Here is a 288358-nt window from a genome sequence, read left to right as displayed (position 1 = left end):
TTGCATTGTGGAGTTCAGTGGGAAGCACAGTGGTTTTAGTGATCGCAGCCTAACTTATGTTTGTTTGGTTGTCCGGCTGTTCGCTATAAATCATAACATTTCCATCGTACATCGACGGTTTCTGCAGTGTTTTGTTTCTCCGTCACTTTTTCGTACAGCTGTTATCGAGCTGCGAAAGAGCCAACATGAAATAAACGTGGGTGAAAGATACTTGTCCATCCTCTGGCCCCAACTTACATTAAGAGCACCTCGTTTCCTCGGTGCACAGTTTAGTGACAACAGGACATTCCCGTGTGTCTGTTGGCAAAAAAAGACCTGGCAAGGCTGCTGAGAATATATTTATATTCACGTAGCCTAAAGAGCAGCACTATCCAACACTGTACCTGCCGTAATGTAGACTTCATCTGGAAACCCATATGCTTCAGTCACATAGAAGAAATACCATTCTCTGCCTCAGAAGAGAGAGAAAAAATTTGAACAAAAAATTAACTGTGAAGTCTGAAATTCAATTATCTGTGTGTTTTTCCTCTAAACTGTGTTCTTAGGGCACCAATTAATTATATCAAAACATACCAATTTTAGAATATTGCCCACTCTTGGATATTTCTACATATGCCCATGTATACATGTAGCTGTACAGAGCAGTTCTATTACACAACGCATTGCAAATAAATCGAACGCCGTTTGACGATGTACCCAGCGCTGTTTGATTAATTTTTCATAACAGTTTCCAAACGCGATTGAAAGAATTTCTCTGAACTACGTCAGTTTAAGATCAATAAGTTATGGTTGATAAATAACAGAGTATTACATAACAATACCTGTACGATCCTGTTGCCCAGGCAGTAAAATGTGTATGTGTTTGATAGTCCACAGTTTTCGTTTGAGGAATATCTTTAAAAGATTGCTACGTCGGCTCATCACTTCGATATCCCAAATTTTAATTACAACTCTACTAAGTATTACTCCATTATACAATTCTGCAACAGACTTAAATGTACTAGTCCAACCGTTCCAAAAACTACCAGGAGAATACAATGCTGGAGGCCAAGTTGTATAGTCTTGACCACTAGCAGAATACCAAGTACTACCAGTTACATTCTGCTCTTTCTCATAAACAACAAGTCTAAGCATAGGCACAACAGTATGAGTAAGACGATTACGCCTATAACCGGAGTGCCAACGGGACCGGGAAAGTCGGCGGCGTACAAGACGACGGCCACGCAACCTGCTCAGACGAGTGATGCGAGGACGTCGACGGAATCTTCTCATTTCGTCATTTTCGTCCTCCACCGACGACGAACTACGCGGGGTCTGCGGTAGTATCTCATAATGCTGTTCACTGAAATAAGGGGTCTCAGCAAAAACAGAATTCAAACGTCTATCATAAGCACAATCAGCAATGTCATAACGATTACTAACACGAGTCGTCAATTTTGGATGTGGAGACTGAGCATAACATGAACGTCAGTTCGTCCGTTTTGATTGATGTGTTGAAAGGGCAGACTGTTTTTCGAGGAGGTCGTTTTGATTTTACTTTTTCTGTTACTGACAATCCTGCCGGTCAGTGTTGGTTGACTGTTGCGATTATTCGTATTGATACTACTACTAAGTCGACTGCAACGTCTTTGGAGCAGATTCCTCCTCGTGATGTTCTTGGTTATCGGACGTTCATGGTAACCATGTCTCAAGTTCGTGCTCTAGGTGAAACATCGACTAATTTTTTTATTGATAAACATTCTTCAGTTTCAACTTTTCGTTGTCAGGGAACTACAGCTGCATTTAAATTCCTTAAAGCGTTTATTGATGGTTCTGTCAACAGTTGCAGTATTTATTAGGTGACTAGTTTCGAACCCTTGGAGCTTCATTTTCAAACCTGCCTCTACTGAGGCTGCACTTACAGTGCCTGATCTTAATAATAAACAAGAGTGGCAACACATGCTCTGTAAATGTTTGCAGGACGAATGCCGTAACCTACACATGCCAGTTGCCAAGTCAGAATCAAACATTTGACTGAGCGCGACTACATACTACCTAGCAGGATCTCTCCATTTCGCTCGACATCTGTTACCATCCACTCAACAACTGATCATATTAGTGTCCTCCTCTAAGTACATGTTATTTTGCAGATGTTATTTTCCAAGAAGCATTCGCACAAATCTAAGTTTTCCATCCACTTCTCCAATACTTTACGAAGTCAGAGAACGATTCAAGTTAACCACTTACAGCAAATAAACCATCGTAAACTCAGTTATCTACCAGTTATAAAGTAATGCAATTAAAGAGAACTTCTTGACAGGAGTAGACGTGAGCTGGACAGTAGCATTTAGCGTCCCGACTTGAACAGAATATTGCACTAACATCATGAACAAAAACAGAACACTAGCTCACTTCGATCTCTCTCTCTGTCTCTGTCTCTCTCTCTCTGTCTCTCTCTCTCTCTCTCTCTCACACACACACACATACACACACACTCACACACGCACACACACACACACATACACACACACACACACACACAATAGCTGACAAACAAACGGCTAGAGAAACGCATGCATATAGCTGACAGAAGGCCACCACGCTTTCTAAACCATTTGTGATGAACTGCAAGGGTGCTTGTACAGAAAAATGATCTATAATTGTTCATCCAGGCATGTGGTTGGATGCGGCTCAATTGGCAGAGCACTAGTGGTTTTAGTAGCATAAGTTTCAATAGATGTAAGCAATAAGACCAAAAGCGGATTCAGTAACGTGCTAGCACCAGATTCATACTATGTATTGCAATGGGTTGCCCATTAGCCGCAGTAGTGGATGCATAACCGTGGATTCCCAGTCAGCTGCCCCACAATGTGTAGATAGGTGACATTGTTTTTTGACTGACACTGCTTTTTTCTGCAGATACACCTTCGTGTGATGGAGATTTGATGTCGATGTAGATGAAATGTTAAACTCCAATCCTCCCTGCTACAAAGAGAACGTAATCTAATTCCCAGGCTAACATTGCATTTTTAATTGTTTCCCCACATGAATTGTAAGTGCTTTACGTTGTACTTAGGGCATCTAACAATTTCAGCAAGTATCTACCATCACTCACTCCTAGCGTCCAGGCTCACTAGCCATCAAGAATATATTCTAGCAGCATGCAGAGCAAGCTTCATGATACACTGGAGTAGGACACGCACAATTCTTTCTAGACTCTGAGTTTCCACGGTCTCCACTAGGATTGCATAGTAGGCCAATGAATGTGGTGTCATTCCTTGTAACATTAAACGTGTTGTTCTAGGATTTTCATCAGGTCAAGAGCTCAATGTTGTATTTACGAATATGCTGTCACGAAAGTAGTGTTGTCGGGTATAATTAATATCAATTATATCGAAATTCCCCAAGAACAACTTCTATATTCAATTCTTAGTGTTACTGCATTGCAGATGAGGGTGGCTAGCCATTCAGTTTTTACTTGGCCGTTGCATGAGAGTGGGCTGAGAGGGTGATCACCAACTCTGGTATTATGCACTGTACAGCGGCTTGCTGGTAGTTTTTCGATGTAGGATGTTCGTAACTGATGAAGTTATCTACAAGAAGTTGGTAGCGAACTGGAATGAGACTCGAACATAAATAAATATATTACACATGTATAGGATCAGAAATCCCATACACTGTTGCTGTAAACATTAACTACAGTAAAAATATATTGCAGTAAGCATGTGGAATGAGCGTATGGCGGGTTCAGATTCATTTGCAGAAATCTTAAGGGAAATAATGAGTAACTTCCAACTTGACCACCCTGATATAAGACGCAGTTGCAGTGGTGGAACCGTCGTCCCCCTATCAAAGCAGCGCAGTGGTCAGCATTCGAGAAGACGACGGTTCAAACCCGCATCCAGCCGTTCTGATTTAAGTATTCAGTGATTTCCCTAAATCGCTTAAGGCAAATGCCGGGATGGTTCCTTCGAAAGGGCACGGGCGCTCCCCTTCTCCACCCTTCCCTCATCCGAGTTTGTGCTCCATCTTTAACGTCCTCGATGTCGACTTGATGCTAAACCCTAATCTCCCCCTCCTCATCTAGCACTGTAGAGTACGAAACACACGTGTGGTTGTGAGAGTGCTGACACTGGAGCTGATGGTGACGGCAGCAGTAGCTAGGGAAGCAGTTGGTACAGTGTGGATGCATTTACTGGACATTTCGGCCCAGATGAGAGTATTTCGATACTATGTTTTTTGAAGTATCAAATATAGGTTGAAATGTTATGTAGTCTCCACTGATCAGTTTTTTGCTTTATATAAATACCTCAAACTTTATCTGAAATATTTCAGATTTATAATATCACCCTTCTTAAGGAACAAGGGTAGCGGCTGTTAAGATAATCGTTGTAAATACTTTAGTGTACAAACACTAATATTAGGAACATAACCTTCAGCAACAGATGTCGGGAATCAACCTTCCATCATCCTACACAAACATGCAGTTCAGGAATACATATGCTCAAAATATAAAAACAAATAAATTTATTTGTACATGAAGTCCCCATCTTTCTTAAAGATGACAACACCAGATTCTCTGCTCCACTTATCCATGTTATAGCGCTCCAACAAAACGTCCCTTCTGTGAAGTGGTAAACACTGATATGGCGATATGTGCACAGTCCAGAATAGTTGTTCCAGTTTCCATCACACTGTGATCTCCTACCCTCCACCATTCATCCTGTGCATCCGTGCTTACTAACCATCAAGCAGACTCACCATTTGTGCTCTATACTCCATAGTGAAAGCGTGATCATCATGATGAAGTGTCATCAGAGATGTACCACAGATAGACAGAAAAAAAATGAATCTTCCAGTCGATTATATGAAACCATTCCTCTCTCTGATTGTTTATTATTCATCATGTGTCCATGTGTATATGTGTATTTCCATGGTTGTCTTTTATTTCTCTCTCATTTCCTGACGTATCCAAAACAGTTCTCCCTGATCTGGCACCTGATATTTCAGAGCAGGACACAAAATTGTTTCCATACTTTGAGTTCCCACTACTCATATATCCAACAGCTGGACCACTCGTCGGGCATCAGTTACATCATTTCAGAATGGTGTTTTTCAGCACTACATACTAACTGACTGAAGCATGTTGATGCTGGTTTAGCACTTCACATAGACTTCGAAGTGATGTTAGAAATAGAGATTGTCCAATAGTATGCAAAGGTGCATTTCAGTGATATGGAGTGAGATCAACTTTGCAACAAGCTGAAATACATCGAGGGTTACATGACAATCCATTCCCTTGAGATATCAATATCCTTAGCGACAATAGCGTATCCCACATAAACATATTTTGGGGCGACACAGTCAAGTTAACATTTCAAGACCCAAAACAGCGTGCATATTTCGTGTCCAAGTGTCAGGAATCTGTGTGTCTAGAATGGTTCAATATGGATCAACATCGGAGACTCAGTCTGTGACGAAAGTACCTTAAACCACTCTCCAGCGATACTGTGTATTATCTTTGGGAACATTAAGTTCATAGTGAGAAGGAGGAGTTAAATGTGAGTATAGGTTTGTGTACGCCTGCTGTACCCAACTCTGCAATTATTACTCCTATAAACAGAAATTCCAACCAAGCTGACTTTACAGATTACATTCGTAAGTCTATTAGTGGTCCAATAGGTTTCCTTGAAATGCATGCTGAATAATGCATATAAAAACACTTACTTGGAAAGTATTACAGAGTGACAAGTAGGGTCGACATAGAAAAAAAGAGAATGACAATGCTTTCTGGGGACAATAGTGTACTTTCCACAGTTCACAAGGTACAGAATGTACATTAACAATGTATAAAAGTTGTGTATAATAAATAATATTTTTACAAGTTCTAATATATTTTATTCCATCTTACCCACATCCCATGAGACTTAACAGTTCAAACGATGGAGAGAAAGCTTGAGTAGTTCATACATTTCCAATGTTAGTGTAACTTTACAGTGCATTTGTTGCTATATCGGAGGGACTTAGCATATTTATGACCCTAATTGCCAGATACTGTCCAGATAACAATGCACTTTATCCTTTAGAACTAACAACCATTACAACTTCCAGAAGTTTAATATTAGCTGCATTCCTTGCTGTAATTATTAAATCTTTGTTTCTACGTAAAATATCTACAAAATATCTTTTTCATGAAATTTACTCCATGCATAACTTCTGTGGATTCATCGACTACAGCTGACAAACTTATGCACAGGTTTTCGATACATCTATGGATGCCACCTGTTGGCTTGTTCCAATACGTGCAACATGATAGGCAAAATCCCACGTAATTAATGTGTAAACTAACTCGCGTTCTTCTTCTTCTGGAAACTGCATTTCCTTCTTATTACTATTACTAGACAAAGCAAAATGTGCACCTCCTAACGGTCAGCAGGTGAGAATCTGCGCGCATTGCTGAGCGTGTGATGTGTTGGTTCAAATGGCTCTGAGCACTATGGGACTCAACTGCTGAGGTCATTAGTCCCCTAGAACTTAGAACTAGTTAAACCTAACTAACCTAAGGACATCACAAACATCCATGCCCGAGGCAGGATTCGAACCTGCGACCGTAGCGGTCTTGCGGTTCCAGACTGCAGCGCCTTTAACCGCACGGCCACTTGGGCCGGCGTGTGATGTGTTGTGGCTGCTCCAGACGTGTCCCACGCATGAGAAACTGGCTTGTCTATAGCGGTGCATCAAGTGCTCTGCGCCAGCCCGATGTCAGGCGAGGAGTGACGCAGTGACGGAGACAGCACGGCGCCAAGTCTCGCAGTGGCAGCACAGCGGCCTTGCACTCGTACTGTCATGCATGTGAGTGAGGTCTTCCAGGTGTAGTGTTTGTTTTACTAAAGACTCTAGTGAGTACCTCTCGCTTTCCTTTCCTCACTAAACAAGACAGTGACGAGTGTTCGACAACCGTACAGGCAGTGTAAGTTACACAGTTTTAAGGTCAGGACAGGTGCTCTACAGTTTCGACAGCCAGAAGACTTACCATCATTTTAACCTTGGGGTAATTGGATTTTCTCACCATTTTGAGATTATGGTAACTGGCGTAGAGGGGGGGGGGGGTGCACTCTTTAAAGTGTAATGTCAGAAGTGTGTGGGGTGACTGTTTAATCATAGCACAAGTGGGCTTGAGAGGAATGTAGACTCCCCATTTTTTAAATGAAATAACACGTTGCTGTATAACATACACGCTGGTCAGACTAAAAGTCAGGGAGTTTAAATGGTGATGTCAGAGGCGAATTTTGTAACTTAGGACAGTCAGGATGGGATTCCACACTTAGAACAAGTGAGCTGACTGCTATAAATAGCGCTACAGGTCTCTAGAAGACTAGACGCAAGTTACTTCTCTTTGTCGTAGCAGCTTGGTTTTTGACATTGTTTTTGACATCGCAGAGTTGCACCACTTTGCCCTGTTCACAATGCTGGATATCCCTCTTGGATTCTGCCATCATAGCAGGGCCGCACCAGTATCGCAGGGCCATCATCTCGGATTCTGAGGTCATACATCTGCACCAGTACTCCAGTTCCAGCATCTTAGATCACCATACTGGGTTCTGACGTCATAATGAGGCTGGACCAGTTATTCAGGGGATTCTATACTTACCAAAAGAGACCTACTTCCGCCAGCATGACAACGTGACATTTTTAAATTTTCCTCCAATTTTTAAATTTCTCGTCATTTTATACATAGGGAAACTGCCTTCTATCAGATACAGGAGGGGGGACGTGGTGGAGAAATCCCATGGCTCGCCGATGGCGTCATTGGTGGCCTGATACGCCCCAGACCTCTCAATGTCTACCTACAGCTCTAATCCACCATTAGAGGAAAACCCCTGTAATGTGTGGAAGGTAGGATAAGAGGTACTGGCGGAAGCAGAGGTGCGTGCTAGCGGGAGAGCATGGGGGTCGTGTGTCGTGCCTGGGTGACTCGGTCTGAGAGCAGTTACCCGCTGAAGGCAAGGCTCGAGTCTCGACCCGGTACATACTTTTTATCTAACAAGAAGTTTCGAATCGCCGAACACTCACTGTCGAAGATTAACAACAGCTAACTTACTTACGAATTATACGTCACTTGGTTAAGTCCCATAGAGCTTACAGCCATTTGAACCGTTTACACGTCACTTGAAAAGTTAAATAATACCGCATTACCAGTCGCTGTTTCCGCTATGGACTGTTGCGTTATTATTTCTGTAAAGTCGTTCCATCCACAATTACTCCATATACACTGGTGCGTAAAAGTTAAGTGCGAACGTATCTTTCGGATTATGTGTTACTAGCATGTAACCTTGCTCGATAAAATTTCGAACATACGTAGAAAGAAATACTACACTGTAGTAGAGGTGGTAACTGCAAGAAATACTCAACAGACGAACAGAAATGACACTTTTACTTACAAACAATAACTGCAGTGAAGTCACCGCGATTCATGATGTACCTGAGGACATTAAGAATGGCGGGACGTGTTTCTTAATATGGTATGTGATCACCACGGGCGGCAACGCAAGCTCTGCAACGAGCCCCGACGCCGCCTTTAACGTTGGTAAGCAGGTCCCGTGGCAGGGCGTTTCCAGCCCTCCAGCAGCGCGGTTCACCACTGTCAAGAGGTCGCTGGTACACGTGCACCTGCTGCCACACGACACGTGTCCCCACCGCATCCTACACGTGGTCGACGGGATTTAAGTTGAGCAAATGGGCGCACCAGTCCATCCGGAGAATATGCTCTCATCCCAAAGTTGCTCCGTCTGCGCATTTCGATGCAGTCGCGCATTGTCATCTATGAAGTCGGCGCCGAATGTATTCCCAAAAAGACGCAAATGGGTGTTTGTGGGTTAGGGGCTCTCAATGACGAGGTTGTCAGTGGACGGTCACGATGAAGGAGGACAGTGTTATAGTAACACTGGCTGGTGATTCATCTACATCTACATCTACATGGATACTCGGCAAATCACATTTAAGTGCCTGGCAGAGGGTTCATCGAACCACCTTCACAATTCTCTATTATTCCAATCTCGTATAGAGTGCGGAAAGAATGAACACCTGTATCTTTCTGTACGAGCTCTGATTTCTCTTATTTTATCGTCGTGATCGTTCCTCCCTATGTAGGTCGGTGTCAAAAAAATATTTTCGCATTTGCGGGAGACTGTTGGTGATTGGAATTTTCTGAGAAAAACGCCTTTCTTTTAATGATGTCCAGCCCAAATCCTGTATCATTTCTGTGACACTCTCTGCCATATTTCGCGATAATACAAAACGTGCTGTCTTTCTGTGAACTTTTTCGATGTACTCCGTCATTCCTATCTGGTAAGGATCCCACACTGCGCAGCAGTATTCTAAAAGAGGACGGACAAGCGTAGTGTAGGCAGTCTCCTTAGTAGGTCTGTTACATTTTCTAAGTGTCCTGCCAACAAAACGCAGTCTTCGGTTAGCCTTCCCCACAACATTTTCTCTGTGTTCCTTCCAATTTAAGTTGTTCGTAATTGTAATACCTAGCTGTTTAGTTGAATTTTACGTCTTTTAGATAAGACTGATTTATCGTGTAACCTTTTAGCACTCATGTGGATGACCTCACACTTTTCGTTTAGGGTCAACTGCCACTTTTCGCACCATTCAGATATCTTTTCTAAATCGTTTTGCAATTTGTTTTGAGCTTGTAATGACTTTATTAGTCATCTGCAAACAACCGAAGACAGCTGCTCAGATTGTCTCGCAAATCGTTTATATAGATCAGGAACAGCAAACGACGTATAACACTACCTTGGGGAACGCCAGAAATCACTTCTGTTTTACTCGATGACTTTCCGTCAGTTACTACGAACTGTGACCTCTCTGACATGAAATCGCAAATCCAGTCACATAACTGAGACGATATTCCATAAGCACGCAATTTCACTACGAGCGGCTTGTGTGGTACAGAGCCAAAAGCCTTCCGGAATTCCAGAAATACGGAATTGTACTGTGTTCAAAGATTTGAAAATCGTACACCCGTGCAATATTATGACTCCGCACACCGTGACACCTGGACCATCAGACGATCATGTTTGACAGTGCTGGACGCACCCTCGTATAACGAGGGGTGGGAACACGTCATGGACTCAGGATCACTGTCGAGAATGATCGATTTTGGGGTCCAGATGTTATGCTGATGGGCAGACGTGATCCTCCACGGCAGTATTGATCTCCTAATGACAGCGCGCTCACCGGTCAACATCATTCTGATACTGTACTGCTTCCTCCTGAGCGTCTCCTCAGGTCTGCATTCAGCGCTGACTTCATTTCTGGGGAAGACAATGTGCAGCCGCATCGAAGAGAGCAGTTGAAGGAGCTCTTGGACTAGAGGATATTCGGCAAATGGATGGGCGTACCTTTTTCTCCGACAGAAATCCCATCTAGCACGTGTGGGATGCATTCGGAACACATAGTGCACCACCTCCACATCCACCAACCATCATCCACCTGTTCTCAACCGCGCTGGTGGAGCGGTGGAACGCCTCAACAACCTTCTGGCAAACATGAGAGCACGTTACAGAGCTTGCGTCGCCGTCCGTGGTGATCAGACACACTACTAGGAACCGCGTCTCTCCGTTTGTGATCTTCGTAACGAAAAAAGTGTCATTTCTGTGGGTCTCATCGCATATTTCTTCCACTTACCACCTGTACCACACTGCGACAGTTCTTTCCACGTTTCATCGACCATTGTTACTTGGTAGCGACACATCACGTGAAAATCAGTCTCATCCTTAAATTTCGCACTCCGATGTTTTCTGCCTCTACTGTTTGGACATAGTGAAGTGATTCCATCTACATTACATTCAAATTATTACTGCTCTGTTCTTTGGATCTTATAAGTCGTTCTGCCAATAAGACTTTAGAATATTTCCTTGTAGTGGTGATTGAAAGCTGTGAGATTTTCAGTCACGATTACTTCCAATATTTGACTGAGGATATAAGATGAACATCAACGAAAGCAAAACGAGGATCATGGAATGCAGTCGAATTAAGTGGGGTGATACTGAGGGAATTAGATTAGGAAATGAGACGCTTAAAGTAGTAAAGGAGTTTTGCTATTTGGGGAGCAAAATAACTGATGATGGTCGAAGTAGAGAGGATATAAAATGTAGACTGGCAATGGCAAGGAAAGCGTTTCTGAAGAAGAGAAATTTGTTAACATCGAGTATAGATTTAAGTGTCAGGAAGTCGTTTCTAAAAGTATTTGTATGGAGTGTAGCCATGTATGGAAGTGAAACATGGACGATAACCAGTTTGGCCAAGAAAAGAATAGAAGCTTTCGAAATGTGGTGCTACAGAAGAATGCTTAAGATTAGATGGGTAGATCACGTAACTAATGAGGAAGTACTGAATAGAATTGGGGAGATGAGAAGTTTGTGGCACAACTTCACTAGAAGAAGGGACCGGTTGGTAGGACATGTTCTGAGGCATCAAGGGACCACAAATTTAGCATTGGAGGGCAGCGTGGAGGGTAAAAATCGTATAAGGAGACCAAGAGATGAATACATTAAGCAGATTCAGAAGGATGTAGGTTGCAGTAAGTACTGGGAGATGAAGAAGCTTGCACAGGTTAGAGTAGCATGGAGAGCTGCATCAAACCAGTCTCTGGACTGAAGACCACAACAACAACAACATTTGACTGTCGTGTTATTTGAATATTGTGATATCGTTACTGCTGTCAGTGACTACTCGGCAATGGTTTATTAAAACAGTATCAGATACTTTCACCTATTTATGGGTAACTGCATTATCTCTATGTGTGGCATCATGGTCAGTTACCAGACCTCTTACGGTGCATCGGTTAGCGGCAGGTCTTATTGCATTTCGTAAAAGCATTCCCAAACCGTCTCGTACAGCTACAGCTGTGGCTTCTCGGCCGACGTATATATATCATGAACAGCAACAGTCTTTTCACAGTTTCTCGACGTGCGTCCGGCACTGTTTTAGCTTCAGATGGTGTCACTGACTGCTTTTGTCAAGATATTTTCGACCTGTCCTTATTTCCTGGGCGACAGTGCGGTTCTATATCAAAGACTATCCGCAGATCAAGAAACACATTGTCCTCTTGGCTTCATGTATCTGCAGTACCTTCGGATGGACGTTATCACGCTATACAGAAAGCAAATAAGGAAGATAAGATTAGAAATCGATGTTCTGCCGATATCGGGGTCATTGTGTACACCAATGCGCGATGTGCTCCCAGTGATCGATGCTTGCAAATAAATGTTCAAATGTGTGTGAAATCTTATGGGAGTTAACTGCTAAGGTCATCAGTCCCTAACCTTACACACTACTTAACCTAAATTATCCTAAGGACAAACACACACACCCATGCCCGAGGGAGGACTCGAACCTCCGCCGGAACCAGCCGCACAGTCCATGACTGCAGCGCCATAGACCGCTCGGCTAATCCCGCCCGGCATATGCTTGCAGAAAATATTGATTCTATCCTAAGTATTCAGTTTTTTTAAAGTCACAATAAGCGACAGCAAATCTTTTTTCTAAAAGCACCAACAAATACATGAAAGTGACGCAGGTCTTATTTTACAGGTCCATCTTCACTATTACCAGTTTCGGCTACTGCCATCTTCAGATCGTAAAATATTCTGATGTCGTATGAACGTCAAGCTAAACATGTACGTACATAGTAAGCAGCACTTATTATGTCCCTACATGTTTAGCTTGACGTTGATACGACGTCAGAATATTTTACGATCTGAAGATGGCAGTAGCCGAAATCGGTAATAGTGAAGTGTAAAAATTTGTGTGATCACGACGGACCTGTAAAATAAAGTGCCAAAAAATATGATCACGAACTCATTTTCAGACTGTATGTCTTCAATTAAAGATGCAGGTCTGTAAGTGCTCGCTGCCAACACATTCTTTTTTAAAAATTCTTCCCATGATCGTCTCCATAAGATGCTTAAATTCCTTTACTCTCTTAAGGAGCATTTCTTCGTATTGCGATTACTCAGCTAACTTTTGGATATACTTGTCACAAATTTATAATTTGTCTCTATAGAATTCGCATTTCTATAAGTGTTTCTCGCAAGTACAAAAATTGTTCAGATGGCTCTGAGCACTATGGGACTTAACATCTATGGTCATCAGTCCCCTAGAACTTAGAACTACTTAAACCTAACTAACGTAAGGACAGCACACAACACCCAGTCATCACGAGGCAGAGAAAATCCCTGACCCCGCCGGGAATCGAACCCGGGAACCCGGGCGTGGGAAGCGAGAACGCTACCGCACGACCACGAGCTGTGGACTACGTTATTGCAATTGTGACTCACTGATGTTGTAGTCATAGGATAGTAATTTTCCGTGTTTTGTGAAGTGCAAAATTTTACATTTCTTAACAGGGTGCCTGTCTCTTTACTACTTTAAGATCTTACTGCATATTTGTGCCGATTTTTTAAGATATCACATCACTGTAGAGGGTGTCAATAAATTGTATTTACACGTTAAGACTTTAATACCTTTAAAACTCTGCTAAATATTAACAAATGGCTTTTAGCATGTGATAAGATATGTCATAAAGTTTTGTTTCGTCATTCATACACATCAATGAGCGCACCGTTAGTGGCACGGATAATGTCTAGTCGCATTTCCACTTCTCTCCACGTACCATTCAAGATCTCCACGGTGACTTGTTCAAATGGATTGCGAATGCGTGCCTACAAGTCCTGTAGGTCTCTAACCTTCGTTCGGTACACCAGATCTTTTGCAAAACCCTACAGGAAGAAGTTTAGTGGTGTAAGGTCAGGAGACGTATGTATGACTGAGCTTCTTCCTGTGGCGTCCACATTTCATCAGCTTTTCAAGTTCAACTTTGTGTTAGATTTGCATCCCCTGAAAGGTAAAAATAGTCTGAGAGCTATTTTATTACATGTTGAAAACCGTTTGTTAAGTATAGTTTTAAAGTTATTAAAGTATTAAGTTGTAAAGATAATTTGTGGACACCCCGCAGTTAACTGCAAAAAGTGTGAGATTCCCGTTAACACTGCCCCCCAAGACATTCAAATGAAACATGCACAGCTACGGACTCAACACACTACCGTTGAGCATGTGTAAAGTTGTTTCGTTGTCGACGATACAAGGTAACATTCTGCGTCCGCCCTATCAAGAATTCTTCAGTCAAGTCACAAAATTGCGACTGATACCCCATATGACTGCATTTTTGCTAATAATCGTTGGTGTGTTACTGAGTAAAATGCTTTTCGCAGGTCATGAAGTACTGTTGTTCCGTCGCTGTCTCAATTCGTGGCTTTCAGAATGTCAACTTAGAAAGTGCGAACTGGGTTTCGCGTGAGTGATGCTTTTGGGATGCATTCTGGTTGGCTTGGAGTAGGTCATTCTGCTAGATATTTGTCATTATTAAGGACGAGGAATCCATGCAGATGCATGTTTTTATAGAATCACTGGACATAGGTCAAACTTACTACTTACCAATTGCATAATTTTCTGATTCCATGCATATTTGCACATTTTGAAATTTTTGCGGATAAAAAGATGCATATTGCGTATATAAGGCGTTTTTAGTTTAATTACGCATATAATATATATTACTGTCAGTTTAAATGTATATTTTAATGATTTTGAGAAGAGACCATAGTTTTTCGGTTTTTATGATACTTATTTTGGATTCAGGTATCATGACTGACCAAAGAAACGGTGAGGGGTGGGAAATAAGAGAAACAGACTGTTAATATTCTCACAGTAGGATGACTTTCCCGGAATCTCAGCGACGGTCCTCTACAGAACACATCTCATAAAAAATGTGTTTATTTGCAACAACCACCAGCAGGCCTTTGATTTTGCGACAGCTGAAATTTAGCCTTGTAAGTCAGGTACCGCGGCTAACGCGACAGTGGAACAATGGAATTTGAAGAAACCTCGCTGCCAATTTCGATCCTCCTAAAACTGAAATCATTCTCTAAACTGTCCTTACAGTGTGTGAGTGTACCTCGTAAGTGGTAAATTTCCGTTATTCTGTTTGCTTGTGTTAACATGCTTGTAATATGCTTCCAACTAAGTGTTCCAGAAGTGTCCTCCTTGCACAGTGGATAACAGGGAAGAATTTTATTAGATCAGATGGGGACGTTGTACACTCCTGGAAATGGAAAAAAGAACACATTGACACCGGTGTGTCAGACCCACCATACTTGCTCCGGACACTGCGAGAGGGCTGTACAAGCAATGATCACACGCACGGCACAGCGGACACACCAGGAACCGCGGTGTTGGCCGTCGAATGGCGCTAGCTGCGCAGCATTTGTGCACCGCCGCCGTCAGTGTCAGCCAGTTTGCCGTGGCATACGTAGCTCCATCGCAGTCTTTAACACTGGTTGCATGCCGCGACAGCGTGGACGTGAACCGTATGTGCAGTTGACGGACTTTGAGCGAGGGCGTATAGTGGCCATGCGGGAGGCCGGGTGGACGTACCGCCGAATTGCTCAACACGTGGGGCGTGAGGTCTCCACAGTACATCGATGTTGTCGCCAGTGGTCGGCGGAAGGTGCACGTGCCCGTCGACCTGGGACCGGACCGCAGCGACGCACGGATGCACGCCAAGACCGTAGGATCCTACGCAGTGCCGTAGGGGACCGCACCGCCACTTCCCAGCAAATTAGGGACACTGTTGCTCCTGGGGTATCGGCGAGGACCATTCGCAACCGTCTCCATGAAGCTGGGCTACGGTCCCGCACACCGTTAGGCCGTCTTCCGCTCACGCCCCAACATCGTGCAGCCCGCCTCCAGTGGTGTCGCGACAGGCGTGAATGGAGGGACGAATGGAGACGTGTCGTCTTCAGCGATGAGAGTCGCTTCTGCCTTGGTGCCAATGATGGTCGTATGCGTGTTTGGCGCCGTGCAGGTGAGCGCCACAATCAGGACTGCATACGTCCGAGGCACACAGGGCCAACGCCCGGCATCATGGTGTGGGGAGCGATCTCCTACACTGGCCGTACACCACTGGTGTTCGTCGAGGGGACACTGAATAGTGCACGGTGCATCCAAACCGTCATCGAACCCATCGTTCTACCATTCCTAGACCGGCAAGGGAACCCAACATGACAATGCACGTCCGCATGTATCCCGTGCCACCCAACGTGCTCTAGAAGGTGTAAGTCAACTACCCTGGCCAGCAAGATCTCCGGATCTGTCCCCCATTGAGCATGTTTTGAACTGGATGAAGCGTCGTCTCACGCGGTCTGCACGTCCAGCACGAACGCTGGTCCAACTGAGGCGCCAGGTGGAAATGGCATGGCAAGCCGTTCCACAGGACTACATCCAGCATCTCTACGATCGTCTTCATGGGAGAATAGCAGCCTGCATTGCTGCGAAAGGTGGATATACACTGTACTAGTGCCGACATTGTGCATGCTCTGTTGCCTGTGTCTATGTGCCTGTGGTTCTGTCAGTGTGATCATGTGATGTATCTGACCCCAGGAATGTGTCAATAAAGTTTCCCCTTCCTGGGACAATGAATTCACGGTGTTCTTATTTCAATTTCCAGGAGTGTATTTTGTGATTGTTTCAGTAAACAGGAAAGCTATTCTTCTTCCGAAAAATTTTTAGGGCACCTTTTCTTTGAAAAACAATACAAATTATTTTTAATAATTAATTTAATAAGTGAGCAAGATGTATGAGACAGGCGAAATACCCTCAGACTTCAAGAAGAATATAATAATTCCAATCCCAAAAAAGGCAGGTGTCGACAGATGTGAAAATTACCGAACTATCAGTTTAATAAGTCACAGCTGCAAAATACTAACGCGAGTTCTTTACAGACGAATGGAAAAACTGGTAGAAGCCGACCTCGGGGAAGATCAGTTTGGATTCCGTAGAAATATTCGAACACGTGAGGCAATACTGACCTTACGCCTTATCTTAGAAGAAAGATTAAGGAAAGGGAAACCTACATTTCTAGCATTTGTAGACTTAGAGAAAGCTTTTGACAATGTTGACTGGAATACTCTCTTTCAAATTTCATGAAAGAGAAGCAGTGGTGGGGAAGGGAGTGAGACAGGGCTGTAGCCTCTCCCCGATATTATTCAATCTGTTTATTGAGCAAGCAGTAAAGGAAGCAAAAGAAAAATTCGGAGTAGGTACTAAAATCCACGGAGAAGAAATAAAAACTTTGAAGTTCGCCGATGACATTGTAATTCTGTCAGAGACAGCAAAAGGCTTGGAAGAGCAGTTGAACGGAATGGGCAATGTCTTGAAAGGAGGATATAAGATGAACATCAACAAAAGCAAAACGTGGATAACGGAATTTAGTCGAACTAAGTCAGGTGATGCTGAGGGAATTAGATTAGGAAATGAGACGCTTAAAGTAGTAAATGACTTTTGCTATTTGGTGAGCAAAATGACTGATGATGGTCGAAGTAGAGAGGGTATAAAATGTAGACTGGCAATGGCAAAGAAAGCGTTTCTCAAGAAGAGGAATTTGTTAACATCGAGTATAGATTTAAGTGTCAGGAAGTCGTTTCTAAAAGTATTTGTATGGAGTGTAGCCCTGTATGGAAGTGAAACATGGACGATAAATAGTTTGGACAAGAAGAGAATAGAAGCTTTCGAAATGTGGTGCTACAGAAGAATGCTGAAGATTAGATAGGTAGATCACATAACAAATGAGGAGGTACTGAATAGAATAGGGGAGAAGAGGAGTTTGTGGCACAAATTGACAAGAAGAAGGGACCGGTTGGTAGGACATGTTCTGAGGCATCAAGGGATCACAAATTTAGCATTGGAGGGCAGCGTGGAGGGTAAAAATCGTAGAGATGAATACATTAAGCAGATTCAGAAGGATGTAGGTTGCAGTAAGTACTGGGAGATGAAGAAGCTTGCACAGGATAGAGTAGCATGGAAAGCTGCATCAAACAAGTCTCAGGACTGAAGACCACAACAACAACAACAATTTAATAAGAATGGCAGTTTTTTAAAAAATCAAACCCTATAACCGGAGGATCTTGTACAATGTCAGATGAAATGTACTAAAAGATTTCACTTCGAACAGCATGACCCTTCTGTGTCACGTATTGCAAGAATGCAAAAAACAGAAGACTTTGCAACACACCAAACCAGTCATTTATTACTATTTCCGCATCTAAGACACCGCAAAATAATTTTCACAGGGACGTGTACGATGCTTTTGTAGGAGACCGTTCGTGTACTGCTTGAGAAACTCAGAAGTCCAATTGTTAAGCGTTTTTTGGAGAAGTATATATCAAATGAAGTCCCTTATCTCTCGACACCGAGGGAAAATTATGTTCCAAAAATCTGATAATGAAGTAGGCCTACGTAATGTATTTGCCAAAATAAATTTAATTTTGTGTAAAAATAAAAAATAACTGTTTTCATATCCCTAAGAAAAACTTGTTGTTTTCGTAACCAGATATTGGATAAAATTCATGAGAATTTGGGAACCCTAAACTGTGGACTTTTGTAGATAAAACAACTGATCCTATGGGGCACCACGTTGCCAGCCTAACTGTAGAAAAATTAACTGAGGATGGGCCTGCTCAACCGCACCTAGTGCGCAATAAAGTCCAGCAACAAGTAAACAACTCCACAATTGCTAGTTTCTTTGATGATGGTTGTGTAAGCTTTAATCGGATGTTGTATTTGAACAAAATTTTAAATCCAGAATGAGATTTTCACTCTGCAGCGGAGTGTGCGCTGATATGAAACTTCCTGTCAGATTAAAACTGTGCGCCCGACCGAGACTCGAACTCGGGACCTTTGCCTTTCGCGGGCAAGTGCTCTACCAACTGAGCTACCGAAGTACGACTCACGCCCGCTACCCACAGCTTTACTTCTACCAGTACCTCGTCTCCTACCTTCCAAACTTTACAGAAGCTCTCCTGCGAAGCTGCAGAACTAGCACTCCTGAAAGAAAGGATATTGCGGAGACATGGCTTAGCCACAGCCTGGGGGATGTTTCCAGAATGAGATTTTCACTCTGCAGCGGAGTTTGCGCTGATATGAAACTTCCTGGCAGATTAAAACTGTGTGCCCGACCGAGACTCGAACTCGGGACCTTTGCCTTTCGCGGGCAAGTGCTCTACCAACTGAGCTACCGAAGCACGACTCACGCACGGTACCCACGGCTTTACTTCTACCAGTACCTCGTCTCCTACCTTCCAAACTTTACAGAAGCTCTCCTGCGAAGCTCTCCGTGAAAGGCAAAGGTCCCGAGTTCGAGTCTCGGTCGGGCACACAGTTTTAATCTGCCAGGAAGTTTCAAAATTTTAAATAATTATTTTTGCTCAGTTAGGTCTCTATTTTTATAAACTATTTCCTCAGAATAGGTGTCTTATATTTTAGCTGCTCCGTGGCCAGTTAATGTAAATAAAAGCAGAGTACTTTTGATATCAACTAATGCTGCTCCGTACACGTTGACGACCGGGAAAGGAATTAAAATATTCTTCCCACATGTAAAGCACATTTATATGCCTAGCTCATGGGCCCCATCGTCTTGCAAAATCAATATGCTGTAATTACAATAATGTCCATAACTTTATATCGTCAACTAAAGAGAAATGTCTAAAATTTAGCGTTAAATCTGTTTAATGGTCCTAAAGCTGTAAAAATAAATTAGTAATTTAAAAAACAAATTTTATTTTACACTTGTGTTTTCAAAAGCCCCTTCACATGTAGCCGCTTACAAAGAGAGTCTACCTGAGTCTCTGTTACCCTCTCAGCCCATCCTCACTAGATGGGATACTTGGTTGTAAGCTGCAATTTTTCACTCTGGCAGTTTTTATTCCATTAAAGTAGTGTGGAATATAACTGATACGCCATTTACTGCAATAAAATTAATACTTCAGTATTTAATTCTAAATATTTCTTTCATTTAACGTAATAAACACTCCCTGGCCACATGATCCCGTATGTATCAGAGATGCACAAGCAGCATTAGAATGTAAAAATGTGTAGTAGGATTTAATTAACATTTAGATAAACTTATCTAAATTTCCCTCTACAGCATTAAAGTGAAAAGCCACTTGTTTGCCATTGGTAGTCTCAATGCCAATTGTTCCAGGATTCCAAATATTCCTCTGTCATGCCCAAGGGAAAATGGGAGTAGATGCAAAGAACAAAATAAACATTGTAATAAACAGGAATCCAGCCTATGAGTACTTTTGTTCAGTGAAGAAAATATTTTGTGGTGAAAGCATGAATGACGAATTTGACCTGACAATGTCACAAATATATTCGTTCAAATTTGCGACTGTAACTTCTTGTGATGTAGAGAGGTCATTTTCTGCCTATAATAATGTTTTCTTCCCCCATGAACCATGGACCTTGCCGTTGGTGGGGAGGCTTGAGTGCCTCAGCGATACAGATGGCCGTACCGTAGGTGCAACCACAACGGAGGGGTATCTGTTGAGAGGCCAGACAAACATGTGGTTCCTGAAGAGGGGCAGCAGCCTTTTCAGTAGTTGCAGGGGCAACAGTCTGGATGATTGACTGATCTGGCCTTGTAACATTAACCAAAACGGCCTTGCTGTGCTGGTACTGCGAACGGCTGAAAGCAAGGGGAAACTACAGCCGTAATTTTTCCCGAGGACATGCAGCTTTACTGTATGATTAAATGATGATGGCGTCCTCTTGGGTAAAATATTCCGGAGGTAAAATAGTCCCCCATTCGGATCTCCGGGCGGGGACTACTCAAGAGGACGTCGTTATCAGGAGAAAGAAAACTGGCATTCTACGGATCGGAGCGTGGAATGTCAGATCCCTTAATCGGGCAGGTAGGTTAGAAAATTTAAAAAGGGAAATGGATAGGTTAAAGTTAGATATAGTGGGAATTAGTGAAGTTCGGTGGCAGGAGGAACAAGACTTTTGGTCAGGTGATTACAGGGTTATAAATACAAAATCAAATAGGGGTAATGCAGGAGTAGGTTTAATAATGAATAAAAAAATAGGAGTGCGGGTTAGCTACTACAAACAGCATAGTGAACGCATTATTGTGGCCAAGATAGACACAAAGCCCATGCCTACTACAGTAGTACAAGTTTATATGCCAACTAGCTCTGCAGATGATGAAGAAATTGATGAAATGTATGACGAGATAAAAGAAATTATTCAGGTAGTGAAGGGAGACGAAAACTTAATAGTCATGGGTGACTGGAATTCGTCAGTAGGAAAAGGGAGAGAAGGAAACATAGTAGGTGAATATGGAGTGGGGGGAAGAAATGAAAGAGGAAGCCGCCTTGTAGAATTTTGCACAGAGCATAACTTAATCATAGCTAACACTTGGTTCAAGAATCATAAAAGAAGGTTGTATACCTGGAAGAATCCTGGAGATACTAATAGGTATCAGATAGATTATATAATGGTAAGACAGAGATTTAGGAACCAGGTTTTAAATTGTAAGACGTTTCCAGGGGCAGATGTGGATTCTGACCACAATCTATTGGTTATGAACTGCAGATTGAAACTGAAGAAACTGCAAAAAGGTGGGAATTTAAGGAGATGGGACCTGGATAAACTGAAAGAACCAGAGGTTGTAGAGAGTTTCAGGGAGAGCATAAGGGAACAATTGACAGGAATGGGGGAAAGAAATACAGTAGAAGAAGAATGCGTAGCTCTGAGGGATGAAGTAGTGAAGGCAGCAGAGGATCAAGTAGGTAAAAAGACGAGGGCTAATAGAAGAACAGAAGAAATATTGAATTTAATTGATGAAAGGAGAAAATATAAAAATGCAGTAAATGAAGCAGGCAAAAGGGAATACAAACGTCTCAAAAATGAGATCGACAGGAAGTGCAAAATGGCTAAGCAGGGATGGCTAGAGGACAAATGTAAGGATGTAGAGGCTTGTCTCACTAGGGGTAAGATAGATACTGCCTACAGGAAAATTAAAGAGACCTTTGGAGAGAAGAGAACCATTTGTATGAATATCAAGAGCTCAGATGGCAACCCAGTTCTAAGCAAAGAAGGGAAGGCAGAAAGGTGGAAGGAGTATATAGAGGGTTTATACAAGGGCGAAGTACTTGAGGACAGTATTATGGAAATGGAAGAGGATGTAGATGAAGATGAAATGGGAGATAAGATACTGCGTGAAGAGTTTGACAGAGCACTGAAAGACCTGAGTCGGAACAAGGCCCCGGGAGTAGACAACATTCCATTAGAACTACTGATGGCCTTGGGAGAGCCAGTCATGACAAAACTCTACCACCTGGTGAGCAAGATGTATGAGACAGGCGAAATACCCACAGACTTCAAGAAGAATATAATAATTCCAATACCAAAGAAAGCAGGTGTTGACAGATGTGAAAATTACCGAACTATCAGTTTAATAAGTCACAGCTGCAAAATACTAACGCGAATTCTTTACAGACGAATGGAAAAACTGGTAGAAGCGGACCTCGGGGAAGATCAGTTTGGATTCCGTAGAAATGTTGGAACACGTGAGGCAATACTAACCTTACGACTTACCTTAGAAGAAAGATTAAGAAAAGGCAAACGTACGTTTCTAGCATTTGTAGACTTAGAGAAAGCTTTTGACAACGTTAACTGGTATACTCTCTTTCAAATTCTGAAGGTGGCAGGGGTAAAATACAGGGAGCGAAAGGCTATTTACAATTTGTACAGAAACCAGATGGCAGTTATAAGAGTCGAGGGGCATGAAAGGGAAGCAGTGGTTGGGAAAGGAGTGAGACAGGGTTGTAGCCTCTCCCCGATGTTATTCAATCTGTATATTGAGCCAGCAGTAAAGGAAACAAAAGAAAAATTCGGAGTAGGTATTAAAATTCATGGAAAAGAAGTAAAAACTTTGAGGTTCGCCGATGACATTGTAATTCTGTCAGAGACAGCAAAGGACTTGGAAGAGCAGTTGAACGGAATGGACAGTGCCTTGAAAGGAGGATATAAGATGAACATCAACAAAAGCAAAACGAGGATAATGGAATGTAGTCAGATTAAATCGGGTGATGCTGAGGGGATTAGATTAGGAAATGAGACACTTAAAGTAGTAAAGGAGTTTTGCTATTTAGGGAGTAAAATAACTGATGATGGTCGAAGTAGAGAGGATATAAAATGTAGACTGGCAATGGCAAGGAAATCGTTTCTGAAGAAGAGAAATTTGTTAACATCGAGTACAGATTTAAGTGTCAGGAAGTCGTTTCTGAAAGTATTTGTATGGAGTGTAGCCATGTATGGAAGTGAAACATGGACGATAAACAGTTTGGACAAGAAGAGAATAGAAGCTTTCGAAATGTGGTGCTACAGAAGAATGCTGAAGATAAGGTGGGTAGATCACGTAACTAATGAGGAGGTATTGAATAGGATTGGGGAGAAGAGAAGTTTGTGGCACAACTTGACTAGAAGAAGGGATCGGTTGGTAGGACATGTTTTGAGGCATCAAGGGATCACAAATTTAGCATTGGAGGGCAGCGTGGAGGGTAAAAATCGTAGAGGGAGACCAAGAGATCAATACACTAAGCAGATTCAGAAGGATGTAGGTTGCAGTAGGTACTGGGAGATGAAGAAGCTTGCACAGGATAGAGTAGCATGGAGAGCTGCATCAAACCAGTCTCAGGACTGAAGACCACAACAACAACAACAATAATGTTTTGACTGATACTCGCAGGAACTGCAGAGAAGAAATGTAGGAATGTTGTTAGCTGTTAACTGTGCAAAAATGGAAGTGAATTAGTAAAATGGGAACAAAAATGAAACTGCGTCATTTAATGTATTACTCACTTGATCGTACAGTACATGGATTGCAGTATGATAGTGCATCAATATAGGCACATTTTGTGATTTTATAGTGCATGGAATTCTAGTCTTTAGTCATTATGTTTGAGGTCAACATATATTTTAGAATTTCGCAGTAGATGCAACAGTTTTGTGAGTCACTTCCGCCAACTTTTTTGTAGACTGTTGGGGCCGGTGTTTTCTTTCAACTACTGGGCAATTTTAGTTTGTTCGAAGGTTTGGTTAAAAGAGGATCTAACTTAGATGTAAATTCTGCATAGAATCTGATCAAGGATCTTTGCTCCACTTTAGTGTTTTCTGCTGAATATATACACTCCTGGAAATTGAAATAAGAACACCGTGAATTCATTGTCCCAGGAAGGGGAAACTTTATTGACACATTCCTGGGGTCAGATACATCACATGATCACACTGACAGAACCACAGGCACATAGACACAGGCAACAGAGCATGCACAATGTCGGCACTAGTACAGTGTATATCCACCTTTCGCAGCAATGCAGGCTGCTATTCTCCCATGAAGACGATCGTAGAGATGCTGGATGTAGTCCTGTGGAACGGCTTGCCATGCCATTTCCACCTGGCGCCTCAGTTGGACCAGCGTTCGTGCTGGACGTGCAGACCGCGTGAGACGACGCTTCATCCAGTCCCAAACATGCTGAATGGGGGACAGATCCGGAGATCTTGCTGGCCAGGGTAGTTGACTTACACCTTCTAGAGCACGTTGGGTGGCACGGGATACATGCGGACGTGCATTGTCCTGTTGGAACAGCAAGTTCCCTTGCCGGTCTTGGAATGGTAGAACGATGGGTTCGATGACGGTTTGGATGTACCGTGCACTATTCAGTGTCCCCTCGACGATCACCAGTGGTGTACGGCCAATGTAGGAGATCGCTCCCCACACCATGATGCCGGGTGTTGGCCCTGTGTGCCTCGGTCGTATGCAGTCCTGATTGTGGCGCTCACCTGCACGGCGCCAAACACGCATACGACCATCATTGGCACCAAGGCAGAAGCGACTCTCATCGCTGAAGACGACACGTCTCCATTCGTCCCTCCATTCACGCCTGTCGCGACACCACCGGAGGCGGGCTGCACGATGTTGGGGCGTGAGCGGAAGACGGCCTAACGGTGTGCGGGACCGTAGCCCAGCTTCATGGAGACGGTTGCGAATGGTCCTCGCCGATACCCCAGGAGCAACAGTGTCCCTAATTTGCTGGGAAGTGGCGGTGCGGTCCCCTACGGCACTGCGTAGGATCCTACGGTCTTGGCGTGCATCCGTGCGTCGCTGCGGTCCGGTCCCAGGTCGACGGGCACGTGCACCTTCCGCCGACCACTGGCGACAACATCGATGTACTGTGGAGACCTCACGCCCCACGTGTTGAGCAATTCGGCGGTACGTCCACCCGGCCTCCCGCATGCCCACTATACGCCCTCGCTCGAAGTCCGTCAACTGCACATAGGGTTCACGTCCACGCTGTCGCGGCATGCTACCAGTGTTAAAGACTGCGATGGAGCTCCGTATGCCACGGCAAACTGGCTGACACTGACGGCGGCGGTGCACAAATGCTGCGCAGCTAGCACCATTCGACGGCCAACACCGCGGTTCCTGGTGTGTCCGCTGTCCCGTGCGTGTGATCATTGCTTGTACAGCCCTCTCGCAGTGTCCGGAGCAAGTATGGTGGGTCTGACGCACTGGTGTCAATGTGTTCTTTTTTCCATTTCCAGGAGTGTATATTCGATAGTACATTTCTGTCAACACTGCAAGTAGCTTTCCCTAACAAAGTTATCCAGAAAGTCCGTTAAAAAAGAAGTAAGCCGTAGATAACTAAAGGGATTAAAATCTCATGTAAGAGGAAAAGGGAAATTTATACGAACTCCAGAATAAGTCAAGATTAGCCGGTACTTGTACTGTACAAAAAAATGTTGTAATATTTTAAGGAAACTCAGTAAAACGTCCAGATTTATGCTTTTCCTGATAGAAATTAGTAATACAGGTAATAAGACTAAAACTACGAGGTATATTGCGAAAAGTGACGCAGGGCAACCAGTCAGTTGAAGTCGCTATTCAAGAGGAGTAGTATATTTATTTATTTATTTGATGACTTTAAAAACAGGCGTAAATTTAATTGTGTGGTCCAAATGAAAAAATTGTTAAATGGTTTTTACTTCCTAGAATATTACGTGAGAATGAAAATATAACAGTATGATAATTAGCCTCGGCGTATTTATTCTTTAAAGAGCATGGACTCAAAAATTTATTGTGGACGCACACAACACTCGAAGAATACTCCTCTCACCACCATATTCAGGCTGTGATAGTCGAATCCTGGCTCTCGACGTAAGCTGAAAAGTAAAATCTTAAAACTAATGTTGCTCTCCGCTGCGGCTCACTGCTGGGAAAAAATGTTTGTTAAATGTTAAAGCGGGCGATCTCTGCGCTTCCGCTAAGATTTCGCTTTTTAGATTGACGAGCAATGGGATCCGTTGAAGCAGCGTGGAGCTGTAAACGTCTTTAAGAAAAATTAAACCAATGCAAGGAACATGACAGAGGGCTTACTGTACTTCGAAATAACTCAAATAGGAACTTCAACGTACTATATTAACAACGTTAACAGCATAAAAGCTTACTTTACTTTCGTGCAACAAGAGGTCTGCTTCTTAACACCAGAAACAAGCGAAGGAGGAAGAGGAAGAGAAGAACAATCTAGGAGCGTTCTTCCCCTTATTAAAATCACGGCGATTATTACATTTTAAGAGTTTTCTCCTTGATACTAAGATTAAAATTCAATATTTACAATAAAACATGGATATTTTCCGCCAACTATGCGGTCGATGAAGCACATAAGGTTCGTGTACATTTATTTCATCGTATATTATTTCTCGTTCCAAGTTTTTTTTTGTTTTGTTTTAAATGTCTTTACGACACAATCGTCGCTGGGACGGTACACAGTGCACAGGATACAGTAACAATTAAACTAAATGACAATGTTGTGATTGATAGTTCACAAGTATTTTTAACTGCTACTTTCTAAATGTAGCAGCAAATATAGGACTGTTTCAGTTGAAGAAGCAAAGGAATATACCAAAAAACCTCATTCCAGAAAACTTTAAGCAACTAGAAGTAGGGCCACCATCCTGCACTGAAAATACGAAAGTTACAAAAATGCTAAAAATCAAAGCTCATATGGTGTTCATGAAGTTTCAGAAAGAATTCTAAAAAAGTAGATCTAACTTAATAGTAATGTCTTGAGTGATATACGTAAATATCACTGCCACAGGGAATTTCTCCAGACTGATTAAATATAACATTTTTAAATCTCTTTATAAGAAAGGAGACGAGAAATTCTTAAATAATTAACGACCCATTTTCTTATTGTTGTCTTTTTCCAAAATATTCTAAATTGTACTTTCGAGAGGAGTCTCACACTTAAGAAGGAACAATGTACATAGGATATCACAGTTTGAATTCCAAAAGGGTTGCTCGATTGACAATGCTATTTATACGTTCACTTACCAAATACTATATGCCTGAAATAATAAAATATTATTGTATATTGGTATTTTTTGTGACCTTTCCAAAGCATCTGACTGTGTGGGTCGTGTTATTATCTTAGGAAAACTGGTGGCTTTACAAACAACTAATTTGAATTATACTTAACAAACAGAATAAAAAAGTAGTGCTGAATAATTAAAAAAAAGTTGGAAGGGTAGAAAATTTTAGTGCCTGGGAAGAAATCACGGATTCCCATAAGGTTCACTTTCGAGTCCACTCTTGTTCCCTATATGTGATTGATTCTCACTTTAAATTCATGAAACAGAATTGGTACTTTTTGTAGACAATATTCGTTTATAATAAATCCCATTAGAGAGAAAGAAAGCGAAGAGAATGTTAATGATTTTCAAAGAATTATTAATTCGTTTTCTGAAACTGGACTTGCCCTAAATTTTGAGGAAACACACTTTTTTCGATTACGTACAATAAACAGAGTCGTACGAACAATCGATGTATCACATCAAAAGGAGTCAGTAAACAGGGCAGAAAGTTTCAAATTTTTGGGTTTACATATTGATGATAACCTAAACTGAATGCATGTTACTGATGTGCTCGAACAATTGGATTAGCTACTTTTGGTCTTCGGGTAATTGCTGCTCTTGGAAACAAACGAATCAACCTTATGACATATTTTGGATACATCCACTCAATAACGTGTTACGCAATAACTATGTGCGATAACTCACCACTTAGAAAGAGAGTGCTGATGACACAGAAGCGAGGAGTAAGAATAATATGCTGTGTTCACCTGCGATCGTCCTGTAGGTAAATTTTTGTGTAAGAGTTATAAGGGTTCAAAGTACAGCAACAAACCAACACACTTCTAGAATTTGTAACGCATCTCTCCAGAGATAGGACGCCTGGTAAGAATGGAAAGTCTTGTAGCAATGCTGAAGGCAGAAAAACGTATGAGAAGATCGTAAAAGATCGTCCAGGAGAGCGGAATTATCTGAAAGAGTAGTGAGGAAAATCTTGGCTGACACTGACACTTCCTCGACCATGTCTTTCTGTGTTTACGGTTGCCAAATGCTTCCACATCTTTTGACACTGTGTGCAGATAACGATAGGATTCGTAAGCTGCCGGCAGGTAACAATATGTCTGTCGATGGTGATGGTAAATTACGCGCTGTCGTCATCTGGGATGCACAGGTGTAACCGATCATCTAAGACGGAACTTGTCCGAAATAACATGCGAGATGGCCAATGACCTCTGCAGCGCAGGTGCGAATCAGGCTCGAACTCTTACAGGAAGTGGCGACATGCAGCGAGTAATGAGGACAAAGGGCAAGGGGCACTACACGTGTAGTGCGCAGCTAAGTTGAGAATTTGAGACCGACGGGCGTGCTAAGGCAGTGCGTGCAGTTGCAGTAACAACTGTGGTCAGAGCAGCTGCGTAGTAAGCACGAGGGCCGAGTTCGAATCCTGGTCCAGAACATATTTTCAACTTTCCCCAATGATTTCAATCAATGCCTGTTCGTAGGCAAAGTTTGTAATGCCTTTCTGTATTAACTGGTAATGGCTGCACTATGTGGTGATCCTACGTCCCTTCATACATATCGCATCCAGACGACGACGCGTGGCAGAGTATGACGTGGCGGCCAATCTGCAATACGTGGTCGTATGAGGCTAAGTGCAAGGTTGCCTTTTTGCAGCTCACTTTTCATCGCCTAATGAGGCAGTGCCCTAGTCTGGCGCCTCACCATTTGCCCTCCCTGTGTTAAGCGGCTGTAGTGGACGCTTCAGCGATCGGCCGTTTCGGTTAGCCGACCAGTGAGTAGAACGAAAGCAGCCCAATCGAACGGTCAGCCTGAGAGGGGGGGCTATCGACGTGATCTTGCCAGGCTAAATAAACTCGTAAACAAAACAGATGTACAAATTATTGAGACATCCGTTTCTACTCTGGAATTCATAAAAGTGCCTGCAGACGGTTCATCAAACAACCTTCAGACTACACTGAAGAGCCAAAGAAACTGGTACACCTGCTTATTATCGTGTAGGGTCCCCGCGTGCATGCATAAGTGCCGCAAAACGACGTGTCATGGACCCGACTAGTGTCTCAAGTAGTACTGGAGGGAATCGACAACGTGAATCCTGCAGGGCTGTTCATAAATCCGTAAGAGTACGACGGGGCGGAGGTCTCTTCCGAACAGCGCCTTACAAGGCATCCCAGACAGGCTAAATAATGTTCACGTCTGGCGAGTTTGGTGGCCAGCGGAAGTGTTTAAACTCAGAAGAGTGTTCCTGGAGCCACTCTGTAGCACTTCTGGACGTGTGGGGTGTCGCTTTGTCATGCCAGCATTGCCCAAGTCCGGAATGTGCAACGGACACGAATGGATGCAGGAAATCAGACAGGATGCTTACGTACGTGTCACCTGTCAGAATCGCATCTAGACGTAGCTGGGTTCCCATATCACTCCTACTGTACACGCCCCACACCATTACAGAGCCCCCATAATCTTGAACCGTCCCCTGCTGACATGCAGGGTCCATGTATTCATGAGGCTGTCTCCATATCCGCTCGATACAATTTGAAACGAGACTCGTCCGACCGGCCAACATGTTTCCAGTCGTCAACAGTCAAATTTCGTTGTTGACGGGCCCAGGCGAGCTGTAAAGCTTTCTGTAGATCAGTCATCAAGGGTACACGAATGGGCCTTCGGCTCCGAAAGCCCTTGCCGATGATGTTTCGTTGAATGGTTCGCACTCTGACCCTTGCTGATGGCCCAGAATGGAAATATGCAACAATTTGCGGAAGGGTTGCACTTCTGTCACGTTGAAGGTGTAAGTAGGCTGTTTAGGTTTTTATGTTGGTAACGCCACGTACCGCTCTATATGAAAATCACTGACTGTGCTGTGTAAAGTCTGTGGATGGTTGGCATTCTTAGAATATTCACTATTGTAGTGTTGGGCAGTTGGATGTGAACAGCGCGTAGCGTTGCGCAGTTGGAGGTGAGCCGCCAGCAGTGGTGGATGTGGGGAGAGAGATGGCGGAGTTTTGAGAGCGGATGATCTGGACGTGTGTCCATCAGAGACAGTAAATTTGTAAGACTGGATGTCACGAACTGATATATATATATATATATTATGACTTTTGAACACAATTAAGGTAAATACATTGTTTGTTCTCTATCAAAATCTTTCATTTGCTAAGTATGCCTATCAGTAGTTAGTGACTTCAGTAGTTAGAATCTTTTATTTAGCTGGCAGTAGTGGCGCTCGCTGTATTGCAGTAGTTCGACAAACGAAGATTTTTGTGACGTAAGTGATTCATGAAAGGTATAGGTTGTTGTTAGTCAGGACCATTCTTTTGTAGGGATTATTGAAAGTCAGATTGCGTTGTGCTAAAAATATTGTGTGTCAGTTTATTGATGATCAGAATAAGTAGAGAGAGAAATGTCTCAGCACGTTCAGTTTTGCTCATCTGTTTGAAAATCATATAATGTAAGGGGTTTACCAGCACAGTAATTCATAAATTTTTCTAAGGGGATGTTTCACATGGAGACCCTTAGCCGAGGATACCTCACTGGAATCTTCTGATTTTTTTCTTGTAGTTTGTGTAATTAGTGTAGTTATTGTTTATTGCTAGCGCGTAATTTCTTTGTACTTGCAGTTTTTCATTGTTATAGTGTAAAACAGTTGTGGCATGTATGTAGATTTGCACCAAGTATTTCGCAGCTGCGCTTCCAGTTAATTGAATATTATTTTTTCAGTGCTATTTTAATGTGTTTTCTCTTTTTGCTCTTCGAATTGTGCTTTTCTGTGTTATCGTGTGAAATATTGTGACAATCATGGCGTGTGAAAAACGTAATACTAGGCTCCAAAGTAAACTGAGAAATGACAGTGAAGACGAGAGTAGTGTGTTAGCGCCACCGTGTAATGAATTAACTAATGTTCAGAATAGTAATTTGGTAATTGTGCGTAGGGAAATGGACCAGACAATAAATAATGGTGTAGACAGTGAAACAATTAGTGAACAGGGAAGCATTATCGATCGATCGGTCGGCAACAGCTCGCCTCAGGATTCCGAAACGACAGGACACAATCTTGCAAATACTGTAGATTCAGGTTTTGGGTCCTCACCGTTTTCTCAAATACGTCAAGACACATTTTCTACTTGTCAAAATGTGAATGTTGCCAGTGCAAATGAACTGCCGAAAAGCATAGAGGAACAGATTCCAGACACTAATACATTATTATTGCAATTAATGCAACAAATGAAACAAAATCAGAGACAAACACAGCAACAGTTAGACACAATGGAACAAAATCAGTGACAAACACAGCAACAACTTCAAAAGTTAGACTCAATGGAACAAACGCTTGAACAAACACGTGAAGGTTTAACTGCTGAGTTACTTAAAATCGAATCGAAATGGCAAAAAGTCTGTAATGACGTGAAAACACAAATTTATGAGCATTTTCAACCTATCTTTTCGCGTCATGAAAATGCATTACAGAATCACGAAGCAGCCATAAAAGAACTGCAAACTATTGTTCATGAAAATCACGAGACCTTGCTTGCTAAAATTGACTCAGTTGCATCTATCAATTCGGTTACGCAACTTGCAAAATCTCAGGAAAACTTAAAGGACACAGTAGATACTCTGAAAATTGGTTCAAAAAGACACATGGAGGAAATTAGTTCATTATCAGAGAAAGTAGTCGAACTTTCGGATCAGCTAAATAATTTATCTACGAAGGTAGATGATACTCTGAATGACACAAGACCGGTAGTCTTTAATGACACAGAAGAGTACGAACAAATTAGGAAATTCAAACAAAATCAGAATCAAATTAATACGCAACACCAAAGAGAAATCCGGGAAGTACAAGATCAGTTGACACAGGTAATACAAGAATCATATATTTCAGAGGACACTCGCGCTCCAATACGGGAAGAGGGACATAGAAATACGGAACAGCCACAAAATAATAACACAGGGCACTTCGGAAATTATGAAAGAAATTGGCAAGGTACACCGAATTTTGAGATGGAACCGCCGAAACGAAGTAACAATGACCGATATGCAACTCGCCGACATGATGATTTTGACTATAAGCTGTTCATTACTACAGGTAAATTCAAAACATTTAAGAATTCTGGCAACGACTCATCCACAAGCATAGCTCCATCAATTCTCTCATTGTTTTCCTCCCAACTGGTCATTGGAGGACATTAGATTTTATGTGTGGCTATTTAGAGAATGCACCAGCTGTAAGAATGCGATCGGTCATTAACGATTGTCACAGTCAAGGAGAATTTTATCATGCCTTCCTCTCAGCATATTGGTCTCAAGATCGCGTAAAACATAGCCTCATGATGATGAAACACTTTGAACAATCTGAATTTTCCAGTCTTGTGAAATATTTTGAAGACATGTTGCATAAGAATCAGTATCTGTCAAACCCATACAGCCCCTCAGAACTCATCCGCATTTGCTTAATCAAATTGCCTGAACATTTACGACATATTATTTTGGCAGGACGTTGCAAAGACGACATTGAAGCTTTTCAGGGACTGTTACAAGAATTGGAAATTGACACTGACAATCGCGGAACGCGAAAACAGGAACACAACAATTACAGGCCTCACCCGTCACAATTCCGCGATGACAGAAATAATAACTGGACACGACAAGGCTATTCTTACAACGGAAATCGTGACCAAAACAGACACCACCCGTATGACAACCGTTGGCAGAGTAGTAATAATTACAGGGAAAGATCACCTCTCCCCGGTAATGACTATGACAGAGACAATCAGAGAAACAGACAATATGGGAACCAAAATAATTATTATCAAGGGAGACAGAATAACTTCAGACGCAACGGTCCACCACGCAGTTACGATTGTGGGAGAAATTCTCCACCACATGACCGAGAAACAAGAAACTATGGAAACTACCGACATAACTACAGACCTGAATTTCATCAGAACTGGCGGGATTCGAACAGGGCCGGACCCTCTCGGCAAGGTGAATTTGTAGAAGTTAGGTCTCCTAATGCCAGCAACGATGTGCGCCAACAAAGAAACAGTAGACAATGACTCACACCGCTGGCAGCCACAATACGTACTTATGAAGCAGACGACGCAGCTGCCGTGGCTAGTAATTACGTAAAAATGGAAGACATTAGGGACATATTACTCCAAGAACACGACGTAAAACTTAACAACGTTGCATATCCTGTGATTCACATTACAGTAAATGACGTAAAATTTACGGCAGTACTTGACTCTGGCAGTCCCATTTCAGTAATTAATGAAACAGCTTATAGCAAATGCAACAAATCGAACGATTGCCCCACACTTCCTTTACGTAAGATTAAATTACAAGGTGCAATTTTTGGAAAAATGTGTAGATGTACGCGAACAAACCAACTTAGAATTCCTTTGTCAAAGCCACAGATTCTCTATGAACTTTCTTATTGTTCCGTTACTGTTGACGGAAATTATATTGGGATTAGACTTTATGAATGAATACAAAGCAATCTTAAACTTTCACGATGCTGAAATAAGTTTAGAGAAAGAAGGCAAGTCTATAGCTTTGAAATTTGAAGATTGGCTCTCAAACCATGACGAGGAAATTAATCGGCTTTATCTCCTGTTAGACAACAGTTCGGAATTTTCGACGGAACTTGACACTGACAATCACTCTGCAAGTATTGAAGGGATGATATCGACGGCGTATTTGATACCAATGAGTTAATTCAGAATAAAATTCGAACAATTGAGAATTGTTACGACACTGATAGGCAGGACCTTTTTGAGAGTTTACAAGCACATTCCACAGTTTTTACTCACAAAACAGGAATAATCAAGGGATTTCAATACCAGTTTCGTGTTCGTGAGCATACTAAATTTTATGTTAGACCATACATAATTCCGGCACATTATAGGGACCGTGTTAGAACAGAAATACAATCTATGCTTGACGAGGGAATTATTGAGCCTGCAGTAAGCTCATACAACAATCCATTACATGTTGTTGAGAATAAAAATGGATCGATCAGGCTTGTCTTAGATTCGAGACAAATCAATACTATCATCATTCCTGAAACAGACAGTCCTCAAACGTTGGAAGAACTTCTTCAAAATTTTAATGGTGTAAAAGCGTTGTCTTCCATTGATCTCGGATCCAGCTTTTATCAGATCTAACTTCATCCAGGATATAGAAAATACACAGCTTTTCTTTGTTTCGGCGTTTGCTATCAATTTCGGAAACTTCCTTTTGGTTTCAACATTTCTTCGGCAGCATTCATTCGCGGGCTAAATTCCATATTACCTGAGTTCTTAAAACGTCACTTCACCTTACATGTGGACGATATTCTGATAGCAGAAGCCTCATGGGAACAACATAATCGCATCCTCAACAGTGTGTTAATTATTTTTGCAGAATCTGGAATTACAGTTAACTTAGAAAAGTCTGAATTCGGTAGGACAAAGGTGAAGTTTTTGGGACACATTATTTCTTCTGAAGGCATTCAACCGGATCCTGAAAGGTTAGAAGCAATCAGAGCCATTCCAACTCCATCCACAAAAAAAGAAACAAGTCCGCAGTTTTCTAGGTCTCGTAAATTTTTACCGTCGTTTTCTGAATATGCAAATTCTAGTTACACCAAAACTTTGTTCTCTCACTGGAAAAAATACTATTTGGAACTAGGACAAACAGGCACGGTTGGAATTCAATTCTTTGAAAGAAGGGCTACTTAACGCGCCAATACTAGCTCATCCAGATCTGTCACAAGATTTCTGCCTTAGCACGGATTCTTCTACAGTCGGTCTCGGTGCCCATTTATTTCAAGAAGCCATAGAAAATGACACTGCTGTTCAGAAAACCATTGCTTTTGCTAGCCGAGTGCTAACAAATTCTGTAAAAAATTATTCCGTTACTGAATTAGAGTCGGCCGCGGTGGCCGTGCGGTTCTAGGCGCTTCAGTCCGGAACCGCGGGACTGCTACGGTCGCAGGTTCGAATCCTGCCTCGGGCATGGATGTGTGTGATGTCCTTAGGTTAGTTAGGTTTAAGTAGTTCTAAGTTCTAGGGGACTGATGAGCTAAGATGTTAAGTCCCATAGTGCTCAGAGCCATTTGAACTGGACTCGCATTCGGGAGGACGACGGTTCAATCCCGCGTCCGGCCATCCTGATTTAGGTTTTCCGTGATTTCCCTAAATCACTCCAGGCAAATGCCGGGATGGTTCCTCTGAAAGGGCACGGCCGACTTCCTTCCCCATCCTTCCCTAATCCGATGAGACCGATGACCACGCTGTCTGGTCTCCTTCCCCAAACCAACCAACCAACCATTTGAACTGAATTAAAAGCTTTAGCTATCGTTTGGGCATTTAACAAATTCCGTTTCTTTCTTTCTGGTAAGCACGTAAAAGTATACAGTGATCATCGTGCATTACAATTTCTTATGTCTTCAAAATTAAATCATGACAGGTTAAAATGTTGGGCATTGTTTCTGCAAGAATTCCACTTCACAATAGTCTACATTCCCGGCAAGCAGAACATCGTTGCGGACGTACTGTCACGCGCACCGGCTGGGCTTGAGAAAAGTAACACAGAAGGCAACCTCGAGAAAAATTTCAGTATTCTTTACATTCAGAAAGTCGCCTTTGAAAACTTCATCACCACATCTTTAAAGGACATTGCTCATGAACAAGATAAAGATCCGATTTGGAAAGACATCAAAATTAAATGTGCATGAAAAGACACACACACAGACTTGGCATTACATCTGGTTAGAAACAACATACTCTTCAAACGCTGCACTGTTGATGACAAGCTATGGGTACTTTGCATTCATGACGATTTTGCTAATAAGCTCGTTTGGTACATTCATTTCAGCCATGCACATTTTGGTCCACGAAAATGTTATCATATTCTTCGGACGACTAGTTATTTTAACAATATGGAAAAGAGAATTCGAAGAGTCTTGTCTATTTGTAAACTTTGTCAAAAAGCTAAACCATCTACCATCTCACAAAGTGCTCCGTTGTTTCCTATCATTCCTTCTAAATTAAAAGAATTTGCTGCTGTTGATCTCTTGGGACCCCTTGTCAGAACATTGAATGGATTTTCGTACGTTCTAGTCGCTGTTGAACTTACTTCAAAATTTGTTTCTTTCACACCGTTACGTAAAGCCACTGGACGGTCTGTATCCAACTCCTTTGTTAAAAATTTCTTACGTGAAGTTGGACACGTTAGAAAAGTCATTTCAGATAATGGACCGCAATTCAGACCTGCTGTTTGGTCACGCATGCTTCGGAATCATAAAATCAAACCTGTTTTTTTTTTTTTTTTTTTCATTGTACTCACCACATTATAACCCGTCTGAACGGATTATGAAAGAAATCAGTAAGCTTTGCAGACTTTATTGTCACAGAAAGAATCAGTATTGGGATAGATATTTACACTTATTTCAAAACGTGCTGAATGAAATGCCTCATGACTCCACTGCCTTACCACCTATTCTTCTACTGAAGAATGAACATATTTAGACAGTAATTACGAATGCATTGCTATAGTGAACAGACGACACAGTGTTATTGTGTGTGTACATTCTTGCTTGTTGGTTGCACGGTTACGTAACAACTATAAGGCTTACATACATAGAACATATACCAGTACTGCTAATGAGATTTTAATGCAGCATCTTGGTTTACTTGAAAAGACATTATTTATTTGCAGTACATTCTGTGAGATTAAAGATGACTTAACATTTGGATTCTTTGACAGCTACACGATTATATCACTACGCTACTAATGTGTGACACAATTTACATTGTTGCTTTTGCGGTGTATCTGTTTTATATCTGCACAATTTTTCTGTATTATTCTGGAAAGTAAAACATGTTTTAGTAGTAACTTTGTGGTATAGCTACAATGATACAGGCTTTTCCGTAGCACAACAAAACGTTACAGTACAGTATTTACTTCATCACGGCAATAAGCGTAATAACGATGATATCTATACGCATAGCATTTCACTTTGTTTATTATGAGGTAAGTACATTGACTTTTACAGAACTTTGGTTACGGACGACGATAATTACGACACTTGGCACATTTTTTACCCTTAAGTAATGACAGAGATTATCTTAAAACAAGGCACACAGTTTAGCTCTACAGTACACGTATTTGAGTGATTAATTTTGTACTTAAAACATTTATTTTTAAAGATTTTTTAATTACGAAGATACAAAGGTTTTCCATGATACATTTCATTCCATTGCTGTAATCTGTAACACCTGCGGGTATAATTACATTAATCCGCAGGGGAGTACACACCTACTTGTGTACCATGTGTGTGGCGAGCACTACGAGCCCTAGCTAATATGGTATTTGCTTATACAGCTTTACACATCGGTACCATATCTCTCTAACACAGAATTACAAAGCTATTTGATTATTTAACAGAGAAACAAACATTTTTTACTATGGCAGTGACACATGTTTACGCAGTTACACAGTTGGATAACTTCACACTTATGAAATTGTACTTTGTCTGTACTTTGTGAACTGTTCTTATTTTTTAGGAACCATTGTGATACTATGAGAGCTTTGAATGTTGTATTTGGTAAGGGATCATGATTTTTGAAGTAAGTTTGAGGTAGGTGACTTTATTGAAGGTTTTGAAATTATTGAAAGGAGCTGCGACGATTTTGAGATGTGATTGATCTTTTATAATGTTATTATTACGAAGATGGTGTGTATTATGCTGTTGAGGTATGTTTATTATGATACATATTTATTATGATCAAATATTGAAGAAGTGTCGACGAATATGTATATGTGTAATAAGGTAAGGAATAATGAGTAGTGGTTAGGGACTCTGATTTGTGAAAAAGGATGTTGGAAACCAAGAATCGTACTTTAAGAGTTATGAAATATGTGTACATGCGTGAATCTATCACAATGCCGGCGAAAATTTTTTGGACACTTATATTTATAGGATTTTGTTTTTACACATTTGTAACGCAAATTCTCGACCTGTGGATTTTTTTTTTTTTTATATGAGACTGTTGCTGTAGCGCAAACTGCTGTCGTAAATATTTCGATAAGAAACCTAAGTGACCTTGACGTAATGCGTTGTGGGTGCCCAGCTGTGCCACCTGCCTGGAGAGAAAGCCATTAGGTGGAGAAAAAAGAGGCCATTAACCTTTGTAGAAAGCATCGCAAATACGACACGCTCATTACTTGGAAACATATCATTACACTGTGGAGCTCGTACTTTGTGCTACTTGCTGAAATGCTTGTGAATTGATGGGAAATATTCTTACATCTGCACACCTGATTATGACAAGTGTTTTTTTATGAGAGTTGAGAGAATTTCTAATGATTTATGAAATGCCACATGGCTATTGAATGATGTTTTTATGCTTTGCTTTGTATATATTTGCTTATTTCATTTGATATCTGGTTTTGCATCATTGTAATATATGCATATGCTAATGTGAATACTTTCTGTCAACAGATCTATTAAATAATAATTTTATGATCCACATTCGTCGAAAAAGGAGCACTTGGAAAAGAAAGAACAATAAGAAGGGACTAATAACAATAACTGCATACATAAATTTCTTTTCAAGTACTTGATAATATTTTTTTTACAATAAGTTGTTGTGGTGCACCACTTTAATGACATAGATATTAAGATGTGAATAGACAGTTCCCTTATCTGCATTGTTGTCTTTAGTGTACTATTTTTTTCTGCTTGTGGGTTTGTCATGTTTAGATATAAGTTATTGCATTTGCTGCTGCTGTTTGCCAGGCATAGTGCTACTAAATTTCACTTTGTATTACTCTGTTAAGCCAGTTTTACTACTGATTTATTCTTCTTGTTTGTTGCACAGCGCCTTATACTAGTTGTAATATTGCAGTTGATTTGCCAATTTAGATATACTGCTGCTTGCTTTGCCAATTTGCATTTTTTTGTCATTGCTGTTTGTGTTAATTTGTTATGTGCTGCTGCATTGCCGATATATATATATATATATATATATATATATATATATATATATATATATATGAGCTCAGTAGATTTAAGTTAGCTTAAGAGGGGGTAGACTATATAAGAAAGTAGCCATGAAGAATAGGGAAAGAATGCATTGAGAAGTTATACGAAAAAGATTTGGGCAAAAATGAGTATTGTACAATGAGAAATATTTATTTTGAAAGAGGATACGAACAAAACAGTAGCGTTTAGGGACATCAGGGTTAGATATGATTTTTTTTTTAGCTGATAGGATTTATGTTGTAGAATTTTTCTAGTACTAAGCTACATTCACTATGATGAGGAATACTGTTATTCTCAAATATAATTTGCATTAATAATATGTTATTTAATTTGTAAAGATGTTTAGACATTATTTTCGAAAACTATTCTGATCTTTTATGTATTTACTTATGTCATAATTCCTGTAACACTGATGTATATGTTTATTTCTATTCTTTTGTAAAGCCTGTGTTACTACAAAAGTTATCTGTACTATTATGTTCTTTAATGATATATTTTGTACCTTTGTAATTGTATTCTTATGTTGTAAATTTATAATTGTATGGACACCAGTTCTTCAAATTAAGTTACATTTCACTGCACACGTTTCTGTTGGTCATAGTATATGGACAATAGATGAGAAGTTGGGACTGTTTGCATGTGTGTTGATAATTCAGCAAGGGACTGGTTAACAGCATTGCTGGTTCTAAGGACATACCAAAACGTTTACGAGTGCACAAGTGGTGGTTTATGGACTTACTATAGTGTCTGCAAGACTCTTTAATGGTGACTGTGTACCCGCACAGTCACAACAGATGGCTGCTGGCCATGTCTACAAGGACTACAGTGCGTCTACACCTTTGATGACTGACCAATACCATTACTTCTTCAAGACTGCATGGAAATCCACTACTTCCGTGTGCGTTTCCTTTTACTGCTCAGACTTTGAGAAAAACACTGCAATTTTACTGTGATGAACGATCAGGACTGTCTTTATGGACTGTGAGAAAATCTTTGATTTTGACCAACATTATATCAATAAGTGTGTGCATTTGATTTCTGTGCTATTGTAATTATGAAATTTTTTTCAAATCTGTATTGGCCACTGCACAAAACAATTTGTAAATTTTTTTGTGGAGAGCATGGGGTCAATGTAAGTAGGCTGTTTAAGTTTTTATGTAACGCCATGTAGTGCTCTATATGAAAATCACTGGCTGTGCTGTGTGCAGCCTGTGGCTGGTTCGCATTGTTGTTGGCTATTGTAGTGTTGGGCAGTTGGATGTGAACAGCGCAGAGCGTTGTGCAGTTGGAGGTGAGCCACCAGCAGCGGTGGATGTGGGGAGAGAGATGGCGGAGTTTTGAGAGCGGATGATCTGGACGTGTGTCCATCAGAGACAGTAAATTTGTAAGACTGGATGTCACGAACTGATATATATATATATATATATATATATATATATATATATATATATATATATAATGACTTTTGAACACAATTAAGGTAAATATATTGTTTGTTCTCTATCAAAATCTTTCATTTGCTAAGTATGCCTATCAGTAGTTAGTGACTTCAGTAGTTAGAATCTTTTATTTAGCTGGCAGTAGTGGCGCTCGCTGTATTGCAGCAGTTCGACAAACGAAGATTTTTGTGACGTAAGTGATTCATGAAAGGTATAGGTTGTTGTTAGTCAGGACCATTCTTTTGTAGGGATTATTGAAAGTCAGATTGCGTTGTGCTAAAAATATTGTGTGTCAGTTTATTGATGATCAGAATAAGTAGAGAGAGAAATGTCTCAGCACGTTCAGTTTTGCTCATCTGTTTGAAAATCATATAATGTAAGGGGTTTACCAGCACAGTAATTCATAAATTTTTCTAAGGGGGTGTTTCAAAGGATTCTCTTCAATCGTCGTTGGTCCCGTTTTTGCAGGACCTTTTTCCAGCCGCAGCCATTTCGATCTGATGTTTTACCGGATTACTTCATCGCTACGTCGGAGCCGCTGCGTCCCGTCGCTCATGCGCCGGCTGTAACACCACGTTCAAACTCACTTAAATCTTGATAACCTACCATTGTAGCAGCAGTAACCGATCTGACAACTGCGCCAGACACTTGTTGTCTTATATAGGCGTTGCCGAGCCCGGCGCTGTATTCTGCCTATTTATATATCTCTGTATTTGAATACGCATGCCTATACCAATTTCTTTCGCGCTTCCGTGTATTTCTCTACTGCTCCACTCACGAACATCGCCCAGTAAAAACGAACACTCAGATTTCTGTTATTTTATTAATATGATCATTTCTGCCTATGTACGTTGGTGTCAACACTATATTTTCGCATTCAGGGGAGAAAGTTGAATGAAATTTCGTGGAAAGGTTTCGCGTAACAGGAAACGCTTTTTTAATGTTTGCCGCCTCGCCTAACATAACTGTTTTCTATAGTACAAAATGAGCTGCCTATCTGTGACCATTATCGATGCCCTTCATCAATCCCATCTGTTACAGATCCCATATCGCGAGCAATACTCCAGAAAAGGACGGAAAAGCATTGTGCAGACAGTCTGCTCAGTAGGCCTATCGCATCTTATGTGTGTTCTGCCAACAAAATTGCAATCCGTAGGTATCTAGTTGATTTGACAGCCTTTGGAGTTGTGTGATATATGTTTTGTACAAGAGACGGAGACCCCACACGTTTCATCACGTAAATTCAGTTGCCACCTTTCGCACCACACAGGTGTCTTGTATAATCATTTCGCTATTGGTTTTCATTTTCTTACGAATTTACTAGATGGTAAATGAGAGCATCATCTGCAAACAATCTAAGAAGACTGCTCAGATTGTTTCCTGAATCGATTAGCAATGGTGGAGGGCCTATAACACTTCCTTGGGGAACGCCAAATATTACTTCTGTTTTACTCGATGACTTCCCGTCGATTATTACGTACTGTGATTGTTCTGACGGGAAATCACGGGTCTAGTCACAAAACTGGGGGAACACTGCAAGGCATGCAATTTGACTAGGAGTGGTTTGAGAGGAACCGTGTCAGATGCCTTCTGGAAATCCACAAATGTGGCACCAATTTGAGATTCCCTGTCAGTATCGCTCATTATTCCGTGTGAATAAAGAGCTAATTGTGTTTCACAAGAACCTGTGCTCACCATTTGTCGATAGGCATATATGCGTAATAATCCTTCTGCGAATCTACTTCTGAGATAGTGGCCTGTTATTCACAGGACTACATGAGCTACGAAAAGGGCCTTACAACTTGGCAGGATAAACAGACACATAAATAAAGTACACTATTGGGCATTACAATTGATACACAACGAAGATGACGTGCTAAATACGCGAAATTTAACCGACAGGAAGAAGATGCTGTGATATGCAAATGATTAGCTTTTCAGAGCATTCACACAAGGTTGGCGCCGGTGGCGACACCTACAACGTGCTAACACGAGGAAAGTTTCCAACCGATTTCTCATACACAAACAGCAGTTGACCAGCGTTGCCTGGTGAAACGTTGTTGTGATGCCTCGTGTAAAGAGGAGAAATGCGTACCATCACGTTTCCGACTTTGATAAAGGTCGGAGTGTAGCCTATCGCTATTGCGGTTTATCGTATCGCGACATTGCTGCGCCGGTCGCGGTGGTCTAGCGGTTCTAGGCGCTCAGTCCGGAACCGCGCGACTGCTACGGTCCCAGGTTCGAATCCTGCCTCGAGCATGGATGTGTGTAATGTCCTTAGGTTAGTTAGGTTTAAGTAGTTCTAAGTTCTAGGGGACTGATGACCACAGATGTTAAGTCCCATAGTGATCAGAGCCATTTGAACCATTTTTTTTTTTTTTGACATTGCTGCTCGCGTTGGTCGAGATCCAATGCCTGTTAGCAGAATATGGAATCGGTAGGTTCAGGAGGGTAATACGGAACGCCGTGCTGGATCCCGATGGCCTCGGATCACTAGCAGTCGAGATGACAGGCATCTTATCCGCATGGCTGTAACGGATCGTGCAGCCACGTCTCGATCCCCGAGTCAACAGATGGGGACGTTTGCATGACAACAACCGTCTGCACGAACAGTTCGGCGACGTTTGCAGCAGCATGGACTATCAGCTCGGAGACCGTGGCTGCGGTTACCCTTGACGCTGCATCACAGACAGGAGCACCTGCGATTGTGTACTCAACGACGAACCTGGGTGCACGAATGGCAAAACGTATTTTTTTCGGATGAATCCAGGTTCTGTTTACAGCATCATGATGGTCGCATCCGTGTTTGGCGACATCGCGGTGAACGCACATTGGAAGCGCGTATTCGTCATCACCATACTGGCGTATCACCCGGTGTGATGGTATGGAGTGCCATTGGCTACACGTCTCAGTCACCTCTTGTTCGCATTGAAGGCATTTTGAATGGTGGACGTTACATTTCAGGTGTGTTACGACCCGTGGCTCTACCTTCCAATCGATCCCTGCAAAACCCTATATTTCAGCAGGATAATGCACGACCGCATGTTGCAGGTCCTGCACTGGCCTTTCTGGATACAGAAAATGTCCGACTGCTGCCCTGGCCAGCTCATTCTCCAGATCTCTCACCAACTGAAAACGTCTGGTAAATGGCGGCCGAGCAACTGGCTCGTCACAATATGCTAGTCACTACTCTGCATGGCCAGCTGTACCTGAACACACCATCGAAGCTCTGTTTGACTCAATGCCCAGGTGTATCAAGGCCGTTATCACGGCCAGAGGTCATTGTTCTGTGTACTGATTTCTCAGGATCTATACACCCAAACTGCGTTAAAATGTAATCAAATGTCAGTTCTAGTAAAATATACAGTATTTGTCCAATGAATACCCGTTTATCATCTGCGTTTCTTCTTGGTGTAGCAATTTTAATGGCCAGTAGTGTAGATGCACAGATTGGCATCATTCAGTGATTTATTAACACAGTACTGAGTGCCACTGGGTGAGGGAGGAAGATGGGCAGGCACATGGAGTACAGTTTTGTGAGGTGGGACAGGTGTCGGTTTATTGGATTGTTGTCAACACAGGGCGATGGCTTTATTCTGCAGCTCGGGCGACTTGGATATAGGAGACTGCATTTTCTTCAAAGGGGTGATGATGTTCTCGGGAATAGCTAGACGACACTCTGCAGTCCTTGTAGTTTCAGTGCCCCCTTGGGATCTAACTGTGTCAGGATAAATAAATACGTACACGAATAGATGTATAAATTATCATCATTTATTGAGTTTTTGAGACAGCCGTGACAGCTGCTGGGGAAGGGAGGAGTTTGGGGTCAGTGGTTGGCTGTCGTCAGCTCACCACTTGTGGCCGCAGGGCGCTTTGACGAGCCGCTGCAGCAGCCCCGGCTCGCCGCTGAGCGAGCCGGCCGCCTCGCCGCCGTAGTCGTCGGAGCCGTCGTCGTCGAGGCCGTAGCTGCCGTCGTCGTCGTCGGCGGCGCGCCGGTCGTAGTCGACGCGGCCGTCGCTGGCCACGAGGACGCTGCCGGGGCGGCGCGGCACCGCGATCTCGGCGGCGAACGTGCTGGCGTCCTTGGGCACGAAGTAGCCCTCGCGCGCCAGCTCGTCCCTCACCAAGTCGCCGGACTCGCGCACGAAGAAGGGGGTGCGGCCGTGCTCGGGCAGGTAGCCGGCCTCGGGGTAGGTGAGCAGGCGCGGGACGCCGTGCGCTGTCGTCACCTCGTCGCCGGCCGCCGCTTCGATCTCCGCCTGCTGCGCCTCCAGCAGCGCCTCCTGCGCCTCGGCCTCCAGCGCGGCGCGCGCGCACCCGTACGGCGCCGGCAGCTGGAACGAGGTCATCCACCGTCTGGAGCTCGCGCAAGATAACGGGGGACCGCCGCAGGAGCGCGTTCTCGTCGTGAGCGCTGCGCGATTCTGAGCGGCGGGACTACTCAGCTGACTGTCACTTACTGACCCAGCTGACTACATCCTGAATATGCGTGTGGTTACGTCGGTACACCAGATCGAATTGTACTAGAGTGTCCAACCGACGAAGACCTTCAGACTCGAAACTTCCTGGCAGATTAAAACTGTGTGCCGGACCGAGGCCCGAACTCGGGACCTTTGCCTTTCGCGGGCAAGTGCTCTACCAACTGAGCTCCCCGAGCACGACTCACGCCCCGTCCTCACAGCTTTACTTCTGCCAGTACCTCGTCAAAGAACCCGAGTTAGAGTCTCGGTCCGGCACACAGTTTTAATCTGCCAGGACACTCCGCTGCAGAGTGAAATTCTCATACTTTCAGACTCATTTGACTGGCGTTGGCACAGTAACTCACATTGTTAGAGACAAAGACAAACAGCGTCTGATGAACAAGACAGGAAATAAGTCATCTGGAAAGGAACTTGGGAAATATTTAGATACTAAGAGAAACCCAGTTGTGAGCGATAATACTGAAGTTATTAGTGTGAGTGAAAGGATATAACCGAGGATTCTGGAATTAATTTCTACGAAGAGAACGACCAGGAGCAGTGGATTTGTGACCAAAATATCGCAACTATGGGAGAACTATCAAAATAAATCGGGATTTACAGGTGACGTATGTGGGTCATGCAGCATGAGTAAGCTACGGGGGGAAGGGGGGATCGTATGGTAAAGCCGCTAAATTCCATTGGTTGACGCCGTTGGGTTTCCGGCCGATCGCGCTAGTTCATCTGTGGCCGTGGTTTAGGGCTGACGTGCAGTGATTTCGCTGTTGTTTGGAGATGCTGCCGTGTGGGATTTGCCGAGCGGTCCAAGGCGCTGCAGTTATGGACTGAGCGGCTGGTCCCGGCGGAGGTTCGAGTCCTCCCTCGGGCATTGGTGTGTGTGTTTGTCCCTAGGATAATTTAGCTTAAGTAGTGTGTAAGTTTAGGGACTGATGACCTTAGCAGTTAAGTCCCATAACATTTCACACACGTTTGAACATTTTTTTGGAGACGGTATGGTAATCCTGGAACTCCAGTTCTAGAGATGTGGGATGCTGTCCCCCGTAATCAGGAACTCGCTCAACAGGAGTAAGTAATGGTAACATCAATCATATATGTAGCATTCCAAGACAAGGACTTTCCTGAATAACACGTCTTCCTTAACCGTGATGTTTCCCAGTGGCTAGGATTACGAATTGCCACTAAGTCATCTGGTGCAATGGTAGTGTAGATGATTAACAATGTATTATCATGGTTTAAGAACTTCAGATGTTTTTCCTTTTCATTTAATATTTTATAAATTTTCTATTTGCTTTATGGTTAATTACAGTAATTATAGAAATTCATAACTTACTATTCTTGAAGGAATGTTAATAATTATTGTATACAACTTTCTGTAGCTATGTGAAAATACGACAAGCGTTGGATTCCAGGTCGCGGGTGTCGAAATTGTAAGCAGTAATAGTAAAACACAGACCGAGCTTTCTCATTGCTCTCTCTTCATTACGCAGCACTGCACCACAGACTTCGCGCACCATAGCCGCGAGCAAAGGTTTTCTTAATCATGTAGGTGTGGTTATATGCAGCGACATGAAAAGTTTTGTCGAAAGACGCAAACGAGGAGGCAAGAGCCTCAGTAAAAAGTGTGGTTGAGAGCCTTTCAGAAACCGCGAATTATTGCAAACGCACAGTAAAGGGAATAAGGAAGAAAGGCAAAAACGTAACTACAAGTGCTTCCGAACGCTTCACAATTTCAGGAAAGAGGCGGAAGAAACAGAGGAAAATTTATTATTTAGGCGACAGTGCCGAACAAGTTATCAGGGGAGGACACGAGAGAGACGTAACTTCCATGTAACCCACGTTCTGTATTTTACACTGTCAGCATCGCAGTAGGCGGCGTTGTCCACTACGCCACACTTGATATCCCGTTTTTTACTCTCTCCAGCACCTCCAACAGTACTTGCTTTTGACAACAATAACAAAACGAATAAATCATAATTACATTATGGTATTAAAAATTTATGCATCATTTATCTTCTGTGTCATTTGCGCGCGCTTTTTACAACGTGTCCGCCAGTCCAAAAGGTTTCGAGACTGGATGAATAAAAAAGAATAGAGAAGTGTTAAGATGGTGGTTTTAATGCATCAAGTGTTCTAGACAGTCTCCCCTACTTGAATACAATGCACAGAACGTTCGTACAACCATGCGACACACTCTCAAAAGTCCTTCTTTGAGATGTTGTTCAACTCGTACGTCGCAATGCGTCGAATGTCCGTTATGTACTCAGAGTGTTCACCCTTCATGTGAATTTCCTCACTATGTAGTTTTGTGACAGGTTCGTATGTGATGGTTTTTTTCCAGAAAACAGCTGTCCTCGTTTCTCATTTCATTCAAATCGCGGCTGGCGTCCACGAGTCGTTGATTCTGTTTGAGAGTCGAAGTATGTGAAACAAAATCCGTACACACTTTTCTCTTCTTTAGATCAGTCGGGAGAACGTCTTGAACACTTTATTTGATGCACATCTCTTGTTTACAGTTGTTGGCACAAGCTGCCATCGTTGTCACTGCTCTGACGTCGCTTATCCGCCAAGAATAAAATTAGTCTCGTAAATTTTTGAACGAATGGTGCATATTGTAAAAAAAATATGCAGCGGAGACGGAAAAATAAACACTATATATATTTTTAAATATCAACACAGTTGCTGAATTTTCTCGCGGTGAGTGCGTCGACTATAGTAAGAATGTAAAAGAGCCTTGGAACACATGAGACTGAATAAGGCAGAAGTGATGGATAACATGCCGTGGGAATTTATAAAACCATTGGTGGAAGTGGCAATCAAACGGCTATTCGAGATGGTGTGCAGAATCGATGAGACTGGCGCCATCAGATTTTCGGAAAAAAATATCATCCATTCAGTTCCAAAGATAGGAAGAGGACGTAAGTGCGAGAACTACCGCACAATCTGCTTAACAGCTCACGCGTCCAAGTTGCTGGCAAGAAGAATGGAAAAGATAATTAAGAAACTGCTATATGACAATCATTTGCGCTTTAGGAAAGATAAAGGCACCAGAGAGGCAGTCTTGGCACTGCACTTGATAACGGAAGCAAGAGTGAAGAAAAAACAAGACTCTTTCGTAGATTTTGTCGACCTTGGAAAAGCGGTTCGGCGAAGTAAAACGGTGCAAGGCACTGGAAATTCTGAGAAAAATAGGAGTAAGGTATAGATACAGACGAGTAATAGTAGAGCCAAGAGGGGTACATCAAGATTGGAAAACCAGAGACGAAGCATTCGGATTAAAAAGAGAGTAAGACATGGATGAACTCTTCCGCTCCTACTTTTCTGTCTATACATGAAAGAGGCAATGTCGGAAATAGAAGAAAGGTTCAAGAGCCTGATTAAAATTCAAGGAGGAAGGTTATCAATGGTAAGGTGACCTTTCACCTGATGACATTGTTACCATCAGTGAAGAAACAGTCTGTTGAATGGAGTGAACAATCTAATGAGTAAAGAATACGGAGAGTAAGCCGAAGAAAGAGGAAAAGAATAAGAAGTAGGAGAAATAAGAATAGCGACAAACTTAATACAGCAGACGAAGTTAAGGAATTTTAGAACCTTGGGAGCAAAGTAACCCTGCCGGACGAAGCAAGGAGGGCACAAAAGGCAGACTATCACAGGCAAAGAGAGCACTCCTGGCGAAAAGAAGTGTAGTAATATCAATGTAGGCATTAGCTTGAAGAAGAAATTTATGAGAACGTAAACTTTGGAGCACAGCACTGTATGATACTGAATCATGGACTGTAGGGAAATCAGAACAAAATCGAAGCGTTTGAGATGCGGTGCTACAGAATGTTTTTGGAAATTTGGTGAACTGATAAGGTAAGGAATGGGGAAGTTCTCCGGAGGATCGTCGATGGAAGAAACATATGAAAAATACTGACAAGGAGGAGGGAGGTGATGACAGGAACTGTGTGTTAAGCCATCAGCCACTACAGGGAGCTGTGTGAGTAGAAACTACAGCGGAAGGCAGAAACTGGAATATTGTTGTTGTTGTGGTCTTCGGTCCAGAGACTGGTTTGATGCAGCTCTCCATGCTACTCTATCCTGTGCAAGCTTCTTCATCTCCCAGTACCTACTGCAACCTACATCGTTCTGAATCTGTTTAGTGCATTGATCTCTTGGTCTGCCTCTACGATTTTTACCCTCCACGGTGCCCTCCAATACTAAATTGCTTATGCCTTGGTGCCTCAGGGCATTTTCTATCAACCGATCCCTTCTTCTAGTCAAGTTGTGCCACAAATTTCTCTTCTCCCCAATTCTGTTGAATAGCTCCTCATTAGTTATGTAATGTACCCATCTAATCTTCAGCATTCTTCTGTAGCACGACATTACGAAAGCTTCTATTCTCTTCTTGTCTAAACTATTTATCGTCCACGTTTCACTTCCATACATGGCTACACTCCATACAATACTTTCAGAAACGACTTCCTGACACTTAAATCTATACTCGATGTTAACAAATTTCTCTTTTTCAGAAACGCTTTCCTTGCCATTGCCTGTCTACATTTTATATCCTCTCTACTTCGGCCATCGTGAGTTATTTTGCTCCCCAAATAGGAAATGTCATTTACTACTTTGAGCGTTTCATTTCCTAATCAAATTCCCGCAGCATCACCCGATTTAATTCGACTACATTCCATTATCCTGGTTTTGCTTTTGTTGATGTTCATCTTATATCCTCCTTTCAAGACACTATCCATTCCGTTCAACTGCTGTTCCAAGTCCTTTGCTGTCTCTGACAGAACTACTATGTCATCGGCGAACCTCAAAGTTTTTATTTCTTCTCCATGGATTTTGATACCTACTCCGAATTTTTCTTTCGTTTCCTTTACTGCTTGCTCAATATACAGATTGAATAACATCGGGGACAGGCTACAACCCTGTCTCACTCCCTTCCCAACCACTGCTTCCCTTTCATGTCCCTCGACTCTTATAACTGCCATCTGGTTTCTGTACAAATTGTAAATAGCCTTTCGCTCCCTGTATTTTACCCCTGCCACCTTCAAAGTATGAAAGAGAGTATTCCAATCAATATTGTCAAAAGCTTTCTCTAAGTCTACAAATGCTAGAAACGTAGGCTTGCCTTTCCTTAATCTATTCTCTAAGATAAGTCGTAGGGTCAGTATTGCCTCACGTGTTCCAATAATTCTACTGAATCCAAACTGATCTTCCGCGAGGTCGGCTTCTACCAGTTTTTCCATTCGTCTGTAAAGAATGGAATATATCGAACAAATAACTGAGGACGTTAGGTGTCAGCGCTACTCTGAGATGAAGAGGTTGGCACAGGAGAGGAACTCGTGGTGGGACGCGTCAAACCAATCATGATTACACTGTAACGAGTCACTGGAGCCAGTGGGTGGCTGTCAAGTCCGGTAGGGTTGGGATTGACCACCTGCGACGAGACGAGTGGTGTTACGACAGTGGGAGCTACTCACCCTGAGCTCGACGACCTGCTTGTCGAACGCCTGCAGGCCCTCCTCGGGCACGTCGGGCGTGGTGCGGCGCACCTGGCCGTCTCGCGGCAGCTGCCTGGGCCCGAAGGCGAGCGACTCCTCGCGCACGGCGACGCCTCGGCGCTGCGCCAGCCCGAAGGCCAGCGACAGGCTGACCGGGTCGACGGGCGGCGGCGGCGCGGCGTCGGCGTCGCGGTAGTGCACGCACGGCTCCTCGGCCGGCAGGTAGACGGCGCCGCGCTCCAGGTCGTCGCGCTCCAGCGCGGGCTCTCCAGAGGGCAGGCCCAGGCGGTGCGGCTGGCGATGGCGGCTGCAGTGCGGGCAGTAGGGGCGCTGCTGGTCGGCGGGCGTCACCTGCGGGCAGCCGGCCGCCTCAGCACGTCTCTCCCGTAGTGGGCGGTGCGAGACATTCGTGTACAGTGGCACGGGAACACCAAAAACACAGCACATTACCGTAGGAAATGAGCTAGCATTCAAATCCGCTTCCAGTCGTCCCAGAATGGATAAACGCGTGTCCTGCACTGTTCCAGCTCTCTTCCTGCAGACTAGTGACGAGTCCGGGTAATGACGATCGAGGTGGATAGCGGTCGCGTATCTTACTCTCCACATTAGACCACAAAGGCTGTGGTGGCTGGGGGAGACGCGGCGATTCAGCCTGTGCGGACAGGGAAACAGCGACCCCGCCGTCTTGGAACTCGGCGCTACCATTGCGGATCAAGTCTTGTTCCAGGCATAGACTTCATCAGCCAAAATGGTCAGATAATGCATGACACTAATGCTCGCTTCCAGAGTAACCGTGGAGCCCACATCACGGTACAGCTGCCCACATCCCCCCCCCCCTCCCTCCCCCTCCCCAATGTTTCAATCTTGGCACGAAAACTCTGCTAGAAGTTGGGAAACGAGACCCACCCGACCAAACGGTGTTCCCCCATTGCTCCACAGTCCAGGTTCGATGCCTTCACCGCCACCTTTTTCCTGTCACGGGCACTTTCGTCACTGGCGAGTACTTTTGGAATTCCAGGTCGCTCTGGAGTCCCCAGCTTCCAGAGCCCCCTTCGCGTTGTTTCGGTGCTAACGTGGTCCTCGAGTGCTGGTTTAGTTCTGCACTGACTTTTGCAGCTATCGTTTCCATATTTTTCGTCACAGTTTTCTCCAATGACCGTCTGTCACGATCACTCCACACACACACACACACACACGCGTTTGTCCACGCTGTGAATTATCAGGCAATGTCTTTTCCATTTTCCCTGTAGGCGATATAAATCTTCGATACCAGGCCCCGTGAAACACCACTTCGGGTATCTCGTTTCCGGAAGCACCCACCATACCAACCACCGATCTGCCCACGTTCGGATTCACTAAGGTCCGACATAATACACTCACAAGCACACAAAACACTGTCCTCGCCGTCACTGGTATTTGCAACCGATTGGGGCTCCCGAGTTCCATTCCCGGCGGGGTCAAGGATTTTCTCTGCCTCGTGATGACTGGCTGTTGTGTGATGTCCTTAGGTTAGTTAGGTTTAAGTAGTTCTAAGTTCTAGGGACTGATGATCATAGATGTTAAGTAGCATAGTGCTCAGAGCCATTTGAACCATTTGCAACGTATTGAGGACATCGCTCAGGTTCCATTCGCGGTCAAACGTCAGCAGCCAGGCTCGGCTAGCGACTGCATTTATGTTCAAGCATACGTTTCTCGTGGTGTTTCCGTATTTTTGTCCAACCACTGTATCTACTGCTGACCAATCAGAAATGATGACACCATTGTTGTGCACAATATTTCATCTTCCAACCTCATCGCCAGGTCGCGATGTCGCTAGTGATGTTAAGAAGAAATCGATGTCTGAAATATCACTTGGGTGATACGATTCCACCGTCACTCGCACCACCCGACAAAGACAATTACATCATTCACCGAAATATTGCGGAGAAATATGGAATCCTCGACCAAATGGGAAACTGATAAACGGTTTGTCCACAAGGTGATATCTCCAACGGCACTGCCAGTTGTGATCACCCAAAGGCCTGGTCCTCGTGACCTGTGGAACGTTTAATAAGGGGGCGAACCATAACTGCAGACGGTCTTATTCATTCTCGCCTTTAATGCCACAAACATATCTTGCTTATTTTCACTGTCTGGTAATCAGTCTGCAACGTTTCTGGTCTACGCTTTGCCCTAATCTCGTAATCTTTCCTTGTGCGACGATAGCACATGGTCTATTTCGATTTTCTTCCAACAACTGAAGAACAATTGCACCTAACATACCACCTTCAACCGTTTCCAGAGTACCACGTCATTTAATGACAAACTCACGCACTATTTCAATGTTTTTTCCATCTCTTGAAGAGCAGTACCATTTCTCTACAGTTGCTTTTATCTTGGTCACTAAGCTCTTTTCTTACGTCAGAACAACTATCACTGGATAATCTTTCCTATGTGACACTTTAAAAAAAATGGTTCAAATGGCTCTGAGCACTATGGGACTCAACTGCTGAGGTCATTAGTCCCCTAGAACTTAGAACTAGTTAAACCTAACTAACCTAAGGACATCACACACATCCATGCCCGAGGCAGGATTCGAACCTGCGACCGTAGCGGTCTCGCGGTTCCAGACTGCAGCGCCAGAACCGCGCGGCCACTTCGGCCGGCTGACACTTTAAAAGAATATGCCTGTTAGTTTGCTTCCTTATCTGGGATTCGTATTTAATAGCGTCGTCATCGATTACATATTAATGCCCTAATTTACCTTCTTCGTTTTCTTTTCAGTACAACAGTACTGTACTCCGATTCACACCAGATCTAATACTTGAGGGCAAACCAAACCTATGCCACATCCAACATGAACGACTGTATAGTTGACACAGTCCTATGAATACCCTCTGAAGTTGTTAACGAGAACGGCTTGTCAACATCTGCATCATGAAATGAGTAATGTGCTTCTTAGCCGCTCGAGGCAGAATCTTTCATGTGTAGCAATATCACTTTGCACGGTATGATAAACCACTCTGTGTGTCGAAATAGTTAAACATAACCGCGAACAAAATACTTAGCAAAATTCGCGAATATTATGTAGTGGCACTTAGTGGTGAACCCCTGGGACGTTCCTAGCAGGTTGTGCTCATAATGTCTTGCGGGAGCCATTTCGCAGGCTAGGACGAACGTGGCATATTCGATACATTCTGGAACCAGCTCTCGTTTGTAAGTACGGTAAAAGAGGGACACCAAGTCTCCACCACTGGTAAGTCATTCAGAACAACATGTGGACGTCGATACCTACGTTGTTGTAGGATTCAGTCAGAAGATTTGGTTGCTCCACTGCAGCTCTCCATGCCAGTCTGTTCTCCATAAGTCTCTTCATCTCCAGCCTACAACCATTTGAGAATGTTTAATGTATTCAAGCAATGGTTTCCTTCTGCAATTGTTACCCCCTTCCCCCACCCTTACACATGTAACTACCTCCCTCCATTTATGAAATCACTATTCTCTGACGGCCTTGGATGTGTTCTATCGACATATCCCTTCCTTTAGCCAATTTGTGCCGTGATACTATTTTCACCCATACTTGATTCAGTACATGTTCATGAGTTCTTCTATCTACCCATCTAATCTTCACCATTATCCTATACCCTCACATCTCAAGAGCTTCTATTCTTTTCTTGCCTGTTCTGTTTCTCACCAACATTTCACTCCCATACGAGACAGTACACCGTAAATGAATTACTAATAAGTCCTGACTGTCGGTATACAAAAGATTAGAGGTAATTAGAAAATAAGCAAAATAAATAATAATGGAATAAACATTTATCGTATATATGAATTAGTAGTGAGTAGTGGTGAAACCTACTTCGGCATGTAGTATCCATGTTGACGGAAAAATCCTCGACTAACAGTAGAAAAGTGCAAATTAATACTGAATGGTATAGTCTGCCCTTTGAAAGAAGAAGCAACAGTGTTTATTCTGAGGCTACCGCTCTAGCTAAAGGGAAATTGGTAGGAGACTATATCCTCTTCTATATTTTCCTTCATTCTTCGTTATTTTCTATTTTAATTTCTTATATTTTTAATATTTTCTATTTTAATATGTAAATTCAGGTGCCCATTGATGTTTCACCTCAAACATCTTTAGCTATGTAACTACCACACTGTAATTTTCATTCATATATATATCGGATTATGTCTCAAAAGAAACACAACAATACATAAGTAAATGTCGTGTGCTGTCTTTTGGTTTGACCTTTGACTGAGAAAGGGATGCCCTGCCGTGTACCAGAGCTCGAACTGCTCCTGGAAATTATCACCATTTTAGATTTATCCCCAAGCCACCTACACATCCAACAGATGTCAGAGAAGTTTACGACGCTCTTCAGGACTGTAACTTCAGAGCCTTTACACAAAGTTCAAGTGTGTTGTCCTAAAAGCCACTAATTTGCAATAGCCTATGTAATCGAAGAATCGACCACAGATAGTGCAGTACTTCTTTGTGTTCATTCAGTCGTGCAGTGTTTCAGTACCTCCTTGATAACACTCACATGCGCCGTAAAAGTAGTATTTATTTGTAGTCTACAAAGGAAATGGGAAATCGTAGGAAACTGAACCGATCTGTTACGACGAAAGTAAGGGAGATCCGGACTAAGAAAAGCAATGAACGCGTTTGTAAGAAGACCTCAAGCTTTTATTGAAGCGCTCAGTAATAATGATAGTCTTTTACAAAATGACACATGTCCTCGTCGTGAACGTGGCAACTCGGGAAGTGTTTCTTGAAGTGGCAGGGGTAATAGTGCGGTTCCGGTTCTGGCTCGGGCTCTGCACACCAGTACACCTTCTGATGTTTCGACCGAAATTTCTTCTTCTTTGGGCACCGTTTCTTGAGAGATGGTGAGCTAGACACCCATTTTAGGCGTTTACACTTAGGCCTCCACTGGTGTTCCTATTCCGGCATGAGAACAACGTGTAAGTCTGACTGTCACAACTTCAAATACAATCATTTTGTCTGTGATAGTTAAAATAATTTATATAATACTCTTCAAACAAACGTGTGGTCCCTACAGTAAACGTTAAATCTGTTTTTGTAGTTTGCATATCCTGTGGAAATTTTCTTTACTGTTTTCTGCTACTTTTCCTACAAAATTCAGTCCCTACTCGTTGAGTGTGTGCTTACAGAGAGGACACAGGAAGTCATCGTTTTGGTTATTATTTATTTATTTATTTATTTATTTTTTGCCTTAGACGTATAAACTGCACGTCCCGTGATAGGCGAATACACTCACAAATGTTGAAACGCATTATAAATTTCCCACTTCGGCTGTTGCTAACAAGTGCTCACTTTATTGAAGCTCGCACAACTGGCCAATTTCAACCTTACAGGCCCTTTTAGAGTAGAGAATACAAAAAAACGGAACGAAGATACAGGAGATTCAAGTTTGGTTTAGTGATATACAAAAACCGTTTTACAAGGGACAGCCTAAGAATTGTGCTTAAGATGCCAACTTGTTGTAATTTTATCCTGCTATTAACCAGCGGACATAAGTATTTGCTATCTTATGATCATGGACCGTCTGGCAGAACTATATTTTGATGTTACCAGGCAGGATTCTATACATTTCTGCGACTATGTGCAGCAGATGGCAGTGGAAAGGGCAGCAATGGCGCCATTTGTAAAGTCGTAACGAACATCTAAAGGCTGTGGTATCCCAGTTTGTTAATTTCAGATAATGCTGACTAGTAACTCTGGTTACGGCCGGGCTGACTTTCAGAAAGTAAGTCACTATTCGTTTGTAAGTAAAATTCATGCAGAGACATTACACACCACAAAAAACTACGAGCAAGCTTCGGGCGTGGCTGAAAATTTGCAGCTGAACGGTGGTCTACATTTATGTCGATTATCTGCAATCTATGTCTGAGTGGCATACAGAGATTCTACCGTATTGTTTTTTTATCAGATGGGTAACAGAAACCTACTGTAACTTTTAGTATGAATATTTATTCTTCTGCCTTACCACTAAAATATTTCAGCAAAATTACATGACTGTAAACTGTCAACGAAATCCAAGCTCTAACACAATAACTGAACCGTCTCTGCTCTCGGTCGCTGTCTAATACCAAATGGATCCGGGCACGTCTTTATAGCATATACTTGTCAAAATCCACTGCAGTCTCAAACATGGCAATGTGCTGTTGTCAATTCTCTAGGGTCGAAACAGATCCTTAATGCTAAATAAAACTTGTATTCCAACTGAACAGCGTAAGTAGAAATTCATCTGTTGTTCATCGAATTAATCGAGAGTGTTGTGGACGAAAGAAGACATTAATAGTTTTATTTAAAAATCGCTGGAACCTACAGAGAATAGAGAGAAATGAGAGCGAATATATTGAACTCAACTAGGATTTGCACTTCGGGACGTATTACCATGTTCTGCTACCGTCGTCGCTGTCATTCTACGTAACCAGATCTTTTAGATGGTGGATGTTGTCTTCTGTCACTTTTGTAACATCTAACACAACTTATGCCTCCCCTCTCCCCTACCGCCTCACTTTGGCAGTTCTTAGAATCTGCGCTCAAACGACACGCCTGGTCCGGCAGTGGTAGGTTGCGTGAGTCGATTGTCAGGGATGCAGATGGGACCGCCAAATCTCGGCAGCTAAGACCATTAGTAAGAAAACACTTTGGTGGTTATGCCGATTCCCGTATCCATGGTGGATTTACCGACTTACATATTCTAATAATTGGTTGAATAGTGGAAAAATGGGATTTTGTTATTCTTTTACTTGTGACGCAACATTTATACGCAGATGAAATTGAAAGTGATTAGCACTTAAAAACGAACATATGCTCTGTTTCGTCCACACAAATAGACGCTCTAAATTCTCATAAAAGTCCCGATGTGCTCCAAGTGGTAAGTCGGGGAGTCTTGCAGTATTTTTATTTTTCTTATAATTGTGGGTGGTGACCAAATTTCCCGACTTTATGTTTACTTACTACACCCCCACTAAATGGGATGCTTTGGGGGTATTTCAACAAGCGATTTCAGGATCTGGAAAAACGACATTCTATCAATGGAGAAAAGTGATTGACATATTGAGCCTATTATATAATTAGCTTTGTTTCGTCTGGATACAATCACAGAACGAGAGTGGAAAGCTAGAGAAACAGCTTGAAGGTGGTTCGACAAACAGAGTAGTTTAGTAGGTGTAGGTGTAGAACGTGCTGTTAATCGTGATCGGTTTCAGCTAGACATTGTCCATCTCAGGAGAAATTTAGTATTAAGCAGCACACGGTGGGCAGTATGACATTGCATGATGTGGATGCTCTGTTCTCTAAGTGCTGCCCAAGACTAGCGCTTTCTGAAAAAGGCTAACGTATAGACGACTGGGATCAATATTACAAACGTTTTCTGTGAATGATAAACTCTAGATTTCAACCCTAACGAAAAAACTAAGAGAGGGGTACCGTGTAAGGGGTCACACTGAATTGGACTAATGTGGCTACTGAGCAATCCTCAGAAGTGGTAGAGATTTGTGTGCCGCGACGACGAAGTGCGAGACAGGTGGACAGGTTTGAGGAGAGCGCCGGCCGTACTTACAAACTTGTGGCCGCAGGAGCAGACGTCGCCGACGGGGTGCAGCGGGTCGACTCCGGGAAACTGGTGGCAGACGACTCGCGGCCCCTGCGGCTGGATCTTCAGCGGCCGCGGCGGGCGCACCTGCGACAGAGGACGGCGTCAACCACCAGCACGTCGACGGCGCCTTACCTGCCGCGTTTCACTACAGAGTCGGCCAGCGACTGTGACAAGTGCGAGCGCCTGGCAGGCCCTGCGTCCACAGCAGTACGCAACAAAGAAAGTGTTGCTGGATGTGACTTTCTTCAGATACGATCTGAACTATCGGTTTCGCATACGGCGTGTATCGACAATGGTGGGTAACCCTTAGAGATAGAGTTTCTTATGTAAAAATAAGACGAAAAATCATGGCAGACATTGGTATGAAAATGATAAAAAAATGTAAATGTCGTTTGACTAGGGTCTCCCGTCGCGTAGGCCGTTCGCCGTGTGGAAGTCTTTCGATTTGACGCCACTTCGGCGACCTGCGTGTCGAGGGGGATGGAATGATGATGATGGTGATTAGGACAACACAGCACCCAGGCCGTGAGCGGAGAAAATCTCCGACCCAGTCGGGAATAGAACCCGGGCCAGCAGGATTGACATTGTGTCGCGCTGACCACTCAGCTACCCGGGGGCGAATGTGAAAATGACGAGTTTTCCCGCTATCGTCAAGTTCTCTTATTTAATGCGTAAAAGTATAACTGGAGCAGCGGTAGCGGTGTTTATCGAGAAGAGCAAGAGCTTATGTGTGTGTTTTGAAGGCTTAGGAACGCTTTTGGTAATGTGCACTGGGGAAAGCTTGCGAATATATTGGAGGAAAAGCGACTTTACTCGAAAAACATACGCCTCATTAACTCACTTTGTTTGAACCGAAAGGCTTCGATAAGGATAGAATGAAAGAATACGTACTGGATGAAGTTAGAAAAATGTGTTGCGCGCCATCCACACTCTCCAACATACAGAGGGTTAGTTGTATAAGTGCAGATGTTTTTATTGTTGACTGAGGAAAGTGTACTGAATAATATTACATCAGTATTTACATCATTTGTAGACTAATAATTTTAGCTATTGCGAGTAGTATGTTTTAGGCTGGTTACTCCCAACACATACATGTCGAAAGAGCAAGCCATTAATGTTAATTTCGCGCTGTACAGCAGGTCAGGTGTTGAAGTGTGGTCGCGAGGACGCAAAACGGGTAGTCTATACTGACAGCCGCAGTTCACTTAGTGGTGGAGTTATGACAGTGTAGAAAAATCAGGCAGTCGATTATGTGGCGTGTTTGCTGGAAGACTGTTAAACTCAGAGAAAAAAAAAAAAAAACAAGAAACACACTGGAATTTGTAGATATTAACGTACCAATGATCACAGTATCTACACGTATACTCTTAACATCCAGTATATTTAGAAGTTACGATTGAGCGGTGTAAAATTTGCTGATGTCGGAATATGATGATTGAGATTCGCAGACGATATGGTTACGGTCCTTCTCCACAGACATGAGAAGAGCTCTAATAAACTGTAGAGAGATTTTAACTGCTGGAAAAAGTATTGGAATCAAAATAAACATAAAGAAGACGAAAATAATGGCATCAGAAGAAGTTGAAAAGATAAAAATAATAGCGAAGTGAGAGAATTTACTTCATGTGCAATATTTTAAGTATCGCGTAAACAGCGTAGAAAGCAACTGAACGTGCAACACAGGCGTTAAATCGAGAATAGCTGTAGCAAAATCGGCGTAAGAGATAAATTTTCTGTAGTGGTAAGGATCTGGGAGTAATGGAAAGGACGATAATATGCGTTGTCTGGTGCGTCCTGATGCCGGTGACGGACTTGGCCACGAGCACAGGTGACGGAAAGAAACTGGTCTTCTGAAATGTTGACATGCAGAGGAATGGGAATATATGTAATGTATAGACGTATTGACAGACGAAGAGGTGCTGACGAGAGTTGGAGAGGAAAGGCAATTACTATGCGCATCTGATCTAATTAAGCAGGTACCGTGAAAGGGTGAAGGAATTTAAAATCAGTTTTAAAAAGGTATTTTGTGGGAAACAGAAGGCAAGGATGCGTCTCGGATTATGAAAAGTCTGCTTACTAGATGTAAATATGGCAGCGTGGAAAAGAGGTGATCAGCCGCGAAAGGTGGAGAAAGCAGGACCTGTTCATAGGGCAGAAAACTGGTGGTGGTGATGATGGTCTCAGTGATGTGTTTCGGAATGCTTGGTGCGCAACACATTGTCTGACTACTTTGATGATATGCCAGCAGTAGTCTGTCAATGGACATGCATCTGGTACGGTATGGTATGGTACGGTGAGACTTACCAGCAGTCTGTTGCAGCCACAGGAGTCGTCGCCACCACGAAGCGCGCATGCGCAGCTGGGCTTCTTCGGGAAAGCCGCAGCCTGCAAAACACAGAAGGCAACAGGCGTCACAACTTAGCATCGGCACCAAAACACTCAGCGACTCTTAATTTAAGCCATACATCTCCGTAAGCGAAAAGATCGGGGCGTTAAACGCTGCAAAATCTGGAGGATTTAAAAATTTGTAAGTCATGTAGCAGATGTATTTTCCTTATTAGCTCTAAATATACGATACAGATAGAGTCCATTTGCCAATTACAAACTTTTATCCTGTATTCAAGAGAGTTTTCTTTGGTGACGGCGTAGAATAAATTACCAGATGCTTACCATCGACTATAGTAGTACAATTGTACTCTTCTTTGTTTTTTTTTTTATATGGGTTGCCTCCATCTACTTTTGGAGTATACGATATGTCAATATTACGCATTACTCACGCTACTGGCACGAATCTATAATACACTAGTCGACATTATTGAACTGCCGGATTGCGCGGCCCCTCCCGCAGGTGGTTTGAGTCCTCCCTGGGGCATGTGTGTGTGTGTGTGTGTGTGTGTGTTGTTCTTAGCATACGTTAGTTTAAGTAGTGTGTAAGTCTACGAATTGACATATGTTTGTACATTTTTTTGAACTGCCTTGAAGGGAAGATACGTGGCAGCAAGTGATTGAAAACATTTGCCCTAACTGTTGTTAGTGTTATAAAGTAGGTGATCATTGCTCAGATATGAAGTACTTGTGAACTGTTACGCTGTCGATATCTGTTATGAATGTAAAATCTTCATAAGTACCGTAAAGTGCTTTGAAGAATTCTTTGAACTACAGCTAGACTATGTCATCTCCAATGTCAGCCATCTGACATCCACTGCTGAATAAAGGGCTTCTCTAGACTCTTCCATATACTGCAGTCTGCTACTACAGCCATCCATGTGGCTCTCTTTTCCGGATATGTTTGTTAGTTTTCCTCTCCCTCCTAGCATTCTCCAATGCGCACCTCTCCGCTAATTGCGCCCTCGGTTTTTAATGGTTTTCCCATTTAAATCCCAAGACTCATCGCCGTAAGTACAACCAAGTAACAATTCCTCATTAAGCTTTTCTTTTCAGACACATCTTTTTAGTTTACTAAAGAACTCCGGGTCACACAATCTTCCGTTTATTTATTTTGCTGTCCCGTACAATTTTCTTTTCGACATGTTCATTGTACTGCTGTGTTCCATTAACACGTATTCCTTCTTCGTGTTTTTCTTTTCTTTTTTTTTTTTTAATTTAAGGATCTGAAAAATTCCTCTAGGGCTGCTGAGAAGAGTACTGGTCATATCTTCTTTCCTGACTCCTCTTTAGTTTTGGATTACTCGCTATCCTGACGGAGTCTATTGGAAGCAATGGCTAACTGGATTGTATGCTTGTAAGTAGATTCATACAATAAATTTATTGATGATCTGAGTAACAGGCAATGAGTGTTTTAATCCTAAATATTTTACATGTAGTGTTATAGAAAATGCACAGTGCATCCAGATGCTGCCTCGTTTTTGGTAAAGACAGTTTCCAAGCAAGTCGTAATTAAATTCCCTGTCCCCGCATAAAGTGTCCTGGATTAAGACAGTTCAACGCACGTAATTCTGGACTGTTATTTTGGAGGTGAACGGTTTATTATTTTTCGATAAGCATGGCGTATTCCTCTTATGACTACTCACTGGACAAATTCGGCGCAGTTCCGTGCTATCTTGATTGGCACTTTAGTCCTACTGTAGCACGAGATACTGTGTCTCACAACAGAGCGCCACATGTCTCCAGTACTAACAACTGTCAGTAGTGAAATGTCAACCTGGAAGTATGCTATTCTCCACTCTGGAACGCGATCCCAATTTTATCTCGACCTCAAACAGGCATGGAACGTAGATAATTAAATCGTCATCACATTTTTTGTAGTTACAATCACCGCTTCCGTTAGAGTCTGTATTTGGCAGTACTGCAGAGTACAACACACGAAAGCAGAAAAATACGACACCTTCCTGTGAGCCACATTTTGACGATCGAATTTGCCATGTGCTACTTGGATTAACTGAAGTGCTAGGCTCGCAGTGGCCATCACGCATCCTACAGTCGATCTCTGTATATTTCTAAGGAAACGGTATAGGACAGTGTTTAAGACGCAGAATTCGTATTCGGAAAAAGAGGGGTTTCAAATCCTCCGTCGGCCATCTTGACTTGTTCTAAAAAAACACATGTGAAAACGAAAGTGGTTCATTCAAGAAGGTCACAATTGATTCAGAAACATCTTCTTTGCCAGCTCAGCCAATTTTCAATTACTCTCCCGTTTACGAGGCGTTAGTACCTTGCCTTCGTCATCTATTTGGAATGCTTCACAGACCGACAACTATTCATGTTCCAAAATCACGATTACATTACTTGCCTTCCACCCATTCTACCCATTGCAACTTTTGTATTGCACCTCTGGATTTGGAATGGAACTGGTCAAAAGCTGCTTTACGTGTTTCATTTTGTTCCTTTGACCCTCTTTGTATTAAAAAAGTGCGTAGTAGCAAAATATGTTTAGTGATCTTAGCTAAAATCACAATTACTGCCATCTTCGTCCTAATTCGTGAGCTCTTTCTGAGTTTGTCATCTTTACTCTCCCAGTTGGAAATATGACGCGATCCTTATTCTAGTTTAGGTTCCAAATAGTTTGGACCGTCTCACATAGATTATGTAGGTGGTACCTCTGTCTCACATAAAGCTGCCGAGACACCAGATTTCTTTAGCTGCAGCCACTTAATTCCTACATTTCTATTTAAATTTTACTCTGCCTTTTACTTCGCCTCTTCGCCTCGCGGAAGTACAACAGGGAGGTGTAAATTATGAGAGGATTGAAACTTCCTGGCAGATTAAAACTGTGTGCCGAACCGAGACTCGAACTCGGGACGTTTGCCTTTCGCGGGCAAGTGCTCTACCATCTGAGCTACCCAAGCACGACTCACGCCCCGTCATCACAGCTTTACTCCTGCCAGTACCTCGTCTCCTACCTTCCAAACTTTACAGACGCTCTCCTGCGTACCTTGCACAGCTAGCACTCCTGAAAGAAAGGATATTGCGGAGACATGGCTGAGCTACAGCCTGGGGGATGTTTCCAGAATGAGATTTTCACTCTGCAGCGGAGTGTGTGCTGATAGGAAACTTGGCAAAGGTCCAGAGTTCGAGTCTCGGTCCGGCACACAGTTTTAATCTGCCAGGAAGTTTCATATCAGCGCGCACTCCGCTGGAGAGTGAAAATTTCATTATGAGAGGATTGTTCGATCGGCGACAGAGTACAACAGAAATGTTGAAAGTTTTTAACTGGTAGATGTTCAAAGTAAGAAGCGAGAAGCTGCTTAGAAAAGGCCTAGACCAGAAACTACGAAAATATTCTGACAGCCACTGCATTTCTATCCACTAAAAATCGTGCCGATAAAGTGAGGAAAATAATAGTTCGCACAGAGGCGCGCAGGCATCCATTCTTCCCACGCGCCATCCGTGAATAGAGCGGGAAGAAGGTTTAATAACTCGTTTGAATGAAAAGTACACCCTGGCACGCTCTTCACTGTTCAGAACTGAACACCCTCTTAGACCCTGCACGTGGGTGATTCGAGGCTTCAGAACACTTGTATGTCGAGCGCGCCTGCAAGCTTTCCGTCGTTGTGAGCCGTCTGCAATGGAATGAGCTGTCGGCTTGGGTGATGCCTACAGCTTCCAGCCCGTGCAACAGGTGTCCACACGTAGTTTCCCACCCACCCGATCCCACCACCACTGGAACACGGCTACAGATAGCTTAGACAGGCGGTGGCTCTCGTCGGGAAGTACAGTTTGACACTTTTAGTGAGGAGTGTTGGCTGCGGCGGCTTACCTGTGCGGCGAGCGCGGCGACCGCGACGGCGGCGACGAGTGCAGCTGTCCTCATGGTGTGGGTGGTGCCGGGGGCGGCTGAGGTGCCAGTCCGGCCGCCGCCGGCCCTCTTATAGCGGGCCGCCTGCTGACCAACCACAACACGCCCGCCCCGTGCATGCTCCACCCACAAACACTGCGCCACCACGCCGAACATCCGTGCCAGCAGAGATCACGCGAGTCGCACCGGGACACTTCGTTACACCCTTAGAGATCGTCTTTTGTAATGCAATCCGACGTAAATACACATTTTCCGCGGCCTCTTTTAACAATGTGGGAATGCTAACACTCTCTGCTCCTTACTTAACAATCATACTCAATCGTTCGCTCGTCGAAAGATCCGTACCTAAAGGATGGAAAGTTGCGCGACTCACATTAATACCCAAGAAAGAAAATACGAGAAATCCGCTGAATTACAGACCCATATCGCTAACGTCGATTTGCAGTAGGATTTTGGAACGTACACTGTGCCCGAACGTTATGAATCACCTCGAACGAAACGATTCGACGCATAGCCAACACAGCTTGAGAAGATATCGTTTTGGTGGAACCCAACCAGCTTTCTACTTTCACGAAGTAATCTGTGATATCGACAGGGGATGTCAAATTGACTCCATATTTTTTAGATTTCCCTAGATTAGGAAATGAGACACTTAAAGTAGTAAAGTAGTTTTGCTATTTGTTGTTGTTGTGGTCTTCAGTCCTGAGACTGGTTTGATGCAGCTCTCCATGCTACTCCATCCTGTGCAAGCTTCTTCATCTCCCAGTACCTACTGCAACCTACATCCTTCTCAATCTGCTTAGTGTATTCATCTCTTGGTCTCCCTCTACGATTTTTACCCTCCACACTGCCCTCCAATGCTAAATTTGTGATCCCTTGATGCCTCAGAACATGTCCTACCAACCGGCCCCTTCTTCTCGTCAAGTTGTGCCACAAACTCCTCTTCTCCCCAATTCTATTCAATACCTCCTCATTAGTTATGTAATCTACTCATCTAATCTTCAGCATTCTTCTGTAGCACCACATTTCGAAAGCTTCTATTCTCCTCCTGTCCGAACTATTTATCGTCCATGTTTCACTTCCATACATGGCTACACTCCATACAAATACTTTCAGAAACGACTTCCTGACACTTAAATCCATACTCGATGTTAACAAATTTTTCTTCTTCAGAAACGATTTCCTTGCCATTGCCAGTCTACATTTTATATCCTCTCTACTTCGACCATCATGGGGAGAAAAATAACTGATGATGGTCGAAGTAGAGAGGATATAAAATGTAGACTGGCAATGGCAAGTAAAGCGTTTCTGAAAAAGAGAAATTTGTTAGTATCGAGTATAGATTTAAGTGTCAGGAAGTCATTTCTGAAAGTATTTGTATGGAGTGTAGCCATGTATGGAAGTGAAACATGGACGATAAATAGTTTAGACAAGAAGAGAATAGAAGCTTTCGAAATGTGGTGCTACAGGTGAATGCTGAAGATTAGATGGATAGATCACATAACTAATGAGGAGGTATTGAATAGAGTTGGGGAGAAGAGGAGTTTGTGGCACAACTTGACTAGAAGAAGGGATCGGTTGGTAGGACATGTTCTGAGGCATCAAGGGATCTCCAATTTGGTACTGGAGGGCAGCGTGGAGGGTAAAAATCGTAGAGGGAGACCAAGAGATGAATACACTAAGCAGATTCAGAAGAATGTAGGCTGCAGTAGGTACTGGGAGATGAAGAAGCTTGCACAGGATAGAGCAGCATGGAGAGCTGCATCAAACCAGTCTCAGGACTGAAGACCACAACAACAACAAGAACCTAAGACTTTTGCCGGCCGGAGTGGCCGAGCGGTTCTAGGCGCTACAGCCTGGAACCGCGCGACCGCTACGGTCGCAGGTTCGAATCCTGCCTTGGGCATGGATGTGTGTGATGTCCTTAGGTTAGTTAGGTTTAATTAGTTCTAACTTCTAGGGGACTGATTACCTCAGAAGTTAAGTCCCGTGGTGCTCAGAGCCATTTGAAACATTTGAACCTAACGCTTTTGACACTGTTTCTCGAAAGCGACTTCTAATCATACCGCGTGTCTACGGAGTTTCGTCTCAACTGTGTGACTGGATTCGTCATTTTATGTCAAAGAAGATAACAGGTCGTAATAACTGACGGAAAGCCTTCGAGTGAAACACATGTAATATCTGGCGTTCTCCAACGAAGTTCTGTAGTTCCACTGGTGTTCCTGGTCTACGCAAACGATTTAGGAGACAATATGAGCAGCCCTCGTAGATTATTTGCAGATGGTGCTATCATTTACCGTTTTACAAAGACAACAGAGGATGAAAACCAATTGCAAAATGATTTAGACAAGATATCTGTATGATGCGGAAAGTGTGTGTTGAATCTAAATAATGAAAAGCCTGAAGTCATCCACATGAAACTAAAAGGAAACCGCTAAATTTCGGTTACATGGTAAATCTCACAAATCTAAAGTCTGTAAATTGAACTAAATTCTTAGGGATCACAATTACGAATAACTTAAATTGGAACGATCACATAGATAATGTTGTGAACGGAGCGAACCAAAGAGTACAGCTTATTAGAAAATGCAACAGGTCTACTAAAAAGACTGCTTACAGTACGCTTTGTCCGCCTTCTTCTGGAGTATTGCTGTGCGGTGTGGCATCCGCATCAGATAGGATTAACGGAGGACATCAAAAAAGTTCAAAGAAAGGCAGTTGTTTTGTATTATCGCGAAATAGGGTTTCTTTGCCAAGAGTACGCTACGCGAATTGGGGTAGAAGTCACTACAACAAAGGCGTTTTTCGTTGCAACAGAACCTTCTCATGAAATTTCAGTCACCAACTTCCTTCTCAGAGGGCGAAAATATTTTGTTGGAGCCCACTTACGTAGCTAGAAATGACCATCATAATAAAATAAGTGAAATCAGAATTCGCAGGGAAAGATTTAAGTGAGTGATTTTCCCGCGCCCTTTTCGATAGTGGAACGGTATAGAAACAGCTGGAAGGTGGGTCGATGAAGCCTCTGCAGGCAGTTAACTAACTGTGTGCACTGCCGAGTGATCGTGTAGGTGTAGATGTAAATGTAATGGTTTTATTCCCTATTAATAGGGAAATAGTTTCAGATCTGCTGTGATTTGTATCATCACAACTTTTCATTCAGTCTTTTGACTGTTTGGAGCAGCCCACCACGAATTTCTCTGCCGTGCCAACCTTTTCATCTCACCGTAGCACTTGCACTCTACGTGTTCAGTTATTTATAGGTTCCAATCTCTGTCTTCCCCTGCAGTTTTTACCGCCCTGCAGCTCTCTCCAGTAGTTGTTGTCTTAAAACTTGTCCTATCACCGTGTCCCTTTTTCTTGTCTGTGTTGTTCACATGAACAGTGGATATAGGAAACGTTCTAAGTGTCTTTTGTTCTCGGTATTGTGTTCACGCCCGCATCTCGTGGTCGTGCGGTAGCGTTCTCGCTTCCCACGCCCGGGTTCCCGGGTTCGATTCTCGGCGGGGTCAGGGATTTTCTCTGCCTCGTGATGGCTGGGTGTTCTTTGATGTCCTTAGGTTAGTTAGGTTTAAGTAGTTCTAAGTTCTAGGGGACTGATGACCATAGATGTTAAGTCCCATAGTGCTCAGAGCCATATTGTGTTCACGTCCCTGGACTTGATCCATGTGCCAAACCATGGAGGAAGTCTTTCAAAGATGCGTCAGTAGGTGGCCCATAGCCTTTGTACCAAGCTGCGCTTCTCTCTCGAGTTCCAAAATTTCATGCTGCGTAAGGTGGGTTTTTGTGGTTACAGTGCTACTGACTTAAAAACTTAATGCTGTATTTCTGTGCCACTATTACAACAAATACAACTTACTACCTTATTTTTAATGGCGCTTGGAATGAAAATTCTCTTCTTATTACTATGTCTAAAACTGACATTTGTTTGACCGTGGCTGTGTACAAGATACAGGTTGACTCTTGCGAAGAAGAAAACAGCGACCGTTCACTGTTAATAACGCTGCTTATTTACACAAAAAGCGCCGTCACCGGTTTGGAACCGACACGTCCATTTTAAGACGGTTGTTCACGATTATATTACGACGCAGTTTCTTACATTAGCTGTCGAAAAAACAGCCAGCAACTACAGTAAACAACAGCAAATGTATTATAAACGTCAACAGCCCTCTTAAGATTAAGTCGTCGCTTCGAAACTAGTAACGGTGCTGATTTGTGTAAATAAATGGAATTCCTCCAGTGGATGGTTTCTATTTTCTTCTTTGCAAGAATCAACTTGTAACAACTTTGTTATTGAGACCTAGAACCAGTCAGTTTCCTGGTATGGCAGTTAGAACGTTTTCTATAAAGTACTTTTTTTCTAATTTGTCTCATTATTTTTCGTGCTGAGGTGGCGAGCAGAGTAATTCTGTGGTATGAGGAAACCTTATCAATTTTCTGGATACAAATCAGTTATCTACAAAGGCAGATACATTGCCTTTTTTTCACTTACCTAATAAATGTGAGATTTGGCGCTCGGAACCTTTCCACTTTCCACTATTGATACGTTCCCTCTTCGCCGATTCTACAGAGAACGTGCTCGTTCCTTATCAGTCCCTTCTAAGCACTCCCACATTTCAAAAGCTTCGACTCCTTTCTTTTTCGGTGTTCCGACAGTCCGTGATTCATTGCCATACAGGGCTGTGATCCAGATGTGCATTAACAGAAATTTCTTCCTCATATTTTGGTCAACGTTTGATACTAATAGTCTTCGTTCAGTCAGGAAAGCCCTCTTTGCCTCTGCTTGACTGCTTTTCATGTCGTCGTTGCTTCGTCTGTTACGTGTTATTTTCTTTCCTAGGTAGCAGAATTCCTTCAGTTCGTCTACTTCATGAACACAATTTTGATGTTATATTTATCGGAAATCTGATTTTTGCTGCTCCTCATTACTTCTGCCTTTTTCCGATTTAGTCTCAGTCCATATTCTTACTGATTAGACTATCATTCCGTTCGACGGATCCTGTAATTCTGCTTAAATTTGACTGAGGATAGCAATGTCACAGGCGACTCCTATTACCGATATTCATTAGCTGCCTTAAAATAACAACATTAATTTTCTTGTTAGCTTTGCATCCTTGTCTAGTGTTCGGAGTAGAGTTATACACTGTTGCACAAAGCTATTTGTATACTCACAATAGCTGAAACAAAACAGTTTTCTACTAGACGTTGTCTAGGATTCGCAGTATATAGTAGCATACTCCGCAGCAAAGCTCTTCAACTCGGCCCCATCTGATCAGATGCTGGGTATCCCTACCAGTTCATAATAAAGTTTTTTTTTTTTTTTTAAATCCCATTTGTCACTGCTTGTACAAATTATCTGGTTAGCTAGATTCAAGGACTGAAAATTTCTGTTAGCTACACGGCAAGTAAAAGTGCTCTTTGTGGAGCTGCATGGGAAGAATTATTGTACTGTAAACAGGTTGCTACTGTCACAGACGTAGGTAACTATTTTCTTTGGTAAGTCTTAATGTACTCATGTAAATTACAGATTACCAGTACGAAAATATGAGCGGCTCTTAAAGTAATTGACGAAGTAAATTTTTTGCTCGAAAGTAGCGACTTTTCTGCTAATTTGCCATGTTGCATTTACGTAGCGTAAACACATACAGTAATAGCTTATTTTTAACTTAGGGTACATATTACCTATATAAAAGTTGCTTCACTTTTGTTAACGCATTTTCGATTCGTTCCACATCCCTGAATCATCTCCTTGTAGATGTAATTTACGGAACACGATGAAGGAATGAATCAATCAGTCAGTCACAAGTTTTTCGATTGATCCATGGCTTGTTCCTTGACTTACAATCTCTTATTTATATTTTCATTTATTTCATACCTACTGCATCCTAGTTCGTCAACAATCTGACATTGCATTACGTGCATCATATCTCATACATTACTTGCCATCTGCATTTGGAAAGAAGTCTAAGACTTATGGACATTGTGTACAACACAGTGGAATGAGTTAAGCATTTGAAATATTATAACATGACTGTACCAGTGTCAAATACATTATAAAAGTAAGTACATGAAATGTTTTCGCTCTTGAGAATACGAACAACCGTCAGCTGTATAAGAGAATGACGATGGCTAAAATTTGTGTCGGACCGGAACTCGAACCCGAAGTCTCCCCCTTATGCGAGCAGTCGCCTTAAACGCTTTGGCGTTCCTTGCACGACTCACGGCCAGATCCGTATGTCGTCATTTCTGCGTCACAACCTATACTCGAACACACATTATGTAATTCCCGTGCAGAGGAGAACATTTTAATTGAAAGTTGCTGCCTGTTATCAGCGGAACAATACGATATTGTTGTGTCTGTGTTGTTACGTTCTTCTTATCAACACAGGCATTGCAATAGTCATAAAAATCCCTGATAAGACACTCTTCGATTGAGCAGAAGCAATCTGGATGACACGACGGTCGGTCGGTACCCTTGGGCCTTCATGACCCGTTCGGGCGGAGTTTCTTTAGTTAGAAGCATTTTGCCAAAAAGAAAATCTTTAATTCTCGCTTATTCTCTGCTATATTACCGAAAAGACATTTGATATCCTCTGGCAGTTTGTTAAATAATCGTAATATGATATTGTTTATTTACATAACGTGAATCGTCCTTCATGTATCCCGAGGAGAGACTTCACGGGGATGTGGAAATAATTCGAGGATGGGCATTTCCTTGAAGTGCAATACAAAGAAATGAGTTAACTTCATGAAATATTGAAATGTTAATAGAAACTATAGTATAAGCTGAATCATTAATCTTATTGCTCTTCTGCTAAGTACGAGGAGTTACTCTAGACAAAGTGCTTTAATTCAGTTTCCAACTCCACTCCGTAACCTGCAAGAACATTCACGAGCACGTTGTTAAATATATGTGTACTTAAGTACCCGACTACCAGCATTAAAGAGGGTTATTAGTAACAACAAAGGACTTCAACGAGTTTATATATTGAGAAACAATTGTCAATGAAGCAAGTGTTTTTAAGAGACGTTTTCAGGACACTGTAGGGCTCATAGCCGATGTAATTCCTGTAAAACGTTTCTGTATTCTAACTGCAGCAGTATTAAATCGAATTTCTGCCAAAAATTTGTGCCGTTGCTCACTGGTGAACGGAAATGGTAAGAAAGTAGTAAGGGACTTCATTACACCAACAGTGTGAGTTAACCAGCTCAAGCTGCAAACTACTCATAGCCTCAAAAATTGAACGATGTAGGGGAGACCGGGACACATTTATGCGGATTTCTTTTCGGAATTTTTAAAATTATATTGGTTAGATTTATTGCGTTTTAAATTATTAGTGTCGTAACATGTATATTAAAATATGACTTAATATATATACTTCTAACTCCACATCACATTTAAAAGCGCAAAATAATTTAGTAAAGGCTCAAATAGAGTGCATAAAAGTGCCCCGGGTATGTGACAGGGTTACACAGTTATTGGCGCACAATTTATGCATACCACAGAACACAATCATGCGGAATCAAAAGATACCATTAAACTTTTCAAAACATTTTTTGTTGGCATTCAACAAAGTTACAGTCTTATTTACACCCGTTTACATGATAAATCACAAAAGTTTTAATGGCAGTAAACAGAGTTTTTAGCGAACTTCCACATGGCCTACATAGAAGGTAGAACGTTAATTAAAGACCCATTCTTCATCATGGTTCGAGATGTAATTGATGTAAACAAGAAGTAATGTGTTTCCTGAATACAGTTGTCGCGAGTGCACCCTTTATAGCTAAGGCTGTCGCCTGTTCTTGATTCCTTTTTGATTGGTTGTATCGTTTCAAGCAGTAAAATTGTTTTTCATCCTCTTGATCAGACTGATGCATGTTATAAGGGCAAGGAAGAAGAACTGGATGAGACATTCGCTTAGACTGGGAGTGCTTGTTAACACACGCTTTGGGACGACTAATTTTGGAGGGAAGGTTGAGAGGAGGGAGCAGATACGGGATGATAAACAACATAACGGCAAGCGGAAATCATGCGGACATGAAGGCGATGGCAGCTGCCGTGTGAAAACCTGCCGTCGGGTAGAACACGTACGGAAAGATGTAGGTGTTGGTTCTTGTCGCGCGCTATACGAGATTGGAATAATAAGAGTATTGTGAAGGTGGTTCTATGAACTCTCTGCCAGGGACTTAAATGTGATTTGCTGAGTATCCATGTAGATGTAGAAAGCTAATTATGACACAAGAAGTGTTGTTCTTGCTTAATTTCTTGCCCATATTACTCTTTGCTCTCGTGGAAGTAATTCTTTCTGCTTGAGATTTGTTAGGTCGAAATAGCTTTTTTAGCAGTTTCTACCTTTTATTCTCATTCGCCTTCATTTTTTAGATTCTATCGCCAACATCTATTGTGTTCGAGCTTGTTTGACTGGGGTATCAGGATTGCGATTCAAAATAGTGCTTTAACTTGCCTCAGCAGAATTGAGTTATCATGTCCCATCTCGTTATTTGAATTAGTGTTGAATCTACTATAGTAACTTCCAGGCTTTCAAATTATAGAGATGCGCCCGGTACAGTAAAACAATCTCCTGCAGACGGACATGTATTAATTTATTTCCAATTCTAAAACGTATGCCCCCTACAAGCTTTGATAATAGGGTAACAAACCTTCATCACCTTGCACAAAAACATAAGCATGCTCATGGCGCTAAGACGTTCACTCAACTGCTGCACTGAACTGTCTGAGAGACTTCCGCAGACGCCAGTACCACACTTATCTTCCATTGTCGGCAGTGTTCATGCAAGGACGGTTCCCAGGAAATGCGCTCTGTGTAAAAGTTCCCCGTGCGCAGCGTCCCCCTTATTACACACAATTCTTTGCTTAACAGTTCACAGTCATATTTTTTCTCCCTGCAGTTTATCCTGCCAAATTTCTCATTACGGTACCATGTTAATTATTCTTGATTACCTCTCAACTCATCGCAATAACCAGCCCGTTCTTATTTCCTCATAATTTCTCACATAATCTTCGCGGAACTACTAAATTTCCTGTATTACCTGTTCATGTAATTTTTAATGTCCATCTGTAGTGCGACGTTTCATATTGTTACAGTTTTTACTCCTTCACTTCTCGCATCGTCCACGTTACTACACTCCTGGAAATGGAAAAAAGAACACATTGACACCGGTGTGTCAGACCCACCATACTTGCTCCGGACACTGCGAGAGGGCTGTACAAGCAATGATCACACGCACGGCACAGCGGACACACCAGGAACCGCGGTGTTGGCCGTCGAATGGTGCTAGCTGCGCAGCATTTGTGCACCGCCGCCGTCAGTGTCAGCCAGTTTGCCGTGGCATACGGAGCTCCATCGCAGTCTTTAACACTGGTAGCATGCCGCGACAGCGTGGACGTGAACCGTATGTGCAGTTGACGGACTTTGAGCGAGGGCGTATAGTGGGCATGCGGGAGGCCGGGTGGACGTACCGCCGAATTGCTCAACACGTGGGGCGTGAGGTCTCCACAGTACATCGATGTTGTCGCCAGTGGTCGGCGGAAGGTGCACGTGCCCGTCGACCTGGGACCGGACCGCAGCGACGCACGGATGCACGCCAAGACCGTAGGATCCTACGCAGTGCCGTAGGGGACCGCACCGCCACTTCCCAGCAAATTAGGGACACTGTTGCTCCTGGGGTATCGGCGAGGACCATTCGCAACCGTCTCCATGAAGCTGGGCTACGGTCCCGCACACCGTTAGGCCGTCTTCCGCTCACGCCCCAACATCGTGCAGCCCGCCTCCAGTGGTGTCGCGACAGGCGTGAATGGAGGGACGAATGGAGACGTGTCGTCTTCAGCGATGAGAGTCGCTTCTGCCTTGGTGCCAATGATGGTCGTATGCGTGTTTGGCGCCGTGCAGGTGAGCGCCACAGTCAGGACTGCATACGACCGAGGCACACAGGGCCAACACCCGGCATCATGGTGTGGGGAGCGATCTCCTACACTGGCCGTACACCACTGGTGATCGTCGAGGGGACACTGAATAGTGCACGGTACATCCAAACCGTCATCGAACCCATCGTTCTACCATTCCTAGACCGGCAAGGGAACTTGCTGTTCCAACAGGACAATGCACGTCCTCATGTATCCCGTGCCACCCAACGTGCTCTAGAAGGTGTAAGTCAACTACCCTGGCCAGCAAGATCTCCGGATCTGTCCCCCATTGAGCATGTTTGGGACTGGATGAAGCGTCGTCTCACGCGGTCTGCACGTCCAGCACGAACGCTGGTCCAACTGAGGCGCCAGGTGGAAATGGCATGGCAAGCCGTTCCACAGGACTACATCCAGCACCTCTACGATCGTCTCCATGGGAGAATAGCAGCCTGCATTGCTGCGAAAGGTGGATATACACTGTACTAGTGCCGACATTGTGCATGCTCTGTTGCCTGTGTCTATGTGCCTGTGGTTCTGTCAGTGTGATCATGTGACGTATCTGACCCCAGGAATGTGTCAATAAAGTTTCCCCTTCCTGGGACAATGAATTCACGGTGTTCTTATTTCAATTTCCAGGAGTGTATATTTATGTAGTATCATATCTGGAGAAATACTGTATTTCTCGAGTATGTCTTAATAGTCCGTATTAGCTGAGTTCTTTTGCTGAAGAAGTTTTCTTTGTTCGTCCCAGTCTGCTTCTGATACCTATCTTGCTTCACTCGCGTACTGCAATCTTGTTACGTAGATGGGACAATTACTGCTCTTCTTCTAATAAAATTCTAGTTAAACAAGGTTATCCGAATGATGAAATACTGCCACACTGGCTACCACAGCAAGTGTTAAAAAATCCTTTTACTTTTTTCATTACTTCACTTTTTCAAATGTTTGGTCGCAGCTTCTCAACTGGCCTCTTCCTAACCAACACAAGGCCGCCACTTGCACTGAAGAATAGCCACCTTTCATCAGAAAACACAACAAACTTCATCCCTGTCCTCTAGTCAGCTCTCACTGGACGCCACTGGTTTGCTCGGGGCTGAGAAGTAATAGACTTGTAACAGCTGGCTGCGTCACTGCGGTGCCAGTTGCTGCAGACGCACGCCGTACGATGCGCCCGAGTCATACGCCGGGTCTTCCCTCTCGGTAGCGCCACGTGGCCGTCCGGAAGCCACTCCTCTTACGATCGTACATTCCCGTCACCACCGCTGCCAGCAATGATGTACAGTGGCTGCATTCCTGCCGAGTCTTTGTGAATTATCCCAGAAGGAACATCTAGCTTCTGGTCTCCATATTACACGACCTCGTTCAAACCCACTGAGGTGTTGACAATGGCGCATTTGTCGCCTTAAAGGTGTTCTTAACATCGTCTCAAAGGTAACTGGTTCAAATGGTTCAGAGCACTATGGGACTCGACATCTGAGGTCATCGGTCGCCTAGAACTTAGAACTACGTAAACCTAACTAACCTAAGGACATCACACACATCCATGCCCGAGGCAGGATTCGAACCTGTGACCGTAGCAGTAGCGCGGTTCCGGACTGAAGGGCCTACAACCGCTCGGCCAGTGCGGCCGGCAAAGGTAACTAACGCTCACGCTCGTTACAGAGCGTATTTAAAGCAAACCTGATTTGCATCCCACAGTGATATAGCTATGAGCGCCACTCTTATGCGACTGGCGTAAAATTTGAATGTCGAAAGACGCCTACCAACTTTGATTTATGCCACACAACTCCTTCTTGGTGTTCCGATATCTTTCCATCAGTGTATGTGAAATACTGAAAATCAAGTTTTGATTGCCCCTGGAAGCCGTCAGGTAGCAACCAGCGATTAGGCCGAGTTCCGTGACGCGGGATACTTGTTTAATAATATGGACGAAGTACCTTTGATAAACCAAGCAGAGTTTTGAAATCACACTTCTGATAACTGTGAATAGGGAAGTTTACAACCAGTATGTATTACCAGTTTTGACTTTTGGCACTAAGTTTTGGACTGTAGTTGTAAAAATCAGTTTAATACAGATTTTCTCAGTAAGTAATAGAGATATGCATCTAGCAAACTGTTAGGACAGACAGACCACAAACAATTACGAGGACGTGCTTGAAAGTAGTGCCTCCGAATTTCTCATGTAAAAGCTCTTACCGCTTTTTAAATAAAATAGACGTTATTAATATTCTCCGTCATTATTCTTCATGTCTACATATTTGCAGCACCCAGCCGGCAGCTATTGTAGCGGTGTGTAAAGTAAGTATGACAGGTGCGTGAGAAATAGCTTCTATAAAAAAAAATGGTTCAAATGGCTCTGAGCACTGTGGGACTGAGGTCATCAGTCCCCTAGAACTTAGAACTACTTAAACCTAACTAACCTATGGACATCACACACATCCATGCCCGAGGCAGGATTCGAACCTCCGACCGCAGCAGCAGCGCGGTTCCGGACTGAAGCGCCTAGAATCGCTCGGCCACTCCGGCCGACTTAGCTTCTATAATCGAGTTTCGAATTTTAATAGTTGGTCCACACGTGGGGCACCCTCCCCTACACCATGAAAATGCCAGATTACGAGAGCGCAGCAGCACCTGTTCTAATCAGCCGCCTTGGCTTCACCGTCACCGATCATCTTGCTTACTTGGCCCCATCCAAATTTAAACTGTTTCCAAAACTTGAAGGCCACCTCCAGTGACCTCACTGTAATAGCGACGAAGCGGCACAAGCAGAGGTGAGGTTGTGACTCTGTCAACAAAGTCAGACTTTCTACAGTGAGGCTATCAACAAACTGGTCTCTAGTGGGGAGAAATGAGTTCGTCGCCGTAGTGACTATGTTGGGAAATAAATATGTAGATATGAAGAATAAAGCTGCAGAATGTTAATAACGTTTGTTTTATTTAAAAACCTTAACGAGTTTCACATAAAAAGTTTGGCGTCATAGCTTTCCAGCACATCCTCGTATGCCGGGGAACAGCCGGGAGGGAACAATAGTGATGGAAATGAAACAGAGGTTGCCAGCACGTGTAGCCAGATCAATGTATGGCTGTCGGACTGGGAAAATCCATATACTGTTGGATTGCAACTCATGGGAAAGGACAGAGAAGACGACCACTGGGAAGTGGGTGGATGGCGTAAGAAGACAGATGAGGTCTGTATAGAAGATGTCAAGGTATGATCGAATGAGTGAAAGTATTGGTGATCTAAAGAAAAAAGGCCTGTGAGTGCATTAATGTCTTTTTCGCGAATTTTTCTGCATATATACATATTAAAGTGAAACGCCGCGTTTCCCTGTCTGTATGTTATGGCTACTCTCGGGAACTACTGTAGAGATTTAGACAGGGGTTTCACTGACGGATAGTGTGATTCACTAAGAAGGTTTGTGCATATCTATACATATCACAAAACAAGTCATCCGGCTGTAGCTACTTACTGGGACACTTAAAAAACCAAGGCGAGTCGCTAGTTAATATCAAAAAGAAAACATATGACAAACAACAGAAGCTGTACATAAATTGTAGTAGTTCACAAGAAAAACGGCTTTCGCATGCCGCACGTTAGGTTTCTCTATTTAAATTATGCAACCAGAAGCGTTTCGCCGTGGTTCGTGGCATCTTCAGAGAGTGTTCTGAAGTATTACACGATGTTTTTCGTTTGTACATATAGGTTATCATTTGCACAGGTTAGAGATTTAAAAGAGTTCATTGAAGTATTTATAATAAAATAGAAAAATACTTACAGATAAGCGTCTTATTAATTATTTTTAAGCCGAACAGAAACAGAAACGAATGACACTCTAGACACAGAAAATGGCCGTTCCAGTGCTATATTTCTGAAACAGTGACCACCATAAAAACTGCAATCTGAAACCAGTTTTCCACACGAAAAAAGCTTTTTGGCTTACAAATTATGACTTAGACGCTGATTTGTAAGTCATTTTCCATTTTATTATAAAAACTTAAACGAACTGTTTTCAATCTATAAACTGTAAGTGCAAACGACAACCTTTAAGCGCAAACGAAAAAATGAGTAATATTTCAGGACACTAACTGAATATGTCTTTTTACTGAGGCAAAACATGCCTGGGTGAGTAAATTAATAAGAAACTTAACGTGCAGCACGCAAAAGGTGTTTTTATGTTTTTCTTTTGAACTTCTACAATTTATTTAACTAATGTTCCGCAAGTTGTTATTTACTCGATTACGAACCGATTTCCAGCATCATAGGCCATCGTCTCGTGATAATCATACGCCGCAACCACGAATAAAAACGACGTGCAATCTAGGCTACACAGATGTTTCTGATACATATGATACATAAAATGATGAGAAACCAAAGTTTTACAAAAGAAAACAATGTTTTCTTATGTTACACAGAGATCGTTTCATTTAACAAAAACTAAACGATTAAGTTTTCATGTCATTACGAACGCGTTAAATTTAGCAAGAGATGAATTTACTATTGTAATCTAACATCTGGATAAGTTTAACCTAATTTAACGGATGGGAAAACTGAAATTATGTCTCCTTATTTACAACTAAGTGTCATCCTTCTGTTTTAAAAGTGTCACAGTGTACATTGCATGGATATTTTCTGTTAACAGATGCTCCGTAAAGGCAGAGTCTATCTTTCCGAATCTCCAGTTTCTCTCGTGTTCCAGTAACGGAATCGGGACGCCTCTGCATCGCTGACCAACATACACTTCTCCACAGAGCTGTGCAAAGGTTTCATTTTGTTTTCACTGTTGGACAAGAATTTAGCTGTACTGTTGTTATAATAAAACGCAGGTATGTAGTTGTGAAACTTTAGATTTTTTGCAAGACGTCTGATATTTTGACAGAATAAGAGATAGTGTACCAGTTTCTGTAACTAGTAATGGGCACGTGTTTGCCAATCTACAGAAACAGCGCAATTTTGTACATATTCTTCTTTCTTGCAGTATTATCTATTAGATCAGCACTATACCAAGCGATAAGTTTGATAGTCTGTATTTTTGTATGAAAGACAGTTACGGATAATGGAATCGATGCTTCATGAAATTTGACTTTTATGGGTACTAGGAGGTTTCAGGCATTACGGAGTCAATACCTACTGTTATTTTGTAAACATTAAATAAGTGTTTCGTTGAGTTGATGCTTATATTGGAGTCCCAGAAATTTATAAAAGACTCCAAACTCCATTGTGAACTGAATTTTACTATGTAGCGAGATGAAATGTTGTAGGAATGTATTTAATTGGCTACTAACAGCAGTCTAGAAATGTCGGGTGTTGAAGAGTGTCACATATTGGTACTATTCGTCAAAACTAGAAGAAAAGTTCCTATAATAATATGCCCGAAAAACTAATATCCGTTGAGATACGGCCATTTTACTTGAGAAGAGTGATGTGTACTATCCGGTGCAGTACTCAAGTCTTACTGTTGCAGTTCATTGCACATTTGTGAACGTTTGTAGTGTGCTAAACATTGGCCGGCCGCGGTGGTCTAGCGGTTTAGGCGCTCAGTCCGGAACCGCGCGACTGCTACGGTCGCAGGTTCGAATCCTGCCTCGGGCATGGATGTGTGTGATGTCCTTAGGTTAGTTAGGTTTAAGTAGTTCTAAGTTCTAGGGGGCTGATGACCACAGATGTTAAGTCCCATAGTGCTCAGAGCCATTTGGCTAAACATTGGAGAACTTTACCCAAGCAGACGGCGAACCACCCCATCTTCTACGGATCTTCCGACGGTCCCTCACTGCAACGTTTCATGGACGATGGACGATGGATTGGTCGAGGAGTTCAGGTCGCCTGGCATCTCTGTCCACCGGCCTCGAATCCGTTGGATTTCCGGATATGAGGACATGTAAAGGTACTGGTGTAGGCTCAAAACAAGTCGACAACGTGCAGAGGTTACAGGAGCGTGCGACCAATGTATGTGATACAATACGAATAGAGCCGGGTGTTGTTCAATGTGTGCGTAATTCACTACGAAAATGGGCTGAGCGATTTGTCACATGCAGCACTGGCTACAGTGTCCACAGCTACGTAACAAGTATACGGGAATCAGCAACGAAGCATATGAGTGTGGGATTTGTGTATGTGCTGAGATGCCATGATCGGCCTCATTTGAACTCTTCTGTAGGGAGGGTGAACTTGGAGTTGGAGTGGCTGCTTAGGAAGGATATAGGGCCCCATATTGGTTTGATTCCTGTGGATGCTATCGATAGGTGGGACTACACTAGGCATGGCCTTCACCTCAATAGGAAAGGGAAGGGAAAACTGTCTGGGTTGATTGCAGAAAACGTAAGACGGGACACTGCCACAAGTGGTAAAATACCAGTGGTCACAGGTGTCAGAGGGATGCCTTCTGTTTAACAGAAAGTAATCAGAAACTGCCAGTTCATCTTCGCCAAAGCAGTTATAATTCCATTAGTATGCAGTATCAGTTATCTTTATTACACCAGAACATTCTGGGACTCAGAAATAAAGTTGATGAACTACTCATTTGTATTGTTGAAATGAATGCAGCTAACCAAATTGACATAACTGCTTCTCTGAACATCAAGTGACCACTGGCATAGATATGTTAGACATTTCAGGATTTAAGCTAGCTTCCTACTTCTGCAGAGTAGATATGGATGGAGGAGGAGTTGCCACATTTATTAAAAACTGCCATAAATTCAAGAACATTGACATTAATAAATTCTGTTTGGAGCAGCATCTAGAAGGTTCCACCCATCATATGCATAAAGTATGAAGAAGAGCAGATAGAAGAGGTTGACGGTCTTAAATTTCTGGGATTACAACTTGATAATAAATTTAGGTGGGAGGAGCACCCCACAGAACTGCAGAAACGCCTTAACAAATCTGTATTTGCAATTAAGAGTGTTATCAGACATAGGCGACATAAAAATGATAAAGCTTGCATACTTCACCTACTTTCATTCCATAATGTCATATGGTATTATATTTTGGGATAACTCTTCAAGTCAAACAAAAGTTTTCAGAGTCCAAAAGCGTGTAATACGTATTATTTGTGGAGTAAATTCACGGACGTCCTGTAGAAACCTCTTCAAAGAACTGGGTATACTAACTACTGCCTCTCAGTATATTTACTCATTAATGAAATTTGTCCTAAATAATATATCTCTTTTTCCAACAAACAGCTCAGTCCATACATACAATACCAGGAACAAAAATGATCTGCACGAGGACTTAAAAGCACTTACTTTAGTTCAAAAAGGGGTCAACTACTCAGGAACACACATCTTCAATGATTTGCCAGCAAAGATAAAAAATGTAGTTACAAATAAAGATCAGTTTAAAATGAGCCTGAAAGACTTACTAGTGGCCAACTCCCTCTACTCCATTGACGAATTTTTTAATAGAAACAAATGATGTAATGTATATATTCATACTATTAGTGCTGTTATTTCAGCTTAAGAAAAACTGACATGTTCCACATCCACGAGGATCTCCTGAGCACGGATCTATGGAACGAAAAACTAATCTAATCTAATCTAAAGTGTCTCATCAGATATTTGTTTCCGGACATGTCGTTATAGGTACATTTCTTCTGGTTCTGACCAATGCTACCGCCTGTAGGAATACGTGACACTTTTTCAACATCTTGAAAGAGGGATTTTTCCTCGGCCACTTTCGATTGAATAAATGAGGAACTTGTTGTGGAGCATCGTGAAATGTTCCTGATTCAGCCCCTATAGTTTCATGATGTTCCGATAGGTGAAGCCGCTATACGCAGCCTTCAAAATGCCATCTGCAACGGATGTGCGTCCCAAGCAGAGAGCTCTCATTTAGTTTCTTTTGGCGGAAAACCAGAGCATCGCAGATATTCATAGGCGCCACAAGAATGTCTACGGAGGCCTGGCAGTGAACAAAAGCACGGTGAGTCATTGAGCGACGCGTCTGTCAGCATCACAACGAGGTGGCGCAAACCTATTCTGTCTGCCTCGTGCCGGCCGGCTGCACACAGCTGTGACTCCTGGAATGCTGGAACGTGCGCACACTCTCATTCGAGGTGATCGACGGATCACAGTCGAACACATCGCTGCTCGGCTGGACGTCTCTGTTGCTCTTGCTGGTCCACCAGTTGACTCAAAGGTGTGCGCCCAATAGGTTTCTCGGCGATTAATAGAAGACCATAAAGAGTAACGAAGGACCAGCTGCGCGGAATAGCTTGCGCGTTACGAGGCTGACCGTGGACGTTTTTTGTGGGTGATGGGGAGGTTACCGATGCAGCAGAGGGCTGACTCCGACGTCGACCAGTAGAGCGGTACCCTGCGGGCATGCAGTCCCTCCCAGCAAAGTGGCCTAAGGCCGTCGCATTGAACGGAGATAATGTTGAGAAATACGGCGCTGTAGCCGAAAAAATGGGAAATAATATGGTGTACTGGAATCCAGAAGAAAGTGAACCTGCTTTCTAAAAAACGAAAGTATTGCATTAATTAGTGAACGCCCCTCGTATATGTCTGTATTTGTACAGATGTCGGATCTGTATACTTTTGACTAGGACAATACTGAGCTAGCTAGGCATAAGAGTAGGACTCGACCGCACCGACCGACGTAGTGGAGTAGTTAGCGCACTTTGGGCTGGGTTGTTTGGGGAAGGAGACCAGACAGCGAGGTCATCGGATTAGGGAAGGATGGGGAAGGAAGTCGGCCGTGCCCTTTCAAAGGAACCATCCCGGCATTTGCCTGGAGCGATTTAGCGAAATCACGGAAAACCTAAATCAGGATGGCCGGACGCGGGATTGAACCGTCGTCCTCCCGAATGCGTTAGCGCACTTTGCTCACATTCGGGAGGACGACTGTTTCCAGTTCGCGTACGCCAATTGAAATTTAGCTTTTCCGTGATTTCCCTAAATTGATCCAGGCAAATGCAGGGATGGTTCCTTTGAAAGAGCACGGCCGATTCCCTTCCCCATTCATCCTTAATCCCAGCTTGGCCTCCGTCTCTAAAGACCTCTCTGTCGACGGGACGTCGAACTGTAATCTTCCTTCCTTCTTTTTTTGTTCCACCACCACTGACTAAGGTTTCCAGAAGATGCGAAATTTGGAAAATATTGTGCACTATCTCTTAATGGTAGTGTAACTGCACACTCCGCTGTTAACAAGTGGACCTTACGAACTTCTACATCTACGTCTACATAAGTGTCCCGTAAGCCACCAAATGGCGCGTGGCGGAGGGTACCGTGTACCGCTACTAATCAGTTCCTTTTCTGTTCCACTATCAAATAGAGAGAGTGAAGAACAACTGTGTATATGCGTCCGTATGAGTCCTAATCTCTCGTATCTTATCTTCGCGGTCCTTACGCGCTATGTATGTCCGGGACAGTAGAATCAATCGGCAGTCAGCTTCAATATTGTTTCCAGAAAAGAACGCCGCCTTCCTTCCAAGAATTCCCATTTGAGTTCACGAAGCATCTCCACCAACACTTACGTGTTGTTCGGACCTACCGGTAACAAATCTAGCTGTCCGCCTGTGAAATGCTTCTGCGTCTGCCTTTAATCCGACCTGGTACGGATCCCAAACAGTACTCAAGAACAGGTCGCACGAGCGTCCTATATGCAGTCTCCTTTACAGGTGAACCACACTTTCCTGAAATTCTCCAACTGAACGGAAGTCGATCACTTATCTTCCCTAGTACAATCCTTCCATTTCATATTGCTTTGCAACGTTACGCCTAGATACTTAATCGAAGTGACTGTGTCAAGTAGCAAATTACTAACGCTGTATTAGAACATCACGGGTTTGATTTTTGTACTCAACTGCGTTAACTGACATTTTTTCTACATTTAGAGCTAGCTGCCATTAGTCACACCAACTACAAACTTTGTCTTAGTCGTCTTTTATCCTCCTACGGTCGCTGAAGGGCGACACCTTCCCACACACCACAGCAAACAGCTGCACACTGACGCTTACCCTGTCCGCCAAATCATTCACGTACATGAAAAAAAACAGCGGTCCTGTCACACTTCCCTTGGGCACTCCTCGTGGTACCCTTGTTTCTGACGAACGAACACTCTCCGTCGACGACAACGCACTGGGATCCCCTGAAGGATAAGTTTCATATCGACATTGTCTGTAGGGCACGGCTAGGACTTCACCATACGTAAACGGGCAGACACAACTCTCAACCTTTCCCGAAAGAAACAAGATTGAACATTTTAGGAGTCTTATACACTTAGTACGATAGTCTTTAGTGTTCAAGAAGTCCGAGCAAGTAACCTCGAGGTCTCTGGATCAAATCTCGCTTGCGGTATTTTTTTTTTTTTTTTCATTCCCCGTAATTGTAGCAACAGATACGGATGTACGCGGCGAAACTTTCTGATGACCGAGAAGCGTTTATGAATGTATATCAAGTTAGGTTTGCAATAGAAACATTGGAAAAAAAGATGCATATGAAAATATTCGGCTTTTTTTGCATGAACTGTATGTCGCAATAATTATTGTTTTCCTTATTTCTATGATCAGTATCATTCAGCTTCGTCCAGCGCTCCATGGGTTACAAATTATATTTTCGACAAATGTAGATACAATATCATAAACAAAATTGCTGTATTGATTTGATTGAAAGCTCCTGTTGCATCCGATTTTTATACTCAATCTCCTTATGAAAAACAATTTTTCTCCTTTTTTCAAGATAGAGATTACGAACATAGAAAATGCCTCATTAAGTAATTGATAATTTACCCAGTGATAATAGATCTATTGTTACAATTACCTGGGAATGGAAAAAAGATGTGCCGGGAGTAAGATTCGGTCCGGAGATCTTGCTCTTATGAACCTAAGCACTTAACTAGCTCGGCTGCGAATTCCTTTATTAATAGCGACCACGCCAAGTATGTAAAGACGCTTGAGAATTTCAAACTCAGTTTTCTCGAAAACGGTTGAGATTTGCGTCTGCTTGTTTACATAATACGTTGAAGTGTTAGTCGCGAGCTACACACCCTGACATCTTGAATCAAATCGGCGAGTGGAAGTTCGTACAGTCCCCTTGTAAGCATGTTCCTAAGCACCTCCGGCTGGTAAAAACTTAACTATGGCAAAAATGAATAACTTAATAGTCGCCATGCGTTCCTGGCACGTCTATCAAAATTGCATCGCACTCGTGGCAATATTATTTTGAATGTCTAGAGTTTTCAGTTTTCTGTTATTCTTGTATCATCCAGTAAGTGTAAATTCCCTCAGCCCCCCCCCCTCCCCTCCCTCCACTATTATTAGGCTAACTCACACCCTGCGCCCGAGGACACTGGTTATTATTTTACAAATTTCTTCCTACTGGGAGCGAGCTAGCAAGGTCTAGGTGCTGTTCTTCAACAATTTACGTACGCACGTAAAAAACAAACACATTTTGAAACAGTTGTTCCGCAATCAATAGGATGATTGTCCTGAGGGCGCTTGGTAAGTATAGGTTAGTGGTTTGGATGAGGACAAAACAGTACAGAACATGACACAGAAGAGACGTGTTATTTGTATACGGAAAGGTGTAATAAATGGGACATGAGAGTCAGAGAATCTGAGTAGGATTCTACCTCGCATAAGCAAGATGTAGTGGAATCTTCATTTGGGAAGAGACGGACAGGGTAGGCTACGGTTGACAGGGCGGGTGTTATTCACATATTATTTCACGGTCTGGCAGGAGAAGTCGATTAAAATTACTCCGGGAATGATGAAGAGTGCGTAGATATGAAAGGAAGGTGAGTAGCATCATAAATTTATTCTTAACAAAACAAAAATAAAAAGGTAATAGATATCACATTAAGGTAGATGTTCAGTAAATAACAGTATGAACTTTTTCATGCAACATGTAACTGTTCCTAAATAACACGATTTAAATAATACACTGTTCGATTTTCACGTTACATTAGTATTCGCACAGTTGGCAGTGTAGCACTTACTTTGCGCGTTCACGCCAAGTTATATACTCTCATTTAGAGGGCAGTGTTTGTTTACGAGTGCATTCGATTGTCCAGATGGTACACTGTCACGCAAAACTAATACCGTTTTTCGTTTACGGCAGCTTCTGATTTTTCATAACTCGAAAGGTAAATCACGTAGACAAATTGCCGCCATGCTCAATGCGAGTAAGATATCGTCAGATGATTCAAAAAGGAGGACTGTATGGATGGACACTATTCGTCAAAAGGGCCAACCGAAGAAGTTGGATACACGTGACAAGAGGAATCTAATGCGAAAAATAAACAAGGACCCTACACTCAGTGCACCCAAACTAGCAGGTGAGCTCCTAAACGAGACTGGAAAGACGGTACGCCCTCAAACGTTTAGCAGAACATTGGAAGATAGTGGCTACAATGGAACCCTATGTGAATGAAAGGAATAGAAAGAAGGGAATGGACTTTGCTAAAGAGTTTATTATGAAGGGAGAAGCATGGTGAAACGACGTCATTTTTACCGACGATAGTAAATTTAACGTTTTTGGATAGGATGGACGAAGGATGGTGTGGCGGAAGAAGAATGAAGAGTTTAAAGTCACACATGTTACGCCGACTGTAAAGCATGGAGGTGGCAGTGTTCTTGCCGGGCCTTTATATCCACATGTGGACCAGGCGAGAGAGTATTATGGACAAATATGCCTATCTGAACACGTTGAAAAACAATTTACGCAAAAGAATGGGGATATCAAAAACGTTCAAGTTTTACCAGGGCAATGGTCCCAAACACAAGACTCGCACTGGGCAAGGATATTTGTTGTGCAACTGCCCGAAAGTCTTACAACCACCATCTCAGTCAGAAGACCTCAACCCTACACAGAACGTCTCGGGAGAACTAGAGCTACGTATTAAAGGAATACCAATATCTTTCAGAGAAACTTTGAAGCGTCGATTAAAGGAAGAATGAGACGGTGTATGTACCAACTATTTAAAAAAGACCATTAGCTGTTTGCCGTCGCGTTTGAAATAAGTGATGTGACACACTGGTTACCCGACACGATATTGAAACATATATTTCTCACGAAAATTTGTCTTGAAATAATTAGTTCTGAGAAGAATATTAATCTAATGTGAAAATAGGACCAAGTTTTATTTAAAACGTATTAGTAAACAACTTTTGTATGTTATGTTAGTAAACCGAAGTGAAGCCATCATACAACGGTTATTAAAGCAATATTGAGGGAATTCAGCGTAGTTGTCAATCGTGCGGTTATTGCCACAACATCCTTCTGAACAACATTACCCCATGACCAAATGCTTGAATTTTTTATGCCATTAGGCCTCGTCACAACTTAAAAACGAGCTCCCACGCACATTGTAAACTCATAGTTGTTGTTGTTGTTGTTGTGGTCTTCAGTCCAGAGACTGGTTTGATGCAGCTCTCCATGCTACTCTATCCTGTGCAAGCTTCTTCATCTCCCAGTACGTACTGCAACCTACATCCTTCTGAATCTGCTTAGTGTATTCATCTCTTGCTCTCCCTCTACGATTTTTACCCTCCATGCTGCCCTCCAATACTAAATTGGTGATCCCTTCATGCCTCAGAATATGTCCTGCCAACCGATCCCTTCCTCTATACTCATAGTATAAAACATAAAACATGACAAGCCGCCAGACAACTGAGCTGAATATCCTCAATATTGCTTATGTCGAGAAAGATTATGATGTTAGTTGCAAAACATATAACAAAATGTAATACTTGGTTATGTTGTCTGTTTTTTGCTAAGAATAAAGTTATGATGCTACAAATAAAAATCTCGTACTGTCGGAATATTGACGTTACTCAGTGCAGGTACCGTAGCAGGTCAAAATTCTCAAGGATGTTGGAACCCAATTTTACGGGAGGCATCGGATATGTGAAAAGGTTCTAGGTGTTTGAGAAAGTGAGTGAACTTCAATAGCTGGCACATAAGCTGGAGAAGATGGCTGAATACGGAAAGCTAGGTGGAGCGTTGGTTAAACATGGCGTGGTATTTATCAATTGCGTCGTTACCGTACTTCAGCCAGTTACATTTCCAACTTTCGGAATCATCAACTTCTTCAAAATTCTTGGAACAAAAAGGCCGATCTTCAGATGCACACATTTTACGGAGAGGGTAAACGCCACGGATCGCTTGCTTCACCTGACCCACCCAGGTGGGCTCCAGCCGCGGCCTGGATAACCCGCGGCTAGTCCGCCGCTACGCTCCGTGTCGAAACGACACGCAAGCTGCCGCCTGGGAATGCGCCGACGCAGCGCACGCAGCTGTGCCCAGCTGGACGCAAAACACGTCAACACGGCCGGCGGCTGCCGTCTCGGATCAGCTGTTCGCGACGCCCCGTGCGGTAACGAGCAGACAAGCGCTTTCAAGACGGCGAGGTTCTGTTCCAGCCCAGTGTCACCCGGATTCGCGCTCCACCAAAATTTAGTCACTCCCTCCACATTCTGGAACACCAAGCACGCCTCAACGCTTTCCTACCTCGACGCGAGTTTTATATCACACGCAACATACGAACTAATCTCCTGAAAACTATATTCGTAGATCGAGTAACTAATGAAGAGGTCCTGAATCTAATTGGAAAGGAGAGAGCTGTGTGGCGCAACTTGACTAACAGAAGGGATAGGTTAATGAGCTAATGGCTACAACTGATTATTAGTTAACTATCGTAATAAAACGCACAGCTCACGCCTGTCGGTGCGTACCAGCCGTAGAATTGATTAAAATTAATTGCAGGTCAAGGAGCGTAGAACGAATTTGGTTAACATCGCAAGTAGTGAAATACCATTCACCATCATCATTTCATCATCACCATCATTTAAGACTGATTATGCCTTTCAGCGTTCAGTCTGGAGCATAGTCCCCCTTATAAAATTCCTCCATGATCCCCTATTCAGTGTTAACATTGGTGCCTCTTCTGATGTTAAGCCTATTACTTCAAAATCATTCTTAACCGAATCCAGGTACCTTCTCCTTGGTCTACCCCGACTCCTCCTACCCACTACTGCTGAACCCACGAGTCTCTTGGGTAACCTTGCTTCTCCCATGCGTGTAACATGACCCCACCATCTAAGCCTGTTCGCCCTGACTGCTACATCTATAGAGTTCATTCCCAGTTTTTCTTTGATTTCCTCATTGTGGACACCCTCCTGCCATTGTTCCCATCTACTAGTACCTGCAATCATCCTAGCTACTTTCATATCCGTAACCTCATCCTTGTTGATAGGGTAACCTGAATCCACCCAGCTTTCGCTCCCATACAACAAAGTTGGTCGAAAGATTGAACGGTGCACAGATAACTTAGTCTTGGTACTGACTTCCTTCTTGCAGAAGAGGGTAGATCGTAGCTGAGCGCTCACTGCATTAGCTTTGCTACACCTCGCTTCCAGTTCGTTCACTATGTTGCCATCCTGTGAGAATATGCATCCTAAGTACTTGAAACCGTCCATCTCTTTCCCACTGACATTACTTTCGTTTTGGAGATGCTAATCTTCATACCATAGTCCTTACATTTCTGATCTAGCTCTGAAATATTACTTTGCAAACTTTCAATCGAATCTGCCATCACAACTAAGTCATCAGCATATGCAAGACTGCTTATTTTGTGTTAATCTCACCCAGCCAGTCTATTGTTTTCAACATATGATCCATAAATAATATGAACAACAGTGGAGACAGGTTGCAGCCTTGTCTTACCCCTGAAACTACTCTGAACCATGAACTCAATTTACCGTCAACTCTAACTGCTGCCTGACTATCCATGTAAAGACCTTTAATTGCTTGCAAAAGTTTGCCTCCTATTTCATAATCTCGTAGAACAGACAATAACTTCCTCCTAGGAACCCGGTCATATGCCTATTCTAGATCCATAAAGTATAGATACAGTTCCCTGTTCCACTCATAGCACTTTTCCATTATTTGCCGTAAGCTAAAGATCTGGTCCTGACAACCTCTAAGAGGCCTAAACTCACACTGATTTTCATCCAATTGGTCCTCAACTAATACTCGCACTTTCCTTTCTACAATACCTGAGAAGATTTTACCCACAACGCTGATTAAAGAGATACCTCTGTAGTTGATACAATCTTTTCTGTTTCCATGTTTAAAGATTGGTGTGATTACTGCTTTTGTCCAGTCTGATGCAACCTGTCCCGACTCCCAGGCCATTTCAGTTATCCTGTGTAGCCATTTAAGACCTGACATTCCACTGTATTTGATGAGTTCCGACTTCATCCACCCCAGCCGCTTTATTGCACTTTTTATTTTAGAATAATTCTCATTTTTTTACTCGCCGCAATAGTTTTTGCTGCTGTAGTAGCTGTTGTTGCTCGTTGTTCTGAAAATTAAACGGACCACGATTTCAGCGAGAAGTTTCCTGGATATTGAAAGTGTTTAAGAACAATATGCTAATTTTCATCACGCTGTCAGTATTGTAGTGAAATTGCTTCCTTCAATAAGGCGTTACTGATTTGTACTCAGAATGACATAAACAGGTATAAAACGCAACTTCTTTAAAATGAACAGCAAGTTTGAGTCTTCAGGTTTGAATAACAACAAATCAACTTTTTCACATTTCTTGAAACAGTATGTCCCACAACGGTAAATGAGAAACAAGTTAAATTTCGACTTCTTTTCAACAAAACTTACATTCAACTCTCCACTACCACCACTAGCCAGAGAAAACATAAATCAAAAGTACATAAGCTTTACATCGATAGCTCATACGGTATAACAGTCTGAAGCGCCAAAGAAACTGGTAGAGGCATGTGTATTCAAATACGGAGATATGCAAACAAGTACAGTGCTGCGATCGGCAACGCCTATGTAAGATAACAAGCTGTCTGGCGCAGTTGGTAGATCAGTTACTGCTGCTAGAATGACAGGGTATCAGGATTTAAGTGTATTTGAACGTGGCATTATAGTCGGGGCGCGAACCATGAGACACAGCTTCTTCGAGGCAGCGATGAAGTGGGGATTTTTCCATACCAACATTTCACGATTGTACCGTGAATATCCGGAATACGGTAAAACATCAAATCTCCGGCATCGCTGCAGCCCGAAAAAGATCCTGCAAGAACAGGACCAACGACGACTGAAGAGAATCGTTCAACGTGACAGAACTGCAACCTTCCGCTAATTTCTGCAGATTTCAGTTCTGAGCCATCAACAATTGTCAGCGTCCGAACCATTCAACGAAACATCATCGATATGGGCTTTCGAAGCGGAATGCCCACTCGTGTACCCTTGTTGACTGCACGACACAAAACTTCACGCCTCGCCTGGGCCCGTCGACACCGACTGTTGATGACTGCAAACATGTTGTCTGGCCGTACGAGTCTGATTTCAAATTGTATAAAAAATGGCTCTGAGCATTATGGGACTTAACACCTGAGGTCATCAGTCCCCTAGACTTAGAACTACTTAAACCTAACTAACCAAAGACATCACACACATCCATGCCCGAGGGAGGAATCGAGCCTGCGACCGTAGCAGCAGCGCGGTTCCGGACTGAAGTGCCTAGAACCTCAAATTGTATCGAGCGTTTGGACGTGTACTGGTATGGAGAGAACCTTATGAATCCATGGACCCTGCGTATCAGCAGGGGACTGCTCAAGCTGAAGGAGACTCGGTAATTGTGTGGGGTGTGTGCAGTTGGTGTGTTATGGGACCCCCGATACGTCTAGATATGACTGTGATAGGTGAGACGTACGTAAGCATCCTGCCTGTTCACCTGCATCCATTTGTGTCCAGTGCGCATTCCGACGGACTTGGGCAATTCCAGCAGGACAATGCGACACCCCACACTTCCAGAATTGCTACAGAGCGGCTCCAGGAACACTCTCCTGAGTTTAAACACTCCCGCTGGCTCAGGAACTCCCCACACATGAACGTTATTGAGCACATCTGGGACGCCATGCAACGTGCTGTCCAGAGGAGATCTCCAGCCCTTCGTAACTTAGGGATTTATGGACAGCCCTGCGGGATTCATGGTGTCAGTTCCCTCCAGCATTACTTCAGACATTAGTCGAGTCCATGGCACGTCGTGTTGCGGCACTCCTGCGTGCTCGAGGGGGCCCTGCACGATATTAGGCAGGTGTACCAGTTTCTTTGGCTCCTCAGTGTACATATCTATCTTTAAACACAAGTAATACTCAAGTAGAAAATTTTACCTCATAAACAAATTACATTTTGTTGAGTTTTGAACAATCAATTAGTTTTGCATAGTGACGGCGGTTTATTAAGTAAAATTTTAGTTTAAAATAAAAAATTTTGATGCCCAGACCGCAATTTTCCTATCACATTTAAAGTACAATAACTAGTTTGGGTTGCTATCTGCTACAATCTACAGATCTGTAACACGTGGAGGAAACGTAGCCCAAGAAAATTTGAACAAGCAGAATATTTTAAAAAATCTATACAAAATCTGGACAGAAATAATGAGGAGCCAGTTCTAAAAGTAAAAGTGAACATTTGGCAAATTCATTAAACAGTGTAGTACAAAACATGTTAAAGCTTATAAGAGAACATACTGTTCAAAATGCGAAAAGGAGGTGAATAAGCATTGGAAAACATCATTAGATGTAGTCATGCAATAACATTCATTCGTAAATACCAAAACAATAACAGTACATAGTTTAAAAACATCACCGTGAGCAACCCAGGTTGTGAACCTGACGAAAGGATTGTAGACCAGAAGTGCCAAAAAGCTTAACTCTACATCCAAATGAATTTTAAAATTGTAAAGACAACAATGGCATAAAGTTAAAATTACATGGCAGAGATGTGTATTACGTTCTTAGCTGGCAACTAGCCGTTTGTAGCAGGCAAAACCTACGTATGTGGCATTACAACAGTACTGAACCATTGTTTTACTCATAGCATACTCGCAACAAGCAACAGTCAACATTTTTCAAACTTTGTTACATTTTATTCCCTTTTTATAGCAAAAATTATACGATCCATTTTTAAAAAAAGTCAATAATCGCCAATCGTAAGTAAACACAAGTAACTTCCTTGACAACTGACGATGGACTAAACATCCAATGTGGCTACCTGTGGTAGAGATACGTTTCAGACATGTTTACCGACACAACAACGAAATATCGCGCGTATTCCCTGATACAAGCCACGAAATTACAAAATTCCTGATACTCTTCGAACACTTGCCATTTGCATTATTAGTATTACCAAGCAATCTGAGTATTACGTAAAATCTGACTTCTGCACGTTTTCAGTAGAGTAATCTGACTAGTGTAAGTAAATAAATGGTTCTAATGGCTCTAAGCACTATGGGACTTAACATCTGAGATCATCAGTCCCCTACACTTACAGAACTACTTAAACTTAACTAACCATAAGGACATCACACACATCCATGCCCGAGGCAGGATTCGAACCTGCGACAGTAGCAGTAGCGCGGTTCCGGACTGAAGCGCCTAGAGCCGCTCGGTCACAGCGGCCGGCTTTAAGTAAATATTGAAAACTGATTCTTCCCTCTGATGACGCATGGTTACAGTAGCCTAAGCCTCAGTTTACAGTTCATTTACGTGTTTGCTTGACAAGTTTGTTACTACCTTTTAGATGAAAATAAGTTATGTTTCTTGACTTACTCTACATCCTTGTGAACCATTCTCCTTGGGATCTTCGGAAGATACATGGACATTTCTTTTATTTATGAACGCTTACTGTGCCTTCTTTCTTTACGATGTGTTCTGCATCCTAGAGTAGCTCCTCACTACGTTTCTATTGGAACGAAAAGTACATCTAAGGCAATCTAATCTAAGTTAGTCTTAGAACTGAAAACTACAATGGAAGGTTATTGGATCGCAGTGACTAGTTTTATTTCATGGTCGGTTTAGCTCATAACAAGACATCTTCATATATTTTCTGCAGCAGTTACAATAACACGCCAGACTTCAACTATTGACTGACCCCATCAAAGACAGCAGCATGAAATCATCTGACAAACATTTCTTGCACCGACTGATAGGAAGCCATACCACATCGCTGCGAAACCTGAGTGGCAGCTAAAGATAACCATGTCCTCTGTTAGTTGTTTTGTTGTTAGTGGACGTAATTTTTATTATTGCTTTTTTAAACCTGTACCTCAGGTTTCAGACATTTTGTAATTACATATTTTGAATACTGTTGTGCATTAAATATCATATGAATAATTTCCACCTTCTTCTGCATTTATTCTGACTTTCTCATCAGGTATAATATTCCATTTTGGATTACGCGTAACCTTTGCACACTCCGCCTCGGTCCGTGTGTACGGTGGATACCAATCAAAAAATTGCAATATGAGGAAGAAACAGGTGATTAAGGGGATATTAGCATCCTGTCAAAGAAATCTTCCATTTTCGCCACGATGGGTCACAAATTTGAGACCTTGCATCTACAACTTAGAGGGATCCCTCAGGAAGCAACCCCTAAGTTAAGAATTTCTTACACGCTGTTTAAAATTTCACAGTACTTTTAAGAATTGTCATGACATAAAATGTGTAATGTCTACGTATTTCAGAGACATACTACGAAAGATTTAATTTTTATTGATGAAAAATCTAGAACTCTTTCCATTGCCGAAGCGTAAATAAATAACATCAATAAAATGGCATGATGTTAAGTACAGTAAGAGGCGAACACGCGGGGAGGGTAGGAGGAGGTGAGCTAAGTCTGGTGGGAATGCATTTGGTTTATCTATATGAAATGACCTAAAGTACCTGCAAAAACCATCACGGAAGTGACCTGGAAATATCCAAAAAAATTGTATAAAACGTATGTGAAGTGAGCTATAAAATGAAATACAATAACGGAAAACCTTATGGGAGGTTAGAATTGAGATGTTGAAGCTTACGGTAGTGATTCAAAACCGCAGAAAATGGGAAATTTTGGCCGTATGGAATTTTTAGTGGCAGGAAAACAGTTAACAGAGAGCATAGGGCTCACAACGGGGTCAACAGAAAACCATGAAAATGGCGGAAAAAAATTTGAGAACGTACAAACAGGTTTTACTGTAATTATATTGTTAGCTTGTTTATGTTGGGGGGTGTCCCAGGGATCCGTGTTGGGGCCACTCCTGTTCCTCATTTATATAAACGAAAGGCCTTTAGTATTGCAGGTGACTAAAATATTTCTGTTTACTGATGACACTAGCTTGGCAGTAAAGGATGTTGTGCACAACGTAGGCACTGTTTCAAACAGTGTAGTTCATGACATAAGTTCGTTGCCTGTAGAAAATAAACTAACGATAAATTACAGTACGACTCACTTTTTACAGTTTCTAACGCACAATTCAACAAAACCGACGTTTTAATTTCACAGAATGGGCATATGATTAGTGAAACTGAAAAGTTCAGATTTCTAGGTGTTCAGATAGATAGTAATCTGTCGTGGAAAGTCCACGTTTAGGAGCTTGTTCAAAGACTTAATGTTGCCAAACAATGTGAACAGTATCTAAAGTAAGTGACAGTTCGACGCATTGCCTATTTTCATTCGCTTATGAGGTATGGTATTATATTTTGGAGTAGCTCTTCCCATTCTGAAAGTATATTTTTGGCTCAGAAACGGGTGGTTCGGGCAATAAGTGGTGTAAGTTCGCGAACCTCTTGTTGACCCCTGTTCATTAGTATAGTTATTCTGATATTGGCCTCTCAATATATATGTTCTTTACTGTCGTTTTTTGTTAACGATATCTGCTTATTCCCAAGAATTAGCAGTTTTCACTCATTTAATACTAGGCAAAAATCCAATCTGCATTTGGATCGCACTTTCTTGACTCTTGTGCAGAAAGGAGTGTGGTATGCTGCTGCATCCATTTTCAGTAAGCTTCCACAAGAATTCAAAAATCTTAGCAGTAGTCCCTGTGCTTTCAAATCGAAACTGAGGTGTTTTCTCATGGGTCACTCCTTCTATTCTGTCGAGGAGTTCCTTGAAAAATTAAGCTCTTTCCTGTGTTATATTGTTGATAGCCTTTACATAAACTTACGACTTGTCTTTTTTGGGTTGGTAAACATTTTGTTTTATCTGTTATTACTTTTATGTTGTAATTTCATGTACTGACACGTTCCATGACCTTGAAGATTTGTTCCTCAATTTGGTTCTACGGAACTAGACGTGTAAAATAAAATGAATAAAATAACACTGACAATAAAAGTGCAATGTAGAAAATGTTCTCAAAATTTCTAAATAACGTGAATGGGAAAAATGTTATGCCTCTAGTGACACGAAAATCTGCCGGTACCCATGTACAGTAACGTAAGTCTAAACTATTCGCATTTCATGAAATATATGAACCCATAATACCATCATTACATCTCTCACCTCACTTCTCCCATGTCTTAATGGCAAGGCTTAAAGGCCTGGTCCGTTCTTCACATTCACAATCACAGGACGCCCTTCTATAAAAAAATGATGAGAGAGTTCATACCGGGGAGCCTTCGAATAACTTTTTTTTTATGGCAACACTGGGTGCTGAATGCCGCGTAACCTCTTCTTAGGCAGGCATTCATTCTCTTGCAGTTTTTGCAGTGGTAGGTAATCGACGTCTTGGAACCTAAGATCCATACCATTACAGATTATCTGTGTAACAATTCAGTCTATAGATGTTGGTCACCGGTAAATCAGTTTTCGCATTGGTGTGAGTCAAAACCCACGTCAACAGTGACTTCATTAAAGACCGTTAATCACTTCAGTTTGAACACGGTTATCAGAAAGAATCGATTGCGACCGTGATGAAGCGAAGGAGTAACTACACAGGCAGAAAAAAATCGCAACACCGAAAAATAATGAATGTACTGTTACGAAATTTCAGGAAGACATTTCTCTAGGTGACACATTTAAGTGATTACCATTGCAAGGTCACCGGTTAACGCAAGGGCGAGATAAGTCAGTGCAAATGCGAAATGTCGGTACATTAATAACAGGCGTAACCGCCAGAATGTTGAATGAAGGCATGGAAAGGTGCATGTGTTGTGTTGTACAGATGTCGGATTTCTGTTTGTTGGCATGGAGTTCCAAGCCAGTTGCACTTGGTCACACAATACGGGGACGGTTAATGCTGTCTGTGGATGGCGCTGGGGATGTCATTTGATGATATCCCAAATGCGCGTGCTTGGAGACTCAGCTGGTGATATCGAGCAGGCCACGGCAACGTGTTGGATTACTGCAGCAGTACGTGGGCGAGCGTCATCCTATTGGAAAACAGCCCCTGGAAATGCTGTCCATGAATGGCCGCACAACAGGCCAAGTCACCAGACTGAAGTCCAAATTCGCAGTCGGGGTGCGTGGGATGATTACAAGAGTGCTCCTGCTGTCACACGAAATCGCACCCCAGACCATAACTCCAGAGCTAGGTCCACGGTGTCTGACACGCGGACAGGTTGGTCGCAGGTCCTCAACTGGCCTCCTTCTAACCAACACACGGCCATCACTTGTACCTACAAGTTCTTGCAAATGTCGCCATTAACCACACATTAAAAACGATAACTAACTAAAAATTGCGCGTTCTTTATATGTTGCATTAAAGTCAACAAAACAAAGCAGAACCTCACTTATCGAAAACATTACGTAAAAATGGCATAGTTCAAAGAGAAAACACGCTTGGAAACGAGAACTATCTCCCGAAATGCGTTGTGTAAAATATGAATAAAGGAAAATCGTGACTGGTAGCAGAAAAGATACTTATAAACAAACCCATTGTTTTCATAGTCGCAGGCTTTCAAAAAACCATTTGTAATGGACAAAATCGGATTATTAACGAAACTGCAACAAGTGGGCTAGCAAATGAAATTTATGACTGGACAGTGGCTTTATCGGCAGAGGGGGAGGTAGGACGATATCTCGAATGGAAAGTAACCTACGTAATATATTTTAGTGCCTACAGCTCGTAAATACTTGAAGAACGTCATGGTTTACCGCCAAGAGATGCTGGAAAAATTTCTTTTTTGAACAACTAGTATCGGTCCGTGGATAATCATCGGGTTCCTTTATACCAATTCTGTTCATCGATGTACATGTTAACGAAAAAAACAGATGTAATAAAATGTCACGCTGTCACTTAAAAGCATTTACATTATCATAGTAGGCGATAAAAAGTCAGTACCGACAGATAATAAAATCCATGAATTCGTCACTGGAAATAAAGCTGAAACGCACACAATAACGTAATCAACTATGAACAAAGCACAGCTTATCATAAAAGCATATACATCGCATTTATACAATGTTACATGTTGCCACATAGTAATATAAATTACCTCATCAGTCATAAAATGTGCCGTACCAACAGTCAGCATTAACGCAACGAACAGAGGCAATTTACAAATGCGTTTATTTTATGTCGCCTAGTATTATATTGTAAATACTTTTTGTGAGTACGTGGCAATTTATTACGCGTGGGTTTTTTTCCTTAACATGTACGCCAGTGAATAGGATTTGTCTCTTTAATAGTGTAATGTTTTTTTATATGTTCTTTAAATTGGTATACAGAAACCTGACGATGCACCAGCAGCTCTTGGGGATGAATCATACCGTTCTCCAAACAATCTACAAAACAACAATAACTTCAGGGGCGACGCAGGGAAGTGAGTTGGGACACATGTTGTTCAAGTTGTGTATTAATGACCTAGTAGTCAGTATTAACAACAATATTACTTTCTTTCAGTCCATACAGTTATGTATAATGAATTAGGCCCACTGTCTGACAAAAGGGTAAAAATACACTAGTGGCCATTAAAATTACTACACCACGAAGATGACGTGCTACAGACGCGAAATATAACCGACAGAAGAAGATGCTGTGATATGCAAATGATTAGCTTTTCAGAGCATTCACACAAGGTTGGCCAGTTGGCGACACCTACAGCGTGCTGACATGAGGAAAGTTTCCAACCGATTTCTCATACAAAAACAGCAGTTGACCGGCGTTGCCTGGTGAAACGTTGTTGTGATGCTTCGTGTAAGGAGGAGAAATGCGTACCATCACGTTTCCGACTTTGATAAAGGTCGGATTGTAGCCTATCGCAATTGCGGTTTATCGTATCGCGACATTGCTGCTCGCGTTGGTCGATATCCAATGACTGTTAGCAGAATATGGAATCGGTGGGTTCACGAGGGTAACACGGAACGCCGTGCTGGATCCCAACGGCCTCGTATCACTAGCAGTCGAGATGACAGGCATCTTATCCTCATGGCTGTAACGGATCGTGCAGCCACGTCTCGATCCCTGAGTCAACAGATGGGGACGTTTGCCATACGAGAACCGTCTGCACGAACAGTTCGACGACGTTCGCAGCAGCACGGACTATCAGTTCGGAGACCGTGGCTGCGGTTACCCTTGACGCTGCATCACAGACAGGAGCGCCTGCGATGGTGTACTCGACGACGAACCTCGGTGCACAATGGCAAAACGTCATTTTTTGGTGCACAATGGCAAAACGTCATTTTTTCGGATGAATCCAGGTTCTGTTTACAGCATCATGATGGTCGCATCCGTGTTTGGCGACATCGCGGTGAACGCACATTGGAAGCGTGTATTCGCCATCGCCATACTGGCGTATCACCCGGCGTGATGGTATGGGGTGCCACTGGTTACACGTTTCGGTCACCTCTTGTTCGCATTGACTGCACTTCGAACAGTGGACGTTACATTTCAGATGTGTTACGACCAGTGGCTCTACCCTTCATTCAATCCCTGCGAAACCCTACATTTCAGCAGTATAATGCACGACCGCATGTTGCAGGTCCTGTACGGGCCTTGCTGAATACAGAAAATGTTCGAACTGCTGCCCTTCCTATCCAATTCTCCAGATCTCTCACCAATTGAAAACGTCTGGTCAATGGTGGCCGAGCAACTGGCTCGTCACAGTACGCCAGTCACTACTCTTGATGAACTGTGGTATCGTGTTGAAGCTGCACGGGCAGCTGTACCTGTACGAGCCATCCAAGCTCTGTTTGACTCAATACTCAGGCGTATCAAGGCCGTTATTACGGCCAGCGGTGGTTGTTCTGGGTACTGATTTCTCATGACCTATGCACCCAAATTGCGTGAAAATGTAATCACATGTCACTTCTAGTATAATATATTTGTCCAATGAATACCCGTTTATCATCTGCATTTCTTCTTGGTGCAGCAACTTTAATGGCCAGTACTGTATTCAGTCAGATCTTGATAAGGTTTCAAAGTGGTGCAAAGTTGGCAACTTGCTTTCACTGTTCATAAATGTAAAATTGTGCACTTCACTATACGCAGAAACATTGTATCTTATGACTAAAATATAAACAAATACAAAGAAGGGCAGCGTGTATGGTCATCACAGGTTTTTTGGACCCACGGAAGAGCGTAACGAACATGCTGAAAAATGTGAACTGGCAGACGCTTGTAGATAGACGAAATTACCCCGCGAAATTCTACTTATAAAATTTCAGAAACCAATCGTACTTGCAAACTTTGAAGAATCAATATTAAGTAAAAAATCTAGGAAAATACCACAGCCTCCTACGTATCCCTCCCGAAGGGACCACAAAGACAGGGGCGTTTAAGTAGTCAACCTTATCACATCTTACCTGGTCGGGGGCCAGGGAAAGCAAATTATAGTCAAATACTAAATCTGAATGAACACACTGAAGACGGTTTCCAAAGAATATTAATGATTGCTGTTGACTTTATTGACTTTTTGCTGCGTTTTACGCAGTAGAATACCAACGAATCCTCATGGAAGTCTATAAAATAACAATGGACTTTCGACTGACGTGTTAAGAGACATGCTGCAGAATCTAAGATTCTACGTAACCCTCCAAGAGAAGAAAAGTAGCTGGAGGAACCAAAATATTGGATTACCATAAATGAGCGTTTTCCCCCTTACTCTGTACCTTTGTAAACAAATGACCAACCACACTAACCAGAAATAAAAAGACTCATATATACAGACGACATTGCCATTAGTGCTCACGGAAGTACATTTGCAGAGTTTGAAAGAAAAGTGACAGAATCTTTGGATATCTTGAGGTATTACTGTGAAGAAGATCACCAGCAATGTAATCTAGAAAATAACATCTAGTCAGATGTTATTCCTTGCTAGGTTTACGTGACAAGGCCGGAACGTATTTTATTTTAATTTTGGCTTGAGCATAGCTGCTCTAAAGTCCGGCCATTTCTTCTTGGCAACGTAATTTTACGATTCTTCAAAATTACATTTTGATGAAGACCCCTTTCGTAGGTGTCGATACCTAGGTCAATTGCACCAAACAGTTATGTGCAACTGGTTGGATGTAAAAATTCCTATGTTTATAACAAAGACCTTGTAAAAAATAACTAGACTCACTGATGGCGCTGCAGTCGCGGGATAATTTGAACCTTCGGCTGGACGCCATTATAGTGGTTGTAAAATGGTTCAAATGGCTCTGAGCACTATGGGACTCAACTGCTGAGGTCATTAGTCCCCTAGAACTTAGAACTAGTTAAACCTAACTAACATAAGGACATCACAAACATCCATGCCCGAGGCAGGATTCGAACCTGCGACCGTAGCGGTCTTGCGGTTCCAGACTGCAGCGCCTTTAACCGCACGGCCACTTCGGCCGGCCTAGTGGTTGTAATCTGATGTGTTGTGCAGTACTGTTGTTTATGAAGACCCTGATTCAACGTTGTATATTTGTTGGGACGTACATACAGTATTTGTTACTCGTAATTCTACTGTCTGTACGTTCCAATCAAAAGAAGTACAATGATGAAGAGTCGTGCAGCGATTAATTGTACAAGTAAATTCGAGAAAGGAACGAATATTACATTTCACAGGTAAGTGAATATTTTAAGTTGTTTTGTATGTCAGTGCACTTGCTTAATAAATGTTTTTGTAACACGGTATTAGCATAATGTCTGTGCATCTATTTGCAGGTTTCCTTTCTCAAAACCATAGCTGTTACAAAAATGGTTACATGCTGTCAGGAGGCAACATTTCCGACCGACAGAATACCATTTTATGTGTTCTGATCATTTTGAAGAAAGTTGGGTGATCTGTAGTGTTTTCATGGTCTAGGTTAGGTTGAAACTTGATAATTTGGTCGTGAGTTGCCAAAGCACTATGCCATATATAACGCACTTCTCGTCATAAAATCTAAAGCAAGGTAGAGTCAGAAAATATCTATTAATATAGCGGGCAAATCTTCGAGTATTTTGATGCATTTTGCGTACATCTATCGTAAATGAACTACGAAAAATGTTAGGGGTCCAGTACGTAACTTTTAGCTACGGCAGATTCCATGTAGTACGTAAGATAAATTCATAAACAGTGACTAGTTGCTGTTTGTTCATAAATTAAAAAGTATATTGTAGTAACGTATTTAAATGAGGCATTATGTTTGTGACCTAACTCAAGGGAAGGCATTTTATAACCAAAAGCGATGTATAAACATTCGAACTCCGCGCGTCAGTTTACCACTCTAATGGCCGCCGCCCAGCTATTCAATTTGTCCGCTCTTCACAGTCGCCCACTCGTGCGGTTGTGGGGGCCTGGTTTATAAAAAGAAAAGAACAGGAAAATTGTGTTTGCTGAAAACAGAACTACGTTTCTTTATTGTGTATTGTTTTAGAGATGTTGCTGAAAATGTCGTCGGTTTACATTAACGTATAACGGTCACCTGCAGGCTAACACGCTCAAAAGAATCATGTGTTCCACGAGTGATGGCTGGAGCTCCATTCAAACGGTCTACCAGCTCAACTGGAGTGTGTATCGGTGTCTCGTACACCTAGCGCTTCATTTCTCCATCTCCATTATATTATTGTACGACACACAGTTTAGGAGCTATGGCGTCATATACAGTGAGATTTGGTTTTCACTTTTTCATTACTCCGTGGGCGAATAATCCGAAACTAAGAAAACCTACGACTCAACCACAATGGTTTTACAAGCTGAAGATCAAATATTTAACACTGATTAACTCATTTGTCATCAAAGAGCTGAAACTGTTTTATACACGGGAGTTCAATTCTTTCAAGAATCACGGGTCGGGGTGGATTGAGGGGAAGGAGTTACCGGTATTCTCCAAACACTCTAAAATGTTGTACACGTAGTTCTGTTACACCCTATATAAAACAGATCATTCATTAAATAGTATGCAATAGTTAAGCTGAAATGAAGAATATAGTTGGCAGACAACAGGAAAGCGTGGATAACTGCACGAAATCAACTTTTTTGACAAAAACAAGAACAACAATATCTTCTCACACGTAAGTAAAAATAATTAGCATCACTCGATTTAGTGAGCGACCCGTAACCATCTTATTTAGGGTCTTAGTTATTGTAAATTAAAACGAAAGGTCGATGCCTAAAATACAGGAGGTCATTTATTGTTAGCGTGGTGTCTGTATTAACTAGAATGTCGTACAGCTCTTACTCTGGTTTCTAAGTTGCGATAAACGGTCTATGTGGCCTACTTCGGACTATATCGCCACAGTCGCCCAGTGCTGTTGACGGAGAGTCGCAGAGCCGCCGGAGTAGGCCGCGGGAGAGGCTGACGTGTGCTGACTGCGCCAGTCACCTCAGCAGAAAGTCGAGTCAGCTGACCGCCGCTCTATTTCTCCATCTGCACGAGCGTCAATGGGTTACGTAAGCTATCTACCCTACAGTAAGTAGCAACCTCATTCAGCCCCTGATGAGAAGAACATCGTTTCCAATTACGGAACAAAAAAACTCTTAGACCAGCTAAACTTTCTTCATGTTCTTGTTGAATACGTTAATTCGAATCAACTTCTTTTCTTTCCGTCACTATCCTTGTCCAGTTATCCTCCAGTCTCACACTTTAAAACCTCCTTCGCTCCATGATGGTTTCACCCGAGGCCTATATTCTGGAAACCTGTGGCAGCTTTTATTTGAACGTCACCCTCGCGCTGTAAATCTTTGTTCCCTGTATTCCTATTTCTTTGCTCCTTTTACAGCAAACTCACTTTGGTTTTCTTGCTTACAAGAAACTTCAGTGCCGGTATAGGTTGTGTCAATTTCCCCTGGTCAAATCAAACGATCTACATTTATAGATTTGTCCAAATCACGTACTACTTCTTTCTACCCGATTATTTAGTTATAGGTTTGCTCGTCCTCTACATAAACCCTTTCCTGTCTTCGAAGTCTCAGTACCTACAAAGAACCCTTCATTCCACAATTTTTAGCCTTGTAAATAATACTTTTTTTGCGAGGATCAGACTTTCTGCTGTATACGAAGCTTCCGGTCGGATCGCTGTCTGGTCAGGCCTTAATTTCCTTTGGCGAAAGATTCTTGTTGTTGTAGATGTTCATAGTGCTTGCTTGCTAAATTAATCTTGCTTAGTTATTTTCCAATAGTTTCCTACTTTGTCAAACCAGTTTCTTATTATTCTCTACCTTCTGAATATTAACTCCTCGTAATTTCAGCCACCCAGATGATATCATGAAGTTCTTAATACTCTGTGCACTTTCGATTAAGATATTTAAATACAACTACAAATATAAATATAAAAATTTCTTGAGGCGTGTCACTGATATCACATTAGGAGCTTAAGCCCAAAATATACTTCACTTTTACAGTGAGAATGAAATAACATTTCGGCAAGTTGTATATTAACTGTATAAAAGACCACCCTTCGACTGTGTATTACTATATTTATCTTTTGTACTATATAGATTTCGTCTTTTATGCCCTTATCAAGTACAATGCTAAAAGTTGTTCGACCATTATTAAGTGGTATCCGTTAAGGCAATCTGCACTAATCTAACAGATATGAGATAATAATGTTGTAATGACTTTTAGCATTGCACTTGACAATGACATAAAAGCCAAAATCTATACAGCACAAAAAATATAGTAATACACAGTCCAATAGCTGTTTAACCTTTTGAACAGTATTGCATGACCGTGGCTCAACATAATCGGAAACTTTTTTTCTATATTAACTGTGGTATTAGTTAACGAGGGGATAAAAAGAAAATAAATTGGAAGTTAGCCAATGATCAACTTCGCTTCAGAACGGGGAAAGGAAGGAGAGATGTATTATTGGCCCTACGTCAAATTGTGGAAAGAAGATAAAAATCGAAAGAAAAACATATATAGCATTTATTGACCTAGAAAAAGCATTTGATATATTCTTTGGAATTTATTGTTCAAAGCAAGGCACAAAGTAAGATCTGACTTAATTTTGAGTGTATACAAAAGAAAGAAGCAAAAATCAGAAGCAGAGTAAGACAGGTGTGCCCTCTACCACTTTAGATATATAACGTGTTCATCGAGGAGACAATAACATAATGAAACAAAAGAGTTCTGGAATAAAAATTAATAGTATTCTCATTCATTGCATCAGATTTGCTGATGACATTGCATAATGGTAAACTCAGAGAAAGCACTAAATAAAATATTGAAGGTCTTAAATCAAAGGATAACAAAACTAAAAATAAAAACCAAGAAGACAAAAGCCATGGTTATAGAAATGAAAGACGCTGAAGGTATGACCGACATAAAAACACGCAATGAGCAACTCGAGGAACTAACCGAATTTAAATGTCTAAGTGGTCCGCCCCCGGTAGCTGAGTGGTCAGCGCGACAGACTGTCAATCCTAAGGGCCCGGGTTCGATTCCCTCAGGGACTGGGTGTTGTGTTGTCCTAATCATCGTCATTCCATCCCCATCGACGCGCAAGTCGCCGAAGTGGCGTCAAATCGAAAGACTTGCACCAGGCGAGCGGTCTACCCGACGGGAGGCCCTCGTCACACGACATTTCATTTCATTTCAATGTCTAGGTAGCACTATGAAAGAAAGCAATGTACGCCTCAAGAAAATCAAAAGAAGAATACCACTGACCAACACTGCCTTCCAAAAAAAGAAGCTCTTTCTACTGAACAGGAACATCAGCTTTTACGTAATAAGAAAGAAATTTGTGAATATTTCCAGATTGAGATTTTCACTCTTCAGTTGAGTGTGCGCTGATGTGAATGAAGAGATTCATACAGATTTCTTCATTATCAAGTTTCAAATTTCTAAATACCTTTGCGCGGAATATCTACATCTACATCTACATGATTACTCTGCAATTCACATTTAAGAGCTTGGCAGACGGTTCATCGAACCACAATCATACTATCTCTCTATCATTCCACTCCTGAACAGCGCACGGGAAAAACGAACACCTAAACCTTTCTGTTCGAGCTCTGATTTCTCTTATTTTATTTTGATGATCATTCCTACCTATGTAGGTTGGGCTCAACAAAATATTTTCGCATTCGGAAGAGAAAGTTGGTGACTGAAATTTCGTAAATAGATCTCGCCGCGACGAAAAACGTCTTTGCTTTAATGACTTCCATCCCAACTCGCGTATCATATCTGCCACACTCTCTCCCCTATTACGTGATAATACAAAACGAGCTGCCCTTTTTTGCACCATGTCCTGATACATAGATGTAAAACCTGGCCTTTAGCAAAGCAGAACTCTCACTTCTAAGCTACGGAAACGTGGTTCTGGAGGATAATTACAAGAACTAGCTGGATTGGCGAGAAACCAAAGATATGGTTCTACAGGAAATAGGAGAGAAGAAAGGGCTACTTAGCCATCACAAAGGAAAAGGCACTGGACACTTAATTAGACTTGATATTACAGTACAAAACATTATCGAAGGCAAGATCGTACGGAAGACAAAAGTTGACGACCGAGAATATCCTTTTTAAAAACATGATCGGTGAGATGGGCTGTTCTTCATATACGGAGATGAAGTGGACTGCTGACGAGAGCTGTGGCTGCAGAGACAAGTCAGCCTTTTGAAAGAATTAGTAGTACATTAATCACTACAAAAACCCTTTGTAAATACTCGATTTAATGACTCAATGTTGTTTACTTTGCATACTTCTGTTAATTTTGCCTTTCAGCCAGAAACAAACACAATGATAAAAATGGATTTTAACTGTTTTGGTAAAATAAGCAGTGTTTTCAAAACAAGCATCCAAAATGTTTGAAAAGTAAAGTCTTCAGTCAGTGTGTGTTACAAGTTTTCATTTATGGGAGTCAGACATGGGCTACAAACGTAATATTCATTCAAAAATGACGATTGATTACCCAGCGAGCAGTGGAAGTTCCCCTGCGAAAGGAAGTTTTTTTATCAGGGCACACTCGGCTACTGAGAGTGAAAAACTCATTCCAGAAACATCCCCCAGGCTGTGGCTGTGACACGTCTCCGCATATCGTTTCTTCTGAAAGTGTAGTCCGTAAAGTTTAGATGGTAGGAGATGAGGTATTGGAGGAAGTAAATTGCCAGAATGGGTCGCGAGTTGTGCTTTGGTACCCCAGTTTGTAAAGCACTTGCCCGTAGATGGCAAAGATTCTGGGTTCAAAACCCGTTACCACAAACAGTTTTAATCTCCCAGAAAGTTTCGTATCAACACGTACTCCGCTGCAGAGTGAAGCATTCGCTCTCGAGGTCTTATTTTATTTGCAATCGATTTCAGTGTTACCCTTATAATCTACACCTTCCTTCCTACTTCCATCTATTATCCACATTAAAGTCTTTAATGAAGATTTGTGAGGAGTGAAGATCACAATAAATCTTCAAGTTTGCTTAGTTTGTCACTTTGAGGTGACCCCAGTTCTTCTTGTCTAGGGGTCTCATTTTTGAAGCTGAAAATCTCGAATTTTAGGTCCTCACGGTTGGATTAAACTAAATAAATTTGAAGATGATTGTTGCGCAGATTTTTTTTTGTTTTTACGTAAATATATTGTCTCCCATTTTAGTATATTGCACAACTATATAGACCAGGGGAGGCCAAGATTTCGGCTCGTGGGCCGTGAAAAGGCGTTAAGTGCCAAGATTTTCGTTTCCCCTACTGCCACGCTGCCTTGTCTAGGAGCGAGAAGGGGGAAGAGGGGGAAATAAGAACGCTTCGCATTTAAATGGCAGTCGTACTGCATAAAAAGCGGTTTCTTATTTCGCATTTCTCACAACATAGGTCATAAACAAAAACAAATTCATTATTTCATTATTTTTGGCTCACTGAAGACATAATATAATATCTGGTACAAACTGTCGGCATGAGGATAGAAGCAGACAATTTCACATAGTTTTGCCCTCTAGTTGCCACGTAATCGTGAACTTATTTAGTTTCAAAACCGAAAAAAGTCTTTCAAACAAATACATCAATCGAAATACTATAGCAGTTCTTCAACTAGCCGGCCGCTGTGGTCAAGCGGCTCTAGGCGCTTCAGTCCGGAACCAAGCGGCTGCTACGGTCGCAGGTCCGAATCCTGCCTCGGGTATGGCTGTGTGTGATGTCTTTAGGTTAGTTCGGTTTAAGTAGTTCTAAGTTTTAGGGCACTGATGATCTCAGATATTAAGTCCAATAGTGCTCAGAGCCATTTTTTTTTCTTCAACCTCATTATGGAAACCTGAGAACTATCTGAGGAAAGCAATGTAGACGTACTGGACAGCTTTAACGTAAAAAGATTTATCATTACAACTAGAATTATTCTGCATGTCAATCGGTTACATCTCCACATGCACAGGAGCGCTTTCAACTGAAACAGTAAACCGTCTCAAACACAGCGCAAAAGTAGACGTAAGATTCACACTGTCCTCAAAATATTTATAAAACTATCCTTGTAATTCTTTCATGACCACAATGAGTTCTTCAAATCTCTTGCTTTCTTTAACGGCAGTGAGCTCAGGGAAGTGAACAGGATGCGGCGCTTAAATCCGGAGAATCTTAATTTGAACCTCCTGCCATATTGTAGCTCCGCCGGAGGTCGCGAATGGCGTTATTGAACCCCATAGGCATCTAGTAAACAGCTAGAACCTCAAAATGGCCGAGATGTTACGGACAAATGTGGAGTACAACCAAAGAGCCGTGATTATCGAATGTCTGCACGCTGGGCGTTCGTCCACTGAAATAGTTCGACTCTTCGGATACCCAAGTCAACTGTTTACGATATTGTGGCCAAGTACACTGGAGGGCCAAAGAAACTGGTACACCTGCTTAATATCGTGTAGGGCCCCGGTGAGCGCACACAAGTGCCGCAACACGACGTGACATGCACTCGACTAATGTCTGAAGTAGTGCTGGGGGGCTGTCCATAAATCCGTAAGAGTATTAGGGGGTGGAGATCTCTTCTGAACCGCATGGTTCAATACATCCAAGATATGTTCAATAATGTTCATGTCTGGGGAGTCTGATAACCAGCGGAAGTGTTTAAACACAGTAGACTGTTGCTGGAGCCGCTATGTAGAAATTCGGGACTTGTGTGGTGTTGCGCTGTCCTGCTGGAACTGCCCAAGTCCGTCGGAATGCACAATGGACATGAATGGATGGGGGTGTTCAGACAGGATGCTTACGTACGTGTCAAGTGTCGTATCTTGACGTATCAGGGGTCCCATATCACGCCAACTGCTCAAGCCCCACACCATTACAGAGCCTCCACTAGTTTGAACAGTCCCCTGCTAACATGCAGGCTCCATAGATTCATAAGGTTGTATCCATATCCATACATATCCATCCGCTTGATGCAATTTGAAACGAGACTCGTCCGACAAGGCAACATGTTTCTAGTCGTCAACAACCCGATGTCGGTGTTGACGGGGCAAGTTGAGGCCTAATGCTTTGTGTCGTGCAGTCATCAAGGGTACACGAGTGGGCCTTCGGCTTCAAAAGCCTGTATCGATGATGTCTCGTCGAAGGTTCGCACGCTGACACTTGTTGATGGCCAGCATTGAAATCTGCAGCAATTTGCGGAAGAGTTGTCCTTCTGTCACGTTGAAGGATTCTCTTCAGTCGTCATTGGTCCTGTTCTAGTAGGATCTTTTTTCGGCCACAGGGATGTCGGAGATTATATGTTTTACCGGATTCCTGATATTCACAGTACACTCGTGAAGTTGTCATATAGGAAGATCCCCAACTTCATCGCTACCTCAGAGATGCTATACCCAATCACTCGTACGCCGACTATAAAATGACGTTCAAACTCACTTAAATCTTGATAACCTGCCATTGTAGGAGCAGTAACAGAGCTAACAATTGTGCCAGTTATATTTTCTTATATAGGCGTTGCCGAACGCAGCGCCGTATCCTGCCTGTTTACATATCTCTGTATTTGAATACGCATACCTATATCAGTTTCTTTGGCACTTCAGTCTTTGGAGGAGTCTGGGGAAGGTTCCGCTAGCCCAGTGAGGAAACCTCATTCGAGGAAACATGTCACGTACTACAGCAGTCATCGGAAAGGCTCAGGCCCTGATTTCGGATGACGTGGGGTAATTGCTGCGGAAATTGGCGTCAGTATTGAATGCCAGCGAGTGAAGAATGCGTCGGATGACAGAGGAAGATCTCATACGAGCCATTTAGCCCAAAACTGGCTCTCAGATAATGTAGACGTATTCTGGTCAAAGGAGTCGTGACCCCCGAATTTGAACCAGCACGACTACTGTGTTTGGAGTGTAGTCAAAGGAGTTACCAATAAAACGAGGCACCCTAATGTCGCAGCTCTACGCACAGTTATCGATGCAGCATTCGCGAATACGGACAGAGCTGTTTTAAGGAGTACCTGTGATCGCTTGAGAAGATCGGAGGTGGTCATTGCAGCTGAAGGGGGTTACATTGAGTAATGTTACTCTTGAAAGAAACCAGTACTCGTATGTAAAAGTATTTTCGTTTTTATTTGTATTTTGTTTCAATAAATTAGCTTTAAAAAAGTTTCATTCATCCGCATTTAAGCACCGCACCCAGTATTGTCTTTGTCAGAATGTGTCCCTTCTGTTACGCGATTTTCTTTTTAAATGCATCCCCATCAAATAAGAAAGAAGTTACCTTGCAATGTCTTACTGTGGGCAGTGTATAGTCAATTCCAATTAAAATGCGAAGTCTGCAATCCATTCCGAATGGAATGATATACCTTTCATTCCTAATGCTAAAAACACATGAAATTTATATTCAGTCAGCAAAATTGAAGTACATATTGGGGCCTATGAAACATTCTGGTTCACCTCCCTCACCCCTTGCATGCAAAACTGCTCCCCACATGTATCTCTCCAATTAAAAATCTAATTTCAAAACAATTTCATACACTCACCTACTGTCTACTGCAATCCAGCTTCAGCTATTTCCTGTGCAATTAAAGGCAAGATAACACATAAAAGCAGCCACAGCCACATCATTTACATGCCACAATGTCGTTAGTGTGTGTCATATCACATGGGTATCACTCTGACCAGATGTCTGTCAACACGAATGGCCACTGCAAAAGTATGACTAAGCACAGTCCCAACAACCTGGTTGCAGAACAAGCTGTACATCACAATACAGACTTCAACAGCTGCTTCACTGTGCATGTGCTGTACAATTTGTATCTGCCTGTCACCCACCTGTGTGATAGGGAAATGTCTTCCGACTAACCTCAGTTCCCACAATCTCTCTGACCCAAAACTCAATTATAGTCCTTGCTCACTGCCCTGCCACAATCTTGCAGCCCCTTATTCACCCAATTCTTGACACTGAACTCAATTTCCCTAACATTTCTGTTTCTCAGCTTATTTTTTCCCAATCATTTTCCACACCATTAGTTTTATGACTGTTATTGTAACTAACCTTCAATTTGACACTGCCACTGACAACCACTTGTCTTCCCTCTCAAACTTCCCAATATTTCCCTGCCCCATCCTCCATCTATGCATCTCAGCACTCCCACATTTCAAACCTTTTCTCTCTGCCAATACCCTCCACAATTGCTCGTAAGGGGAGCATCAAAATCACAAGAATGGTGGAGTGAGGAAGAGGTTGTATTTAATTTCTTTCTGTCATACTGTCAATCATAGAGAGAGAGAGAGAGAGAGAGAGAGAGAGAGAGAGAGAGAGAGAGGAGATACTGTGAAACAAATCTCTTCTCTTGCAAGCTGTTTGCTTTCCATATTTTGAGAGGTGGTAGTATGGACCCAAATAAGAAAAAAAAGTCCAGTGAACACGGGCTCTGAAGTGCATACCTTAAGAACCACGAGCACTCGTTCATCTTCACTACTGTGAAACATCTCTTCTGCTGAAGAAGTGCTCATAGTTCTTAAGTTATGCACTTTAGAGCCCATGTTCACTGGACTTTTTTTCTTATTTGGGTCCATACTATCACCTCTCAAAATATGGAAAGCAAACAGCTTGCAAGAGAAGAGGTTTGTTTCACAGCATTGAAGAACTGCTCACAGCTCTTAAGGTATGCATTTTAGAGCCTGTGTTCACTAGACTGTTTTTGCTTTGAGTGATCATTCTTACCATATCCCTGAATATTGACAACTCTACCTGCGACACCCTGTCTACAATCACATGCAGGTCAGAGACTGACTCTTTTCGTTTTGTTTGTTCTTTCCCTCTTGAAATTTCCATTGCAATCAAACATTCCACAGAACAATGCAGTCTAGCATATACTGAATTTTAAACACTTGAAAACACTGGAAAACAACTTAAAGCCATAAAAAACTAAAATAAGAAAACAAGGGTTGACTCATTACAGAACTCAGACGGAGAGTTTCATAAACAGGTAATTTATTTCAATACAAAACACACATACATAAATTAAAAGTATCAAATGGCAAGAAAATATTAATAAATACTATTACATCAGTCATTATGAGCATCACTGCCTCAGTCCTTACAGACAGGCTTATGGATCAATCTTCCAAGAGATTCAACAGCCAAAGTCTTCTGTACAGTCAGTATCCAGAGTCCACATTACTTTTTACATATCTAATAATCTATATGCATGCAAACAGTAAATATAAAATTAAAAATAGAAGTCTATAAATCAAACAGCTGCAGTGTTGGGAATACCAGTTACTAAAGAACAAGTTGCATTCACAGTACTGTCTAACATTCAAAACACATTTTTGATGTTCTGTTCTGAATTCTTACCAAAATTATTTGATAAAACCATTTCTTTCTTGAAAAATATCACAGTCAGTTCCTTTTAAGTCTTACCATCACCATTATTTGGATTACTGTGGAAACATGCACCCAAATGAAATACTCCATTTATTCAGTGTATATACTGTTCTATGCAAGAATGTGGAGGAAAGTGCACCAAGATCCTATTGCTACTCACCACACAAACATTTGTTTGCAATAAAAAGCTATTTCTGTAGTTATATGTGGATAAAAGATATGAAATGACACTAAAACATACCATCATAATGTGTACAAGCTGAATTCCAAGTAATTGATGTAACTCAGATAAAAACAGTACAAACCACCATTTCAAACTGCTTCAAATCACCAAACAAAAAGATGTAGTTGTAGTGGGTTGGCAATTTATCATTTGACAACTTTAGGTAATATGACTATTAACGCTTACTCCTCAACTGAATTTGCGAGTTCAAAAAGCCATACAGTAATAATAAAAATACTGTACAGGAAATGTAAAACAAGAGAAGCCCAAATAATTATGTTGCTACTTTATCATGCATTCATCAATTCACACCTCTTCTGAAGCAACTATCATAAAGTAATTTCAAGACAGCAGTAAAAATACAGATATGAATTGGACAGTACAATCACACAGTGAAAGTGAGCCAGCTAAAATGAACATTTGTCTGAGACGTACTTACATAATATGTCCACCTTATACAAATGGCACTGGAATGCCATTATTCAAAATTCTCTTCATTCAATGCCAGCAACATGAAACTGCCATTACTAGTCTACTAGTGCCAAATACATGATTCAACAACTCTACAATCACAGTTCTTTCATTTCAATCTGTTCACCACAGCTCTGAAAGTGCTTTCAAACTAAATTAAAAGTAAGTTATCTTAATTTTCATAACAGATCTGAATGTTAATTATTGCTAAAAGTTTCTAAATAAATATGTTTTTCAGAAGAAACTAATATGGACCTTAGCTTGCAAACTGTGTAAATAAAAAAAAACTGAAATTAATTAAAAATATATTACTATGGACCTCTGTCACCAGTCATTTGTTCAACTACATTAATAATTCACTTGTATTATAATCTTAAATAATTATAATGATCACAATATGACAGAAGTACAGTAGTCAGTCAGGAATAAAGCTATATGTAATCACTATCAGATATACGGCCTATATATGTATATATAAAACAGTCTACAATGAAGTCTTGTTCACAATAAGCACAGAAGAAGTGCAAATATATAGCAGTCTTTAATGAATAAACAACATGAAAGACAGTGGTGCTGTCTGTCATGAAGACAAACATAAGGAAGACGAGACTGCATTCTATCTTTGCTGCTTTACATGCTGCATAACACTATTTTCCACAAATCTGGTACACACAGTCAAAAAAATTCAAGAATAACATCCTTCAATCACTAACATTCGTAACAATACTAGTTTCTACAGAATCTGCAGATATATTACAATGTACATAATTTACATCCACAAACTTCACTAGTTTCCACACAAAAGATATTAATATATGTTTGATCACAGAAATAAGTGAAGATGAGAAATAATAAGTTTACATGTCTGTGATAAGTCAAACATAAAAATGTATGGCACAACTGTTAATTAATGCAGATTCCGAGAGTCTTAACAGAGAATATATCCACAGTTACTGTCACCAGTCAAAAATATGACACACTCTCCGACATTCTCATTCTAAGAAGAAAACTGCCATAATTAAAAAATTAACAAAAATTACTACCTGCATTTGGGGAGTATAAACATGCAATTAGATGAATAATGAGATACACCAGTAATGTATTTTAATGACTCATACTCGTGGCCAATACATAATTATATTGTCAACTATCTGCAGGTTGAAAGATGATGTACTTTTGCAACGAAACATGGCCAATATTGTGTCATAACTGTTCCAGAACCTTTTGAGAAGTTGGACCGTGGTCTCTGCTTGAGTGGTAACCTTATTCATAATAAGCAATATTTTCTTATGTCCTGTGAACTATCATTTCACTTTACACATTTCAGTCTAGCCACCATCACTTGAATTGAAGCCAGCAACAAGGAAGTAAACATTGTGTTGAAAGCCATTTGTTCAATACCATTACTAAATTTGGTACCCTGTTCCCAGATGATTCCAGCTGTAATCTTGAAAGGCAAGAACAAACCTTAGGGGGTATTATAGAAAACAGTGAAGATCGAGCTGGAGACCGAACTTCTCAATAGACAGTTGATAGAAGCACCTGATCACTATGTGAAAATGTCATTGGGCAGTTTCAATTCAAGGCTTTTGAAGAAAGGGAGGTGTGTAAAATAACTTATCAACTACTCAAACTCTCCAATTTCGTATGTATGAGGTCACTCACCATTTTACTCAGTAATACCAAGGAATATAAAAATGGTTCATTATCAGGAACTGCAGGCTTTCCTTCTCATCCTGTACAGTAAGACTCCCTTTGACTCAGGTTCTGAGCGACTTTTCTGTAACTTTTCCATTTTCCTAGGCCCCGCCAGTCCTTTTCCTTTACCCCTCTTCCTTTTCATTCAATCCTTCTGCCAGAAGAAACAGCCACTGGCTCCGAAAGCTCATGCTGCTGCTTGGTGAATAGATTTTTTATCTATCCATATGACTTTTTAAACATTGATTATTTTCATTAAAATATGTAACTTGAGTGGTTCTACATCCCAGAAGGCTTTCCTTCTTGATAATATTTATGAAACACAATGTGTGAATGAATGAATGAATGAACAAGAGAAACTTAAGGTGACATGGCAGATAAATGAAGCAACTGCCTGTCATGCTGTTACTCCGTGTTAAAGTAAGCTTTCATAACAAAATGCTCTTCTTCATATGACAGCTGCTAAGAAGAAGAAATGTGAAGGTACAGGGCATGGGTAAAGTCCTGCAGAGAAGAATTACTCAACTACAAAGGGCCAGCAGATTTCCTCTCTGTTTTGAACCTTGAGTTTCCATCTTGAGCAAGCAATTTCAGTTTATCATCTTCATTTGTTACTACCAGTCCCATTACAGTCAGTAATTTCAATTCACATATCCCAAATCTACATTTAATACACCTGCTTCACTTTTTTCAACATCAGACAGGAATTTAAAAAATGATGAAAACTGTATAGCTGACAGAAAGTAGAAAATTTAAGTAAGAACACACTAGAAAAGCTGTTTAAATATGTGTTGTCGGCACGTGAAACATATAAAAATATTTACACCTACAAATGTACACCATAAACCACTGTACAGTGCATGACAAGAGTGTACCTTGTACCAATGTTAGTGACTTTCAGTCCTATTCCATTTATCTACTGAGCAAAGGAAAAATATACAGTTCTTCTAAATTTACACAACAGGGTTTTTCTGACAACAACGCCACATTTCTTCCACAAACTCTCACTTACATTATCTGAGCTGTCTCTGTTAAATTTTCTTGTGGACTGCATCCATCTGTCGCAGAATCGAGTGTTTCTCTGAATTTGTTCAATCTCTGTCGGTACACCTACATTTATACGGACTCCAAACACTACAAGATCAGTACTCTAGAACTGGTCACAATAGTGTCTTGTATGTGATCAAGTATTGCACTTCACATGTCCTCCTCCAATCAAATTCTTTCCACCTCGTAATTTGCATCTAATTAAAAATACTTTTGATTTTGAATATTCACATATTGTTTTTCTTGTTTCATAGGGAAGGAGCTCATAATCTAAAAGCTGAAGTTAATATTAGTTTATATAGATTTCATAGTGATACATGAAAAACAAATCTACACAATGCTTTCAAATGATTGTTTTTCCCAGCAACTGTCGTGGGAGTCCCCTTTTACACTGACAGTTATCATAAAAAGGATTCAGCTATTATTTCTAAGTGTTGGGAGGGTAACTCACTGAAATGAAAATCACTGCCTTCATGTGATATGTGGTATTTGATTACGTTGCATTGATATTAACTACATCAATCTTACTGAAAACAGAACACAACTGTGCCTAACTGAAGCATGGACCGACATCACGAATCCACCCATTTGTTAGAATTAATATTTCTGACAAAGTACGTGCAAAGCATTTCCAACTATCCTTGATATACTTTGTTGTAAAATGGTAGCTTTACTAAACTTGCCTCATGAACTGCATGACAGAACTATTAATTTATTGTTTTAAGGAGTAATTCATTGTTACAGTAAATTAATGTAGATGACACTCATAGAATGAGTGAATGTGTTAGCTGTATTCTGCTATGAGAGCATTAAACATATAATGGCCCTTCAGAAATTACAAGTTCACAGAAAATTCACAACATATGTGCTCTTCTGTTACAGCTGTGGGGGAAAAAAGAAAAAAATACTGAGTAGTTGTGAAGCAATGTTGATTTCCTCAATTTCTAAATTTTTAATGCAACTTTTCAATAAAAGGTAGTGACACCAGTGAAGTGAATACTCTACTACTGTTTAGTTGGTCAGTCTAACCTACACAATTTGCTTATGGATATGTCTCAAAAATAATTAAACATCACAGGTATGGGGTAAGAACTGGGGAAGGCATGAGATTTTCAAATACACCTACAGTTATGGAAAATTATCAAGGGAATTTGGTTTCTTTAAAAAAAACTTTTGTCAAACATATCGAACTAAATTTCTTAAATATATAATTAAATATTATGAAATCATAAATAAAGACTATGGTAGTAATGACACTTCTCACAGACAAATTTGATCTCTAGCACATCATTCTGCATTGAAGAGATACATATAGTAGTAGTAGTAGTAGCAGTAGTAGTAGAAGTAGAAGAAGAAAAAGAAGAAGAAGAAAAAGAAGAAGAAGAAAAACAAGAAGAAGAAAAACAAGAAGAAGAAAAACAAGAAGAAGAAATGAAAAGGAAGACTGGTCTTTAATGTCCCACTTACAAATGGAGCACAATCTCAGACTGAGAATCAGGTATGACCTTTCCAAACAAACCATCCCGGCATTGCCTTAAACAATTTAGAGGAACTACAGAACATATAAAAACAATGGTTGGATGATCAATTCATCCTTCCAAATCAGATTTCACTGTCTTAATCACTGTGTGACCTTACTCAGCTGTAATAAAGGTAGGTAGCCAATTAGGACATGGGGGAAGGCAACCACAGATCTTCAGGAAGAAGCGCTAACTGATTATTACAAACTGCTTAACTGTGAACTATCACACTACTGCCTCCCTGACTAATATCATACTTCGTACCAAACAATAAGGTAAAGTCTCGTGATGGTATGTGCAAAATATCAGATGACGGTTCATCTGAAATATTAAATCAAAAACAATGTCTGCTGCAAACAGAATATGCAAAACAGCTGAAAAATTTTGGTGATTCACAGGATATTGCTGTGTTTTATTTCATATCCTCTACTAAGAATGGACAAATACAAAGAAACAAAATCACAACAGAACCACCTCAGATGTTGTAATGGATTCTGTTGGCTGCAAAACTTAATGTGGATTATGAAAAGAGAAAACTGATGAAAGAATTGCATAACTTTAGTTATTGTGTTATGGTAGAGGCACAAGTCTGTGACAATACTCTGGTCTTTTACACTTATCACAGTTTTGTTAATTATATTTCATTTTCCAGACATCTAATCAGAACACCAGAGAACAGGATCATCAGGAGAATAATAGAAAAATTGTGGAATAGTAGGTGCAACATTAAGTGGATTACAGAAATCAAGGAAGATATGCATGAGCTACAGATTACATTGGAAGACCTAAGAAACAAAACTGACAAAATCAGGAAACTCACAGACAAACAAACCACACTGCAAACGAGAATCAACAAACAGACAATAGGAAGGGTGATTTCTGATGAAGAAAGAAGGATGAGATCTGAGAGAATGAAGAAGTACTGGGCTGACAGAAAACTGAAAAATTCTTTGTATAAAGTTGGCTAGAGTGGTCCAATGAAGACCATAAAATGTAAATTATAATAATAATGATAATAAAATTATATTAATTCTTTTTGGTATGATTATTAGAAATTTTATGTCTTAGTATATGAAAACAATCTAAAGTAGCAGATCCCGAACACTCAGTTGCTTTAGAAGGAAAATAAATTGAGAAATGGCAGCTGATGTCCTGAGGCGAATTTGCACTATTTTTTGCAAAGATAAACAATATGGTAAGGCTTTTCTTTAAGGTATGGTGTGTAACGTTTACAAGGTAATAGTATTATATTGGACTGATCCATGATACTATAGGAACTAAAGCAACATGTCAAAAATAAGATCATGCACTGTTGTTCATGTTAAGGAAGGGTATACAGGAGATGTACAATGGTTTATATGGTTTATTTTTACACTGAGTTCAAAACATAACAGTGAGCAAAATTAAATATGTCGTGAAGCCCTCTTTTGGAATTTTATATACATGTATCTTGTCTCCAGTCTTTGATATGGTATCAATTGCTGGAAAAAATGGCTGTCAATAATTGGAGCATCTTTTCCAGGTCTATAGAAGCTGTCCAGTTAGGCACCCTACTGGCTACTGTAAGCAAAGAGTTTGGCGTACCAAAGCTGACACTGTGCTGCAAAGTAAGTGCTAAAAGTCCCAAATCACTTAAGCTTAATCCTTCCACCATACTGACTGAGCATGAAGAAAATATTCTAGTCCAGTGGCTACTGTAATCCAGTAACAAAAGAAATACTGCAAGCATCCCTGAGCAACAAATTCATAACAGTTTTGCATGTATAGAATAGCATTTGGAAACCGCTACTAATCCAAGTTTTCAATTCAGAAGAAAAAAAGGGATCCCCCCCCCCAAGCCAAAGGGGGAAAGTGATCACATGTAAGTGGAACAAAGTTGTATTCAGTATTCAAAATGAAGAGAAATAAATCTGGCTGTATTTGTAACAGCAAATGCTGCTGGTAAGCTGCGTTGTCCTATGACTCCCCCCCTCCCCCATACAAGAGAATTCCTAGCATAATGTCTAACCACAAACCTGGAGGACTGCACAGTCCGAAAGTGGTGTTCCTGCCTTGGACAACTGAACAAGAAATACAATGGACTATCATGTTTTTTTCACTAATAGACATCTCACCTCATTTGTAGGATCTCTTATACACTAACAGTGGCTTGGACAGCCTCTGGATATTGAAAAGTTACATTTAGTAACAATGTCATTATGGTTGACACTGTACTTAGGGAACCACTTACAGTGATGGATGATCTGGAGTCAGTTGAGTTCAGTACTCAACTTGGGATAGTGCTTATTCTATTGTTCCCTAAATTGACATACATTTTGCAGCCAATTATGTGTATTTCATCCATTAAAACAATGGAAAACTTTACATTAAAACAATGGAAAACTAAGTTTATAAAAAGAAAATTTAGGACTTGCACCAATGAAGCAGCACTTTACTTAACAAACAATACAGAATAGTTTTAGAACTTCTGGCTTGTCTGTTCAGTGTTGAAAATGTAAACTTCAACACAATTGCTCCAAAGAATTTGGAAAATATCAACAGTTTACCTTGTGTTATCTGCAGACTGATAAACAAACCAGCATAACTTCACGATATTTTACAATTTCTGGAGTCCAATGTTTCAGCCTGGAAACTGAGATGGTAACAAAGAAGCCATCCCACTTTTCTTGATGAGGGAAAAAACTCGGAAAACTGTTCAATGACAGCCCAACAGACCAATAATAGCAAAGAAAAAAATTTATTGAAGAAAATGAAGGTTTGGTACATGGAGTTTGTGTTAAAATTAAACCAAGAAGAAATGAGAAATGCCACTCCAATCACAGTACGACAAGGTCTTCAAACTAAAGACAATAAATTGAAATTTCAGTGGCTTCTTCCTTGTCATATAACATGTTTGATACTACACAAAAAATATGGCTTTATGCTCATGACAGACTTAATCCAGATAAATTGTAGTTTTAGTCCACTGATAATGAGAAATGCTCTTCGGGATGTATTTTCACTGTTCAAGAGGGGTCTCTTCTGGCCTAAGGTAACGACTAAACTGAGAAGGTGTAAAGATAAAAATTCTATCAGTAATAACATCTGAGCGATGGCAAGTATACCATAAGAAGATGATGAAGAAACATGGAAAATTATATATATATAAAAGGGGAAAGCTAAAAAGAAAATTATAAAGAAGGAAAAGAGAGAAAGAAGGAAAACTGTTAAAAAAAATACAAGATGTGAATACAAAAACTCTGAAGTTCAGAATATGAGGGAAGTGCAGAAGTATAGATGCTACTGAATTAACCCTGTGACACATGGTGTCCACTGCAGTGGATGGGTGTTATTGGTCACTTTTACCTTCACTATGACAGTGTTTTTAAGTCTCCAATACATGCAGTCCACTCCAGTGGTCACCCTCCACATGGTGCTGCGATCTGTAGGGCGTAGCAGAACTATTAGAGCATCTGTTTGCATACAAACATCACAAGTAATCAAGATGGCGTCTCTGAAGGGTGACCGTGCACCAGCACGTACTATTTTTGTGAATGACTTTTATGGACATTCGAGATGCAGGGTAAGAAAATTCTTAATGAACCTAGAAAGATACTGCTCCATTTCTAAATAATCAAAGATCGCCAAAACATATTTTTACAAATACTATGAAGCATAAAGTATCTGTCCACAGCAGTGGACATCACACAATAATGGCATTGGTCGTGAGCTGTCTTACAACATGACGTAGTAACTCAGCACACTGAAACATTTAGTTTGTTTTTTATTTTCCAGTTTTTAGTATAGTTTCTTAGTTTGGCATAGATCTTATAACTTATGGCACACAAAATCCTATAATTAGTTCCAAAATTTTGAATTTTAGGAAGTAATCGAAGAGTTGCCATCCAATTCAGAATGCACACTGGCAGACGAAACTGACGATGAAGTCGGGGAACCACAGTCATTGAGAAATGTATTTGTGGAAACAAGTTCCAGCTCTGATGACAATGGTTCTGATTCTGAGGATAGTGAGAGTGAAATTCCGTGTGATGCTACAAGTTCCCAACCAGTGAAAAGAACATGGCTGTCAAACTCTGAGTGGCAACAGATCAACAGTAATTCTGTACCACTACCGAAATTTACAAGCGTGGAAAAAATATATATAGCTGGAGAGAGTCCTATTGATTTCTTCACAGAAATAATTTCTGCCAAAATGTTGGAACACATTGTGTTTCAAACTAATCTGTATGCTCTTCAGAATGGAAAATTAAATCTTTGACTGACAGTTCCTGAAATGAAAACATTTCTAGGAGTGAACATAGTGATGACATACATCAAGTCCCATCGTACCCGATCATACTGGTCATCAGACAAAGAACTAAGGATGGATTTAGTACTTTGTGATGATATCAAGCACAAGAACCACAAAGCATTTTTCAACACCTTATTTACAAGTGTCCCACTACTCCAGGAGCGCTTAAAAATGGCTTTTGGGGCACTGGGACATGCCAAGTAAACTGGCTTCGAGGTGCTCAGTCATTGCTTCCTTCAGACAAAGACATGAGAAAGGGCACGCGAGGGGACTGATCATCCGTCATGTGTAAAGAGGGCATAACCATCACAAAATGGTTTGACAATAAGTGTGTGCATATTGCTTCTAAGTGTGCTGGTGCACAGCACATATCACAAGTTCAGCACTGGAGCAAGAAGGAAAACAAGACCATCAGTTTATATCAATCATTCAGCGTCACATGTTACAATCGTCATATGGGAGGTGTAGACATAATGGAACAGTGCGTAGCATAATATCCACATTGTCGACGAAACAAGCGGTGGTACCTGCGTGTCTTTTTTCATTTTATTGATGTGGCTATTGTGAACTCTTGGTTCTATACAGTCAGCCATGACATGTCATCTGTCTCCTTGATTTCAAGGTGTTGGTGGCACAATCCCTCATAAATCTGGGAAAACACGAACAGTCACCAGGAAGGAGAGGAAGACCTGTTTCTACCCCAAGATCCCAGAAAAGAGACCAGTTTGTAAAGCAGCAGATGAGGTGAGATTCCATCAAGGGAATCATTGGCCAAAACTTTTGAACATAAAAAATTCAAACAGATGTCATGATCAATTTTGCAAAAGGAAAACTAAGTACATTTGCACTAAATGTAAGGAACCCCTATATCCACAAATTGCTTTGAGAGTTTCCATACAAAAAGAAATAATTAACAGAGGAAGACTCGGGAGTTCTTAAAGTGTATAGTGTCCACTCCAGTGGACATCTCGGTAATTTTTTTTTTTGGTAAATAGTAAATTTGAATAAAACTTTCTATTTTGTGATAATATGCATTGATCTTTACTATATAAACCCCATTTCAAAAAATGTTTCTCACTTCTTAATAATTCATGCATCACAGGGTTAAATGAAGAATCAGAGGAGGAAATGTGTTAAATCACAAATTGTGAAAAACATAGCCTAATGTTCGGGGACTTTGTGTTGGGAAAATTCTGTGGCCCCAAGCATTTGTAGTGCAGCAAGTACTTTCAGATGACACTAAGATGGAATTATTATCAGTGAAATGCGTTTGTGATGGCAAAAAAATCTTTAGAATGGATAAAAAAAGTTGTTAGAGTAGTGAAACAAAACTCCATCACTGGGAAGTTATCAGCTCCTGTTCTCCCGTATACAGGAGCAAGGCTCCAATACTAATTTCCCAAGCCTGTGGATATAATGGAAAAGGCTGTTTCAGTCTTGAAAAATATTCACCATGGCTTTAATAAGCTGATGTCCGATTTCCATTATTTTTTTGTTCATGATTCTTTACTGCATCATTCCAATCACTTCACATGACTTCAATAAAAGAGTACTATTACTCTGACATTCTATTTTACACACTTATTCACATCCTAATTACCATAGAATGATTTAGAATACTTTAAATCTATGTTTTGCCAACTGTCAGTGACTGTTACAACAGTGTCAATGGCCAATTCTCATGAAAGTCTTGCATGTCAATAACTGATGCTACTGATGTAGCTTACAAAAACTATTTTTTAAACAAATTTTAAGTGAAAATTTACTCAGAGTATTCAGTAAAACTCAAATGGAGCTCTAGATTATAAAACATTACATTTTTAAGCAATGGGTTGAGAACCTTATAGAAAATATATAAATCTCCACACCATATCATCAAAGACTGGTGTCTCTACCTTACACAGTTATTTAGTAATTGTAATTATCATCATCATCATCATCATCTTATATGTCTTGCTATGGCCATGGACGTGTGTCTGGGTGTCTGTGTGTGTATGTACCCCTGTTAGCGAAGAGTAAGACCTTAAAAGATATTATAAACAGCTTTCTTTGCAGTTCCTGTGTGCCGTACATCAGTCATCTATGGATAAGTGGTTGCCTTTCCTTTATTTTGCATATTGAACTATAAATTAAAATGAGATCATTAAAAATCTCTCATGTTTTTTCAGCTTTAAAAAAGGGGAAGAAATTATGATATAATCTTAGAAAGCAATGCAAACAAAGTTGTCAATTCAGTAAGTACCATCCAACCCAATGCAGAATAGTTCTGAGAACCCTTGTTCACATATTCCTGACCATAAGTAACCACGAATTCCTGCCTAACAATTTGCAACATCTGAGAGAAGTCGTCCACAGGAATGGCTACATGATACACAAATTATGAAGGCAATGTGAAATAAAAAAAGGAAGAGGGAGAGTGAGTGGCCTTCCTGCTATATGTGGGAATAGCAGCAGTCAGGATTACAAGGATCCTAAAGAAATATGCTGTTAAAAAAAATCTTCTGATCACTGAAGAAGATTAAAGATCTAGTTGATTTGGATCTAGTGGGACTGTGCACACCCGGCATCTACAGCATTCAATGAGAATGCGGGTTGCAGTATATTGGGCAGGTACAACACTGCATTCTGTATACCTGCTTCAAGCATATCAGGTGCATTCACTTGGGGCAGAAAGGCAAATCTTTGGTCACAGAGCACACCTAGGAAGAGTGCCTTATATTTGATTTTGAACAGATGAGAATGGTGTGAAGGGCCACTTGATTTTGCGACAGTGAAATAAAGTAGACCATCAAAATTATGTGTAATGATGGTCTCATAAACACAGATGGTCGCTACCAACTATGCTTGGACCCATTTCTGATTACAGTACAGTGTGAACGCTTTGAGGCGAGATATATCCAGACTGCACATGTGGTGGAGGCTGACTGACTACCCCAAGGCCCTGATTCGATCCCACCCTCCCGTACACACTGTGGGGAGGGGACGAGCTGGCATGCCACCATCTCCTACATGAAGACTACCAATACCCATTTTTGGCACTTCACCCAAAAATGCTGAGAGTGACGCTCACTGAAACATCAAGCCTTTTTGATGAACACACTCAGCTGGAAATCATTGAAGAAACCTTGCCACAATGAGATCATAACACATTTAATTTTCTTTACCACTGTAACACTTTCACACTTGTAGATGCTGCAGTGTTGCAGTTTTCTTCACATATATTACACATTGTTTCTGAAAAAGAGTTACTCTTGAACATACATATTAATTTGCACACTTTTTTCATGTTAATATCTTGGGGAGGAAGACACAAGACATAGAATAACGACTAATGCCAAAACAATAAACAGTACATCAGTTCGATACTTTGTAAGTAAATTTTACAGCATAATGAAATTCGTCATTAAATATGACATTGCCAGGATCTGATTTTTATATACTGTATAACTGAATTTTCCATTGATGCCTGGCAGAACATGACAACAGTATTCAATAGGAAATACTTTCCCAATGTTCAGCAAAATATTACTCAATATCATTACTTTCTAAACTAAAATAACAATTTTAGAGGTGCATCATTTTTCCACCCAAATCATCATTTTCAACTATGGACTGGTGATCAATATTGGCAAAATTTTAAAGACAGTTAAGTACGTTAACACACATTTAAATGTGAGTTATATTGTTGTCCAACCCCTGTCATGAGTTGCAACCTCAGTTTTTGAGCTAAGATTAGAGGTTTTTCGAAGACAAGTGATCATATGTGATTTGAGATTGTATGCCATTGAAATGACCTTGTGGCAGTTAGGGCAGTTGACAGGCCGGCGGGATTGCCAGATGTGCTTACGACGTTGATACATATTGCGATTTGCGATGCGAATTGCCAACTGACGAGGAGTTAAGGTGGTCGGTTGTGGTGTTGACCAACTTGGCTCTGTACTCCAGCTGCTCTGAGTTCCTGTTCATAACATAGAGAAGAATGTGGATTCTTTATGTAATATTCATTTACAAAATATTGTGATATAATGTCAGTACACTTTTTTCAGCAATTTTTAAGTGATATCACAAAATAAAAACGCAGATTTGTTCAGTAAACACCAAATTTCTGTAAAGAAAATGTGGTACTGAAGAACAAAAAATGTAGAAATTAATGTAAGAACGTAAAATTAACAAAACGTAAGTGCATATCAGTGTCAATAACCTATACTCAGTCATTACAATCTGGATGTTACAATTTTCCACCTTTGTTTGTGTGTATATCTACTGCTGACTCACAAATTGCTTTTTTTTACATTTATCTTACTGTAGTTTCATTTTATTGGTACTTTTCTTTATGCATGTAATTACACTTACAGTTCGAACATATTTCTCTTACAAATACCATTGTAAAATGAGAGGGATTTAAAAGTGATATGTATTATCCTTACTTTTTAGGCATTTCACTTAAGGAGACTGTTAGCTGAAGGGTAAGACAAGACTTATTCAAAAGACTTTCTTAGGTAATCTAGCAATTGCACTGATCTATGGCAAGTTCAGTATCGCAAGGTTATTTGGTCTCACCCTCAAACTTCATGATTTTGATCTGCATACTACAGAAAAATAGAAGTTTGTTCCCTAGTATAACACACCAAGCCCAAAGTGCTATAAGAACTTCCTTAGAAGTAAAAGATGTAACTAGTTCACCATGCCAGATTTACTTATCATGCATAGGCTATAGCAGATTTATGGTCTGCCAGACGATTTCCCTCACTTCTTATAGTGTTTGGGGACCTTCTGTAATGATCCTATCATATTGTTGTTTATCAAACCATTCTACACATAAAGCCATCAACAGCCACTCACACTGTAAAATGACAAAGCCTTGCACTTACCTGAGAGCAAACCTGGCAAGTACTTAGCTGATGGACACAATGCCAAGAGGAGGTCTGGCGATTCACTACAGATTTGTTACTTCACAACTTAAAGGGATTGGTCATCACAGGTATCTGGTAGTTCACGACAAAAACTACAGGTAAACAAACCTCAAAATTTGATCATCCCAGCGAAAAATATAAACAACCGGCAGAGTGGCCAAGATGAGAGAACAACTGGCATGCCGTAATACTTTAAGCCAATGGTAACTCCATTTTCTCTCCAACTTCCATACCAACCACAAACACCATTAGCATCATACACTAAACCCCTTCTCGACACTGAAGAAAAACATCTGACGAAGAGGAACAGTGGTCATCCCAGAGCCAGAAGTTCACTCAGTGAGAATAATTTGGCTACCTGATAAAAGCAGAGCCATGACCCTCCTAAGAAATGCTCAATGACGTGCCTCACAGAGACCAGAAGACCTGAAGAGCCAACTTGAAAGAAAGAAACCTCCAACTCCTTCTGGTTATTTCCCAAAAAGAAGAAAAATGTGATTGTTTGGATAGGCAGGAATAAGTGTAAAGCGTACACACTACTTGTCCACGTTGTAAGCAACTTTCAAATGCTGACACTTCAAATAGCTACAACCTGATAAAATGCCAGCCCGTTTATTATAACAGCACATACTAAATTCTGGATATTTTGTGTGATACAGTCAAGATCGTCGTCTTTGTGAAAACGGACTAATGGTGAATATGATGAGGTACTTATGTACCACTGGATGAGCCGATGAAGCTTATCAGAGAGAAATTCACGACATTGTCAAGATTATTTGAATTCATGCTCACTTTGGTTAACGCTCTAATAGCAAATATAACAAACAGAAACACTATGATACAATGGAATGCCCTATATCAAATGTGATAATGCTATTATGGCTGTAGGGTTTGGAGGTGAAGGTCTTGGAGTAAGTCATTCAGAAACTAGCATAATTCTATAATTATATGGATGACATATTTATCAAGTGGCCATATAAGGGTGAAAGTTTAGAGTAGTTCTTAGCATATCCAAATTCTCTTCATCCCAACATATTGTTTACCACATCAGTCTAATAGGCCAAATATTTGTTCATTGATAGCACAACTAGATCTAAGTTGAACTCAGTGTGTATAGAAAACTTGCACACACTGTTTCGTGCCTTCATGTCTCCATTATCCACCTAAAAATCAGAAGGAAGACAGATTTTTGTCCCTGCAAGATGTGGGATTCAGTGTTTGAAGTACTGATGACATGATGTAAGGTGAGATAAGAGCCCAGCAGTGGTAGAGTGATATACCGGGTGATCAAAAAGTCAGTATAAATTTGAAAACGGAATAAATCACGGAATAATGAAGATAGAGAGGTGCAAATTGACACACATGCTTGGAATGACGTGGGGTTTTATTGGAACAAAAAAAAAAAAATTTACAAACGTTCAAAAAATGTCCGCAATAATTAGCATAACAAAGTAAGACAAAGCAAAGATGATGTTCTTTACAGGAAATGCTCCATATGTCCACCATCATTCCTCAACAATAGCTGTAGTCGAGGAATAATGTTGTGAACAGCACTGTAAAGCATGTACGGAGTTAGGCGAGGCATTGGCGTCGGATGTTGTCTTTCAGCATCCCTAGAGATGTCGGTTGATAACAATACACTTGCTGAGCACACGATCATCACCAAATGATGCACGCAAGAGATCTTTCACGGGCCTAGCAATATGGGGTGGTGGTTTTTTTTTTCCTAATAAAACCCCATATCATTCCAAGCATGTGTGTCAATTTATTCCATGGTTTATTAAGTTTTCAAATTTATACTGACTTTTTGATCACCCAGTATGTCCAATAAACTCACTGGCTCTCCACAGCTCCCATATAACAGTAGTGGGGAGAGGAGGAGGAGGAGGAGGAGGAGAAAAGAAAAATGTATTACAGCATCTGTCTCAACATCTCATAATCCATAATCTCATCTAATCAGGAGCCACCTGAAGATTTCAGCAAAGCTATTCCTGAATTATCATGCAATCTGACAGGGAAGTTTTATAGAGATTACCTGATAAAATCTTCAGTGCACATCTAGAGGTATCTTAAATCAGTTTTACCACATTTGAATCAATATGGAACATGAGTGCTCAGTGACTGTGTTTACTTAAAGTTGAGAAAATGTAGAGCAATCAGTCACTAATGATCTGTTTATTGCATATCTAGATTTCAAGCATTGCGAGACTATCATCAGCATGATAATCATAGAGTGGTTGAAATCTAGATCTGCAATAAACAGATTATTAGCGACTGACTGCTGTATATTTTCTCAACTTTAAATCAAGTTTGATGGCATACATTTAGTAGAGAAGTAACATGCAGAGTGTGTCTTCTTACCATGATGATTTATCACTGCCACCTTAGCTTGTTCTCCACAGGAAACTTCTTTTAAAATCAATGTGTTGGCATGGATTTGTTGAGTTGCAGACTTAGTCTCCTGTTTCCCTTCTGATGAGTTTATTATTTTTAAAAGAAACCTTTAAAAGAAAACCTAATTTACTGCTGATGTCTCAGAACTTTAAAAAGTCACATTCCATGACAGGTGCAAACAAGCAACTGTGTTAAGGTTGTCTGTCAAGCATACTGTAGAATAGGCTCTTCCAATGCTGCCTCATGTGGTATGGGTGCTAGGGAGAGCCCATTGGCTCTCTCATGGGCATAAGCAACTATAAATTATCCACCCATGGACTTCGGGTGCCTAGCTGTTGGAACAGCCTACTGCAGAGCATTTACAGCTCTAATGATAATATCCAATCAAAAATGTTTTGAAAATATGAATCAGCAAACATTTGTACATCAAAATGAACAATGAACATTTTAAGTAATAAGTACCTGTATGTAGACAATGAATATATGTGATGGAAGATCATGGACTGTTTGCAAATCAATGTTACACAGACTACATTAAATCCCACTTTTGCTAATTCTGTGTGAAAACAGTGACAGAAGACTAAAACATCACACACAAGTGCAGAAATATCTGGATACAGACACTGGCAATTTTAAATATTTCACAGATTTAAAAAAAAAAAAAAAACCCTAACTAACCACAGGAAAATTAATCTAAAAATGAAGCAGAGTATTAGAAACAATGGAAAGGAAACTAACTTTTAAAAGAATATATTACCTTTTATCTATCTATTGTTGGACCTGTAGTTTTCAAAAAATGAGAATCCAAATCTGGATCGCTCTCAATGAACAAACAAAGTTGGAACTTAGGAGTCCAATACAAAGGAGAAAAAACTGAAATTATTCAACCACTTCACAGTACTAAGGATAGTATATAACTGCAATTTTCCAAAATGTTTTATTACTGAACCACCTAACAGCTTTGTCTGCACAACTGTGAAACCTAAGTAAGTTGTGAGTAATGTTGTCCATAATTGTTGAATTCCGGGAAACCATTTAGAATGAATAGATATTAAGCCAGTTTACTCAGAACTGTTTGTACATTTCACTGGTAGTACATGCCCACATGCCATATTTGGACGACAGTTGCTATGCCACTTACTGCTTTCAGAGTCTGGCCTCTTATAAGATACGATATGCTGGTGATAAAGATTGGATTAAGTTGTGTTATACATCCAGTTTTCCTCTACAGTGAGTTCTTTCTCTTGCCTGAAACATGTTAATGGTATGTCCCATAACAAAACTGAGCACGAATCCTTTTCTCAGTCATCTAGCTAAATTGTGTGAAGTGTTTTCTACAATCCCCCCCCCCCCCCCAATCCTCACTCACTTCAGTTTTCTCACCCATAAGAATTCTCAGGGCTTGATGTCATCCCCTCCAACACAAAAACCTGTCCCACACAACCTATTCTTCTTCTGTCATACGTATTCCTATCCCAACAGTCAGTGATTTCGCACATTAATTCACCTGCAATTACTGCAAGACTTTTCAGGTAGTCATATCTTACAGCGCACATGTAAACTATTGCCTCTGCTAAAAAGTCTTATAACTATATTATTAAAATGAAGAGCACATCCTAATATTGCACTTTATAGAGGCAGTGCAAATAGCATGGGAACTTCTGTGTTAATTTTGTGCTGATGTCAGTGGTGCAAATGGCTTTAAAAAAAACCATATTCCCTGTGTTGTTGGTTATTGCAATCACTAGTTTCTGTTTTGTCTTCTTAATATACTTCCGTTTTCAATCTTTTCTCAAATCAAATTTTCATTATATCCTCTCATTTTCTTGAAGATATTTCCAACAGTTTGGTTTAATTCAGCCATGTTTCTATTACTAATTATTTGAAACACTCATCATCTTTTTAAAAGAAGCCTTATTCAATTTGAGATTTTCTTTTCTTTTAGCTTCCTTGTATCAACAACAAATGTAGCTGTTTGCTTAAGAACCTCTGTTATAGCATTGTCCCTTTCATTTATGTTTGTACATACTTCGTTTTCCCAGATGCTGAAATTCTTGCTAAGTTAATCTGGTATACCTCTCTATTCTAACACAAACTACCATAAACCATGCTTCTGACATCCTGCCTGATTCAGTTTCTTTCTTTCTATTGTTTCTGTCTATTTTTACTCTGTATCTTATGAGCCTGTCATTACTCAAAATTCCAAAGTGCTTTCACGATCATCATGTCCTGTATAATTTCTTTACTGCTTGATACAATATACCTTTTTTTTTTTTTTTTGGTTAGTTTCAACTGAGCCTAACCACCCTAATTTTCTATTTGTTTTCTTTGGAAGAATGTGTTATGGATAAACACACCAGTTTTCTCAGCACATTCTCCTAATATATATGCCCTCTCTCATTTCTGACAACATGCCCCACATTCTCACTGAAGAACTATTCTTCAGTTTTGTCCTATTTTTGCACTAAAATCCCTCATCATCATCTTTCAGAGGGAACTGTAATCATTTGTTGTTCCCAAAACATATCTTAGAGGTCTTCTACCTCCTCAATACAATATGAAAACACTGGTGCATAGAGTAGACTTTTTTCCACAAAAGATAGTTTGTTATTTCTAGTCAAGATTCCATCTATATGGTTTTTAATTTTCTTGTTTACAATAAAAACTACACCCAAGTTTCATCCCCGATATGTTCCTTTATAAAGAAACGTACATCTGAATTTTAATTCTACTTGGCTCCCGCCCACCCCCAACCCCATCACACTTCTGAGAACCTTACTATACCCCACTCTATGTTAAACTCCTCTTACAACCTATATTCAGCTCTAAAGTTCTGCAATTTACTGCTCTTCACAAAATGTGGTACTACCAGTTGGGTTTCTAAGGGCCCACATTTTTGTTTCTTTAACATTACTTAGCAAGGTGCAGATGTAGTTGCCTGCGACTCTCGCTCTTCAGACCACTAACCCCAAAATTTTTCATCTGGCCCAGAATACCAGCATCCAAACAGCTCTTATGTTGCAGTAGGGTCGCCAACAATCCTACCCACAGTATGTTAGGTTGTCATGATCCAAAGAGTTTACCAAAACAAGTGATCAGTATTAACTATTGGCAAAGCAATGCTCACAGCAATCTCAGCCCATAAATAAAAATATGGACTTTCAGTCTTTGATCGCTATTTTTTTTTATTTTCAATGACCGGTTTCGGGCTAGCTGCCCATCTTCAGATCATATATTGCAGTTACAGAGTAACTTGTCAGTACAGACAAGTACTTCTTGTCAGTCATCTGGTCATTCATCTTTTTCATATCTCTTATTACATGGATAAGTTAACTCTATCGACCCACATCAAGAAATATGTATGTTAGAGAAGAAATTAACAACTCTAGCAATAAAATCAAATCAATATGGAATGTTGTTAGAAGGGAGACAGGAAAAGTAACCACTGGGGGAGATAGTATTACCGGACCATCTTAACCAACAATACACAGGTAGCCAATGTATTAACAATCACTTCGTAAGTGTAGAAGAAAAAATTGGTGAGAACAGTTCAAAAGAAAAAGGCAGGCAGTACATGGAAGAGTCAGTTTTGAAAAATTTTAGTCAGATTAAGTTTCATCTAACAACCTCTTGTGAAATAAGGAAAATTATTAAATCTTTGAAAAATAAATGTTCTGTTGGAGCAGATGACATCTGTAAGAAGTTATTAAAACAATGTGGAGCAATTACAGCTGATGTTTTGAGTCACATATGTAACGCATCACTGACAGGGTATTTTACCAGACAGGTTAAAATATGCCATTGTCAGGCCTCTCTACAAAAAGAGGGAAACCACAGATGTCAATAATTGCCGGCCAGTATCCTTGCTTACAGCATTTTCAAAAATCTTTGAGAGAGTAATGCACTCAAGAGTGGTTAGGCACCTCAACTGGAATGGGATACTTAGTAAATCACGGTTCGGATTTCAGAAATGCTGTTCCACTGAGACAACAATATACAATTTCACTGTCCACATAATAGAGTCTTTAAATAGTAAAATGTCAGTAGGAATTGTCCAAAGCATTTGATTGCGTGAACCATGACATTATGTTAGAGAAATTACAATTCTATGGTATAAATGGAACAGCACATGAGTGGTTTAAGTCATATCTACAGAACAGGAAGCATATGACCTCCCTTCCTATGTGAAACAAGATGCTGAAATGACACTGTTTGCTGATGATACAAGCATAACTATTAATCCAGTAAAAGAAAGTCCAATAGAAAATGATACAAATAAGGTCTTTGGAAAAGTTATTAATTGGTTTTCTGCGAATGGGCTTGCTCTGAACTTTGAAAAAACACAGTACATCCTATTTTCTGCTGCAAAAAGTACAATTCCTTCAATAAACATAACAAATCAAAAGAAGTCAGTAGCCAGGGTAGAGCATACTAAGTTTTTGGGTGAACATATAGATGAGAATCTTAATTGGAAAATTCATATTTTGGATCTCCTAAAGCGACTAGGTTCAGCAACTATTGCAATCAGAATAATTGCCAATTTTGATGATGTAAAAATTAGTAAGATAACATACTTTGCATACTTCCACTCTCTAATGTCATACGGAATAATATTCTGGGGCAACTCAACATTTAGGCAAAAGGTATTCACTGCTCAAAAGAAAGTGGTTAGAATATTATGTGGGGTTCATAGTCGCACATCTTGTATGCATCTGTTTAAAAGGTTAGGAATTCTTACAACTGCTTCACAGTACATCTGTTCAGTAATGAAATTTTTTCTCAACAACATGGACCAGTTTAAAATCAACAGCGACATTCATGATTAACCTATCTTTGGCACAGAAAGGGATAATGTATGCTGCTATAAAACCTTTTGATAAATTACCAGATGAAATAAAATGTCTGACAGACAGAAGTAAGAGTTTCAAAAACAAATTCAAATCATACCTCCTTGACAACTCTATCTATACCATAGATGAATTCTTGAATATGAGTAAATAAATCTGGAGATTGATAATATATGCATTTTGTGCCATTTAAGGGAATGGGGTAGATAATAGAAATATTTAGGTATAACACTATAATATAAAAAAAAAAAGAAAAAAAAAAACTTGTTTCCTGTGCGCATTTCTTGTGCATTTGACACGTTCCACATCATAACGGTTTTTCCATGCTACTGATCAATGGAACACGTAACTAACTAACTAACAACTCTGCTGGTGATCCATCAGTTCTATTTGCTTTATGTTTCTTCATCTCTCTTAAAACCCTTTCTATTTCTCCTTCCAAGATGCAGAATCCTTTGTCCTTTTCTATACCTCTTGTCTCCTCACCTAATGCAGTATCATTTGGTTTTTGATCAGCCTCATACAGGCACTCAACATATTCCTGCCACCATCCCAACACTTCCTCCAGTTTATGAGTCACTGTGCCATCACTTCTTTCTATTTCCATAACTGTTCTGATTTTCTTTGCTTCAAAGACTAGGTCAGCATCTAATCTATACATTATTTCATATTTTCCATCCTTTTCTAGTTTCTTTATTTCTTTACATCTCTCTCTCATCCAGGTCTTCCTTGCCTGTCCTGTTTCTCTCCTTAATTCATTATTCAGCTTTCTGTACATTATTTTGCCTTTCTCAGTGCCTTTTGTGTTCCATATCCTTATTTCTTCCATCCTACCCAGTATTGTCTCTGTTAAGCATTCTTTCCTTTCTCTTTCGAACTTCCTTACCTCTACAATTTCTTCTGCAGATTCGTAAGATTCTATCTCATCCTCTTCTATTTCTCAATTGCACTCTCTTCACTGGGCACACTGTCCCATTTTGACATAATTGTGCTTTCCAACTCAGCAACCTTACCTTCTTCCTTTAGTCTTTCTAGGTCAAATCTCCCTCTTGGTTTTCCTCCTCTTGGTTTTCCTCCTCATTCTTTTCAATCTTATTTGTGTCTCATATCACACCAAAAACAATCAAATTTTTGACAAAATATATCTATCCAATTAAATTATTTGCAAGTCTGCCGCCACAAAGTTGTGGTCAGAATCTGTGTCTGCTCCAAGGTGTGCTCTGGCATTCGTTAAGCAGTTTTTGTGCCTATTGTGAATTATGATGTAATCAATTCAACCTAGATATCCATGTACATGTGTCTTCTGTGATTTTCAAATAACATGTTTCCAATCACAAGAGAATTCTCTCTGCAGAAATGAAGCAGCCAATCACCCCTTGTCATCCCTATTTCCCAATCCAGATCTCCCAACCATTCCCCCTTGTTTTCCCTCTCCTACCAGTGTATACAAAAACCTCTTTACAATGATGCAGACGTATCTTTTTTTTTCTCTGTTCATAATTTCTTCAATATTTTCGTAAGCTTTCTCATAACAAACAATTCTCTTTGAAGTGGCATTTTATGTGCCCATTTGACAGAGTGAAGACTGGTTTAATGATATATACTAACAGGGACAGCAAAAGACAAAGAATAATTAGTACTGCTGCAGTGACTGAGCAATGATGCAACATGACACAGTTTCATGTACTGGCTCATCCTGCACTGTCTGCCACTGCCATGTAATAACACTAGTTAGTCACAATTCAAAATACTTGTTATTCTTCATGTTTTGCTATCCCTGTTATGTATCATCCACTAAACTAATTTGGGACTGCCCTATTGAATAGGCACATACAATTTCACTTTAAGAACATTTTTTTCATAATAGGAAATGGATAATTTCCATTTACACTGGGAGTTACATGAAACACAATGGTGAGCTATAGTTCCTTGGGCCAATTCCATCTACACAACAAAAAAATGAAATTGCAAATAACTGCCAAAACACCAGACAAAATACACCTGATGACTCTTAGGACAGATACCCAATATATGTATATAAGGCAAGTGATATGCATTATGAAGAGAATCAGATAAATAAGCAATTGTTAAAATAATGGTCAAAGACCTTGACTCCTTTTAACACAAATGAGTTATTTACAGTGCAATCACGAATACTCTCTGAAGAATTAATATGGTTCAGCTGTTTAATTTTTCAACAAGAGCTATGAAAAAATCATACTGTGAGATGTCTCATTCAGCACCTACTAAAAAGCACAATGGACTTAGGCTCATCTCAGATGCAGGACAAAGGACTGGCAGCTTTTTTTAATGAAGTATTTACAAGTACCAAATGAGAACCCTAAGTACTCAGGAACTTGTGCAAGCTGAAGACAGAAATGATCCTTACTTGTCAGTGTGCTAGCACTTCTGCTTGTGCTTGGACCACATGTGCTCCTTGAAGACGTCACGCAGGGCGAAGGACCGTGGGCAGAGATGGCAGCAGTGACGGTTGGTCATGTCAGTGTGCACCAGCCTCACATGATACTTGAGGGAGGACTGGTTCGAGTAGGACTGGCCACAGTGTGGGCATGTGCCTCCCTGTGGAACATGGGGTGCACCGGCAGCAACTGCACCTGCACCTGTTGCTGTGGCCATGCCACCTCCAACTCCTGACTTCCCACCACTGCCGCCTGCAAGCACAGCACCAATATACGCTTGTCTCTAAGCCTCCAATTCTTCTAACACTGTCCACATCCCAAATCCACTCCCATGCATCAGTCTATTTTGAACTAAAAGGTGTCAAATCATCCAAGGACTGGCAGTACCAGCATTTATAAATTGTATAAGGCTGGCGCTTTCTCTCTCTCTCTCTCTCTCTCTCTCTCTCTCTCTCTCACACACACACACACACACACACACACACACACACACCTGTGGCAACACTTACCCTAACAAGAAAAGTGAAACTAATTTAACATGTTATATACTTATTTCACAATTTTATCCATCTCTTATTAACACAATCACCAGTGTTCGTTGGATGGTTGAACCATTCTCTATAGCTTTCCACAATATCTATCACCATAATATCCTTGTAACATTTCACACAAAACAGGAAAGCAAGAAGGGAAAGGAAGAGCTGGCAACCACTTCACAGTTTCGGGAATGCTTCCACTAATCTCTCACATTCTCAGGCAACCCTTACAAAAGCATCTGCTCATCTGGGCAAACATAAGAAATTAGCATATTCATCTTGTGAACATCAATTGGAATGTGCAGCAAATACCTTTAATAGAAACATGGATTGTCTGGCCGAGTTGAATATTCAATATGCAAGTAGCAGATAAATACTTCTGGGCAAAACTAGCTTCTGTATGGGACATATTGCCACATATTGATACAAAACAATTATTTATTTCTTACATTATAGGAGAATCCTTTCATTTATTGTGATTGTTCAGTATTTCTATTGGTTGTCACACTGCTGCTCTCCAATTCATCTTCCTCACAAAGTTGTCCATCAACATGGTTACCTTATGGTGTGAACATCTGGATTAGACACTGGGATGTACCCTTGTTGTTTGCCTGAACCTCACTTCCCACTAGTTCTTGCTATAAGCAAATCTTACTGTTTATATGCCAGATGTTTCTTCTACGAGTATTCAGCCAATTTTCTTTGGTACTTGGAAGAGCTTTGCAATCTCATTTTTGCTACGTGTAGATACAGTCTGCCCGAAGAAATATTGTTGCATCATTTTTTCAACACCCCATGCACTGGAAAACACCGATTTGTTTATCATGGCAAATAAAATATTTTTTATGTGGCACTTTATGTGCACATTCAATGGAGTGATCCTCTGCCTCATATTGACTTCTCCTCTACACTAAACACACTCCTCTACAAAATGGTGCAGTGGAATCTCACACAAACTATGTATATAATGTATGTCATGGGAATAATTTGGCAATTTAAATTAGATCCAATTTTTCAGTCTCTGATTTTTCTGTTGTGCATTATACTTTGTATGCAAACTGTACTTTCATTGGCACCAAATTTAGTTTTTACTGACAAATGCTACATAAAATCCCTACACTCCGATGCAGTGGAACTGTATTTTCGTTTCAGTACACATGGTGTATTTCTATTTTGTTCAGTCTCATTCCTCCTCCAACACAAAGAAATGCATTTAACAATAACAGATTCATACAGTACGACATTGCAATAAATTAACCATGTGACACATAATTATCAGTGATAAAATGTCTTATGATTTAAGCTATTCACGGGACTGGAAAGTTTGGATTCATTAGCCATATTAGGTATTGAAAGCACAGTTCTGCAAGTGATATTTACTCTACCACATACCACACAACATGTTGCTTTAGAATGTTCATATTATAAATCTATGCCTCCCCACTCAGAACCATTTGGAACTTACTGTGGTGGGGTAGCTTGCACATCTCATTTATATAGATCACCACATTGGAGGGGTAACTGTGGACAGTGCAGTCTAACATTCAGGGAAGCAGCCTTTGGCTCCACTGTATTGTTGAATGATAATGATATTTTATTGTGTAAAATATGCCTATGGAAAAATGGTCCCTCATTTGGATATCTAGGTGAGGACTACTCAGGAGGATGTTGTTAAGAGGTAAAAAAAGTCTTAACAATCTAGGGATCAGAGTGTGGAGCATTAGATTCTTTAATCAGGTATACAGGTTAGAGAATTTGAGAAGAAAAAAGGTTGAAGTTGGATACAGTAAATATTAGTAAAGCCTTGTAACAAAAAGTACAGAGCTTCTGGTCAGATGTGTACAGAGTTGTCAATGCAACATCAAATAAAGGTACTGCAGGAGTAGATCTAATGATGAATTAGAAAATAGGAAATGCAGGTGAGCTACAATGAACAGCACAGTGAACACATTATCATAGCTAAGACAGATTCACAACCACGAGCCAACACACAGCAGCACAAGTTTATATACTATTTGCTTCACAGACAAAGAGATTGAAAGAATGTAAAACAAGATAAAAAAATTATGCACATCATTAAGGGATTCAAAGATTTAATTACGATTGTGATTGTTTTAGTAGGAGAGTAATTTGATAGTAGGAAAAGAGAGAGAGAAAAATAATAGAAGAACATAAACTGAGGGAAATGAATGAAAGGGGAAGCCGCTGCTAAAATTTTGAACAGAGCACAAGTTTTGTCATTGCTAACTCCTGATTTAAGAAGCGTAAAAGAAGACTGTATACATGGAAGAGACCTGGAGACACTGTCGAAACTAGATTTTAAACTGCAAAACATTTCAAGGAGCAGATACGGACCTGTATCATAATTTATTGGTTATGAACTGCATATTAAAACCGAACAAACGGCAGATGGGCAGGAAATTATGGAGATGGAACAACCTAAAGATTGTCAATTTCAAAGGGAGCAGTTGACTGAAACAGTGGACAGGAATACAATAGAAGATGAATTTGAAGATTTGAGAGATGGGACTGTGAAGGCACCAGACAATCAAACAAGCACATACACACAGTCCTGCAGAATTTGTTTGATAATAAATGATCTTTTGAATTTAACAGACAGAAGGAAACATTTAAAATTTCATAAAATAAAGCAGGCAAAAAGGAGCACAGATAACTAAATAACGAGACTGACAGAAAAAATAAAGCAGCAATGGCTAGCTGTAAAGTATGTATAACCGCAGGAAAGAAAGCTGCCACTTATAAGAAATTAAAGGTATTTAGAGAAAAGAGAGAACTTGAATGAATATTATGAGCTGATATAGCAGCCAGTACTAAGTAGAGAAGGGAAGGCTTAAAACATGAAGGAATATATAGATGGGCTATGCAGAGGCAACAAACTTGAAAACAATGTTACGGAAAGGGAAGACAAAGCAGACAAAGATGAGGTGGCATATGTCATTTCGCAAGATGAATTGGACAGTTAAAATGAGGCACCTGGAGTAGATGATATTCCCTCAGGATTATTAAGATCCTTAGGAGAATGTACCCTACAAAAATGTTCCATCTGATAGGTAAGATTTATAAGAATGGGGAAATACTCCCAGACTTCATGAAGAATTTAATAATTTCCATTCCAGGGAAGGCAGGTGCTGACAGGTGAGACTATTACTGAACTTTCAGTTTAATAAGTCATGGTTGGCAAATACTGATAACCATTTACAGTAATGGCAAGACTGTTGAAGCAGACCTAGGAGAATACTTGTTTGTGTGCCAGAGAAATGTAGGAATATGTAAGGTGATATTTATCCTACAACTTATCTTAGAAGATTGACCGAAGAAAGGCAAAGCTAAGTTTATAGCATTTGTATATTTAGAGAATGGATTTGACAATGATGGTCAGAGATATTCTCACTGAAATTCTGAAGGCAACACGGATAAAACACAGATAGTTAAAGATTGTCTCCAACTTACACAGAAACCAGACCACAAATATAAGAGTTGAAGGACATGAAAGGATAGAAGTAGTTGAGAGTAGGCTAAAAGAAGGGATCTGTTGATAGGACATCTTGAAAAATCTGTAGTGACAGTGCACATGGTGAAAATTATCATTATACAAAGTGTTTCAAGTCAGAGATGTGTAATGGATGTTATTCAGTGTTAGCATGACCATTAATGTTGTATACTCTCTGTTTTTCCTTGATTGCTACGTGTATCCAGAGATATCACCCACTCACATTTCTCTGTATGCTATGTACATTAAATGTTGGAAATAAATGTTGTTACGAGACTCAACATTTACTGGCGACCTCACCACGATCGTATGATAACCGCGCCAGATACAATGTGGGCAGTAAGGAAAAACCGTACCGTGCAACGTGATCGAAATTCAATTGCACCACAAAGTGAACATATGGTACCCATGTCGTGTATTTCCTACACGATTTACATAACATACTAGCATTTACCAATGGCAGCACCAACTTCCACAGATGAGGTGGCAGTGAGCACGATAGTCAGCCGTACTAAAGTGAAGCCACCTCCACTCTGGCAACAAAATCCAGTGCTTTTGTTCATGTAGTTGGAGAGCTGGTTTGTACTTGCACATGTTACTCCTGTCATCACAGCATGAAACAAAGAGGTGGCCACTGAAGTGCAGGACATTCTAACTGCACCACCAGCTGCACAGCAGTACACGATGTTTAAAAATGCAGTGATTGAGTCTATGTCACAGTCTGAAGCTAAGAGATTAGAGAAGCTGCTGTTGATGGAACAACTAGGTGATCACATACAGTCCCAGTTGCTACATCCATCTGCAAACATTGGCGAAAAGTCCAGTTGGCAATGACATTCGGAGAAACATTTGGTTGTCGCTCTACATCAGGCGCACAAAAATTACTCGCAGTGTGCACAGGAGGAATGTATGTGCTGGCATACGACACCTGCCAACACTGTTGAATTGTATGTATCTCCTAGTGTGGCACCTGTCCAGCCGCAACCAGATAATACCACCATGAAGACATCTGCATCCCTTCAAGCACAGCTGGTGGAACGTAATACACAAGTCACAGCTTTGCAGGTGAGTACCAGTCGACGGCGATGCTATCACTCAACAAGGAATCGCAGTCACTCGCCTTCAGCTACAAAATTATGCTGGTACCATAGACGGTTCAGTACAGACACACGTAAGAGTGACCCACCGTGCAAAATGGGAAATGTGATGGGAAGTCAGTAATGATGGTGACTGACTCTCTGGATAACAGCCATAAGTATTTTGTCACCGAATGATACATGATACAACCATTCTTGGTGGACGCAGTAGCAGATGTGTTGGTTAACCCGGCCACCCACCGGCCTCGCCATAGCCATGATGATTACAATCTGTTAACTGCCAATGGCTCCACCATTTGGACCTATGGGTGGGTAACATTAGCCTTCAACCTGCATCTCTGGTGTAGATCTGAATGGCAGTTCATAGTCACCAATTTGGTGCACTTGATACTTCTTGTCATTTTTCAGGCTGCTTCCAGATCTTCGACACCACTTTCTTCTGGACACGACAACTAGCCAAGAAGCCAGGGTCAATTTTGTCACAATGACTGTGCTAGAGTACAAACGATAACAGGAGATTCACCACATATTACACTTCTTAAGCAGTTTCCAGAAATTTTGCAACAGTTACCCACACTCGCGCCAGTGCAAGATACTTTAGCGCACAACATACTGATAATGCCAGGCCAGCTGATACATGCATGACCATGATGTTTGAAACCCAAAAAGTTCAAAACAGTGAAACTAGAGTTTGCCTTAATGCTGGTGCAGGAAATCTGCCGACCATTTCGTAGCTGCTGGGCTTTGCCATTCTATGTAATGGATGGGGGGAAAAAAATTCAATTCAACAGTAAGATCATACCCGACCAATACACTATGCCAAACATTGAGGACTTCACACATAATGCCCAAGATAAAAAAGTAAAAGTATCTTTCTCTAAAACTGATCTAGTACATGCATACTACCAAGCACCGATCTACCCGAAGACATCCCCAAAACAGCCGTGTGCACACCATTCCAGCTTTCTGAATTCACCATGTTGTTTTGTTCTTTGTTTTTTCCTTGGTTGCTATGTGCATCCAGAGATATCACTCACTCACATTTTTCGGCGCACAATGAACATTAAATCTTGGGAATATATATCTTGTTATAACACACAACACGCCAATAAATTGCCAGTTTGGTAATGGAGAGAAGTATGGAGTATAAAAATTGTAGAGGGAGATCAATGCTTGAATGTAATAAGCAGGTTCAAATGGATATAAGTTGTGATGTTTGCATCAAACCACTCTTCAAACTGGAGACGACAACAGCAACAACGGCTACCTACTTAAAATTTTAAAATCAGGGAACAGTGGTTGCAGATGGTGAACATATTAATTAATCTCGCTTCTTATATGTTCTTGCTTCCCACTTGCTATTATAATCAAGCTACTGAATCGTGTTACTACATTTTGCACTATAGATTAAGTGAGAAATTATTTTGTCTGCCACTATTTTTTAAACATTTTCACTATTAGGTAGCAGTTTCAAGCATTGCATCTACTACTTTCATAAAACTTTAAAACCTGAATACAACATCTGTTCAAAAAATTTTGAAACTTTGTCCACAAAATTTTTCTATGCTTATCTTTTATTTAGTGTGCATTGTCTTCTTCAAAATACTCTCCTCCACAACTGATACACTGCTCCCAATACCATTTCCACTTCCGCAGTCTTGGTATGCTCCTTGCTGGATTGCACTAAGTGAGCACTAAGTGACATATGCAAATTTTCTTTTATCTCATCTTTCAATGAGGTTTTCAACCTTGGAAATAAAAAAAAAGTCAACAGAGGCCATGTCTGGAGAGTATGGAGGATACGGTAGCAGAGTGATTTCATTTTTTGTGCAATAGTCACGTACCAACAGGGCTGAATGTGCAGATGTGTTATCATGATGCATGAGCCATGAACTGTCCCGTCACGTTTCAGACCATTTCCTTCTCGCATTTCCTCGCTGCCATCGCAACATGTCCTGATAGTACCATCGATTAACATTTTGTTCCTGTGGCTTGAATTCGTGATGAACTAATCCTTCAAAGACAAAGAAAACTATCAGCATGGCTTTGACATTTGAGCTGACCTGCTCTTTCTCACTTGCACGACCCAAACGTTCTTCGCAGATTGTGAGGCGAAGCTCTTTCTGGTCTTGACTCACGAGCTGTGAGACAAACTTGGTGGCAACACGATGCATTCCAAGAAGCTATGTCAGGATTTCGTGACATGATCCAACTGAAATGTTACATTCTTCTGCAATCTCTCACACAATGAGTCCTTGATTTGCACGTAAAATTTCATTGACGTTCCTGACATAAGTATTGCAGAAGGACATCTTGAACGGCGATCATCTTTATCTTCCAGCTGGCCATTTTTAAACTGTGCGAACCATTTGTAACACCCAGTATGGCCTAAGCACTCAGCAACATAGACTTCTTGCATTATTAGGTTTGTCTCTGTAAATATTTTCTGGAGTTTCACGCAACATTTCATGCAGACGTGTTGCTCCTCTAACTCTACCATCTCAAAATTCTCAAATTTTGTCACACAACTCTTTACCCAATACAGCACTGAACGATGACTAACAGACACACAACAATGAAACTTCGGGCAGTTACATATAAGACACAGGCGTGTGCAGGAATGCCAACCACATTTCGCTCCAGCACACCACTGGCGCAAAATTACAAATGTTCCAGAATTTTTTTGAACAGATCCTGTATTACGGAGAAACAACCAAGGTGCAGCTATTTGGATAAGATTCATTTCTGCCTGAAGCAGCTTTCATAACATCAAATGCAAACCAGATGTATGAGGAAGTTCACTCTTCAGCAAGCTGAATATTCCATTTATACAAACGGAACAATGTCAACTAATACCAACAGTTCACATGATATTACATTTAACAGTACTCTATCAGTATCAGATTTAGTGTACAGAAATATGAAGACATATGGATGGAAGCTAAAACAAAGAAAGAAAATCTTAAATGTGGATTTTATTTATTGTTTTTTTTTTTTTTTTTTTACACTATGCTGTATCAGATTTTCCAATAAATATTCTAACAGGGCTGGATTTTTAAAATTCTTCATCTTTAGTTGGAACCCAAAATGGAGGTAATAACCCAAAGAGCACAGATGTATGCTTTTCCTGCACACTACAGGTGAAGACAAAGATCAAATGTCTACAGAAGATTTTTCAAAATTAAGGTTATTTTAATGTGAATGGAGGTGTGTAACTTGAATGTTGACTGCAACAGAGTACTTGGATTAGAATAACAAAGTCTTTGACAGCTGGTTGTTTACAAGATAGCTAACATAAAATAATCTTGTAAGAGAATGGGTTTGATCATGCTTCATGTTCTGTTTCACTACTGTCATACCCATCTGCACTCATATCAGTCAATTGCAGAAGACAGTTGCAGAAAACTTACGGGGGGACACTGGCACAAGTGGTAAAATACCAGTGGTCACAGGTGTCAGAGGGATGCCTTCTTTAGGATAGGGAAGGGGGAAAAAAAACGAGTTTTAAGAGAGATTGGCAGACACACTCAGTTTGAGAAAACAGATGAACAGGAGTCAGATTGTATCATACAGCCTCCATTTAAACAGTGTTTAACAGAAAGTAATCAGAAACTGCCCGTTCATCTTCGTCAAAGCAGTTACAATCCCATTAGTATGCAGTATCAGTTATCTTTACTACACCAGAACATTCCGGGACTTAGAAATAAAGTTGATGAACTACTCATTTGTATTGATGAAATGAATGCATCTAACCAAATTGACATAATCTGCCTCTCTGAACATCAAGTGACCACTGGCATAGATATGTTAGACATTTCAGGATTTAAGCTAGCTTCCTACTTCTGCAGAGTAGATATGGATGGAGGAGGAGTTGCCACATTTATTAAAAACTGCCATAAATTCAAGAACATTGACATTTAATAAATTCTGCTTGGAGCAGCATCTAGAAGGTTCCACCCAGCATATGCATAAAGTATGAAGAAGAGCAGATAGAAGAGGTTGACAGTCTTAAATTTCTGGGATTACAACTTGATAATAAATTTAGTTGGGGGGAGCACCCCACAGAACTGCAGAAATGCCTTAACAAATCTGTATTTGCAATTAAGAGTGTTATCAGACATAGGCGACATAAAAATGATAAAGCTTGCATACTTCACCTACTTTCATTCCATAATGTTATATGGTATTATATTTTGGGATAACTCTTCAAGTCAAACAAAAGTTTTCAGAGTCCAAAAGCGTGTAATACGTATTATTTGTGGAGTAAATTCACGGACGTCCTGTAGAAACCTCTTCAAAGAACTGGGTATACTAACTACTGCTTCTCAGTATATTTACTCATTAATGAAATTTGTCCTAAATAATATATCTCTTTTTCCAACAAACAGCTCAGTTCATACATACAATACCAGGAACAAAAATGATCTGCACAAGGACTTAAAAGCACTTACTTTAGTTCAAAAAGGGGTCCACTACTCAGGAACACTCATCTTCAATAATTTGCCAGTAAACATAAAAAATTTAGTTACAAATAAGGATCAGTTTAAAAGGAGCCTGAAAGACTTACTAGTGGCCAACTCCTTCTACTCCATTGACGAATTTTTCAATAGAAACAAATGATGTATTGTATATATTCATACTATCGGTATTGTTATTTCAGCTTTAAAAAAAAAAAAAAAAAATTTACATGTTCCACATCCACGAGGATCTCCTCAACACGGATCTATGGAACGAAAAGTAATCTAATCTAAGCCAGTAATGTAGCTGCTGTGGTTCACGTTTGTTGTATGCTTTGTTTCTCTGTTTTGTGTGTCTGTTTAATGTAGCATAATGCCTGAAGCTAACAGCAAAAGTATGGAGAAAATGATAAAGCTATTATGATCCTGCAAACCAAATTTAATACTGCATATTAACAGGTAATAGGAGGGCATATTCACTGTGAAATTACACAGCTTTTTCTGCCAGTCATACTGGACGTGCAGGGAATGGTGACCCAACATGATCAACACTTTCCACACTCAACTGCCATTCAATCTATTATTGTGTCCAGGTATAAAACAGCAACGTGACAGGAACTTTATTACACTTACAATTTTTTTTTCTGACAGTTATCACAATGCAAAGAAGGATTTTACTTTGCCCCACTATATTACCTCTACGAATATGTGAATAAAACCACAGCATCACAAAAATTACTTCTTTTTATTAGTATGCATTAAAAACTTAGAAAATATTGTGTCATTCTTACAGCCACTGTTGCAGACACAAGGGTACTGCTATTCATAGTGGCATTCTTCTGCCAATGACGTAGCTGGTATTTAATAAAGTGCTAAGACACAGTTATGACCAAATTTAGCGTGACTCCATTTACTAACATATCAATTATGAAATGGTACAACATGATAAAAAAGTAGACATAGGTAGTCAGACAGAAGGACATGCATGTCAACTAGTGGGCTCAGATTAACATTAAAGCAGGAGAGAATCAGGCCGCCAGCATTTTCAAGTAGAATTGTGAGCTGACACAGGTGACTGAGGGTTTAGGGGCTTTGTGCATGGATTTCACGAAAGATGATCATGATACTGATAGTGTGACCCGAGAAACATAGCTTCCCGAAACTGGTGACACCAGTATGTGCTTGGCTGTCTCAGCAGTGTTTTACGGCAAATCAATGCAGAGCTGGAGATGGTTCTGATGACTGCTGACAAGGTTCACATTCCATTGACGGTGATTACGCAGGGTCTGCACCTTAACAGGCCAGGGAAATGAGACTGATGGAGTTAATTACTGAGAGTATAGCAGACAAGTGTGAGGGCACACATGTTCAAATACATGTTACCAAGGACAGGACGACTAAGCCTTTCTTAGGATAAAACAAGACAGGCTGCCCCCCCCCCCCTTAAAAGTATCTCAAACAGTTTAAAGATTTCCTCAATGTGCACATGAAAGGTAGAATGATAGAAAGTACCAAACTGGAGTGCATAAACACCACAGACATTTGCTCAGAAGTATCTATTCTTCATCAAAATGTTTCGTCTATTAAAAACAAATGACTCCACAGCTTGAAGTTGAATTACGAAGATGAGGAGCCATGGTGGCACTTGAAAAAGGGAGTAAGGTGACAAAATATTTGAAGAAGGTGATTAAAAGGTGATATTATATTTTTAAAAAAGTGGTTAAAAGGTGAAAAGTTATTTCAATAAACAGATACTCCCATACCAAAAAGGCCGGTTAAGCCCATAATAAATTTCTCTATTATGATCCTGAACAAGGTATGGTCATTTTTTTCCCCTTCTTATCAATTTGTTATAAATGGAGGTACATTGGTAATTCAGTTCTGGTAATTTGATATTGGTAATCATACTTCACAAACAAAATTTACATCACTTTTTTTTTTTTTACAACTAATGACATTCTACACTTCAATAGCGGAAAAAGATAAACAAAACATTTTTGAATTCCTGTTTCTTGGGAATTCTTCACAAAAAAATGAAGTAATCACACTAGATTTTTTTCCTCAAACTTTTTCTGAATGGTTTTCACTCTTTCTTCTACTTTCATAAAATGTGCACACTCAAGTGTACTCTAGACTAAATTTTTTCATATTTTTATTTTTTAATCTTCTCTTCAAGATACCTTTGTTTTCTTCCTCCTTCGCTTTTCTTTTAATTCAAGTTTCCTTTTCCTCTTAGATTCTTTCTTAAAAACAGTATAATTTGGTTGTGCTTGCTGCTCGTACCTAATAAGCATCACCCACAATTAAAACCCTGTTTAAAAATCTTTTGGCCATGACTGATTTACCTTCTCCAAATGTGTGCGTCGAAATGGAATACCTTCTCTTGATGTCAACATTTCCATGGGACAATGTAAGAGACGCCTTAACAAGTTCTGAAACATTTGGATATGTAAATTCTATGGATGATGATTCTCTTTTTGAGATGCACTGCTACTAGTAATTGCCAGTACCATTGTTATCTAAATGTGGATATCTCTCTCAAACTGTAGAACCTTCCCCTCCTTTAATAAGTAATCTTGATGGATACTGAACAACATTTTCACAACCTTTAACATGTCACTGCAGCTTCTGCTCTTTGTTCTTTCTTTGGGGTCTAAAAAAAACTAACGTTTCAGTGGTGCACTTGATAATCACATCCTTCCCATCACTTGTTTGCAAACTGCAATGTAATGTTCTTGGGGATTCTTGAGAAACCACAAGTTATCATGTTCTTCCAGTTTAGTAAGCTCTTCGGTAACTTGTCTGCCAGCAACTAGTTGTTTATGAGGAAGCAGATCATCCAATGTAAAGAGCTTATTATGAAGAACATCCTAAATACTCTCAAAACAGAAATCTTCAAAACACAACCAAAACAAAAAAATATTTTAAGCATGTTTTCCATTTCTGTATGCAACTTGTGAATCAAATGTGTTTGGCTTTTAAAACACTGTATGAACTTACTGAATAGTTCTGCAGATAAAATTATGAAATGAAGTTATCTTTTCATTGCAGGTTTTTAAAGTATTCACAATAGCACATTAAGATTTATATGAAAGTAGCAGAAGTCCTTTATAGAGGTACATACTTCAGAACTTAGTATTAAATACCATCCCCCTGTTCAAAAATCTTGTTGTCTGAAGGTCCTAAAGCAAGCCACCTTGTGGTTCTATGCCTCAAACACTTGTGATGTGGAATGTTAGACCGAATTCATTCTAATCCTTCCCAGGGAAGTGGCCAACTATCAAAACAATTATAAATATCTACCTGAAATTAAGACACTTCTTCACCTAAGCACCCCCAAGCCTTTACACAGGCAAAATCCATTGCATGAATGTTGTAAATTCCAATGTTTATGAATCATCTGAATGAGGTCTCTTAGACATCACTATCTAAAAGCCTAAACACTTTTTTAATGCTGTTAGGTTCATCTGATACCAGCATAAGACACTTATTTAGGGACAAGATGGCTTCAGAAAGTGCTTCACATTATTTCTGATGTAGTATTTCACAACATGCTTTGACAATAAAGAAAGCTCTTAGATAACACATTGTTATGCAACACTTATTCTCTGACCAACATGTAACTGTAACAGTTGTTTCACATTCTTTTTTTTTTCTTTAACACTGGTAGTCTTGGCGAAACAACATATAATGACAATGAACATGCTTCTTCTAACATACGTCCCCGGGAATACCGTGCCAGTCCATCAGTTATAAGGTGTCTCATTTTCTTGGATGAAAGTGAAAAATGTGCAGGAACAATATCAGAGATCATCATCTTAAAAACGTTACAAGTATAATCTGAAGACTCCACAAAGTAATTGGAAATCACTGATGTTGTTGTTGTTGTTGTTGTTGTGGTCTTCAGTCCTGAGACTGGTTTGATGCAGCTCTCCATGCTACTCTATCCTGTGCAAGCTTCTTCATCTCCCAGTACCTACTGCAACCTACATCCTTCTGAATCTGCTTAGTGTATTCATCTCTTGGTCTCCCTCTACGATTTTTACCCTCCACGCTGCCCTCCAATGCTAAATTTGTGATCCCTTGATGCCTCAAAACATGTCCTACCAACCGATCCCCTTCTTCTAGTCAAGTTGTGCCACAAACTTCTCTTCTCCCCAATCCTATTCAATACCTCCTCATTAGTTACGTGATCTACCCACCTTATCTTCAGCATTCTTCTGTAGCACCACATTTCGAAAGCTTCTATTCTCTTCTTGTCCAAACTGGTTATCATCCATGTTTCACTTCCATACATAGCTAAACTCCATACAAATACTTTCAGAAACGACTTCCTGACACTTAAATCTATACTCGATGTTAACAAATTTCTCTTCTTCAGAAACAATTTCCTTGCCATTGCCAGTCTACATTTTATATCCTCTCTACTTCGACCATCATCAGTTATTTTGCTCCCTAAATAGCAAAACTCCTTTACTACTTTAAGTGTCTCATTTCCTAATCTAATCCCCTCAGCATCACCCGATTTAATTTGACTACATTCCATTATCCTCGTTTTGCTTTTGTTGATGTTCATCTTATATCCTCCTTTCAAGACACTGACCATTCCGTTCAACTGCTCTTCCAAGTCCTTTGCTGTCTCTGACAGAATTACAATGTCATCGGCAAACCTAAAATTTTTACTTCTTCTCCATGAATTTTAATACCTACTCCGAATTTTTCTTTTGTTTCCTTTACTGCTTGCTCAATACACATATTGAATAACATCGGCGAGAGGCTACAACCCTGTCTCACTCCTTTCCCAACCACTGCTTCCCTTTCATGCCCCTCGACTCTTATAACTGCCATCTGGTTTCTGTACAAATTGTAAATAGCCTTCCGCTCCCTGTATTTTACCCCTGCCACCTTCAGAATTTGAAAGAGAGTATTCCAGTTAACATTGTCAAAAGCTTTCTCTAAGTCTACAAATGCTAGAAACGTAGGTTTGCCTTTTCTTAATCTTTCTTCTAAGATAAGTCGTAAGGTTAGTATTGCCTCACGTGTTCCAACATTTCTACGGAATCCAAACTGATCTTCCCCGAGGTCTGCTTCTACCAGTTTTTCCATTCGTCTGTAAAGAATTCGCGTTAGTATTTTGCAGCTGTGACTTATTAAACTGATAGTTCGGTAATTTTCACATCTGTGAACACCTGCTTCCTTTGGGATTGTAATTATTATATTCTTCTTGAAGTCTGAGGGTATTTCGCCTGTTTCATACATCTTGCTCACCAGATGGTAGAGTTTTGTCAGGACTGGCTCTCCCAAGGCCGTCAGTAGTTCCAATGGAATGTTGTCTAATCCGGGGGCCTTGTTTCGACTCAGGTCTTTCAGTGCTCTGTCAAACTCTTCACGCAGCATCTTATCTCCCATTTCATCTTCATCTACATCCTCTTCCATTTCCATAATACTTTCCTCAAGTACATCACCCTTGTATAAACCCTCTATATACTCCTTCCACCTTTCTGCTTTCCCTTCTTTGCTTAGAACTGGGTTGCCATCTGAGCTCTTGATATTCATACAAGTGGTTCTCTTCTCTCCAAAGGTCTCTTTAATTTTCCTGTAGGCAGTATCTATCTTACCCCTAGTGAGACAAGCCTCTACATCCTTACATTTGTCCTCTAGCCATCCCTGCTTAGCCATTTTGCACTTTCTGTCGATCTCATTTTTGAGACGTTTGTATTCCCTTTTGCCTGCTTCATTTACTGCATTTTTATATTTTCTCCTTTCATCAATTAAATTCAATATTTCTTCTGTTACCCAAGGATTTCTATTAGCCCTCGTCTTTTTACCTACTTGATCCTCTGCTGCCTTCACTTCATCCCTCAGAGCTACCCATTCTTCTTCTACTGTATTTCTTTCCCCCATTCCTGTCAATTGTTCCCTTGTGCTCTCCCTGAAACTCTCTACAACCTCTGGTTCTTTCAGTTTATCCAGGTCCCATCTCCTTAAATTCCCACCTTTTTGCAGTTTCTTCAGTTTCAATCTGCAGTTCATAACCAATAGATTGTGGTCAGAATCCACATCTGCCCCTGGAAATGTCTTACAATTTAAAACCTGGTTCCTAAATCTCTGTCTTACCATTATATAATCTATCTGATACCTATTAGTATCTCCAGGATTCTTCCAGGTATACAACCTTCTTTTATGATTCTTGAACCAAGTGTTAGCTATGATTAAGTTATGCTCTGTGCAAAATTCTACAAGGCGGCTTCCTCTTTCATGTCTTCCCCCCCAATCCATATTCACCTACTATGTTTCCTTCTCTCCCTTTTCCTACTGACGAATTCCAGTCACCCATGACTATTAAATTTTCGTCTCCCTTCACTACCTGAATAATTTCTTTTATCTCGTCATACATTTCATCAATTTCTTCATCATCTGCAGAGCTAGTTGGCATATAAACTTGGGCTTTGTGTCTATCTTGGCCACAATAATGCGTTCACTATGCTGTTTGTAGTAGCTAACCCGCACTCCTATTTTTTTATTCATTATTAAACCTACTCCTGTTGCCAAAATCAATTCAGTGATGGAGGAACTATACATGGTACTTAACATCCATATTGTTGGCAGAAATATCAATCTTTAAGGCTATGTCTGATTTGAAACATCTAAATATAACTGATATGATCCACATTTAATTTGAAATTTACACTTATGTTTTGCTAGAAGAGAGGGGTTAAGAATAGCCTGAAAATATTTCATCTCAAAATTAACAGAGAAAGAACACACATTGCAAAAAAAGCTCACTTTCACTAACCCCCCCATACAGACACTTTACTTTTCAAACTATTTGTCTTTTCAGACCAGTAACCACAGGATTTAGATGTTCACACCTTGAATAACAGTGTACCACAGCAACAGTTTTGTTAGTATGGCAAAATTACAATCTGAAGCAAAAATTGAAACAATTCTTATTGAGGAATAATTTATCCTAATAACAGTTGCACAAAATATAAAAAAAACACAAAAACTCAAAATGGGACAATCTACCTCAAATTTCAAGTTAGAGCTTATCTACCTTAATCACTGGAGCATTTCAAAAAGTTAAATGAACAAACACGAACATAGAAACTTTGAAACAAAAGAAAATAACGTTTTTCTTTCCTAAAATGCCAAAAACATTGAAAAGATAACAAAAATTTAAAACGTGACAACATAAAAAAAGGGCGACTAAAGGTGAGGTAGGTGACCGACTCCACAACCTGAATTATGGTCTCTGAACAGCATGATAGTATGTGTGTTAACCCCCTGTTACCACAGCTACAGCACTGATCCCTAGTTGACCATGAACATAACAAAACGCAAGGCACTGGCTCAGCTCTTTACGATTCAACTCACCCGTGCTGGTACCTGGCAGCATCAGTTTAGCCGCCAGGTGGCAACATGACCAAAACAGCAACAGTAGCCGATGTGCACAGGCAACAGACAACACCACCTCACGAGTTGGACTAACAACCTATCTATTATAATCCCAGAGTGGAGGGTTTCATTCTCATTCTGTTATGGTTCATTCGTGTGCTAGCTTGACTCTGCTCTTGAGATGCCTTTTTACTTGTCTGGACTCAACTTAGCTATGTACATGGACTTTGTATGAAACTTATGAAATCTACATCTACATCTACATCTACATCTACATATATACTCCGCTAGCCACCAAGCGGTGTGTGGCGGAGGGCACTATTTGTGCCAAAGTCAAAATTCCCTCCCCCTTGTAGGGAAGCAGCCTACTCACGCTGTAGTAAATTCATATCAGTCTTTCCATTGTGTGCCAGCCAGTGTGCTGTAACTAGCTCTGACGTCACAAATGTTGCGCAATACTTTAAAAATCAAGCAAATAACCTAAAACATTTCTAGCATGTCAGGAGTAATACTAAATTAATGTGTGTTGAATATCAGTTCGATAAGTTTAGCCATTTTCGAAATTTGGACGTTTCTCTGTAAAAATCATTGGCGCAACAGAAAAGAGCTAGAAAGTTAAAAATTTATAATTAGATTCATTTTTCATAATTATTTAATAAAAACAGTACTTTGGATTTCACAAATTAAAATTTTAGTGGAAATTCATGATTTTCTGGTTTTTGTCTTAAAACTTAAGGAAGCAAGATAGATTAAGTAGGCTAATAAATAAGGCTAGGATGTTTATATTTAAGTAGGTTGGAGATCCGCTATAACTATGAAGATGTGAGAAGTTTCATTTGAATACCTATAAAACAATAGCGATAGCGTATCTCCAAAGGGCCAGTTCAGAGCTCGTCTACTGCGTGCAGTGTAATTAAATTAATTCTCTCGCCCAAAATATTTAACTTAGCCACGTCAAAATTTTATTATCAATACTTACCTGTGTGCTGAATGCACATTTAAATTGAGAGCTTCATCGGCCATCAGCAAAAGAAGCTATAATTTATTCAATAACTTAATGTGATGCATTACTAGCCCAGCGGCTAGTCGGGAGAGCCGATTTGATCAGGCGTTCCCTTAGCCGTCCGCACCGCGGCTTTATATATAAGAACGCTGCGCGAGGAAGCAAGGCCCCAGTTCTCTCCGTACGCTGAATAACACGCCATCTGTGTCGGGAGTCGCGTCGCATCGGTATCATTGCTACAAACAGCCTCGGATGCCGTAATAAGTTACTCGAGATACGCGTAACCATGAAATCATTTTCGAGTGAAGTGTTAATTCTGGGATGATTTTCATTATCTAGCTTCAGTTTGCGTATTGTCGTATTTTCACGTGCCGCCGCGGGACAAACATTCTACCATTATTTAGCGTGGCGTTTGATGAACCTAATCATCAAATTATGGTGAGCATTCATTTAAACATTTAATTTGGACATTTATAGTTGCATCAGCGCATTAGACTCTGAACTGCTGTGTTAGTTAGATTGTGTGGATTCTTCTGTTTTCATCTGTGACTTTCAGAATACAGAACGTTTTTTTTAGAAAATCGTTTTTGATTATAAATCCCGGACAATCTTCTAATTCCTCAGAGCTATAAGCTGTAACTATAAGTGTATTCTCAGATGAAGTGGGCACTAGGAATTCTAATTACAGGCTTCACATTTTGCTAATCACTTTCTGGTAGCCAATATTGTAGTTAGAGAGCCAGTGTTGAGAACGGCGAAAGACAGCATAAACAACAGTATAAATAATAGGAACATTTTTAAGAATAATTCCACCCGCCGCCCCACATATGGTGCATCGGCCGGGAAAGTAAACTGAGTAAAAATGAAAGTGATTTTTAACTATTCGGATTCGCGAGTGAAATGCGACACGCAACTGAGCATAGAACAGTGAATGTGTTACGTGTGCATGTGGACGACACAATTGGATTAACAACGCATCTGGATTGACGGAGCTGGCACTGAGTAGCGGCTCTGTCGGCATCGAGAGAAGCCAGTTTCGCCTCACCGCAGTCGTCCGCTGGAGCAGCCGGAGCCGCGCCTGTAGTTGCGGGCCACGCAAACACACAACAGCCGTCGGCGTGCCGTCGCATCAGTAATCCCGGTACGCCGCGTAGACAACGCCATACGTTGTGCAGAAGGAACTAAGTTAAGTGAAAAGCTGTTAAAAATTTTACTAACCTGCACTAAAAGACTGTCGGAAATGGAACTGCCAGAAGAAACTGAGGTTAAACTTAAATCAGAACCTATGTCTATTGAGGGAACTGTAAATCCAGACAACGGTTCAAGTGTAAATATGCATGAAAGTAGTAATGTTAAAGTGAAATATGAAGTATTGTCTCCTGACAGTGTAAAAAGGGACAATGATTCAATAATAGAAACCCATGTAGTAAAGCAGAAATCAGAAATTGTTAATTTATTGGAAGACAGTTTATCTGATGAGTTAAAAACGAAACAGTCATCAGAGATGGTAGAGTTTAAACAGGAGAAGTTAAATATGACTGATCAATCAGAAGTTTCGTTTAGTTTTGATGATTCTGGTGTTGGAGCTAGTTTTTCGTCACCTGAGTGTGATAAAAAGCCAGCTAGTGAGCAACCCAAAGATGCTGGGGCTATTGATTTGAATGTTATATTACAAGCAATAGCTGCCAGTAATGCAAAAATGTCAGCCAGTAATGCTAGAATGACAGCTGAATTAAAGTCTGAAATAAGTGAACAGGTCAAAAGCAGTAATGCTGAATTAAAGTCTGAAATAACTGAGGTCAAAAGCAGTAATGCTGAATTAAAGTATGAGATTATGGCCAGCCAAACTAATTTTAATAAACGATTGGAGGTAATGGACGATACCTTCAAGGCTGGTTGCAACAAGTTGAAAGAGGATCTAGACAGTTTGAATTATAAAATTGATTACAATCATGAGGATATTAAGAAAAAGGTTGCTCAACTGTTTTCTGAAATGTATAAAACAGTAAAATCCGAAGTTGCTGAGGTTCGCAGAGACTTCCAAATGGAAGATGCGAAGCTGGAGCACAAGTTAACAGAAAAGATCGAGGCGGAATCTGAACTGTGCTCAGATAGGTTTAAAGATGTTAATATAAAAGTAAACATACGTCAAACAGAAGTAGATGCAATCAAAACTGACACTACTCATATTGTTCAAAGAGTAGATAATGTGGAAATGAAAGTAGAAAATATTAGTACTAACGTTGCTAACACTGAGAGTAAAGTAGCTTCAGTAACTTCTGGTAATTGTAGTATACAACAAGTTGTAGCTGCAAACGCCGCTTTTATCGGGCGTCGGCAGTTCTTGCGGTTCGATCCAGATAAAAATATCCACCCGCTAGATTTCTGGAACGATTTTGAAGATGTGATTCCACCAACTTGGTCTGAACGAGAAAAAATCTCATTTATTAGAAGCCATTTAGCAGGTGACGCCATGCGTTGGTCAGCTGATGTTATGTTGAAGTGTAAAACATTAGCGGAGTTTAAAACAGCTTTCATTAATGAGTATTGGTCTAGTAATAAGCAAAATGAAGTGTTGAGAGAATTTTGGAGTGGAAAACGCTTCAATGCAGGCAAGGAATCAATTAAAGAGTTTGCTAGGTCATGGATCTCACGTTTGTCACATTCGGCAGAAAAGCTAAAACCGGAAATGATTATACTAGGTCTTGAAGCCAAACTGCCATGGTATTGGCAAACTAGAATTATATCTGCCCCTAGAGACAATCTGGATCGTTTCATTGAATATTTGGAACGTGTTGCTGCCAATGAGGAGCAAGCACGTAATAACAGAAATGCTAATAACAATAGTAGTAATTTTAGGAACGAGCAAAATGGCAATGTAAACATCAGAACAGTAGGTGTTCGCCATCCTAAGAGAGGGAGGAATTGGAGAAATAATTATCAGAACCAACAATGGGATCCAAGTGATAATAATTTTGTTCCAAACAAAATTATGCATGTAAACAACAGTACGGAAATCAATGCTATGCCAGTTAACTATAATGAAAATAAAGGAAACAGTAGTAGGCCGAGGCAGGAAAACTAGTTCCCGTCTATGAGGACACTGGCGCTCACCAGGCGGTTACTTTTCCTAAGCCAGTAGTTACAGTAATTGGTAAGACAGATCAGAATACTCAAACTGAACATGTGGATGAAGAGTCGGTAGCACCTAAGAATACAACAGAAATATTAGATCACTCACAGTATTTGATAGATACCGTGTTAGAGACGCTTTCTAAGTGGGAAGAGAGAGAGAAGGCGCAGCTGTGTAACAGTAGGGAAGAGCTACAAAATACTGAATTGTCAGGTGAAGAAGCAGAAGAAATTCATGCTTATATTTACGATGAGGATGATGTGCTCTTATCTAAAGTGCCTGTGCAGGAGGTTGATACTGTACTAATAGATTTAGGACAGGAGGTAAGTGAGAATGTAGAGGGTAGCCTGTTGGGGGTCGATGAACCCAGTAGCTGTGACCAGTTGTTACTTGAGAAGGAACCCGACGATAATGGTAAAAGTGGTTTAGCTGTAACTAGTGTTATGCCCGGTCTGGAGGCGCAGAATCGCCCCGACTACAGTAATTTGGGTTATGTTCAGCAAACTAAATGTAATGAAGTCGTGCGGTGTTTCGATTTGAAATTAATAGATCGACTGGAAAAGGCAGCTGAAAATGTAATTCAGGAAACCCCTACACACTGTGACCTAAATGTAATGAAGACAGATGTCGATCACTTTAGTTGGAGACAAATCCAAAAGGAACTATTGGATGAGTTTGAGGAACCACCTGTACAACCTAGAATAAGACACCCTATAATAATAGTGAATATGTTGGGTATCAATGTACGTTGTCTCTTAGACAGTGGAAGTGAAGGGAGTGCGATATCTCAGTCCTTCTTTGATGCATTACCTGGTAAAGACAAGCTTACAGTAATGAGGGTATCAGGACTAAGAATAATTGGTGCTACTGGCAAGGTGTCAAAAACGGTAAAGCAAGAAGCTTTGCCGCCCTTTAACATTAATGGTAATTTAATTGATCATCCATTCTTAATTGTTTACAATCTCAGTATTGAGGTTTTAATTGGCATAGATTTCTTGTCAAAATATCAGAGTGTTGTTGACTTTGAAAGAAGCCAGTTAAAAATGGTCTTGCCAATAACCGGAGTAATTACAGTACCTTTTAGTGATAAACATGTAGTAGCTAATGATGACACTTGGGAGCTGCCTATACGAGTTCTGAAAAATTGGAGATATTGGTACGAGGGTGTTAATCTTAGTACAAGTAAGCTAAACACAGATGAAGAAGAAGCAATTATTTTGGACAAAATAGAAGCTAAATTGCAGGAAATCAATAAAATTTCAGCTAATCAGAAGGAAGAACTGAGACAGGTTCTGAAAAGGCATCATAAAGTATTTTCAGATCGACGTGGCGTGGTCAAAGGTTATGAATGAATGCTGTAGGGAGGAGGTTGTTCTGTAACCTCTACACAGTGTGGCAGCTGTGCAGTCCCAGCTGTGTGAGATCTTCTTTCCTTTTCAGGTCTCATTCACTCTTCATCTTTCCTGTCCCCAAGCTGACCGCGGTGGCCGTGCGGTTCTAGCGCTGCAGTCCGGAACCGCGGGGCTGCTACAGTCGCAGGTTCGAATCCTGCCTCGGGCATGGATGTGGGTGATGTCCTTAGGTTAGTTAGGTTTAAGTAGTTCTAAGTTCTAGGGGACTGATGACCTAAGTTGTTAAGTCCCATAGTGCTCAGAGCCATTTGAACCTGTCCCCAAAAATTTCGACCTATTCTTTCCAAATACTAAAATTTTCAGTCATGACTATTAAGCCATGAGTTCTGGAACCATTCTATCCACCGATTAGTGAAGAAAAATACCTAATGTGACAAACCTAACAGTGACGTAAACAATAGAGAAGTATGACGTAATTAAGATACAAAGGTATTTGAGTAACAAGTATGTATAGAACCCTGGTAATATTGTAAGTACAAAGTGTTGTGTTACTGGAAATGGTCCACCAACAATATTTAAAAAAGATGTACAAATTCGTGTACAAGCAGGATCTGAAGTGGCAGTGAAACCTATTGTATAATGTAGAGCTAACTAATTAATAATAAAAGAGAGTGCTTAGTGTTATGAAAAATATGCAGACAAGTTGTAAGAATAAACTCACCTTGTGTAGCAAGGAATGACAGTGTAATAGAATTGAACAGTGTTTGTGGTTGAGACGTGAAGGACACGTCTTTGAAATATTTGTAAGGTTGGAGCTGGCCGTTATTTGGTGTAGTGTGACAGGACACACTTACACGTATTGAGGTTATGAGTTGGAGGCGTGAATGCGACCATAGGTACCGTTATGTTAGATGAGACAGAGCAGCTCATGGTGTCCTATAGGTTTAAGGAATTTAGCATTACGCTCGTCCATAATTACTTGATGCACTTTAGTGGTAGGTCGAGAGAGACTACCTGTGGTTTCAGCGTCCGATCGAGTGGAAATGGATTGCCACGTGAGCAAACTGATCAGCTGCAATACACTATAAATATGAAATAAATGTGCTATTCTATGCTTTAAAATGTTAATAGAGTGAGTGTTAAATAAGTTCATACACTAGCAAAGTAAGTAAGTATATAATGGCAGACGTGAAACATTATTGATAGCTCAGCATAGATACACTTCAAAGTAAGTAAGTACATAATTGCAGATGTGGAACTGACACAGCAGCAGAGGACCAATAAGTGGATTTAGTAGTCAACTAAACGTAGTGTGTTTTGAACACTCACAACTGTACGGTTACCAAAAGTTACTCACATGTACAAAGAAGCTGAGAAACAACTACTAATCAAATATACTCATACTATCTCTAAGAATAAGGTAGTCGAAGATGAGTCAGCTAAGGGAATAAAATACAGATTTGTCAGGAATGTACCGAGCATTGGTTCAGTGTTCCGGCCCAGAAATAATAAATTCAGATTAAATAGGATTTATGATTGTATGCCTTGAGCATAAATTTTCTCAAGTACGTCATTAACGGCGTTTTAAGCCATTTGTTTATCGATTTTGACAGTTAAGTAACCATGAGAGTAAAATTGAAAAAGTTCTGTTAACTTTGTTCCAGCAACATATTGAAGGATAAAATGTATATATCCCCATTTCATTGTGACCCACCCTTAGATGTTAAGTGAACAGTCTGAGGCACTCTTTTTGTTTGTTCTACAGGACAAACCAGATAATGGCAGCCTGGTAGCTGCGTGAAAGTGTGGAGTGACTTGGAGACAACTCACAGTGACCCCTCCCCTTTCCCCATGTAATTTAGAGTGAACGTGAAGGACGCACACCATAGCAATTTCCCCTCCTCTACTCTTGTGAATGGAAGTGTAGGACGCCAGCCAAAGCGGCTACAACCACGTGTGTAAAAATGATTTGTGAAATTTTCTTTCAGGTTTAGAAAAGACTGCTAAGAGATAATCATCTGTTGTGTATTTTCTTGTATTTTCTTTGAATTTGTGTATGTAAAAATGTATTTAATGGATTTAAGATTTTCATAATTTTACATATTTTTGTGTGTTTGCTTGTCTAAGGCAATATGTATGCCAAAGTGTCTCATTGATTTTGCTTAAATTTTGAGTAATATTGTTGCTTAAGAGGCAGTGAACATGCCTGCAATTTAAATAATTAATGTAGGTAATCAGTTTTCTTTTAATATTTCTACATGTTTACATTTCAATTTTAATTTTCATAGGAAGTTAAGCTGTACTCTTGCTTCCCTTTTCGTAATTAAATTTTTTTTTCGTTCATTAACATTCATAAACAAAAAAATTAAGTAGAGGGTGATGTAGGGAAGCAGCCTACTCACGCTGTAGTAAATTCATATCAGTCTTTCCATTGTGTGCCAGCCAGTGTGCTGTAACTAGCTCTGACGTCACAAATGTTGCGCAATACTTTAAAAATCAAGCAAATAACCTAAAACATTTCTAGCATGTCAGGAGTAATACTAAATTAATGTGTGTTGAATATCAGTTCGATAAGTTTAGCCATTTTCGAAATTTGGACGTTTCTCTGTAAAAATCATTGGCGCAACAGAAAAGAGCTAGAAAGTTAAAAATTTATAATTAGATTCATTTTTCATAATTATTTAATAAAAACAGTACTTTGGATTTCACAAATTAAAATTTTAGTGGAAATTCATGATTTTCTGGTTTTTGTCTTAAAACTTAAGGAAGCAAGATAGATTAAGTAGGCTAATAAATAAGGCTAGGATGTTTATATTTAAGTAGGTTGGAGATCCGCTATAACTATGAAGATGTGAGAAGTTTCATTTGAATACCTATAAAACAATAGCGATAGCGTATCTCCAAAGGGCCAGTTCAGAGCTCGTCTACTGCGTGCAGTGTAATTAAATTAATTCTCTCGCCCAAAATATTTAACTTAGCCACGTCAAAATTTTATTATCAATACTTACCTGTGTGCTGAATGCACATTTAAATTGAGAGCTTCATCGGCCATCAGCAAAAGAAGCTATAATTTATTCAATAACTTAATGTGATGCATTACTAGCCCAGCGGCTAGTCGGGAGAGCCGATTTGATCAGGCGTTCCCTTAGCCGTCCGCACCGCGGCTTTATATATAAGAACGCTGCGCGAGGAAGCAAGGCCCCAGTTCTCTCCGTACGCTGAATAACACGCCATCTGTGTCGGGAGTCGCGTCGCATCGGTATCATTGCTACAAACAGCCTCGGATGCCGTAATAAGTTACTCGAGATACGCGTAACCATGAAATCATTTTCGAGTGAAGTGTTAATTCTGGGATGATTTTCATTATCTAGCTTCAGTTTGCGTATTGTCGTATTTTCACGTGCCGCCGCGGGACAAACATTCTACCATTATTTAGCGTGGCGTTTGATGAACCTAATCATCAAATTATGGTGAGCATTCATTTAAACATTTAATTTGGACATTTATAGTTGCATCAGCGCATTAGACTCTGAACTGCTGTGTTAGTTAGATTGTGTGGATTCTTCTGTTTTCATCTGTGACTTTCAGAATACAGAATTTTTTTTTTAGAAAATCGTTTTTGATTATAAATCCCGGACAATCTTCTAATTTCTCAGAGCTATAAGCTGTAACTACAAGTGTATTCTCAGATGTAGTGGGCACTAGGAATTCTAATTACAGGCTTCACATTTTGCTAATCACTTTCTGGTAGCCAATATTGTAGTTAGAGAGCCAGTGTTGAGAACGGCGAAAGACAGCATAAACAACAGCATAAATAATAGGAACATTTTTAACAACAATAATTCCACCCGCCGCCCCACACCCTGTTCCACTCCGGATCTTGCCGCTTTTCTTTGGACGTTCTGAATCTCTTGAATCAGATCCAACCGGTAAGGGACAGATACAGACAAACAATACTCTAAGACCAGACAAACTTAAGTACTGTAAGCAATTTCCTTTGTTGAAGGACTGCATCGCTTCAGGATTCTACCAATAAACCGCAATCTAGAGTTCGCCTTACCTGTTACTTGTGTAATCTGATCGTTCCATTTGAGATCATTTCGAATAGTCACAGCCAGATACTTGATGGATGTTACCACTTCCAAAGACTGGGCATTAATGTTGTGCTCGTACATTAATGGGGATTTTCACTTTCTTATTTGCAGTAGGTTACACTTACTAATATTGAGAGATAACTGCCAGTCATTACAACACACATTTATTTTCTGCAAATCCTCATTGATTTGTTCACAACATTGGTGTGATACTACTTTCCTGTAGGCTGCAGCATCATCAGCAAACGGTCTAATGCCACTGTCAATACCATCAACCAGATCGTTTATGTAAATCATACAAAGCAGCAGACCTATTACGGTGCTTGGGGCACACCTGATGTTACGCTTGTTTCTGTTGAAGTCTCCCCATTCAGGATGACACACTGCTCTCTGTCTGTTAGAAAACTTTCTATCCAATCGCATATGTCATCGGACAGACCGTAAGCACGCACTTTTTGGAGCAAGTGATAGTGCGGAACTGAGTCGAACACCTTTCAAAATTCGAGGAATATGGCATCAACCTGGGAGCCAGTATCTAGAGCCTGTTGTATATCAAGCACAAAGAGGGTCAGTTGTGTCTCGCATGACCGCTGTTTCCTAAAACTGTGCTGGTTTCTGCAGATGAGATTCTCAGTCTCGAAAGGTCATTATGTCTGAACACAAAATATGTTCCATGATTCTACAACAAATAGATGTCAATAAAATTGAACAGTAATTATGTGCATCTGATTTTCTACCCTTTTCATAGATTGCTATGACCTGGGCCTTCTTCCAGTCCCGTGGAACTTTCTGCTGTTCCAATGACCTCTCATAGATAATGGATAAGAATGGCGCTATATTTTTAGTATAGTCAACATAAAATCTTACGGAGATACCGTCTGGGCCAGATGCCTTCCTGGCGTCTAAGGATCTTAACTTTTCAATCCCAGATACACTAAACACTATGTCGGCCATCCTTTCGTTTGTTCGATAATTGAAAGGGGGAATGGTGCAGCAGTCCTCTACCGTAAATGAGTTTTTGAAAGCTAGGTTCAGAAATTTGGCCTTCTGTTTATCATCATCTATTACATTACCCGTACTGTCGGCAAGAAAAGGTATTGAATTATTTGTAGTGTTCATAGATTTTACGTACGAACAAAATTTTTTGGTCTTTGTTGATCCATTATGGATCGTGGGACGACGGCTGGCATGGACTTCTTGATGCAATAATTTACCAACAGCCGTGTGTACTGTAGAAATTTATTTTATTTTATGAACTTCTATGTGCTACCAGTTTCGGCATTGCATTGATGCCGTCTTCAGGCCCCACTCGCCACAGTCATAAAATTGCTATACACGGAAGGAGCCATATAACAGGATCCGTGAATCTAATCGTCCTGCAACAACAGCTCTTGGTGGCCATGTGACACAGACTGTGTCAGCCATTTATAGAGGGAAATGCAGTTTCATGCATACTTCAAACCATGATGTAGCTTGGAATGTAACAGTATTATAAAAAGGAAAGTTGCTACTCACCATATAGTGGAGATCCTGAGTCGCAATAGGCATAATGAAAAGACTGTCACAAATATGCTTTCGGCCAACAAGGCCTTTGACTAAAATAGACAACACACACGCATTCTCTCTCTCTCTCTCTCTCTCTCTCTCTCTCTCACGTGCACTCACACACACTGCAAGCAGCAGCAGCAGTGCATAATGAGAGTGGCAACTGGATGGGGTAAGGAGGAGGCTGGGGAGGGGAAGGGAAAGGAAAGTACGGTAGGGGTGGGGGACAGTGAAGTGCTGCTGGGGGTCACACAGGGTCACAGTGGAGAGAGGACAGGGCAGCTAGGTGCAGTCGGGAGGTTAGATGGAGGCAGGGGAGCAGTGGGGGCTTAGCAGAAAAGGACAGAATTAAGAAGACTGGGTTCATTGGTGGAATGAGGGATCTGTAGTGCTGGAATGGGAAAAGGGAAGGGGCTGGGTGGGTGAGGATGAAGGTTGAGATCACAAGGGTTATGGGAACATAGGATTATATTGCAGGGAGAGTTCCATCTGCTCAATTCTGAAAAGCTGGTGTTGGTGGGAAGGATCCATATAGCACAGTCTGTGAAGCAGTCATTGAAATGAAGGATACTGTGTTGGGCAGCATGCTCCGTGACAGGATGGTCCTCTTGTTTCTTGATCACAGTTTGACAGTGGCCATAAATGCTGACAGACAGCTTGTTGGTTGTCATTTCCACACAGAATGCAGCAGTGTCGTTACAGCTTAGCTTCTAGATCACATGACTGGTTTCACAGGTAGCTCTGCCTTTGATCGGATAGGTGATGTTTGTGACCGGACTGGAGTAGGTGGTTGTGGGAGGACGTATGGGACAGGTCTCACATCTAGGTCTATTACAGGGATATGAGTCATGAGGTAAGGGGTTGGGAGCAGGGCTTGTTTAAGGATGGACGAGTATATTGTGTAGGTTTGGTGGACGGCGGAATACCACTATGGGAGGGGTGGGGGGTTGGGGGTGAGAAGGATAGTGGGCAGGACATTTCTCATTTCAGGGCATAACGAGTGGTAGTGGAAACCCTGGTGTAGAATGTAATTCAGTTGCTCCAATCCTGGGTGGCACTGAATTACGAGGAGAATGCTCCTCTGTGGTCGGAGGGTGAGACTTTGGGAGGTGGTGGGAGAGTGGTATGATAAGGCATGAGAGATTTGTTTTTGTACAAGGTTGGGAGGATAATTACAGCCTGTCAAGTCTTCAGTGAGACCTTTGATATGTTACGAGATGGGCTGCTTGTCACTGCAGATACGACAACCACAAGTGGCTAGGCCATGTGGAAGGCACTTCTTGGTATGGAATGGGTGGCAACTGCCGAAGAGGAGGTATTGCTAGTAGTTAGTAGGCTACATATGGACAGAGGTACTGATGTAGCCATCTTTGAGGTGGAAGTCAACATCTAGCAAAGAGGCTTGTTGCGTTGAGTAGGACCAGGTGAAACAAATGGGGGAGAAGCTGTTGAGGTTCTAGAGGAATGTGGATAGGGTGTCATCACCATCGATACAGATCAAAAAGATGTCATCAATGAATCTGAATCAGGTGAGGGGTTTGGGATTCTGGATGTTTAGGAAGGATTCCTCTAGATGGTCCTTGAATAGGTTGTCATAGGATGGTACCATGTGGTTGCCCATAGCCATACCCCAGATTTGTTTGCTGGTAATGCCTTCAAAGGAGAAGTAATTGTGGGTGAGGATACAGTTGGTCATGGCAACTAGGAAGGAGGTTGATGGTTTGGAATCTGTCAAGCATTGGGAAAAGTAATGTTCAACAGTGGTAAGGCTGTGGGCATTAATGGTTTAGTGTAAAGGGAAGTGGCATCAATAGTGATGAGCAGGGCACTGTTTGGTAAAGGGAGAGGAACTGTGGAGAGTAGGCGGAGGGAATGGTTGGTACCTTTTATACAGGAGGGCAGTTTCCGGGTAATAGGTTGAACGTGTTTGTCTGTGGCAGCAGAGATTCTCTCAGCAGGGCACAGTAACCAGTCACAACAGGGCATCCTGGGTGGTTGGGTCTATGGACTTTAGAATGCATGTAGAAGTTAGGGTTGTGAGGAGTGGTAGAGGTGAGCAGAGGGATGGACTCCTGGGAAAGGTTCTGGGGTGGGCATAAGGACTTGGGGAGTGTCTGGAGATCCTGCTGGATTTCTGGAATGGGGTCATTGTGGCAAGGGTTGTAGGTAGATGTATCTGACAGTTGGCAGAGTCCTTCTGCCAAGTAATCTTTGATGTTCAAAACAACAGTGGTGGAGCCTTTGTCCACAGGTAGGATAATTAGGTTGGGATCTGTTTTACGGTGGTGGACTGCAGTTCTTTCTGCAGATCTAAGGTTAGTTTGCATGTTGAGGGATTTGGGGAAAGATGGTGAGGCACGGTTCGAGGTTAATTAATTCTGGAAAGTTAACAAGAGGTGATTTTGGGGGCAGTGGGGGTGGATCACAGTTGGCTGGAGTAGTGAACTGAGTTAGGCAGGGTTCGACATTGGTCTTTGATCGAGTCTGATTGGTAGTGTTGGTGGCGATAAAGTGTTGCCATTATAGGAACCGGGAGAAGAAGGGAAGGTCTTTAACAAGTCCTGCATGATTAAATTTGGGAGTGGCACAAAATGTGAGGCCTTTCGAAAGGACTGACATTTCTGTGGGGCTAAGGCTTCTGGAGGTAAGGTTCATGACTGTGTTTCTGGTCTGTTTAGCTTCTGGATTGTGTGTGGTGGTGGGGGTCAGTTTGTCAGCTGTGAGGGGACGTGGGGAAATTTGGAGGTTGTTGTAGATGCTGTGGACAGTTATACTCCAAAGTGGGAGTAGGAAGTGAGCACGGTGGAGAGTTTTTTGAGGTGGCGTCATGCATGTTGTTCTAGTTTGTGGAGTGCTAGAGTTTCAATATGTGTAATTGTTTGCAGGAATTTGGGATTGCATAGCAGGATAATTGTGCAGATGGAGAGAAAGTACTGCAAGGAGGTTTGGGCTTGGTTGATACGGCTTTGATGAGAGCTAAGGACTGGCAGAATCTGAACAGATGGAGGTCATTGTGGACGGAGGTATGGCAGCCGGAGATGGGTAATTTGATGGTGAGGCCATCTGGGGGATTTCATGAGCCAAATGACAATGCAGGAACAGTGTGTAGGACTGGGTTCTGGCTAGAGATAAGAAAACTTTTCTATACTGACATAGATGGAAGGAACAAGGATCCATGGTGGCGGAAAAAATTGCAAAAAATTGCGTAAATAACGTAGAATTACATACAAAATCAATTCACAAAAATACACCCAAATATGTGAGAAAAATGAGAAGGATGAAAAGGGAGGAAACAAGATGAAATCTAAGGGAGTTGATGACTGCAAAAGGTGAAACTCACTAAAATGACATGAAGTCACAATGAGATTAAAAAAGAAATTACTGTGGTTATTGGACATACTACATTTACCCCACAATTCAAAACTCCCTCCCACAACCACACACAATCCAGAACCTCAACAGACCAGAAACACAGTCATGAACCTTACCTCCAGAAGCCTTAGCCCCATAGAAATATCAGTCCTCTCCAAAGGCCACACATTTTGTCCTAATCCCAAATTTAATCATGCAGGACTTGTTAAAGACCTTCTCTCCTTCTCCCAGCCCCTACAGTGAAAACACTTTCTCGACACCAACCCTACCAATCAGACTCAACCAAAGGCCAATACTGAACCCTGCCTAACCCAGTTCACTCCTCCATCCAACTGTGATCAATCTCACTGCTCCCAAATCACCCCCCCCCCCCCCCCCTGTAAACTTCCCAAGATTTCTCAACCATGAAACTTGCCTCACCATCATTCCCCAAATCTCTCAACATGCAAACTAACCTACACCTCCAGAAAGAACTGCAGTCCACCATCTTAAAACTGATCCCGACCTAATTATACCACCTGTGGACAAAAACTCCACCACTGTTGTTTTGAACAGGAAGGGCTACCTGGCAGAAGGACTCTGCCAGCTGTCAAATACATCCACCTACAAACCTTGCCACAATGACCCCATTCCAGAAATCCAGCAGGTTCTCCAGTCATTCCTCAAATCCTTAAGCCCATCCCAGAACCTCTGCCAGGAGTCCATCTTTCTGCTCACCCCTACCACTCCCCATACTCATACCTTCTATTTGCTTCCTAAAGTCCATAAACCTAACCACCCAGGATGCCCCATTGTGGCTAGTTACTGTGACCCCACTGAGAGAACCTCTGCTCTCATAGACCAACACCTTCAACCCATTACCCAGAACCTGCCCTCCTATGTAAAAGATACCAACCATTTCCTCTGCCTACTCTCCACAGTTCCTCTCTCTTTACCACACAGTGCCCTGCTCATCACTATTGATGCCACTTCCCTTTGCACTAAAACATTAATGCCCACAGCCTTACCACTATTGAACACTACCTTTCTAAACGCCCGATGGATTGCAAACCAACAGCCTCCTTCCTAGTCGCCATGACCAACTATATCCTCTCACACAATTACTTCTCCTTTGAAAGCATCACCTATAAACAAATCTGGGGTACTGCTATGGGCAACCACATGGTACCATCCTAGACCAACATATTCAAGGACCATCTAAAGGAGTCCTTCCTACACACCCAGAGTCCTAAATCCCTCTCCTGTTTCAGATTCACTGATGACATCTTTGTGATCTGTACCAAAGCTGCCTATCCACATTCCTCCAGAACATCAACAGCATCTCCCATTTGCTTCACATGGCCCTACTCAACCCAACAAGTCACCTTCCTAGATGTTGACCTCCACCTCAAAGATGGATACATCAGTATCTCTGTCCATATAAAACGTACTAATCACTAGCAATACCTCCACTTCGACAGCTGCCACCCACTCCATACCAAGAAGTCCCATTCACATGGCCTAGCTACCCATGGTTGTTGCATCTGCAGTGAAGAGGAGTCCCTCTCGAAACATACCGAATGTCTCACTGAAGCCTTCACAGACTGTGATTATCCTCCCAACCTTGTACAAAACCAAATATCCCATGCTTTACCTTTATAGCCTCCCACCACTTCCCAAAGTCTCACCATCCAGCCATAAAGGAGCATTCCCCTAATAATTCAGTACCAACCAGGACTGGAGCAACTATATTACATTCTCCACCAGGATTTCGACTACCTCTCGTTGGGCCATGAAACGAGTAATGTCCTGCCCACTATCATCCTCCCAACCCCCCCCCCCCCCCCAGTGGTATTCCACTGTCCACCGAACCTACACAACGTACTGATCCATCCTTACAGAAGCCTTGCTCTCAACTCCTTACCTCATGGTTTATATCCCTGAAATAGACCTAGATGCAAGACATGTCCCATACATCCTCCCACCACCACCTACTCCAGTCTGGTCACAATCATCATCTATCCCATCAAAGGCAGTGCTACCTGTGAAATCAGTCGTGTGATCTACGAGCTAAGCTGTAACCATTGTGCTGCATTGTATGTGGGCATGACAATCAACAAGCTGTCTACAGCATGAATGGCCACCGACAAACTGTGGCCAAAAGACAAGTGGACCACCCTGTTGCTGAGCATGCTGCCCAACACGAGATCCTTCAATTCAATGACTGCTTCACAGCCTGTGCCATACAGATCCTTCCCACTAACACCAGCTTTTCTAAATTGCGTAAATGGGAACTCTCCCTGCAATATATCCCATGTTCCCGTAACCCTCCTGGCCTCAACCTTTGTCAAGTCATTGTCCTCACCCATCCAGCCCCTTCGCTGTTCCCGTTCCAGCGCTACACATCCCTCATTCTACCAATGCACCCAGTCTTTTTACTTCTCTTCTTTTCCTACCCCCCCCCCCCTAACCTCCCGACTCCACCTAGCTGCCCTATCCTCTCTCCACCTTGTGTCTGTGCGCTCCCCCAGCAGCACTTCACTATCCTTTCACCGTCCCCAAATCCTAACCCACTATCCCTCCTCCTCCCTGCCTCCTCCGTAACCCCACCCATTTGCCTCTCCATAACGCACTGCTGCTGCTGCTGCTGCTCGCAATACGGCTTCAGCTACCAGGCACTGTGGCCATGTGTGTGTGAATGCATTTGCATGTGTATGTGTGTTTATCTGTCGTCTATTTTAGACAAAGGCCTTGTTGGCCAAAAGCTTATTTGTGATGATTTTTTTGTTGTGCCCATCACAACTCAGCATCTCCGCAATATGGTGAGTAGCAACTTTCGTTTTCACAATACTGTTGCACGTTGTAATTGGGCATTTTTCACATTTTAAATCAGTGTCAAAGTTGAGAGAAGTGATATGTGACAAAAAGTCCTAGGACTGATTGAGGATCAGACCTTGGACTTGATATGTGCTTATTACCCACACAGTCAGGCAACAATCTATCTATAGACAAGAATCATCAGTATTCCTCTCTCAATCACAAAACTTTGGGTGTAACTAAGTTTATGCCTTAAGACACTACTGAGTGAAAATATGCTAAATATGTTAACATGTTGATTAATTAATTTCCAAAACACGTAATTATACAAAGCCGGAAAGCTGCTCGGCTTGGTTGTTGAACAGCTCAGTAATATGTTCCCTTCAGTTCAAGTTTCCACCAATATGTACAACAAACAATAAGAAGCATTCTACTGTATTTACAGACTCTTGCTCATGTGGTACATAACTGTTGGTGTTGTTCTATTTGTTGAATAGAACTGAGCACACTATGTTTTATTTAAAATTAAGGGAGAGTCCAATTTCATACAATCACTCAATGATTCTTTGAAAAATATTGTTAATAATTTCTTCTGTCACTTTCTCTCTAACAAGATCATACCTTCAATGTCAGTAGTATTCTCAAAATGAGTGGAGCCAACACAGTGTTGACTTGCACTATTCTTACCATGTGGGAGTTACTTCCAGGATTGTGATACGTTATCATTGGGAGACGTTTGTGAAACTTGGCACAAAAGCAACAATGCTGACTTCTCACTCCAATTATATTGAACGAAATGTTACAAAAGAGTGGTTCAATAGATGTACATTAACAATACAGCATCTAGTGCCTTGCTGGGTTAAAGAATGTATGTTAGAAACCACTGCTTCAGAAACTTGATTATCTACAAAATGCAGGGTGTACATAAAGTCCGGGAACATTTTCAATTATTTATTACACAAGAACTAAACATTGTACAGATGTCATACATATGTCATTTTGAAGAGAAACTCTGAAAGTTTTTTTTTTACAAACATTCGATATGCGAACCATGAGTGACCTGGCAGACGTCAATAGAGTAATCAAATTCTTGCCATACCCATCCCAGCATGGCATTCTCGACTGTGACAGTCGCTTCCTGTATTCTCTCCCAGAGCTCTGCTAGATCACGTGGTAGAGGTGGTACATACGCCAAATCTTTAATGTGTCCCCACAGAAAAAAGTCTTACGGAGTGAGATCTGGTAATCGGGGAGGCCATTTCATGAAACAGCTGTCCCCTTCTGTAGCACGGCTGATCCATCAATGCGGCAGCTCCTTGTTTCATGGACTTCACGATGAAAATGGGGTGGAGCCCCATCCTGCTGAAGGATGAACGGAGAGTCCGATTGCATTTGAGGCATCAGCCACTGCTGCAACATGTCCAAGTATGAACATCCATTGACAGTACTCTCGGCGAAGAAGAATGTCCCGTACAGTTTTCAAGGTGACAAGGCACAAAAAACGTATAACTTGGGGAATCATGCTCAAATTCAATGCATTTGTGTGGATGCTTTGTACCCCAGATTTGACAATTATGCCTGTTCACTTTCCTATTAGTGTGAAAAGTGGCTTCGTAGCTAAAAATTAAGCGATCAACAATGCCATCCCCATCCTCATTCAATTGTTGCACCTGCAAAAACACACACTTGGTTTTGTCATCATCACTGAGCTTCTGCAGTACCTCCAATTTGAATGGTTTCAGAGATAGCTTCTGTTGCAGGACTTTCCACACTGTCATTGGAGTCATTTCAAGTTCACGCGATGCATGATGCACAGATTTCTTTGGACTCCTTATGAATGTCTCTCATACTCACTTCACATTCACTCATTCACACTGGGACATCAACTTCTCTTTGCTGGGCACAAGCAACCTGTCTTAACGAATTTGTTGTGCCAGTGGTAAATGGCTTTCCTTGTTGGTGGCTTCTTACCGTACTTGGTTCTAAACGTCCGTTCAACAGCTACAGCACACTTATTTTTGTAGAACTCCAACACACAGAAAGCTCGCTCCGCACCTGAACTCTCCATGTTTGCTACTAGCACTGACTATCAGCAAATTACCAAACTAAGCTGTGGCAGTATACATGGGGGAAAAAAAAACTTTCAGGCCTTCTCTTCAAAATGACATATGTATAATATCTGTACACTGTTTGGTTCTTGTGCAATAAATAACTGAAGGTGTTCCCAGACTTTCTGTACATCCTGTACTGTTTGTGATTACTATGGTTTTTGTTGTGAAGTGTGTCATACGATTGTGATGAATTGAGGTGGTAAAAACAAGAGACACTCCCACTTTTTCTGAAAGTTACAGCTAGAGTGTATCCCAGCTACAGCAAAAAATGATTGCTCCTGGCTGAAGATGTGGATGATGAGTAAGTTAAATTACATTTAAGAACATCACTTGAAGACATTCATCTTCTGTCATCATCATTGTCCAAACGGTAAACAAAATCAATCTCTCGTGCCATGATAGTAACGTACTCAATATATACCGCTTGCAACGGCTCTTGCAAATTAGCAGATTTTTTCCTCCTTCCAGCACTGTCTGAATTATTCAGCGCGTTTTTTTGCATTATTTGTGTTATGTACAATTTGAACAATTTGTTCACAAAACCGTCAGTTCCATAAAATTTAGCTCTTCATAGATGGTATCAAAATCCATATAATCAAACACCTTGGACAAACAACAAAAATTACCAACTAGAGATATTTTGTTATTTAAGGATCGTAATATTTGGTTCAGGAAAATATGAATGGAATTCCCAGTTTAGCAACCTTTTTGGAGTGGAAACTATAACTGCTGAAGTTAAATTGTTTCTACTGAAGTGTGAAACTACTCTTGAGTATAGTACTTTCTCAGATATTTTGAGATATTTTTAAACATCTTGAGTATATTACTTTCTCAGATATTTTTAAACACATGCTTATATATCAATAAGGAAACTGAATAATAATTATTTGGATCTTTCCTGTCACTTTCCTTTTAAAGAGGGTTAAAAATGACATACACTATCTGATCACAAGTATCCAAACACCCCTATGTACGTTGGAATTGACGACTAGAAGTCATGAGAGGCAGACCCACCAGTACAAAAGGAGGCAGGAAGTGTTTTTTTGTGTTGCCAGCACAGAAGCAGCAACAGTAGAATGGGTTAGTCAGGAGAGCTAATTGACCTCGAACATGAACTAGTCACTGGAAGTCACCACATTAACAAGTACATCAGGGACATTTCCTCGTCTAAAACTGCCCGAGCTGACAGCTGGTGATGTGATTATGAAGTGGAAACTGGAAGCAACAACCAAGGCTAAACCAAGATCAGGCAGACCTCACGTACTGACAGGTAGGGACCATGGAGTTTTACAGAGGGTTGTTTTTTAAAAAAATTGTGTGAAATCAGTAGAAGGAATCACAGCTTATTAGTTCCAAAGTACTAGCAGCAGTCCAGTAGCACAACTACTGTGCGTAGGGAGTTAAAAAGAATGGGTTACAATGGTTGAGGAACTCCTCGTATGTCACATTTCTGTAACAAATACTAAGCTAGGGTGATCAAATGTCCTGTTTTTAATGGAATTGTCATTTTTTTCTGTTTTGTGTCCCACTGTACTGACAAATTTTTAAGGGGACGCTAATTGTCCCGTTTTTCTGGACGCCGTAAACTGCCAATAACTTTAACTTTTTCATTTTGTTCTCTCTGGGTTTTTATTTGTTTTATGCATCAGTTTTATTTCATATGTTTTCCAACTTTTTTACTGAGATCCAGGTGCAACTCTAATGTTCAAGGGAACATGACTGCTACCTGTCATGTTTCAAGTATTAAGTTTTCTTGACCCTTGGGCTGTAATGAGAGCAGAGAGCAAAAATACACACTGACAGCAGAGGTACAGTGAGAATACTTTCCACTACTTGCTCAGTGCTGGTAACTCTGGCACGAACTGCGTACTGATCAATTTTTTATGGTAAAAATAACACACAGAAGTAACAGGATTTTGTGAAAGCTTGTTATAGAGACATTTTCAAATGTCATGCTTATCTGTAATAATGAATATGAATTAGCTACATGCTATTACATCTCATAGACTGGCAGTAGCTGCAAGCAGCTCGGTCTTCCAATTCTACCAGAAAGTATCAGTAAAAGGTAGAGAATAACTTTTAACAATGGGGACGTGATGTGCTTGTGTCACCGCATTCTACTGTTTGTTGTTCGCTTTGTTTGAGACACAGGCATGTTAATACGGGGAAAAGAAAACATACTTTTTCCAAATTCATACAGTATCCTTCCTTGAAGTAAAATGCAACATCTACAAAGACAAAATGTACTTTATATCACTCAGTTTTCTCCACTGAACATGGAGGACACTTTGATATAATACAACACATTAAGAAGAAGCAGCACATGTTGGCAGTTTCCAGGAGAACTTCCACTAGCGTAACTTTCTTTGTAAATATGAATAGACTACAAATTGAGCAAGATACATGCATCGCAGCTGAAGAAGAGTTATTTGCATTTCATACTGCAAAACACAACTATCCACTCTGTTCAATGGACTGTATAGCTATTATCATCAGAGAACTTTTTGAGAGGAAATTCATGTGTTCCATGTGCCGTAAGCAATGCATGAAGTGTAATCAGAACTTAAAGACACTAAGTACGTGTCTAGGATGGTTGATGCATCAAATCACAAAAGCTTAGAATTAGTCTCAATTATAGTTACATATTTCCTTCCTGTCAAGGCATTCAGTGCAAAATAATCTGTTTTCAGAACATTGGTGACAAAACAGCAGAATTATTAGCTGGTTAAGTCCAGAGTATTTCAAGAAAGCATCATTTAACTGACAAGATCATCATGTTTTGTACAGATAACTGTAACACTAATTTTGGTGCCTACAAGCAGGTTTTGTACAGATAACTGTAACACTAATTTTGATGCCTACAAGAGGGCCAGAACACACAATGTTTATTCCAAATTGAACAGTGTGCTCAAAATGAACATCCAAGGCATTGGTTCTGTAGCCCATTTGGTACACAGTGGTGTACAAATTCTGCCTAGTGATATAGAAACTGCAATAAATATAATATTTCAATATTTTCATATGCATACTGTAACACTGTAACGTGTGGAAGAATTGATATCATTTTGTGACTTTGTTGCTACTGAACATAAGCAGGTTCTAGGTAGTGTTAAAATTAGATGGTTGTCAATGCTGCTAGAATTACAAGACTTACTGATATGAATGAGCCTCATAAGTCTCATTTCATGTCTCAGTGTAGGTGTCCTACATTGTGAAAACAGTTTTCTGAGCACCCACAGACACGTCTTTGGTTTCACTTCACACAAAGCCAGCTGAAAATGTTTTCAAATTCAATCCAAACATTGGAAAACACCAAAATTTATGCTACTGTATCAGCTGAGGAACTGTGTACAAACATTAGTTTTCATTTGCCTCATTAAAGCAGTGCTGACATATATGAAGTATATTTCTTTGTAAGTAGTATCCTGTTTTGTCCTGTCTCATTCCTATTTTTCAGAAATGTCCCTTTTCTTCCATAAAAATGCTGGTCATTCTATGCCGTGCGACACTCAAGATGGTTAGAGAATGGTGCCTCAGAATAGCGGATGACTGGAAATGAGTGATTTGGAGTGATGTGGCAATCTGATGGAAGGGTTTGAGTTTGGCAAATGCCTGTAGAATACTACCTGCCACTGTGTAGTGCCAACAAAGAAGTACAGAGGACTTGGTATTACAGTATGGGGAGTTATTCGTAGTTAGTGCACGGCCGCCTTGTGGCGCATAATAAAATGTAAAATGCTAAAGGATACAAATACATTTTACAGCAATGTGTACTGCGTACCGTAAAGGAACAGTTTGGAGAGAATGACTGTTTGTATCACCATGACAATGCACCCCATCATAAAGCAGCAACTGTGAGACAATGGTTTGAGAAACGGACTGACCTGGCCATCGTCCTTACGTTTTAGAACATCGACTTCACTTCGGACCCAGTGTCCACCACCACTACCTTCTCTGATTTTGACTCTTGAAGAAGAATGGGCTGCCATTCCTCCACAAACATCCAAGACACCTCACTGGAAGTGTGCCCAGCATATTTCACGCCATGATAAAGGCAAATGGTGGGCACACTCCACACTGATGTCCAGATACTTTTGATCAGGTAATTGTATTTTAATCTCTCCGGGAAAATTCCTTATGCCAGTGATACACTACATACATCACCAAGGACGTGACTCAAATTAGAGCAATGACATGAGTTGCTGTAATTATTTTTTGATTCCATTAATTTCAGTGAGAGCTGAAACAGTCAGTTAAATTGTGATGTATATTGTGCATGGATTGGTTATTTCATCTCTCATTTCACAATATGTTATATGGCTCACTTAATGACCACCCTGGAACGCCACACACTTGAAATTGTCAAAAGATGATGTGCTCACCACTGAAGGTTTCTCAAAGCAAATCTTTCACCCAGCAGGCGGCATATGATGTTGCTCCGTCTTGCATCAAAATAGCGCTGTGGACACAGCTGCAGTCTTGCAAAGCTGGAATCGTGTTGCACAAGGCACTCCTCATAACATGCACATGTCACTGTAAATCCAACAACCCCATGAGGTGTCACCTCCTTGAAGAAAAACAGACTGAGAATGAAGGAGCTTGTGAAGCTACACTACAGTCACATAAGCTGTGTGCAGAGGATGTTCCTGCACAACATGTGGTGCAGTAGAGCCCCATGTGTGAGAGTTCTGTGCATTCACTACACCGTGCAGAGTAAAATGTGCTTCAACTATCCTAAGAATATTTGCCGGCAACAAGTAATTCATTTTCATGCATGCAAAAAAATGAAGGGCAAAGTCAGAACCTTGTAACCTATCTTGGGGCTTCACTTTGTGCACATTTTGAATCTTATAGGGATACAAGTACCAAACGCACCCCAAAATCTTTTGAACTGCTGACCTGGGGAGAGTCAATTCCTGTGTCACAGCTGGAGCACTGGCTTTAGAATCTGAGGCATGTGCTGCATGGCTGGCTACAGCTACAGCCAACTTCAACAACTGCCATAGGAATGGGCTGTCTTCCGCTCCCTGTTGCACCACCTAATTCACCTGTTCCTTCAAATTTCTTGGGCATATTCTTTGGCTCATTTATTGACATGTCGTCTCCTTGCAGCTGTTTCCATTGCCAATACTCCTGCAATGCGGCGCTGCTATGACTGCCGCTCTGATAAAACAACTTTACTGGCAGTGCACAGTCTCTTCTCAATAGCCATTGTTCTTTTTATGGAAAATTTCAACCTTCCCAACTCTTTTTCAACAACAGTCCCTTCACAACAGAAAACAACACATTTCACCAAGCGACAAACAGCATACTGACGTCAAAACAGGCAATACTTCACATTCTAACTACTTACAGTGCAGTATTTTCAACTGAGGGCAGAAAGTGGAACTATTACTTTTTTCAGCACATTCTGTGAGTGCACTGATAAAAACATAAAAAAATGGGTGGAATTTTTTATTGGTTGTCGTCGTGACTGAAACTTTTGAAACATTCCTTGCCCATTCTCAGACACAAAGGTACTTTTACTCTGAACACATCCACAAAGTTTGGATTAAGGTTTTTCCTGAACTGCAAACTGCACATCTTTGATATGTTGAGTGAATGGGCTGATGTTTGCTGCTTTCATGATGAATACTTTTGTCTACATATGTTTGTATGCTTGGTTTGAAATGATTTTTGCATACACACAGCCACTGAAACGGTTTTTGGAGCTAACAAATTTCTGGAGACCTTGCGACAAAAGTGTTTGCTGGTGAGCTGCTCCATTTGGCATTCCTTGTGCATAACAAACACTTTCTTGACACAGAGGTCAATACAGTGAAGAAGAGAAACTTCACCAACATCTCATTTTTTTTTCTGTTTGTAACAGTCTGACATAACAATTACTGATAAAATTCATATTAAAATTACAATCTTTCAATGGAACAGAGCACTCGATACTGATTATTGTTCCAGCTTCCATTTTGCGGCCTATTATGGACACTTCCCTCCCCCCATGAACCATGGAACTTGCCGTTGGTGGGGAGGCTTGCGTGCCTCAGTGATACAGATAGCCGTACCGTAGGTGCAACCACAACGGAGGGGTATCTGTTGAGAGGCCAGACAAACGTGTGGTTCCTGAAGAGGGGCAGCAGCCTTTTCAGTAGTTGGATGATTGACTGATCTGGCCTTGTAACAATAACCAAAACGGCCTCGCTGTGCTGGTACTGCGAACGGCTGAAAGCAAGGGGAAACTAAGGCCATAATTCTCCCCGAGGGCATGCAGCTTTACTGTATTGATTAAATGATGATGGCGTCCTCTTGGGTAAAATATTCCGGAGGTAAAATAGTCCCCCATTCGGATCTCCGGGCGGGGACTACTCAAGAGGATGTCGTTATCAGGAGAAAGAAAACTGGCGTTCTACGGATCGGAGTGTGGAATGTCAGATCACTTAATCAGGCAGGTAGGTTAGAAAATTTAAAAAGGGAAATGGATAGGTTAAAGTTAGATATAGTGGGAATTAGTGAAGTTCGGTGGCGGGAGGAACAAGACTTCTGGTCAGGTGACTACAGGGTTATAAATACAAAATCAAATTAAACCTAACTAACCTAAGGCCATCACACAACACCCAGTCATCACGAGGCAGAGAAAATCCCTAACCCCGCCGGGAATCGAACCCGGGAACAAGGGTGCGGGAAGCGAGAACGCTACCGCATGACCACGAGCTGCGGACGTGAAGAGTTTGACAGAGCACTGAAAGATCTGAGTCGAAACAAGGCCCCCAGAGTAGACAACATTCCATTGGAACTATTGACGGCCTTGGGAGAGCCAGTCCTGACAAAACTCTACCATGTGGTGAGCAAGATGTATGAAACAGGAGAAATACCCTCAGACTTCAATAAGAATATAATAATTCCAATCCCAAAGAAAGCAGGTGTTGACAGATGTGAAAATTACCGAACAATCAGTTTAATAAGCCACAGCTGCAAAATACTAACACGAATTCTTTACAGATGAATGGAAAAACTAGTAGAAGCCGACCTCGGGGAAGATCAGTTTGGATTCCGTAGAAATACTGGAACACTGACCTTACGACTTATCTTAGAAGAAAGATTAAGAAAAGGCAAACCTACGTTTCTAGCATTTGTAGACTTACAGAAAGCTTTTGACAATGTTGACTGGAATACTCTATTTCAAATTCTAAAGGTGGCAGGGGTAAAATACAGGAAGCGAAAGGCTATTTACAATTTGTACAGAAACCAGATGGCAGTTATAAGAGTCGAGGGACATGAAAGGGAAGCTGTTGTTGGGAAAGGAGTAAGACAGGGTTGTAGCCTCTCCCCAATGTTATTCAATCTGTATATTGAGCAAGCAGTAAAGGAAACAAAAGACAAATTCGGAGTAGGTATTAAAATCCATGGAGAAGAAATAAAAACTTTGAGGTTCGCCGATGACATTGTAATTCTGTCAGAGACAGCAAAGGACTTGGAAGAGCAGTTGAATGCAATGGATAGCGTCTTGAAAGGAGGATATAAGATAAACATCAACAAAAGCAAAACGAGGATAATGGAATGTAGTCGAATTAAGTTGGGTGATGCTGAGAGAATTAGATTAGGAAATGAGAGAATTAAAGTAGTAAAGGACTTTTGCTATTTGGGGAGCAAAATAACTGATGATGGTCGAAGTAGAGAGGATATAAAATGTAGACTGGCAACGGCAAGAAAATCGTTTCTGAAGAAGAGAAATTTGTTAACATCGAGTATAGATTTAAGTGTCAGGAAGTCGTTTCTGAAAGTATTTGTATGGAGTGTAGCCATGTATGGAAGTGAAACATGGACGATAACCAGTTTGGACAAGAAGAGAATAGAAGCTTTCGAAATGTGGTGCTACAGAAGAATGCTGAAGATAAGGTGGGTAGATCACGTAACTAATGAGGAGGTATTGAATAGGATTGGGGAGAAGAGAAGTTTGTGGCACAACTTGACTAGAAGAAGGGGATCGGTTGGTAGGACATGTTCTGAGGCATCAAGGGATCACCAATTTAGTATTGGAGGGCAGCGTGGAGGGTAAAAATCGTAGAGGGAGACCAAGAGATGAATACACTAAGCAGATTCAGAAGGATGTAGGTTGCAGTAGGTACTGGGAGATGAAGAGGCTTGCACAGGATAGAGTAGCATAGAGAGCTGCATCAAACCAGTCTCAGGACTGAAGACCACAACAACAACAACAACAACAACAACAACAACAACAATGGACACTTCTGAGGGAGCATGATAAGTGGAAATCATATTAACTGTACCACTATCCTTCCATCTGCAGATATCAAGCCCATCACTGTTTATCGAATAGTTTTACTCCCTTCTCTCAAGTTTGTTTTCCTCTCCGAGTTTCTGGGATTTATGAAGTGTGTTCAAAACATCATGAATTCCCCCCCCCCCCCCCCCCCAATAAATGCATAAAATGTATCCACAAAACACGTGGCCTGAAATTGAAACAGCATCATGATGATCTCTCCACTGGCAAAAGTTTCTGGAATAATCGCCCATTAGGATCTCCGGTAGGGGACTGTCGTGGGGAAGGTGACCATGGAAAAAGATTGAATAAACAGCAAAAGTATAACTTTCTACGAGTCTGGGCATAAAATGTCAGAAGCCTGAAGATGGTAGGGAAGATAGAAAATCTGAAAAGGGAAATGCAAAGGCTCAATCTAGATACGGTAGGGATCAGTGAAGTGAAATGGAAAGAAGACAAAGATCTCTGGTCAGATGGGCATAGAGTAATATCAACAGCAGCAGAAAACGGAATAATGGAAGTAGGATTAATTATGAATAGGAAGGTGGGGCAGAGAATGAGTTACTGTAAACAGTTGAGTGATATGGCTGTTGTTATCAGAAACGACAGCAAGCATACACCGACAATGATAGTTCAGGTATACATGCCGATGTTGCAAGCTGGAGATGCAAAATAGAGAAAGTATATGAGGATGTTGAAAGGGTAATACAGTATGTAAAGGGAGATAAAAATCTAATAGCCATGAGGGACTGGAATGCAGTTGTAGGGCAAGAAGTAGAAGAAAAGGTTACAGGAGAATATGGGCTTGGGACAAGAAATGGAGAGGAGAAAAAATCATTGAGTTCTGTAATAAATTTCAGCTCATAATAGTGAATACTCTGTTCAAGAATTACAAGAGGAGTAGGTATACTTGGAAAAGGCTGGGTGACATGGGGAGATTTCAGTTAGATTACATCATAGACAGAGATTAGAAAATCAGATACGGGATTGTAAGGTGTACCCAATAGCAAATATAGACTCGGAGCACAATTTAGCTGTGATGAAGAGTAGGTTGAAGTTTAAGACATTAGTGAGGAAGAATCAATATGCAAAGAAGTGAGATACAGACATACTAAGGAATGACAAGACATGCTTGAAGTTCTCTAAAGCTATAGATACAGCAATGAGGAATGGACATCTTTAAAACAGGCAATCACAGAAGTTTGGAAGAAAAACATAGGCACAAGGAAGGTAACTGTGAAGAAACCATCGGTAGCAAAAGAAATACTTCAGCTGATCGATGAAAGAAGGAAGTTCAAAAATATTCAGGGAAATTCAGGAATACTGAAATACAAGTCGCTGAGGAATGAAATAAATAGCGAGTGCGGAGAAGCTAAGACAAAGTGGCTGCATGAAAAATGTGAAGAAATCAAAAAAGAAATGTTTGTTGAAAGGACTGACTCAGCCTATAGGAAAGTCAAAACATCCTCTGGTGAAATTAAAAGCAAGGGTGGTTACATTAAGAGCACAATGGGAATTCCACTGTTAAATGCAGAGGAGAGAGCAGAAAGATGGAAAGAATTCACTGAAGGACTCTATGAGGAGAAAGATTTGTCTGATGTGATAGAAGCAGGAGTCGATTTAAGAGAATGGGATCCATTATTAGAATCAGAAGTTAAGAGAACTTTGGAGGACTTACTGTCAAATAAGGCAGAAGGGACAGACAACATTCCATTTCTAAAATCATTTGGGGAAGTGACAACATAATGACTATTCATGTCGGTGTGTAGAATGTATAAGTCTGGTGACATACCATCTGACTTTCGGAAGAATATCATCCACACAATTCCGAAGAATTATTGCACAACCAGCTTAACAGCTCATGCATCCAAGTTGCTGAGAAGAATAATATACAGGAGAATGGAAAAGAACATTGAGGATGTGTTAAATGATGATCAGTTTTGCCTTAGGAAAAGTAAAGGCACCAGACTGGCAGTTCTGACATTGCGGTTGATAATGGAAGCACGACTAAACAAACAACAAGACACGTTCATAGGATTTGTTGACCTGGAAAAATCGTTCAACAATGTAAAATGGTGCAAGATCTTCAAAATTCTGAATAAAATAATGGTAAGGTATAGGGAAAGACAGGCAATATACAATACGTACAAGAGCCAAGAGGGAATAATAATAATAAGAGTGGACGACCACGAACCAAGTGCTCGGATTAGAAAGGTTGTAAGGCAGGGATGTAGTCTTTCACCCCTACTGCTCAATCTGTACATCGGAGAAGCAAGATGGAAATAAAAGTTAAGGAGTGGAATTAAAATTCATTGCGAAAGAATATCAATGATACGGTTCACTGGTGACATTGCTATTCTGAGTGAAAGTGAAGAAGAATTACATGATCTGCTAAATGGAATATGGATAGAGAGTAAATTGAAGAAAGGCAAAAGTAATGAGAATTAGCAGAAATGAAAACAGCGAGAAACCTAACATCAGGACTGATGGTCACAAAGTAGATGAAGTTAAGGAATTCTGCTACCTAGGCACCAAAATAACCAATGGCGGATGAGCAATGAGGACATCAAAATCAGACTAGCACGGGCAAAAAGGGCATTTCTGGACAAGATAAGTCTACTAGTATGAAACATAGGCTTTAATTTGAGGAAGAAATTTCTGAGAATGTAAGTTTGGAGCACAGCATTGTATCATAGTAAAACATGGAATGTGGGAAAACTGAACTAGAAAAGAATCAAGCACTTGAGACGTGGTGCTACAGAAGACTGATAAGGTAAGGAATGAGGGGATTCTGTATGGAAAATAGTGACAAGAAGATGGGACATGATGGTAGGACATCTGTTGAAGACATCATAGATAACGTCCACGGTACTAGAGAGAGCTGTCGAGGATAAAAGCTGTAGCGGAAGGCAGAGATTTGAGGATGTAGGTTGTAAGTGCTATTCTGAGATGAAGGAGTTGGCACAGAGGAGGAATTTGAGGCGGGCCGCGTCAAACCAGTCAAGGTGGGGGCATTCAAAGCACTCATCATCTACAACGTCTACACAGCCTTCTCAAAATGTTTATACCACTCATAAAAATTTGTTTTACTCATAGCAGACTCGTGAAAAGCTATATTTACCATTTATAAAACTGTTAAATCCTATGCTGAAACTAGTATACAGTTGCTGAGTAACAGCCAGTTCACAACTGTAATTTATAAAACTTTGCTACACTCTAGTTTATGCTTACAGCAAAATGTAATATAAAAGCTCTGATCAATGTTTATACAAAATAAGCACATGTAACCTTTTTGACAACTGACAAGACTAAATATACAACATGACTAACAACATACAGATACTTTTCAGATATGTTTACCAACATAATAACGAGAAATTCACATGAATTGGTTAATACAAAATGTGAAACTACAAAATTATTGTTGCTTTTTGTACACACCTCATGTAGTTTCACAAGCATGCAAACCACTGGACTTCAAGATCTTAAACAGATCGTATGTAGTAAAAAAAAACCATCCATAAAAATAATACAATTGTTTTTGTGAAGGTTAATGAATTAAATTTTGAATCACTTTTGATTCTAACCCTACAACTGGAGCATGTAAAACTTTTCCAGCACACATATCAAATTTCAATTTACACCACACTTTAGTCATATAACATCCATACTTTTTACCCTTTCTTTGGGTGTCTCTCATGTACTGCCTTTGAACTTATCCACTACTTTATCAATTGTGAGCTTCTGATAGGGATTCTTGGAATTTTTTATTTAAATGACCTGCCAATGGATGAAATCTGTAGTTTGTCATAATTCTGTTACATAACTGTAATTTGGCTCCAAATTATTCAATCACTTACAAAAGCTTTTTACTAGCATTAGCTTTGGGAAAAAACAAACCTTACAAATGTTCAGAATGTAATCATATGTACAAATTAATTCGCCATGAGAACGTAAAATGACTCATTCCACGTCATTGCAATCTACAGAGCAAAATGATCTATGGAACATGACACTAACTTTCATCAGGGTCTACACCTGTGCTCTAGTAACCTCTGTAGCTGGATATTTAATCGATTCACATTTACAAATTATCCAATGGTAGCTTTTATTTCATGTTTGTTGGTACGGAAAAGTGTCTGCCTGTCTATGTTGCATTTCTGCCTGTCTATGTTGCATACCACTTGGTATGAAATATTATGTCTTTTATTAAGTGTCTCATCAAAAACTCAAAATAAGTCAATTGGCTTTAGTTTCACTATGTTCCTCATATCTGCAACCACATTATCTTGTCCAGTAACTAATGGCACTTCATGACCATTTGTTCCATGGCTCCAGTTTACTGACTGTTGATGGAGCAATGAAGAGCACCTCATTGTTTCCACTTGTCACATCATTGTCACTGTTACGTTCAGAATAACTATGCTTGGCACATGAGTGTAAACCAGGTACTATTGGTAGTAAATGCCAGTCATCATTACTACCAGTAGTGTTATCACTAGAAGGAAGTTCGTCAATTAACATTCAGTTGAGGAACAGACCTCCAATCTCCCCAACATTGTGGACGCAAGGAATTGGCAGTGATTAGCACCACAAATCATGCAGAAAGGCACCTGAAGTATGAAAAATTCTGCCTGATTAAAAAAAATAATTTTCCTATTAGATTTATGGAAGATCCACATGCGAATATAAATGATTATTACAAAAAAAGTTGCATACTGAAGAACTATAAAAAAGATGTGATACTCCTAATAACAACAATGCTTAGTATAAAATATCAGCTCAACTTGTACATATGCAGCAAAAGTGCTACACAACAATTTTTCTGTCATCTAGTTGAATTATGTGTGATTGGTTTAATGAGCTACCACTTATGAGGTGTGAACTGAGAAAAACATGTGGTTAGCCAATGTGACCACCACCCTTTCAAAGTGTCTGCGACCGTGGTTAGTTAAGGTTACAATCTGCCCTCGAAGAGCTAACCAATAAACAAGAACACAGAATTTTCTTTATTGCACACATACCCCAGCACAACAGTTCCTTCTGTTAATTTATTTTGTGATCAATGGCACGATAATTATGCCTAAATCTTCATAGAATTACATGCATTCAGCTACAAAAATATGATTATATTTTTTCCAAGAAATGACACACATTTTGACCAAAAGGTTTATTGAAACTCTGAGTGTGTGAATTATACCATAGCAATCCATATTTTTATAAATGAGCACCATCTTTGACAACTTCAAAAAACAAAAGCTGCGTGGATATTAAAACTTGTTTATATGGCCAATATGACTCCTCTAGCACAGTCCTATTGCCAAGAAATGAAATTTAACTTAGATTCGTATCTTCTGAGTTCACAATATCATATTTTACCTCAAAAAATGCTGTTATGTAACACAGGTTATATCATGTAATGGTTCACATGCCTCACAAGAGTTTCTAACATATTAAACTAAATTTCAACGAACATCATGCTAATGGCACCATAAATCACCAATCAAATATGTCAGTTGGATTTTCAACTAACTACAGTTCACTTCAATGTGTATGAATCAGTCTCGGTGAACAACTAGCCACTGAGATACAGCACTTCATAAGAATGCATGCAACAGGTACTGAGTTGCACTTCCACTTATTTGCCACAGTACTTTCAATATTACACACACACAATACGGCCAGCATGAGTGTGGATGCGCCTCAATGGCGCTCCATGGTAAAGGACGAGGTGCTTACGAAGGTAGTGTTTGTTCTTAAGTAACTTCGGACAACAAGGACATGTGATGAATTGGGCTGGTAGGTGCACATTTTGAATGTGTTGCTTCAGGTTGCCTGAGTTACTGAACATCCTATGGCACAGGTGGCACGGGCGTGGCTGCCTGCTGCACTGCGATCTTCTCTTCTGACGTCTAATGACATCTGCAACAGTAACAGGTGGGGGAAGGGTTCTGCTCACTGCCCATCGAAAAGGTGTACATCACGAAGTTGCCTTCCTTTCACTATCCAAAGCAGTGTAAAGGAACACATAAAATGGGGAAAAATATGTATTTAATCAGTTCTGTACTCTTCATTAATGATTAATCCCCTACTTGTGGAACAACATTACAACATATGACTCCCGATTTTGCACTACAGCTTCCATGGTCACTATCATTAACTATGCAGATGTTCACTCAAAAGCAACACAATTTTTTCTCTCTCAGTGAACCAACAAATATACTACAGTTCTATATTACATATAGAATATCTGTGATATATCAGCAGCATTAATGCAAAAAATTCTGTTAGTGTGGTTCACGATTAGGATTTTTAGTTCAAAATAAAAAATTCATTCTCATAAAAAAAAGTCACAACAGAATAAAAGTATGTCACTGTTGAGATGACAGCAATAGTGTGATTTCATATAAACTGACCTTGAGATTTATTTTTAAATTATGTCACAGTTTTCTGAATCTACAGAAGTTCAATCTTACTGCACTGAAAAAATTATCAAAGTAACAAAATTACTTTAGGAAACATAGTTAAAGTTGGTACTTCTGCAGATGAGGAACGGGGTCAATAGGTTTGCTTTTTATGTTGGCAGGTATTTAAATTTGGGTTGCACCAACTGTTGTCATTTTAATTGTTAATGTTCAAGGGCAGAACCATATATTTTAGATAAATTTCAATTTTTAAAGAAAGGTAAGTATCAATCATGCAGCTAATTCAGAAAAATAACTTTGCATTTAGTGACACACATACATGCACAGGCGCACGCCCGCCCCCCCCCCCCCCCCCCACACACACACACATTTACTCTCTAGCTCAGTAACTACAGCAACTATGTTTATTTTAGGTTAGGAATAAGGGGGGAAAAAAAGAACAATAAAAACACCCAGAGCCCCATAAGGCAGTGTTTAATTTGCAAATAACCATGTAGAAACATTAAAAGTAATTGTTAATTAATGAATAACTGCTCCAGTTGCTGCTGAGAACTTAACTGAGTCTGTGAGGACATCAACTGTGACACACATCACATTTGTGGACAAGTCAATGATTTCAGTGAGTTCTGTCCACCCCGTTAGCTGAGTGGGCAGCATGATGGAATGCCACGCCAAGAGGACCGGTTTCGATTCCCAGCTGGGGCAGGAGATTTTCTCCACACAGGGACTGGGTTTTGTGTTGTTGTTGTCGTCGTCATCATCATTTCAGCCCCACCTCCGATGTGCAAGTCGCCCAATGTGGCGTTGAATGCAATAAGTACTTGCCCTCAGCGGCCGAACTTCACCGAATCGGGGACTCCTGGCCCACAACGTCGTACGCTCATTTCCACCCCCCCCCCCCCTCCCAATGAGTTCTGAGCGATGACATGTTGCAGAGAGGCTATTGTATTGCACTTCTTAAATAAAATATATGTGCAACTAACTGCTTTGACTCCGTTATTGGGACATACGCAGTGACTCAGTAGGGAATACTTCCACAGTGGCAAATGCGAAACACATCATGTTTGTTGTTGCGTCTTACTGAACATTAATGATGCAGCTATCTTTTGTTGTAAATACAGCTCTACCAGCTCCACAGAACAACGCATCTGGAATTAATGCATGTGAAGGGCAATCACTGTAGAGATCCTGTGATAAAACATGAGTATACTGGGGCTACGAGTGGTATGTTATTGACAAACACAACTCCTACGAAGCCACGACAATGGCAGGCAACAGAGACAAATCGTCCTTGGATTTCAAACAGGAATCTACCACTAACTCACAACAGTGCACACACAATCAGCATGTGGACTATATTTCAAACTGTGATATGCCACACAAGTCGATCGCGATGCCTGCACTGCGTAATGTGACCGAACATCTCCCCTTTCGCACATACCTACACAGGCGGTTGGGTACTACAATGTACGGTGAGTAGTGTTTCTTACCATACAGTGATTTCAACAAGTTCCCTCGTTGCCAATACAGGCACGATCAAATGTAACTGCGCCGCAACATGTCCATTATCTACCTGACAGATTCAGATCCCAGACTAAATCGCCACCACGTCAACCTGAAAAACCCACTTTATGTTCTGCAACTGCGGAGTGTGTATTTGAGACATTAAGCATTTTAGACAATAATACTTGATTCGACACCCCGATTTGTCATCTGGCCGAACACACTGAATTAAACAGTAATGTCATTGTAGCTTCACCTACATACAACAAGTATGACGTAGTCAAATCAGCACTGCTACAACAGCTATCTCTGACACCTACGCGACAATTAAAACAAGCTATATATGACAAATATTTGGAATACAGAACACTGCTCTGGCTTTGGTGACAACTCCACACATGCAGCTGCCATTCTCCCTGCAGGTTTCCGGATTCAAAATGCGGGCCACCATAAGGACATAGGCTCACCCAGACAGGTCAAGTTGTTGACAGTCACTACGTGTGACTCAAACACATGTCCCTTGACTGCACACCTGCGAGAGGTCTCTGACCTCAATTCCAGGTAGCATTTTTTAGTGGACACTGGATCCGACATTAGCTCAATAGGCTGGAGAACACATCAACTTTTGACAAAACATCAGCTCTAAACTTCGTGTGGCTAATAATTTGAAGATCACAGTGCACAATCTAACACACACCTCTTATAACTGCCACATGCATCTTTTATGACACAGTACCGGTAGTGGGAATCAACATCCAGTATCACCTTCATCATTCACTGGACATATGACATGTTTCACTCCTGCACCACAATACAGGGCACTGCATGCCACGGCTATTCACTTTGACAATCCCATTCCCATAGGACACAGCACAAGGCACATCCAGGCAGTAGGACAATGATTTTGCATACGTCAACAGACTCAGGGAGTGTGGCATGACAGCAGGAAAACTATTGTTGGCACATCAGCATTACAATGGCTGTTGCAAAGCTTCCGACACACTCCACATTGAGAACGTGTCTCTCCTACAATGCATTGAGGACACATCCACTGCACTCACACTAGCACCTCAAGATCATCTCATGCATCTGCCACTCCAACAAATACAGGGAAGTGTGCATGGTCTTGCCCTCACAACCAGCACCTCTATGGCCAGCAAGCCTGAGCATATGGCAAAGGTGTAAGTTTGTGTGATAAGTAATGGCAGCGTTCGTCGAATACCGACAATTTTCAGGTTGCCAGTTTGTCACGAGGTGCACTGACTGACTTTGGCCAAGTTATGTGGCACTAAGATGGTGACTGAAGAACTGTTAGCCGGCAGGCATAGTTCACCAATCTGACAGCTCGTGGGCGTCACCAATCAAATTACTACTGAAAAAGCACATTACTCTAAGACTCTGTGGCAACTACAGATTTCTTAACACTAGTACAGTGCATGACAGCTACCCAGTACCCAATAAACAAGATTTCACGCACTTGCTACCAGGCACAACACTATTCATTGTGACTGACTGTAAAAAAGCTTACCTACAAACCCCCTTTCACAAAGACAACATTACAAAAATCGCAATTATAACATCGTTTAGTACCTCTGAATATGTTTCCATTGTCTGCTATGCCTATTTGGATGAATCCCTATTTTTTCAGCTACCTCTGAAGAACATGGCCAACACCTTGAACAAGTTTCACCACCCTAAATGACATAAGTGTGTTGATCAGACCAACGCTGGACCAAGCTCCGTCAATTCTTATGAATTTTTAACTTGTACCAGCAGCACCTGTCACAAGCCATGGCTCTGCAAATATCCCTCACAGACACGCTAACAGGATCTAACAAGCAAAGGAAGAGAAGGTTGAGTGGACTGCAAAGATGAAGGATGCTTCTGACCTCATTAAGGACTGTGTCGCACACAAAATCACACTAGCTCACCCCCCCGCCACAAACATAGCTCACAGATACCATGGACACAAGTGACACCATGATTAGCACCATTCTGCAACAACTAGTGGCCAGGGAGGTTCAGACCCTCCAGTTCTTCTCACGGAAACTCACATCCTCTCAAAGCAAATGATTGGTCTTTGACTGAGAATGAAGCAATGACATATGTTCGTGAAGGTATCAAAGGGCATCATGTTATAGTGTTTACAGTTGATGCCATATAGCATCCATTGAAGAATGTCAGTCTCTGATACTACCGACACCTGGCCTCGTCGCTCAGTATACTACAGATATACAACACCTGCACGGAATTGACAACTGCATCACTGCCTACTTATCATCACAGTCTGCTTCTCACAAGTCAATGTCATCTCCCTCCAACTCAATATGAGAAACTAGTCACCAACCAGTGCAACGACACAAGCACTGCAGAGTTGATGTGCAACCACAATACCGTCTACGAACCGAACAAAGCACTGTCCCAGGGACTGAAATGCTGATCGTCTACAATATGCCCTTCAACAGTATTCGGTCATTAGTGCCATAAACAATACCCTCTGCAATTTTCCACCAACTCAACAACCTGTGCCACCAAGGCGTCAGAACCAGAATCCATCTCATTACAGAACACCACCATGTACACATCAATCTCATCAGCCCTCTACCAGAGTCAGAGGGATTCAAGTATTCACTGTCAATGACAGACAGAGCTTCCCAGTGGGTGAGAGCAGCCCCGTTCCCTCAAGGACACCATGGCAGAGTCCATCACCTGCACCACCGTATAAATATGGATGATATGGATGGTGCATTTCAGAATGCCGGACATGATAACTACCAGTCAAGGCCACCAGTGCGAGTCTGAACTCTTTGGTACCCAGTGTAACATCTGTGGAATCAAGCGTAACTGCACTACAGCCTATCGACCCCAGGGAGCAGGTTAGTCAAACAGTGGCACAGGACTCTCAAAGCCATCTTTATGTGCCACGGCGGATTGTGGACTGAAGCTTTGCAGTGAACACTACTCAGCATCTAAACCACCTTTAAGGAGGAACTACAAGCATCCCTGGCCAAAATACTATATGAGGAATTATTGGCACTTTCTGCAATTTGATTCTGCCTATGCAAGATTCCAAGCATACGGACCTCCTGGCATTAGTTCAATGAATGAAACACCACGCCACATCAGATACATTCACGTCCATTCCCGCTCTGCATTAGGTGGCCCCGGTGTTTTTACATAAAGCTCTCTCCAACTGTGAACACATATTGTTATGGGATGACTTGGTCTGACCAGCACTACAGCCACTGTACAAGAGGGCCCATAAAGTTCTTAGAGAGACACTCTTGCATTTGACATTCTGATTAATGACAAACTAATGACCATTTTGATTAACTGCCTGAAACCAGCATGGGTTCTCCAGGACTACATCGCCTCGGATGCTACGAACAGTGATGACAACCACCATCCTCTAGCCAGTGTGAGGAAACCAACCCAAAACAGCTCTACCTGTCATCACTAGGCTGTCTCAGAGACTTCAACACTGACATCACCACCATCAAACTGATTAATAGTGATCTATGCCTCATAGCTTGCAACAAAGATGATCAGGCAGGCGACTTTGCACGCATCCGATGCCTTGACCATGAGTACACCCCACCTAGTGACATCAACTGTGCCTCCATATCAAACCACCTTTCAACATATGGTGTCCTCACAGTCATCTGCCTGCTACGATTCCCCATCTACGCCCTCTCTCAGGCTTCTCAGGCTGGGGTGGATCCTGCTGCAGAGGCAATCACAAAAAAATGGTTCAAATGGCTCTGAGCACTATGTGACTTAACTTCTGAGGTCATCAGTCGCCTGGAACTTAGAACTAATTAAATCTAACTAACCTAAGGACATCACACACATCCATGCCCGAGGCAGTTTTCGAACCTGCGACCGTAGCGGTTGCTCGGCTCCAGACTGCAGCAGCTAGAACCGCATGGCCACTCCGGCAGGCGATCACACCCACTGCCACACCTCTCATCCTCCCCCCCCCCCCCCCCCCCTTCGCCCCAGATGCCCTGCTAGAGTTCCAGTTCAGGCACACCAGGTGCCTTCTGCGCCACCTGCTCCCACACGAACACCAGCACTGTACATGACACGACTTTGAGAATCGGTCCAACTGTGCCCTGCAGAGCAGCCAGCTACAAGACACAGCTCACCTGTGCACACCAGTCTAGCCAAAAGACAACACAGTTCGCATCTTCCCTTCAGTGTTCCACACTATGACAGGGGCTCTGTGGGGATATTGATGGTGACATGCATCATTGGCAAGTGAGGAGAGGAACATCTGTGGACAAGTCAAAGGCTTCAGTGCATTCTCAGCTACAATACAATGTGGAATGTTACTGCAACGTGGTTTGTGAATAACAGGTAACTAACCCCTTCAACTCCGTTACTGAGACATTCCCTGTCACCTGATACGGAATACTTCTGTAAGTCCAGTATAAGTTTCTGGCATTTTCAAGTGGTTATGAAAAATTATGCTGTACAGAAGCTACATCCACGTGATGAGTCACATGGATTCAAAAATATTATGTGCTCAATAACGTGTCAACAGCAGCTGTAACGGTTATTAATTAATAAACAAATAGTTGCAGAATTAACAGATGAAAACACTAGTAAAAGTAATTTTGTCCCACCCTGGATAGTTTTTTGGGTTGTTACTAAAATCTAAATCATTCAACACTTTTTGTCATTATTTTGTTGGGTGGTATAAAAACTGCTTTAATAATTTACATTAACACAGAATTGATACTTTTTCAGAGACTGGATAAAACAACATAAGCTGAGCGTATGAGAAGACTCCAAGAAAAGCTGAAGGAATATGTCAACAAGTACAACACCTATAAAGAAAAAGAAAGAGAAAGGAATAGAAGAAGATCGGCAAATACACAGACAAGCATCCAATTGTGAACAATCTTTAATTGAACGTTTCAAGGAAACTCAAATAAAAAGAAAGGACAGGCTTAAACTAAAATCTGTTTAGTATGAAGATAAGCTTGAGACCTGTGCCTCCCCTTTGGATTGTATAAATGTCATCACAGTCCCTTGGCAAAGCTGCTTCTCAGGTAAGGAAGGTGCTTCCTTCTAGCTGCTAAAATATCAGCAGTCATTAAAAAAAAAAAACTGGTCTAAGAGAGCGTGACTAAAAAGATAGCAAAGCATATTTTCTTAATACACAAGAAAACTGCATCTCATAAGCTTATATATGATAATACAAGATTTTTTCACAATTAATGAAATCAGCAGGTAAACAACTGGTATAAAGGATGTCAAGTCTATTGCAAGCCCAGCAACTGGGAGAAAGAGTTCGCTTCTAGAAATGTCACATGAACATGACAGTAAAGGAAGCTCTTTTTTCTTCTCAAATAAGAAAATGCAAATATTGACATGAAGATTTCAAACTTTTACTACTTGTGGCCTCAAAACATCTTTCAAACCCCTGAAACACTATGTATGAGAGTGGATTTCTTCACTGAGATCACTCACAAAAGAATAGGCAGTTACCATGACCTTACGAGTCTTGTTTTCTGTGATCTAGAAAGAGAAACATCTGTGACAAGCGAATGTAAGAAGTCATCAGGAATTTGCACAAGTTAACTGATGGAAAATTTGATTAATGTGCAATTTCTTAGAAACAATGGATCAAACAGCTTCAGTCTAAACTCAAGAAATTAAAAGAGTACTTTTTTGTCAAAGGGATGCAATCTGCTGGTTTCAGGAATGTGAATGCATGAGTTGGTTGGTTGACTGATTTGGGGGAGGGGACCAGAGAGGTCATCGATCCCATAGGATTAAGGAAGGATGGGGAAGGAAGTCATCCGTGTCCTATCAGAGGAACCATCCCAGCATTTGCCTGGAGCGATGTAGGGAAATCACGGAAAACCTAAATCAGGATGGCAGGATGCGGGTTTGAACTGTTGTCCTCCCGAATGCGAGTCCAGTGTGCTAACTACTATGCCGCCTCACTTGATGCATAAGTAACAAAATTACTTGGGGATAGATTAAAAAAAACTATGTAGTACTGCCACAAGATAACATACAAAGGCTCACTGGAGCCATATACAGATAACAGTGGTCACTGTTTGTGCTTGGCTCCAAACAGAATGACAACATTTGCAGTTGTGAGTGATGAACTGTGTATCAACAAGTATTCAGTTTATGCTTGTTGTTGTTGTTGTTGTTGTTGGTGGTGGTGGTGGTGGTGGTGGTGTGGTCTTCAATCTGAAGGCTGGTTTGTTGCAGCTCTCCATGCTATTCTATCTTGTGGAAGCCTTTTCATCTCCGAATAACTACTGCAACTAACACCCTTCTCCCCTCGACTCTTATAACTGTCATCTTCCCAGAGGTTGGATTTCATCAGTTTTTCTATTCTTCTGTAGACAATGTGTGTTAATATTTTGCAACCATGACTTATTAAGCTGATAGTTCAGTAATTTTCAAACCTGTCAGCAACTGCTTTCTTTGGAACTGGAACTGTAACAGTCTCCTTGAAGTCTGAGGGTATTTCACATGTCTCATACATCTTGCAGACTACAGGGAAGTTTCGTCATGACTGGCTCACCCAAGGCTGTCAGCAGTTCTGGCAAGAGTGTCATCTACTCCCAGGGCCTTGCTTCAATTCGGGTTTTTCAGTGCTCAGTCAAGTTCTTGCAGAATCTATTTTACCATCTCATCTTCCTCGACATCATCTAGCATTCTTATAATATTGCCTTGAAATTCATCTACATTGTACAGACCCTCTAGATATTCCTTCCACATTTCAGCTTTCCGTTCTTTGCTTTGGACAAGTTTTTCATCTGAGCTCATGATATTCAGACAGCTGCTTCTCTTTCTCAAAAAGCCCCTTTAATTTTCCTGTAGGTGGTGCCTATCTTACTCCTCATGAAATAGGCTTCGAAGGCCTTACGTTTGTCCTCCAGTCATTCCTGCTTACTCACTTTCCGCTTCCTGTCAATCTCATTTTTTAGATTTGTATTCCCTTTCACCTACTTCATTTGCTGCCCTGTTATATTTTCTTCTTTCATTGATTAAATGTGATATCTCCTGTGTTAACCATGGGTTTCTACTATGTTTTGTCTTTCTACCTACCATCCGCCTTCTACTGTATTTCTTTCCCCCGTTCTCGTCAACCGCTGCTTACTGCTACCCCTGAAACTCTCAGTAACCTCTGGTTTGTGCAACTTATCCAGGTCCCATCTCCTAAATTTCCTACCACTTTGCAATATCTTCAGTTTTAATCTACATATCGTAACTAGTAAATTGTGGTCACAATCCACATCCATGCTTGTTAGAAAACAATTAAAAATAAACTCAAACAAGAGCTTCCATACTTGACTTTGGTTATAATTTTTTCTGAAGGTTGCACAGAGCAAGGGAGGGGGGAGAGGGAAATGGGTGGAAAAGGGGAAACAGGAGGGGGAGTGGGAAATGGGTGGAAAAGGGGAAATAGGTGGGGGGGAGGAGGAGGGAGGAGGAGGGAGGAGGGGGGAGAGAGGGGGGAGAGAGAGAGAGAGAGAGAGAGAGAGAGAGAGAGAGAGAGAAACGCACGTATGGGGGTGGGGTGAGGGAGGGGCAAGTGGTGGGAGGGAGCAGCACACAATCTGGATGGGAAAAGAGTGGTGTGAACAGAAGGGAGAAGGGAAAAGATAAGGTGAGACAATGGGAAACAGGTTTGTGAAGGTTCAGGCCAGCGCAAATGCGAGAGTGCAGGTTAGGCTGGAGAGACAATCCCCACCCGTGCAGAGAAACTTGTGCAGGAAGAAAGTAACCAAATGGCTTCAACAGTTTGGCGGTGGCCACTGATGTGAAGAGACAGTTACATTTAATTGTCATGGCCACAAAGAAAGCCGTACAATACTGCAGCAAAGCTAATACATAACATGGCTGCTTTCACACCTGGCCCTGTCTTTAACTGAGCAGGAAATGCCTCGGACTACACTGCAGTAGCAGGTGGTGGATGGGTGTATGGGACAGGTCTTGCACCTAGACTGAATACACGGGAATGACCCATGGGCTGTAGGACTGGGAGCAGGATTGGAAGTAGGATGGAGAAGGATATTTTGTAGGTGGGTGGGTGGTGGAACCTTATTTTGGGTGATGTGGGTAGGATTTTGAGTAGGGTATCCCTTATGTCAGGGCCTGACAAAAGTAGTCAAAGTCCTGGTGAAGGATGTGGTTAAGTTTTTTAACGATTTGAGACATAGTGGCTTCATTTGAAACCGCCCAGCTTTTTATTTTTTCTCAGCCAACTGACAGAATCCTCCTGCTCTCATTGCTGTATAGTGCTGCCATCTGCAGACATTTTTGTAAACAGAACCACAGTGTTTTGTTGCCTTAAGAAAGTTTCTAATACTGGTGTCTACTTCAGTTATGATGGCTGCTGTTCAATTTAGCCTAGCAAACATTTCTCACGCATATATAAGGTATGTCCCTAGATGTTTATGTTTGAAAATGTTGTAGATTAATGAGTAATATGTTAATATATGAAACAAAATACACAGTTACCACAATATGTGCAACAATAGGGTGGCTTCATATGGGGCCATCATGTTTGACCATGTCTGTCCAAACTTAACCTATATTTTTCCTCCCAGAACCCAATATCTAGGAAAATGCTCTCTGAGAAAGAATTATTGGAAATTTTGGACATGTTCCACCTGAGCCCAAATTAGGATCGATGAAAGTGACCTTGATATCAATCCTGATCCTGTATGCTGAAAAAGAGGCATTGAGAAGCCAACACTCAATATCCTGGGAGGTCTAATAATTTCTGAGAGTGTAAGTGGTGGTGATGAGGATGATGATAGTTTTAGCAGCAATGACAATGTGCCTTTATCTTCTCTTGCCCCTAACAAGTAGAGCAAAATTTATTGTGGTAGTAAAAGTGTCCTGACTTCAAGGAGCATGTTGGTGTAAAGGGCAAATAACAACATGGCACCACCAGTTATTTTCTATGGTGATCTCACTGAACATTTAATATTCAAAACTAACTTATACGCCACTCAAAATACCAAACCATTCAAACCTATACGCAAAGATGAAATGCTAGTTTTTCTAGCAATAAATATTCCCATGAGAATAAAATGACCTTACAGTTACCGTGAATGTCGGTCTTGCCATGAAGCGTTGACCGACAATTATGTGAAGTTCACTCGTGCCCCTAAATAGATCTGGATGGCTACTATCACACATTCATTTGAATGAAAACAACATGATGCCAAGAAGGGATACTCCAAATTACAGTAAGCTTTATCAGATAAGATTGCTTGACATACTGAATAAAACATTCAAAGAGAATTTTGCCCTTAATAAAATGCAAGCAGTTGATGAATACATGGTGAAATTCAAAGATAGGATTACCTATAACAATACATACCCAAGAAATCCATCAAAAGATATAAAGTACGGCTTTGGACTGATAACTTAGGATTTGTTTGTGATTTTCAAGTGTACAGTGGGAAAAAGATACAGCTGAAGTCAATTTAGGACAAAGATTTGTACTTGATTTGTGCTTGTGTCTGAAAGGAAAAGGTTACCATATTTTTTTTGATAGCTACTTCAAAAGTTTGCCATTAGCTGAAAAGATAAAATAAGTGGGATGCCTCGTTGTGGTACTGTCAGGTGTTATCACAAAGGTTTGCATGTTAAAGAACTCAGTAGAGGGGAATCTGACTGGTCAGTAAGGAATGACGGAATAGTCTGTATAAAATTAAATGTCAAATGCAGTGTAATGTTTTAATCTATTATCAATTCTCCAGATGATGCTTTTGTTGTAAGCAGAAAGCAGGCTGATGGCAGCATAAAGCAAATTGTCGGTCCTAGCATTGCTAAGGCATATCATGGAAATACCGGATGCACTGGCAAATCCGACATGTTACAATCATTCTATACAATTAACAGAAAAGCAATAAGGTCCTGCTTAAGATTGTATTGGTTTTTTATACATGAATCAGTTGTAAATTCATTTATTTTGTACACTCTGTGCAACACTGGTAAGTGTTTATGACTCAAAGAATTTAGAAAGAATATTGTAACTGGTTTAGTAGGTATTATACATATTATAGGTCCACCAAGTTCATCATGTAGTACACCACTCCCTAAGAGATTCAAACCAAAAGTGTACATGGAAACAAGAAAGCTGGAAGCAAAACATATGCCATAGTATGAGCCTCCAAAATGTTGTGCATAGTGTTGTACAAAAAACATCACTCAATGATCCAGGTGGAGTTGCAAACATGTTATGTGGGCTGATGCTCATTATCTGACAGGAATTGTTTCATTCCCTTCCATAATTAGTTATTCTTAGTCTATTCAAGGTAAGCTGTGTGTTTTTATATATTGTGTGTGTTACTAAAATTTGCCACAGTAACTTCAAATGGAATCATGCCCTAACTGCTATGCAAATGTATGAAAAAATTAATAAACTTTCATTTTCATTTCCTTATTGTGTATTTGATTTAATTTAATCAGTTTCCACCTGAAACTCAGTGGTTTTTTGTTCTGTGTCTCAAATCGTTAAGGACAGGGTGACAATGGGTGATCAGAGAAGTGTTGATAGATGGATGGTTAACAGGTTTACTGGAGTCAGATAAAGAGATGGCATGGGAGATTTCTTTATGGTTGAGCTGGATAGGATGTTGTCTGTCAATAAAGGCTCCAGTAAGGTTATCGGTTATCTTGATAACTGCTGCTTTCCACCCCAGATGTGGCATCCACGAGTGGTGAGACTATTGATATGGAACGGGTGACAGCTGTCATAGTGGAGGTACTGTTGGTGGTTAGTGTGCCTAATATGAACAGACATATTTATGGAGTCATCTGAGAAGCAGAGATCGACATCTAGGTAGGTGACTCATTGAGTTGAGAAGGACCAGGTGAAGTGGATTTGGGAGTAGTTGTTGAGGTTATGGAGAAAAGACCAAAATTTTGACAAATAGAAATCCATGATACTGCCATGGGTACTCACATGGCACCATCCTGTTCTACTTATTTGAGGACCATCTGGAGGAAAACCTACCTATCCAGTCAACACCCAAAATCCCTTGTGTGGTTCAGATTCACTGATAAAAATTTCATGATCTGGACTCAAGGTAAGTACAACCTTTGCTCTTTCCATTACTTGAAGGAGAAATATACCCATGGTAGAGGCACGCGACCATTGAGATTTGGCACAACTTTCAAATATAGACAGGTTTCGATCGCACAATTCTTTATTACGCATATGTGTTTCAAAATTTCATCATCAGACTGAAGCTGTGGAATGAAGTGTAGAAGAAAATTAATGATAGCAAATACGTACGTAAGTACACATCTAAGTATTCCAATATACAGAAATATCAATTAGTACTGTACTTACACTAAAATCAAACTTTAGCGCAAAGCTCACAAAAGTGAGCAAATAGCCTGAATACAATACAAATCTCATCTTGTGTAGGCATATTTTTACAGTGCCGATGTCCATTCGAATAGAATCAGTGCTAGACAGTGTGGTGACTAAGCTATCAAAGAAGTAAACAAATGTCAGTAGGTGGTGCTAGTATTAACTGTAGAAAACAAATGAAAGAACAGCTTTACAAATTTCTATGCACTGCAATTAAGTATGTGTCAGAACCTTGTGGACAACTTGACAAAAGTACATTTATGCTACTTTTATGGAGGAGAAACTCATATACTAACATCATGAAATGTGTGTCATTACGTAACAACATGATCAACTTTACAGAGAGAGTCTTAGTCAATAATCAGAACAGAAGACAGTTTCAACCATTAACTGGTGTCGTACAATATAATCGTAAAACCAATATAGGTAATAAATAAAATATAAGTTTTGAAGGAAGAAGTTTACAACCATCACTAAACAAAAGGTGACATAAGTATCACTAAATGTAGTCATAACATAACAGATGAACATGTAATAAATAACATAACAATCATTTAGGTATTTCCCGAATTGGTGGGAACAACTTAAAACAATAAGAACTATTATACAATAAAAGGGGACTTTTTTTATTAATTTTTAGCTTAACGTTAGATCATAACTGTCCCGCTGTTATCATTTTACAGCCATCACAAAAAGAAACGTTACATGAGTTCCTGCTATAATTTAATCTAATCTAATCCTAGTACTGTAATCATTACACTAGGCAAACAAACAATGGATGACATACAATATAACCACTTAGGTAAGCCTACATGAGTGGCAACAATTTGAAATAAAATATTACGATTTTTACCTTTATTTTTCATCAAAAAATGTAAAAGTATAATATCAGAAATGTATAACAACTCAGTTTGAAGTCAAACATTACAATTTTTACCTTTATTTTATATTAAAAAATGTAAAAGTATAAAATCAGAAATGTATAACAACTCAGTTGGAAGTAGGTATGGGAGGATGTCCAAAAACGCCTTAGCATATTGTGGTTGGGGATGTACAGTTAGGATCATTGACTGACAAAAAACTGTTACCTAGGCAATCATAATGCTAAAATAGCGGTCATACTATTTCGGAGTTAATGGATTCCATTTGAACTTATATGGAATGCACTGCGAACATGTCTAACAGTATGGAATTGTAGAGCTACATATAACAAAATAAGCTCATTGAACTGCTAGTGAAACCCAAATGTTGATCTTTTGTAAGGTTAACCACAATGTAGTACACATGTAATATAATTATATTCAATACAAGCAGTCAAATTTATGGTGACCATAATGTGGAATGTATGGTGAGGTAACATGCACAAGTTGTGATAAAATTGTAAAGTAAGTCAAATGAATAACGTGAAGTACTAATATTGGCGAAATGAAAAGTACTGATGCACTATGCATCATCTGCAATTAAAGGAGCTACACAGCGAGGCAGGTACAACCTGGTGGTAGCCTACGAGAACAGTGGATATATCTCTTGGGGTTGAGTAATTTATAGAGGATGCCTGGAACATCAGATCACCCACAAAATTGGTGGCATTATCTATCAGTGCAGAAGACACTAACATATATTCTGTTATAATGGTTGCTTCACATATAGCTAATGAATTCTAGATGATTATGGCTAATCTAAGCAACCTTACAGCAATTGGGTCAAATCTGAAGTACATTTCTTATGGTGTCTTCAAATAAATCTAAGAACCAGTTCCCACTGCAAAACTCCTGCTCATTAAGTAACTGATGTGACTGACAGATAAGATGTGTATGTTGTTGTTGTTGTTGTTGTTGTTGTGTCCTTCCATCCAGAGACTGGTTTGGTGCTGCTCTCCATGCTACTCTCTCCTGTGCAAGCTTCTTCATCTCCAAGTACCTACAGCAACCGACATACTTCTGAATCTGCTTAGTGTATTCATCTCTTGGTCTCCCTCTACGATTTTTACCCTCCATGCTGCCCTCCAATACTAAATTGGTCATCCCTTGGTGCCTAAGAACATGTCCTACCAACCAATCCCTTCTTCTAGTCAAGTTGTGCCACAAATTCCTCTTCTCCCCAATTCTAATCAGTACCTCCTCATTAGTTATGTGATCTACCCATCTAATCTTCGGCATTCTTCTGTAGCACCATATTTCGAAACCTTCTAGTCTCTTCTTGTCTATACTATTTACCATCCATGTTTCACTTCCATACATGGCTACATTCCATAGTGTTATACACGTTCACAATGCATTCCGCATAAGTTCAAATGGAATCCATTAATTCCGAAATATTATGGCCGCTATTTTGGCATTATGATTGCCTGATCTTCAGTTTGTTGTCAACAAGTGATCCTAACTTTAAATCCTCAACCACAAAAACTAAGACATTTTTGGACATCCTCATGCATCTACTTCAAGCAGAGTTGTTATACATTTCTGATATTGTACCTTTATGTTTTTTAATATAAAATAAAGGCAAAAATTGTAATATTTTATTTCAAAGGGAGGAGAGGAAGACCTGTGGAGTTTTAAATGTGATGTATGTAAACTTCTGACATTAATGTTTAAAGGAGAGGTAAAACAACTAAAAATAAACAATCTTTAACTCATTTCTATTTATATTTCTTGTTAGATTTGTCGATAATCTGTTCCATTATTTTAAAACCTCCTTGCCCCTCATAAACAAAAAACTGAGATGCAATGACTGCAAAGGATGGATTACCAGGGGTATAATTACCTCCTGTGCAACCAAGGAAAAAACTTAAGAAATATAAAAAAAAATCTTCAAGAAAGTCATAACTAATGCAAAACAGATCTCTAACTGCCAGTTTATTATTAATTCAAGTAATCTGAGTAAAGCATTTTTGGAAGGTGTCAATGGTACCATAGCAAACCACAGCCAGACTGGACTCATCTGAATATCTTCAGCTAAATGAAACAAAAATCTCTGAAGCAAAACAGATTAGTGAACATATTAACATGTGACAAACTGCCTATTGGCTTCTGTCTCGGGTTCTTCGGCCGACGTTCATCTAATGATTTTTCTGACGTTTCGCCAGCACGAGTGGCTGGCATTGTCAAAGCTTCACCCTCCACCAGCAGTCGGCCGAAGAACCCGAGACAGAAGCCAATAGGCAGTTTGTCAACAAGTGGCCACGAAAGCCTTAACAATTTTGTATATTAACATGTGTTTTCAATGATCGCTGACAATTTAGTGTCATGAATCACTATGCCAGCAGTATCACACAAGACTATATTCCTAGTACCAGACAGATCAATCTTCCTGAAGTAACCAAACAAGAGTATTAGAGATCAAAAGGACAACAAAACATTCATATGAAAGAATATACCTGTACAAATTGTCACACAGCTAAGTAATGTGATCAACAGCTCAAGAAGTACAGGATGTTTCCCAGAAGAATATAAGACCTCATAGGTAATTCCAATCCTCAGAAAGGGTGACAGTTGGTATGTAAACAATTATTGTTCTATTTTCCATACTACCAGCTATATCTCAGATACTGGAGAAAGTCATTTACAATAGGATCACAGCATTTCTAAAAGAAGTAGAATCACTGAATAAATGTGAACATGGGCTCAGGAAAAGCAAGACTGTTAATAATGCACTCTTAGGTTTTATTGATCAAATTATTAAAGCCATCAATCAAAAGGAATTTACTTCTGGACTTTTCACTGACCTTACTAAAGCTTTCGATCTCATTAACTGTTACTGTTGCTTCAGAAGCTAATATCGTGTCATTTGGCTTCAGAGGAACAGCAAATATATAGTTTAAAATCTATCTCACCAACCAAAAACAAACAGCAGAAATCACAAGCTCTGAATCAAGAAAATCTATTCTGACAAAGCCCAGATAAGCTGTGGAGACACAAAGGGCTCAGTATTGGGCCTTCTCCTCTTTCTCCTCCTTATCTAGGACCTTTCTCTAAATCTCCACAATATTTTTCCTGCATTGTTTGCGGATTAGAGAGAAAGCAGCAGAGGAGTTAGTAAATGATATTTTATATAAAATTATTAAGCATTAAACAATTTCCTTTCCAGCAGGCCCGCAGCTTGTATAAGGTCGAAGAGCGATATATTTTATTTTAAGTACAAGTTTTTTGCTGCACTATTTATTTATCTGCAGATACTGATGCAACTTACATGACACATTCGTTTCAGTGATTTGCCATTGTCAGGTGTAGGTCTTACACGCGAACCTCCAGACGTCGGACAGTCAGATCGATACCAAATGTTGTATACTGACAGAGTATCAACCAAAACACCTATATTGTTTGTGCTATGTGCTGTCACCCACGAGAATGTGCACAAACGGTGATTAATAAGTAACACCTGACCCATGGAGCTCAAGTAAAGTGTGAAGTCCTGGGTTTGAGCCCTAGTCATGCTAAATGTTCAAATGTGTGTGAAATCTTATGGGACTTAACTGCTAAGGTCATCAGTCCCTACTAAATAGTCACGCTAGCTTTTGTTCTATAGTATGTGTGAAACTGTAATGGGGTAATATGTTTCTGACGTGTAAAAGGACTGTTTGGAGTTCACAGCAATTTTCTGTTGGCAAACTGCTTTCACTTTGTTTATTCGAAAGAAGCAAATCTACGGAGTACTTCTTTTTTCCTTCACAGAATAAACATGAACAATGAGAACAGAGGAATAAAGAAACAATTGCATCACTCGTGTGGAAGTGTTAATAGTAATGATAATAATTATAACTGCTATTATTATTAATAACAGTTACTCTTATTATTGTTATAATTATTACTATTAATACTTTGGCATGTGTGATGCAATGTTTCTTTAGTCTTCTGTTCCAATTGTTTACATTTATTCTGTGAAACTGAAAATGTACTCTATAGCTCTGCTACTGTCAAATAAATGAAGCAAAAGTGGACTGCCAACAGAACATTGCTATGAACGTCACACAGTCATTTCACATGTCAGGAACATATTGCCCCCTATAACAGCTTCACACGTATTGCAGTACAAGAACTAGCATAAACAGGGCTCGGACCCAGGACCCCTGGTGCATCAAACTAATGTTCTACAGACTTCCACAGGGGAGCTTTACAAAAGAGACACTCCCAAGTTATGCTTTTCCCGTGCTCTGTGGGTCATGTGTTGGGCATTACTTACTGTTTATGCACTTTGTCCTGGACAACAGCACATACCACAAACCATATCGGAGTTCTGGTTGGCACTCTGTCGAAATACGACGTCTGCTACCAATCTGACTGACTGACTGACATCTGGAGGTTTGAGTAGTCACATTATTTATACATTTACTTTCATTTGCATTATCTTGTAAGGTTATTTTTTGACAGCTTTTGTTAAGTGGTTCTCTGAGACTTTTGTTAAGTGGTTCTCTGAGAATGGACTCTCCCTACATTTACAAAAAACACACTACATTCAGTTCTGTACAACAGAGTCACACCAGCTACTGATGTAGCATATGAGCATGAGTCAGTAAGCAAGGCAAAATGCCCCAAACTTTTGGGTGTATATTCTAATGAGAACTTGAATTGGAAGAAGCATATTACTGAGCTTCTCAAACCTTAAATTCAGCTGCTTTTTCTCTTCGTATAATTGCTAATCTTGGAAACAAACATATCAACCTTCTCACATATTTTATGTATTTCCACTTGATAATGTAGTATGGAATAATTTTCTCGGATAACTCATCACTCACAAAGAAAGTATTGATTGTACAAGAGCAAGCAGTAATAATAATATGTGGTGTTCGGCCACAGATGTCACACGAGTACCTCTTCAAGGAGCTAGACATTTTAATTGCTGCATCACAATATATATTTTTACCAATGAAATTCACCATAAATAGTTCATCACAATTTGACAAGAACAGTGATGTACATAACTACAATACTGGAGGGAAAAATGACCTTTATTACCCACTGTTAAAGTTGTCAGTGGCTCAGAGAGGAGTTAAATATACAGCAATAAAATTTTTTGATCATCTGACCAATAACATATAATGTCTGACAGATAGTGAACCAAGTTTTAAATCTAATTTAAAATTATTTCTCCTGGATAATTCTTTCCATTGCTTTGACAACTGCTATTTAAAAACTGGCATCCAGTAAAAACAAACTTTTATGTGTAGTTGCATGAATAGGAATAAAATGACAATGTGTTAATTAATGTTAACACTAATCACGCATAATATCCTGTAAACTGACTCATTTCACATCATTTTTATAAAAGAATCATTCAAATGATCTATGGAACAAGCAACTAACTAGCTAACTGACACAAGCCTGCACTTCCTGTCCGTCTCAGCTTTGCAACTGAAGCTTAAAATTAATGACACAACTGAAAGACTCCATTCACGGCTCTACTACAACAAATTACTGTTAAACACAAGCAAGACAGCTCATATGCTCTTCTGCCCATTCCAAAACCCTTACAGATTCATGGCAAAGAAATTGAACTAGTAACGGACACAAAGTTTATGAGAATCTGGAATGACAGTTTACTCCTGTGGGACCACCACAGGGCAAAACTGTTGAACAAGCTTGGTTGTCTCTGCTATGCTTTCAGAATTATTGGGCAATCATGTGACAAACACACTAAAAACTGTTGGTCATAGGCTTATGCACTCAGTACTAGCATATGGCATTTCTTTCTGGGGGTGGGGGGTTATGCACAAAAAGAATAATAAAAGAAATGAAAAGAATATCTATGTGATCTGCCACCAAACCCATTATCAAGGAGCTTAAAATATTGCCAGTGCCTTGTACTTATATTCTAGAGACAGTTTATTTGGCAGGAGAGAGAGAGAGAGAGAGAGAGAGAGAGAGAGAGAGAGAGAGAGAGAGAGAGAGAGAGACCTGATCTCTTTACAACAAATGGTGGAAAAAGCCACAGTCATGACCTTCATCTGGGGATACAAAGATTGCATAGAAGTCACAATGGATCGAGACATATGGGCCATTCAACAAACTAGCTGTATCAATTACACACAAAAGCAATACTTTCAGCAAGAAAGTTAAGGATTTGCTAATGAAACATAGTTTTTATTCTGTTGATGAAAACCTGGAGGCAAACATGCGTCAACTATTTGACCTTACCCCTTCCCACAACGTGCTCAACAGTGCTGATAATTGTTTTTTATGCTTGTCTCCTGATTAAGGCAGAATTTCTATTTGTCGCTGTTTCATAGAGCTATAAAGAAATAATAAGCTTGTACTCTTATGCGACATGGTCTATTCAGCTATTACCATGTACATTCTACGTTTCACTATGTTAAAGTAGACACAGAGTCTTACCACTCCTGTTATTGTAGGCACTATTGTATTTGGCACAATACTTGTCTTGAATTTTCATACATATTTTAATGAATTTAGCTACTTAAGATATATGTTGGTTATTGCTGCCAATAATAAACAGCTGCTGTTCTTTGCAAATGTAATATGTGAAAATGTATTTAACATCAGCCCCACATCTTTGTGGTTACGTAGTAAAAAATTTCTGGGCTTCAAATAAACAAATATACCAGCTTTTGACTTTTGAAAAATGTAGTGCAACAGCATCACCCACACCAATGGAATCACCCAATAATTATTAACCTTTCTGCTGAAAGGTGAAATGCCAGGGCACGTCACAAGGCCATGTTGTGTGTGACACATAGCTAGAAAATTGATTTTCCCTTTATTAATCAGGTTCATTTGATTTATGCACATAACACACATTAATGCCGTTTCCTGTGCAAATGAAAACAAACAAGATGTGTCGGATCTGACACCGCATTGTGGTAGGAAGATTAATAAGTAAAAACAACCATGAGGAGGAAAGGAAGGAAGGTTATAATTTAAATTTCTGTCAACAGTTGGAGCACTAGTGAAATTTGGCGATCATTAGGGTCTTCAATCAAGGGACTAATGAAGCATTTGCTTAAAGTGTTTTAGGTAGACAATAGTTTAAATTTCTTCCTAATTATTCTTGTACACTGAAATTGTCCAGAAAGAAGTTCATGTAAGAAATCTAAAAAGTAACCCACCATGAACTCCTCAATCAGTGTAGTATAAACTAGAGTACTTCATAATTTCACTGACAAATATTTGGAATAACATATAACACAGAAGGATGTTTTTTGTTAGGTAACATAAATCTTCCCATCATTTATGAGATATGTTGGCAGCTTCTGTAAAATTTAGTGATCTTCCAACAATTGTACACAAATTACATTTTATGAAACGCACATTTAGATTAAATATACAGAAAGTGTTCCGTTTGCTAAGAGCCTCATCACAGGCTTGATCCCTTCACAGCAATGACTATTTGGCTCTATCGAGCTTGGCAGAATTCTGCTTCAGCAGATGAATGAATGCAAGATTGACTCAGGACAACAGCACATACCACAAACCATATCGGAGTTCTGGTTGGCACTCTGTCGAAATACGACGTCTGCTACCAATCTGACTGACTGACTGACATCTGGAGGTTTGAGTAGTCACATTATTTATACATTTACTTTCATTTGCATTATCTTGTAAGGTTATTTTTTGACAGCTTTTGTTAAGTGGTTCTCTGAGACTTTTGTAATGTGGACACAAACCACTACCAACATACTCCCAAAGGAAAATTCAAGGCACATTAAACCACATTAATGCGCTATTCACACAATATGTTCTGCACAAACTATCCGATGTTCCCAAAAGACAACTAATAGATGGGCTCAGCATCTTCACTTCAAGTGCTGCAGCTCCAATGAGTGGGAATGAGGGGTTGTCGTACTCAATAAACAGTAATGTGTCTAGCGGCTGCACTTGTTAGCTTTGCAAAAACTAATTCTAACACATAATACTAAATTGCTGCAGTTAAGTATGGTGGTAGAAGTTAATTACATGAAAGCTGATGATCAATCATTCAATCCGGAATGTTCACTGAAAAACTTTATTCATGAGATCTAACAACAATAGTACACTCCTGGAAATGGAAAAAAGAACACATTGACACCGGTGTGTCAGACCCACCATACTTGCTCCGGACACTGCGAGAGGGCTGTACAAGCAATGATCACACGCACGGCACAGCGGACACACCAGGAACCGCGGTGTTGGCCGTCGAATGGCGCTCGCTGCGCAGCATTTGTGCACCGCCGCCGTCAGTGTCAGCCAGTTTGCCGTGGCATACGGAGCTCCATCGCAGTCTTTAACACTGGTAGCATGCCGCGACAGCGTGGACGTGAACCATATGTGCAGTTGACGGACTTTGAGCGAGGGCGTATAGTGGGCATGCGGGAGGCCGGGTGGACGTACCGCCGAATTGCTCAACACGTGGGGCGTGAGGTCTCCACAGTACATCGATGTCGCCAGTGGTCGGCGGAAGGTGCACGTGCCCGTCGACCTGGGACCGGACCGCAGCGACGCACGGATGCACGCCAAGACCGTAGGATCCTACGCAGTGCCGTAGGGGACCGCACCGCCACTTCACAGCAAATTAGGGACACTGTTGCTCCTGGGGTATCGGCGAGGACCATTCGCAACCGTCTCCATGAAGCTGGGCTACGGTCCCGCACACCGTTAGGCCGTCATCCGCTCACGCCCCAACATCGTGCAGCCCGCCTCCAGTGGTGTCGCGACAGGCGTGAATGGAGGGACGAACGGAGACGTGTCGTCTTCAGCGATGAGAGTCGCTTCTGCCTTGCTGCCAATGATGGTCGTATGCGTGTTTGGCGCCGTGCAGGTGAGCGCCACAATCAGGACTGCATACGACCAAAGCACACAGGGCCAACACCCGGCATCATGGTGTGGGGAGCGATCTCCTACACTGGCCGTACACCACTGGTGATCGTCGAGGGGACACCGAATAGTGCACGGTACATCCAAACCGTCATCGAACCCATCGTTCTACCATTCCTAGACCGGCAAGGGCACCTGCTGTTCCAATAGGACAATGCACGTCCGCATGTATCCCGTGCCACCCAACGTGCTCTAGAAGGTGTAAGTCAACTACCCTGGCCAGCAAGATCTCCGGATCTGTCCCCCATTGAGCATGTTTGGGACTGGATGAAGCGTCGTCTCACGCGGTCTGCACGTCCAGCACGAACGCTGGTCCAACTGAGGCGCCAGGTGGAAATGGCATGGCAAGCCGTTCCACAGGACTACATCCAGCATCTCTACGATCGTCTCCATGGGAGAATAGCAGCCTGCATTGCTGCGAAAGGTGGATATACACTGTACTAGTGCCGACATTGTGCATGCTCTGTTGCCTGTGTCTATGTGCCTGTGGTTCTGTCAGTGTGATCATGTGATGTATCTGACCCCAGGAATGTGTCAATAAAGTTTCCCCTTCCTGGGACAATGAATTCACGGTGTTCTTATTTCAATTTCCAGGAGTGTATATCGGTTATCATAACTGCAGAGGAAAATATTCAAATACACATCTGTGTATTATACGTGTGAACATAAAAAGCAGTCTCATTGGCATTTTGAAGAAACCAGAGTACAAATTCCATATGGGAGGCAATATCAGGCGGTCCCAGTTCTTATTACTTTTGAAGGTGGTAAAGATTAAGCTTAAATCCTATTACCCTCTCTTGATACACTACTGCACAATACTGGTTGCAGGTGCACAACTAAACCTGTTTGTCAGAGTATCCACACAATTGTTGTCACATCACACTCTCCATCCTGACAATATGTTTAGGACTAAAGTTCCTTACACAAAGGTGACAATAAAGTGTAGTGTGGTTACTGCTGTGGCATGTGTGTGTCCTGTTAAGAGACCAATGCTCATACGTACCAGTGTTTCTTACATTGCCCCTCATCTCACCACAACAAATAATGGTGTTAGTGAATTCAAAAAATTTACGCTCCAGAAACACACACTCACAATCAAAAGCAACCGGTAAGGCACATTGGAGATTTAGAGAGAGAACAATAATGGCAATGAGTTTGTTGTAGTCCATTGTATAACATGACCAACGTGCCTCACTCCTAAACATAACATCTTTATTACATGTTAAAAACGATATGTTCAAGTTATGAATGATGAAAAGGGTACACTGCAACTCACCGGGTAGTGGAAGTGTCGAGACGCGCGCACGCGCTCGGAGACATGCGCACGCGCGCGCGGCTGTGTGACAACACTAAAGCAAGAGCAGTTCTGCAAAGATTTAATAAGATGCCTAGAAGTACCCTCCAACACACCCTCTAAAGTGGCATGTGGAATGCAGATTTCTACCCATGACGCTTTTATCTGAACAGTACTAAAAAGGTGGTAATATCTGAACGGTTACATGCAACTTTATTAACATAATTACTTTTGAAACATTTGATCTAGTGTACTCTATGGAGTGTATTTTGACAAGATTCCTTTTCTCAGATTCATAAGCGCATCAAGTTCTGTGATTTTGGGAAAATGTGATGGAAACAATAATATAACTGTACTTAGCGTAGTAAGCAAGTTTAGGGCCATCAGTGATAAGCTAATACAAGGTGTCCAGGTTAAAAATATAAAATGTAATAACTTGGGACATAATTGAGCTATTAATTGGCGGTTTACTTCTAAAAATATTGTAACTCAAAATTTTTTGTGTGTATGCCGTACCGTAGGTGCAACCACAACGGAGGGGTATCTGTTGAGAGGCCAGACAAACGTGTGGTTCCTGAAGAGGGGCAGCTGCCTTTTCAGTAGTTGCAGGGGCAACAGTCTGGATGATTGACTGATCTGGCCTTGTAACACTAACCAAAACAGCCTTGCTGTGCTGGTACTGCAAACGGCTGAAAGCAAGGGGACACTACGGCCGTAATTTTTCCCGAGGGCATGCAGCTTTACTGTATGATTAAATGATGACGGCGTCCTCTTGGGTAAAATATTCCGGAGGTAAAATAGTCCCCCATTCGGATCTCCGGGCGGGGACTACTCAAGAGGATGTCATTATCAGGAGAAAGAAAACTGGCGTTCTACGGATCGGAGCGTGGAATGTCAGATCCCTTAATCGGGCAGGTAGGTTAGAAAATTTAAAAAGGGAAATGGATAGGTTAAAGTTAGATATAGTGGGAATTAGTGAAGTTCGGTGGCGGGAGGAACAACACTTTTGGTCAGGTGACTACAGGGTTATAAATACAAAATCAAATAGGGGTAATGCAGGAAGAGGTTTAATAAAGAATAAAAAAAATAGGAGTGCGGGTAAGCTACTACAAACAGCATAGTGAACGAATTATTGTGGCCAAGATAGACACGAAGCCCACACCTACTACAGTAGTACAAGTTTATATGCCAACTAACTCTGCAGATGACGAAGAAATTGAAGAAATGTATGATGAAATAAAAGAAATTATTCAGATAGTGAAGGGAGACGAAAATTTAATAGTCATGGGTGACTGGAATTCGGTAGTAGGAAAAGGGAGAGAAGTAAACATAGTAGGTGAATATGGATTGGGGGTAAGAAATGAAAGAGGAAGCCGCCTGATAGAATTTTGCACAGAGCATAACTTAATCATAGCTAACACTTGGTTCAAGAATCATAAAAGAAGGTTGTATACATGGAAGAAGCCTGGAGATACTGACAGGTTTCAGATAGATTACATAATGGTAAGACAGAGATTTAGTAACCAGGTTTTAAACTGTAAGACATTTCCAGGGGCAGATGTGGACTCTGATCACAATCTATTGGTTATGAACTGTAGATTAAAACTGAAGAAACTGCAAAAAGGTGGGAATTTAAGGAGACAGGACCTGGATAAACTGAAAGAACCAGAGGTTGTACATAGTTTCAGGGAGACCATAAGGGAACAATTGACAGGATTGGGGGAAAGAAATACAGAAGAAGAAGAATGGGTAGCTTTGAGGGATGAAGTAGTGAAGGCAGCAGAGGACCTAGTAGGTAAAAAGACGAGGGCTAGTAGAAATCCTTGGGTAACAGAAGAAATACTGAATTTAATGGATGAAAGGAGAAAATATAAAAATGCAGTAAATGAAGCAGGCAAAAAGGAATACAAACGTCTCAAAAACGAGATCGACAGGAAGTGCAAAATGGCTAAGCAGGGATGGCTAAAAGACAAATGTAAGGATGTAGAGGCTTATCTCACCAGGGGTAAGATAGATACTGCCTACATGAAAATTAAAGAGACCTTTGGAGAAAAGAGAACCACTTGTATGAATATCAAGAGCTCAGATGGAAACCCAGTTCTAAGCAAAGAAGGGAAAGCAGAAAGGTGGAAGAAGTATATAGAGGGTCCATACAAGGGCAATGTACTTGAGGACAATATTATGGAAATGGAAGAGGATGTAGATGAAGATAAAATGGGAAATACGATACTGCGTGAAGAGTTTGACAGAGCACTGAAAGACCTGAGTCGAAACAAGGCCCCGGGAGTAGACAACATTCCATTAGAACTACTGACGGCCTTGGGAGAGCCAGTCCTGACAAAACTCTACCATCTGGTGAGCAAGATGTATGAGACAGGCGAAATACCCTCAGACTTCAAGAAGAATATAATAATTCCGATCCCAAAGAAAGCAGGTGCTGACAGATGTGAAAATTACCAAACAATCAGTTTAATAAGTCACGGATGCAAAATACTAATGCGTATTCTCTACAGACGAATGAAAAAACTGGTAGAAGCTGACCTCAGAGAAGATCAGTTTGGATTCCGTAGAAATATTGGAACACGTGAGGCAATACTGACCCTACGACTTACTTTAGAAATGTTGACTGGAATACTCTCCTTCAAATTCTGAAGGTGGCAGGGGTAAAATACAGGAAGCGAAAGGCTATTTACAATTTGTACAGAAACAAGATGGCAGTTATAAGAGTCGAGGGACATGAAAGGGAAGCAGTGGTTGGGAAGGGAGTAAGACAGGGTTGTAGTCTATCCCCGATGTCATTCAATCTGTATATTGAGCAAGCAGTGAAGGAAACAAAAGAAAAATTCGGAGTAGGTATTAAAATCCATGGAGAAGAAATAAAAACTTTGAGGTTCGCTGATGACATTGTAATTCTGTCAGAGACAGCAAAGGACTTGGAAGAGCAGTTGAATGCAATGGACAGTGTCATGAAAGGAGGGTATATGATGAACATCAACAAAAGCAAAACGAGGATAATGGAATGTAGTCTAATTAAATCGGTGATGCTGAGGGAATTAGATTAGGAAATGAGACACTTAAAGTAGTGAAGGAGTTTTGCGATTTGGGGAGCAAAGTAACTGATGATGGTCGAAGTAGAGAGGATATAAAATGTAGACTGGCAATGGCAAGGAAAGCATTTCTGAAGAAGAGAAATTTGTTAACATCGAGTATAGATTTAAGTGACAGGAAGTCATTTCTGAAAGTATTTGCATGGAGCGTAGCCATGTATGGAAGTGAAACATGGACGATAACTAGTTTGGACAAGAAGAGAATAGAAGTTTTCGAAATGTGATGCTACAGAAGAATGCTGAAGATTAGATGGGTAGATCATATAACTAATGAGGAGGTACTGAATAGGATTGGGGAGAAGAGAAGTTTGTGGCACAACTTAACTAGAAGAAGGGATCGGTTGGTAGGACATGTTCTGAGGCATCAAGGGATCACCAATTTAGCATTGGAGGGCAGCATGGAGGGTAAAAATCGTAGAGGGGGACCAAGGGATGAACACACTAAACAGATTCAGAAGGATGTAGGTTGCAGTAGGTACTGGGAGATGAAGAAGCTTGCACAGGATAGAGTAGCATGGAGAGCTGCATCAAACCAGTCTCAGGACTGAAGACCACCACAACAACAACAACAACAACAACATGCTTTTTCAGTTTGTACTGCGTGTGCATGAAACTGCTTTGTTCATATAAATGCATGTCAGTAGCCACGTGGACTCCACAGCAGAAGCTGTGTATACATGTTGCAGCTATGCCACTTCCTCATGACATGACCTATCAATAAGATGGCGCACCATGCCATTTTGTGAGCAATGTGAGAGACTCTTTGGATCATGACTTTCCAGATCACTCGGTTGGGAGAGGTAGTCCATTAATTGCTTGGTCCTCTAGAAGCCCAGACATGATGCTGCTAGGTTTTTTTTTTTTTTTTTTTTGTGGTATACCAAATCTGTGCCATTGCATACATGCAGGTATCACAAATGTTACATCTGCAATGTTGCAAAACACTTGGAGAGAGGAAGAATACAGATTAGATATCTGTTGCACCACTAATAGTGCGCATATCAAGGTGTATTAGGTGTGTAAAAAAAATAAATCAATAAAAATAAAAAAAATTGAGTTACCATACTTGTAGAAACATACCGTTACTAAATATCTTAATCACTTCTCAAGTTATTGCATTTTACATTATTATATGCTTCACCTGGACACCTTGTATTTTTCCAAATCACAAAACCAAAGATGGGTGCCCGAAATGAATACAAACCTGGACATTGTGTATAACATAATAACAACAACATTAAATAACCTGTGCAAGTGGCAGATAGAAGAAGAGACATATGCACCAAAGATTTGAGTACTGAACTCCGCAATGCCGTAGAACACGAGTTGACCATCATATTGCCCACAGTCCCTACAACTAGTGTAGACATGTCTTTATTTATACTACTGGATGCAGACTGTATAAAGGAATTCACACAATTTCGTTATGTATAACCATTTATGTAAATTATATAAATTAATAGAGGGAAACATTCCACGTGGGAAAAATATATCTAAAAACAAAGATGATGTGACTTACCAAACGAAAACGCTGGCACGTCGATAGACACACAAACAAACACAAACATACACACAAAATTCTAGCTTTTGGAACCAACGGTTGCCTCGTCAGGAAAGAGGGAAGGAGAGGGAAAGACGAAAGGATTTGGGTTTTAATGGAGAGGGTAAGGAGTCATTCCAATCCCGGGAGTGGAAAGACTTACCTTAGGGGGAAAAAGGACAGGTATACACTCGCGCACACACACACATATCCATCCACACATATACAGACACAAGCAGACATATACCTTGTGTGGATGGATGTATGTGTGTGTGTGTGTGTGTGTGTGTGTGTGTGCGAGTGTATACCCGTCCTTTTTCCCCCTAAGGTAAGTCTTTCCCCTCCCGGGATTGGAATGACTCCTTACCCTCTCCCTTAAAACCCACATCCTTTCGTCTTTCCCTCTCCTTCCCTCTTTCCTGATGAGGCAACAGTTGAATTTTGTGTGTATGTTTGTGTTTGTTTGTGTGTCTATCGACGTGCCAGCGCTTTCGTTTGGTAAGTCACATCATCTTTGTTTTTAGATACATTTATGTTGTATGAAATGTTAAACTTCCTTGTTAAGAAGATAATGAGCCACATCCAAAGGAAATTAATTGTTCTAATTAATATCCAAGATTTATCTGGAAGCCAGAGAGATAGCTGAAGTTGGAGAGGCCAGTGAGAAAGGTGTGACGTGCATTAAAAAGGACACAGTTGTCATATATTTTTTAAAAGAGTAAACTGTCATTTGACTGTGTTTCACTACACTTATCTTCTAAAGGAAAATCCAGGATGACAATATTATGAAAAGGCTAGCTTGCTACCCACCATATAGTGGAGACGTTATGTCATAGATAGGCACAACACAAAGACTGTCAAACACACACACACACACACACACACACACACACACACACAATGACCACAATTTCTGTCTGCCGAGAGAAGACTGTGAGCAGTAGAGCATGATGGGAGAAGCAATCTAGGTGGTGGGGGAAGTATGAGGCTGGGACGGGGAGGGTGAAGGATTGCAGGATAGGGGGTGAGGGACGGTGAAGTGTCGCTTGTGGGGGCATGCAGGGATAAAATGGAAAGAGGGTAGGGCACATAGGTGCAGTCAGAAGGTTAGTGTGGTGAGGAGGGCAGTAAAAAAGGAGAGAAGTAAAAAGACTGTGGGCATGTTGGTGGAATGATGGCTGTGTAGTACTGGAGTGGGAACAGGAAATGGTATGGGTGGGTATAGGACAATGACAATGACTAACGAAGGATGAGGCCAGGAGGGTTACGGGAATGTAGGATATACTGCAGGGAGAGTTCCCACCTGTGCAATTCAGAAGAACTGGTGTTGGTAGGAAGGATCCAGATGGCATAGGCAAAATGAAGAACTTCGTGTTGGGCACTTTGCTCACCAATTGGGTGGTCTAGCTTTTCTTGGCCACAATTTGTCAGACGCCATTCATGCAGGCAGACAGCTTGTTGGCTGTCATTTCCATTAGAACGCAGCACAGCAGTTGCAGCTTAGCTTGAAATCACACGAGTGGTTTCGCAGGTAGCCCTCCCTCTAATGGGATAGATGAAGCTTGTGACTGGACTGGAGCACGTGGATGTGGAGGGACATAAGGGTAAGGTCTTGCATCTAAGTCTATTACATCGATCTCAGCAATGAGGCAAGGGGTTGGGGGCAGGGGTTGTGTAGGCATGGATGAGGATATTGCGTAGGTTCAGTGCACAGCGGAATACCACTGTGGGAGGGGTGGGGAGGATAGTGGGTAGTGGGTAGGACATTCCTAATTTTAGAACATGACGAGAAGCAGTCGAAACCGCAGAGGAGAATGTGATTTGGTTGCTCCAGTACTGGGTGGTACTGAGTCATGAGGGTAATGCTCCTCTGTGGCCCGGCGATGGGACTTTGGGAGGTGGGGGATGACTGGAGAGATAAGACATGTGAAACCAGTTCCTGTACTAGGTTGGGAGGGTAATGACACTATGTGAAGGTCTCAGTGAGACTCTTGGTACATTTCAAGAGGGATTGCTCATCACTACGGATGTGATGGCCGTGGCTGGCTAGGCTGTGTATAAGGACTGTGGTGGCATCTGTCAATGTGGCGATATTGCTCATTGTTTGATATGGACGGAGGTTGTTAGACCATTATTATGTCATATCTTTTAAGGCAGCTGCTTTGAAGTGCCTTAACAGATATGACACAATAATTATCTAAATGATTAATGGAAAATCTCATATAAAGATGTGAAACAAATACTAACAAATTGATAGAGGGGCTGGCCAGTACTTACCTCAGCTCAGTACAGCCGATAGATACACAAAAAACAGAACCAAAAATTTTATGTTCCTAGCTTTCGGAACAAATGTTCCTTCATCAGGGAGGAGAGAGGGGAAAGAAAGGGAAGAAGGGAAAGTAGATTCAGTTACTCACAACCCAGGTTATGAAGCAACAGGGAAAGGAAAACAGGGAGGGTAGCAAGGTTGGAGGCATGGTTGTCAGAGGGAAGCCAAAGATATTCTACTTTAAGTACTTTGCCAGCTTCAAACCAAAGAGGATGCATACAGAAGTAAAGAGGTATATAGTATAAAGATAAACACAACTATGTAGGATGAAAAGATGCGTGAATGGCTAAAGAGGAAAGGGAAAGAGGAGAAGATTGAAGAGTAAATGGGAGTGAGGTTGTTTAACGTAGGTTCAGTCCAGGGGGATGGCGGGATGAAAGGATGTGTTGCAGTGCAAGTTCCTATCTCCGCAGTTCAGAGGGACAGGTGTTTGGTGGGAGAAGCCAAATGGCACATACGGTGTAGCAGGTTCCTAGGCCCCTAGAATTATGCTGGAGGGCATGCTCCGCTACTGGGTATTGGACATCTCCTAGGCGGACAGTTTGTCTGTGTCCGTTCATGCGCTCAGCCAGTTTAGTTGTTGTCATACCGATGTAAAAGGCTGTGCAGTGCAGGCATGTCAGTTGATAAATGACATGTGTAGTTTCACACGTGGCCCTGCCTTGAATTGTGTATGTTTTACCAGTGGCGGGGCTGGAGTAGGTGGTTGTGGGGGGATGCATGGGGCAGGTTTTGCAGCGGGGTCGGTTACAGGGGTAGGAACCGCTGGGTAGAGAAGGTAGTCTGGGAATATTGTAGGGTTTAACAAGGATGTTACGGAGGTTAGGGGGGGTGACGAAAGGCAACTCTGGGTGGTGTGGGGAGAATTTTGTCAAGGGATGATCTCATTTCAGGGGTTGACTTGAGAAAGTCATATCCCTGGCGGAGTAATTTGTTGATGTTTTCGAGGCCAGGATAATATTGGGTGACAAGGGGGATGCTTCTGTGCGGTCTGGGGATAGGAACATTGTTGTTGGACGGGGAGGAATGTATTGCTCGGGAGATCTGTTTGTGGACAAGGTCTGCAGGATAGTTGCGGGAGAGGAAAGCACTTGTTAGGTTATTGGTGTAATTGTTGAGGGATTCGTCACTGGAGAAGATACGTTTGCCACGAATACCTAGGCTGTAGGGAAGGGAGCGTTTGATGTGGAATGGATGGCAGCTATCAAAGTGAAGGTACTGTTGTTTGTTTGTGGGTTTGATATGGACAGAGGTGTGGATGTGAGCTTCAACAAGATGAAGGTCAACATCCAGGAAGGTGGCTTGGGTTTTGGAGAAGGACCAGGTGAAATTCAGATTCGAAAAGGAGTTGAGGTTATGGAAGAAATTAAGGAGTGTTTCTTCACCATGAGTCCAGACCACAAAGATGTCATCTATAAACCTATACCAGGCCAGGGGAAGCAGCTGTTGGGTCTTCAGGAAAGCCTCCTCCATGCGGCCCATGAAGAGGTTGGCATAGGACGGAGCCATCCTGGTTCCCATGGCCGTTCCCCTGATATGTTTGTAGGTCTGGCCTTCAAAAGTGAAGTAATTATGGGTGAGGATGAAGTTGGTAAGTGTGATAAGGAACGAGGTTTTTGGAAGATCTTCGGGTGGGCGTTGGGAGAGGTAGTGCTCAAGGGCAGAGAGACCATGGGTATGTGGGATGTTTGTGTAAAGGGATGTAGCATCTATGGCGACAAGAAAGGTTTCAGGTGGGAGAGGAGTGGGAATGGATGTGCCATTTGGCTTCTCCCACCAAACACCAGTTCCTCTGAACTGCGGAGATGGGAACTTGGCACTGCAACACATCCTTTCATCCCGCCATCCCCCTGGACTGAACCTACGTTAAACAACCTCACTCCCATTTACTCTTCAATCTTCTCCTCTTTCCCATTCCTCTTTAGCCATTCACACATCTTTTCATCCTACATAGTTGTGTTTATCTTTATACTATATACCTCTTTACTTCTGTATGCATCCTCTTTGGTTTGAAGCTGGCACAGTACTTAAAGTAGAATATCTTTGGCTTCCCTCTGACAACCATGCCTCTATCCTTGCTACCCTCCCTGTTTTCCTTTCCCTGTTGCTTCATAACCTGGGTTGCGAGTAACTGAATCTACTTTCCCTTCTTCCCTTTCTTTCCCCTCTCTCCTCCCTGATGAAGTAACATTTGTTCCGAAAGCTAGGAACGTAAAATTTTTGGTTCTGTTTTTTGTGTATCTATCGGCTGTACTGAGCTGAGATAAGTACTGGCCAGCCCCTCTATCTCTTTGTTAGTATTTGTTTCACATCTTTATATGAGATTTTCCATTAATCATTTAGATCACCTATATGGTCCGCATCCTTCATTATTTTGTCCCTTTTGTTAGCTATCACTTACATCTGTCATCTTAACACTTTCTCTTCTTCAGTGTTTTATGTATACATAAATAAATATTTTTATAATAGAGGGAAACATTCCACGTAGGAAAAATATATCTAAAAACAAAGATGATGTGACTTACCAAATGAAAGTGCTGGCAGGTCGACAGACACACAAACAAACACAAACATACACACAAAATTCTAGCTTTCGCAACCAACGGTTGCCTCGTCAGGACAGAGGGAAGGAGAGGGAAAGACGAAAGGATTTGGGTTCTAAGGGAGAGGGTAAGGAGTCATTCCAATCCCGGGAGCGGAAAGACTTACCTTAGGGGGAAAAAGGACGGGTATACACTCGCACACACACACACACACACATATATCCATCCACACATATACCTGTGGATGGATATATGTGTGTGTGTGTGTGTGTGCGCGAGTGTATACCCATCCTTTTTCCCCCTAAGGTAAGTCTTTCCGCTCCCGGGATTGGAATGACTCCTTACCCTCTCCCTTAAAACCCAAATCCTTTCGTCTTTCCCTCTCCTTCCCTCTTTTCTGATGAGGCAACCGTTGGTTGCGAAAGCTAGAATTTTGTGTGTATGTTTGTGTTTGTTTGTGTGTCTGCCAGCACTTTCATTTGGTAAGTCACATCATCTTTGTTTTTAGATATAAATAAATATTTTCGTCACCAACTGTGCTAGTTTCACCTTCCTTCTATTATCTTATTCCGTTTAAGGTCCACTTCTCTTTTTTTGTTTATTGATTTATTTATTTAACATTCCATAGTTTTAACGTTCGTTATTCGCTGTTTTCCAGCCAACAATCACTGCCATCAATCTCTTCCACACCTACCAGTATCATCCATTTCCGTCGATTTCGTGTTGCTGGCGATATTTTTGTGCCACTGGCTATCTTTCTCTGCCACAGGAAAATTTTTCGCGATTTTTTAGCGGCACTCGCGATCTTTTTAGCGGCACTCGCGATCTTTTTAGCGGCACTCGCGATCTTTTTAGCGGCACGCGCGATCTCTTTTGCGGCACGCGCGATCTCTGTTTTTGAGCAACGTGTGTTCTTTTCCCCTGATCTGGACATACTTGCTTGGTCTGGTCAACTTTTTCCGTATTTTTCTTATTTAGTGGTCTTCCTTTGGTATTGAACATTACCAACAAAATTTCTTTCTTTCTCGTCCTTCCCTCCGTGTTTTATTCCTTCTTATGATTAGTATTTTAACTTTAGTTATTTAATTTCCCTACCCACCAGTTACCCACTATGTACCCTAATCCTATACCACATTATTTACATTCATTCCGGAAACATGCATTCACCGTAGCCAAACTGCAATCCCACATACTTTTCCTCCGGTCCTGCTTAACCTTTGGAATTACCCCTGAAGGACTTACCTTAAAAGTTCCCATCTCTGGGTGCAATTCCTCCTTCCACCAGTCTCTCCTGGACTTCCAGTACCTTCAATCCTTAGCCCTTACCCAACTTGTCCTGAATCTCTACACTACTTCAAGTAACCACCACTCCCAACAGCTCCTATCTCTCTTCAAAGTCCTCCACCTCTCAAACCCTTGCTTGGAGAACACACTCAGGAACATCATCCTAGAAGCCAGCTGCAAACTTGAGTTCCATGCCACACACCACCTGAAAAAACTATCCACAGTGCTAGTGCAACACCTAAGAAGTGGGGTCCCTCTCCCTATCCCTCACAAACACCAACCACAACAGAACCTTCAACAAATCCCCCTCATAGCCAACAAACCTAACCTAGCCACCCTACTCAATCTCCCCATCCCAGCACATACCCCACACAGACCAAATCTCAACTATAACCACAGTCAAATGCCACATATCACCAATCCCAATTCAGTTCTAAACTTCTCATCCAGATCCCTCTCTCCTCCAGAGACATCTGTTCAATCAAAAGGCTTAACCTTTAGCCCCACGCCTAAATTCAACCACACTGCCCTGGTTAAATATCTCCTCTCATTCACCCGGAACCTCAACTGGAAATATCACTTCACTACCCAAACACAGCCCCCAAATACTAGACCCAGTGTTGAACCCAGTCTAGAACAGTTCCGACCGCCTTCTCAATGGGATCCTCCTCCCCTCCCCCAAAACCATCCCTTGCAGACATTTCAGGAATTCCTCACATCCAGTGTTGCCTCCCAGTCCTTCTTGAAGAACATCACGACAACCCCCAACATCACCCCAGCTGAATCCCGTGGCATTAAGGAGCTGAAAATTGACCACTCTATTGTCATCCTCCCGGCGATGAAGGCTCCACAACTGTCGTACTTGACCGTATGGAGTACGTGGCAGAAGGACTGCGTCAACTCTCCGACACCTCAACCTACAAAGCTGTTACCCAGGATCCCATTTCCTCCATCCAGACTGAGCTGCAGAAAATCCTAAAAATCCAAGGTCCCTCACCAGGCCTCACAACGGCTTCCATAGACTTACTCACTCCACCTGAGCCACGTACCCCTACCTTCTACCTATTACCCAAAATCCACAAAGAGAACCATCCTAGCCGTCCCATTGTGGCAGGCTTCAAAGCCCCAACAGAACGTATCTCAGCTCTGGTAGACCAATACCTCCAACCTATCACCCGCAGACTCCCATCCTACATCAAAGACACAAACCACTTCCTAGAATGCCTCAAATCCATTCCCACTCCTCTCCCACCTGAAACCTTTCTTGTCACCATAGATGCTACACCCCTTTACACAAACATCCCACATACCCATGGTCTCTCTGCCCTTGAGCACTACCTCTCCCAACGCCCACCCGAAGATCTTCCAAAAACCTCGTTCCTTATCACACTTACCAACTTCATCCTCACCCATAATTACTTCACTTTTGAAGGCCAGACCTACAAACATATCAGGGGAACGGCCATGGGAACCAGGATGGCTCCGTCCTATGCCAACCTCTTCATGGGCCGCATGGAGGAGGCTTTCCTGAAGACCCAACAGCTGCTTCCCCTGGTCTGGTATAGGTTTATAGATGACATCTTTGTGGTCTGGACTCATGGTGAAGAAACACTACTTAATTTCCTCCATAACCTCAACTTCTTTTCGAATCTGAATTTCACCTGGTCCTTCGCCAAAACCCAAGCCACCTTCCTGGATGTTGACCTTCATCTTGTTGAAGCTCACATCCACACCTCTGTCCATATCAAACCCACAAACAAACAACAGTACATTCACTTTGATAGCTGCCATCCATTCCACATCAAACGCTCCCTTCCCTACAGCCTAGGTATTCGTGGCAAACGTATCTGCTCCAGTGACGAATCCCTCAACAATTACACCAATAACCTAACAAGTGCTTTCCTCTCCCGCAACTATCCTGCAGACCTTGTCCACAAACAGATCTCCCGAGCAATACATTCCTCCCCGTCCAACAACAATGTTCCTATCCCCAGACCGCACAGAAGCATCCCCCTTGTCACCCAATATTATCCTGGCCACGAAAACATCAACAAATTACTCCGCCAGGGATATGACTTTCTCAAGTCAACCCCTGAAATGAGATCATCCCTTGACAAAATTCTCCCCACACCACCCAGAGTTGCCTTTCGTCACCCCCCTAACCTCCGTAACATCCTTGTTAAACCCTACAATATTCCCAGACTACCTTCTCTACCCAGCGGTTCCTACCCCTGTAACCGACCCCGCTGCAAAACCTGCCCCATGCATCCCCCCACAACCACCTACTCCAGCCCCGCCACTGGTAAAACATACACAATTCAAGGCAGGGCCACGTGTGAAACTACACATGTCATTTATCAACTGACATGCCTGCACTGCACAGCCTTTTACATCGGTATGACAACAACTAAACTGGCTGAGCGCATGAACGGACACAGACAAACTGTCCGCCTAGGAGATGTCCAATACCCAGTAGCGGAGCATGCCCTCCAGCATAATTCTAGGGGCCTAGGAACCTGCTACACCGTATGTGCCATTTGGCTTCTCCCACCAAACACCTGTCCCTCTGAACTGCGGAGATAGGAACTTGCACTGCAACACATCCTTTCATCCCGCCATCCCCCTGGACTGAACCTACGTTAAACAACCTCACTCCCATTTACTCTTCAATCTTCTCCTCTTTCCCTTTCCTCTTTAGCCATTCACGCATCTTTTCATCCTACATAGTTGTGTTTATCTTTATACTATATACCTCTTTACTTCTGTATGCATCCTCTTTGGTTTGAAGCTGGCACAGTACTTAAAGTAGAATATCTTTGGCAGTAACTGAATCTACTTTCCCTTCTTCCCTTTCTTTCCCCTCTCTCCTTCCTGATGAAGGAACATTTGTTCCGAAAGCTAGGAACGTAAAATTTTTGGTTCTGTTTTTTGTGTATCTATCGACTGTACTGAGCTGAGGTAAGTACTGGCCAGCTCCTCTATCTCTTTGTTAGTATTTGTTTCACAATAATTATCTAACAACTTTTAGAATTGTATTTGATAATCGCATAAAAGCTGAAATCTAGGTAGTACAGAAAACAAATAGAATAACACACAGTCAACTGGCAGTTTATTCTTTTACAAAGTATTGCATGATTGTGGCTCAACACATTGAAAACATTTTAGTGGTCATATAGGAGCCTTTTTTTTAGTGGAGTATGTAACAGAACACATGAAATTGAATGACATACCTGATTAATGCAAAAATGCAGAAGAGAAGTACAAAACAATGTGTTCTTCATATTGGAAATCGGAACTGAGTTAACAACAGAAGTGTTGTGTAACAAATGAAAGACAATCATGGTGAAAAGAGAGGTTATAAAATTTCAGTACCTATGTTCATACCAGAAACTTCAATATGTGAGTCTTTCTATTCTATAGAGAAAATACACATATCAATATTGTCTCGGAAGAAACTATTTTGCTCTTAATGAAAAACCATTGGAGATCTATTTGATATAGATGTATGAATATAATAGAAGGAAACATTCCACGTGGGAAAAAATATATCTAAAAAACAAAGATGTGACTTACCAAACGAAAGCGCTGGCACGTCGATAGACACACAAACAAACTCAAACATACACACAAAATTCTAGCTTTCGCAACCAACGGTTGCCTCGTCAGGAAAGAGGGAAGGAGAGGGAAAGACGAAAGGATTTGGGTTTTAAGGGAGAGGGTAAGGAGTCATCCCAATCCCGGGAGCGGAAAGACTTACCTTAGGGGGAAAAAGGACAGGTATACACTCGCACACACAACATATCCATCCACACAAGGTATATGTCTGCTTGTGTCTGTATATGTGTGGATGGATATGTGTGTGTGTGCGGGATTGTATACCCGTCCTTTTTCCCCCTAAGGTAAGTCTTTCCGCTCCCGGGATTGGAATGACTCCTTACCCTCTCCCTTAAAACCCAAATCCTTTCGTCTTTCCCTCTCCTTCCCTCTTTCCTGACGAGGCAACCGTTGGTTGCGAAAGCTAGAATTTTGTGTGTATGTTTGTGTTTGTTTGTGTGTCTATCGACGTGCCAGCGCTTTCGTTTGGTAAGTCACATCATCTTTGATATAGATGTATCATATACATGTAACTTATCATACGTTCTTATTATTTCATAACTTTCTAACAATTTTCAACAATATTTTCAGAATAAATAATGCAGTATGAGAACTGTAAAGAAACGACCATGGAAGTGTGAAGTTCATGAAACCACTGCCTGTTGTCAGTACTTTTTCAGCATAAGTAAATGGTAGCACCTCCTCTTGACTTACAGCTTGGAACCTCCTTGACATTAATAAAATGAGATGGGAGATCTCAATTTCAATGCCTAAGCTGAGTGTACAGCTGATCCATACATTGCACGTTGTCTATGTCATCCAAAACTCTTCTTTGGCAGCTATCCCAATCCAATGTATATGAATAACAGTGAACAGAGTTGAATAAGTGCAACACTGAGCTGTCATTAACCAAATGTTTGGAAGGTTTGTAATAAATATTAACATGAATTACAAGCAGAATTTTCTTTCTCTATTCAGTTCACCATAATAACAATTTTTACAGTTGCATTTTGTATGTGATTTACGTGTATGACAACATTCTGTAACAAGAGTGTTTATTAAACCATTTACCATAATTTTGGGACACAGTTAAATTTGTTCATCTGTAATTAACTATGCAGGTTCAAATGTCTTTCAGCAAACTACTGAGATTAGTTAGATAGTTTCACATTCTATAGGTCATCTGTGCAGTGACTGAGCCTCATTTCTCTCTCAGTGTAGTGTAGTGAAGTGTTGGTTGTGTTGTGTGCGCACATGTTAACTGCAATTACAATGCAGCTGTCAAACGGCTTACCGCACAAGCCATCAGATGCACTGACATCAAGGGGAATTATTCTCAGCCATCATGGAGTTTTTATACTGGGATATGTAATCTGCTGTGTATTCTTTCCTACCTACCATTAAAGAGTTTCAAATTGAAGGATACATCTTATCCTTAGGTAGACTGCATGTCGCCTAGCTATTTACTCTAGTTTCTGGCAATGAATTCCAGTCTTTAAGGAACATAACAAAATGACAGTGCACACCCGTGAATATTCAATTCTACGCACCTCAGGCTATATGAGAGATCAGCTGACAACGATTAACTCAGGGCGACCACAGTGGTGAGCCCAATGTGATCTAGCCTGTGAAATAAGAAGAGGTGTGACTGAATCAGATCTGATACAATGGTATCATTGGAGGTGACAATTCCGTCCATTTCTCAGCCTGCACTGTGTCTACCCCCGTTCTAGATGCACAACCCAATGCTTTGGTTTGCGCAAGTGGAAGCCAGTTTCCTCTATATGGGTATTATGGCCGACACCACTGAATCCATGTTGGTTGTTAGGCTGCTGGAGCACCATTACACCGCTGATGTGGAAGACATAATTACCGCATTGCCTGTGGCCAATGAGTATGAAAACTAAAAGCAGGCTTGAAAAGCAGACTTGATCCAATGGGTTTCTGCATCACAGGTCGATAGTCTCCGGCATGTGTTAACCCAGGAAGATATATGGGACCGGAAACCTTCCCAATATTTACGGCATTTGCGCAGTAAGGGGGACACTGGGACATCGCCGAATAACCTGGTGGCTGTGGAGTAGTCATCGGTCACCACAAGCAAAAGCCATAAAAATGTTAGCAGACGACGTCTTTGGACCAGAACGCAAACCTCTCCGACAAAATTGTGGACACTATAGCTCCTGCCCCAGTTAGGGGATCGGTCGCTGTATGCAAGGGCATGTCAATGATGCTGAGTAATCCAGTTCCTTTGATGATGTACTCCATCTCGACTGGCACACCAGTTTCAACATGTCTTAGCCTAGCATCAGCAATGGTCACAAGGGCAGATTATGACAATCTAGTGGCTAAAGTCGAGATCCTTATGAAGAGGGCTGACAAGATACTATTCTGGTGAGACAGCAGCGACGACAGAAGCAGGTACCAAAGGAGTTTTAGAAGTTCATACTCTGCTACTTTGCTGACAGCTGGACAACAACAGCTCACCATCTGCTGGTACCATAGAGCACACAAGTACACATCATGGTGTGCAAGCCCAAATGCCAGGGGCAATCGGACATAGGCGCTGCCTCTGACTACCAAGTGAAATTCCAGTGCCTTTTTGTCAGTGACCCAAGTCAAGCTGCAAATATCTGATGGATACCACATCAGACTTGTGCATCTATCCCCAATGACTGCTATGTTGTACACCAGCAACTCTCTTCTGCTTGTCTGACACGAACAACCTCTTCAATACATACCTATGGCACCCAATGGATGGAACTAGACCTAGGGCTGTGCCGCGCACCCATATGAGATTTCACAATTACGGATGTCACCCAGCCCATCATTGGTGCTGATCTGTTAGCTTACTATCACCTACTACCAGAAGTGGCGAACGCACAACTGGTTGACGGCATAACTAGCCTGGCGACATCTGGCTTCCACCGCTCCACAGAAGTGTACTCACCCATCATTGTTCAGGCAGATTCTGGCGAGGAGGGGGGGGGGGGGGTTTATGTGTGACTACAACAATGGTTCCCAACCTTGACGCTACTTCCAGGAGCACCAAAAGAGGTATGTCATGATACTGTTTCTAACATCAAGACTATGAATTGCCAACCAGTTTCCTGCCAACCATGGGGTCTGAATCCAGGTCACTTAGCAGTCGGAAAAGCAGAATTTGCCGCCCTGCAGAGAGAGGGAATTATGCATCTATCCAGCAGTTCATGACTGTCCCCTTTACATTTCCTTGTGGCATTCATGTGGAGATTACCATGCCCTAAATACATGGACAGTGTCAGATTGGTATCCCATTCAACCACGGCAAGATTACAACTATGTGTTACGTAGCACGACAATTTTTAGTGTGCTGGACTGAGCTAATGCATATCCTAATATACCAGTAGCTGAGGAAGACGTTAAAAAAAAAATCACAATTGTTACTCTGTTTGGTTCATTTGAGAGTCTGAATATGACATCTAGATTATGAAATGCCGCACAGACTTGGCAGCGGTTTGTAGATGCAGTACTGCAAGGGCTACCCTTCTGTTCTGCATATTTAGATGATAGCTTGAACAACATGGGAAACACTTAATGCAAGTTTTGGAATGGCTATTTAATACAGCATAATGCTAAATGCAGCCGAGTGTGTTTTTGGACAGCCAGATATAGACTTTTTAGGATACCTAATATCATCCAAAGGCTCACTTCCTCTGCCTAAAAAGGTAGGAGCATTTTTCAGATTGCATGCCCATACACGCTCAGGAGTTACAGCATTTTCACAGAATGTTAAATTTCTACCACCAACATTTGCTACACTGAGCAGCACTACAAGAATCTTTTACCACAGCACTTGCCGACTCAAAAATCAAGGAAACTTCACCAGTCCATTGAACTGATACCATGATTTTGGCTTTTAAGACGGCAAAGCGCAGTACAACAGATGCAGCATTCCTTGCGCATCCTGAATTAGAAGCACCCCTAACACTGGCAGTTGACGTGAGTCTAATGGCGACTGTGGCTGTTCTGCAATAATTACATGAGGGTATGTGGCAACATTTGACTTTCTACTCCCATAAATTTTCAACATCTCAGCAGAAGTGGAGCACATATGACGAACTCCTCACATTATATGAGGTGATAAAATACTTCTGCCTGCAATTGGAAGCAAGGCAGTTCACATTTTCTACGGACCATAAGCCACTGATGGAAGCATTTCAGCAGAACAACAACTGCTCACCTAGCCAACACAACCAAAGCTTTCTCATAGCACAATTCCACATGGACATCACATATTTATCAGGTACTGAGAACATGGTGGCCAAATGTCTCTCTCACGTCTATGGCATTTTAAACAGCTCCAGCACCACGAATTTCACCTGACTGAATGAGGCACATAAATCTCACCAAGAGTTCTGACACTATCTCAACGATCCATCAACAACATTGAAGTTGAGATTAATAGAACTGCCCAGTTCCAGTGCCAAAAGATATGTGGTGTCTTGACCAGTAAATGAGGACCATCCTTACCTGTAGCATTTCACAAGCCCACCTTCGACATCATCCAGATGTCAGGTCAACAGTTTGCCTGCTCTCTCACCGATTTGTGTTGGTGACAGCTTGGTGGAAGAAAAAAAAAGTTGGGAATGGAGTCGCATGTGGGTCAAATTCCACAGGAGCAAGATCAACTGTCACAAACACACTCCAAGTGGGACCTTTCCAATCACTAACGCACGATTTGCACACTTTCACGTCAAAGTCATGGGACCATTACCTTCTTCCAACAGGCGACAATACAACAATACCTCCTTACCATGGTTGATTGTTTTACACACTGGCCCAAAGCAACACTGGTGAATAACATATCTCAGAAACTCTGGCACCCACCTTCACAGCACGATGGATTTCTCATTTTGGCTGGCCACTTCACATAATGACAGATCACAGCCACCAATTCAAATCAGACCTCTTCTCCCTAATAACAAAGTTCTGTGGCACAGTTAGCATCCAGCCAGCAACGGTACAATCGAGCACTGGCATCAATTGCTCAAGGCAGCAATCATGAGTCAATATTGTTTGGACGTCAGCACTGGCAATGATACTGCTGGGCCTCCTGATGACACATAAACCTGATTTACACTTCATCTGCAGAACTTGTTTATGGTGAAACACTGTACCTGCCTGGAGAGTTTGTAGAAGCACAACCATCGAAAACACCTAGACGCGTTACCAGTGACTTCGTGCTTCAACAGAGAGCACATCATCACACAACTTTGTCCACACCAATTTTCAAGGGACCAATAGGTACATGCTTTGAGGCCTACAGACATGCACCCACATCATGCTCCACAATGATGGAATTAGAACTTCACTGAAACCACCATACATTGGCCCTAACAGGGGCACACACCTTCGAGATACTGGTGAATGACAAGCCTACTACAGTCTCAATAGACACAACAATCAACCACCCGACGTCCAATGATCAAACCCTTTTGTAACAGCACCAGCACTGGCACAAACACTGTCACCACTCATCGCAGAACCACCACGACATGCACAATGAGACGTGAATGGCGAGTACATTTCCTAGCACACTGCCTCTGCTTCCCCCAAGGGGCTGATGTGGTGCCTGAGCTGCCCTTCTCTCTCATTGCAGCGCAGTGCCATGTTGCTTGTATCATGTGTGCACATGTGTTAATTACCATTACAATGCAGCTGTCACATGGCTTTCCATGCCAGCCATCAGGAGTGATGACATCAAAGGGAATCACTCCGAGCAATCACGGAGTTTTTATATTGAGATGTATGTTCTGTTATTTACTCTTTCCTAACTACCATAAAAGAGTTTCAAGTTGAAGGATGTGTTTAATCTTTGAGTAAACTGTGTGCCACCAAGCTATTTATTATTATTTCTGGCAAGGAATTACAGTATTTAATGAACATAATGAAAAGACAGTTTACACTCATGAATATTCAGTTCCACATACCTCAGGCTAGATGACAGATCGGGGATGATGACTAACTCAGTACAACCACAATCTGTATAATTAATTGTAATAAGGTAGGTTTTTTTAAAAAAATACATATGTAAGTTAGTAATTCCTACCCACCACTCATTCGAAAAAAAAAGACTCTTCTGTGGAAGAGAAGAAGTTATCTAGGGGAAAATTCTTCAGGTATTTTTTCTGTCAGTCAGACATTTTGTATCTTTAGGTAAGGTAGTAAATGTTTTGGTGACAGCACTGTGCACCTTTTTATGTGTTAAAGCAACCTTAATGCGAAGTAATGAATGTCATTTTTTCTTCTGATATTTTAACCAAGTACAACACTGAAGTATTTCATTAAGGTTCTTTTACTTAATATGTTGATTTGTTGATGAATAATTAATTATACAACTCAGTAAGAAACAAACTTAGAAATCCAAATAAATTTTACACAGACAATTAGAAACCTGCCACTGTAACAAATAGATATAACTTTTCTTTATTCTGCATTTAATATGTAATCAAGCTGTCCAAGTCTTGCAGTAATGGCATTGTATTGGAGATTCAGCTTTCTAGTGGCAATATGTGTGTGATCAGTACTGTGATTTATCCCTCTAGGAAGTTGTAAGGTTCTGTCCTGGGAATACAATGTCAGTATTTGGTGTACATAGACCAAACCGGAAATGAACAAAATAGTGTCAATCACTACATAATAAAAGTTTTACAGTATACATATTTGTGTCATAATAGGGTTTGTTTGCTACTGAGTTTTTACAAACTGCTGATTTATTGAACAGTTATATCAGTAAGCAGAATTATTGAACACACCAATTCAAAATTAGTTTGACGACAAATAACAGCTTGTTGAATTCTCATGGAAAGGAGCATGTGTAGTACATAAGTGACTAAAGACATGGTTTCGACACTAAAGCACACTTAACTCTGACGGGAAGAAATTAGATGGTAAGTGGAGTCATTGTGTAGCTGGTATAACCTGGCAACAGAAGAAATGGGACAGAATAGTATTCTCAGCATTACGCAGTCACTTTTGAGCCAGAATATTTAAATGGCTGCACAGAGTAAACAAAACAGGTTTGCACTGACTGGTTATGAGTTAACACTACACATTTTAATAATTAGTCTGAATATTAATGAGCAAAGAGAAAAAGAGTATGCTGGACTGATAGCATGCACACTTCCACCTTCCAGAAACATCAGATGCTACTGCTGATATGATGAGTACCAAAGTGTAGTGTTTTTAGACAAGTCCTTCTTTAAGCTGTTCTATAGATACTGTAGAGATTACAATCTCCAGCAAGCATTTGAACATGATAAGAGGACAAATGCCAACTGTGGTGGTTTGTGGTGCCAATAGATACAACATGCAATCTCTAATCATACATAATAAGACCAACTAACAGCAACTGCTACATCAGTATGAAGGCTAACGTTCTGAGCCTCCTCCAGACAATTCCACATGATACATTTCAGCAGGACAGTAATCTGAACTCATGAGACAACAAATGGCAATCCAGCCTTGATGGATGACAGGTACAAGTGTTACCATTTTAAATTTTTACAAGCACTAGATGGAGTTCTTCAGAGGTGACATCACTACTGTTTTAAAATTTTTCATTTTGGCAGTTCAGAAATTGGCTACCAGGTAACTTAACAGTCAATGTTTAGAGAAACAGTGCTAAGAAACAATGGGTATTTCATGTGGAAGTTTTCGTTGGATAATTTTTTACAATTTTGTTAAAACCTAACTCAACAGAAATGCCTTGAATCGTTCTGGTCAATATTTTTTTTTAATAAATCACCTTCAGAACAGACAGTTTACAATTGATTTGAAGTGTTTCATCATGGTCATGAAAAATTTCATAGTGGTTGTGCCTCCATCACCAATAAATTTCACTAAGGTCTACCAAAAACAGTTGCTGATCCAAAAACACTGATGCTGTGTGCCGCACAATCAAAGAGGATTGACATATCAAAAGAGTGTAGTACATTCAATTTTGAACAAACACTTGGATGGGAAAAGATTTGTTTCACAAAGCAACTAAAATTGCTCTAGAGGAAAGGAAAGTAGACTAAGTGATACCTATACAATTCTACATAGAGTATGTGAAAGCACTTGTTCCCTTCTGGGAGAAGTCCATCTTAAGTCATTGGAGGAACAAACCGTTCAAAGTGTTTTGAAAGATGCACATGTCATTCTCATCTTAAGAAAGATGCAATTCCAAATATCTACATCACTTAATGATTCTGAGCAATCACCAGCCTCATTTACAACTTTTTATACAATAATCCAGAAGTGCACAAAAAATCTGAATAAAATGATATATTACACTTGAGCCTACATTAAGTAGTTTGCCCACAAGCAGCTCTGTAAGAATCAACATTGATTTTGCAAACAGTATGTGAAACTCAGATCACTCTGTTTCCCCTAGGAAACATATGACTGTAGTTACTGGGACCAAAACTGTTATCATGTACCTTGCCTTTGAAAGCCTTTGATGGAGCTATGCCCTGTTACCTAATGAACAAAATACAAGTGCATGAAATGTCAGCCTAGCTGCTTGATTGGACAGGGGAGTTCCTAGCAGATAGAACACAGTATGTTGTTCTTATGAATAAAAATGTTGAGATGTAAAAGCAGCTTCAGGCATTCCTTAAGAGAGTGTTTTAGGACAATTACTGATCACAACACATATCAAGTGGATAAAGTGGAACATAAGGCCGTTTGTGGATGATGCTGCTGAATACAGATAAGTCACAACACTAGAAAATTGTAGTAAAATGCAAGAAGACCTCGATGAGATTAATGTTGGGTGAATAATTGGCAGCTGACCTTGAACATTAAAAATGTGGCATGTTGCACATAAATAGGCAATAAGACTCATTATAGTTTGATTACATGTTTGCCAAATAATCAGTGAAAATAGTCACATCTATTAAACCTCTGGGAGCATGTGTATGCAGTGACTTCAAGTTAAACACCAATACAAACCTATAGTCAAGTCCATGCACGTTGATCCCTGCTATTTTCAGTGCATACCTCAGCTAGTCATATAACGTCATTTTGTAAATGTGTCTATGGCGACACCTCACAGTCTATTGCTTTTACTTGAACCCATTTGTGCTTTGCAGTTGAAAGCTGGCGTCAGTGCTGCTAGCTATCAGGGATCATCTTACACCGACTCAATCAAAGGAAAGGCAGATGCCAGACTGGGATTTATTGAAAGAATCTTCAGGATACTTCATCCACATATGAAGGAGACAGCTTACAGATACCCTTGCTGTACTACTACTACATTATTACTCCCTTTACCTAGTATGACTGATATAGGAAATAGTAAAGAGACAAAAAAGAGTAGCATCTTTCATCTTGGGTTTGTTTAGCAAGTGTGAAAGCAACTCAAAGTTGCTCATCAACATCCAGGGGCATATGCTACCAGATCGGCATTGTACAAGATGGTGGTATTAGAATTCCAAGAGAATATGTTCTTGGAGAGCTGCATCAAACCAGTCTCTGGGCTGAAGACCACAATAACAACAACAACAACATGGAGGCTTACTCAAAGTAGTAGTTCTCATGCATCATTCGTAACAGAAACGTGAAAATGGCAATAATACACAAAGTACTCTCACCCAACCACCATAATGTGGCTTTCTGCGTATAGATGAAGATGACATGTCAGCACAAACAGGATCTCAATTACTATTTTATTCCACTGTCCTTCTATAACCTTCAGAGTTACAGTAGCTTGTAAGACATAACATTCTTTTCATCTTGGTAAGGCAACAGAGCACTTGGAAGAATGCAGAGTTTATGGAATTCATTTCATGCGAACTTCATTGATGATGGAAACTCCTGGGAACTTTTTTGAGACTATGACGTTTTTAACAAATAGAGAAGAACATTACAGGCTGTTTCTTCTGAAGGAAATTTTTTTTCTGACTTACTGTCTGATTCATTCCCTTCACCATTTATGGGGGTTTTTCTCTAATTACCCCATTCATGGCTCTTATTAGAGGCCATAGAAACTTTGAAATTTATTATGAGATGCAGAAGAAAGTACTGATGCAACAACAACATTACACTAAAATAATATATAACAATTTACTTTCTGTTGTTTGTTATTTGGCTCCTACTAATTAATTTTTCCTTTTGACAACATTCAAATGAAATAATATAATTAATTTCTAACTTCTGACAGAGACAAAATATTTATTATACATCATAAATAAAAATGATTGGCACTATAACATCAATGTTGAGGAGCTATTATCTTGAAGTTACTTGCAGGTACATGCTGCAGGCAGGCAAGAAGTGTTGTTGTAGCTGAGCTTCAAATTTTTACAATATTCTACAATATATTAGACAATTATAGCTCACCTTCAGGCACAGAAGTATGCTGTGGTGGTGCCCCAGACAATGACCGCATGAGCATGCTCTGTTGCTGAGAGGCTGGAGGAGGTGAGCCTCTACTTTCTTCCTTCAGTGGCACTCCACGAGAATCCTCATCACCCAAATTGCTTCCAAAGCAGTCTGTATCTTCCGACGCACCAGATGCTGACGGGCTGCCATTCCCATCCATTCCCCTGAGAGTCTGTTCCTCCTGTATATCCCCCTCATCCTGACATATTGGTTCCTTTTTTATTGTGACAGGCAGGTCATGCAGTGGGCTGTCTGGAACTGCAGGAGTCTGTGAAGCAGTCTGATGTGGAGGAGCAGAGAATTCCTCCTGAGAGGACAACTGTGGTGGTACGGGTGTAACTGCAAAGCGGCGCGGGAATGCTTTGCGCCTTTTGGACAGTGGTACAGGAGTATCATCGTGCTGAGGGCTTGATGGCTGAGAGAGAGTAGGTGAAACACTCACAGGAACTGGTAACTCTGGTGATACTGTAGCTGGCTGCTCAGATGTGACAAAGGCTGGTGATGCCGGTAAACTTGGGCGAGTAAGTGTGTGGAGGTGTGGAGCAACAGGGGGTGGAACTGAAGGTAAGGAGACTGGTTTGCGTTGCTTTGAATGAGATGTGGTCACCTGAGGTTGCAGTGCTGTTGGTGGTGGCGGCGGTGGTGGTGGTGCAGGTGACTGCTGCTGCTGCTGCTGCTGCTGCAATTGTGCAAAGAAAGCAGAAACAAATCAATAAAAAAAGGATGGTACATCAAATTAAACACAACACAAAACACACACACACACACACACACACACACACACACACACACAGACAGAGAGAGAGAGAGAGAGAGAGAGAGAGAGAGAGAGAGAGAGAGATACATTATGCCAGCCAATGACAGTGTACTGGTGCTGCAGATCAAATGGTTCAAATGGCTCTGAGCACTATGGGACTCAACTGCTGAGGTCATTAGTCCCCTAGAACTTAGAACTAGTTAAACCTAACTAACCTAAGGACATCACAAACATCCATGCCCGAGGCAGGATTCGAACCTGCGACCGTAGCGGTCTTGCGGTTCCAGACTGCAGCGCCTTTAACCGCACAGCCACTTCGGCCGGCCGCTGCAGATCAGTTGGACTAATCTAATACTGACTGGTTGCAGTGCCAGAATAAAGAAAGTTAGGAATGAGAACATTTTCTGAAAACTAAGCAACATTTCCAGTGTTGTTTATGTGTTTCAACTATACAATGAGTGGTTACCTTCACACTTTTCATTATTTAAAATAACTGTGGGATTTGTAATTAATCAGGATGGCAGCTGGCTCCACCTCTGGGTAAGGACTGACATTTAGATAGCAACAAGAGTATAAATTGTGAATGAGTTTGTAGCATGTGCACATTTTGTCACATGGAATACAGGTGGCAGGTGACTATAGATGTGACAAGAACCTGCACAGATGATTTACAACAAGAAGTTGCCAACAGCTGTATAGTGGCAGATCACAAACCTCAGCGGAGAGACTGGCCATGGGGCTGGTCCTATGCACACCTGTGGCCAACAAAATCACTGTATGTCCACCTTCTCAGAGATGGTTGTGGGACTCAGCTGTTCAGTACAGAATGTCAAATCAAACACCTTTCAGCTGTCTGATTTGAAACCTCATCTGAAGTGATAGCTGTATCGAGCACAAATTTACAGGTATCGGTCTTTGAATGCTGGCCCCTATTTTGACCGGAACCGAATTTGGAGTCTTCCTACCCATCGGTCAGGCGGCCTGAAGATTGCATAATAAATCGCCAGAACTAGTAGCCAAATAAAATAAAAGTTTGAAATCTGTTGTGTGAAAGTGTTTTATTTGACAAATCCACTCATATTCTTGATGCTCTTCAAGTGTTGGGTCTTGCAGACCAATATACCTGGCGCCAAATAGCAGCGGTTATGTTGGATCAAGAGCAGCATAACCTTGAAAATGATGGTTGTCAAATAGATGGATGAATATGCTACATTTTCCATCACTCAACAAAAGAGACAATAAATTAACCTCACATGTTATTTTTGTCCATACTTGACAAAGAAATACTGGGTGGTTTTGACACAGTGATGAAGAGTCTACTAATATCAACATTTCACACAGAGATTTAGCTATCAAGACAACTGTAGAGAGAGTTATAGTAAATATAATTTTTCCTTGCTCGTTGAGACAGGATCCTGAAATTTGTATTTTGTATACTTTAAGTAAAAACTAAAAAACTGTTAATATGAATTTCATTGCTTCACCCCAAACTACATGACATCATAAAAATTTCATCATAGAAAATTTTTTATCAGCCTTGTATCAATGAAAAGAATCTACATTTAAGTACATCCAACTCAAGGTGAATCAGATGCTGTAGAAACAATTTTTATTTCTTCACAATAGTCTACTATTTCTGGGGTCTATGATACAAGCTAAGACTTTCATCTAATGCACCCGTATATATCTTCCTAATCTTGTCCAACTGTATGACAAGTCCTGCTTCCAGGATGACCCTCTATTCTGAACAGAAGTCCCAAGAGGATTTTCTAAAACAAATTTTAACATAAACCATAAGTTGCCTTACTAATAAAAGATACCTTAATTTTTTTAAAGAAAAAAAAATGAACAATAGGAAGAAACAGGTACCTGACTGACTTTGATGACCACTGGGTAGATAAAATGACACCATGTGAAGTAGGAAGAAACCAAGGTAATCAGCTTTGTAAAGTGTGGAAATCCTTCCCACAGGCAATGGTTAATACTTCATCAGTTGCAGAATAATGGATCTGACAATAACACATTGATGGGCTTTGAGGAGAGGATGAGCAGAAACAGACACATATGATGCATTTATGGGTCCTGGGAAGGAGAAGCCTTTCTGCGTAGCCATACAGCACAGGTTCCATAGTTTGTTTCTCAAATTCAGCACTCCAGATGCAACTTACACTGCAGTCATGTTACTGCCCCTCGCCACCTCTGTGTACTTGAGCATTTCAAACTAGCTACCACATAAATAGGGTTATTGCAGCAGTTCTCTCAAGTTGAATCAGAACCTGGAGACAACAATTAGCTGCTTCATAAAACTATTGTGCAGTGTTTACAAGAACATGTGATATGAATCCCAGAAACCTTATTATTTATTATGAGAACAGCCTTACACATAAAAACATACAAAAACAAGCAAATAAATGAAAACACTTGGCTTGATAATTTTTACTGCCCTACTTACTGTTTCTCTGAATGGATTAGCAGCACCTGCAAGACCTCGTACTTGCAGCAATTCTGCTGTATGAAGGAATGGTGCCAGCCTATCTTGTGAAATGTAAACTTCACCTTGATACATGAAGCTCAGAAGTGCCTGTACATCTTCATATCGGACATCTTTAAGTATTACCACTGGATGCTGGCACGGATTCTCCTGCAATAATGGCAATTCTACTTACATTAAAAAAATAATAACCCTTTAGTAGACTTACGATGTTCATAATAAAATACTACAGGGTCCGGCAGTCAAACCTGCATTTTTTAAATGAGTGTAAAATACACATAGATGCAGATATCAAAATTTTATTCATACAATCTTATTCTATGTTAAAAAGCATTTAAGAAACATCAACACATTTTTTTTCATTGTTTGAAAATAACATCAGCAAGATGGCATCCTTCTCGATCATGGCATTCTCGCAGGCAATTTACGAAACAGTCCATCACATGGCGAAGCATACCCTGGGTGATTCTCTCGATTTCCAGCCGGATTCTTGTTTTGAGATCACTAACATCGTGAGGTATTTCTTCGTACACTTTGCTCTTAAGGCAACCTCACAAGTTGTAAGGTCATATGATTGGGGGGACGAAAGCAATTGCTCCATTCTTGAAAATCACCCAGTTAAGAAAAACTTCATTGAGAAAATTAATGCTTACGCGGGCTGTGTGACTGGTTGCTCCATCTTGCAGAAATAATGTTTCATCATTCACTGCATACTGACGAAGATGAGGTATGAAGAATGTCCTTAGCATTGTTGAATAGCGCTTAGCATTCACGGTAACAGATTGCCTTCTTTCATTCTCAAAAAAATAAGGGCCTATTATTCCTGACGAGGACATTGCACACCAAACTGTTACCTTGGTTGAGTACATGGATTTTTCATGGAATTGGTGAGGGTTCTGATCACTCCAATATGTAAAGTTCTGTTTGTTCACATATCCATTGAGGTGAAAACCTGCCTCATCACTCATCCAGAGGTTGTGAACAAGCTCCTCATTTTCTTCAATCATTTGCAAAATACTTTCACAGAAATACTGTCAGACCACCCATACGAGATCCAAGTGTTTAACACTTGGATCTCGTATGGGTGGTGATGTAAGTCTAGCCTCAAAATCCTTCTGACAGTCCTGTCACAAATTCCAAGCGCAAAACACTGTCTACGTGCTGATCCCCAGAGGTTTCTTCCCACACGTTCCACACTCTTGGGAGTATGCACTGTCTTCACTCTGCCCTCTGCCACCTCTTTTCCTTGTTGTTTCACTGACGTTTTCAAAGTTTTCGACCCAAGTTTTTATTGAGTCAACTGAAGGCACTGGCCTATTAAAATTAATTTGAAAATGTGCCCAGAAAAGACGCTGAGTGGCTACATAGCTACTGCTTCGGTAGTACGCTTTCACTGCAAATGACCGTTGTCGTTTAGTCCACTGCTCCATAGCTATCGAAATGCTTTGTGTCGGCGAACACAGTGGTGACCTCGGTTACTCGCCCCCCACTACTTCCGACACTTCCGAGCACTAATAATAAATGCAGGGTTGACTGCCACACCCTGTAAATACTCTGTGCTCACAAGACTGTGGCTCCTAGAAGTGAAACATTGTTAGTCATTTTCATAAAAAAGAAACAGTAAGCCATGCTTCCAATATCATTACTGTATTAATGTTGTTGGTGAAATTTTCAATCCAATAAAATGAGAAAATATATCAACAAAAATAATCAATTTTTTGGAAATACAACATAATTTCAATGAAACGAGAAGGTTTATATGCAACTCAATTTTAATTACATAAGCGAAAAATTGGGAAGTTTAAGACCGACAGAAAGATGCTCCTATCAGAGCACAAAAAAGGTAAATATGCTCCTGGTTAAAAGACTGACTGGAAAGTGGCATACCAGTTGCCTCATTCTATCTTCTATTGCTCTCTCTTGCTGATGCTATTCAGTCCCTCCCACTGCTGCTCAGTCTTCCTTGTTGTCATTGTCATAGACTGTCTCTCATTATCACTGGCTCTCACTCACTTCCACTTTCTCCATCTCTTTGCTTCCGCTCTACTGGCACTGTCTCCTTCACTCTTTTCCTAGCACTGTTCTGTCACTTTCAACTATATTCCACTATCACTGCGTCCATCTCTTTTATTCGACCACCACTGTCTCCTTTGCTCTTTTGATACTACACCCACTGTCTACTATCTTCCAGTATTTCAAACAATGGAAAATCCAGGACGGAATGTAACAATATTGTGAAAAGGAAAGTTGCTACTCACTGTATAGCGGAGTTGCAGAGTCGCAAATAGGCACAACAAACAGTGAAAGTCTTTTTGTTGTGCCTCTATGCAACTCACCATCTTTGCTATATGGTGAGCAGCAACTTTCCTTTTCACAATATTGTTATCTTCCAGTATTTATTACTTTTCTGTCCCATTCCCACTGCCACTTCCTCTCTGAGGATAAAAAAAAAGCACGAATAAGTTTGCATGATAAAATTTTTGGGAAAATTTTTAAAGGTGCAGAGGATGGTAGAATGAGACAGCTGGTACCCCACTTTTCAGTCAGAGCCTTCTAAACAGGAGCATATTCACCTTTTTTGTGCTCCGGTAGGAGCATTTTTCTGCTGGTACCCTTCTTTTCTCTGCTCCAGCAGGGCACGTCAATCACATGAAATCGAGTTTATGGGCGAGTAAAATTTTGATAGTTTTCTTATTTGAAATTGAAATAGTGCAAAACCAATTTTACACCTCAGACCAGATTTTACATGCATAAACATTTTGTACGTGCCTCAGTGCCTCAATGTGGGATTCCTAGAACTCTTCTAATGATAACTGAGTGTATTTCTTCATGCTACGTGACTCCATAAACTATGTTTTCACGCGACAATGGATTTTACGTGTGTGGGTAGGGTAGCTTTGAGCCTCTGTATCTTGGAAACAGAAAGAGATATAAAAAAAAAAAAAATTCGAGGTTGTTGGCAATCGGGATATTAGGAATGTATCATAAAAATTAAAATCATTTGCTCTGCATAGCCAACTTGGAATTCACGTCTCCGTTCTGATACCCAAACACCATCGTTTAGGGGTGTTTCTCGATGACAGATAAAAATTTTTGAAAATGGGAAGATGGCAATTCTAGACAAATGCCTAGAGAATATACTGATAAAATTTGAGCAATTCGTTATTTCTTTTCTTTAAGCCTGTGACCATGCTTTTGGTTTTCTTTTTATTAATTTTCATACCATATGCTGCACAGGCTTCATTCAGTTCATTTAGCATTTGAGTCACGTCTCTTGATTATCTGCGAGGATCGCCATGTCATCTGCAAATCTTATATGTTCAATTTTCCACCCACCTATCCTGATGACTCTTGTCCCATCCAAACAGCTTTCCAGTACTTCCTCCAGATAGATGTTAAACAGGATCGGCGAGAGATAACAGCCCTTTCTAACACCTCTTCCACTCGTGCTGTCTTCAGAGATCCCATTACCTATTCGTACCCAAGCTTTCTGATTCAGGTACAGATTTGCAATCAATCTTCTCTCCTTCCACTTTACTCCCTTCTTTTTCATGATATCTAACAGCTTATCCCACTGCACTCTATCAAAGGCCTGTACGAGGTCTATAAAGACAGCATACACTTCTTTGCCCGCTTCTAATTATCTTTCGCTGATGGTTCTTAGAAGTCCAATGGCATCTCATGTTCCCTTTCCCCTTATGAAACCATATTGTTCACCAAGTGTTTCTTCCAGCATTCCATGTAGCCTCCTATTCAGAATTCGAAGAACTAATTTTGCTGCCTGTGATATTAGGTAGATTGTCCTGTAGTCTTCACACTTTATGGGATTATTAGAAATCACAGACAGGTAACAGCATTCAAGTATTTGGAAAGTTGGTTTAAAGAAGACACAGACTGCCAAGATATCAAAGTGAGAATGGCTCTGTCGAAAGAGGCATTTCAAAAGCAGAGAAGACTCCTAACTACTTGTTTAAACAAGGAATTAAGGAGGTGACTGGTTAAGTGCTTAATAGGGAGAGTGGCCTTGTATGGAGCAGAAACGTGGACTTTGAGAAAGCAGGATGAGAACAGAATTGAAGATTGTGAAATGTGGATATGGCGTACAATGGAGAAGATCAGCTGGACTGATAAAGTCAGGAATGAAGAAGTAATGAGGAGAGTTGGAGAAGAACGGAGGATGCTGCTAACAGTGAAGAACAGGAAACTAAACTGGATAGACCACAATTTAAGAAGAGATTGCCTTCTAAGAGTAGAGGCAATTGAAGGTTTCATTCTGGGAAAGAAGGGAAGGACAGAGGAAGGTTCCAGATGCCGGATGGTGTCAGCAGGCCACAAGGAGGGTACCAAGGAATGAACAGGAACGTAGAAGACAGAGAAGCACAGAGGGTTATGCAGTCAAAACCTGCCGCAAGGCAGACAACCCGATGATGATAATGTTCTTATTAATTATTTAGATATCTGCTGTCAACGGCAAGAAATTGTGACTGTTTTTCCCCCAGAAACAACTCATGAAGTAAATGGTGCCTCCACAAGCCCCTTAAGGTGCACTGTACACCACACCTAATGCAAATAGAACCATTCAATTTGCTCCATTTGCCTAAGCTGGAGGAAGTGTGCAATATTTCAAAATTGACCCTATACCATAGGATAGCTACAGCAACACAATCCTTCTGTTGGATGTACAAACGGTCCCTGTCCCGAGGGCTATTCAAAACATTTGATCCTACCTTTCAATTACCAACAGAATTCGAGGTATGAGCCGCAGAAAAATCCCGTTTTAATGCACAACATTTTGGAACATATTGGTATCACATGCTGTTGCATGCATACCGATTTCAAAATCCATCAATATTTGGAGGGTCAGAGATGAAGTAATTTTGAGGAGGAGGAGGAGGAGGATGGTACCAAATGTGATTTATGTGCTACAAACACTTAATGGCAGCCTCAGAACAAAGCATTATGTAAAAATGGGATACAGTCAATCAGAAATTTTGCCGACATAAAAACAAATTATAACAAAATTAAAGAGTGTCTTACAATTAAATGAAAGCAAATGCACTCAGATATGGATATAGATTCTTTTGAAAGATTGTTTAACTTACTTACTTGCAATTCACTAAAATGAACAATGAGAAAAATTGCTAGAAGTGTTGCTTTACGAACAAACTCTCAGTTGTGAAACTTGAGTTTCTCCTTATGCATAAAAGTTTCAAATAACTTCCAGGAATGCAGTGGGGTGACATCTTCAACAACTGCCAATATTTTGAAAAATGCACAACCTGTCACTTCCAAGGTTCAAAAGTAGCCAGAAAGCACCGTGCAAGGAAGGAAATTTATAGCCTCTGTCTGCAGTACATATCCAGGAAAAGACCACACACACACACACACACACACACACACACACACACACACACACAGAGGCGTGAAAGCCACATGCTGTAAACACTAGCACCACCACACAACCAAAGATGACAGACATCAAAAGTTATCGATAGTGAATAATAATAGCTGACAGGTGAGGTAACATAACCTTTGTCCTTCTGTTTTTTGACAAGGGGGAGAGCAGGAGTCCACACGGAATTTAAGCAAAAACCTCCATCTCTACTTATAAGGTCTCTTGCCAATTTAAATTCAACTATTTCCTTAGGAACACTATACCAAGTGCATGCCACAATCTCCCTGACTGCATCTGGGACAAGTCCTCCATCTTCCCAAACTTGTCCTCTAAATGCTCTACAAGAAACTGAGGCTTCATTGAGACAAAGGAGTTCCCATCAGCTCTCGTACATACGAGGTACCGGGGCAAATAAGGTTCGCTGCCATCCTTAGCCTGGTGTTCCTCCCATGGTGTGGCCAGGGAGGGGAACAATTTAGGATCATACTTCCTTGCACTGTACTGAGGCTTAGAACAGTTCGAGACTGCTGGCGTTTGATCACCAGCAAGTGATGACGTGGTATGCCTCATCATGCGTCATCCGCCCTGATGCCACCCACTCCGACCAGGGGCCCTTCCCACGGGTGCCATCCAGTCGCAGCAAAGGCCACCTGGCAGGATGGCCATTGCCGGGAGTCCTGATGCCCCAGGGTGACGGGCATCTGCTCCTTGGCATATGTGGGGCGTTAACAGCGCAGGCATCAGCATAGTGACCCCTGCGTAGTCAGGGGGCTACAACCGACAGGGTACATGGCGGCCCACCACAACGACTGGCTATTGCGTTGGATATGAGGTGCAAAGAATTCCGTGGTCATTGTCGGTGCAGAAAACAATACTGCATAGTGGGTGGAGGAACCCAGGAAGGTGTCCTTGCCCAAGAGATGGAGGATGAGTGGGACTGCAATGTCACGACGAGAAAGTGGCCTAAAGATCTCAATGCATGATGGACACGATGCACCATGTAAGGCGCCCTTCCCCAATTGGCTCACTCTTAGGGAAAAATTTTAAAAACGGAGGTCAAACTCTACAGGGGACCATCACATCAAGGCCAAAAGGTGTGAGATCCCTTTTAGTCGCCTCTTATGACAGGCAGGAATACCTTGGGCCTATTCTAACCCCCAGGCCCGCAGGAGAAAGTGCACAAGAGAATAATTTTGAGATACTGCATGTTGTACAGGGTGTTAGAAGTAAAAACATACTACTTGTAATGACTTTAGTCTGCAAATTAAGAGAATAGTGATGTAATGTTGTTCAGTACACTGCCCTCAGTCATCAATTGAAATATCTGCCCTTATACCCATAACATAATGTATGTTTGGTTACACTGATAAATCTTACATCACGTTCCAGGTACACCTTGTCTAATGTTCAAAGTGTATCAATTTACCACTCCTACAAATTGTCTATGTCCAGTGTTCAAAGTGTATCAATTTAATATTTCTGCAGATTATCTGTTCAGTGAGATTTAAACATTTAAATTTACATTTAGCAGCTTGGCAAGTAGCAATTTTTGTTGGACAGTTGCATGAAAAATTAAAGGAAGGCAGGTTAGTGTTTTAAGTCCTATCATCAGATCGTTAGAAACAGAGCACGAGGTTGGATTTGGGAGGTATGTGGAAGGAAATTGTCCATGTCCTTTTCAAAGGAACTACCTTGGCACATGCCTTAGTCAAGGGAAAAGCACAGAAAACCTAAATCTCGACAGCCAGACCGGGATTAGAACTGCCATCCTCCTGAATGTGAATGTCGTGCCTTTACCACTGCAGTAACTCACCTGGTGGCTGCACAACAGATGCCATTCTAACTCAACAGTATCTTAATATTACCATCATCAAATGTACAGTAGTTATAACCAATGAACACTCACTGAATTTCTCTTATTCCTAGATTTCTTTTACAGTTCTGTGTCTCAACTGGGAAAAACAGAACTCTTATAGGATCACTTTGTTGCCAGTCTTTCTGCTTGTCTGTTGGCTGTTAACAGCCCCTTTTCTCAGGAATGGGTAGCTGTATCAAGTTGAAATTTGTGTCATATATGAGGTATTTGGTCCTTTGGCAGTGTAAAAAATTGATGCTTCTACGTCAATGCAATCAAAAGGTATGGAAACTTATGTCACATATTTTCATGCAAATTCACTCATCAAAACCAATAGGGTGCTTCCCATTCCTCTACAATGATGAAATTTGGCAAAAAGTATGTTTTCACAGTACAAATAAAGGAAAAAAATTGTTAATTTGTAATTACATCATATGAAGAAAATATTTCTTTTTTCATTTGTTATCAAACTTGAAATTAAAATGATCAGTGGTTCTGCATTCAGGCTGGCTGGATCATAAGGGTAAAAGTCAAAGATCAGGCAAGGAATGACTTTACTGCTCATTTAATGTGTTTCAGAATTTATTGATCATTGGAAATCCAGGAGTGATTACTGCACTTAGAAACGGCGATCCAAGCTGTTTGTATACAAACATTCAAAGACTAGTATGTGATTGTTTGTTTCACATACAACTTGGATTGCCATATCTACATGTAGTAACTGCTCCTGGATATCTGGTGATGGATAAATTCTGAAACACATTAAATGAGCAATAAGATCATTCCTTGCTTGATGTTTGACTTTTACAATTGTGATCCAGTCAGCCTAAATGGAGAATTACTGATTATTGTTATAATGGTCGCCTGCCTCCTGCACAATTTTATGTCACATTTATACTACTGAAATTAAAACATTCTTGAAAATCTTGGAATCTCTGGGGCCGATATTCTGTTCGTGTTAATGTGGATAACAGCAAAAATTATAAAGATTCTTGATTCCCGGAATGGATGAATTGTCTATATAAATAATTACATTTGTACAGTGTAGTAGCAAATTGGCCCAGCTTCGCAGGGACAGAATTAAGTATCTACGGCCAGACAACTCTAGTGGGGTTGCATACTTTGTTCGGGGGCCACAGCAAGCACAGATTTACAAATAAATTTCACAGAACAGTGTTAAGTAACTCAATATCACCAATTTCAAACAACTTACATGACGTAAGCAGTGCACAGCAGGGAAATTGTCTGAGTCATGAATGTTGGGTGTTCCATATTGAATTGGCTTTTGGAATGACATCAACAGCAATGATGAACGCACATCTTAATGTAAGCCATACGTTTGTAACCAGTGTACATATTGTATGCCAATCATGTGTGTACGCATGCGTGTGTGATTGAATATACTGTACACTAGAGTAATATATAAAAAAATACGGAAAAACACATGATGCAGATTTATAGCTTGGTTAGACCACTCCTCTTACGAAGCTTAGTAAGCATTGTAATGCACTGTTGAGATTCACTGTCGCAATTCTTTGTCGTCTATTCTTTATGGCAGATCTCTTCGCCATGCCACCAAAGAATCGTGACCACATCTGGGTTTGAGTTAAGGAAAGCAGATAGGTGAAAGCTGAATCATCTGCTATATTGCTAAAAGAATGTACTGTATGTAAACAAAGCAAAGTTGCTTAAGTAGTTTTTTGAAAAACGTTTTACTTGTAGCATAAAGAATAAAACACAGCAATTTTGGATTCACAAGCTTTTCTGCTACGCTGTTGTTTTCAAATGACTGCAGGGAAACTATTGGTTTGAAATATTTGATTATTTCAAATTTTAAGTATCACATCACAGCCTGTTGCTGAGGTGGTTATCTTTTTGTTATTTGTCTTATTTATTACAATATTTCAAAACTAAGTAACTCACAGACCACAGTTCGAAGAAATTGCAGTGAATTAAGAATGCGAATTGTGATTGCTATTACGAGGGAAGCAGACTGTCAGTCTGAAATTAATGCTAGGTTAAAAGGCACAGTGAGAAAAGTGACTTAGCCAGGATTTGATCCCATGACCTTTCAGTTTCCAGCCATAGGCTCTACTCCCGGATCCACTCGCTGTGCTCTTGAGGTACTGCTGCTCTCTAAGTTCATGCAGCTGTTTGCTAGGTGACAAAGGCATCATCTGCACGACAAAATTTGTCATAATTCAGGCAGTCATATTAGAATGAATACCATCATCACCATCACCACCACCATCATTACACCAAGAAAAGTATGTTTCATGGAAATCCATGTGGAACAAAGAATTAAATATCTGTCACAGGTGCGTAATATATGCTCTTCCTCTTTATCACGCACACACAGAAAGTATTCATGTATCCCTGTTACCTTGAAAACATTCCTGAAGTAAGGACTACAGGCTGAGAGTATCACTTTATGAGCCTTGACATTCTGTCCATCACATGTTAGTGTCACATCCACCAGATCTTCATCACTCTTCAAGCTTTCCAAAGCTGAAGTTATGTTAATTTGGAAGTTATTCCACCGGAGACAAAACTGATCAGCAGCCATACTGCAACAGACAAAGAGGTACTAAACAATCATCAAATAATCGTGTAAACATTAAATTCACAGTTTTTGTCCAGTAAATAACATAACAATTTTTACTCGACATCAAGTAATCATTACAATCCACAGAATAATACAGTTTTACATGCCATGATGCAGTTTGTTCTGAGTAGATCAAGTATGAACATTGAAGTTTGCAATTTATAAACTACAGTTTTGGGTTTAATAATAAATTTTACGTTTTAGTATGCTTTACATTTGTTGATATATAAGAAACAGTGTTACACTTTTTTTACTATCACTAGATACCATGTGAATTACCTAATACTATGATCCTGAAATATTTAGGAAGTAGTACAACAACCAAACAATGGAAAATACAGGACGGAAAGTAACAATATTATGAAAAGGGAAGTTGCCACTCACCATATAGCAGAGTGTTGAGTCTCAGGTAGGCACAACAAAAAGACTTTCACAAATAAAGCTTTCGGCCATTAAGGCCTTCATCAACAATAGACACACACACACACACACACACACACACACACACACACACAGGCGCACGCACGCACACTTGCGTGCAAACGCAACTCACACAAACGACTGCAGTCTCCGGCAAGTGTGGTTTCACTTGCCTGAGGCTACGGCCATGTGTGTGAGTTGCGCGCAGGTGCGTGTGTCCTTAATGACTGAAAGCTTTATTTGTGACAGTCTTCTTGTTGTGCCTATATGCGACTTAGAAAGCAGTACACTTTTCATGACGACAAAGAACATATCTAGGAGAGGAATGGATTTTATGTTGAAAATCTTTTAAGATGGGCTTGCAATTTGGTAACACGAAGAGCTGTGAGATTTTTAGGAAGGATATTAGCTAGCTTTAGCTCAGCATGAAGTGCTTTAATATAATACTTTTTTGTGGCTATATTAATTTTATTGATTGGTGACTTCATGGAGTGCTGTGTGCACAACGACCATGTGTGTTAAATTAAAAGAAAGGTCAGCGTTGGTCGTAATATTCATGTTTTTATTAACAGCAGAATCGATTTTCGATCACATAGTAATCATCTTCGGTGCTGTACACATTAAACTCAGACACTGGTATCAAGTTCATACCAGTGTCCCGTGATACCAGTTTCCGAGTTTAATGTGTACAGCACCGAAGATGATCACTATGTGATCGAAAATCGATTCTGATATTAATACAACATCGATATTACGACCAACACTGACCTTCCTTTTAATATTTTAATTTTGTTTGGGGCTTTGCAAGCAATGTTACTTTTAAGGTGGCCAGAAACAGCCTGAAAAGCTTAAAGGGCATTCAGGATAGGTTGCACTGAGAAATAATTGTTAAGAAAAAATTCGATACACTGGGCCATTTCTGAGTTAATTAGCATTAAAGTTATCCAATTTAAGAAGTTATCCAATCACACCTTTGCATGAGCAAATTCAAGCAGTCCACCACAGACCGTGTCACCAAACGTGTTCTTTGTTTAGTTCCCTAAAACCAAACAGGAGAATCAACAAAAATTGGACATGGGACGGTAGTAATGATTAAACCAGAGCCAAAGGCTGCGCAGTCTCGTGTGCTATCATCTATGCTATGAAAACAACTGACACTAAATCTATATAGTGGTCACTTGAATTTTTGTGTGCACCAGCCTGATGGATAACTTCTAGGCTAATCAACACAGAAATGGTGTTATGTATTGATTTTTTTTCCTTAACAATTATTTCTCAGCACAACCTACAATGCAACAACCTAACAAGCATTTCAGACTGTTACTGACAACTCTGTATATATCAACAAAATTAATCAATTTTTGAAATACAACTGGACAGATACAAAACCTACTCACGAAGTTGCAGCCGGAGAAAATACCCTTTAAGGTTAAGGAAATGTGCAAGCTTCCGCAGCCAGTGGCTCCTCCTCCTGGTAGAAGGGTTGAAGGAAAGGAAGACAGATGAAGGAAGAGGCTGGTGAGGTTTAGGAAATTGGGAGAGTTATGGAAAAGTCGCTCAGAACTCCAGGTCAGGGAGGCTTATCAGATGGCATGAAAAGGGAAGACTGATTGTTGAAGACTGCACTGGACGAGATTTGAAAACCTGAGAGTATAAAGGGGGAAGATAGGACGATAAGCAAGAATGATTACTGATAAAACATCGGGCAACAGTTAATAAGAGTGGAAAGCTAAGTGCATTATATGAGGTAGACATGTGTGATGGAGGGGGAAGTGGGGGCAGGGGAGGGGTGGTGGGAGTGTAGACAGGTCAGAAAATAAAAGGGCTTGTATAGGTGCTGGTAAGAGGGTGCACAGGGCAAGTCTCATAGCGGAGGGTGATCACAGGGGCAGGGAAATGGGTGCAGAAGGAGTGTAGGGTCTGATGCCAGACAGAATAGACATTCCAGGATTTTATTTCAAGACGCCACAACTTTAACAACATAGCTGATACACTCAAGACCAGATAGTATTGAGTGATAAGAGATGGACGCCTAAGTAGTTGTTTGGAGAGATCAGCAGTACCAGGATTGTATGAGATGGCCCGGGAAATCTGCTTTTAAAATACACTGATGGGGTAATTACGTCCAGTAAAGGCTGAGGTGAGAATGATGATGTACTTGTATCGATCCACATAGATCCACACCCGAGATCTGGGCACGCAGTCGTAAGGCGTGCCACAGCAGTTGGCAGGCGAAGCAAGAAGTTCGACAACAGTCAGACGCCGCCACTCGTCAATGCCTGTGCAGTGTATCTTCTGTGCACTCTACCACCTGGCTCATGGCTTTACAGACAGGCAAGGCCACCTCTAACTTAGTTACATGTTTACTCTGCATGTGTGTTATCAGATAGTTATTGTGAGTCACTCCATAGCTAGTGTACCCATTACAGTAATTTGTTTTCTAGATGTAATAAAGATTGTTGTGTCAATCATCATGAGGTGTTCTCCCATGGGATTAGAATACATTCGTGATGAGTAGGGTCATACCTATACATGTTTTTTGCAATGCAGTTGGTATTCACATTTTGTTGTCACATGGAGTCTCTTATACAAACATTGGTACAGCAACAGAAGGACCTTGTCAAGGGTCATTCAACAGGCTTTGCTGGTGTGGCTCTTCAAAAATTTGCCTCCTGCTCCTTTTCCTCCTCAGTTCCCATTGTTTGACAAGTCATCAGAAGACTGGAAGGAGTACAAACACCACCCAATGACAGTATTTTCATGCCTTTTACATTACTGATTTGGAGGTATGTCAGGCACTGTTTTTGTCCTGGATTTCTCCCACCTCGTATCAGGCGTTGCAGTAGTTTACCCCATTGCGGGAACCTCCTTCATTGTCGTTTGATGCCATATGTCCCTGCACATGTGTCGTGGTCATTAGGGTCGAATTTTACCAATGCCAGAAAAAGTCCGATCAGTCTGGGCCACGACCCTCCATGGCCTTAGTCACAAGTGCCATTTTGTCAAAGACAAGACAAAAGAGTCATATGTGGATGTCACGGTTCACAATGTTATCAACAACTCCGCCCCTGATAAGGAAGTTCAGCAATGGGCCCTCCACTTAGAGAAGCCCTCCCTCGATGAAATTTTGTCAATTTCCCAGTCATATGAGGTGTCACAAGTTACTGGTCAGCAAGGAAGTCTGGTGCAATATTGTGGCAGAACGAGGTGGCCCGGTTGCATCCTCTACATTTGAGGATGACGTCACAGCAGTGCAAGTCGGCCGCTCCAGCAGTTACCATACAGCACATACGCAGCATTCCAGCCTCTGCTCCGTTGCCATCATGTGCGATGTGTTACACCAAATTCGGTAGACAAGTGTGTCCCCAGCATTGGACTGTCTGTTACAAGTGTCAGGTAAAAGGCCACATTCTGGCGATCTGGCACTCAACTGCACAGAATGCAGCATCACAGACCATGGATATGGATATGGATACTCAGATAAGTGTCATTGTCAGGGCTGGTTCTTGATCATGATTCCAATAAGCTTCTTATCAAAGTTGTAGTTCTCTCAAGACAGCTGTGCCTGCAGGTAGACACTGGCGCAACAGTTTCCCTGCTTAATATCCAAACATATTCTGACCTAGGCTCTCCGCAGTTGTCGCTGGTAAATCCGCACCTCAGGGATAATATGATAACCACCGAGTGCCTCCTTGGCCAATTCGTAGTGGAAGTCGCCTTAAATCCTTACCTTTATTGTCGTCCATAACACTAGTTCAGCAAACTTTTTTGATTTGACGCCTTCCAAGCCTTCGGTTTTTCGGTCACAAATTCCATACAGTTAGTAGTTGCCAAGGTCCCCTATCAGTCTTTGGAATCTCTTGTGCACAGAATTTCAGGATATCTTTGTGCAGGGCCTTGGGTGTGCCACAGACTTTCAAGTGCACATTACCTTGATGTAGTCAGCTCATCCTAGATTTTTTCGTGCCAAAAGGCTTATCACCAATTACCCTGGATGATGAGCCCGAGTATATCATGGTCACTAACAAGCCATTTGGCCTTTATCAATACCATTGACATTTGGGGTAGCACGTGCCCCTATTTTTCAACGCTATTTGGAACAGGTCACGTCCATTAGTCTGCACTGCTTTAATTATCTTCATGACTTGATCATTACAGGACATACTATGAGTGACCACCTGCACAGCCTCTGGGTCCTCTTTCAAAAACCCCGGGCCATGGGGCCCCCACTGCAATCTGCAGAAGTCCAATTTTTTCCAACTGTCTCTTGAGTACCTAAGCACCTTGAGGCAGGGGGTTTGACACGTGGAGAGTCTAGTCAGAACCAATATGGACCTGCTGCATCCCTTGTCACTGCACGAACTGCAGGCTTTTTTTTTTGGGTAAAATTACCTATCATCATCGGTTCATTCGCAGGACATCTATCATCACGCACCCAATGCATCCCTTTCTACACAAATGTGCTCCTTTTGCTTGCCCCTTGCACGCAACCAGGCATTCACCACGCTGAACAAACACCTATAGTCAGCACCATGTCTACCTAACTTTGATCCCAACAAACCACTGTTTTTGGCTATGGATGCTACACATCATGGCTTGGGGGCACTTCTTCCCCATCGGAATGCAGACGACTCAGAGGGGGTTCTCCTTGTGCTGACTACTTCTGCCCTTATCCCTAGGTCTCTAGCAACCTGGGGTTGCTCAGCCCTCTGTCCTCCATGGACATGGACACCATCTCCAGATTGCAGTCTTCCGCAACTTGCCCTGGGGATCAGCAATGCTCTGCCCCCTCCCCACTCCCAAGGGAGGAGGGGTGTAGTGACCCACATAAATTGACCCACATAAAGCCACACCTAAGATCTGTGGCGCAGACTTGAGGCAGGCTACAGAAGTCAGCAGATGCAGCTAGAAGTTCAACAACTGTCAGAGGCTGCCACTCGTGGATGAGCAGGCAGCTTCTTGTCCGTGTGGTCTGCCAGCCACCCAACAGCTTTAGAGACAGGTCCGGCCAGCTCTACCTCAATTACATGTTTATCTCTGCAAATGTGTTATCAGATTGTTATTGTGAGCCACTCCATAATATACTGTTTTCTAGACTTAATAAAGTTTGTTGTATCAGTCATCATGTGGTGTTCTGTTGTGGGATTAGAACAGTACTGCTGTAACGAGTCTACATCTAAAAAATTATATTTGCCTTGAATGCCAAGAGTGCTCAAGAGGGAACATTTGATGTGGAAAGGATGCTAACTGTGAAAATGTAAGTACTATTGCTTGTTAATTGTTTGTGTTGGCCATAGTTAGGACATATATTTATGTTTGTTGTGCAATGAATAATCGAGACTTGTATTTATTCTCAATTTGCTGGACAGTTATTTACTTCAAGAATCATCACTCAGAAATTAGGGATTTTAAAGTAATATCAATACTGTATGGGGCTCATTAGTCATTCTAGACTTTATTTTGTTTTAAACACACTTCGTGCAAGACTTTATCGTTAATAGCAGTTCAGGCTCTCAAAAAGGCACTACTGAACAGTTTTTATAGAATTACAAACTTTCAGCTGTTTTTAAACAAAGAACTTGTCTCAGCTGTAGTATGAAGGGTGTTAATAAGTAATGCAACACTTCTTTTCCTCAGCCAATTTCACTTGAAAAAAACTCAGAATTTGCTGTGAGACATCGTGGAATATTCCTGCTTCACCCACTATAGTTTCATGCAGTACCAATAGGTGGCGGCGCTATATGTAGCCTTCAAAATGGCATCTGTAACAAAGGTGCAGTCTAAGCTGTCATTGAGTTTCTTCCGATGGAAAACCAGAGCATCAGAGATATTCATAGGCACTTGCAGAATGTCTATGGAGACCCAGCAGTGAACAAAAGCACAGTGGGTCATTGGGCAAGTCATCTGTCATATTGCAACAAGGTTATGCAAACCTGCCAGATCTCTCGCATTCCAGCTGACCACACACAGCTGTGAGTCATGCAATGTTGGAACATGTGGACACACTCATTTGCGATGGTCGAAGGATGACAAACAAACACATTGCTGCACAACTGGATGTCTCTCTTGGTAATGCTGACACCTTGTCCATCAGGTAGGGTACTCAAAGTTGAGTACTCGCTGGTTCCTTGCCGCCTAACAAAAGACCATAAAGAGAAAAGCAGGACCATTAGTGCAGAACTGCTTGCACATTTCAAGGCTTATCATGACAGTTTTCTTTTTTTTTTCCAAACATTGTCACAGGTAATGAAACATAGGTTCATTACTTTGAACTGAAAATAAAATGGCAATCCATGGAATGGTGCCATGCTACTTTTCCCTTGAAGAAAATGTTCAAAGCCACACTTTCAGGCAGTAAACTCATGGCACAGTCTTCTGGGACTCTGAAGGGGTTATTCTCCCTCATGGTGCAACGATCAACTCTGAAGTGTAGTCTACTACCCTCCGGAAATTGAAGACAACCAACTTCAGTGTGTTCATTGCCACAAAAATGCAAATGAATTTGTCCTTCTCCATGACAATGCAAGACCTCATACATGTCTGTGCACCCAAGAGGAACTCACAAAACTTCATTGGATTGTTCTTCCTCATCCACCCTACTGCCAGGGTCTCTCACCTTCCAACTTCAATCTGTTTGGCCAAATGAAGGATTCATTCCACGGGAAGCAGTACATGAATGACGGGGAGGTCATTAATGCAGCAAGATGTTGGTTCCGACAACAATCATTAGAGTGGTATTGATCCTCCAAGCACAGTGACATAAAGCCATCACATGGAACGGAGATTATTTTAAAAAACTGGGCTTTGTAGCCAAAAGAGAGAGAGGAATAATATGGTGTTATGGGATCCTGAATAAAACCAACCTGTTTTCAGAAAAAAACGTGTATAGCAGAGATGCTAAGTTGCAGGTAGGCAACAAAAAGACTGTGTTGCATCCCCTATTGAGCATCCCGCGTAATTCACAGTAGCTTGCCACTTCACTATTTACTTTCTTATCCAAGCATTTGCAGGAATTTCAGGTGCAGTTTTCATTTATCAACTGAGCTGAATGCAACGTATGCAACCAACACCCCAACAACAAAGAGCTGTAAACAGTAGCGTGGTTGCAGATGCAGCCATACTCAAAGGGATGGTTTATTTGTACTATTATTTCCAGCAGCAGTGTCGCAATATATCACACTTGGCATGCCATTTGAGTCAGCTTTCTGTGGCCAGCTTCTCTAAAGAGATTGCTCCCTCTGTGTAATCCCATGGCTGTAGATGTAATCATTTGTGTTCTGCCACTTTCATCTACCTCACAGTTTTCAATATTTTTTATTTTTTGTTATGTTAGGAAACATAGTAATGTTTCTTTTGAAGGGGCTATGTGGTCAGAGATGTTGAGTACAGTGACTCTGACAATGTTTTGCTTGCATCTGGCACACACTATCAGATACTTAGTGAAGCAAAACAGTGCAGCAAGAATATGTGGATTACATCATGATGGCCATATTACTTGACAATTAAGAAGTTAGCCAGTAAGCACAAGGTGTTCTGGGACTTAAATGTTGCCTATCACTATGATTTCGTATCTCTGATGATTCCAGAAGGGGAAACATTCACCAGCAATATGGCTAAGATCAACCACTTCCTGTAACTATTTTCTTCCCTCAACTGTTGCGAAGATGTACACCTAGCACGGCGCATGTTCTGATCAGAAACCTTGCAGTGGCATCAAGGTCACATCTCTCAAAAATGGCTCTGAGCACTATGGGACTCAACTGCTGAGGTCATTAGTCCCCTAGAACTTAGAACTACTTAAACCTAACTAACCTAAGGACATCACACACATCCATGCCCGAGGCAGGATTCGAACCTGCGACCGTAGCGGTCTCGGGGTTCCAGACTGCAGCGCCAGAACCGCACGGCCACTTCGACCGGCTGTCACATCTCTCCTTTCAGACACTGTATCATTGGCTTCTGTATGCTATGCGAGCTGATGCATAACCTTGCAAAATGGTTCAAATGGCTCTGAGCACTATGGGACTTAACATCTTTGGTCATCAGTCCCCTAGAGCTTAGAACTACTTAAACCTAACTAACCTAATGACAGCACACAACACCCAGTCATCACGAGGCAGAGAAAATCCCTGACCCCGCCGGGAATCGAACCCGGGCGTGGGAAGCGAGAACGCTACCGCACGACCACGAGCTGCAGACATAACCTTGCACTATATGGCATACTACACAAGGTGTCTTCTACACCATGAATGGACCCAGGAACAGAGTAGTGGTGTTTTATTCACTGATGAGCCATGGTTTACCCTGAAGACTAATTCACACCACTCCCCATCTGGCACACCACTGGAACACATTACAACACTGTCAATATCACAAAATGGGGCCAGTACATTGGTAACAGTACTCAAATCTTGGACAGCATCATGTTAGGAGCACATACACCAGTACCTCCTACGGATACTGTGCTGGCTGTATCTACATGGATATTGCTGGTGTACGGGTATATGTCAAAAATGAGTGATTGTAAGATTATACAAGATGACTTTGACAAAATTTCTAGTTAAGTGATGAATGGCAGCTAGCTCTAGATGTAGAAACATGTAAGTTGATGCAGATGAGCAGGAAAAACCGTTGTGTTCGAATACAGCATTAGTCCCCCACCTGACAGTCATGTTGTTAAAAATCTGGACATAACATAGCAAAGTGATCTGAAATAGAAACAAGCACATGAGGATTATAGTAGGGAAGGCGAATGGTCGACTTCAGTTTATTGGGAGAATTTTGGAAAAGTGTGGTTCACTTGTAAAGGAGACTGCATACAGGGCACTTGTGCAACCTATTCTTGATACTGTTCAAGTGTTTGGGATCTGCACCAGGTTGGCCAAAGGAATACATCGAAGAAGTTCAGAGGCAGACTGCTAGATTTGTTACCAATAGGTTTGAACAACACACAAGTGTTACAGAAATGCTTTGGGAACTCTAAAGGGAATGCCTGGTGGGAAGACGACATTCTTTGCAAAGAACACTATTGACAAAATTTAGAGAGCCAGCATTTGAAGCTGACAGCAGAATGACCCAACTGCTATCAACATACTTTTTGCATAAGTCCACAAAGATAAGATACATGAAATTAGCACTCATAGGGAGGCATACAAATGGTAAGTTTTCCCTCGCCTTGTCTGTAAGTGGGACAGGAAGAAAATGACTAGTAGTGGTAGTAATTTGGAAAAATTAACCAAAACGATGCCTTAAATATAGTAATGTTTGGTTAAAGCAGAAACAGTGCAAACTACGAAACTAATTTAATTGGACAGGTGGTGGCAGAACACACACATAAAAGAAGGTTATTATTATGCAAGCTCTCGGAGCCAGTGGCTCCTCCTTCAGGCAGAAGGGTTGAAGGGGAGGGAAGAGAGGTGAGGAAAAAGGACTGGAGAGGTCTAGGAAAATGGATAGATTTTGGGGAAGTCAGCCAGAACCCTGGGTCACAGGAGACTTATTGCATGGGATGAGAAGGAAAGACTGATTGTTGAGGACTGCACTGGACAAGATTTGAAAACCTGAGAGCTTACAGGTGGAAGACAGGGTAATATGCAAGACAGATTATTGCTTAAACATCGTACATAAGTTAATAAGAGTGAAAAGCTAAGTGCATTGTACATAACAGAGGTTGCTTGAGAGATGGGGGGGGGGGCGGCGCTCAAAAACAGATTGGTAAGACAATGAAAGATGAAGGGCATGAAATGAGATCCATTCTGTCTGAAATTTTCCCCACCACACCTGAATAGCTTTTCATCGCCCTTCCAATCCCCACAATATTCTCATCAGACACTATGCTCCTTCTGCACCAATTTCCCTACGCTATGGCTCCTACCCCCGCTGTAAGACTTGCCCTATGCACCCTCCTACGACCACCTGTACCAGCCCTGTAACTGGAAAAATATATACTATCAGAGGGAGAGCCACCCGTGAAATAACACCTCATACACAAGCTATTATGTAAATACTGTTCGGCCTTTTAGATCACCATGACTACCACCAGATCATCAACTAGGATGAATGGGCATAGGCAGAGGGTGTATCCTGGCAACACACCATATCCTGTTTCTCTACAACATGACAGTTGTGACCTCAGTGCCTTTTCACCACATGCACCATCTGGATTCTTCTCCCAGACACCATTTTCTCAGAACTCCATAGGTGGGAACTAGCACTACAACATGTCCTGGGTTCTCACCACCCACCTGGCCTTAATTTACATTAATTTCTTCGGTCTCAGCATTTTTCATTGTCTTGCCCACCTATTTTTCACCCCTCCCCCCTCCCACCTTCGTTACATACAATGCACTTAGCTCCTCACTCTTATTAACACATGCACGATGTTTAAGCAGTAATCTCTGTCTTGCATATACCCTGTCTTCCACCTTTACGCTCTCAGCTTTTCAAATCTCGTCCGATGCAATCCTCAACCATCGACCTTTCCGTAGCATCCTGTGCAGTAACTCTCTCCTGAACCACAGTTCTGGCGACTTTTCCAAAATCTACCCCTCTCTCTAGAACTCTGCTGTCCTTGTCCTTCAACCCTCTTCCATCCCCTTCAACCCTTCTGACTGAAGGAAGAGCCACTGGCTCCAATCGCTTGCCTAATAGTAACCTTATTTTATGTGCGTGTTCTGCCACTGCTTGGTGAGTAGATTTTTTATAAATCCAATTACATTATTTTGTCAAAAATTGTTTTCATTGTTATATTAAACCACAAAAGTTTTATGATAGGACAATGAGTGATGTCTCAAACTGGAAGGGACATGTAATAAACCTTTTAATGAGACTTAATTAAGATTGTCTTGTTCTAAACACGTCGAAAACCAGCGGAGATGTAAAAATGACATATGTTTGGTGCATCAAAATCTTTACAGCTCATGGGATAGAATTTGCAGTGAAATTAAGTCCTGAACGAATCTTTCAACTTCTTGCAATTTCTTAAAAGTTAGCAGATTAAAACTGTGTGTCAGACTGAGACTTGAACTCGGGACCTTTACCTTTCACGGCAAGTGCTCTACCAAACATACCAGATCAGGTACTGGCACAAGCAAAGCTGTGAGGACAAGTTGTTTGTTGTGCGTGGACAGCTCAGTTGGTAGAGCACTTGACCACTAAAGGCAAAAGTCGAGTTCACGCCACGGTCCACTTTCGAGTTCGAGTCAGGGTCCAGCACACAATTCTGAATTAAATCTCATTTATAGAGATATTCAGTTTACAGGACAGGCTGTTCAAATTGTAACTTGTGGTAACCCTCCACTGACCTGCTGTAAGCTCCTGTGTTGTGTGTAGCTATTGGAAATTTTTTGATGTTGGCCTTAGCTCAGGTGATAATATGTGGGACAGCCACAACACGAAAATAAGAATACCATTATAGGCTGATGTGTAATGCAATCCGATATGTACATCCATCACTGCAATAACCTACCTGTATGTCTTATTTCTGATTTTGAAAACTTTCTGACTGTAGTTAAATTCCGATTTTGTATGTTAAAAAAAACTAGGTAACTTTATGTACAAATGTTAATCTCATTGGGTACCTAGATCTCAAACAATATGTCGAGTCAACTTCCAATGATTCATCTTGCAAGCTGTTAACATGGGCAGCACACAGTGGAAAAGACATTGCCACCATCAGTCCACTTTTACAGTGTCATGATGGTGAATGCATAAGTACCTTCATGACTGAAGCCAACCTAGCAGACTTGTCAACAAATGCAATAAATATGATTTCAAGACTCTTTAAATAGATTTTTTTAAAAAAAAAAGTTTGGTGTGTACAAGCTGACTTAAGTAATATAGGCTAAATTATTTGTGCTATGCTGTGTTCAAATTTTCATCATTTTTGATATGAATTACCTTAACTCATCCATAAAATAAAGTAAATAAAAAAATTGAAAGAAAAGCATTAAAACTCTATAAATCTGAGTCTGATCAGCTAATTTTAGATGCAAGTTACCACTCCTTTTAGACTATTTTGAGACACTACAGCTAACATTTTAAGATGTACAATTATGGTGTTCTACCAGTTGTTATCATGTTACATTTTTGAATATGTATTACATATTTATGATACTGAAACAAATATTTTCATTGTTGTGTATACTTGGTATGCTACTGTTTTGAATTAACATACCAATTTCTAAATCACTTGCTTATGTGTGTATCCATTGGTCAATACCTGAATTACACTGAGACTAGTTATCATTTTCATTCCATAGTTTGTGTTCCATCCAAGATTTTCCAATAACCTATTAATGTTGCAAAACTGGTATGATACTATTCTGCACATGTGACAAATTCGATTCACTTTTAGAAATAGGCTTGCCCTGAATTTTATTTTATTTATTGGGAATGGTTGATGAAAGCATGTGACAGCATAACCAACAGTTTTGTTTGGCATCAAAAAACATTTGCTGCCGACACCATTATGAGTGGCACTAGCAAATGTTATTCTACAGCAAACAAAACCATATACTTAATTACATAAGATGACACGTTTCCCAAAATTGCACAGAATGTAAAACTGTAGACCACAGCTTAACATACAAACGGAATCTTAAACAGAATGTGAACATTAAGCTACTGACAGCTGTTACTTTAAAAATTACTTGCAAGAAAGAAAGAACAACTGAAATCAATAAATCAATACTGTCAGCATCATATCTACAAGATTTCTATGTCCTACACCTCTGCAATATATACAAGATGATGAAATTGCTATGGTGTAACTACTTTATGTAACAAAATGTATTTTTTTTTCCATCCGAAACGAAATGTAAATTGAAAAATACTTTTTAGCAGCGAAGTAATTCCGAAACTCAAACAGAACACTTACTAAACAACATGTACTCAACACTAATGGGAAATTGTGTGTGACAACTCCACTGACTGATTCTTATGGCTATGTATTTCGTGGGAGTAACTGCGAGCTACTGTTCAGTAAATGCACAAATGGTAAAAGACGCTTTTTGCAATATTGCGAGTACAAGAATATTTAATGCGAAAAATGAATATTTTATACCTGTAATTCAATTACAATTTTCGGTAAAGGACACATATTACAATTAGGTTAGCATGCGTTCGTTGTCACATCATACCAAAAATCTGAGATGTAAAACCACATTGCAACTAGCCTATTGGGTACCCTTGCAAACTTGCGCGTTTTAGACGAATGAAAATGATTCAGTTCTTATTAGGGCCGGGCAAATATATTAATAAAGAAATTTTATTACATTAAAAAATTTCGACAATTTCAGGGTCAGCACTTATACAAAATAAAACCAATGCAAAAACTTTTGATGAAAATCAATTATTTTGTTGAAGTTTTAGAAATGCGATGTATTATTGCATTACCTATTTACATTTCTCTTTCCGCTTGTTCAGTCGAAAGATTTTCCCGCGGCACTGTAACAGCCTCCTGACTTCCAGCTATATGTTGATTTTAGACAAAAACAAGATGCTAAAGGTTTTAATGGTATACACGCAAAACTTGCAAAAGTTCAACGCTCGCGAGATTCTGCGTTTGCAGCCGTCTTCTTCTGTTCAACACGCATGCGCGGAGACCTCATTTCGGAGAAATAAATGCACAAATAGCATCACTGAAACAATTTCGCATCTGCATTCTGCATTTCGCGATAGAATGACAACGAAGATTTATAACTTTTAGTGGGGACTATATATTTACTGCTCCTGCTCCTGTTCTAGTGTTTAGCGTCTCACCTGTTGGTTCATCGAGTGGTTTTGTCCGCTTTGAAAAATGCACTAGACACACATAAAAATATACCTTAACTGGAATTGCATACAAACGTATATGAATGCAACAATGTGCAGGCTGAGTGTTCGAAGCTCGTCAATGGCCAAAAGACCTTGTGATGCATTTTTTTTTTTTTTTTTTTTTTTAGAGATCTTGTGTAAGAAAGTTAATACAGGTGTATACTTCAAATAAAGGCGTCGTGGATGTAACACGAAGACAAGAATTGCGTCGTTTCCGAATCTCACAAAGTCGTGTTATACATGACTTGTAGATCGTCCTTTTCGGTTACTTGTATTTTGGAATTGGCAGATTCACGATGGAAATGGCAAATGTGGAAGTAAAATGCACATTAACTGAAAGAATATGTTCCATCTGCATGAACTTTTCCGTTTCGAGAACAGCGTGTTTTCTTCTTATTTATAGTGCCACTGCACGGTACTAATAGCCAATGAATGAATTTATAAATATTAATTTTACTCATAAATTATCCACCGCGATGATTCAGTAATATAATATCTTTAGTCGATGATTTGGGCAAGTACGTCTTCTAGCAATTTTTAAGTGGAATTTTCTATTCGCCTCTGTGTTACCTTGGCGAATGAAGCTTGCCGCTCCGGTGATGTGATATCCAGATTGGTTACTACAACGTTGTTCTTATTATCCTTTATTTCAGCAGTGCCTCCACATTTGATAGAATTAAACTGATAACAGCCCAAAATTGCCTTCCGCCAAATAATTTGTTTCCAACATTTCCAATTAGTAACTGACTAAAGCTGGAATAATACATGAACATTAATGTGGATATTAACATTAATTTTGATTGTGAAAATGTCAGTGGTACGTTATACCTCCTTAGCTCACAAAGGTAATACCTACACAAACATTAAAGTAGAATACAATATTATGGAATGAGTTACCCTTCTATCCTGTGGGACTGAATTATGGGGCTGTGCAGCTGATGTCCACATAACAAGAATATTTTTTTTTCAGAAAAGAACATTAAGATTTATACACAGGATAGGGCATAAAGAACCATGCCCTGAAGTGTTTATGCAGGACATATAAATAGTAATATATTCTTTTTACATATTTAAAACACTCGTATTTTTTTGAAGTCAACTGTCTGACTTTATCAATAGCAGTGATGTACATCTTCACAACATCAGGAAAAAGTAAAACTACTTACAGAAAAAAAAAACAAAATTAAAAGTGACAGGTGCATCAGTGATTGATTTGCTTTAACCAACTACGAAGTTCTCGAAGAACGTGTAAGGGGAATGAATTTAATACAAAATCTTTTCTGAGAGAAAAATGTTTATGTTCATTAAGTGAATTTTAAGACACTGCTTGTGATGTCAACCAGGAGCATATCAGCTGTAAAGCAATAAATGTATAAAAAAGTTATAAGTTGCAATAACCATAACAGTAACATATTTTGTAAGTGTATAAATGTAATATTATTATTTTTTACATTTACAAAAGGCATCATTATTACATGTCTGTCTGCATCTATACTCTGCAAAAGAAAAAAAAAAAAAAAGAAAGAAAGAGTGTGTGGCAGAGGGTACATCCCATTATACCAGTTATCAGCGTTTCGTCCCATTGCATTCACAAGTGGAGTGAAGAATGATGGTTTCAGCACCTCTATGCTAGCTGTAATTACACTAATCTTGTCCTGATGATCCCTTTGTGAGTTATATATAGGAGATTGTAGGATACTCCCAGTCATTTAAAGCCAGTTTATGAAACTTTGTTATTACAGTTTCTCGAGATAGCTTATGTCCATCTTCAGGAACATGCCAGTTCAATCTCTTTAGCATCTCTGTGACAGTCTCCCACTGCTCAGACAAACCTGTGACCATACATGCTGCCCTTCACTGTATATGTTCAATATCTCCTGGTAGTCCTATCTGGTATGGGCCCCACACACTTGAGCAGTATTCTAGAACTGACCACACAAGTGTTTTGCAAGCAATCTCCTTTGTAGATTGATTGCACGTCCCCAGTATTCTACCAGTAAACCAAACTCTACCACCCACTTCACCCGTACGACTGAACGTATGTAATCACTCCTTCTCCTTTCCCAACAACATGTTACAACCAGGTATTTGTATGAGCTGGCTGATTCCAACAGTGACTCACTGACATTATAGTTGTAGGATACTATGTTTTTTTCATTTTGTGAAGTGCGCAATTTTACCTTTATGAACACGTAAAGAAAGTTGCCAATCTTTGCACCACTTTGAAATCTTATCAAGATATGAGTGAATATATACACAGCTTCTTTCAGACAATACTTCATTATAGATAACTGCAACATCTGCAAAAAAAAAGTCTGACATTACTATTAATATTATCCGCAGGGTCACTAAAATGCAACATGTACAGCAAGGGCCCCAACATACTTCCTTCGGCCTCATCCGAAGTTACTCCTACTGTTCTTACTCTATGTAAATGACCTAAACATAAGCAATGACAGCAGTAAAATATTTCAATTTGCTGATGATACTAGTGTTCTAATTACAGGAAACTCAGAAGAAACTCTTGTAAAAAACATAAAAGAAACCACTGACAGGCTAACATGTTACTTTGATGACAATGACTTAATAATAAACTCTGAAAAAACTGTAGCTATGGATATACACACAGCACAAACAAAAAATCTGTTATCACCCAATCTAGAGCTATACGGACAGACTATTGCCAAAACAGCCTGTACCAAATTTCTTGGACTTCATCTACAAGACAACTTGAAATGGAAAGCACATATTGAGCAAACGAACAAAAAATTAAGTACTTCTTGTTTTGTGCTGCGTACATTAAAAAATTGTACCAGCTACAACACCCTTCAGTGTGTATATTATGCAGTTTACACTCTCACCTCTGGTATGGGATTATGTTCTGGGGAAATTCTGGAGATGCCATCAAAACATTCAAAATTCAAAAAAAAAAAAATTATAAGAATAATGGAAGGGGTAGATAATCGCAAATCATGTAGACCATTGTTTCAAAAAAGGATGATCCTGCCACTTCCTTGCATATATATACTCGAAAATATAATGTATTTAAAGCAAAACTTACATACAAAAAGACCACTCATCACTCAAAATCACACAATACACAGCTATGATACGAGACAAAAATTGGAGGTACATGTTCAAAGTGCCAACACAAAGTTATTGCAAAACAGCCTTATCCATCCTAGTATCAAACTATACAATGCCTTACCAGATACCATTAAACACATACAAAACGTTGGTCACTTCAAATCCAAACTGAAGTCGTACTTGGTTGATCACTGCTTTTACACAGTAAATGAATACCTACAAAGCTAAATTTTTGTGTGTTTACCCAATGTAGTCTCATTCAGAAGAACATTTGTATTTTCTCTCTCTGTATATAGCGTAACAACATTTATTTAAGTATTCATCATTCATTGATATATTAATGTGTGTTATTATGTACAAAGGTATATTATATGTAAAACTGTTAATATTAACAAAAAAATCCAAATATCTCTTGCACATTGTGCAGCTGTAGATGAAATGGATCAATAAATCAAAGACAATGATTCTCCATCCAAGACAACGTGCTGCATCCTTCCTTACCAAAAAGTCCTCAGTCCAGTCACAAATTTCGTTTGGGACACCATCTGACCATACTTTTGACAGTAAGCATAGGTGTGGTAATAAGTCAACTGCTTTGCAGAAATCAAGAAATGCAGTATCTACCTGACTGCCTTGATCCAAAGCCTTCAGTGCATCATATGAGAAGTGTGAGTTGGATTTCACGTGATCATTGCTTTCGGAATCCATGCTGGTTGGCATGTAGGAGGTCATTCAGTTCGAGATACTTTATTATGTTTGAACTCAGAATATGTTCTAAGATTCTACGACACATTGATGCCAAGGATATTTTATGGCAATTTTGTAGATTACTTCTACTATTCTTGCTGAAAACAGGTGTGACCTACACTTTCCTCCAACTACTGGGTATGGTTTTGTGTTTGAGGGATCTGCGATAGATTGTAATTAGAAGAGGGGATTACTCACCTGAAAATTCAGTATAGAATCAGGGATGCCATTGGGCCCTGTGGCTTTGTTCAGTTTTAATGATTCCAGCTGTTTCTCAACACCACTGACACTAATACTTATTTCACTCATCTTTGCACTGGTATGAGGATTAAATTGGAGCTATTATCCTCAGTTTTCCATTGTAAAGGAACATTTGAAAATGGATCTTAGTGTTTCAGTTTTTGATTTGCTACCCTCAATTTCAGCTCATGACTCATTCGCTTGGGACCAGACAGTAACTTTGGTGCCGCTAACAACCTTTACATGTGACCAGAAGTTCTTAGGGTTTTGCGAAAGATCATTTGACATTATTCTGCTACAGAATGATTGAAGGCTTCATGCATTACTTTCTTGACAGCCAAATGTGTTTTATTCAGCATCTCTCTATCCATGGTCCTAGGCTTTGTTTTACACCTATTATGCAGTGGTCTCTTGTTTCTTAGTACTTGCTTTACAGTGACTGTATACCATGGAGGGTCTCTCCCATTATGAACTGTTCTAATGGGTGTATCTATCCAATGCATGGTCAACTAATTTTTGGACTTGAGCCATAGTTCCTTACATGCTACTGCCCTGTGCTGAAAGTTTCCAAGTTTCTCATTAACATACAACACTACTGATTTTTCATCTAGTTTACTGAACATATGTATCTTTCTGCCTGTATTAGTTGTCCTTTGTACTTTGGTAATCATTGTTGCCACAACCATGTTGTGGTCACTGATATCAGCTTTGATGTGGACATTCTCAAAGACGTCAGGTATATTTGTTGCCATTAGATACAGTATATTTCCATCACGAGTGGGCTTCTCAACTATATATTCTAGGTAGTTTCCAGAGAAGGCATTTAGTAATGTTTCATAGTATGTCTTATCATGACCACCACTAACAAAACTGTAATTTTCCCAATTGATTCTTGGATGTTTTAAGTCTCCACCAATGATTACAGTATGCCTGGGAAACTTTTGTACAAGTGAATTAAGGCTTTCTCTGAAGCTTTTAGTTACATCAGGAGATTAGTCTGGTAGACAATAGGACAATCCGATTGCCAATTTATTCCCACCCCTGATGTTGAGTCTAGCCCAAACATCTCACATACAGCTTAATTTCTATATTGGTGGATTTGAGCTTTTCATCTACTGTGACAAATGCACCACCTCCATTTCCCATTAGCCTATCCTTTCTATATACACTTCAGTGTTACCAAAAAATCTCGCTGCTATCAATTTCAGGTTTCAACTAGCACTCTGTATCGAGTATTATGTGAGCTTTGCTGCTTTCAGTAGCATTTCCAACTCAGGCCCTTTATTGTGAATGTTTTGGCAGGTTAACCACTAGGATGTTAATACTCTCACCTATGAGAGGCATTTGTTTCAATCTTACACTGATACTTCTGGGTTTCTGACAGCTATCATTATCTGGATTCAATGGAGAGTTACCTAATCTACAAACCCCTTGTGTGCCCCCCGCACAGTCAGCTACCTGGGTAGCAGCCTCTGATGTATAGTACACTCCTGACCCACTTAAGGGGATCCTATAATTCTCAACACTATGCTACAAGTCCTGGAAGTCACAGCCTAACTCATCACAAAACCTCGGAAGTCTCTGGTGCAGTCCTTCCACTTGACACAGAACCAAGGTGTCACGATCAATTCTGGGACAATGCTGCAAAATGAGAAATCCGTTGAAACTCCGTACGCAAGGCTGGCCTTCTCAGCCTTCTTTGCCAGTCACTGGACTGATCCAAGTATAACCTAGGAGCCCAGATGACAGGCATCATCTGTTCCAATCTGCACCACAATCTCCAGTTGGTTTCACCCGGTTCCCTCAATGGCTGTCAGTATAGCCTCTTTAATATGTTGAATGAGGCCCTCAGGCATACACACTAAGTGCATCTGGTGATCTTCCCTGTCCGTTGTTGCCGTTTCCCTAAGGGATACCATCATTTGCCACACATCTGAACTTCCGGAGATTAATAGACCCCTACCCCTTTGGGTTTGCCTCCTCTTAACACCCGACAAAACAGGTTTCCCCAAAGCAGGCAATGTGAGTATGTAGCCAAGGATGTGACATCAGACAGGAAACAATTCAAGAAGGCTTGTAGCTATATGCCTCTGCAGAACAAGTTTACAAATTACTGTCATCATCAGCGCCAGCCATTTGCCATCCACAGCAAATGCAGGCCCCTTACAGACTTCTCCATGAGTTACCATCTTCAGCTTTCCACATCCAAGCTTTTCGTTTCACCACCTATGTCCTATTTGTCTCATTACATTCACATCCTATCACCATGTAAGTTTTGTAGCTGGCAGTGTCGTGTCCCCAATTGCTCTATTTTTTCTTATCCATTTGTTTGTTTTACTCTACTTCTTGTTGTAGATAACATGCAGCTTTCCATTACTCACTAGTCAACCCTCAATTACTGAACTATTTTTACATCTTAAGTCCATTTTTCACTTTCATTAGTTAGTACTGGCAGTATAAACTAGTTATAGACTTCCTATTTCTAAATTCAGCATTCAGTTTCCCAACTGAACTCCAAGCCACTTTTATCCTCCAGTTCATTTCCTTAAATGTCCATCTGATAGTTGCTTCCAGTTGTTCTAAATAGGCTGTTTTATAATTTTATCTTTAACTTCGTCTTTGAATCAGCATGCTGACTATTACTAATCTTCAGGCCTACTGTCATACTTACTGTGTTCAGCTACATTATACTCTGCAGTTTACAGTTAAGTGTTTGGCACAGGGTTCATAAACCACTGTTAAACTGTTTCTCTACCATTCCGCTCTTGACTAGAATGTGAGAAAAATGAACATTAACTCTTCCTATGCAAACTCTGATTTCTCCTATTTTGCCACAATGGTCATTTCTTACTATGCAGGTGGGAATCAACAACATATTCTCACAGTCAGAGAAGAGTTATTGATTCATTTCATGAAAAGCTCTCATAGCAATGAAAAAGTATCTGTTTCTAATATTGCCACACCAATTCATGTCCATGACACTCTCTTCCCCATTTTGTGCAAACCAAGTTACTGTCCTTTGAACTCTGCTGGTGTCCTCCGTCATTGATGTCCTCCATCATCCTGTCTAGTAAGGATCCTACATCGCACAGCAGTACTTTAGAAGAGACAAGTGTAGCGTACTGTAGGCAGACTATTTAGTAGATCTGTTGCATCTTAGAAATGTTCTATCAGTAAAATACAGTCTTTTTTCACCTTTCCCACAACTTTTTCTATGTGATGGTTGCAATGTAAGTTGTTTGTATTCCTAGGTATGTAGTCAGAGACTAAGTCTGAGTGGTTTTTTTTTTTTTTTTCATGCTTTTTATTATTCAGATCAACTGCCACATTTCACACTGTGCAGGTATATTTTCTAACAAATTTTGTAGTTAATTTTGATCTTCTGATGACTTTACTAGACAGTAAATAACAGCATCATCTGCAATTTAAGAGGGCTGCTCAGATTGTCTTCTAAATTATTTATATAGATTAAAAAGGCATAGGTCCTATAAATGTTCCTGAGAGAATCTCAGATATCACCATGGTTTCACTGGATGACTTCCCATCAATTACTACTATGACATTTCTGTCAGTAAATCACAAACCCAGTCAACCAGCTGAGATGATACTCCAAAGGCACACAATTTGATTAGAAGGTGCTTGTGAGGAACAATGTCAAAAGCCTTCTGGAAATCAAGAAACATAGCATCGGTTTGAGATCCCTTGTTTACCGCACTCATTGCTTCATGTAAATAAGGAGCCAGTCATTTTTCACAATACTGGTATTTTCTGAAACTGTTCTGGCTGTGTGTCAATAGATTGTTTCCTTTGAGGTAGTTCATAATTTTGGAACACAGTATATGTTCCAAAATCCTAATTCAAATTGATGTTAGTGATGTGGGTCTATATTTCAGCAGATCACTTCCATTTCCTTTCTCTTTTATTAGCATGTCCTGTGAACTTTCCAGTGTATAGGTACAGATCTTTCACCGAGTCAGCAGTTGTGTGTGTTTGCTAAAAATGGAGCAATTTTATCAGCATACTAGACAAGGAGCCTCCATCTTTTGCTGAATTAGTTTGGGATCCAAAGCAAACAAAAGAATGTCACCTGCAGATCAGAGGTTGTTCAGGTAAGATCCATTTATGCTTATTTATTATTCATCCCAGTTTAATGTTTTAAAAACCCTTCCTGATTTGTGTAAAATAGATTTGCTGAAAAAAGTCATGTTGCATAACTCCTTCCTTAGTTCTGAACTATTCACTCTCTTGATAAGCTTGAATGGAAACTATAACATGTAGCCTTGTATCCAGAATGTAAGCTTGGCAGGGGGGCGGGGTTGACTCATATTAGTGTAGTAGAATGTGGAACAATTGAAGAATTGGAGGAAACAAAACACAATCTCTTAAAAATCAGATTCAAAACTATTGAAAAACTGTGTCTGTTAATTAATTTAATACTACCAATTTATAGCACGCATTCATGGCCACAGTTGCTAATGCAATATATACTGATGAGCCAAAACATGATTACCCCCTGCATAATAGCTTGTTTGTCTGCCTTTGGAATGAAATGCACCACTGATTCTGCATATCAGGGATCAGACAGTGTGTTAGTAGATTTGTGGAGGTATGTGGCATTAGATGTCTATGTACTTCTCATGTAAATAATGGACCACTGTTTTTGGTATGCAGCGATGGCGCCTGATAATGACCCAGATCGGTTCCGTAGGGTTTACATCAGACAAATTTGGTTGCTGAGATATCAACATGAATTCATATAATGCTCCTCAAACCGCTGTAGCATGTTTCTGGCTCTGAGAAACGGACAATTATCCTGCTGCAAAATGACATTGCCATCGGAGAAGACATCAAGCATGAAGGTTTGCATGGTAGTTCACAGCTGTCACCATGTCTTCAATTACTGCCACAGTTCCCAATCAAACACAGGAGAATATCTTCCATAGCATAATACTGCTACCACCAGCCTGCATCTGTGGCGTGCTTCATGTTTTGAGGTGACACATTTCCATTGATCAGTGGTTGGATCCTGGTGATCCCATGCCCACTGCAATTATAACTGATGATGTTGGGTCAACATGTGAACATGTAGGGGTGGTCTGCTGTGGTGCTCCATGTTCAACAGTATATGATGAACACTGTGCTCTAAAACACTTGTGCATATACCAACATTGTGCTTTTTCGGCAGAGATGCCACAGATCACCATCTATCCTACTTTACAGAGCAGCTAGGCTTCTGAACCATAAGTTCTGTGAAGATTCATGAATGTTCAACCATTTAGTGCCTAGTGGTAGTTTCACTGTCCTTCTACCTCTTTTCATAGATGCTCATGACAGTAGCACATAAACATTCGACCAGCTTTCCTGTTTTCAAGGTACTCGTTCATAGGTTCTGTATAATAATAATCTGCCCTTTGTTGAAGTTGCTTATCTCAATGGATTTCCTCATTTGCAGCCTATGTCTCTGCTAGGATGATCCCCCATCCATGTCTGCTTTGCTTACATATTTGTATTACCGCGTTACATGCCCGCAATGCCATCTGGCAGGATATAGTGATGGGGTGGGCAGTGGTCATAATGTTTTGGCTTATCAGTGTATATGCAATGGTGCTTGACTCAAAAGGAAGTCAATCCAAATCATAGCTGTGGATGAAATTGTCATGACTTGTATTTGGTCACATGGGGAGGAGAGATGGTAGCATGTATTTCCTGATGACCATGGGATCTTTGTCTCCTGAATCCCCAGATTTTTTGGGGCACTCAGGGTAAAAGAACCATTTCGAGCATTGCATCTGTGCGCAATGAACTTATTCATCTGGTGATCCCAAAAGGATTGATGAGACAGATGCATCCATTGGACGTAGACAGCTTTTGATGTTGCACAAACTTCATTAGAAGATTTTTCAGTTATAGTTCTGCTGAGTGATTATGCTGCCAATCTCCACTTGAGAAACAATATAATCAAGCTGCAATCACTAGTACATAATCAGTTCCCTTTGCCAAGGTTCTCCAATGTACCGAAGTGAGGTTGGTAAAAATTAGGATATTTAGTGGATAGCCCACTGCAATTTGAGAATCTTGCTGAATTTTGTTTTATATTGTGTTATCCACTGTGTGCACTATATGAAGAAATTTTGTTTGTTTTATGTGCATGGTGTAAGAAAACTTTCATATTTTAAGCATTTCTTTTCAGATTATCATTATTATAATGGGTTTGCATCATAATACTGAGTTACTGATTATTTTCAGTTAACAAAATACACATTTGTGAAATGGTAAACTGAAAAACAAACACAAAAGCTTTTGAAACTTAAAACAAAAATAAGTAAAACAAATAATTAGAATAATAATGAACATTTAGATATTTTAAGTAAGTATCTTGGAAATACTCCAGCAGAACACTGTTTATAACCTATTTTCCACAAAAGGCGTTTCAGAAGCCAGCTTTATTACAAATGGGTGGATGTGGTGTGAAATCTTCTTTAGTTTCTGTTGTAACAAATGTTTTTATTTTATAAAATTAATTAACAGTGATGAGGTATTTCACAAAATTGCAGATTGTTACCATAACTGATTATATTGAGTTCAAGAAGTATAATGACATTTCAACTTTTATATGAAACAGGAAACAAAAAAAAGTTGTATTGCATTATTTTGACCCCTCCAAGTACTCGTCAACTTTCATCAAGATAATTTATTTACACTTGGTAAGTTTCTGTTGTTGGACCATTTTATAATAGATACCTATTACCTACAATGTACTTAACACAGAGAGTATTTCGCTGTCAGGCTGATGACATTCATATACACGAATATGTAATCCCAATGAACATGGCCCAGAAATCAATGATTTCCCCAATATGACACATTACGACTGAATACATGAACATTTTGTATAACAGACTTCCCGAGGATTCAAATACATACATACATTAATCCTTGTTCCATAGATAATGAAAAAGTCATTTTGTAATGATATGGAATGTGTCACTTTAACATAAGTTTTCTTTACACAAATTAATTAATTAATTAATTTCTTTTTTTCCAGTTACTACTTCATATCTAAGAATTCATCTATTGAGTAGAAGAAGTTGTCATTCAGAAATTCCTTTAATTTGTTTTTGAATGTTGGTTGGCTATCTGTCAGACTTTTAATACTATTTGGCAAATGACCAAAGATTTTTGTGGCAGCATAATTCACCGGTTTCTGTGCCAAAGTGAGATTTAATCCAGAATAGTGAAGATCATTCTTTCTTCTAGTGTTGTAGCTATGCACTGCACTGTTATTTTTGAATTTGGATGGGTTATTAATGACAAATTTCATTGAACCTAATTGTTTTAGCAGATCATCGATGTGTTTCTTCCAATTCAATTTCTCATAAATGCACACACCCAGAAGTTTTGAATATTCTGCTTTAGCAGTAGACTTCTGTTCATAGTCTATATTTATCAATGGTGTTATGCCATTTACTGTACAGAATTGTATAAACTGTGTTTTCTCAAAATTTAGTGAGAGTCCATTTGCGGAAAACCACTTAATAATTTTCTTAAAGACATTATTTGCAATTTCCTCAGCTGATTCTTGTTTGTTGGGTGTGATTACTATACTTGTATCATCAACAAAAAGAACTAACTTTGCATCTTCATGAATATAGAGTGGCAAGTTGTTAATGAAGAGAGAGGAAAAGTAACAAATCTGGCAGAGGACATCTGCCCACTGATGAGTGGGAAAAGCAACGCAAACCCTCTAGAAATAGCCAATACTTTTAACAGATATTATATTACTGTAGCAGACGAATTAATAAGACAAAATAAAACAAATGCAGTAAGTAAACTGTGAAACCCCCCACATACAAATCATACTATGGTTTTCATACCTACAACAGATACAGAAGTGTCAAACCTAATAAAACAACTTAAAATTAAACATTCATCTGGCTTGGATGGTGTCACATCACATCTCATAAAGGAATGCAGAGAATGTATATTAAAACCGTTGACACACATGCTGAATGCTGCGACAAAAGAAGGTATATTTCCAGATTCATTGAAAGTAAGTAAAGTGAAGCCAATATTTAGGAAAGGGAACAGGGATGAATTAGGAAATTACAGGCCAATATCATTGATCTCAACATTTGCTAAAATCTATGAAATGATAATAAAGAATAGAGTTGTAAGTTTTATAACAAAGTACTGTATACTGCATTCATCACAACATGGTTTCAGAGAAGGGAAGTCAACAAAACAGCATCAACAGATATAACTGAGCACATTCTTAATTTACTTGACAGGCAACAAAAGACTTGTGGGATTTTTATGGACCTATCTAAGGCATTTGATTGTGTGAACAACTCAAAATTAATGATGAAATTATATCAGTATGGAATTAGAGGAAAATGCTATGACATACATTACAAATAGGAAACAATGCACACAAATCAGACATACTAGTGGGGGAAATATAGCAAACTACAGATCAGAAACTATTTATACTCTACGTAAATGACTTCCCTAGCTATATAAATCAGAAACTTATAATGTATGCTGATGACACAACAATCATTTGCACAGCTGACACAAAGGAGGAGCTTGAGAAGGAAGCACTCTTGAATATCGAAAATGCAAATAAATATTTACACAAAACAACCTGTTTATGAATCAGTCTAAAACAATGAATGCAGTATTTCAGACCAAGCATAGTGAAAATTATAATATAAATGTTAATATAAGTGGAAAGACTATAATAGACAAACATTTGGCATGAGGGGAGCACATAGATGCACTGTGTAAAGAGATAAACAAACAGATCTTCATCATGCATAAAACAGCTAAGACTGTGGATGATAAAGTCCTCAGATCAATGTATTATGGACTTGTCTTCCCACATTTGTCTTATTCAGTTCATATATGAGGAAGTGCACAAGCTGGCTACTTAAAAATAATATTCACAATTCAGAAAAGGGCAGTGAGATGCAGTGCAAAAATACCACCAAGACAGACCTGTAGGCAAGCTTTGTACACTATAATATTATGAAAGTATAGTCACTGTACATATACCAAAGCATAACGGCGGTAAGGTCAAGCGATAAACACCTCCTAAATAAAGATGTACACAAACACGGTACAAGGGGAAATGAAAATTACTACATGATAAACAGAAATCTAAAACTGTCTATGACTGCCCCTGAAGAAGCAGGCAAGAGGTTTTTTAATAAACTCCCCAAAATCATTAAAAAAGAAACAAACCTAAAATGTTTTAAAAATCATTAGAAACTATATCTCACAGAGAAATGTATATACAGTTTGAGTGAATACTAAGACGGGTTTTAAATATGTTATATCATTACTGAAATGTACCTTTAAAAAATATCATTTCTGTATGTTGTCTGGATTTGTGTATATATATAATGTGAAACATGTAATACCTTTGTATGCTTATAGACTATTTCTGTTTCATTATTTGTTTCATTTATGTATAATGAAATCAAGTGTGATGTTAATAGCCTATTGTATGACACACCCAATACTCTCAGCTGGAATCCATGGGCAAAGAATGAATGAATAAATAAATAAATAATATATATTAAGAACAATAAGGGTCCCAAGACTGAACCCTGTGGGACACCATCCCTCCCCAGTTAGAGGACTCTGCTGGTTTTTGCACACTATCTGTACTGTTAATTTCAGTCTTCTGCATTCTTCTAGTGAATTATGAATTAAACCACTTGTGCACTGTCCCACTCATACCACAATACTTAAGTTTATCTAGAAGAATTTCATAATTCACACGGTCAAACGAATTTGAGAGATCACAAAATATCCCAATGGGTGATATTCGGTTATTCAGTGCATGTATTATTTGATCAGTGAAAGCATATATGGCATTTTCTGTTGAAAATCCTTTCAGAAAACCAAATTGACATTTTGTTAGTACTTCATTTTTACATATATGTCATACTACTCTTGAGTACATTACTTTTTTGGATAACGCTGTCAGAAGTGAGATTGGGTGGTAGTTGTTAGCATCAGATCTATCCCCTTTTTTATGCAATGGTTTATCAATAGTGTATTTCAGTCTATCTGGAAAAATGCCCTGGTTCAGTGAGCTACTACATATGTGGCTGAGAATCATACTTATTTGTTGGAAACAAGCTTTTAGTATTCTGTTGGAAATGCCATAAATTCCATCTGAGCTTTTACTTTTGAGTGAATTGCTTATTTTCATAATTTCAGTAGGAGGGGTGGTTGGAATTTCAGTTTTATCAAATTGCATAGGTACTGCCTCTTCCATATACTGCCTTGCATTTTCTAATGAATAGCTGGATCCTATTTTCTCTCCAACACTTAAAAAATGATTATTAAAATTTTTTTTCTACTTCTGACTTCTTGTTAACAAACTCTTCATTATGTTTGATAGAAATGCAGTCTTCCTGTGCTCTTGGTTGCCTTGTTTCCCTTTTAACAATATCCAAATTGTTTTAATTTTAGTTTCAGAGGTGCTAATCTCAGACATAATGCACATGCTTCTGGACTTTTAATAACTTTTTTTTAATACAGTGCAGTAGTTTTTGTAATGTTTCACTGTTTCGGGATCATTACTCCTTCTAGCTATAAGATACATTTCCCTTTTCTGTTTACAAGATATTTTTATCCTTTAGTAAGTCGTGGCTTTTTACATTGTTTCTTACAATTATATTTCACTGTTTTCTTAGGAAAACTGTTCTCAAATATACTCACAAAGGTATCATGAATAGGTTAAATTTTAAATTAGCATCATGTTCCCTGAACATCTCATCCCAGTCTAACTGTTGCAAGCTTTCCGTAAAATTTTGAATTGTTAAATTGGCAAAACAGTGAACAACAGCACATATCAGAGAAACAGGGAAATGTTTGCAAGCAGAGGAATCTACAACAAGGTATGCATTCTTGTAACAGTGTAAGAGAAAATGCATCAACAGAGTGTAAAGTCACAGGTCAGTTGGATTGTTCAAATCAGCTAAGAATTATGAGTCTGAACATTCAGTGCCTTAAAAACAAGTACCTTGAACTTGAGGTAGCAGCAAATAGTGACCATATTGATTGTTTATGTGTTATGGAACATTGGTGCAGGGACGGTGAACTAAACAGCATAAACTTAAGCCAATATAAACTTGCCAGTCAGTACTGTAGGCAAAATGCCAAAGGTGGTGGTGTATGCATTTATCTAAATCCCAAGCTTAAATTTAAGTTAAGATACGAGGCTAAACCATTAATCAATGAAAAGGATTTTGAGGCAGTAGCCATTCAGTTATATAGTTTAAAGAAGAAAATAATCGTTGCAGCAATTTACAGGTCACCATCCGGAGATACTGAAGTCTTTCTTAAGAATTTGGAAGAAATGCTCAACATTTTCTCAAATGAGAACTCTACCATAATTCTTTGTGGTGACTTTAATATTAATCTATTGGTCCAGAGTCCAGTAAAAAACAAGTTTTTAGTCATACTAAAAAGCTTCAACATGTTCCCCCACATATCGGCTCCTACTAGAACAACAGATTCCAGTGAAAGCCTAATAGATAACATCTTCTCAAATGTGGACACACATGAAGTTGCAGTTACAAATGTGAATATATGATTATCAGATCATAATGCACTAACCTTTAATCTCACTGCAACTCCCAAGGAGGAGGAAAATAAAAAAGGGGTACAAAGGATTTTTCTCTACTGAAAATTGTAATCAGCTCAAAAATAATTTAAAAAATGCAGTTCGTTCAGAGGTCCTGGCACAAACAAACACAAATGATGCTTACAATATATTTGCTTCCACTTTTATGACATTCTTTGAAATGTGTTTCCCAAAAAAGCTTTCGAGTTACAGATCATCTGGATCCAAAGGGACCTGGATTACACCCGGAATTAAAAAGTCAAGTGAAACCATGAAATTACTAAGTTTAAAGTTAAAAACATGTCATGATCAGCAGTTTGTTGAGTATGTGAGGACATACAAAAAGACTTACCGCAAAGTAATAGCAAAAGCGAAATTATTAAGTAATGATAGATTAATAAGCCAGGCTAGTAACAAGTCCAGAATGATGTGGAAAATGGTAAAAAAAGAAACTGGGGGTCAAACTAAAGAGCAGGAAATCAATCTTCAAATAATGAAAATATTCCCATAGAAAAAGATGCCATGGCAAACTATGTAAACAATTATTTTGTAAATAATCCCCTTACTTTAAGTAGTAAATTTAAGCAACAACCAACTGTGACGACTCCAATGGTAAATACCAGCATGATGGCAATTCCAACAGATGAGCATGAAGTTCTAAAAGTCATTAAATGCTTGAAATCCAAAATGTCCTCTGGGTTGGATGATGTACCTGTATCAATAATTAAGAAAATTGCTCCATGGGTTGTCAAACCTATAGTGCACATAGCAAACTTGTCCCTTAGTGAAGGGATATTTCCGGACAAACTTAAAATCTCTATGTGATACCTCTATAGAAAAATGGTGACAGACATAAAATAGAAAATTACCGACCTATATCTCTCCTTCCAGCCTTCTCCAAAATACTTGAGGAATTAATGAAAATCAGGGTTACAAAATATCTAGAAAAACATAAACTAATAAATAACAGTCAACATGGCTTTCGAGCAGGGCACGGTACAGAAACAGCCATATTGGACTACACAACAGAAATAGTAAGAAATTTGGAGTCAAATAAACAGGTTGTTGGAATTAATCTAGATTTATCCAAAGCCTTCGATACTGTGAACCATGTAATATTACTAGAAAAACTTGAAGCAATAGGCATCAGGGGTACTGTTAAAAAATGGTTTGAATCTTATCTGCAAAACAGGTCACAAGTTGTTGAGCTGAGGTCATCCAACAATCTTCACAATTTTAAGCTCATATCTGAAACAAAACAAATTGAAATGGGTGTTCCACAGGGCAGCATTCTGGGCCCATTGTTATTTCTAATTTATATCAATGATATACAGGCTCCAGACAGCTCAGCCAAAATTCTACTATTTGCAGATGACACGAGTATCATAATTAGTGATATAAAAGAATCATTGTGTACTACTGCAGAGAAAATGCTCTCATACATACAGTCATGGTTTTATTCAAATAAGCTGACATTAAATACAAAGAAAACTAACTTTATACAGTATGGAAGCAAGTGTCAAGGGGAAAATATGTGCCTTATGCTGGATAGCAAACAAATACAAAAAGTGTGCACCACAAAGTTTCTGGGAATGCAAATTGACCAAGATTTAAACTGGAATGAACACAGTGTATATCTTACTCAGAAACTTAGCTCAGCATGTTTTGCCTTAAGAATAATATCCAAGGTATGCAGCAAAGAATGTATTAGAGCGGTGTATTTTAGTTATTTCCAATCAGTTGCAAGCTATGGCATAAGTTTTTGGGGAAAAACCAGGTCAAGACTAAATTACATCTTTATTATGCAAAAAAGAGCTATTCGTATCATGACACACAGCCCACCACAAACTCACTGTAGACCCTTATTCAGACAACTAAAGATACTTACAATACCATCAATGCCTGGAAATGATAAGTAAAAATAGCTGCGATCTCCAAACCAACTCAAGCTACCATGATCACAATACAAGGTATTGTAAAGACTTCCACATTCCCTATGTAGCTAAAACTAGAAGTCAGAAACATGTTAGCCACTTAGGAATAAAGCTTTTAAATGCACTTCCATCTCAAATTAAAGAATTGAAAGGCAAAAATAATTTCAAGCATGAAGTAAAAAAATACTTGATGGAAAAATGCTACTACAGTGTAAATGAATACCTGTCTCAGACTCGCGCACACACACACATATCCATCCGCACATACACAGACACAAGCAGACATTTGTACAAATGTGTGTGTGTGCGCGAGTGTATACCTGTCCTTTTTTCCCCCAAGGTAAGTCTTTCCGCTTCCGGGATTGGAATGACTCCTTACCCTCTCCCTTAAAACCCACATCCTTTCATCTTTCCCTCTCCTTTCCTCCTTCCCGATGAAGCAACAGTTTGTTGCGAAAGCTTGAATTTCGTGTGTATGTTTGTGTTTGTTTGTGTCTGTCGACCTGCCAGCACTTTCGTTCGGTAAGTCACATCATCTTTGTTTTTAGATATATTTTTCCCACGTGGAACGTTTCCCTCTATTATATCCATAATACGTTTTGTGTATAAGGCATAGTTCATGATCTAAAATTGTTTATCATGAGCATGTACTTTTGTTTTTTGGGTAATAAGTTCTTGTACACTACTTATGTACTATGTGTATGTAATTTGTTTGCTTTTTGTATATGTTTGTCAATTTATTATGTGTATGTGTTGTTATGTGTTATGTGTAATCAAATGACAAATCCTATATTACATGTGTGATCTATTGGATGCTAAATAAATAAATAAATAAATCATTAATTGAATGCACTATTTTGGAGGACTGTTTTGCATTACTGTATGGAGCTGTATCATATACTGTAACTAGCTGTGCAGGCCATTATTAACAAGAAAAGTTTTTATTTGATTAAATTTATCTTGGTCTATAAAAACATTATCTATCAGTGTGCTGCTGTCCTGTACCACCTGAGTAGGAAAATCAATAACCGACTCTTTCAGAAAATCTACATTGAAATCCCCACAAACAATAATTTGATTTCCTGTGTCTGACAGATAGCACAACAAAGTATCCAAGTTTTTCAAAAATAGTTGAAAATTTCCCAATGGGGACTTTTACACAGCTACAATTATAAAAGTGCCATTATTTAGTTTAAGCTCCCATGCACATGTTTCTATATATTGCTCTATTCAAATTTTTTTTTTTTTGTTTCAAAATTTTTCACACTGTGACAGATTTTAACATATATGGCAACTCCTCTTCTCTCCACAGTGCCTCTATTTACATGTGCTGAAAGCTTATATCCACCTACATTTACCATTTCCATACCTGTAACAGTATGATGTTCAGACAGGCATAGTACATCTGTTCCACGCTCAGTTTCTAAATCTTCTAAACAAACAAGAAGCTCATCTACTTTCTTTCTTAATCCCCTGATATTCTGATGCAATACATTAACATTATATTTCACTGTACTGTTATAAGAACCTTGTTATATTTTCATATCTCTAGTACCTGCCTGTCTAAACATATCATTAAGCTTAATTTCAATCAATGTAGGATAATTGGACACTGATCTTAGCCTAAAAATGTACTCCCATGTGTTTCAGATCCCCCCCCCTCCAAAGATTTTGCTATCATCCCAGAGAGTTTACCCTTCCCTTTCCTATTGAGATGCAGGCCATGTCTTGTGAAGTCCCACCTACCACTACCATCAACAGGAACCAAACCTTTCCCACTGCAACTAAAAATGTGAGGCCACACTGGATTCTGAAAGTTTGTAGTAGTATTGTACTTGCAATTAATGATATTTTTTCTTGTGTTTTCAGATTTATTGATAAACGTCTCTGGGTACTCTTTCTATAAGTCAATATCCTTGGCATGTTTTAGCTTTCTTCAAATTGATACTGAATTGGTATAACTGTGTCTGTAACAGGATAGGATGGGTTTTAGGTTCCCAAAAATCACAATTGTTTTTTCAAGCGAGGTGTAGGGAAGGGGTGGGTTTGATGTAGGTACGTTGTCCTGCCCCTCATTGAGTGGACCATCGGCCTTCTTGGATATATTTTTCAGCTAATGGATGCACGTATATTCAATTCCTTGGTTCTCAAGGGCTGCATCCACAGAGTCAAGCACTTCCTCATAGTCTAAAAACTCAATGCAAAGCGGTAATTTTTTACTTATCCAACAATAGACAATAAATATTGTATGTATGTCTTCCAAATGTGCATTTTTTTCTTTCCAAATTTATTACAAGGAAATGGAACATGAAAAAATCATAGCCTTTTTCCGTAAGCAAGTACTTCATACTTCTTAAGCAGCAAATGATTTTAAAAAGAAGCTCTGTTCTATATGTTATGCCCCTAGGTGCATCCAAATTCTATATCCCATTGTGTTGACCTAAAGACAAGAGTGTTCACTTCTTTTGCTTATTATCAATCCCAACTGGCTTATGATGTAATCTTCCGGGGCAGTGCACCTAAATTAAATGAAGTGTTTATTCAGCAGAAGCGAGCAGTAAGAATTTTGCGTAAAGTAGATCATGGTACATCATACAGAAGCCTTTTATGAATCTTTGAATTAATTCTGTACTCTGGAGGGAAGATATTAATCCTGCTCCCATCCAATATGAAGTCAGAAGTTGAGAAACCCTACTAATTCAAAAGAAAATTAATAACATACCTCATTAGTCACTCTTTCTACAAATTATCTGAATAATTACATTCATGGATTGAAAAGTTCTGTTAGCCACATGGCAAATAGCAGTGTTCATTGCAAACCTGGATGATGAGTCAGTATTAACAGTTGCAAGTTCATTTTTTCTTTGAAAAATATCATTTTAGCAAAGTAAATAGCTGCTAAGCAAATAAACAGCAGCTCTATGCTGCAATTGATACAGCAGCAGCTTTTTCCAAAGTATCTGTTTTTTTCACTCGATTAAATTTAGATGGTATAAGTGTGTACAGTATTAAGAGGTAGTGTGATAATTCATTGTTAATACTCGTACATTGTACAGAGTAAAGTTCTATGATTTTCTTGTCTTTTGTTAATGTGTATCTTGACTCATTTCACATCCCTGAAGGTTCACACTACATAACATGATAACTGAATGAATACCTGCACAAGTACTGAATCAAAGGGCGTTTCTGAATGCAAGCAAAACTGCATATACCAGATCACCTTGATCCATGGCCTTGCAGGTTGTCATGTGAGAAAAGTTCAAGTTGAATTTCACATTACTGATGCAGAGAAGATAAATATTTCCAAAGAACTACTACATTTATCCCATGTTTGAAAATAAATTATAGATTATGTAAAAAAGTGAATTAAGGGAAACATGTCTGGATGCAAGTGCATGAAAAATTACACTATGGGTGACCAAAAGTGGGCAACCACAAGACCAGTTGAATGAAGCTGTGTGAACTAGACCATCCTAGGTGTGGGATGTGGAAGAGAGCTGGTTTGCACTTTTCCGCAGTCACAGATGGTACTGGTGACTGCAAATCCCCTTGTTTGGAGATTATGTCTTGATCTTCTGTCTACAGAACATAGGTGATTGAGAGCACACTTATGTAGTTCACTAATCTTGATGGCCAGGAGGAAGCTTTTCAAATTGCTGAGGCCACTGTGGATCATTTACAACTTGGCTTTCCATATTTCTATTCTTGCTTTGGATGCTGGTTTTCATGAAGCTTTTCTCGGATCTCAGTCACTGGATGATTAGCACATAACCATACAATGGACAGTTAAGCTGGGGGATCAGTAACAAGTGGTGTAGACCTCACATATCTAGCAATAAAGCTGCATGTTTAATTTTTAGCTCTGGACAGAGTGTGTAGAGGAACTATGGCTCAAGTTTAATAGAATAGTTGACCATGCTCCGGATATATATGTTCCTAGAAGAATATTTCATGATGGGGGGGGGGGGGGGCGCTCCATGGTATACGCTCACTATAAAGAAACTTCTGAAAAAAGAGAGTACTGCATAATAGCTGTACAATAAAAGATCGGGCTATAGATAGAGAGATGTTGAATGAAACACATTTGGCTGGCAAAAGTGCAGTATATGGAGCCTTCCATGGCCACTATAGCAGAATATGATTGAAAGATCTCGCACTAAATCTGAAGAAATTCTTGTCACATGTAAGGGCTGTTATGGCATCAAAGTTAGAGTCCAGACATTCATGGATCAGACAGGAACTGAGATTGTAGACAGCAAAACAAAAATAGAAATGCTTAACTCTGTTTTGAAATGTTATTTTACAGAGGAAAACCAGCAGTAGTGCCTCAATTTAATTCTCATACCACTGCAAATGTAAGTGAAATAGATAGTAGTATCGATGACATTGAGAAGCAGCTGAAATTGTTAAAACTCTAGGGCCCAAAGGAATCTCTATCAGATTCCGTGTGGAATTCATGACTGAGTTAGTGATCTATTACACATATCTCTTGAAGAAAACACTGGGTCCCATTCTTGGCAGAAAGCAGAGGCCACACCCGTCTACAAGAAGGTCAGTGGAAGTGATCCACAGAACTAATATCCATATCCTTGACATCCAATTGTCATAGAATATTGAACAAATTCTGAGCTCAAACATAATTAGGTATCTTAAACAGGATGACCTCCTCCATGCTGACAAACAAAGATTCTGAAAACATTGATCATGTGAAACCCAATTTGTGCTTTCCTCACATGAGACGCCAAAAGCCATGGATCAAGGCAGTCATGTATATGCAGTGTTTCTTGACTTCTGATGGCATTTGATTCAGTAGCACACATATGCTTATTATCAAAAGTACAATTTTATGTGGTATCATGCAAGATTTCCAATTGGACTGAGGATTTCATGAAGGGGAAGACACGGCATGAGATCTTGATTGGAGAGTCAATCACAGATGTCGAAGCAACTTCAGGTGCTCCCCAGAGAAGTGTGTTATGACCCTTGCTGTTCATATTGTATTTAATGACCTTATGTACAATATTAATAGTAACCTCAGGCTTTTCACAGATGACGCATTTATTTATAATGAAATTCTGCCTGAAAGAAGCTGCACAAATATTCATTGAGATCTTAAAAGATTTCAATGTGTGGCAAATATTAGCAATGTGCTTTAAATTTTCAGAAATGTAAGAGAGAAAGAGAGAGAGAGAGAGAGAGAGAGAGAGAGAGGAGGAGGAGAAGGAGGAGGTAGTAACCTAAAAGTACTATATCAGTATCCTACTACTACCATATCAGCTGGAGTTGGTCCATTCATACAGGACAGGCATGTAGATGTAACAATGTAAAAATCTGTAGAGAAATGAAATGCACAAAAAAAAAAAAAAAAAAAAAAAACTAGTATTCTTTGGCTACAATATCAGTGAGTCACTGCTGGAATTATTCATCTCACACAACTACCTGGATGTAACAATTTGTGGAGATCACATAGGCTCAGTTGTAGATAAACCAGATGGCAGACTGTGGTGGAATACTAGGAAAATGCACTCAGTCTACAAAGCAGATTGCATATGTAACACTTTGTGATCCATCCTAGAACATTTGTCAAGTGTGTGGGACTAACAAGGGATACTGTAAAGAAGAGCAGCATGGACGGCCAAAGGTTAATGTGACCTATGAGAGAGCGGCACAGAGATGCTGAAGATACTGAACATGCAGATGACTGAAGACAGATGTAAACCATCTCTTGAAAGTCGACTTTGATAGTTTTTAGAACCAACTATTAGTGATGAATCTAGGAATATACTACAGCCCCCTTCATATCACTCTCATAGGTATCACAAAGACAAAATTAAACCAGTTACATTACAGCACACATGCAGGCATTCAAGCAATCATTTTTCCCACACAGTACATGAATGGAATGGGAAAAAGCCTTCATAACTGGTACAATGGGAAGTACCCTCTGTTATACACTGCACAGTAGTCTGTGCAGTGTATCTGTATCTACAGATCTGTATCTACTTCAAGAGCATATGACCTGGCTTTGGAAACTCAGGCTAAGTCCTTTGTAGAAATGGACGTTCACCTGACAAATGCTTTGATAATCTGTATCTACAGTCAACTGTAGATACAGATTTAGTGCCTTATTGACCTCTTTGGCATGGGTGTATCTGCACCTGTGAGGACATGCATGGTCTGTCACAGAAAAGTAGACTGGTAATACTGTTGTTCTTAATGTTTCTGCCTGAGTGCCCCA

The 288358-nt window shown here is 40.6% G+C and overlaps 1 protein-coding gene across 1 annotated transcript; it reads right to left on the bottom strand.

Annotated features, from left to right (window-relative positions):
• Positions 1 to 58228: 58228 nt before the first annotated feature.
• LOC126203492 (protein bric-a-brac 1-like) lies at positions 58229 to 264255 on the bottom strand. The gene is made up of 6 exons (XM_049937821.1): positions 264052 to 264255; positions 250015 to 250198; positions 240343 to 240531; positions 237092 to 237812; positions 60667 to 60747; positions 58229 to 58446 (listed from the first exon to the last, which is right to left on the bottom strand). Exons 2-6 carry the CDS (start codon positions 250195 to 250197, stop codon positions 58229 to 58231), a joined length of 1392 nt encoding a protein of 463 aa, XP_049793778.1. The 5' UTR covers position 250198; positions 264052 to 264255.
• Between the last annotated feature and the right edge of the window lie 24103 nt (positions 264256 to 288358).

Source organism: Schistocerca nitens, chromosome 9 (genome assembly GCF_023898315.1).
Source record: "Schistocerca nitens isolate TAMUIC-IGC-003100 chromosome 9, iqSchNite1.1, whole genome shotgun sequence".
NCBI classification, from domain to species: Eukaryota; Metazoa; Arthropoda; class Insecta; order Orthoptera; family Acrididae; genus Schistocerca; species Schistocerca nitens.
The sequence above is the reverse complement of the archived record's forward strand: the minus strand, read 5'-3'. Positions and strand labels throughout refer to the sequence as shown.

Excerpts from the sequence above, each read along its gene's own strand:
- LOC126203492 (XM_049937821.1), bottom strand. The coding sequence starts at position 250,197 with ATGGCTGCTGATCAGTTTTGTCTCCGGTGGAATAACTTCCAAATTAAC. Across the intron at positions 240,532-250,014 it reads ACTTCAGGAATGTTTTCAAG|GAGAATCCGTGCCAGCATCC; the intron begins GTAACAGGGATA and ends CCATTATTGCAG. Across the intron at positions 237,813-240,342 it reads CTAATCCATTCAGAGAAACA|CAGCAGCAGCAGCAGCAGCA; the intron begins GTAAGTAGGGCA and ends GCACAATTGCAG.